The 268,125-nt window shown below is 38.7% G+C and overlaps 4 protein-coding genes and 2 long non-coding RNA genes across 12 annotated transcripts; 3 read left to right on the top strand and 3 right to left on the bottom strand.

Moving 5' to 3' along the window:
- Nucleotides 1-43,704: 43,704 nt before the first annotated feature.
- Nucleotides 43,705-45,928, bottom strand: LOC120309991. The gene is made up of 2 exons (XR_005557239.1): nucleotides 45,819-45,928; nucleotides 43,705-45,593 (listed from the first exon to the last, which is right to left on the bottom strand). It is a non-coding gene; the product is annotated as an uncharacterized LOC120309991 (long non-coding RNA).
- Nucleotides 45,919-65,788, top strand: C9orf72 (C9orf72-SMCR8 complex subunit). 2 transcript variants are annotated; one of them, XM_039347811.1, is made up of 11 exons: nucleotides 45,919-46,067; nucleotides 48,709-49,195; nucleotides 51,675-51,734; nucleotides 52,705-52,800; nucleotides 55,428-55,492; nucleotides 56,879-56,951; nucleotides 57,580-57,696; nucleotides 59,767-60,002; nucleotides 62,440-62,497; nucleotides 62,841-62,950; nucleotides 63,053-65,788. In XM_039347811.1, exons 2-11 carry the CDS (start codon nucleotides 48,752-48,754, stop codon nucleotides 63,237-63,239), a joined length of 1,446 nt encoding a protein of 481 aa, XP_039203745.1. In that variant the 5' UTR covers nucleotides 45,919-46,067; nucleotides 48,709-48,751; the 3' UTR covers nucleotides 63,240-65,788. The 2 variants fall into 2 exon arrangements, with proteins under 2 accessions (XP_039203745.1, XP_039203746.1); XM_039347812.1 differs by lacking the exon at nucleotides 45,919-46,067 and adding an exon at nucleotides 46,087-46,201.
- Nucleotides 65,789-65,946: 158 nt separating this feature from the next.
- LOC120309990 lies at nucleotides 65,947-74,227 on the bottom strand. Of its 3 annotated transcripts, none has more exons than XR_005557236.1 (3): nucleotides 74,100-74,227; nucleotides 67,701-67,936; nucleotides 65,947-66,202 (listed from the first exon to the last, which is right to left on the bottom strand). It is a non-coding gene; the product is annotated as an uncharacterized LOC120309990 (long non-coding RNA). The 3 variants fall into 3 exon arrangements; XR_005557237.1 differs by having other exon boundaries at nucleotides 74,038-74,159; XR_005557238.1 differs by having other exon boundaries at nucleotides 67,701-67,939; nucleotides 74,100-74,157.
- A 21-nt stretch (nucleotides 74,228-74,248) lies between these two features.
- On the top strand, nucleotides 74,249-163,890 carry MOB3B (MOB kinase activator 3B). Of its 3 annotated transcripts, none has more exons than XM_039347813.1 (4): nucleotides 74,249-74,675; nucleotides 111,879-112,462; nucleotides 153,940-154,142; nucleotides 159,850-163,890. In XM_039347813.1, exons 2-4 carry the CDS (start codon nucleotides 112,045-112,047, stop codon nucleotides 159,877-159,879), a joined length of 651 nt encoding a protein of 216 aa, XP_039203747.1. In that variant the 5' UTR covers nucleotides 74,249-74,675; nucleotides 111,879-112,044; the 3' UTR covers nucleotides 159,880-163,890. The 3 variants fall into 3 exon arrangements, with proteins under 3 accessions (XP_039203747.1, XP_039203748.1, XP_039203749.1); XM_039347814.1 differs by having other exon boundaries at nucleotides 74,249-74,450; XM_039347815.1 differs by lacking the exon at nucleotides 74,249-74,675 and adding an exon at nucleotides 109,432-109,582.
- Nucleotides 163,891-170,430: 6,540 nt separating this feature from the next.
- LOC120309992 (small integral membrane protein 10-like protein 2A) lies at nucleotides 170,431-180,233 on the top strand. Its single transcript, XM_039347816.1, has 2 exons — nucleotides 170,431-170,702; nucleotides 175,412-180,233. The coding sequence occupies exons 1-2, from the start codon at nucleotides 170,505-170,507 to the stop codon at nucleotides 175,430-175,432; spliced, it is 219 nt and encodes a 72-aa protein (XP_039203750.1). The 5' UTR covers nucleotides 170,431-170,504; the 3' UTR covers nucleotides 175,433-180,233.
- A 22,253-nt stretch (nucleotides 180,234-202,486) lies between these two features.
- On the bottom strand, nucleotides 202,487-259,532 carry TEK (TEK receptor tyrosine kinase). 2 transcript variants are annotated; one of them, XM_039347818.1, is made up of 23 exons: nucleotides 259,050-259,532; nucleotides 248,093-248,404; nucleotides 244,542-244,652; nucleotides 241,817-241,966; nucleotides 239,212-239,295; nucleotides 238,374-238,514; nucleotides 237,526-237,657; nucleotides 234,001-234,155; nucleotides 233,300-233,453; nucleotides 230,918-231,073; nucleotides 229,611-229,745; nucleotides 227,477-227,770; nucleotides 225,553-225,852; nucleotides 214,972-215,129; nucleotides 214,103-214,313; nucleotides 212,728-212,838; nucleotides 211,556-211,746; nucleotides 211,146-211,259; nucleotides 209,784-209,854; nucleotides 209,275-209,315; nucleotides 207,139-207,235; nucleotides 204,462-204,561; nucleotides 202,487-203,301 (listed from the first exon to the last, which is right to left on the bottom strand). In XM_039347818.1, exons 1-23 carry the CDS (start codon nucleotides 259,120-259,122, stop codon nucleotides 203,227-203,229), a joined length of 3,366 nt encoding a protein of 1,121 aa, XP_039203752.1. In that variant the 5' UTR covers nucleotides 259,123-259,532; the 3' UTR covers nucleotides 202,487-203,226. The 2 variants fall into 2 exon arrangements, with proteins under 2 accessions (XP_039203752.1, XP_039203751.1); XM_039347817.1 differs by having other exon boundaries at nucleotides 239,212-239,343; nucleotides 259,050-259,530.
- Between the last annotated feature and the right edge of the window lie 8,593 nt (nucleotides 259,533-268,125).

The following is a 268,125-nucleotide window of genomic DNA, read 5'->3' on the forward strand; positions in this document are numbered from 1 at the left end:
GACAAGCAAAATTTGTGAAGAAAATCAGATTCACTTAAAGGCCACGTGATTGATTTTTAACAATTGCAGTGATTCACTTAACACCCATGGTTGTGAAATTGGGCAAGACACACTTCACAGGCGACTTGCTTAACAACTGAAATTCTGATCCCAATTGTGGTTGTAAGTTGAGGATGACCCATACACTGAATTCTTGGACTGAGTGTAGATCAGCCTTCCCTGGATATCTTATAAATTGTGGCTCAGGATTATAACAGTTTCCTGTTATAGCATGACTTGGGGGGAGGAGGTTGTTGCATTCAAGTACATCCAGGTGTTACCAAATTGATAGGTTCTGCTTTCGAATTTCAACCTGGCTCCACTGATTCTGAACGGCTTGCGTGTCATTCATGATCAGACCGTGGCTGGAACAGTTACAATTAATGCCGCCCAAGCACGCCTGCACAATCAAATTTTTCTCCTTTCCTTCCTCCTCCTGTTCTTGCCAAAGATGTCCTTGGAGAGTTGGAGGGGAAATTGGAATAGAGCTTGCAGAAACAGGGGTTACTGTGCCAAGGATTGTTAGGCTGTTTGCACAAGCGTCCTTGGCTTCCACTGCATTAGATATTGCCTGGTAATCTGTACATTATGCACTTATGACTAGTTATTGCTTGTGGCTAAGTCCTGTTTTTTCCTGAGCTGCCTTTTCAAATACAGAATTACTGGGAATAATCTTTTAAATTACCCTGTCAGATGGGGGATAAACCTCTGAGTCTCAGCCCACGAGCTGAGCATGGGTAGACTCGTAATATCCTTATTCTAATAGGCAAAATCACTGGGAGTTCTTAAGCAAATCCTATAGCTAATTACTTCCCCATAGGAGCTGTGTACAACTCCAAATATTTGTTCATGTTCATTAAATATTCCAGTAAAAACCTTGTCTTTGAACTTTGTACAATGTCGTGCAGTTTGGTAATCTATTGCTGGCAAGAACGAGCCCCCTTCTAATCAAGTCGCTCTCACTTCATGATGAAATGTGGTTTTAGATAAGTGGGCTTTTCTGCTACTTAATATGAGTCTAAATCAGCGTTTCTCAATGTTTGTGTGATGGCGACCCCTGTCACACGAATGTGCCGCGCATGCGCGGCGGCGCCCCATGCGCAGCGCGCATGCATGGCACCGCACCCATGCGCAGCACGCATGCATGGTGCCGCCCCCTGAGGGGGGAAAATGGCAGATCGCATTGTTTGGCGACCCCCGTAAAATGGTCGATCGACCCCAAATGGGGTCGCGACCCATAGGTTGAGAACCGCTGTTCTAAATGGTCAGAACCAGGAACTTGGCCACCTTTTTTTAAAAAAAAATGCTTCTCTGCTTGGCCAATCATCCCTTTAAAGGACATTTGAAGAATACATTTGTTCTCCCCACCAAGATACTCCCTCAGCTCCAGAGCAAAACAGCTTTCTGTTTATAATACTGGCTACTACTGTTTGATGTCTCTCCTCATCAGGGAACAATGCATATAATTTTTTAAAAAGTGATAATGATCTTCTACCCCCATGGTGGCGAACCTATGGAACGCATGCCACAGGTGGCACACAGAGCCCTCTCTGTGGCCACGCGCACCATCGCCCCAGTCCTAGGCCTTCAGCTGGGTTTTATAAACCCTTTTTGCTTTAGGTCTCCACCACCGTATACAAAAAAAAAGGTTCAATCAATCAATCAATTTCAACTTTTCACGGGAAAAAAAAAGATCTCGCAAAGTTGGAATTGATTGATTGAACTTTTTAGTCCTACCCAGTCTGCCGTTACCACCGAAGCCACGCCCACCCACTGGGCCACACCCACCCAATGGGCCACACCCACCCAATGGGCCACACCTACCCGGCACCCGGCGATACATAAGTGGGTTTTGGGTTGCAGTTTGGGCACTCGGTCTCTAAAAGGTTCGCCATCACTGTTCTACCGCAATATAGGCAACATAAGAAAATGGTGAGAACAAACTACTTATAGACTCTCATCCCGTCTTCGTTTTCATCCCTCATAGTCTGAAGAAGAAGAATTATTTTCAAGTACAATAGTGAATCCGTGGGAATCTTCACCCACTTCAGAAACTTCACATCCTACGATTTTTCACAAGTCATGTTATTCTTGCTTTAAAAGACATTCAGCCATACTTGATGTTTGCCCATATATTCCCCAAGTAAAATACAATGCAAGTACATGACCTTGCCACTACGATCTCTTTGTCCCATTATTATTTCTGGGCAAATCTGAGTTGCTGCATAAATAATTTGACTCAAAACAATATTTAGATCTTGAGCAAATTTGGAAAATTGAGACTCTGTCCTCCGATGATCTAGCTTAGAAAAAGACACCGTAATATTGTATTCAGCTTTTGGTCATAAAAAAAGTTGAGATTCTAGACAGAGTGCAGAGAAGAGCAAAAAAGATAATTAGGAGACTAGAGGCTAAAACAGATGAAGAACGGTTGGAGGAATTTGGTATCTCTAGTTTAATGAAAAGGAGTATGGGGTGACATGATAGCAGTGTTTCAATATGTCAAGGGTTGTCACAAAGAAGAGAGAGTCAAGCTATTCTCTAAAGCACCTGAAGGCAGGACAAGAAGCAATAGATGGAAACTAACCAAAGAGAGAAGCAACCGAGAACTAAGGAGAAATTTCCTGACAGTGAGAACAATAAGCCAATTGGAATAGCTTATCTTCAGAAGTTGTGGGTGCTTCATCATTGGAGGCATTTAAAAAGAGACTGGACAGTTATTTGTCCGAAATGGTATAGGGTCTCCTGTTTGAGCAAAGTTTGGACCAGAAGACCTCCAAGGTCCCTTCCAACTCTATTATTCTATATGGGTAGATTGAAAAATACAGACTGCACTCCCATCTGTACACAAAGAAAGAGGTTGCTGGGAAAAGCTACAATCTGTGAGTTAAAAAGGAGGAGGGTGGAGGAGGAAAGTAGTTGAGGCCCTGTGATTGGACCTCCATTGCATTTAAACTGCCATGAGGTTGCTGGGAAAAGTTAAAATCTGTGAGTTAAAAAGGAGGAGGTGGAAAAGGAAAGTTTTTAAGAAGAGACTAGACAGCCATTTGTCTGAAATGGTATAGGATTTCCTGCCTGAGCAGGGGGTTGGACTAGATGACCTCCAAGGTCCCTTCCAACTTTATTATTATTATTATTATTACTACTACTACTATTACTATTATTATTATTATTACAAAACTAAATCCTGAATATTTGACATGCAACGTATTTGCTCAGCATCTCAATATCAACCTACTAAATAAATCAATAACATGAAACATTTCATTAAGGATACAACTTAGAGATCAGGGGACAGCAAAACAGGGTGAGCACCTACTTCAAGATTGGGAGGAAAACTCCAATCCCAAAGAAGGAAAGGAAAGATTAGGTATCTGATCCTCTTAATTTACGGCAGATGTGCAATGAGTATGGTAGATGCGACTTGTATGTTGGATTCAAGAGAGATTCAAAAGCTTCTGCCCTGCAAGGAAAGGGAGGGAGTGTTATTTTGGAGGGATGGAGCTGTACAAGAAAACATGGAATGTCACAAATAGTTGTCTTCATTTCAACCTTGGAGTTCAGCAGCCAGCAACAGTACTGAATATGTTGGTATGCTTGAAAGAACCTTAAGCGTGCCCTGCTGCATGTTTTTTATGCTGTATTCTTTAAGTTGGGAAACTTTGCATAGTTGCTTACTTCCTTTTGCTAGCAATCATATTAAGAAACTGTTGCTTACCTTGACTCATTAATCACAGGGCCAACTAGCCATTAAATTCAAGAAAATAAAGCATAAATAAAGTAACACCTGGCAGGTTTTAATTTAGAAGGGAGACTAGCAGGAAATACTAGGTTATGGGGTGGACTGGTAATATAAAATGCATGTAGCTCTCATTTAGCCACTGACTCACTTAGTGACCATTTGCACTTACAACGGTGATGAAAAACTGACTTTGCCACCCATCCTCGCATTTTCAACCTTGGAAGATCTATAAAGCAAAGGAAAACTGAAGTAAGATTATAAGTATTGTTGCAGTTTCACTTAGTGACTGCTTCACATAACAAGTCGCCAGTCTCAATTGTGGGTGGTTAAACAAGAACTATTTATATAACTTAGAATAAGACAGTGGTGATCCATTTCCATATTGTTGCAGAAAGAAGAAGAAGATATAATTGAGAGTTGAGTTACAATATAGAGTTGTTAGATTAGAATTATGGAATCCAGGGGTGGAAAATCTTTCCTTAGCCACTGGAAAGGTCACAAATTTTTCAGCCTAATCTACTTACAGGAGGGTGAAATTAAGGAGGAGGAGGAGACAGAGAGAAACCCTAAGGTGGGATCATAATGCATGCAATAAAATTACTATGCTAAAAATAATTCTAAAACAGTTAAAAGAGAAATTTTCAAAGGAGTGAAATGCTTTAATTTCATATCAGAATATTTGCACGGCACATTTCATTACATGCACTCACATTCTCAGCATATTTATTTATTGTCTGCATACATGCATATGTATGTGCAATTATCATGGTGTATTTGGCATTTAAATTTATTAGCTGGAAGAAATTACACAGAACCATCTGCTATCTTGTACTAACTTCCTATAACTGATAAAGCAAAAGGCCCAGGAGGATTAGATGAAGTAAAAGCAATTCTCTTAAAATAATTGAACATAATTATGCATTTAACAGTTTAATGTAATATTATTCAACAGATGTGCAAATAATAGTAGAGATATTCACGACAAACCATATGTTGAAAGTATAATAACACTGTAGGATACCAATAGAATATGAAATAAGACTGACTTGGAAATATAATCAGGGCTTATTAAAATATATTGCAATAAAATATTATACATACATACATATACATATACATACACATATACATATATGTCTTGAGTATTTTTTGATGCACCCTGTCGTTTTTGTTAGCAATCCAAAAAGTTAGTGTGTGTGTGTATGTATGTGTATATATATATATATATATATATATATATATATATATATATATATATATATATATATATATATATATATATATTTGTTTTCTGAGGTTTTCGCGGGTGTTTGTATGTAGGTCTTTGGTTGTTCGGGTTTTCTCCCGCGTAAAATTGGAAGTGTCTTGGCGACGTTTCGACGAAGTCCCATTCGTCATCTTCAGGCTGGTGTTTTCAGCTTCGTGCTTCGAGCAGCAATGTGTGGTCTTAGCTGTTTCTTCCTTTTAACTGCCAGTGGGGGTATGAACTGATTGGGTGGGAGCTTGGCTGTGTTCTGATTGGGTGGAGGTGTGTTCTGATTGGTTAGGGGCTTGGCTGTGCTCTGATTGGCTGGGGGGTTGGCTGTGCTCTGATTGGCTGGGGGTTGGCTGTGCTCTGATTGGCTGGGGGAGTGTTCTGTTTGGTTGTGCTCAGGTTAGTCTGAGTTGCAGAGGGGTTTAAGATTTTGGGCTGCCTTGCTATTTTTTGGCTTCGCGTTCGTGGTCGTGCCTCCTCTTCATGGAGGGTGTCAGTTTGCTTCATGTATGGATTGGAGGGTTTAAAGTGGCTAATGATGCAGCTGTGGTCTGGCTTCTGGTTTGTGGTCGTGCCTCATCATCGGTGTGGCTTTGGGTTTGCTTTTTGCGTGGATGTGTGGTGGTGACATCCTGTGTGGTTTTTGTGAGTGTGGGTCTGGTATCATTTTTTGTATTAGGGAGTCGTTTGTCAATAAGGGCGGGTTTCCAAATGGCTGGTAGGCGGGAGGTATCATCTCGCGTGTTCATGCTGTGTGGGCGTTTTTCTATCTCGATGGCTTCTCTGATTATTCTGTTATTAAAATGTTCACTTTTGGCAATGGTTCTGGTATTTTTAAAGTCAATTTCATGTCCTGTGGCTTTAAGGTGTTGGACCAGGGAAGATGTTGGTTCCTCTTTTTTGACTGAGTTCTTATGTTCTTCAATGCGTGCACTTATTCTTCTGTTGGTTTGTCCGATGTATGTGGTGGGACAAGTGGTGCATGGGATTTCGTATACTCCTTGATTTTCTAATTCAATTTTATCTTTGGGGTTTCTAAGGATGGTGGATATTTTTCTGTTTGTGCAGAATGCTGTTTTGATGTTGTGTTTATGGAGGATCTTACTGATTCTGTCTGTGGTGCCTTTTATGTATGGGAGGAGGGCTTTGCCATTTCTTGTTCTTTGTCTTGGATTTTAGTGGGGGTTTCTTTTTGGATTAGGTTTGTAATCTTATTTCTTTGGAATCCATTGGATGTTAGTACATTGGTGAGAGTGTGTAGTTCGGTTTTTAGGTGTTGGTCGTCAGCTAAGCGTTTTGTTCTGGAGATGAGTGCCGTGGCTACGGAGTTGATCTGTGCTGGGTGGTGGTGTGAGAGAGCGTGCAGATAGCAGTTTGTGTGTGTTTTCTTCTGGTAGATGGTGTGTCCTAGGGAGCCATTGGATTTCTTGTAGACTAAGACAGGATGCTCAGCCCATTGATATTCATTAAACAGCCTCCCTCCTTCTCCAATTTCCCACAATTCTCCTAACAGCTCTATCTTCTATTCAATCAGTTCTTCACTTTCTTACCCTCAAGTGTATTCTGAGATTTTGACAGGTAAGATATCTTTTCCATTTCTGATATTATCACTACGTCTTCTAATTCTTCATTTGTCTGAATCTGTCTGTTAAGAAGAGACTGGACAGCCATTTGTCTGAAATGGTATAGGGTTTCCTGCCTGAGCAGGAGGTTGGACTAGATGGTCCCTTCAAACTTTTATTATTATTATTATTATTATTATTATTATTAGTAGTAGTAGTAGTAGTAGTAGTAGTAGTAGTATAGTTCCTTTCTTTAGGTCCTCCATCTTTGGATCTGCTTCCTCTGATTTTCCTTCTAGTTTCTGGGTTGCTAGTTCCTTCTTTGTAGTCATTCCCCCTGGCTGGGGAATTCTGGGTATTGAAGTCCACAATTCTTAAAGTTGCCAAGGTTGGACACCGCTGATGTAGATGCTAAGTCTTAATTACTTAGCCCAAGTTGTCTGTGTCACCTAGTCCAATGAATCTATACATATATAAAAGGCTAGGAATAGAAATTAGTAAATTCAAAAGATTGCTTTTATCTATCAAAACTCATATGCATCTCTGGCTTGAACAAATTGCTTATTTTCTCCCAGCACCAACTGACTTTTGATGAAATGGATGTGTTATGACTAGCTGGGCCTCCAATGATAGCCATTTTGTGAATCACAAATATGGCTATGGTAGTTGTTTCTGACAGAGCAGTCATGACACTGGTCTAACCATACCTCTCAAAAAAGTTGATGCTTGCCCTGAAGTGACACAAAATGACTGTAAAATCAGATGATTCTTCAACTAAGACTTAAACAAGTTTCAGAAATAGGCCACTATAGGGGGTAGCAGATTAGCAATAAGTCAGAAATATAAGAGCTAATAGAACCTACTTTTTTCATGAAATTTGATTAGAATTACTAATAATTTTCTAAATGTGATAATCTTATTTCCTAGAGTGGCATCCATTTTGTGAGTGATTTTGTCATCTGCTACAATTAGGCATTTTATGGGGCTGAGCTATCAAGTATGGCCTGCAGAATTCCAGAGATCCAAGAGATGAAAACGAAGAGCTAGAGCTTTTGAAATATCTTTGTTGTGATTTAGCAGTTGTCCAATTTTTTCCAAACAAAATTTGATTGCCCTAACTAAATAAACCCTTTCATCTTCTCTGTTGTTGTTATGATCTAATGGGGTTACAGTAAACAACTATTACGTTGGGGTGCTTTAATTGTCTAAAACAATTAGTAATTATAATGATCAGGTCAAAACAAAATATGGAAGCGTTTAGTCATCTTTTCTACAACCTATTTTTTCAATGCTGGAGTTTTACTTTTGTTTGTAATACTGATGTGGTGTGTCTGATTTCTCTCCTCTCCTCTCCTCTCTTCTCCTCCCCTCCCATTCTCTCTGCTCCCCTCCTCTCCCCTCCTCTCCTCTCAGTGGTAGAGGCCCATGTTGCATACCCAGAGTCCTAGTTTCCATTTTTTTGTATCTCTAGTGTCTGCTAGAAAAAATTGTCATTGTAAATATCCTGGACAGCTCTTTCTGATCAGTATTAAAAATGCTGGGCAAGGTCGATTATGGGTTGACTCAGTGCTTAACACAATTCCACAGTTGTGTAAACACAGTTTCTGTGTGTGCATAATTCCATACATGCTATGACTAAGAAAATGTTTGATATCACACAGCATACTAAGAAAATGATTAGATTTCCCACAATACACTGAACTACAAAATTACCCAGCCCCATTTCAGCTTAATCTAACCTATTGTGTGAATGCAGCAGCCCATATGACATTCCAGGGCAAGGGATTTCATGTGTCTATGACAATTATTGTATAGGTAGTCCTCAACAATGGCACTGAAAATGGTGAGTTATGACTGTTTTTCACCTTTTTACCGTTGCTGTCATGAATCCGACAGATGAAGCTCTTCAAAAGAATTTCGAGGCATTGCTTACCTTAAAGAATCTTTTATTCAAGTAGCATAATATCGGCACTACATAATCAAAGCCAAAAACTGAATTCCCCTCCCTTGGGCACAACATAGTATCAAAGCACAATTCCCTCTTCCAATTAACAGTCATAAATCACATTCCCCAATTAGCTTGAAGCACGGGCTTCCTCTCCAGTGTCCCGGGGGTCATGTGATCCCCTTTTGTGACCTTCTGGCAAGCAAAGTCAATGAGGAAGCCAGAATCACTTAACAACTCTGTTGCTAACTTAACTGCAGTGATTCACTTAACAACTGTGGCAAGCAAGGGTCATAAAATGGGGCAAAACTTATTTAATAACTGCCTCACTTAGCAACAGAACCTTTGGGCTCAATTGTGGTTTGTAAATTGAGGACTACCTGTAGGGACATGTTTTAATCTTCCAAAATGTGATGTAGTAATTATATAACATGCAATTTGGCTTTGATCTTTCATGTGTGGTAATAGTTTTCTTTTACATTTTCAAAACTGATTTTAAAAAGAGACAGAAAGACTCAGTCTCATGTGGCTTGGATACACATTAACTATGATTTCCATGGACACCTCCATCTACAGAAGCTGTATGTGCTATCTACTGGAAATGAAAAATTGGCTTCATGTTCTGGTGGTTTAAATCCAAAACTTCATCTTCTCCTATAATACACTGGCACTCTCTCATGCATTTAATTCTTGTCAGTCTAATGAAATTTGAATTTATTTTTGCAATCTTATTTCAGAAAAAGAGAGTCTACCAGAGTTTTAGTCAATTGTGAACAATACAGTTGGAAACTGATAGACAGTAACTCTCCAGTGCTTAAGATTTTAGGTTTTTTTCAGCCTAGGTGGAGATATTTATTGAGAAGAGCCAAGCAGATGTTTTGCTATTAAGCTCCAGTCTTCAACCCCATTTTATATTATTTTACTTTATTGTGAGCTCACTCATGTAACTAGCTATGGGCAAATTCAATGCATATATTTATACATTTCATCTGCATGTTCTCACAAATCTGTAATATTCTTACAGACTTGGTTTTTTAAAATCCACAGGCAACAGTTCATGGACATTATCCTTCTGTTGCCTTGGCAACCAGCAGAGTGCCTCAGGATCAGGTAGACAGAAAGTCACCCTGCTAATAACAATATTAATTCCAATCTATCATATTTATAATTGAATTACAATCCCCTAAAACAAATAGATTGCATGAAAGCGAGAAATGCTGATTCTAAGTAATGTAATAATCACACTTCTAACAAGCCTTATTATTGCTTAGCTGCAGCCCTCAGTCTAAAGCCTAGAGATAGTCTGTTGATGTAGCATATATGCTTGCAAATAATGGTGTTATTTCAGCCATAAACCACTCCTTGGGTATAGTAATTTTGACAGATAATGGAAGCAAATCATCATTCTCTATTCTGCTGAAATACACTTGTGTGCCATCTGTATAGTTTCCGTGGTGTGATCTGTCTATGTCAGGACGAAAAGCTCCATCGACTAAGTGTCTTCCTTAAAAGGTAGTGAAATTCATTTATATAAGCCTAAGGAGAGATTCTACATAGGGTGATGCTTGGTGACACAGCAATTACAAAGAAGCTTTCAGAAAGTCAGGACTGTCTGATCTTATTACATTGTACACCAAATGAGGCAGATACCAATGGCCTTGAAAAGCAACTGGAATTTGTTCTCCAAATTTTAAATGCCTTAGAGGTTACTCCAAACAGTCTTAAAATGCCAAACGCTTTTAAAAGTTGGATGGTTCAGCATATGCATTTATTCTACTACTTATTCTACTATGCATCTGGGGTTTTTCCTTCAGAAAGGAGAAATAAAACATCAAATTTCCATCTAGAATAATTAGCATAACCTACTGTTGCTCAATTTTATCTTTACTACCACCAACGCTTCATCATCATCGGTAATATCTGAGATACGTGTTTCATCCTGGGAAAACCTTATTTTTAAGGATGAGTTATTTCAAATCAAATAAACATTATTTTATCTCACGTTTTAGTATAACTCAGTATCATCCCAAAGGTGCTTTTTTCTCAAGAGGCAACTGGACTTCGTTTTTACTTGAAGATGTTTCGCTTCTCATCCAAGAAGCTTCTTCAGTTCTGAAGTCCATTAGAAGTTCAGTCCATCAGAACTGAAGAAGCTTCTTGGATGAGAAGCGAAACGTCTTCAAGGAAAAACAAAGTCCAGTTGTCTCTTGAGAAAAAAGCACCTTTGGGACAACCATGACCTGGATGACTGAGACTCTTCACAGGCAACTCAATATCATGCACAACATTATCATGTAATAATCCAACTTTTTATTGTGCACAGTTTTCCTATATCTTATGAACATTTTCTTGATAGAACATATTTCCTTTTTTTCTTGCCAAACTGTGGTTATAACAGATCATGCCAGAAGAATGAATGAATCTCGCTGGTAAGCATGAGAGAGATTTAAATTTAGAAGAATTTTAGAAACCATAAGGGTTGAAAGAGACTTTCTAGTCCAGCCCCCTGCCTACTGAAGAAGTCTACAACTATAGCAATATGATGTGTTACATTTTCTACTATTCATTTAGCACCCAAATTTTGGATATGTTTTTGCAAATATGGTGGGAGAAGAATTCAGATAGATCTCTTCAAAAAGCTTTACAGTTTTTTTTTTAAAGGCTTAAAGGAAAGAACAAATGGATTTCAAAAAAATACTTTTACAAAAAGATGAGTCCTTTCTCAAATTTAATTATGAAGGATCCTCCTGTGCTTTATACCCCTCCAGTGTCACTTAATCATTAATTACAGGGCCTTTTATTGTCTCCTATGTTGATTGCGTGTCTGACATCACAGGCTGCTTAGCACATTAACTTAACACCTTTGTTAATTGCTCTGCAGTGCTAAGCTTTAATTTTATTTTTTTGTTCTCTTTCTGAGGAGGGGGGTTGATTGCTGTTAGCTTAAGCAAGACCTTTGTAAGTATTGGGCTATTATCTATAACACTGTTTCTTAACTTTGGCAACTTGAAAATGTGTGAATTTCAACTCCCAGAATTCCCCAGATAGCATGGGAAAGTCCACACATTTTCAAGTTGCCAGGGTTGAGAAACACTGGTCTATAATATCTGTTCATATAGTGCATAAGGACCAGACGGAAAGTTTGACATTTTTATAATGTAGGCTTAAGCATGTTCCTGATTTGGAAAAACCTAACCTAACAAAGAACACCTTATTCTTATTTTTATTTCTTTCTGTGGATAGCGTTGAGGTTCCCTCCCTAGACATCCGCAGCTCTTTTTAGGACAAAATTGAGGACACCAGCTATTGTACCAAGAATAGATCAGTACTATCTGAAATGTTGGCATAGGCAGTTCAACACGGCTAACACTAACCTCCCAATTTATATTGAGTGGAATAATTGAGAGATGTTGGATGGCCCGGAAGCTTCCAATTCCAGATCCAAAACTACTTCTACATATAAAAGTTATTTTGTCAAGAGATTCTCACCTTGCCCCAAAGAATTACTGTAGATGTACAATCATGGTGCAGGAAGAATAAGATGTGATTTCTCATTCCCATGTCTTAAGACAGATTTTTTTTCCCGCCATAAATGACATCTGTTTTCAGATTCTATTTTACCCTGAAATTCATGTGGCTTTTACCTTTTGCTCTGATAACATGATAGTATTCCAATCTTCATCAATACAACTGCTTTTGCACAATAACCCTAGAAAATGCATTTTGTTATTAGACAGGTGTCCATTATGTAAGACTATGAGGGAAACATTTTTTCTTGTTATTTGAAAGCAGCATCGTGATGCAAAGTTACTAATAAAGTTATATGGGTTACCCAATCTGAAAGGAAATTTAATAGACAATTTTAAGCAAGTACATTTTTCAGTTGTCAAATATATAGTTACTGACTTTTCTGAATGATTCTGGAAGCAAATGAATACTGCATACTCAAAGAACTATCTTCAGTGCCCCTCATGTGTCATGCTTAATTAAGAATGCTCACTTTTACAATTCTTGTGACTTTTGTGCTGTCTTAAGTTCCTTCAACTGGTATTTCATTCTACTGGTATTTCCATCTGGGACAGATTGGAGTTGAAAGCCGGAACAACAGAAAGGATTCCAACTTATTCTATTGATTTAAAATTTAATGTTTCTCTCGCAGACTTTGGGCAACCTTTCAAATACAAAAGTCTTCATATTGGTCTAATCCAGGCATTCTGTTTTATAGAAGAGCATTCACACAAAATTTGTATTGTTTCGATCAGTTAATCCAAACAAAAACACCACTGATTATACAGGAGGTCCTCAACTTACACGCAATTGAGCCCAACATTTCTGTTGCTAAGTGAGACGTTTATTAAATGAATTTTGCCCCATTTAACAACCTTTCTTGTCATAGCTGTTAAGGGAATGGCTGCAGTTGTTAAGTTAGTAACAGGGTTGTAAAGTGAATCTGGCTTCCCCATTGACTTTGCTTGTCAGAAGGTCACATGACCTGGGGACACTGCAACAGTCATAAAAATGAACCAGTTGCCAAGCATCCAAATTTTGATAACATGATCATGGGGATGCCACTATGGGTGTATGTGTAAAAAACAGTCATAAGTCACTTTTTTCAGTGCAATTGTAACTTGGAATGCTCACTAAACGATGGGCATATTGTATATTGCATATTCAATTTCTGAAACTGAGGAAAAAGCAGAGATTTATAAAGACATATGGAAAGGAAACTAGCATGCCTTTTGCAATTTCACTTAACACCTGTGTGTCTTTAGACATGCATAGTTTAATCTTTGAGATCAGCACATGCTGTGAGCAAGATCAGCCAAGAACTGAATGTGTTCCGCAATGGCTTATTCTGCCAAATCCTGGAGACTAATATTTCGTGATGTTTTATCTATCATGTATGGCTTGAGAGATAGAACACAGTGAAAAGAGGGAAAGAGCTGATTTCTTTAATAAAGCTCATTAGGATTTCTTTCATTATATTCTGTTGTTGTTGTTGTTGTTGTCGTCATTATATACACCAGTTCTTTAGCTCAGGGGTCCCCAACCCCTGGCCATGGACTGGTACTGGGCTGCGGCATGCCAGCAACTGAGCCGCACAAACAAGAAAGCCCCATTTGTGGGATACAGGCAGCACACAAAACCACATCCCCTCCGGTCTGTGGAAAAATCTCTCTCCACGTAACTGGTCCCTGGTGCCCAAAAGGTTGGGGACCTCTGCTTTAGCTGGTGTTGACCTTTATGTGCATCAAATTCTTCCCCGTAGAATTTTGTAATGTATAGTCATTGTTTATGTGCAGATCCAAGAAGTGTGTCCTTTTCAATTGACAAATGGAAATTTTCCCAGTGTACCCCTAACCATTGGGGCCACTACAGCCAGTTTATGCCATAATCTTTCAACTTCAATTTTCAAATCTTGATAACTCTCTGATCTTCCATTATTTGTTTTCTATTATATTATCCCCTGATATTGCCATATCAATTATCCACACTGTCTTTATCTCAGCTGCAGTAAAATTTGTTGTGCTATGTGCCAAAACTTTATCAGTTTGTATTCAGAAATTCCACAATATTATTATTGTGGTTGTTATTGTTGTGCTTTTGAGTCCTTGTTGACTCCTGACAACCGCCTGGACCAGCCTTTGCAGTTTTCTTGGCAAACGTTTGGAAGTATTTTGCCTTTGCTTCCTTGCTAGGGCCGAGAGAGAGCTGAGATTAGCTAGGTATAACTATCAGATGTAGTTCCTTGTCTTCAGGAAGACCTTTTTTAAGGGAAACACATTATTTAAAAGCTTTCATCTGCTCCCATTTCATCCATGTATACCGGTTGGTACTGAGATAAGTGAAATGATTGGGTTGACTCTTTTCAGGCCTCCCTATGGAAGCTGCATGGTGAAATGCTTTTAGAAATTGTGGGTAACATCCATACAGCCTGCCTCATTTTTTTTTTTTTTTCGAAGATAATTTTTATTAAATTTTTAAAATTTTACAAAAACAAAAACAAAACAATCTTCCCCCCAACCTCCCCAACCCTCCCATTCCCTCCCCCGACCTTCCCAGAGCTGAATATAGGCTTAATTAAAATTTCACCAAAAAGTCTTAAAAAAAGATATAAACCATAAATGAATCTAACATTAGTTAAAAATCTAAATACATTAATTAGAAAAATTATAAAATAATTAACAATAGTATATATATAAAAAAAACATGAATACAAAAAATAAATGTTTAAAAAGGAAAAGAATAAAGAAAGAAAGAAAAGAAAAGAAAAGGAAAAAAGAAGAACAAAGAAAAAAGAAGAAAAAATTATTCCATTTTAAATATAAATTGTTAAAAAACTAAGTAATAATATTGTATAAAATCTATCCATTTTTTCCATACCGCAACATACTTCTCTTGCGATTGATCCTTCAAGAAAGCCGAAATCTTTGCCATTTCCGCCAAATAAGAAACTTTGAGAAACCACTCTTGCAAAGTAGGCAAAGATTCCTTCTTCCAACATTGCCCTACTAATAACCTTGCAGCCTGCCTCATTTGAAAGACTGGAATGGGACAACTCTCCATGGCCAATGCATCACAGGAAAACTCGCTGCAGGACAATTCAACAAACACAAAATACAAATACAAAAGTTAAATTAATTTCAACAGAACCATGGCCAACGATAATAATAAAATAATGTCAGTCCAGAAATACAATAAGCCAGAAATACAATAAGTTACGATAATTTATTATCACCAATAATAAAAATAACAATGAAACAATACAGCGTTGAATTGTCCCATGGCGAGTTGCCCTCTGGCTAATTGGTCACAGTGAGTTGGCCATGATGAGTTGTCCTAGACCAGGGGTCCTCAAACTTGGCCACTTTAAGACTTGTGGACTTCAACTCCCAGAATTCCCCAGCCAGCCATGCTTAATGTCTTGCTTACTTGATTATCATTTGCCTAATCTATAAACCATTTCATAAAACAGTTTTATCATACATGCAGTCTATCCCCACCTTGATTTCCCCTGCTGAGATATGTAGTATACTCCTTCGGCTAGCAACATCCAGAAGGAAAATGTATTATCTTGCAACTTTGAAGTATATTCTATTTGGCAATGCACAGAAGCTACAATTTTTTTGCAAGACTTGTTATAAAAAGAAGTTTTTGGGAAAAGAATATTATATATATATTGCTTATAGTTTCCTCTATTATCATGAGATCTGTTGTTGTATTTAAACGATAGCTAGATACAAACATGCTCTGCAAAACTATGGCATCTTTTTTAATTGTGCATTTTCTGTTTTCTTTGAATATTTGTAAACGGACATCCCATCCAATAATCCTATTGTTTGCTCTTCCAGTTGTTTCTTTGACAGCTAAAGACCCAGACTTGGCAAGACATTTCTCACAGCTTCTACCCAGTGGTGGGATTCAAATATGTGAACAACTGGTTCTCTGTGTGAATGTCACTTCCGGAAGTCCATTCTGAGCCTGGGCAACAAAAAATTAGCTACCTCTGCCAAACTGGTGCAAACCGGCTGAATCCCACCACTGCTTCTACCACAAAATACTTGTACTAGAAATAAGCACATATAATTCAGATAGTAGGAAGATATTTAAAATAAGCAAAAGTGCTAAGGGTAAAAACAACAACAACAACACCTAAACATTGAAATGTTGTTAAAAAATAGAGGAAGCTTGTCATCCAGGAAGTGCTATTATTCAAGAGGAGAGAAAACCTGAGAACAACTTTTTGTAACAGGCTGCAGTTGAGAGCAATTTTAAGCTAACTGGAAATCCATATGTCAGCACTGCTTCCCTCCTGGGGCTGTGGTTGTTATAATTAAGTGAACTTGAGTAGAAACACCATTTCTGAATTGTGCAACGGCTCAAATAACAAATGCAGAGAACAGGGGAGAAAGGAAGGGGACCACCTGAAGCATTATTATGGTTGGTTGAACATTCAGGCAGATGCTTAGACTGGCCATTTGCAATCTACCTATTGGATCTTTTCCAATCATCCCACAGCACCTGCCCTTTTTTAGTCAGGCTAGTTCCTCTCTCAAAACCAAGGGGGAAGAAGCTGGTTTGAAAAATCTTCCATTACCCAAATCAAAATGGGCCTGGAGGATGGTACCTAGGGATGGGACAAAGAAACCATCCCAGTCTAAGGAGAGAAAAATACGAAAGGGGCTGGTCCCATCTTATGAGTTTACCTGATCTGCCACCAACATAATGATTGGTGCAGTGTATAACAAAATTGTATCAGGAAGAAAATATTACTGCAGCATTTGGGGATTTTGAGATCAGATGAAGACTGGGAACATGAAAGGAAAAGTTGCCTCCAGGACATATTATGACAGGTAGTCTTCAACTTACAACAGTTTGTTTGGTGACTGTTCGAAGTTACAACAGCACTGAAAAAAGTGACTTATAACTGTTCTTCAAAATGACCGTTGCAGCATCCCTAGGGTCACATGATCTCCACACAAAAGTTGTTGAGACTCTAGAAAGAGTGCAGAGAAGAACAACAAAGATGATTACAGGACTGGAGGCTAAAACATATGAAGAATGGTTACAGGAACTGGGAATGGCTAGTCTAGTGAAGAGAAAGACCAAGGGAGACATGATAGCAGTATTTCAATATTTGATGGGCTGTCACAGAGAGGAGGGGGTCAACCTATTTCCAAAGCACCTGAAGGCCAGACAAGGAATAACAGGTGGAAACTGATCAAGGAGAGATTCAACCTACAAATAAGGAGAAATTTTCTGACAGTGAGAACAATCAACCAATGGAACAGCTTGCCTTCAGAGGTTATGGGAGCTTCATCACTGGAGGCTTTCAAGAGACTGAACTGCCATCTGTCAGAAATGGTGTAGGGTCTCTTGCTTGGGCAGGGGGTTGGATGGGATGACATACAAGATCTCTTCCAACTCTGTTATTCTGTTCTATTTTAAAATTCAGGTGCTTGGCAACCGACTCATGGTTATGATGATTTCAATGTCCCAGGGTCATATGATCACCTTTTGTGACCTTCTGACAAGCAAAGTCAATGAGGAAGCCAGATTCACTCAACAACCGTGTTGCTAACAACTGCAATGATTCACTTCATAACGGTGGCAAGAAAGGTTGTAAAAGGGGGCAAGACTCACTTAACAACTGTCTCACAAATTTTTGAGCTCAAGTTGTGGTCGTTAAGCCGCGGACTACCTACACCGCAGCTAAATTCTAATGAGAAATTATGCTTGTCCACATAATAGAGATTTTCTCCATTTTAGAGGTTTCATAGTTCTATTTAAGAATTGCAAGTGACATATTAAGACAAAATCTGCAGGACACTTGGAAGAATGCAGTTGTGGCCAGAGGAGTCTTCAGTTCTGCTCTTCTTGACCTCAGAACCTCTCCCACACCTCCTGGGCTAGTTCTTTATAAGTCAAGGGATCAAAGGAGGGATGCCAAGAGAAGCTGGAGGACATGTTGAGGGATGTGGTGAATCTGTCATAGTCAAAGCTTCTCTGTTAATTAAGCGTATCTGTGCCACTAAGGAACTGGCAAGGATGATTCTTTCTATTGATTTCAGTTGGAGAGTGTCAGCTTTCCCAGACAGACCAGAGAGGGAATGCAACCAATGACCTAATTCCACTTTATTGTGAAGCCACATTTGCAGAATTTTGCCATCTCCTCTGTATCCTTTACAGCCTGGGAACCTCTGTGGAAAAGTGTTCCCTTTTGAGCCTCTTTTTCCATCCATTAGGCCACTGCAGGCTATGGTGTTGGTTATCTGACTATTCCCTAGGCAGAATCCCTTTCCCCTGTCCCCCACAGTCATTCCCATATTCTATTCTAGAGAAAGTTCTTTCTATCTCCTAAAACAACAGCCAAAGGGCACTGTTTATGTTTGCCAGTAACATCCAAAGCAGCTTACATTCTACTAGAGCTCTTAAGAGCCAGTCTAGCATGGTCTACGTAGCTACAATCTTATTGTCTGCAATCAATTACCCGGCAGACACATCACTTGGTCATATGTTTGAGTATATGTGAGCAGCAGAATTTTTTTGTGTGTGAAATTAAACTCTTGGGCTTAATATTGTGGGCTTTCTACTCAAAATTGTCCTTGGGAGGTTGTGAGGACAAATGAGGAAACATGCAAATGGACAAGCGGAGGATATCCCAACATAAACAATGGTGTCATTGTGGTTAGAAACAATATCAGTTTTAATGGACCCAAGAAAAGCCCTATAATATATGCTAAATCCTGAAGGCATTATCCTGTATCAAGTCAAACTTATTCCCAAAGCATTTGAAAATATTTATAGCCTTTATAATCCAGCTAACCAAGCTATTCTGCCAGACCAACAGCAAGGGATTTTTATTTGTAACTTAGGATCCTTAACCTTTTCCTCCAGAAAGTTACAAATACTTCTTATAGCCCAGTCTTATGTTTGTTTATTCCTGCAGTGTTTACTTACATATCCAATTAAGGATGCATAAATATTAATGCATCTTTAGTCAAAAAATGTGTTTTTCTAAATGCAGAGAACCAAAGTGGGGAGTGATTCTTAATTCCACACTGCAAATAGTATGTGAGCTGTGTAACCTAAATATTTTGGATTAAGAGATGTGTTGGGGAGTACAAAAGCTATATTTTGTTACCAGTCAATTCAGTACAGATAAGTACTGAAACACAGTAAAACCTTCTCAATAAGAATCTTTTGTGTAGAGCAAAAAATAACTCCTGTTGGGTGTTTTTTTTTTTTTAGTTTGGTAAACTAAAATTTCTTTTTAAAATCTTTTCAAAAGAGAAGAGAATTATTTTGGAGTATGGTGTCCTTGTATGCACTTAATTTCAAGATGGCCAAGAAATATGCTTTGATGTCCTGCCTTGTATATTGTCTCTCTAGTGCTCACTCCTGGCTTCATACAGAAAAAAATATTCCCAAATTATTGAAATAAAGCGTATGCGTATAAGGTATAAATTATGAAAGCTATGAAGTATGTTCCCAAAATTGCATTGTATATAATGTTTAGGAATATGCTCCTTAAAAAAGACATAGAAATTATCTAATGGGGCAGTAGACTGTCACTATAAGGCTGATGTGGACTGATTTTCTGTGAGTTTTAATTCTTTGATAAGTGTATTATTAGCTGTAAGTATTGCCTAACATAATGTGACTTTAAGTTATCTTTGTTAGCTACCTTGATTCTGGAGCAGAAAAAACATCTTTTAAATGCAAATATGCTGAGAGATGTGAATCCCTTGGAGCAGAAATATGTTTTGTTATCTTTTATCTCTGACAATGTTTTGCTAAAATATTTAGATTTCTAATGACAGATTCTGCTGGGCCTCCCAAGACTATTGAAAGAAGCCCTCAGCAAATCTGCTCCAGAAAGAATTCCAAGTATTTTAAAGATGAAACTGATTCTCAAATTATTATTTGTATTATTTTTACAATTTCCTTTGTAATTTTGATTCCTACAGACATTCAAACCAGATTGCAACCACACACATATAATTTCCTTGAGCTATTTAGAGTGTACCCAACTATAATTCACTTAGGAAATAAACAAGTGGTCTGCATAGCATAGCTCAACAGAGAATCATTATTGCAAGTAGATGACAAATGAAATACAGTGCTAAAAACCAACAAAACCAATTAGGCAAGATGATTATAACCTTGTATCCTCATATGGATTCAATTCCTTCCTACAGCTGCAACTAATGTGTTAGATAAGGAAAATAACACTTATGTGTTCTCATACATGTTTTTTTTAATGTAAGGGTGAAAGCATAAATTTCACTCCTAATGAACGCCAGAGCTGTTTGTAAGAACAATATTAGGGCATTATATTCTGTGGTTATAGGGATGCCACCATGATATAACTGGCTTTCAGATAATAGCTGTTGGAAATGCTTGAAAGCAATATATCCATGGGAAGATATATTCTCGATATGATGTACAAAAACTTTCCACTGCTCCTGCAAAGGGTATTATCATTTAGCAGGGCCTCCCCCACCCCTTGTGGCTCCTCCTGCTCTGCATAATGACTGCAATGGGGAGAACTGAGATTACCTAATGACAGCAACATCTTAAGGACTGTAATTCCGGCCTCAATTGTTGTTGTAAGTCGAGGACTACCTGTATTGGTTTACCACTGCTGTTGTCTCTAAAACTGGCTGGCCAATGGCTACAAGAGTAATAATATTTAGATTAAAAGTGAGCAATTTATGGCCTTTTTCATTATCCTTAGAACATTCCTCTATTATATTCCTCAAGCATTATGCTACTGAAGTTTATATTTTATTTATTTTTAACCCACCTTTATAATTTTTATAAATAACTCAAGGTGGTGAACATAGCTAATATTCCCCCCCCCCGCCTCTGATTTTCCCCACAGTAACAACTGTGAGTGATAGGTTGCCTAAGCAAGAGTGATTGGCCCAAAGTCATCTAGCTGGTTTTCATGCCCAAAATGGGACTAGAACTCAACAGTCTCCTGGTTTTTAACCTAATGCCTTAACCACTAGAGACCAGACCAAAGTGGCATACCTATTGTGGCTGTAATACTGTTTTGGACAACCTCATTAATTATAATGCATTTAGTACTTGGTGAAATGTAAATAGCTAGCTTCCCAAAGAAAACAATGGTATGCTAAAGAGGGAGATCCTTTATCTGCCACTTAGGTAGAAATTGGTTCTCCTAGACATGCACTTCTTTGTGACATGCATGACAGAGAATTATATTTGTGTGTTTGTTCATGTCTTTACCCTGCCACAGTCTGTCAGTGGCGGCTTTACAAGAATACACAACCATACCCACATTAAACAACAATATAACACATAAAAATGTATTTAAAGCCCCCGAATCTGGCCTTAATTTCCAAACACCCTAGAAGACAATCTGCTCCTTCAGGGGTGATGCTTCTCCATTCAGAGAGACCAATCAAATGCTCAAAAAACACTATGTGTATTCCTCACTTACAGCAGTCACTAAGCGACTGGTTGTTAGGATGGATCATTCCAGAGCTACCTAAGACCTGTTTCAAAATTCCACTGGCTGTACATCTCCCCATGGTCACATGACCATGATTTTGGCATTTGGGGCCCGGTTTCTGGTGTTTACTTCCGTTTTCCAGCAAAAAAAAAAATGCCCATTGGGGAAAATATACTTGCTTATTACCACACTCATTTAAGGACTGCTGCGTTCACTTAATGACTGATGAAAAAAGGCATAAAATCGGTCATGGTCACAGGCAGCCTGCTTAATGACTGCCATGACTTACAACCATAATTCCAGACTCAATTACTGCCATTGAACCAAGGATTACCTATAATAGACAAACATGAACTCTGTCTTACTATGGTTCAATTTTAGACTACTGTCTCCCATTCAAATCCCTTGGGAAAAGTCCAGCATTGCCAGCACATTCCAGAATAGTGATGTAAAAATGACTATAGCCAGAATACTAATAATACTGAACCCCGAACTGCTGAATGGCCTCTCCCAATGGGCTCATGCAAATATTGAACCAGTGGGAACAGCCTGGAATGGATCATCCAAATAGGTATGTCCCTGTGGATGTCAGGGAGTAGGTGTCAATTGTATCTAGAGGACAAAATGATCCAACCATGACAAATGTGTTATTGTAATATCCACCATAACATAGAACAAGAACAACTGTTTTAAAGTGAAACAAGGTATAATATGTGGCCACCTATGTGTCATGTTCAAAATCACCTGGGACAAGCCATGGAGGCCATGCACCTCTGAGCTCTACTAGACCCATCCCTCACCTTATTGAGGTTGAAGTCTCACAGCACCATAAGTAGGAAGACTCAACCATCAGCTCAACAACCAAGTACAAGGGTTCAGGAAAGGATCCCAATTGGCAGCAAGGTAGACAATACACCAAAAGGAAGTCTAAATTCTCTCTATGCTTCAATCTTAACCAATGGAGTTATAAACTATTATAGCTACGGTCTCCTGATAGATCAGTGTTAACTCCCTCATTGGCCCTAGCCTTGAGACTGATGCAGAACCCAAAACCCACTTTGGATGATTTTAAATAGGGCAATATCACTGTCCTCGCCCAGCCAGGTTTTAGTAATGTTGAAAGAAAAATCTTCATCAGGGTCCAGTCCAAGACGGGAATAAACAAAATGGAGAATGCTTTAGAAAGAAGGTTGTAGTTTATTGAAGAGCAGAGGCAGACAGAAATGTGGTTCTGGGAAAGCTGACCACATGTAGCTGGAAGTGGTGGGTTTTTATACTTTCTTGGGCTTTTGTGTCTGAAGTTGTTTTCCTGTTCCTGTAGCATGAACTTTGACCTGAGCTTTTGAGTGTGTCCTTTTGGTATTCTGATGGTGGTGGGTTAATTCTATTATGTCCTAAAGGTCATATCCTGCTTCCCCAGGGCTGTGGCTGATGGCTTACTTCCTGTATTGGATAGATGAGGGGTTGCTGGTTCTAATCCTATCACTCTGCTGGTTAGCTATCAAATCTTGTTCTAAGGCAGTGGTGGCGAACTTATGCACATGTGCCAGGGGCGGCACTCAGAGCCCTCTCTGTGAGCATGTGTGCCGTCACCCCAGCCCCACCTCCCACTGCAGCCCCCTCCTCACCAGCAACCCCCCCAGAGAGTCGCCGAGTGCAGCCTGTGCGAAGTAGTGCAGCCAAGGACATGGCAGCCAGGACAAGACTCCACTCTCGCGTCTTGTCGCATGCAATTGATTTTGTGGGGCACAGGGGGGTGGTGGCTGCCATGGCGCTGCTGGGCCACCTGGGCGATTTGCAGCAAACCATGGAGGCAGTGGGTGGTCCTGCGGGTGGATGAGGGGGGGGCAGAGCGGGGGCAGAGTGGACGGGGCAGGGCCAGACCAGGCGGGGGCGGGCAGGGCTGGTTTTGGGCACTCGATCTCTAAAAGGTTTGCTATCACTGCTCTAAGGGATTTCAAAAGATGCTGTCTTGAAAAGATTTCTGCAGGTAGCATTTGTTCATAAATGGAGCCTCAAACCTTCTGAATGGGATTATCAAATCTGCATTTCTACAGACCTGGCCTCTGCCTAGTTTCTGCTTGGGGCTATTAAAAAAAAACTGGGCCTGCTTTTCTGCCTTTAAGATCCTTTGGGGAAATATAATATTTCTTTCTCTTGGGGGGGGTGCTACCTTCCAGATCTGCTTCTTCGCTATCAAGTCTTAAATTGACAGAATTATACATCTGGCATTTATCGCAGCATATTGAGGACCATGGCTAGAACAGTCTGACTACCAGATCCCCAGCATGGAGTTACTGGATTGGGGAATCAAATCAGTTAGATAATGGCCAGCTACTGGAAGAAATACTGTACTCTATATTAACGCAGTAGTTTGCGATATTGAGAAACAGTGTGATATAATGGTTAAGGCATCAGGTTAGAAACCAGGATACTGAGTTTTAATCCCATTTAGCACAAAACCAGCTGCTGATGTGGGGCTAGTCACTTTCTCTCAGCCCTAGGAAGAATGGCAAACCATTTCTGAAAAATCTGGCCAAGAAAGTTGCAGGGATATATCCAAGGCAGTCTCCAGAGAATCATACTTGATTGAACCAAGTAAGAAACAATTTGGAATATAGAACTGCAAACATTTGAGTGACCATAAGATGGCAGCAAAAAGATGCAGGAAACATTAATGTATAAGCAATCTACAATACTGTAGTAGTCATACAGATTTTTGCAATCTGCATTGGTAGTTTTGCTAAGAAACACATTTTGAAGTTCTCAAGTTTCTCCACTGAGATTTAGAACATAGAATAATACAGTTGGAAAGGACTTTTAAAGCTTCTGGTTCTTATTTGGAATCTCTTCATGACTGTATTCATTCATCTCATTCCAGCTGTTTTTTCTTCTTGACCTTAATTTGGTTGATTTAATTAACTCACATTTTCTGCATTATTATGACACATTGGAATATAAACTAAATGCCACTGTGCATACAGACTTTGTACCAACATACTATTTGCTTAATTTTTTCTTCTTCTAGGGCAGGGGTCACCAACCTTTTTAGATTGGTGGCCCCATGGGAGAGGGAGGGGCAGGCACGTTACGCAAGCATGCACAAATGTGAATGTGGCCACATGTGTGCACACACATACAAACAGGCTGCAAGCATGTGCACAAGGCTCTCAGTGACCGTGGCAACTGTATGAGACTTGTGGCGCTGCCACTGCCAGGTTCACAGTGATGCTACTACCAGCGCAATGCTCGCACCGTGGCCTGCAACTATGTCACCCTGGTGCGAGGTTCACGACAACGCCCCGCACGAGGCTCGCGCCATCACCCCGCATGAGGATTGCACCATGGCCCGCAGCAATTCCACCCCAGTACAAGGCTCGCACCATCACCCATGTGACAATCATACTGTTGCCAACCTGCCGCTTGCTGCTGCCGCCCACACAAGGTTTGTGGCAATGCCCCCACTTTCATGTGGCGTGCTGCCGCTCACCTGCCACTTGTGGTGCTGCTGACCCCCACGCAGGTTTCATGGCAACACCGCCGCCCGCGTGATACTAGCAGTGCTGCCACCACCTGAACAACACTTGTGGGGGGGGTGAGCATGTGAACATGCACGTGCACTGCCCAGCTACTCATATGGCCTGGCAGCCAAGAGGCCATGGCTGGGGACCTCTGTTCTAGGGTCTATTTAACTGCTCCAGTGATATACTAAAACAACACAATGGCAGTCTGATTTATATTTGTCCTGAAGCATCAGATCTTCAGATTTTAATGATGTGCTATAAGATGCATTTTCACAGACTAATTGTTTCTCTCTGTAATAAATCTTTATAAAGAATTTCAGGCAAACACCTAATTTTATTTATTAGACAAAGGGTATCTAAACTTAACATACTTTTTAAAGAAAATGATGGCTAGGTGTAATTGATTAATCAAAGAGTTAACGTGGAAGCATTTAAACTTGAACTTCTTGGTCTTGAATAATTTCTGAAACCGAAATGCTCTCTAAATTCAGGAACTCACTCCCTGTGACGAAATACAAAATGTTCCAGGCTCCAAATGTTGCCAAAGATGTACAAATAAATAAATAAATAAATACATGGAGCAGTATTTCTCAACCTCTGCAGCTTTAAGACATGTGGACTTCACATGCTGGCTGGGGAATTCTGAGAGTTGAAATCCACACATCTTAAAGTTGCTGAGGTGGACGAACATTATTACAGAGGATGCCAGATCTGTCTGTGTTCAAAAAGAGGCTTCAATCATTCATACCATATAATTATTGTATTTATTTATAACCAGCCTTTATTATTTTTTATAAATAATGTAATATATGATTATAAATTATAATTTATGTGACCATAAAAAGCCATATAAAAAGCAAGTATAAGAGCAACTGTGTAGGTGTGGAAGGACACCTGAGGAGAGCAAAGGAAAAAAGACGTGTTTTCTCCTAGTTTTCTCTCAGTTCCAAAACTTATTCTGACTCCTGCTTTCTTGTTAGGGCAACTTGAAGACATGTGGACTTCATCTCCCAGAATTCCCCAGTGTCTTAAAGTTGCCAAAATTGGCAACCCCTGCTCTAGAGAAAACACCCCTTTCTGGCTGCTTTACTTCAGAGATAAACACCATTTCTCTCACATACTGTTTCACAGCAAAGCTTTTACACACAATAAAAAATAAAAAGTGGTATATAAATACTTTTAGTAGCTAAATAATAATAAGAAATAATTATGCTGCTTGCTTCTACCGATAGAATAGGAAAATATTAGAACTGGGACCGAAAAAACGGCACAAGGGTATGAGTTCAGATTCACCATGTGGATCCTGCACAACTGAAACCAGCAATTTGCAAAAATATATGATTGATATATTTTGTGTGTGTTGTCACTGAATTATTCTGAGAGTTGGAGATTTCTGTCACAATTAACCTTTGAAGGGAGAGAGGGAAACAGTGTGCAGGCTAAGCTGGAAATTACCTATAGTAATTTTGCAACATTTTAAATGCTCTCTTTTTCTTACTGGTGTATCATCTCTGGCATATCTTGCTATAAGAACTTTTCATTAGTTTCTTGAAGTTTCTTGATGAAAATATATCTTTTGCTTCACTGGAATATTGATCAGCTTCCAAACTCTGTTACTTCAGCACGGAAAGGCTGGAAGCAGTTAGTATTGCTGATGTTGATGCATACAGGGTTACCTGAAAGAAGCTTTTACTGGTTGAATATGTATTCCCAGCACTCATGGCAGCTAAAGTGGAAAAAATATTTAGGGGAAACTGAATAACCGAATAACTAGTTGCAACGGACCTTGGAGGTATAATAATAATAATAATAATGATATGATGATGATGATGATGATGGAAGGGACCTTGTAGGTCATCTAGTCCAACCCCCTGCTCAGGCAGGAAACCCTATAACCCTATAACCCTCTGCTCAAGCAGAAGACCCAAATCATTTCAGACAAATGGTTGCCCAATCTCTTCTTAAAAACTTCCAGTGATGGAGCCTTCACAACCTCTGGAGGCAGGTTGTTCCACTGATTAATTATTCTGTCAGGAAATTTCTCCTTAGTTCTAGGTTGCTTCTCTCCTTGATTAGTTTCCATCTGTTGCTTCTTGTCCTGCCTTCTTGTGCTTTGGAGGATAGCTTGACTCCCTCTTCTTTGTGGCAGCCCCTTAAATATTGGAACACTGCTATCATGTCACCCCTAGTCCTTCTTTTTGTTAAACTAGACATACCCATTCCAGCAACTGTTCTTTATAAGTTTTAGCCTCCAGTCCCCTAATCATCCTTGTTGCTCTTCTCTTTCTTCTCACTTTTTCTAGAGCCTCAAAATATTTTTATAATATGACGACCTATTACTAATACAATTTCTGATAGAATATCCTAAAGTGGAACATCTTGGGTCCATCTATTAATAAAAGGTAGCTGCTATTGAAGCTGATCCCCTCTCCGGCCTACAGTAGTTATCAGCAGATAGAAGCAGACCAGAGAATGAAAAGCTGCAAGGAGACAGAAGCAGATAGGAAAGATCCACTTCCCAAGTAGAAGTCTCTTCATACAACTCTGGAAATAAATCACTATAAAAGCTGCTTTTCCAGGGCTTTGCTGGCTGTGTAATTGCTTCCACTCCATGAGAAATATCAGATGTGCTGGTTGTGTATGTTGTATTAGTGTGATGCAGCCTGTAGGTTAGACAAGGGTACCACAACACCTTAACATTTCCTTTTTCCAGGATGTAATTCTGAACTGAAGCCAACTTGGCATCATCTTTGCTTCTGCAGAGCTCAAAATTAGTACATCGTCTAGTGATCTGATAAGAGAATGCTAAGACTACCTCTCAATCAGTGTTATGGTTCAAACTACTACAGATCCTGGAGCAATAAAAATCTTTTTGCCTCTACTTCAAATAAAAAGGAAATTAATTTGCTTAGATGCCATCTCTGTATTTTAAATACACATATGAGCTTATCTGATATTTAGGACAAAAAAGGTGAGAGGAAGATACTTGACTGAAGGATGCTTTTCCTCCTGCTCTAAAAGTTTCTTGCAAAGTGAGTTTGTAAATTGATCATATGTTCCTTTTGGGGACAGCACCTCATTCAGCCATCTTTGGCAGCTAAGAGCCTCAAAAAAAAAGTTTAATGGTGTCCATGGTGAAGAGAGGAAGGGGACAATCTATTTTCCAAAGCACCTGAAGGGCCAGACAAGGAACAATGGGTGGAAATTGATCAGGAGATATTCAACCTAAAACTAAGGAGAAATTTCCTGACAGTTGGAACAATTAACCAGGTGAACGGCTTGCCTTCAGAGGTTGTGGGTGCTCCATCACTGAAGGCTTTTAAGAAGAGACTAGACAGCCACTTGTCTGGAATGATACAGGGTCTCCTGCTTGAGCAGGCGGTTGGACTAAAAGACCTCCAAGGTCCCTTCCAACTCTTTTATTCTTCTTTGTTATGTCTTCTTTGTCCTTATTTTACTGCACAGGAATAGATGATGGCCATAAACTGACTGTCGTGGCATTAGCTGACATAAATTTAATCCTTGAATTAACTGAGTAAAAAAATTGGGGGGGGCAACTTGGAGGTCTTCTAGTCCAGCGGCCTCCAACCTTTTGGACACCAGGGGCCAGTTCTGTGGAGAGAGGTTTTTCCATGGACTGGAGGGGGCATAGTTTTGCATGCTGCCTGCATCCCACAGATGTGGCTTTGCTTCTTTGTGTGACCCAGTTTCTGGCATGCCGCGGCCCATGCCAGTCCATGGACTGGGGGTTGGGGACTCCTATTCTAGACCATCCCCCTGCTCAAGCAGGAAACCCTACACAATTTCAGGCAAATGGCTGTCCAATCTCTTCTTAAGGATTAAGGGTGTATTGAAATCCCCTTGAATCCAAAACCAAAAAGAAGTTTTGGAGCAGGGTGCATACCACACTTGTCATCATCTCTTTAAAGAAGCTGTATTTTTTCCTTGGCTTGGAGGGTAGCCATGTGGCTGCAGGAAAAAATGCATTTGAATTAAAAAGGTACTGGGAGACATCACAAACCCTATTGCCATCTCCTTAACACTATATTGGAAGTCAGCACCCACCCCCAGAGAAGGAAATATTTTGGGGGATATTAAAAAAGGCAGAATATTATATTCTCCCAAAGGAATAATAGAAAATCTTAGACAGAAACAGCCCAGTCTCCCCTAAGCAGAAACTCAGCAAAAACCAGCTTTTGAAAATGCAGATTTGATAATCCTATTCAGGAAGACTGGGACCAGGAAGCTTGGAGGTGATGGGATTAGAAAGACAAAGACTCCTAAAATCTACATTCCCCGCCCAAAATCTGAATATATGACCTTTAGGACACCATTAGAATACCAAAAGGGCACACTAAACCTGAACAGGAACCTCAAACAGGAGCAACTCCAAACACAAAAACCCATAAAAGTATAAAAACCCACTCACTCTCAACTTCATTTTGTCAGCCACCCCAGAAACATGCTGCTGTCACTGAAGTTTCTGGCAACTAAATAAAAGGAACGTTCTTTCCTAAGCAGTCTCCATTTTGTTTATTCCTGGCTTGGACTGGACCCTGAAGATTTTTCTTTCAACAACGTATGTTTTCTTGGGATGGTTAGCATGGTAATCCAGGAAAAGACACCGTTTCTTTAAGGAGGGTTCAACATGGTATGTAAATCCATGCCAATGCAAGCATTTTTTTTTCCAGCTTTGCATCCAAAGTATAATGTATTCCAAGGTGCTCTCCCAGGAGGCTTTTTTAGGGACCTAGCTCCATGCCACACATTATGAAATGTCTATCTGCAAACTCTATCCAGATCTGAGATGCTTTCAGTACTAAAGACTGAGCTGTATCTGTGCACCCTTCAAAAATAATTCAGGATAAATGCTTCAGACTATCTACCCTCCTATTCAGTGAAGCATACATGTATTTTTTCAGGGATCTGGGTAAACCTGTAAAAAGATGTAGCTGCTTTAATGAATCAAATAATTGAAGTAGCACATCTTTCCTGTAGCTTTGGAAGCACTGTCCTTTTTCAGACTCAGAGAAAACCAAGAACAAATGTCCATGTGTTTTAAGGACTAAATAACTTCATCATTATTGCTTATCATGCCTATATAGCACTAATTATCATCTTTTTCTATACTTTGTGCATCAGACCAGTGGATATTTTTTATATTTTTAAAATAAAGCATATTTTTAATCATTCATCCTAATTCAAAGGAAAACGATTGTTTTATAAAATTGTTCCAAATTATCTTTAGACATCTGAAAGGAGATTTGTTTGCATAAGCCAATAAGGTATTGTGGTTGTTTTTCTATGTTAGTATCTAGAGAAACTTTTTTAAAACATAGGTCTATTATGTAATTTTTCTTTGGAAAGCAAGATTTAGCTTTCAAACTATCCATCAAACTTACAACATAGTCTTTTAGTTTTGTGGAGTTATTCCCAAGTAGTAATGTGAAGGAGGGCAAACTTTAAAATACTATGTTTATTTTCACTCTACGTTCAATAAAAATTCCATTTACTTTTCAAGCAGAAATATAAGATTTGCTGTCTAGTCTATCAAAAGCAGTGACTGTTCAGTGATAGAAGTATGAATATATTGATTTGCACAAAGAAACCAGTCTGAATCTATATCAAGCAAATGCAAATTAAAAAAAACTGTATGGGAACCCAGTTGTTAAATGCATTTCTTTCTTCTTGGATATTGGAAAGATGTTATGTTTTGATGATAGTAACTAAGAATAAAGGAAGAATTTCCCTGCAGCCAGCCTTCTGACACATAATACATTCCTTTTTTATTTATTTTTAAACCTATATTTTACACAACAATTCCTGTTGTTTTATAACGTTTACTTTCCAGAAGAAGTTAAATATTATTCTGAGCAAAAGGGCAATATTTGTTTGCTTGACAGCAGCGTGTTTTGTCACAAGACTTTTGTGGGCTCAGGGACATGAACCAATTCACAGCGCACAAAAAAGCTATAGTATTTTTTCCCCTCCTGTACAGATAGTCCTCGACTTACAGTTCATTTAGTGACCATTCAAAGTTACAACAGCACTAAAAAAAGGGACTGATGACCGTTTTTCACGCTCAAAATTCAGACGCTTGGCAATTGGTACATATTTATTATTGTTGCAGTGTCCTGGTGTCGTATGATTACATTCTGTGACCCTCTGACAAGCAAAGTCAGTGGGGAAGCCAAATTCACTTAACAACCATGTGAATAATTTATCAACTTCACTTAACAAAAGTGTCAAGAAAGGTCATAAAATGGAACAAAATTCACTTAACAAATGTTTCACTTAGCAACAGAAATTTTGGGCTCAATTGTGGCCGTACGTCGAGGATTACCTGTATTAATACAGCAAAAAAATATTAAGCTCTTAGTTATATTTTCAGGTCTGGAAAACAATTTTGTCTCTAAAATTCTTCTCTCCCACTTTCTAATAAGTACCAGGAAAGTCAAGAAACTGCCTCTACTTATGTGTAGAGGTAGCCCTCAACTTATGAACACAACTGAGCCTGGAATTATGGTCATAAGTCATTGCAGTCTTTAAGTGAGGTACCGATATGATCACATCGCTTAATGACCGCAATCCCAGCTCTCCCCATTGCGGTCATTAAGCAACTGTGCAGATTGATAAGAAGAGTACTGGGTGCCTCAGGCAATGGGGGAAAGCCTGGAAGACCTGGCCCTCACTGCAGCACTTACCCTGCTCACACATGGCCTGCATCAACCATTTCAGGGCCTCCCTCACCCTGATGTACTCCGTGCCCAGCTTTCCACCCCACAGGGTCCCACACCATTCAGCTTCTTTCCTTTTCCTCCACCACATCTTGCTCCAGTTACATCTTCCAAGATCACCTTCCCAAAAGAGTGCCCAGCTGATGTGATATGCAGCTTTCCTGTAATGGCCAATTTTCCACGAGGATTCCTTCTACAGCTCACAACTCTTTTTTGCTGCATTTTGCAGCTAATTAATTTTGCAGACAGAAAATGTCTAACTCCCAAAGGAAGAAGATTAATTAATAGCTGAAGAGCAGCACCCAATTTATTTTCTCTGAAGAACTGTGAAGCACACTAAAGATCACAGCTATTCGGTAATTGATTTTGAAGGACAGTTAAAATTTAGAAGAGCCCAAAAAAATCTAATTGCAAGTTTCCATAAATATGCAGGGCCTCTGCCTCCAGTTCCAAAGGGCAGCCTATTCACATGGACAATACCTTATGAATCATGCATTGGGTCTCTGCCTCTTATTAAAAGCCCAAAGTGGAAAAGAGGGCAAAGCAAGCTGGAAGGTCTCACTGCACAATGATTATGGAGGCTGTTAAGCAACAGGTTAGGCTAGGCTAGGCTAGGCTAGGGCAGAATAGAATAGAATAGAATAGGATAGGATAGGATAGGATAGGATAGGATAGGATAGGATAGGATAGGATAGGATAGGATAGGATTCTTTATTGGTCCTGTGTGACTGGAAACACAAGGAATTTGTCTCTGGTGCATAAGCTCACAGAGTACATATAAACAGCAAGTAATAGGTCATGGATTATAAATCGTAGTTACAATTATTAATCATGTTACAAACAATGATAAATCATAAGGTACCAATAGGAGAAGATAGTAGGAAAGATGAGAAGTGAGACAGTGCTGTGGGAATTAAGTGCTCAGCAAAGTGATGGCAGGGAGGAAAAAAACGATGTTTGTGTCTAGTTGTTTTGGCATCCAATGCTCTATTGCGGCAACGTGAGGGGAGAAGTTGAAATAGATTGTGTCCAGGGTATGAGGGGGTCTGTAGATCTAGCACCTTTAATAAAATAGAGCCAGAGTAAGAGCTTTCATTTGTCTTCTTTGACCATAAGATGCACACAGCACAACTTCTTTAAACAACTGGCAAAAGATAGTCTCCGGAAAGTCTCTCCTGGAGTTCTTATGATGGTTTAAGGCAGTGTTTCCCAAACTTGACAATTTTAAGGCATGAGGACTTCAACTCCCAAAATTCCACAGCCAGCGTTGTTTGGGAAACACTGGTTTAAGGAATGTCTGGTGAGATTTGACAAAGCCAGAGAAGTTGCTGAATATGGATGGCAATGTCCATAACAGGTCTAGTTTTCTTGATCCTGATTGACAAAAGCAAGAAAAATAATACAATGTATTAAAAACTACACAAATTATACTACTTATATACATGACAGAATCTGAATTATCCTGATGCAGAATTTTAGCCTCTATGTTTGTTTTTTCTTTTGCTTTAGTTAATATTTATCCAGTATTCAGTTGCAATCTAGTTTCTTCATTCTATGCCAACCCTATGCTTTTAATAAACAGTGGGAAACATAATGAAACTAGATTATTGATCCTATCCCATCATCCTGAAGACAGGCTAGTTCTACCCTTTATCTGTAATCACAAAAACTGACGCTTATTCACTATCTGTATAGTCTAATACAGGGGTAGGCAACCTTGGCTCTTTTATGACTCATGGTTGATTCTTGGCAGCTGCTTCCACAAATTCCTACAATTTTCTTGGCAAGAGTTTAGACGAGCCATGCCATTGCTTTTTACCTAGGGCTGAGAGAGGATAACTGGCCCAAGGTAATCCAGCTGGCTTTGCCAAAGGCAAGATTAGAACTCAAGATCTCCAGGTTTCTAGTCTGGTACTTTAACCATTACACCAAACTACCTCTCAGTCTCTGAATATTGAACTACTTGATTTAAATTCTGATAAGTCTTCTCTGTTTGGAATTCAGGGAGGAACATCAGATGAGATATAAGAATATAAAAAGAGTTATGTTGAACTAGACCAGGGGTGGGCAACCTTGGCTCTTTTATGACTCGTGGACTTCAACTCCCAGAATTCCAGCTGGCTCAGGAATTCTGGAAGTTGAAGTCCACGAGTCATAAAAGAGCCAAGGTTGCCCACCCCTGGCCTAATATATGTGAAACATGCACATGATGCTTAAAGCTGCTTGATTTAAGTCCAGTAAAATGAGAACAGCTATCTACTATCAGCTACAAATATCACCTTTTTAAAGAGAATAATTAACTAGTAGACCTTTGTCAAGGAATGCAATGGATACACGCAAAAAGTACATGCATTATATTAAAACATGCATCAGAAACAAGAAATTAAATTATGTGATATATAATCAATAATATATGCTGATGTAAAGTTTAGACTTTTTTCCTGTTTCATATTCTTACAGGCAGGTTTCTTTTAAAAAAAAACAAAACAAAAACAAACTCAAATGACAGAAAATATTGTGTTCTACAATTTTTCATCAGGCGATTGTTGCTGAAGGATATTCAGCAGCTACATTATGACAAAGAAAATATCTGCTAAAAGGCATTAAAGAAGATATTAATGAAATTAATATAGTTGATATTAATATTAGTATAAAAATATTAGGATAGTCCTTTATAAGAATTTTTTTCTTAAAAAACTGTGTAATGCTGTCCATTTTAAATCACTTTCTTCCTTACCAAGTAATTATAAATATATATATATATATAATATAAAGCCATTTACCAGTCTGACATTCTTAAATGATAAACTACTTTATAAAGAAAAGCTCTACCTTTTATCATTTACAGTTTTCTTTTGCCATGCTGACTTTCATTTAAATGTCAAAGTGCTGATTAAATTGTCTTTCCCATTAAATATTGCTTAATAACATACTGACAAATATGAAATGTAAACTCAGTAAAAACAAAGTAAACTTTCAGAGACTGAGTTACATAAAGGCCCAATTCCTTGCAGGAAATTATTAATACAGCTTTTGAGCAAATCAGAGCATTATTTTTTTTCCAATCCAATAGTAGTTAAGGCATCCGGTTAGAAACCTGGAGATTGTAGGTTCTAGTTCTACCTTAAGCACAAAGTCGATTGGGTGACCTTGGACCAGTTACTCTCTCTCTCTCTCTCTGCCCTAGTAAAGAAGCAAGGGCAAACTACTTCCTAAATCTTGCCAGGAGAGCTGCAGGGAGACAGTTTTACCTGCCAACTGTCAAGCACAAATAACCAGGAGCATCCAGAAGCACAGAGTTTATTATTGCTTCTTCTATACAAGAATCAAGTTAGCTAACGGTCAGAGCTAAATTGTCACCAGATGGGGGTCAAAGGAATTCACAGGAGGCTGGACTTGGGTTTCTTGTGGAAATGCAATGACTCCAAACTTATGACACATTTAATCCTGCTTTCCAGCATAGTCTGCTCTTTTACTACTACATCAATACTGACTTGAAAGTGCAACAACAACAACAAAAAAGAAAGAAAGAAGAGGTTTATAAGAAAATTGCAATATATAAGCTGAATATAGGTAGTCCACAGTTTACAACCATATTTGAGCCTGGATTGCAGTTGTAAATTGTGGCTGTCATTAAGCAAGGTCACCACAACACCACTATCCTGATTTTATAACTTTTTTGTGGTGGTTGTTAAGCAAACACCACAATGGTCAGTAAGCAAATGCAATAGTCATTAAGCAAATCTATTTTGGCCAATGCACTGGGTTGTTGTTGTTTTTTGCCAGAAAGTGGAAATAAACATCAGTTTCTGGCAAAAAAAAAAAATGCCAAAAAATTGAAGTTGCATGACAGCAGGATGCAGCAAACAACTGTAAATGCAAGCCGGTTGCCAAGCACCAAAAATGTGATCACGAGACCTGCACAGATGTTTGCTAAATGTGAATTGCTGTAATGGAGATAGTTTTCCAGATTTAGTTGCTGCTACCAGTATGATACCATGACTTCTGTATTTAGAATGCGAGCAAGTACCCTGTAATTGGAGGAGATGTAGTTCTGCCAAAAAAGGAACCAATACCATTACAGTTAGAAGCTTCAAGAGCTGCCATGAGTGTTCATTTTTGGTCCAATTTTCTGACTGTGTCACATGGGTTGAGTTGTTCCTTTGCATCTGAACACTCTCTAGCTAGCAGTAGCTCATATTATGGTAGTACTTTGTGCCCAGCAGTAAACAGAAGCTGCAGTTTCCCTAAAGATCTATTACAGTGCGGAAAATGAATATTGGATAGAACATAACATGAGGACAGATTGAAGTCTGTAGCTGTATTCTATGAAGGAGGCAGCCAACATACTGCTGGCATATAAGGCCTATGTAACTCTTAAGAACTGAAAAGAGTACAAAAATCCTGATAACTGCAGATGAATTCCCATCAGGCTTTATGCACCGATTCTTATAATTTACTGGTAGCTCGATGGTATCAACGACCGTTGTGAAACACATGCCTTAAAAATAATAATAATTCTATGAATTTCAGATGATCTGAAATAAGAATGCACACTAGAAGTTTCTGTAGAAAGTGTTAGGGAGATTTTCTTGATCTAACAAGGCATAAATATTATGGGTCTGTATTTAACATTCTGGCAAGTTTTCGGGAGGCAGTATTATTAAGGCATGAATTCTGCAATAAATTGTAAAACCTATATGCCTGCATGTAGAATCCTTCTTTTTTTATGTGTAGTTTTCTGATAAATAGTACACAATGGCAGCATAAATTTTACTCTGAAATGGCTTCCCTGTGACTTTGATACAAGAAAGAGTTATATTCTTTGCAGTTGCTAGGATGCAAAGTACATTTCCATAAAATGCTAGAATGCAGGTATTGGATTCTTAGCTTTGACTTACATTTTCAAAAGACACTTTGGCTAATCAATACATTGAAATATTTCTTCTTCTTCTTCTTCTCTCCTCTTCCTCCTCCTCCTCCCCCTCCTCACTTCTGTTACTGAGGGAGATACAAAGTTCTGTCTCTTGCTCTTCTGATGGCCTCAACCATTGTTAATTAATGTTGTTCTAGTGTACCTTTGATGTTGTCTCTCCATCTTCTTCTGGGTCTGCCTCATGTTCTTTGAACTTCTCTTTTTGTATACACCTTGTATAGTATGGAATCCCAAAATATCCTCTCCAGGTGAGCAAATCACTTTTTTAAGATTGATTCTACACCAATTCTTTCTCTTATGGTCTAATTTCTGATTTTATCTCTTCTGGTCATTCCAGCAGCTTTTCTCAAACATCTCATGGGAAAATGGGCAAATAAAGCCATTGTGTTGCTATTCTTATTCTATAGGGAGCTTAATCCTAAACTGCATCAATTGAAAGGATATAATGAAGATACCAGGAAAAATCATAAATAACAGCTGCCATTTCCACACTGAAAAACAAATTTATAAGTGAAAGCTGTATCACTATGTTAACAGATTCATCAGAGGCATTCCTAAAATAAATGCAATTCATCTCCATCTGCAGGTGACTGTTCAACAAATGATGCTTCCTTCCTTTTCCCATGTTGACTGATTTGCATGGTGGCTCAGTAATAGCATCTAATTTCCATATAGATTAAAAATTACCTTGAAGTCTATTTACACCCTGATGAGCCAAAGACAATACAACAAAATGCTGATGTATGAGTTTTACTAAGTTTATGTTGCATAAAATATTAGAAAAGTCTTACATATTCAACTTTTCTTCTGTGGATCACTTAGACAAATTGCTCCTCCAAACATCATGATGATGATGATGATGACGATGAAGACAATAATACACACTATCTTAAAGTAGTGGTGGAGCTTGTACCCTAGTGAGATTGTAGGGTTTACGTACTCTGAGGAAGAGGAGAGTTATGCCAGAGTTCATCATACAATGGATGGAAACTAATCAAGAAGAGAAGCAACCTAGAACTAAGAAGAAATTTCCTGACAGTGGAACAACTTGCCTCCAGAAGTTGTGAATACTCCAACACTGGAAGTTTTTAAGAAGAAACTGGCAACCATGTGTCTGAAATGGTATAGGATTTCCTGCCTGAGCAGGGAGTTGAACTAGAAGACCTCCAAAGTTCCTTCCTATTCTATTCTATTCTATTCTATTCTATTCTATTCTATTCTATTCTATTCTATTCTATTCTATTTGTATTTAGATCTCATTAGAGGAGTCAGACAAAGAATGTCTCTCCCATAAACCATATGGTGAGACATGAATTACAGAAACCCATACTGGATTGGTCATCACCTGGGTCAAAAAGGACCATACTAGGTATTGGTATTCCTGGAAATCTGGTGACAAATGTGCTATAGCAGGGGTTCTCAATCCCCAGCCCATGGATAGGCACCAGCCAGCAACTGGGCCACACAAACAAGCAAAGCTGCATCTGCGGGATTGCGGGCAGCATGAAAAACCAAACCCCCTCCATCTGCAGAAAAACCATTTTCCACGGAACCAGTCCTTGATGCCCCAAAGGTTGGGGGTCTCTGTACTATAGTACTCAGGACTGTTGGTTAAGTAACCAGGGACAGCAGCTACAGGACTACTGGAAAAAAAGGTGTTTACCTGTCACAAAGGTACAAAGATTGAAAACAAAGAAACAATGGTTTGTTATTAATAGCCTTGAGTGCAATCCCAAAACATCTGGAGCATCACTTGAACACCATCAGCATTAACAAAATCACCATCAGTCAATTGCAAAAGGCAGCTTTACTTGAAACAGCTTATATCCTGCAGCAATATCTTTAACACCATCAAATAACATCTGCCTATCCCAGGTCCTGACTGAGGACCCCAAAAATTTTTCATTTATGTGGCTTATATCTGTCAATATTTACTGCATTACTGGGTCCTATCTAACAAAATGAAATTCAATTGTGAGAAAAGTAAGGTTCTACATTTAGGCAAGAAAAACCAAATGAACAGATATAGAATAGGTGGTACCATAGTAGTAACTGTTAGAAAAATCTTGAAGTCCTAGTGGACAATCACTTAAATATAAGTCAGCAGTGTGCAGCAGCTGCCAAAAAAACCCCAAAAAACAAAAAACAACCCAACACAACTCTAGGTTGTATTAACTAGCAGAGGGATAAAATCAAGATCATGTGAAATGTTAGTACAGCTTTAAGACCAGACTTGGAATACTACACCCAGTTTGGAGTGCCATGATAGAAAAAAGGTGTTGAGACTTATAGAAAGAGTGCAAAGAAGAGCAATAAAGATGATTGGGGCACTGGAGGCTAAAACATATGAAGAACGGTTGCAGGAATTGGTTATGTCTACTTTAATGAAAATGAATAGGAATGATATCTAAGGGGCTTCTACTACTCTCCAAAGGACTTGAAGGCAGAACATGAAGCAATGGATGGAAACTAATCAAGGAGTGAAGCAACCTAGAACTAAGAAGAAATTTCCTGATAGTGAATCCCACCAATTGCAGTTTGTTCAATAAAGTGGAGTTAACTAAGCCATTGATTTACTGTGTCTCTACTACTTGACAATAGTCTGCTTCTAGGTTCATAAACTGTTCTAAACAATGCTGTATTTACCATAATGTATTGATCTGTAAATAGCAATAACTGGGTTTACACATTCAGTAAATCATAATTGACCGTAATTTGTTTGTTGATCTAGAATTGAGTAAAGAGCAGTTTGTGCTTAGAGAGCATCATTTAACATGTTTTTGAGATGGCAAGGGCTACTATAGGCAGGCTGCACACAAAATATATAGAGATGTTGTGACACCCATACTTGAGTGCAGTCAAGATTTCTCCTTTATTCTAGTTTGTAATGGGGTGAATTGTTTGATTTTTTTAAACGATATTAAACATATTTTATGGTTTACTTTCCATGATCATGGGAAACAGGGTTGCTTTGGAATTGTCCACTCTTGTCTTTTTGGAAAAGAACACAATTGCTTTCTGTTGATTTCAGATCACATATAATTAATTATTCTTCATTAGCAGGTGGGTGTGTTGCTGCGCTAGGCAGAAAAGATGCATAACCAAAAAATCTTACACTGTACTTTGTTTGCTTCCTCCTGTTCCAGTGTGATCGTGAATTTAACTCAAGTGCAGTTCTTAGAAACTATGTTGTGAATTAGAGTCCTGCCTTCTTCACCCTATCTTGTTGTGGCTGTGGTGCCTTGACATCATTATCTGTATTTGGTTGTTGCTGAATGCCTGAGATAGCATTTCCACTTCATATCGTATTTGTTTATTTGTCTTGCAACCTGCACTCTTCATTTGGGCTACTTTTGTTAAAGTTCTTTCAATATACCACTCGGTCCTAGTTCCACTTTTGTTGGGATTTGCAATTGAATGCAATTTGCATTATAACCATTTAAGCAAATAGTGGTTTTCTTTGTTTGTTTCTGCGTTTCTTTATTTTTACAGCTGATGGAAACTGTCTTATTTATTTCCATGTTTTGTTCTGTACCCACCAAAGAAATTCCATTTGACTTGAATAAGCCCTAGGTTTTGGCCACGATTGGGAAAAAAAATAACTTAGCAGAGTTTGAACAAAATTAAATGGAGTGCTCTGTAAAACCAATAGCTACCGAAGGGACACAATAGGAAATGCATATAATAGATTCTCATTGAAATAATAAATTACTTTGTTTTTAGAACTGGGGAAATTGGAAAAGAAATCTATTCCCATATGAAAAGTCAAATTAGATTTAAATGCTTATAATTATGGCACTTGTGCACCACCATCACTCAAGGACTCTTTTCAGTTGCATTATTTCCTCATGTTTAATATCATATTTAATGCTAACAATTTTGCATAGCTCCAGAAGCATTATCTAGGGCAGTGGTGGCAAACCTATGGCATGGGTGCCAGAGGTGGCACTCAGAGCCCTCTCTATGGGCAAGCGTGCCGTCGCCCTAGTCCTAGGCCTTCAGCTGGGTTTTATAAAACCTTTTCACTTTAGGCCTCCGCTGACGTGTACAAAAAAAAAATATGTTCAATCAGTCAATTTCAACTTCTCGCAGGAAAAAAAATATCTTGCAAAGTTGGAATTGATTGAACTTTTTAGTCCCACCCAGTCTGCCGTTATCACCACAGCCATGCCCACCCAATGGGCCACGCCCACCCAATTGGCCACACCCAGCCAGCACTCAAAGATGCATAAGTGGGTTTTGGGTTGCAGTTTGGGCACTCGGTCTCTAAAAGGTTTGCCATCACTGATCTAGGGATTTAATTTCAGAAGGGTATGGTTAGTTAGCAGATGCTCAATTCATGTGGAAGCCTAAAAATTGTGTGGGTGATATTTATCTATCTTCATAGGGAAAGACTCTGAAAACAACAGCCAACAAAAACATCAGCTCTGAGAAATATCATTAGAGCTAGAGCACAGAAACGTATTACACTGAACACTGTCTTCTGGTTCCTCAACATGTTGACGAGATCATGGTTATGGCTAATACGTCACTGCATATGTGGCTTACTTGGCCAGTAAAAAAAGTTTGGGAGAAGACGTTTTTGCAAACTATTGTCATTATAACTGTTTAAAATATTCTGTTTTGTAATGCATTGCTTCTCTTATTAATTATCATTACTTGGATTAATATAAATTACAGTACAATTACATTGTCCTGAAAGACAGCAGCAAATTTTACCTAACTAAATTGGATGCCAACCAGTTTAGAATTGGCTCTCTCTGAAAACGTAACCCACAGTATTAAAAAATTGAGAAACATGAATCACAAAGCCACAGTTGTGGATGCACTGTCTCCTTTTATTTTGTTTCACATTCATCCTATATCAGTCAGTTGTTGGTCTAAAAGTCAGTTTTCTAAAGTCATTTCTTATTATTTTCAAATTATACTGCCAAGCTTCCTTGTTCGTTGTGGTTTTCTTTTTGACTTAGTATGGGTTTCATCAGGATAGTCTGGTTTCAATTTTCATTTTAATAAAATTTAAAACTAGTGTGGCCAGTTCATTAAATAAATTCTAGTTTCAGTTTATCCGAAGCCTTCTAAAATGTTCTTTTTGTTCACAATAAGGCTTCTGAAAGTATGGCTAGAGGTGTGGTTAAAATTTACCAAGGGATACCAATTTCAGAAATAGTAAAAGAATTCAGGATGGCTAGTTCTGATTTGAAGAGTAAAGTCTGTTGCAATAACATCTTTTAGATATCAATATACCCAATTACTACAGGAAGGAGGTCTTGAAAATTCAACTAGGTTTTTAAATCCTCTGTTGTCTCCATCCATCCTCATCAAGACAAGTATTTTATAAATTAGTAAATTGCAGTTTGTTTGTTTTTTCTTTTCTCTCCCTCACCCTTTAAAATCTGTGATTATTTATTTGTATGGCCACCCAACTACTCTCAGTGACTCAAGTGGCTTACAAAAGATAAAAAAAACAATAAAAAAACAATAAAAAGTAATACTCCCCAACCCCCTGGCAACAACAATCAATCAATCAATCAGTCAATCAAGCCACTTGATGGCTTCCATCCCACTCTGGGGCCTCCAGGCCCATTGGCAAAAAAAATAGGTCTTCAAGGCCTTGGAAAGAGTAACAAAGTGGGGGCTAATCTTACTTCCACAGGAAGGGAGCCACCACAGAGGAAGGCCCTTTCTTTTTGGTCCTGCTAGGTAGATTTTCTTAGGAGAGGGGACTCATACCATTCCCTGCCTCCCCATTCTCGGGTGGGTTGGGTAGATATGATAAGGAAAAGACAGTTACTTCAAATAACCTGGATCCAAGCCATGTAGAGCTTTAAAGATGGCAACTAGCACTTTGAATTGGACCTGGAAACAAATTGGTAGCCAATGAAGCTCGCACAGGAGAGATGACACACAGGCACAGCTAGGCCTGCACAAAACTACTGTATGCAGGTTGCTGCATTTTGAACCAATTTGAAGCTTCCAGTTATGCTTTCTGGATCGTAGTCCTGTTTCTTTAATTTGAATTTACATAATCTTTCCAAATAATGATTGGAGTATAGACACTTCAAAAAGTAAATAACTTTCAGCAAGTATCCCCAACAATATTATCATAAATCATATTCTGAGATAGTAGTATCATATTGATGTTTCATTAGTGTCAGAGTATATGACACTCTAAATGAATGTGAGGAATTTTATGAAAGTGTGGAAACAGATCTGAATAACACTGAATAATCTAATAATAGAAGCTTCCCTATAGAAAAAGAAATAGGATGCATAGGAATTGAAATATTTTTTAAAAAATGCATGTTTAACACCTGGATCCTGCAAAAGAAAGTTGTAGTATATGCTTCAAATGTTCTGAAGCATTCTTTCCAAGCATATTCCATATATGCTCCCATTTTTCAAGTATCACTCTGAATTTCATTTTATTGAGCGTACTTGCTCATAAAATTTGGGATTGGAGGAACTTAAAAAAGGAAGACTGTTGCTTAAAGTTGTTGTTGGTTTGCTTGTTTTTTTAAGAAAAATGGAAACATTGGCATTTTGGATTTTCCCCAAACATGCTGACATCTCCCTCATTTTAGGTTTAGTTAAAACCTTGGTAATGGTAACTACATTCTCTGTTAAAACTAAATTACATCAAATATTTTACTAATGGTCTCAAAACAAAGCTATGGTTTGCTAGTTTCATCTTGCATACTACTTCCACTATTGAATTCTACTTCTCTTAAATTGAAGAGGATGTAAGGATTTAACACAATACACTCATCTATTTTTACCCAAAGTCACTACCGGACTACAAGTTTTAAGTTCCTTTCCCAACAGATGTTATTTTCAGGACTATTCTCATTATTCCACTTTTTCAGATGTAGATTTTATTAGCTTTACTGCTAAATAAGTGAGATGCTAGAAAAATCTCATTCATAACAAACACCCATCTGGATTATAATTAGAATGTTTCTGAATAAAATAACATTACTTCTAGTAAATGCATCTTTAATTGCGAAAAGGCTGAGAGTCCATGATACAGTACATTGAAATAAGAACAGATATGCTCCAAAAGTATTGTAAGAGTGCATTAACTTTCAGTGCATTAACTTTAGATGATACTCAAAAGCCAGGATCAAACCATCAGATGACACTGTAATAATAGTGGTCATTTTTTCTGCTTATGTTTTTTATATTTGTTTTCATAATGATATATAAAAATATCAACTTGTGAGACTAAACAAAGAATAGCACTTATTCTATTTTTCTCCTTTTCTTCTTTGCTATATAATGCAAGCTTCATGGACAGCACATGAAGACAATACCAAAAAGTGTAGAATGTTGCAGCTAAAATTGTAACAGATACAACCAGATAAAATTATATTACATTATGTTGTAAAACAGCTGCCCTGGCCATCTCTTTGCTTCCAAGACCAGTGCATGGTGGTTTTCTTTAAATATTTAATTTGGTAGCAAGATTCTTGTTCCAGTCTGAAGATCTTTCATCTGAAGATTAACTGGGTTCTTCAAATATCACTGGTACATTACAGAGTCCTTGAGTTACAGAGTCCTTGAGTTATGACTGAAATAAATTGTGGCCATTTACAGTTGTAATTGTCATAGAACCATTTTCCAGTTTTTGTGGTGATCATTTTGGCAAAAGTGTTGTACAATGTGGCCACGTGATTATGCAGATGGCATAAATGCAGCTGTGTTGTCAAGCACCCAAAGTGCAGTCACATGAATGTGGGGAGAACCCAACATTTGGAATTTCAGATCCAGTTCATAAGCCCTCTTCTAACAGTCATTAAGCAAGCAGTCATAAATTGAGGACTATCTATATGAGACATGCAATTGCTTGTTTTGATGTTCCAGTTGTGGAATGCCTCTCCAGAGAATATTTTTTGTATAGTTAAGTCTGTATTATGAACTGATTTATAATACTTATTTCATATTTACGTATAACTTGAATATTATATTTATACAAATCTATCTATCTATCCATCTAGATATATCCAGATATATGGTCTATATCTGTATCTACAGTCTCTGGCTCTAAACTCTCCGAAATCCACTCAGAATAAGTCTAAATTTTGTTTGGCAAACATAATGACTATATATCTTTTATTATAAATGCCTTTTATTGGACAGCCCTTTATTTCAGAAAACCATTCTTCAGATTTATTTTTATTTTTTTTTTAATTGTCTTGCTTTTGCTCTTGAGCTTCCCTTTCTAAAACAAAATTATAAACCACTACATTTTTTTTTTATCTTCATGAACCTCTTTCAGATTTCCCCTTTTCTCAGACCGTGCTTTATTTTTTTTCCCCAAGAAAATACGGTCACGGTAAAAAACACGATAATTGGAATGCTGAGTAAGTTTTCTGTAAACCAACTGACCACAGCAAATTCAATCACGTGACCTTCCCCACGTGCTCGCAAGCAGAACTTCCAGAGCCGGAACTTCCAGAATTACCAGATGGGAAGATTCTTTTCAACTCCAAAGGAAAAATCTTGACCACCATCCCGCGCCCGCGTGGCCCCCTTCCCCTCTCCGGCCGGACAGAATCTCAAGTGGACCGAACCTAAGAGTTATACTGAGAGTGATTTTCTATAAAGAGCTCAGGTTCTCAAATGACAGGGCCCGAGTCCTCCATGTTAGGAGTCTAAGTACTGAAAGCTTTTGCTGGTTTTAACATTCACTCATCTTTCCGATTTTTTTTAAACAGTAGTTTTCTTACGATAAGCCAGTCAGATAAATATTTTCAATAACGAAAATGTAACTCTTATAAGATTTGTAGCTGAACCACGAGTCCAATTGGAACCCTCTCTGTAAGAAACCCTCTTCTTCTGTCATGTCATTTTTAAAGGTATAGGAACCTGCAACGAAGAAAAACAAATGCATGGGAGGGGGGGGAAGAGAGTTTGCGTCCCAAAAAGGTCTTAAGTATGCCTGTAACTCCTGCCTTCCATATGACTTTCAACCAACCCATGGCTACTTTTTTTTAACCTGCTGAGCTTGACTACATTTGTTATGCCAGGAGTCAATGTGCCCACGAAGACCCGTTGTTAGACAGCTACACCTTTTTTCTCCACCATTCTTACCTCTATGCTGCGTTCTCACTACAGTGCTTTTTTTAAAAAAAAGACTGACGCTTACGTCACTTGAACTCTCCTCCCCCCCCCTCTTCCTCGGAGTGGCTGGGAGTTCGTCGGTGTGAAAAGCGCAGAACCATCCAAAAGACGCATGCGCGGACCGATGAGTTGGTTATGTTTATAATCGGTAATGGTTAGTAAAGGGAGGAGGAGGATAATGTAGTTTCTTGGCGGGCTTCGCACAGTTAACGCCCATAGGTAAGTAGATGGCGGTGACGATGGGGAGGAGGTATCGCGCCTTCGTCTGGCAGCTTTGCCCTAGAAGCCGAGGTCGGATCTCCTTTTGAGATTGAGGGGTCGTCGCTTCCCAGTGTAACTGTGGCGCTCGAGGGGTATCACCGGCTTTCTTTCAACTTATGGAACCGACCGAACCCCTTATAAGAAAGATCTGTCTGAGTACCAATAAATGACTAAAAGAGATGGAAGGGTTGGGGGGGGGGGAAAGAGAGAGATAACCTTTAAAGTGCTGGGTGTCTGCCTGGTTTTGCTGGCTTGAATGCCCCGTGCTGTGCTTAAGAAGTAAATATGGATTGCGGAATGGGATGGGAAAAATATAATATCTTCAACATAATAGGAAGGAAATGCAGCACAGTATTGGTAACTAGAGCTGGCAGAGATGATAACTGGAGTCCACTCTAGCATTTCTTTCTGGTTTCCAATCAAAAGCTACTTAGTCTGAGAAAATTGGCTGTTCTCCTTTTGGATCTGAAGTTAATTGCAAGACGTGGGTTTCTTGGGAGGAAGAGAAATGAAATCTAGTGGATCCAATATTAATATACATATAATGTATCAATTTATATATTCATATATCATGTATACACACACACTATTTGAGAGGGGCAGAAATCAAGACTCTGAAATACAATTGTGTGTGTGTGTGTGTATGTGTGTGTGTATATATATATATATATGTGTATATATATATATATATATATATATATATATATATGTATATGTATATATATATGTATATATGTAGGTCTTTGGTTGTTCGGGTTTTCTCCCGCGTAAAATTCCAATTTTACGTGGGAGAAAACCCGGACAACCAAAGACCTACATACAAACACCCGTGAAAACCTCAGAAAACAAATGTATGTATATATTACAATTGTATTTGAGAGCTTTGATTTCTGCCCCTCAAATTGTGTGAAGGTTGAAAGTTGACACTGTGTCCTGAATGTGTGTGATGACAGGTTATATTTTTCCTTAAGACATACAGCATTTTATAATATATTTTATAATAATGAAAATGCAGTTTATATAAACAGGACTCTAGTGACATACTGTGCTAAATATGATTTATTCTAGTTTGCTATGTATTTTAATGTATGTATTATTGTAATTGTTTTGATATCTCCCAGTTCAAAGCGTGTTGATATCCTGTCTCTTCAGCTGAATGGTTTTGCAATGTTTGCTGACGTAGTCGTGGATACATATTGACTTGCAATTTTTAAAAAAGTTATGAACAAATTCCAGTGATGTCTTAGTGCTACCAAATTTGGGCTGTAAAAATCTGCATGACCACTAAATGGTAGCTAAGAGAGTTTTCTGTATCTCATTTCTGATTTGGTAGTCCTGTTTGCCACCCAGGACTACATTCAACTTAATGTAATAGTAATATTTTTCGAAGGGACATATTTTAGATGAAATGCCAGATTTCTGTACAAATATGTGATTACTTAATTAGGTGAAAGTCAACCTTGAAGTACGAGACATATTGACTAACCCAGGTTTCTATTTTCTTATGAAACTTCCTTACAGTGCAGTTTTCCTCAAACTGCACCAGAGAAGGAAGTTAGTGGAAATGCTCTGCTTTTACCCTAAATAGTTTTACAATTATTGGAAGACTATTTCTCTCTTTTTTATGTACCTACTATTGAAATATTGAAATTCTCTTTCATGTTTTTTTATTAGTTGACTGATATTGAGTTTATAAATAGGCTTTTTCCAACAGTTTGATAAGCTGAATAATTTTTATACCTACCACTACTGATTTTTGTTTGAGAGAAAGCAGTCCTATACACATTAAAAACCTCGAATCTCTCATTTGTTTAAGCAGTCTCTCAGCTCCAGGGGTGAGAGAAAAAAAAATTAAGTGATTTCTATAAGCAATTTCTCTTGTGCCTGAGCGCCCCTCCCCCCCATGGAAAGACTGGAGAAAAGGAAATTGTAAGACAATAAGCAGGTATAGAATGTGGAATATACTGGGTCTTTTGTGTAGCATGCTACATCTGCTAGTGCTACCGCATAGCTTTTGATATGCATTTTCCATTAATGTGCCTGCTTACTCTCTTATAATCCCTTCTTTTGCAAACTTCCCACTCTGATGGGGAGGGGAAACCAAGTCGGAAACAGAACAATATATACTAATTGTAATGGTGGTCACATGACGGGGGAATCTGCAAAGATCATAAATACAAGTATTGTTCATAAAGTTATAACTTTGACTAGATGCTGAACGAGGCAGTCACTAAGTAAGGACTAACTTTGCTTTTTTTGGAAGCCTGCAAACTGGACAGTTGCAAAGCCTAGAAGTAAAGTAAGAATCTCATGTAATATTTTATCACAAACTTTGCTCTTTACACATCAATTTTAAATTATTTGCTATCTACACATCAATCTACATATCTATATTAAAAATTGCACTTCAAGATTTAGGGCAGGGGTGTCAAACTAGCCGCGTCATGTGACGTGCTATGACATATCACGCCTTTGTTTGCATTGCTGGAGCTGGGGTGGGCGTGGCCTCCGCATGATGCAACAGGCGGGCAGCTTGACACCCCTGATTTAGGGCATTGAGATGCTTGGTATGAACTATTTTGTTTTGCTTCCTTTTCAGCACACACTTTTTAGGTTTCAATAATGTGACTGCTGAAATCATCATGTCAGGCCTCTGTCCTCCTCCTTCTCCTGCTGTGGCCAAGACAGAAATTGCACTGAGTGGAGAATCACCGTTACTAGCTGCCACATTTGCATATTGGGATAATATTCTTGGTCCCAGAGTCAGACATATTTGGGCTCCAAAAACGGAGCAACAGCTTCTCAGTGATGGAGAAATAACATTCCTTGCCAATCATACACTCAATGGAGAAATACTTCGAAATGCCGAGAGTAGTGCAATAGATGTGAAGTTTTTTGTTCTATCTGAGAAAGGAGTCATTATTGTGTCTTTAATTTTTGATGGAAATTGGAATGGAGACCGAAGTACATACGGATTATCAATAATACTTCCCCAGAGTGAGCTTAATTTCTACCTCCCCCTGCATAGAGTGTGCGTTGATAGATTGACACACATTATAAGGAAAGGAAGGATATGGATGCATAAGGTAGGTTGGTGGTTTTTTTTATTGAAATTACTTCTAATACTCTATTGTAATATTTCTACTTGTTAAAACAGGTTAGGTCAGAAGATCTGCCTCTTCTCAAGTGTTAAAATATCACAAGTGCTACAAATGACAAAAAAAAACCCAGACTGAGCTCTTGCTTATTTTGTCCTTGGTGTTCTGATATCCTCCATTCTAAAAATAAACATAATTTAGTGAGTCCAGAGATTTAGTCATACTTTGGTAAACAAATGAAACCAGTGAAACTTGTTTTATCGTAATTAATTTTATCAGCATTCAGCTGACCTTGGGTGTTCTCATAAAAGCAAGCCAGATCAGATCTGGCTAGGAATTAGGGGAAGATAACCAGGAAATCTCAGTGTTGAGTGGTAGACTGGAAAAATGCATTAATAAACCATGTTCAAGAAACCGCCAGAAGCTGAGATTGACTTAAAAGAGATTCTACTTTTAATTTACATAGGTTTATTCAAGAATGATTGATGTGGAACCAATACAGAGTTTCAAAAGCTGAAATAATCCTTCAAGTCATATTTAAGAACGCATAGCCCACTGTAATGGGCTGATGTTCTATAGGATGGTAGGCTGGTCTCAATTGTTGGGTTTTTTTTCCATTATTTTTGTTTTTATTTTGCTTGATTTTATACTGGTTGTAGTGCTATATTGGCTGCCCAGAATTGCAGTGTCAATTGATTAAAAAAAAATACAGTCATTCTTGAAAAAAGTAATAGAGGTTCATGACATGTGCGTAACTAATACGTACCATCTGACGTAATCTTGCTCAGAAATATATATTTAATTTCTTATAGCTAATAAGAAAAGTCTTCCTGTTAGAAAAGAGCTACATTGGTGCTGATCAGACATTTTGGATTAGAACTCTCCTAAATCCCACTAAACATGAAAATCAGTACGGCATATAATTCGTTGGTCTAGCACAGGGTAGGCAACCTTGGATCTTTTATGACTTATAGACTGGCTCAGGAATTCTGGGAGTTGAAGTCCACGAGTCATAAAAGAGCCAAGGTTGCCTACCCCTGGTCTAGCAACAGGGAAACCTAGGCTGTAGAGCAGGGGTGTCAAACTGCTGGCCCGCAGGCCAGATGCGTCATGCCGAAACCGTGCCCACCTCATTGCCGGCAATAGAAAAAAAGTCACAATATGTCATGACATGTCACGTGACATTGCGAGTTTGACACCCCTGCTGTAAAGAGTCTACAATAGCTCACCACAGCCAATTCACCATGGTTAATTTGCCGCGGGACAAGAGTTATACTAATATTGAAGAAATCGTTAAATAGAATCATTAAAGGATGCTGAAGGAAGGACAAAATAAAATGGGAATGACAAAAATTAAAATTATTTTAAAAATTATTTTAAATAATTGAATTGTTGAATTGTCACATGCTGCGTTGGCCATGGGGAGTTGTCCTGCGGAAAGTTGGCTGTGGCAAGTTGGCCGTGGCAAGTAGTTCACCCCAAGCCACAGAAGTGCACTCTTTCAGCCTAACTTACTTCACTGGGTTGACATTAAAAAAAAAATAGGAGCATTCATGTCACTTTGAGCTCCTGAATGAGATATAAATAAATAAAATAGGCTGTTAATAGCCCAGAACATCTAGAAGGTCACCCAGTGGCTTCTTTCTAACTGAACATACAGCGAAACCATTTATTCAATAATATATAGTAATTTTTTTTTTAAAATCCCACTGGCTTTTTCGTGTAGGATATGTTAGATTTTTAACTATGAAAAACATTTGTAGTCCCTGATTTTAACATGAATTGTTTATTTTAAAAGTTTTAAAATGAGATTAGTTAAAATAAAACACAGCTAAACTTTGAGGGAAATGTTCGCAACGTAATTCTAAGGTGATTTTGGATTCTAATAATTCTGTGCTCAAATATAATTCAAATGTTTTGCAACATTTTTGTTATAGTCCAGTAACATATATGGTAGTATTCTATTTCTGACTGTCAACAACAATTTGATGAAGAGCCATGGTGGTGCAGTGGTTAGAATGCAGTATTGCAAGCTGCCTCCACCCACAGCTAACAGTTTGATCTTGACTGGTTCAAAGTTGACTCAGCCTTCCATCCTTCTGAGGTCAGTAAAATGAGGACCCAGATTGTTGGGGGCAATATGCTGACTCTCTAACCCACTTAGAGAGGGCTGTAAAGCACGGTTGAGCGGTATATGAATCTAAGTGCTATTGCTATTGATAGAAAGGAATAGACCGTGGGGAAAATCAGAATATGTTGTAGTTTCCCTTGAGTTTTATGCCTTTGTGAGAATCTGAAAAACATATTTCTGTGTTTGGTTTACCATGCATAATTTTACTTTATTATGATCTGTTTTGAACACAATGATAAGTTAATTTATTTTTTTTATAAAATCACATTTATGTAATGTCAAAATTTGCATGTAAAAAGTAAACAGTCTTTATTTGGAAATAATGTTTTCTTTTAGGAAAGACAAGAACATTTCCAGAAGTCTATTATGGAAGGTGCAGAAAGAGTAGAAGATCAAGTAAGAAAAATACATATAACAAAATGCTGAATATAAAACATGCATGCAAGTATGCACGCACGCACACACAAACACACAGATTTTTCTGAATATCTGGGTAAAAAAGCAATGATGATGATGTTATCCATTCAGTTGTGTCCGACTCTTGGCAATTCTATGGGCCAGGTCTCCGCATCTTCCAATTTTGCACTGCTTCTTTGAGTTGTTCTATGCTGTGGCTGATGTCAGCTTTGATGGTGTCCAGCCACTGAGTTCTTTGGCTGTCTGGTTTCCTTTTACCAGTAACTTTTCCAAGCATAATTGCTTTCTCCAGTAATTCTCTTCCATAGCATGTCCAAAGTAAGTGAGACGCAGTTTTGTAATTTTGGTGTTATGTGCTCCAGAAAAGCAATATGAAATTAAATTATATTAAACCATCCACATACAAAGTGGAAATCTAAATATTTTTAATATTTTTATTTCACAGAAACAAATGAGATGAATTGGGAGTGTCTTTAAGAGTGGTCATTTCCTAACAAAATAGAACAATTTGTCAAAAGATTTTTTCCCATGTCATTCATCTATCAGAAAAATTGCCAATATCAATGTTAAGTTATATTTAGTTGAGATTTATTACATTATATTGAATAAGAAATGAAGCATAAAAGATTTCTTTTTGTAATCTCTTAACTATAAAGTACAATTATATATTAATTTCATTTCATATTTTTAGCTTGCTTCCATCCTTGATCAGATTACATCAATACAAGTTCAATTTCATTCACCCACTGATTTAAAACATCCATTTGCCCTCTTGATTTTCTATTTCTTTGACGATTTTAGAATGAATCTGAAAATTAGTTTTTCAAAATTACCTGTAATTTCTCTTTTTCTTCCCTTCAAAAACCATTTAGTCTCTAAATAGTCTTTTCTTACAGTTTTGTTTAAATTCAACTACTTTATTGAAATAAAACTTGTATTTACTCTACAGGGCCAGAGTATTATTCCCATGCTGACAGGGGAGGTTATTCCCGTGATGGAACTCCTATCATCCATGAAATCACACAGCGTTCCAGAAGAAATAGATGTAAGTCTTTTATGGGAAAGCCCATTATGAAAGGAGGAGAATCAACTTGATGTAGCAGTTAAGACATGAGGCTTAGAAATCAGGAGACTGATTTCTAGTCCCATCTTGGTTACCTTGCGCCAGTCATTCCCTGTCAGCCTTAGGAAGAAGCTGATTCCAAAATAGCAATAGCACTTAGCCTTACATACCGCTTCACAATGCTCTACAGCCCTCTCTAAGCAGTTTACAGAGTCGGCATATTGCCCCCAGCAATCTGGATCCTCATTTTATCGACCTTGGAAGGATGAAAGGCTGAGTCAACCTTGAGCCGCTCAGGATTGAATTGCTGGCAGTCGACAAAATTAGCCTGCAGTACTGCCCTCTAACCACTGCACCAGCAGGGCCGTCAAAAGCCAAGAAAAGTGCAGGAACTAATCCTGGCAGTCACCAGGCGTCAAAAACCTACTTGACAACATGCATATATGCACGAACACATAAACACACAGACATATACACAGCATGAAAGGAAGCACCTGGCTTTTTGTTCTTTTTAATACAGGTAGTCCTTGACTTTTGGCCACACTTAAAGCCCAATTAAGCAAGACCGTTCTTAAGTGAATGTTATCACTTTTCTTGCCACAGTTGTTCAGTGTGTCACTGCAGCTGTTAAGTCAGTAACAGTTGTTAAATGAATCTGGCTTCCCTCTTGCTTTGCTTATCCGAATCACAAGCAAAAGGTGAGATTCTGGGACACTGCAACTGCCCAAAATAACATGTCAGTTGCCAAGCATATGAATTTTGATCACATGACCACGGGGATGCAACAGTTGTAAGTATGAAAAACCATCATAAGTCACTTTTTCAGTGTCATTGTAACTTTGAGCGGCCATCAAATGGATGGTTGTAAGTCGAGCTACCTGTATTTTGAATTCTATTTAGGTAAATATTAATGGACGATGAACAATTTATACCTCTGCCTGCTTAGAAATGTAGAATGTATAGATTTAAAGTAAAAGCATGTACTTTAAAGTCCCAGCAGATGGCTGACTATCTCTGAAACTAAGCCAGGTTCAAACCTGGTTAATCCTTTGGTGGTTGACCTCTTGAGAATGCCAAGTCTATTAACTAGATTGGAAAATTAAAAAAAAATAGGAAAGAAGACAACAATGGACTGTTGACACTGCCAATAAGAGTACAGTGATGCAATCTCCACCGCTTTGTTTTTTGCCTTCTTGAATATCAGTAGCTGCGATTTTTAGTCTGTCTTTGAACATGTGAATATGTAGGATGGTGTCAGGCTCCAAAAAAACCAAGAAAGACATGCTGAGTTTCTTCTAAGCAGTTTCATTCGTTATTCCATACCCATAAACCAAAATCTTGCCAAACTAAAGCAATCTGCCTCATTAAAAATATACTCTAGGAACTCCTAAAGAGAAGATGGTCTTGATCCTCTTTCTCCCAACCAAACTATCTAAATTTCACTGCAGTATCTCCCTTCTGGCAATCTATCCATGTTCCACCATAGATGCCCAGTTTTATCATGTGTTGGTGAGAAAGGGTTAGAATATCACATTTGATAGACAGAAACTAAAAATTGGCTTGAAGAAAAAATCGGACTAATAGTATGCTTCTTAGACTGACAGAAATACTTATTGATGCTGGCTGCAGTGTATTATTTTTTTAACATTCTACTATGAGCAGTGGTGGCGCAGTGGTTAGAAGGAAGTATTGCAGGCTGTCTCTGCCCACAGTTAGCAGTTCGATCCTGACTGGTTCAGCCTTCCATCCTTCTGAGGTCGGTAAAATGAGGACCCAAATTGTTGGGGGCAACATGCTGACTCTATAGACTGCTTAGAGCAGTGATTCTCAACCTTTTTAATGCCGCGACCCCCAACCGGTTGTAAGTTGAGGACTACTCAACCGGTCGTAAGTCGAGGACTACTCAACTGGTGCAGCACCATTTGCAGAATGGGACTTTTGGCGGGCTCAGCAGGGCAGAGACAGCCTGGACAATTCTTATTGGCTTTTGAAAGCCAATAGAATTAGACTCTATTCAAGAGAGTCTATTCTATTGGCTTTCAAAAGCCAGTAGAATAAAAGGGAGTAGCACAGCTAAGGAAAAGGGGGAAAAAATGGCGGACTGCGTTGTTTGGCGACCCCTGTGAAATGGTCGTTTGACCCCAAATGGAGTCCCGACCCACAGGTTGAGAACCACTGGCTTAGAGAGAGCTGTAAAGCACTATAGAGCAGTATGTACAGTAATTCTGAGTGCTATTGCGATGAGAAATTTTTGAAAGTTTTTGAGAACTTTTAAATGCTCATTGTAATCAAATTATATGTTCATATCATGTGCCTGTGAAAAGATTCTCAATCATCCAGGTCATAGTTGTATCAAAAGTGGTTTTTATATTTGAAAAGGCAACTGGACTGATTTTATTGAGGAAAAAGAAGAAAAAGACATTTCACTTCCTATCCTGGAAGCTTCATTAGTTGTATTGAATAGTGTGCATATAGATGGAAGAATAATACTGTTATACTGTCAATAACTGTCTTTGCCTTTTCAAAAATAAAAATCACTTTTGATATGTTCATATTTGTGCTTTTCCTAACAACTGAATCCTGTTCTCCTTGTTTTCATTATATTCCAGATATGTGATACCGTGCTTAGTGATGATGACATTGGTGACAGTTGTCATGAAAGTTTCCTACTCAAGTATGTTCTGTTTTTATTATATTTTTGTGAAAATCCATTGAGAGTGGAGTTTTAATGATAGGCCCAGCTGAGAGGGGACTTGTTGGGATAGAAAGTCTATTGATTAGTTTTTGTTACAAATATCAGATACTTAAAGCAGGTTTTTAAAGAAAGCCTACATTCTTTAAAAAAATGATAATTTTTTTAAGCACACAAGACTTATAAATATAGGTAGTCCTTGAGTTATGACCATAATAGAGCCTGCCCATCATGGTTGTAACTCCTCTAACAGTTGTAAAATTTTATAATCTTTTTGCGGAGGTTGTTAAGTGAATCACCACAGTCATTAAGTGAGCATATAGTTTGTTATGGGTGCCTTTTGCCAAAATCCAGAAGTAAATGATGGTTTTCGGCAAAAATAACATAAAATGTTGTGACTGCAGGGCACAGTAAATGGCTGTAAATGGAACCCTTGTGACCATGAATGGGGAGGGGGGAACAATCAGACCTTCAATTCTGGATCATAAGTAACCTTCAGGTTGGTATGTCAAAAGTTCAGACAGTCACTAAGTGATGAGTCATAAGTCAAGGACTACCTGCATGGAAACTTGGATATGCTATATAAAATTTAAAGGGGGATACATTAAATGGCATTTGTGAAGAGAAGCAATAACAACTAAATGGGGTTTGCAGTTTTCTTACTTCACGCTTGCTTTCTGTTGGGGGAAAATCCCTCAAAGAAACAAAAAGCTAGAATCAGGCTAACCTCTGAGGTACTTTTGATAGATGAAATTTGATCATGGATATTATGAACCTGAGCCTAGTAACAGTTGAATTCAGTGAAATGTGAGTCTTCAAGAATATGGCAAGGCATTCTTTTCCTTCTATACAGGTAGTTCTCGACTTACGAGTACAATTGAGCCTGAAATTTCTGTCGCTAAGTGAGGCAGTTAAGTGAGTTTTGCCCCATTTTACAATCTTTCTTGACACAGTTGTTCAGTTAGCAATACTGTTGTTAAGTGAATCTGACTTTGCTTATCAATAAGTCACAAAAGGTGATCACATGAGTCAATTGCCAAGCATCTGGATTTTGATCACATGACCACGAGGATGCTGCAACAGTCATAAGAGTTATAAGATGGTCATATGAAGTTACAAGTTCCGTTATAACTTCAAACAGTCAGTAAATGAACTGTTATAAGTTGAGGACTACCTTTATATGAACTCTGGAAATGTGTTTTCAAGTTTTGTTTTGCAAACGAATATGTGTGACCCCTCAGAGTTAGGTTAATGGCAAATACTATTTTGAAAGACTTTTAAAAAATAAGATTCTGAAATAATATAAAATTGGTTCCAACTTGTAAAACTTTTTTTTAATCACTTTGTTTATCTCTGCTTAACATTCAGGGCCATAAGTTCACATCTGCAAACCTGTGGCTGTTCAGTTGTTATAGGAAGTAGCGCAGAAAAAGTTAATAAGGTACATGTTTTCTATATGCTGATGGAAAATATTTTACTGGTAGGATGTTTTAATTAAAATCATAGAAGTAATAATTTTATTTTTATCTACAAAAATATTCCATGCTTTGGCAGAAGCCAGGGATGCAGAGGAAATCTGTTTAGTTAAATTTTTAGAATGGATTTATTCAATTTGCACATAAAAGCCTGCAGTTTTCAACTTATGTCTTGAATTTGAAATTTAAGAATTTCTGATCTGATACCGAAAATTCATGCACAAGATTTGTATACGAGTACTATTTATATATTTGTTTTATATCCTGTTTTTATTCAAGAACACATGGCAGGGAACATTCATCCCAGAACAACCACATTCTAAGGTTTGATCAAGAAAACTAACATGATTTAGTCCTCTTAGTATGTGTATGGGGAATTTCCTAGGAAATCCAGGCTTGTAAATTAGATTGGCAAGTTGAAAATAATAATTAAAAAAAATTTTCTGCAAATCAGTTCTGTAATTCTGCCATATATAAAAATGTAACATTATAAAATGACAAGTAAGAGTTGCCCAGTCTCTGTACAACAGAGCTATCAATGTATAAAATTTTCCTATATTACTTCAGTATATATACATATATATTTATTTACAGATAGTACGGACATTGTGCCTCTTTCTCACTCCAGCAGAGCGAAAATGTTCTCGCCTGTGTAGAAATGAAACCTCTTTTAAGTATGAGTCAGGCCTATTTGTGCAAGGGTTATTGAAGGTAAGATTGTTTTCTTTCCATGTGCATACCGGAAGGTCTCAATTAATGCTAATTATGAATCCCACAAAATGGTAGCATTATTCAAACTTGCCCTGTTTAAGGTGATATTTCTGTGGAAAATATCCTGCTTGATGGATAGAGACAATGAAAATTTCTAGACATAAATTTTTATATGATAATGAAATATAACAGTAAAAGATTAAAAGAATATACTTACAACTTAAATTTATTTTAATGAAGTGACAGAGTAGTTATAGAAAGCAAAATAATGTCAGTGACGTCAATTATTAAGTTATCTAATCAGTAAAACTTGCTTTTTTTGTTTAATGTACATTCTAGCTTGTTTGAGTAAAGAAAAAAAAATGACGTCTTTTTCTTTCCTTCTCATATGCAGAACACTTTATCCACAAGTTAGAATGTTATTGACACAATTATTTCTATTTTTAATTTGTTAATTACATTATTACCCTGACCTTGTGAAGAACAAAGCTAAAACTTGACTTGCTTTAGATTCTGACCTCTTATTCTTCATTTCTAAAAGTTGTAACATTAAAAATAAAAGGAATAAAGCAGATAATTGAATGAACAAAATGTAAAACTGCCATTCTAACTCTGTCTCTGACTGATGTAAGAAGGGCGGGTTGCATCTTTGCCTCAAGGAACAGTGTGATGTTTGTAACTGAAAAGCTGCCTAGCATTGTGGAGGTACAGAGTCACAAAAAATTCATAATGTCTACTTCACATTTGAGAATCATGAGCTGAGATTAATGTGTGTTTGGAAAGAAGTCCCAATGTTTCCATTGTGATCTACACATTGTGATTTTCTGTAAAGCCACTTGCAGTTTGACACGTACTGTGAATGAAGAGTCTTCAGTCACTTATTGATGACTAAGAGTAGCTAAGATTTGTGAGGGACTAGATTAATAAATGGAAAGCTCAGTTGACTCGACTATTCTGTATTTAATACTGTAGTGTTCACTCAGAAGATACATGTTTTGTGTTCACTAATGTGCAGGGAAACAGCAATTTAAATCCAAGAACTAGCAATCAAATCCCATTGAATTGAAATATGTTTTATTTCTGAGTACCAATTCATATAATTAAACATTGAAATTAAATCTTGAATATTGTCAGGGCAGAAGCTAAACTTTGAAGGACAGCTTTAATTTTATTAAAGCAAACAGTGACATTCATTTGTATGTTACATCTATGGAGATTCTCAGCCATCCAGGTCATGATTGTCTCAAAGGTGCTTTTTCAAGAGGCAACTTTTATTTCTTTGTTTTTCCTTGAAGACATTTCGCTTCTCATCAAGAAGCTTCTTCAGTTCTGACTGAATGATGGAGAATTGAAGGATTTATATTTCTTGAAGTCACTGGTCATTAGCACTCTTTCTCAGAGTCATTGAGGCCACTTGGAGGTTTATCTGTGCCTTCGGGTCACCTGAATAATGCAAATGGGTGTGGAACTTTTTTGGAACTGCTGAAAGGATTGTGTTGTAAACAGGAGATTGAGAGAGGGCTGTTCAGTTTTAATGTACATCAGTGGTTCTCAACCTGTGGGTCGGGACCCCATTTGGGGTCGAATGACCATTTCACGGGGGTCACCAAACCATGCTATCCGCCATTTTTTTCCCTTTCCCCTAGCTGTCCTACTCCCTCTTATGGGTGGCCACACCCACTTGGGGGTCACCACAACATGGGGAACTGTATTATGGGGTCACGGCATTAGAAAGGTTGAGAATCACTGATGTAGATGGTTTCTTTGACCCTCTTTTAGACAGTCCTCTCTGTCTAGAATATGGATTGTGCTGTCTTCAAAAGAGTGGCCTTTGTCTTTCAAACACAAATGGACTGCTGAATGTTGTCCTGATGGGTTTGTTCTCCTATGTTGTGCCATGTGTTTATAAAGTGGCTGTTTAGTCAGAACTGAGGAAGCTTCTTGGATGAGAAGAGAAACATCTTCAAAGAAAAACAAAAAGTCCAGTTGCCTCTTGAAAAATGGGATATTTGTATGCTATGTTCAAAATGATATTTTGCATGTTTAATTTTTGAAACTTTATTGGGGCAGGATGTGACTGGAAGCTTTGTGTTGCCTTTCCGCCAAGTGATGTATGCCCCATACCCTACCACACACATAGATGTAGATGTTAACACAGTGAAACAGATGCCTCCATGCCATGAACACATTTACAATCAACGACGGTACATGAGATCTGAACTAACGGCATTTTGGAGAGCTACTTTGGATGAAGAAATGCCTCAAGATACCATCATCTATACAGATGAAAGTTTTACTCCTGACTTGTATGTATTTTTATGGAGTTTACAAAAAAGTTAGTTGGTACTGTCCTTTGTGAGTAAATACAGCAGACATTTGAATATAGATCTGCATTTTTATGTTGGTGGTCATCATGATTCAGATGTACTATCTCTATTCTTTTCACATCTGTCTGTCTGCCTGTCTGTCTATCTGTGTGTCTATATCTATCTATCTTCCGTTGATAGTTGATTATCAAGGAAGATGTTATCTATCAGCGTCTTCATTTCAGTTCTAATGCTGGTTACTCTACTTGTTATAATTGGTTTATTCTTTATATTTAATCTTAGTTCTGTTTTTCCATTCTGCTTGACTTTATCAGAGCTTATTTATATTTTCAGCTATCAGAATAATATTATTAGCCTAGTACAAGTTATTTGTGTTTCTTTCCTCAGTTTTAAACCATGCTCGCTTGGTTTCTGAATTATCCAACATGTATTGGCAATAATTTCCTTCTTGGCCTTTTCTAAAACCAGCTTGAAATCTCCCTTTCCATGTAAGGCTCTAATCTGATTTGGATAATCCTAAATACTGTTTTGTTAGTTTGTAAAATTAAGATATGGTGTGATAATTTGTACAATTTATTAAATCTCTTTTTTTTTCTTGGTATTGTTATGTAGACTGCTCCCTTCCAATATATGGTCATGAGATATGTTTTGTCATGTCTGTTTCCTTTAGTTCTCTGAAATGTTTGTTAAATTTCTTCCCTAGCTCTTTGGCTTTTCTGTAACCAGTTTGTTGTTTTCTAAAAAGAGATTTTGGGCAATCTCTTAACTGCATTCATCCTTAACAACCTCTTTGATTTTGTTCAACAGTTCCTCAGGTTCCCTATCAAATTGTCCAATTCCAGTTATTGAAAATAATATGTAGACAACCCATTTCATTTTACATTATATTGAGCTTTTCCACACTCATGTTTCTTATTTTCCATATTTATTTGTATTTCACTTTTATTATTATTTTTATAAATAACTCAAGGTGAAGACAATATCTAATACATCTCCCTCCTCCAATTTCCCCCCTAACAACAACCTGCTAGGTGATTCTACTAGAGTTTTTTGGGGGGGGTTTCCACCCCTGCATGGCAAGATCAGCAATTAAACCTCTAGAAGCTTCAATTTACCTCATTATAAACACCTTTAAAACTCTAAAAGATCCCCAGCTCTTCTTTAATAATTTGTTGAATGCCATCAAACTTGAGGGGGCCCATCATCCAGCGCTGTATTTTCAAACACTTTACAGGTAGTCCTCGACTTTACGACCACAATTGAGCCCAACATTTCTCTTATTAAGTAAGACAATTGTTAAGTGAATGTTGCCCCATTTTTACGACCTTTCTTGCCATAGTTATTAAGTGAATCCCTTAAGTTAGCAATATGGTCGTTAAGGGAATCTGGCTTCCCCATTGACTTTACTTGTCAGAAGGTGATCACATGACCCTGGGACACTGCCACCATCATACATATGAGCCAATTGCCCAGTGTCTGAATTTTGATCACATGGCCATGGGGATGCTGCAATGGTCATTAAGTGTGAAAAACGGTCATGTCACTTTTTTTCAGTGCCGTTGTAACTTTGAATGGTCACTAAATGAACTGTTGTAAGTCGAGGACACCGTGTACTTTGTCTGTGCAAAATATGGAACGGGTTTCCCATTACTTTCTCTTGCGGTGTGACAGACGGCTTTGCTGTGGTCACTAAGGGGGATCCTTCACTTCCAGCATCTTTCAATATTGCTGGTGTATGTTTGGTTTAGCTGGGATTACCTTCTGGCCTTGGGTAAACCCTGCTAGAAATATATAACTCCTGGCAATCACTTCTGATGTTCTTACTCATCCCTCCCAAGAACAATCTCCCTGTCCCAATGAGATAACAGGCAGGATCTCTTTTTGGGGGGGGGTGAGGAGTGGGCCCACCTTGGTTCACCATCTTGCTTCTCAGAATGAACCACAAGTCGCCTCTGAACTGAATAGTCCTCTTCTACTAATGTTCCTCTGGAATTGGAGACACCTTGCCCCCAGTTTGCGGACAATACTTGATTCTCAAGACTAAATAATCCCTGATAGATTTGTTCTCTGTGAATTTATTTAATCCTTTTTTAAAAAAGCTTTCCAAATTTAACAGCCGTCAACTTTTTCTTGTAATGAATTCCAACAGTACATTCTGTGCTGTGTGAACAACAGTTTTCTTTGTCTGTCCTAAATCTTCCTACATTTAGATTCCTTGGATGGTTCCTGGTCCTGATTTGAGAGAGATTAATACTTCTTGCCGGATTGCTCCATGTTATGCATGATTTTTTTTAACCGCTTTTATTATGTCCTCCCTCGTTTGCCTTTTGTTTTTTGTTTTGCAAGTTAAAATAGTCTCCAACGTTCTAGAATTTTCTCTTTTTATGCTCTATTTTGTTCCTCTGTATTTCTGCAGGAATGTTTTCCAAGATGTTCAGCACCAAGATACCTTAGTAAAAGCTTTCTTAGATCAGGTAACTATGTTTCAGTTAATTAAAACTAATAATATGGCATATTACTTATTAAATATCCTTTTTGCATATTTTTTTTCATGAAAAGAAAATATGTAATGTGTTTAGGGTACATCAAGCAAGGCTGGGCAATTCTCCAAGTATTTCATAATCCCTGGAGATTGGTCATGCTTGTTTTGATTTATTGGAGATCTGGACCAAAATATTTTTAAAAAACAGTTTATAAGTGTAATAAAAATAAATAAAATAAAGGCAATATATGCAGGAGAATGGAAAAACACTAAGAGAACTCTAGTTAAAGGAGATTTTTCATGGTACGATTTTTGCATGTGCCAATTCTTAACAGGTCTTTCATTTGAAGCCTGGATTGTCTCTAAGAAATGTGTTTCTTGCCCAGTTCCTCTTAGTCCTTCACAGAAAAGCCTTAACTCTCATCAAATACATCGAAGATGATACGTGAGTTGTAAAGTTAAATGGAACAATGGGGTTGGCTATCTTGTATCTTGACATAGCTTTAAAGTTTTTCCGTTTACCACATCTTTGTTCTCCAACTTACAGGCAAAAAGGCAAAAAGCCTTTTAAATCTCTTCGTAACTTGAAGATAGACCTGGACTTAACAGCAGAGGGCGATCTTAACATAATAATGGCTTTTGCCGAAAAGCTCAAACCTGGTTTACATTCATTTCTTTTTGGTCAACCTTTTTACACCAGCATGCAAGAACACGATGTCCTAATGTCATTTTAAAGACCTTTTAATCTGGGCTGGTTGCAGCCTCATAATATTATTCAAAAGTTTTTGTAAAGGGAAAACAATGCTTCTCTTTGTGATCACATGCTGCTCTCCACTACAACTGAATGTAAGTTTACACTACAGCCTGTAGAAGGAAGAGGGAGGACAATTTGCTGTCAAATCTATTCAAATCTTAGGCAGACTCAAAGGCTCCATTTTGTTTATAATAAGAGACAATATCATTACGTTTGGTCAAAATGCTAACTGGAGCTTTCAAAACAATAAAACAACAGAAATGTTTTAAAATGGTTTTCATTAGAGCACATTGGTGTTATCATTTTTGACATTTGCTCCTTCTCTATTTTGAGATACTAGACTACAAACAAGTGTCAAATGCTGACCAAAGAGCATAAATTCCATGGGGATTTGCTTTAGACCAGAGGTGGAGAATGACGGCCCTTTTATGACTTGTGGACTTCAACTCCCAGAATTCCTGAGCCAGCCATGCTGAAGTTGAAGTCCACATAAAAGGACCATCGTTCCCCACCTCTGCTTTATATACTACCAACTTTCTTCTTTTTGTCACACTTTTCAACAGCTCCTTGAAACCTATGGTGGTATCTAACTATTTAAATATAGCTATAAAACACTCTGCTTAGAAAAATGACTTCTTAGTTGGAATTGGACATGACTCGAATTGGACATGATCCTGGAGAATATTTTTAAATTAGTAAAGTATCATCAACCATACTAGTGCCCAGCAAATCCATTCTGTTGCTGATTATGTTAGGCTATAAGGGATGTCACATTGCTTAATGACTGACAACAGTTGTACATAATTAGAGCACAAAGTAAATGCAAAAGCTAGGCTTTTGCTAAAGACTGGAGTTAAGTAACTTTTGTGCTCTGAATGAAAGCCAAATAAATATACTTACTTTATATTTATGAACTGATGGATGGTAACAAAATTCTGCTTTTTTTTCTTAAATGACATCAGCTTTTGCTTGTTTTGTACATGTCTTCTTTGTGTCTGCATGGTATTGAATATTTATATTGATTTTATTACGCAGGTTTCATAAAGTAAAAAAATCTAAACATTTGCTGTTACATGTTTCGGTGCATTTTTGGTTTAATTACAGTGAAGGGAAGATGCCAAAGGCAGATATATTTATGTGCAATATGTATGTGTTTAATATGATTTAGGAAATGCACTTGTCAGGTCAAGGTTTAATGCTGTTTTTCAGCGTTCATAATATGAACTGGTGTTTTCATGGAATCCTAGTCATTTTCTTCTGATCAGTTTATGTATGGTGACTGAAATGAATACGTACTGCTTTTACAAAAAGTTTCCCCCATTAACTTTTACATCTTGCGAGTTTCAAACTTTTCTTGTTAAGGGAAATGAACAAGGCAGTCTCTGCCAATCTGTGGCTGTCGTGATTCCCTAGATCTCTGAATCAGATTTTTTTTTCCTAAAATGATGTACTATTTTGCATTGGGAAAACTATCAAAGCAATTATAAATTGATGGGGGGAAAGATAGAAGGGAAATTTTCTTACCTCTTAACAAAATATGGAATAATCCAAAAGTGAATATTACGTAATTTGATGTTAAGAATACATTTTATCACAGATTAAATAGCTCAGGTCATGGTTGTGCTCAACTAAAATTAAGAAATCAAATAGTTCAATAGTTGACATTGCAACTATATGTTGTGTTTGGCATTCATGAATCAATAAATAGACAATAACAGAGATGGTGAGCTTGTAATCCTCTAGTTGAACACTATCTCCAGAAATTTTACTAGTGATATTCAGGAGTAAGGAATTCTAGAAGTTGTATAGCCACACTTGAAGGATCTTGCCCTGATTGCTTACTCTGCTAATAAGTATTTGGATTTTTCTAAAATACTGGTACAGTAAATATTTGAGGAGAACTACAGGTGACTTAGAAGTTTGCACTTTTCAGAAAAAATCTTGTGATAGTTCCAGGGATTATTTTAAAACAAATGTATGCAACTATACCTTACTATTGAAATTATCATTAACTAATTCATTATCTGAATCAGTATTCACTGTTGTTCATGCATTCAGTTTACTTTGTCTGAAATAGACTTTGAAAAACGTATCTGGCCTTCTCTTCCTTACTGGCTGGATGAAGGGTTTGTAGTACTAAACATCTGATGGACACTGGTTTAACAAATGTTGATTTAAACTGGATGCATTGTAGGTTTTTATGTATTTTTCATGCTTTCAGTCCTTCAAAAAATGAAAGAATACACGAATATGTATACAAGAATGTTACCACACTAAACGCACATTATTCAATTCTGCACCTAACTGTATTGTGATGTATTTTGACAAATACAACTGGCATTACAAAAAGAAAACAGTCACTTGAAACAAATTACAATATCATCTTTATTCATTATGGAATGTAAATACTAAAAACCTCACCAATTTTTGATGCACTTTTGTCTTGCATGTTTATGTGACAAAATAGTTATATGACCTTGATTTGTGTTCCATACGTTATGGTTGAATATTAAATTAAGCTATTAAAAATGTTCTGTTGGCATTTTTAACATTTAAGCAAGAATATATTTCTTCCTGCAAGCTTTAAGCAAATTTACAGCTGCCACAAAATTCTCTTTTCTTCAGGATGATTGAAACAATGATCTTCAGCAACAACAGCAAATTAAGAGTTTCATAGAAAGTGCTTAATTGGGCATCTTTCACTGTAGGTAGCCCTAAATTTATGATGTTTTCCCCCCTCCAAAAAAAGCTATTTACTACCCATTTTCAAAATCAACACATACACATACAGAGTCATGTGGTCACATTTTGGGTGCTTGACAGCCAGCTCACCATTTCAGATGTTTCCAGCTTCCCACAGACATGTAACCACAATTTAGGACATTTTTTTGCAGGTTTCCAGTGTAAGTCCAGGCTCAACTATGGTTGTAAGTCAAGGGCTACCTGTACAAAAATAATTTTAAATATTACTCTTTCTAAGACCTATAATCAGTCGGAACCGCACAGATAAAATTGAAATTGTGATCACAAAATTTAACTATATATAAAACCAATAAAACCAGAGTTTTAAATTCCCAAGAGAATAAAATACCCCTTGTGTATAGTTGCAATGGCAATCTCTCCATAGGGGAAAAAATACTCAGTGGGTCACAGTCAAGAAGAGCAGCTACTCTCTATAATCTCTGGAAAAGATAGGAGATGTTTCAATAGATACTATGTACAGTATAGGCCGGTCTTCATTAAAGTAGGAGAGCTTTCAAGCAGCCAGATTGCAAGTTTTAAAACCATAATCAAAACTTGTTCAAGTCAGAATGAATTAAAAAAAAGCTTAACTGATTAATACATTCCCTACTTCTACCCATATCAACAAGGGGACTCAATTGTGGAATTCATTACAGATTATTAGAGGGAACTAAGCCTTCCGGTTAATATTGACTCTTGGTGACTACCTGGGTTGATCCCTGCAGTTTTCTTAAGATTTTCAGAAATGGTTTGCTATTGCCTGCTGTAGAGGGCAGAGAGAGAGTGACTAGCCCAAGGTCACCTAGATCAGAAGTCCCCAACCTTTTGGGCACCAGTGACCGGTGCCATGGAGAAAGGTTTTTGGCGGACCAGAGGGGGTGTGGTTTTGTGTACTGCCTGAATCCTGTAGATGGGGCTTTGCTTGTTTGTGTGGCTCGTTTGCTGGGATGCTGTGGATTGGTGCCAGTCCACAGACGGGGAGCTGGGGACCCCTGCCCTAGATGGCTTCATTCGTAAGGCAGAAATAGAACTTGGTCTCCCTGCTTCTAGCCTAGTTTCTTGACCATTACACCAGACTGGCTCTCATTGCAAATATAGATAATCCTTGCTTTAAAATGGTAATTGGAACCAGCAACTGCATTGCTAAGTGATATAGTTGTAAAGTACATCACATGAATGTGTCAGCAGCATTTACGACAGTCTCATTTATTTATTTGCTTATATCCCACCTTTTTTATTTTTACAAATAAAGTAGTGAACATATCCAACGTACCTCCCCTTTCTATTTTCCTTCCAACAACAACTCTGTGAGGTGAGTGGGGCTGAGAGACAGTGACTGGCCCAAAGTCACCCAGCTGGTTTTGATGGCTAAGGCAGGACTTGAATTCACGGTCTTGTTAGATAAATTCTCTGCTGTTGTGGCATCCCCCATTTGTGATCAGCTAGCTTCCCCATTGACTTTGCTGATCAGAAGTCAACAGCAAAGATCGCAAATGGTAATCGTGTGACTGCAGAACACTGTGACTGTCAAAATTATGAGTCATCACATAACTGCAGGGACATTGGAACAGCTGCAACTATGAGCACCCTTTGTAAATCTTCCTTGCTCCGTGCCATTGTAATGTTGAATGATTTCTGAATGTGTCATCGTTCAGTGAGGACTACCTGTTTATTAGTTATCAATGAAGAATTGTCCTACCTTGGTTCAGGATTTCATCTTGTCATTTTTGTTTCTGGTTGAAGAAAAAAGGTGTGAATATCATGCCAACAATCCTCCAGTCAGCCATTCAGGTTTAAACAGTTTGGAAACCCAAACTACAATTATTTTTTGGGTGGTTCACGGGAATTAATATTTGCAAATGATTTTCTTTTCCGTATAGCTTAAATTCTTGGGTTCCCTTTTTCTTGTTCATGGGTAGTCTTGAATTACATATGCTGCTGAAAAATAGATTAAGAATCATTAAGCAGGTATGTTTACCAAAAGTGCAATGCAACACTGATTAATTTTTAGTGGGCATTCATGGAATTGTGCTGGACAAAACAGACTTTGGTTTGATCTGATTAAGTATTTTTCTTCTTAAATAAGCATTATTCCTACTCCAGTTACACAGCAAGCTAAATTTCTCATACTGGTTAAGAAATTCTGAATTATTTCTCTTGGTCTTTAATTTTAACATGAGTTCAAAGGGATCCCACAATAAAAATGAAAAACAATGGAAAGCTGAATTCAGAAAATTGATATGACTACTTGAGGCAGCTAATGGTAGATATCTCAAAAAGCAATTATTAGCTATGTAATTTATGATAATTGTGCTATTGGCTGCCAGAAGTAGGCATTTACAATTTTTTGCCTCGTGTTTCAAAACAATTTAACCGAATATGGATTTTGTGGGAGAGATGCTATGTACAGAGCAAAATGTCTGGGAGTACTTCCAGTTGATAACATTTTACTCTATTTTACAAAAGAAAAATATTCCAGCTTTTGAATCTGAAAGCTGAAGTTGAAGGTAGTTAGCTGAGTTCAAATCCTAGTGATGGCATTTAGATAATTCTTGGCAGTATTACAGAAATGTTCTGCCATTGTTTTCTTCCAGTTGTTTTCAGCATGCTTTTTCTACTTCCCACACTACAATACTTATTTATTAAATTTTTGTGCCACTAATCTCCCCTAAAAGGTGACTCTACAATTCTGGAATGATTGAGTGTTTCTTCAGATACTAACTCATACCAACCCTGCTTAATGTACAAGATAAACCAAGAGTGGTGAGAGATTGTTATATGCTAAAGTGTTCTAAGATTAGAGGATGTCTTACATAACTTTTATTCTGCTTTACTACACTCCTATTTTAAAAGCTTTGTTTTAGCTACAACTGTCTTAGAACTGTTCTAGAACCATATGAAACCTTAAGGAACCTTAGCAGTCTCCTTTATTAGCTTTAAAACTGAGGTCTTCAAACTTGGGCCTTTTATGACTTGTGAACTTCAACTCCCAGAATTCCTCAGCCAGTGTGCCTGGCTTAGGAATTCTGGGAGTTGAAGTCCACAAGTCATAAAAGGGCCAAGTTTAAGACCCCTGCTTTAAAAGACTTCTTCATTAAGATTTCATTGTGTAGTTTTCTTCTTTGCTTTATGGGAAGGATTCGTTAGGAAAAAAAATTGTGATTTAAAGCAAGAAGCTCAGCACTAATTTTGTAGGTAGAGACTATTTCACATGCTTTAGAGCACCCATATGGAGAAAAATGCAATAATTATTCAAAACATTGTGAGTATGTAGTTGCTTTTAACTGTTGGGCCAGATTTCACCTAATTTGCTGTTTTTTTTCACAGTGTGTATTCTTGCCAATTTTCCAGCTTCTGACAAAGGTTCACAATTAAGCTGTCTCTTTTCATTTCTCAGAAGAAAGCATTGGAGCCCTGGAGAATAATTAAAAGGGAATTAAGAGTCAAGCAGGTTAACATCGCTTCCAGAATAACTGGAGGTTACTGAATCACAGAAGCATAGTTTTAACTCCTTACTCAGCACAAACATCCAAATTAATGAGCCACTGACAGATGGCTGCCTAGACTTTGCTTGAAGCCATTGTTGTTGTTGTTTTCCATTAGGAGAGAACTCACTACTTTTTGGGATAATAGATTAATATTAGAAATTATTTTCTAATATAGAATATTTCTAATATTCTAAAATCTCTATTCCTATAATTTAAATCCATCATTCTGTGCTCTGTATTCTGGAATTGTAGATAACACGTCTTGTTCTTCAAGGAATTTAAAGAATGCTATCATATCCTCCAAAAATCCTTTCTTCTGAAAGCTAAATATTCATAGTACCTTCAATTTTTCTTGCTAGGACTTGACTTCTAGTCTTGTAATTGCCTAGATCTAAATTGGTTCTAATTGTTTTGAATACTTCTTAAAATATGTGTGGGGGATGGGGGGGTGTTCAGTCTGAATAAAGAACAACTGTTTTCTGTGATTTAGAAATGTTAAAAACCATAATAAAAACTATTAAAGATTCCATTGTAGTTAATAAGCTGTTTCAAGAACCTTAAGACCATCCACAAAGCATTTGTTGATTTAGGTACTTCAATCTTGTGCTGTTCCCATAATTTCCTAAGACAGTATGGCTAATGATTGGAAGATTATGGAAGTTGAACTTTGATATATTGGAAAGGATTCCACCATAAATAGCATAGACTAAAATCCATTAAAATGGACTGAGTAGTTTATCATTCAACAGGATGTAATAACTGAGCCATTGTCTTAAATGTGTGAATGAGTTTATCACATTAAAGCATGTGGTGTGTTTGTTTTGGCATAACATATTATTAGAATTAACTATGTTGTATGAACCTGGCCATCAGGAAGGATGGACTGGGAAAGTAACATAAAAAATCTTGGTCAAGTATCAAAAACTCTTAAGTACAATAAAAAGAAATGCCAAACAATGAAATCACTTAAAATGGCCATAGTTATTTTTAAAGTATCACCTTTATAAAACATGGCCTGATGCTTGAGAGCTATCACATGATCAAAACAAGAAGAATAAATACATTTTGATAGCAGAATAATGAGAAAAGGTATAGACAAGAACATAGATCAATAGATTTACTACTGAGTTTGAAAGCCTTTCCATGGTTAATTATTTTTCTTTTACAAATATATTCTGAAGATGCCCAATACTACTTTTTCAGTTTAGTCCTTTTTATTTCCCTTGCCTGTTGCTTGTATATTTGATAACTAAAATAAAGGAAAGTTTCATTTTTCTAAAATTGGTTATTTTGTTTTTAAAATCATCTTTAAAAAGTTATGTTCGCCCTAGTCATAGAACACATTTTTTTGCATTTATTTTGGACTCACTTCCCTGATAACATGCTCAGTCCTTCTTTGACTTAGGATACAATAGCTCCCTTTATTCTGAACTCTCACTTTAAAGTTTACTTCAGTACATTTTGGGCATAAATAATTTCAATCATCTTGAACCATGTTGGCTGCATTTTAGGATAATCTCAGCTTTTAAAGTGTTTAAATTAGGGAACAGATTTACAAACAAGTAGGCAGGAATAAGTATCAGCCCAGAATAATAGACTTGTCTCCAAAGGCAGATTTTCTATTTTTCTCTTCCTTTAAATTGCATCAAATATCAAGTTTTTATTCAGGATTGATGCCAGAGTCCAATTAACAAATCATTCTGGCAAAGAGACACTGGGATGTCTGCAGGGAGAGGTCAAAAAAGCCAAGTTTATGACTGCACTTTAAAAAATGGGGAAGGCTTCAATCATAGAGAGAAGTCAGTCGCTGACTTGAATTTTTGACATCCCCACCCCCCTGGAGTACATATAATGGAAGCCAAAATCCATCATAGGAACTTTGCCTTTATCCGGAAGCTAATTATGAGCAGGTACTTGAGATTCGCTAACTCGGTTTTTCTTTTATAAAGCCAATACTTCTGTTCCTTTAATGGGACCCTGATACCTATTTTGATCACAATTAGACATTTAGAAAATTTTTAGTGAAAGTTTTTATGGCATGGAAGCAAATTATGGGAAATTCTCTATTTGTTTCACTTCCTTTTTCAGGCTAGTTTGTTACAAGATTACTGTAGGTTTCACTGCCATTAGAATCAAATTTTATATCTGGAACATGTTAAAGCTGAACTCCATGGTTTACTATTTCTTGGAGGGTTGGGAAATATCTAATGTAGGTAGCCTTACAATCAACATGGATTTCAATCTATCTTTCTTGAATCCTAGACCAACAGCCTGAATATTATACCACACTTTTTCATCCAGTCTTATAAGCAAAGGCAGTTCTAGGTTTGTATCAGATTTGGGCAAAAGCCCATACGATACCAAACTCCATACATTTTGTGTGTTTTGTTTAGATGAATATGTACAATTTTAAAATAAAACATTTTACAATTTCACAACAGTTAACAAAAGGAACTCTCTGAGAATTGTGAAGAATATGAAAAATAATTTTCTGTCAGCTCTGAACAACTGCTTTTCCCCTTCCTGTACATCTCCAGAACAAGGGTGTATATCTAATGATACAATGATGTAATTGTAGAATGTGACCTTAATCGTTTTGGTGGAGCCCCCTTACACAATCATGTCTTTCCCTCCACAGGGAGGGGAAAACATGTGGTGAAAGCAAATACCTTGCAAGTTCACTTAACAAGATATTTCAGTATTTGCAGAAGAGCTTCTTCCAAACTAAGAACGTACAATGTTAAGAAATCTTATTCTTTTTAACCAATGAAAGACTAGAAAAAACCAATATACACACAAAGCCAAGACATATCCTCCAGTGCCTTATGGTTATCCATATTCCTGTTAAAGCAAAAAGGAAAGAACAGAAAGGAAGAAGGGTCTGCAGTCTTAATTTTGTCTGGATTCACACATTGCCCTTAGCTGTGGTTTGCTGAATAAGCCACAGCAGCTAAATTGACATATGTTAACTCCTATCCCAAAATCAGATCTCTTTTTTTTTTGGCTTATCATGATACATGAACCCAGTCTTTCTTGTGATCACAAAAGTCTAGGGAAATATACATATTGCTCTGAATCCCTCAAAGAAATGATGGGACAAAAAGCTAAAGAATCCCTCTCTATAATGGGAATAAACTACTTTTTCCTACCCAATAATGGAAGAAATTTCCTTCCATTTGGCCACCAATTTGGCAGGTTTTTGTTTTTTTAAAAAAAGTAAATTACAGATAGTCCTTGACCTGCAACCATTCATTTAACAATCATTTGAAGTTACAATGGCACTGAAAAATGTAACTTACAACTTCACTTATGTGAGGACAGAAGCAAGTCCTCACATTTATGATCATCCCAGCATCCTATGGCTACATGATTAAAGCGTGGGCACTTGGCATGTATTTACCATGGTTGCAGAATTCATATGATTGCTATTTGCAACCTTATTCAGCCAGCTTTCAACAAGCAAAGTCAATGGGGGAAAGCCAGATTCGTTTAACAATTGCATGATCCCATTTAATAACTGCAGTGATTTGCTTAACAACCTCGGCAAAAAAAGGTCACAAAATTGGACGCTTAACAACCACCTTGCTTAGTGGTGGGAATTCTGTCCCCAATTGTGGTTGTAAGTTGAAGACTGTGTTTTGAAACAGAACACTGAAATATTGAGATACACAAATGAAAGGATGCTATGGCCTTTGTCCTCCATACGTCTTGGAATATTCATGAGTAGGAAAAGTCATGTGGTAACTCAGTCAGCCAATGTGAAGAAAGTGCTACTGAGTCTGTGCAAAAAAAGTATTAAGTTAGGAGCTGGATTTCCAGTCTCAGGTTTGTCTCTGTATCTCTCTGTAAGAAGTCTTCAATTGAGCTATGTGGCTGTAAAGAAGAATGTATGGTATTGTAAATATTTTGATATAAATATAAAGTTATTTTGAATCAGCTAAATGCAGTCAACTGTGAGAACTTCTGATTTATTTTTCACCAACAGAGAAATTAAAATTCTCTAACAATACTGTTTATAACTATGGGTATTTAATGAGCCTATTGTCTAGTTCAGGGGTAGGCAACCTTGGCTCTTTTATGACTGGTGGACTTCAACTCCCAGAATTCCTGAGCCAGCTGGAATTCTGGGAGTTGAAGTCCACGAGTCATAAAAGAGCCAAGGTTGCCCACCCCTGGTCTAGTTCAACATAACTCTTTTTATATTCTTATATCTCATCTGATGTTCCTCCCTGAATTCCAAACAGAGAAGACTTATCAGAATTTAAATCAAGTAGTTCAATATTCAGAGACTGAGAGGTAGTTTGGTGTAATGGTTAAAGCATCAGACTAGAAACCTGGAGACCTTGAGTTCTAATCTTGCCTTAGGCAAAGCCAGCTGGATTACCTTGGGCCAGTTATCCTCTCTCAGCCCTAGGTAAAAAGCAATGGCATGGCTCGTCCAAACTCTTGCCAAGAAAATTGTAGGAATTTGTGCAAGCAGCTAGCAAGAATCCACATGGACTTAAAAGCACAATAAAAATAAAAATAAATCAAAGATGACAAACATACTCTTGTTCTTTTCAGCTTTCCTCTAAGAGCTAGCACTTCTGGGTCATTGCATAAGATTTCACCTTTTGCTTTTGCAAACATTTTCAGAGGGACTACCCTCCACGATCCAGAGGATTTCCCGCTTTCCTCCACGGCTTCTGCTTTTAATCCGCCATCCTTCCTTCGCTGAAATTGAAGAGGAAAACTTGAGCGACGTTCCCTTCGGTCGGCTTGGCCATTGCCTGGGGAGAGTGTAGTACTCAGCCGCGTCCGCCAGGGGAAACCTTTCCGACTCCTTTCGGTATAGGACGGTACTCAACCGCGCGAGTCCCGCCGGAGTGCAGGGCGTTTGTTGAGGTCGCGGCGGCAGCGGCGGAGTCTCACTGCAGGAATCCCTGGCTCTTCTTTTTGTCGCTATCCTCCCGACGATCGAGGTATTCGGTGCGGTTAAAGAGATCAACTTGCCCGTTGCAATAAATTCCCCTGTTTTTTGTTTGACTGGAGTTTTTGGTTTGCTTGGGGTTTTTGTTTTTTTTCCCCCTTCCCTGGAATTCCCTCTTTGGAGTTGATTTTCTTAGGATTGCAAACTACCACCCTGGTTTCCGTCCAACATCCTTGCACTGTGGAAGGAAGGACCAATCCCTCCGGGTTGAACGAAGGTAAAGCCCAAGGAATGCCTTCTGCTTAGGCTGATTCCCCTCATTAACAGTCTCCTCTGCCTGGGATGGCTTCAGGTTCCTCTCGGAAATGGACGGGAGCGGGGGGGGGGAAATATGTGTGTGTGTGTACGTGTGTGATGATCTCGCCGAGGAAGCGGAGAAGGAGGGGAAATTGCGCATCTTGAATTATGCAACGTTCCGCCGTGAAAGTTTGGCTCCCCCACCGCTTTTCCTCGTCCTTCGCAGCCTAATTTCAGGCGGCTTTTTGTGAGTCTTCTCTTCGGAAGCTCTTGCTCCTAAATTAGGTTGAATTTGGATTGCCGCCTCATCCTGGGCGCATGTTTACTCGGAAGTCAGGCACCGGTTGCAGTGGAAATTACCCCCGAAAAGGTTGAAAAAGGGCACGGAGGATCGTGCTATGGCGGCTTCTTTTCAGTGGTGTACTTTAACCTATTGCAGATAGTCCTCGACTTACAACAGCTCATTTAGTGACCATTCAGAGTTGCAGCGGCATGAAAAAAAGTGACTTGTGACGGTTTTTCACACCTAACCACCCTTGCAGCATTCCCCAGGCTCACGTGATCAAAATTCAGATACTTGGTAACTGACTCATATTTAGGACGGTTGCCGTGGTGTCCCAAGCTCATGTGATTCCCCTTTTACAACTTTCTGACAAGCAAAGTTAATGGGGAAGGTGGATTTACTTAACTGTGTTACTAACAACAACTGGGTTGCTTCACTTAACTGTAACAAGAAAAGTCATAAAGTGGGGCAAAACTCACTGAACTGTCTTGCTTAGCAACAGAAATTTTGAGCTCAATTGTGGTGGACTACTGGTTCTGCTGTTTTTTTCAGAGATTTTTTAGAAACGGGGCTGCTGGTATCCCCCCCTTTTCCTCCCCCCAATGGCTGTAAAGGGCCCTTTGAATTAAGGGGAGAGGGGGAGAAATTGTTGCTGGAGTCATGTGTTTAACTCCTGCCTTAGTTTAGTATAGGAGGCCTTTTATTAGGAACAAGATTAATTGACCGGGAGACAGAAATTGCAACAGATTCAACACTTTGGGGGGAGGGTAACAGTAAAGGGATGTAGCATTTGTGTGAGGATTAATGCCAAGGAGATTCATATATTTTATTTCAATTCAGGGAAAGTTTAGTGTCCCAATTACATTCCACACATCCAAGTAACCATTCCATTCTGGGAAAAACAGGCTTAAAATAAACCACATGAAGTGTAACTAAACTTGGTCCCAGGTAAATTGCCAGGACAGCAGCAGTGGCTTCCCTATTTTTTTTTTTTTTAATAGAAGTGGATTGAAATAATTTCTTTTAGATCTTCTGTTAAACATCTGGAACACCTCCCTTTTTCTTTTGGATTTTCTTTTTAAACTTTTCTTCCATTGGGATGATTTCACCAACTTTTTCACCAAAAAAAAAAAAAAAAAATGGAAGTTTTTATTTTTTTTATTTTGTGGAGCAAGAGCAGCAAATGAGCTTTCATTTAAAACCCCAAATAGCCGGAATTGAAAAGGACAGTGGGAACAGTTGTGATAAAAAAAGGTTTTGATAACTCAAAAGAGTTTGAAGAGAAGGAAATTTGTTAAGGAAAAGGAAGGAAGGGGGCATAGAAGCTAACCAAAAAAACCCCACCATTTAGAAATCCTAGATTATTCCATTATTGCCAACTCTTTTTCTATTTTATACTATTGCTTTTGTATATTTGCTTCTGTTAAGGGAGCTTGATTTTACTGCTTTTATGGAATCTCAGACTGGTTCTTCAGGATATGCTGTTTTAAATGCCTTTGATTTGTATCTCTGAAAGGAGGTGAAACCTGAAATAAAAAATGTCAAACAAGGCCTCCTTTCCTGAAAATGCGGGAGGGGGGGGAGGATTACCAATCTCAATATTATTTAGCATCCTTTTCTTAATTCATCTATCCTCTCCATAGACACAAGGTGGGAACTTCAAAACAGAATCTCTTTCTTAGCTGTTGTAATTGTGCTACTGAGGGAAAAAGAGGCCTACTGCCAAAACTTCAGGATTGGTGACCTGTTTCTCACCTTTCAAGCAGTGCTTGTTAAAAATGGAAAGGATGTAGGGTTATGTAAATGGAAGCTAGAGGCTGAATCCTTGAAAAGCCTGACCTTGTCAAAGTCAGCAAATTTGGAGAAATGCAGCATTTGGAGAACAGTTGCCAACTTTGACTAAGGGATCCAAGTCGGGGCTGGAATCCTTATTGGGCCCATTTTATAATAAGGTATTTTGCAACAATCATTTAAAATACTTGAATATGAAAATGTGGAATTCCAAAACATCACAAATACCCTGTTTATTAGCCTATGGTATAATTATGATTTTCTGAGAAAATCTCAAATTGTATATTTATAAGATTCTGTCTATAAAATAAATTTTGAAAACAGTCTTTGCTGCTAGACTATGCTATTCCAAAATCTCTCCCTCCTCTAGCATTACATAAAATAAACCAGGATTAGTGTAAGGTTTTAAAGACATGGATGTGAATCTTTGTATTTAATGGTAATTCAAACCAGTCTTTGATTCAGATAGACTAATCTGACAGTATTGCTCAGGTGATCAAGATGGAGGAAGAACAACTAAATCTATCTGGGTTGAATATATAATCTTCTCAGTTAAAGTGTTTAGAAAAGGGGTTGGGTAGAGGAATCATACATGCAATGCCTAATTGTTACTTGACAGAATTACTAGAAGTCCACAGTTAAATATAATCTTCCATATGAGAAAATCTGCTGGTAATGCATTTTCTTTTAATAAGATCTCTCTTATTAACCTCTTATTGTTTAAGTAAGATTATTAATAACCTTTGGTATAGTTTTCAAACAGCTGTTTGCAAAATGAAGTAAGTAAGATAATTATCTGAATAAAGAACATTTAATTTAAAAAAACTGATTCATGGTATTAGAAAAAGAAGCTCATGGCCTTTTAACTCCTATTGTCAGGGTTCCAGGTTGTTAACCACCTTCGGCATTGTTTCTCATTCAGTGCTCATTTTTAACTTCTGTTACTCACTTTCTGACTTCATGCTCACATCTTGTGCATTGAGGAAATTCTAGGTATGCAGATCGAGCAGCTATGATTTGTAGGTTACTGGCACTTAGGGCAGTAATAAGCTGATACTCTGCAGATTTGGATTTGTCATTAAAGGTTTTTATTATATTATGCTATGAATGTGTTTCTTTTTCATAGACGCACATGGTAAATTAATGCAGAGAATTCAGATCTGAACCCCAGATCCAACTGGATTTGATTTCCGCCAAGCCCGTAAAATTTGTAACCCATACCACTCTAACCAGCTATGACCTAGATGTACTGTGATAGGTTTTAATGTGCTTTAACTATCCAACCTCATCCTTCCACTTCAGGTACGTAGCAAACTTAGCATTGTTTTTCTGGCTTTATTACCAGACATGTTTGGTGAACTGTGTTTGGCATAGTCATAATGGATCTTAAATTGCTTATGTCTGCCCTAAGCCATGGGCATTTTTTGCCATTCTTCTTTCTTCTCTAGGATGAAATGTGCTCATTGTTCCAAACTCTTTGATTTAGGTAATTTTCAGGAACCAGAATCTTTTTCTATTGATACTTAGTTGTTTTGAAAATGTGTAGATTTAGCTAGATCCAAACCTATAGGTTTAATTCTTGAGTTTTTTTTTTTTTTTTTTGCTTAATTCTAAAAATAGCTGTGGTTTTTACTTTTCCTTTCTCTTTTATCACCTGGACATAGTTAATACTGCTCAGGTTTACCTTCTTGAATCATTGATGATTAGTAACACAGTGACATCTGATGTAATAGTCCTATTAGTAGAGTCTTTGTTGATTTAGTCATTCTTTTTCTCTTTATCATCCTCTTCTCTTGTAAGGACTCTGATTAAGAAATAATCATTCTGTCAACAAAGAATTAAAAGCATTGCAAGAGACCTTACCTTGGATTGACTTATTTGTTTTGAGCTCCAAAACAATTGGTATCAGCTTTATCGACAGTCACCAGATATAGACAACCAGTAAATCTTTCTTTTCCATGTCATCTTGTGCTGTCAATAAATTCTGTACAGTAATTCCTTGCAAAACTGAGGATGCATTTACTTAAATGCATTTACTCAAATGGGGATAATAGACCAAATAAGCAATAATAAATAATAGCACAGAATACTTACTGAAGATTATGAGTGCAAGTCTAGATATGTCTGCTTATAATAGAAGCTGTCTGAACAAAGAACAAGATTGCACCATGTGGCTGTTTTCACTCTCTTTTTGAGAAAATTATGCCAATGCACATCACCACCTAGGTTCTTCCTGACCTTGTAAATACTCAGATTTTGCAGGTTACATAAGGTAAATTGACATACAGGAAACAACCCACAGATATTCAAATTTGCTTATGGTAAATTAACATACGGGGAGGGTTTATTTTACTTCTCTGTAACTTGGATGCAGGCAATAAACTTCCATTAGTGTATATAATGACATGTATTCTTTGTTTAGAATTTGCAGCTATAGCAACTATAGATTTGCTAGTTGGAGTTTTAATCTAGAGATCTTTGTACAAAACATTCTGGTTTTGGGTGTTCGTAGCTTAGACAAGCATGTACAAGGTGTGTTTTGGATGTTTTGATCTAGACATAACACACCAAAATGTGGTTGTTCCAGCTTGCATTGCTATCAGATTTTTGTTTAGGTGCGATTGTAATTAAATTTTTTTGTTGCAGTGTTAATTTTGTCTGAATCAATATATGACCTTTTTACACTGGCTTAAGCTGAGTCTGGGCAATCTTGGATGGAGTTTTGGATCAAAGCTGCAGGCATATTTAAGGAGCATGTGGAATAGAAAAAGTCTCACTGAAGTTGGAAAAGTAGTAAACAATGAAGCACAGAAGAAAGAAATTGTTCCAAAGTGCCAGTAGATTCATTCCTGGACATCTTAAGTAATAAATTGTAGGGGATACATAGTTTTTATTTTATACCTATTAAAATTTTAGATTTATCACTCTGGTACCAACTGTATTAACACAGTAATAGAGGAGTAAATGTTATATACTGTGATTTATTTTGCTAGTTGTTAGTATATTATTGTATTGCATTTCTTTTCTCTGTTTTTGTTATTTTAAATTTTTGCTGGTCGTTGACTGAATATTATTGGTGATGACTAACAGTAACTTTCTGGTTCCCTGTCTCTAGAGCCCCAATCCTACTTTATTTTATTTTAAAGTATTTTTTCCCTTTGGTTTCAATTTTTTTCTCACAGATGGGTGATAATTTTAGTTACCCAAAAAGAGACATCTCCCCATTTCCTCATTTTTCTTGCTTTTTAAATCAAGAATTTAAAGTAACATTCTACACACACACACACACACACACACACACAACCCTGCTCACCAACATATTTCACCCAAAGCCCATGTTTGCTGATTTGGGGGATTCTTCCAATTAATTTTGCTAATTGTTGCTTGCTAGATACATTAAATGCAGTTCTTTCTTTTTGTTTTAGACAGAGGTTTTCTTCCCATACTCCCCAATTAAGTTCTCCAACTACATCCCCCATCCCCTTCTAAAATCCACACTGAGAGCTTGGCCAGTTAGAGAGAGCAATCAAAGGATGGGACAGCAACTGCTTGTAAAGTGGTTTGCTTTTAGTTGACCCGTTTCATCCATCCAGGCTTTGGAGTCTGTATACACATTATACATGCGTTTCTAGAAATATGCAATGATTTTTTTTAGCAACAATCCATGCCAAAATTCTTCATAAATTCTATTTTTAGTATATTTTTAAAATACAGTAACATCTTTAAATCATCACTTCTTTCCAAGTGCCTTGTTCATATACTAAAATATTACGAATTCAGCCAAAACCAATGATGAAAATACATTCAAATTCATTACATCTGAAATATAAGATAACCAACTAACACTATTTAAATGTCTTTTTCTTCTTTAAAACTCATTTTTGATTAATGTCACTTTAAGAATAACAAATATTCTTACTTTTTTTTTTTACAACATAAGCCCATTGATTTTGGAAAATAGGAAGCTTCTAATTCTCTGTTCCACCCGGATTTATTTTAGGAAAGTTTATTAATTGTCAGGAAAAATAAATTGCTATCTTTTTGAAAAAAAAATTCTTGTCCAGAGAAAATTTTAGGGGTTTCTGAAGTAGCCATCAGGTCCAAACATAGAACATAGTAAATGTTTTACCAGAATATTGCCTTTTTTTTTTTTTGCAAGGCACATTTCTTTCCATAACCTTTAAAGAGTTTTAAAAATATTAACAATGACTTGATCAAAAGTAACAATCCTATTTTAGGCCATCCTTTTTCATTTTTTTCCCTGCCATTCTTGAATAGAGATTATTTTAAAAAATCAATTTATCATGAGACCAAGAATTACATTTTAATTACTTTTGAATACAGTAATGTTTGTTTAGTAGGTGCGGTTATGACAGTGGTGAAAAGAATAACTTTATGATCAATTTCCACATTTATGACCTTTGCAAGTCTATAAAGCAAAGGAAAGCTGAAGTAAGATCGTAAACACTGTTGCTGTTTAACTTAGCTACCAATGAGGACTACTTGTACAAATGTGTTTGAATGGTTTCAAAGTTGCAAATACAGAAGAGTTTCTAGTACATTTAGAACCAAGATTTGCCAAGACTTTTGAACTGCCAAATAATTCAAACTCTAACCTTAAATTAAAATTCTCAGCCATTACCATGCGAGCCACTGATAAACTAAAAATATTCTAAACAGTTATGCAAATTGTGTTTTATATCTGGTTGCTTTAAATAAATAAATCAGGGCCTTCTATTATCAAAAATTGCATTTATTCTTTTTCATTATTTCTTTTCCACAATACCTCCCCTCATTATTACTGCAACATTTATGTATTATCAATTAAGTGTTCCTGCTTTAGGGAGGATTTGTATAAGTATAAATTGGCCTAGTTGCACTAAACCATAACATGTATTCCCTGAAAACTTCCAAGATTACTCACATACTGGTTTTCAGTCAACTTCTGTTTTAGCATCAGCTATAAAACCTGTAGTTGTTGCAGAAATGTCAGATAATAAATTAAATATTTTACTCATGTTCAGTTCTCCAGACACTGCTGGGTCACAAAAATCTTAAATCTTCATAAAAAAAATGAATGTTGTTAAAAATATGCATTATCTCAGAAAGAAAATGAGTTTTGTTTTTGACGTGTTCATAGTAACATTCACCACCCATCACAATTTTGTATCCCCATACACATTTAACTTGTGTGTCCAGGAATTTCTTTCAAACTCAGTACATTGTTTTACAAACATTAATTCCAGGGGAATTTTCATAAATCACAAAACAACATAAAGTGTTTTAACAAAGTGTATTCGTGAAAGTGGGTGGTGTGATTTGTAAACCAAGTTTTATAGCATAGTTTTATGTGCTGATGTCCTCACGATGGTGTATCAAGCTACTCTTAAATCAAGATTTAGCTTGATCCTTATGAAGCTATCTTATGTGACAAAGCTTTTCACAATTCTCTGGGAAAACATCTTCAAAGCTATTATCTTTTGACAAAGACCAATACAGTTGTGCAAAAAGGAGAAAGTGCAGTTCCAGTGTATATTTGTTTTATGGTTAAATTCGTTAAAAGTTTTTAAAAGCTCTTTCGTTGTGAAAGTCCAGCATACATGTTTAAGGATAACATGGAATTAATAATGAATTACCGTGACTTTTCGGTAGACCAACTTGTAATTGTTCTTCATAAATATGAAGTTGGCAAATGTAGCTGCAGCGAAATGCGTGACTAATTGAAGCCGCTACTGTTCTGAACGGTCTAGATCACTTCTGACATTGATATTTGTTACGTCCATTGATAATCCTGAGCGAATGGATAGAAAACATTGCCTGTTGGAAAACAAGTGAAGAGTTAGTGCCATTATTGCAGTTAGTTGAGAAAACTGTTAAGACTGAAAGAAAAGTGTTTGTGCCGGTACAGCTTGACTCGTGGGACAGGAATTTCTGTTGCAAAATGAGGCAGTTGTTAAGTGAGACACACCCAATTTTATAACTTTTTTGGTTATGTGAATCACATGTTCATTAAGTGAATCCAGTTTGCCCCCATTGGCTTTGTTTGTTGGAAGCCAGCTGGGAAGGTCACAAATGGAGATCACATGATCCTGGCATGTCACAAATGTCATAAATACATGCTGATTGCCATGGGCCTGAATTTTGATCATGTGACCATTGGGATGCTGCAGTTGTAAGTATGAGAAGCAGTCGCAAGTCCCTTTTTTTCAGCTCTGTCGCTAAATGAACAGTTGAGAGCCAAGGAATATTTGTAGCATATTAATCAGCTGTTTTGTTTCCAGCAGTAGCCAGCTTGGCATCTTTTAACTTTTCTATACTTAAAACAAGATATGAAAGCAAACGCTTTGCCTTTTGGCATATGCTTCTGCCTTTTATATTTCAATATATTACCATTTTTTTAGTTAAAAGTAATAATTAAAATAATTTCAAAGTAAATAATTATTTGAAAGTAGTAATTAGATAGACTATAGGAATTAGTTTGACTTGATTGCCAGTCAGATCACTCTATATCTCTTAGAGCGATAAACACAGGTAGTCATCCTTTTGGGCTGAAGGGTGTTAATAGTTCAGTTCACACATCTGGAGGATGTCAGATTGAGAATGATTAGAGGTCTAAACAGCCTTGTCTTTGGGGTTTATGATACTACCATTCTCACCCACTGAATAATATTGTTACTGAATGTACCGGACTATTAAAAAGGACCCCAGTAGTAGGTTCTCTGTGATAATTGCTGGACTTATTAAGAGAATTAATATGAATTGCAATAAAATAAGAGAAGAGTAGAGGATAGGAGTGGAATTTTGTGGAGGTATATTTTCATTATCTGATTAATGAAAGATGTGATCAGATGATTGAGGAAAGGGTGTTAGTAGCTGAAAGAGTTCAGTTGTCTTCCAATAAGCTGCTCAAAATATAGTGTGTCAACTAAATCTAGAACCTGATGGAATGGTTTTGTAGCCATAATACAGGATCTTTGAATGAGTGGATTCATTTATGAGCAGAAAAATGAAGGACATAGTGGTTTCTATTGCTGTGTTCCTATATATTTACCTGAGGCAAAGGAGATGTTCAAGATTAGTAAAGTTATAGTAGATATGCATTTTGTTCCTTCCGTCAGTCCATTACAACTGGTACAATGGATAGGTAGCAATGTCAGTTAGGCAGTTCTTGGTGCAATTCATGGTTAACACATGGTTTGAACAACAGTTGGGACAGTTTTTAGGCATTGCAACTTCTTTCAAAGGAAGTGATTGCTTTAACCTTTCAGGGAGAATGATTATTTTTGGACTAAGACAGTGGCCCTCAACCTTTGGGGCACAAGGGACCGGTTCCATGGAGAGAGGTTCCACAGACCGGAGGGGGCGTGGTTTTGGGTGCTGCCTGCATCTCATGGATGGGGCTTCGCTTGTGTCCATGGCCCAGTTTCTGGCATGCCGTGCCCCGGTGCCGGTCTACCGACTGGGGGGTTGGGAACCCCTGGACTAAGACATTGTGCGAAATTTTTCTTTAGATGCTTTGTATAATGCTGTAAGTTAATAAATACAATCTTCCTTAATTTTTAATCAGCATAGAAATATTCTTGATACTTTACAAATGGATTAGAAATGGAGCTTGAGTGGAATGATTTACTCTGTGCTAAATTCTGATTTTAAAGAAAGCTATTTTTCAGTAATAGAGCAATTGATTTTTGATAATATTTTTAAAGCATGATTTAAAAAATTAATTCTAAAATAAAATCAGTGGTTACTTGTTCCAACATAAGCAGATATTATTGACATTAAGTTGTAAAATGAAAATAAGATATAGAGGAAAATTATTCTGTAACTTAGTTATTATCTAAATTTTACCTTACTAAATTAAAATGCCAGATGATTGCATGTGTATTAAAAAAATAACCTTTATAGTTATGCTATAACAATTGGTATGGTGTGCAAATCTCAAAGTACTATCTATTCATAATTCCCATTGCTATAAAAATTAGTTTTCTAATTTCTGGCCATCATGAACACTATAAAGTTCTCCAAAGTATATGTAATTTGCATTCATTGTTTCCATTCACCAAAATTTAAGTAAAAATTTACCTAATGTGAAAAAAAAACAGGCTGTGTGTCAGCAACATATTTGCGCATATAATTTGATTATATTTGCTTCACACAAATGGATAAATTTTAATAAAGAAACATATCTGATAGTTCAAACCCATGGTTATATGTAAATCCTTCTGAAAAAGCACAAATTTTTCAGCAAATACAATTTTAAATTGTCTGATGATATTAGCTAATTTGAGTACCCCATAATTTGAATTTATACATTCAAGCATCATTTTTTCATAGATATCGACCAGTTTAAGAGATGGAAGAGTTGTTTGTTCTGCCAAACTGCTTGTTCACATATTAGTATTTTGTTTTAAACTGGTATAATCTATGCATGTCTCAATTATTTTCTTGCCCAAGTTATATTTATTTGGGTTTATAGATGAGAATTTCTGAATGTCTTGTCTTGTATAAATCTACAAGATAAGAACATATGAAAATACAATATACGGTATTCTTAAAATTAATATTTGCTCCCTTAGTTCTCACATACTTTGTCTATAAAGCACACTTAAAAGTTACCTTATTGCTCGAGTCTTTCAAGAAGATAGGTTATGAACACCATGCATTCTTTAATTGTGTTGCTTCAGAGTTAGGAAATTGTTCACTCTTTGAAAATATCTTTTCACTTTTAGAATTAGCAAATAAGAGGTCACACCGTCACCATTACTTGGTCCCATCTGCATCCCAGTTGCATTCAAGCACATATTTAGATTCTCCGTTTGCTGGTGAAGGTTATTCTTTAGGTTTCTGAAACATGTTGAGTCCCAGGCATCGTAGGAAGGGGTATTTGAAAGAAGGTAAGAAATCTGTCTGAGGAGCTCATAGATTATACGTGCATTATCTCTATTATTGACTTCAAGAACTTCCAGAGGAAATCTGAAATCTGTCAGTTCATATATGCATTGCAGTGGAATTACTTCATTTGTTTTGCAGAGATGAGATAAGTTATTCTGGATCAGTTGCTTCCACTCACCACGGAAGACAGAGCATCTGTAAACAGAGAATTGATTGGGTTTTGCAAAGAAAACTAACACAAGACAAAATTTTAAGATATAATGAGGAGTGAGGGTGATCATGATGATAGCAGAGACTTGAGTTTCCTGAAGACTCTTTAAATACATTTTGAAGTCGTATATTTAAAATCTGTCTTCCTCGTAAATTTATTAACCATAATATAGTTTCTTCCGGGTTCTAAATGCCTTTAGGGCATGTTACTTTGTGTTCCTCTTAACTGAGGACTAGCTGGCATTTGGGGTGGTTCTCTTACCCTGCCAGTCTTTTGTATTCTTAAACAAATTTGGTTCACAATGTGTACCTTGGAAAATGCATTGAGACAATACTTCCCAAATCTGGATAAATTACTTCAAATTGGGTAAAAATGATTTTTCTTTGGGTAATGCCACATGAATCCATTACTTATCACTACAGGGACATTTAAATTAACTTAAAGAATGCCACGGGTACTAAAATATATTTAAAATATCCCAAAATATTCCTATTAAGTTAAAAATTGATGGAATTGCCATTGATAATTTGTTGAAATGAAATATTCAGTTATATCATTTTTATAATACATGTAATCCTTAAATTATGACCATTCCTTCACTGACCATTCGAAGTTGCAATGGTGCTGAAGGAAAGGACTTACTATCAACCATCAAAGTTGAATAAAACTTTCCAATAAGCAGCTTTGGGAATGAAGGAAAAAGATTGGGAAGCACTGCATTAAATCCTGTGTGGGAATGATCTGAGGATAATGAAATAATAGGTATATTTAAGAGCAAAATCTATGGAGGTCAATGGAATATTTTGTATATTAAATTCCTTTTAGATCCGTTTAATTAGATGTCATTTGATGATTTAAGGATGACTTTTCATTTCCATATACAGTACTCCCATTCTTATTGTATTTTATAGATTACAAAAAAGATTACCCAGAGTGCAAAACTACAAGAGATAGACTTCCGGTTCGCTACCTAGCTGCCATGGACGGTTAGGAGACTTGCTCTCTCTCCCCTGTTCAGTTTCGCATTGCTGGGGGCCCTGAAAAGGGCCAAAAGTCGCCCTGAAGAGGCGACCAGCAAGGAGGGGCTTTCGCTGGATCCTGGGAGAGCAGCAACTCTTCCGTCAGACCAGGCAATTCCTCCAAACCCGCGAACGAAAGGAGTGGCCATAGAAATATGGCTCATCCCTAGGCTGCAAACAGCCAAAGTCACACTACCATCTGGCAACTTCAAAGCAGCGTGGACAGGACTGGGTGAGGTTTGCCTCTCTTACATCCTAACTACTTAATTACCTGCATAAGCTGCTAAAGTACTTTCCCCCCTGTGGTGAGGGAAGGGGGATTCTAGCCCTCCCTCCAGAAACAGCAGCTATCAACCACTTGGGAGTTTAAAACGTTGGAAAAATACTGAGATCTTAATTGGAATCCTATTTCCTAAAATTGGTGGATTATAAGATTTGCAACTTTCTGCTCTCTCTATATATATTTCTTCCTTGACTTTTATTCTATTTACTATTGAAGATTTGGGGTTTTTTCCCCTTAAAATAGAGTGGAAAAAAAAACCCTAAAAAGATCCAACTAACTCTAAGACGTAACCTGCTATTCTCTAAAAGACTTGTTGACAGCTTTGAAAATAGACAAGATAAAAAAATAACCTTGAAACACCATCTGCAAAATTCAGCTCAGCTCCCTATTTGGTGGACTTTTTGACTGTCAGTTTCTTTCTCTTGAGTTTAATATATTACAATGGAAGGAGAACAGGAAAGGATTTCTTCTACAGAGGAAGTACAGGAACAAATTCTTTGTATGTTAAAAATGATGATCCAAACTCTATGTATGCAAGCTCTGGATATACAAACTCAAACTATGACTTCAATCAAAGAATTATCTATACAGAATTCTATAGAGAAAATGAAAGAACCAAATGTTATGACAGAAGACTTAGATACTCAACAAATACAGACAATAGATAACACAAAAAAGGAATTGATAATAGAGAACAAGGAAAGGGCATTTCTTATAAACCAGAAGGAATTTGAAGATAAACAAGAAAAACAGATGAAAGAGAAGATAAATACTTCGGGACAACTGCATTGAACTGGAAAAATAAAGAGACTACCGGCTAAATCAAGTCCTCTTAAGAAAACATCAACTGGACGTTCTTATCAACATCAAACAATAGCCACAACAATACAAGGAGGTTTTTTTGATGATTTAAAGGCAAAAATACGAAAAATGACCTGGCAGAGAAAAAAAGCTAGAATAAGATTGAAAAAGATTGGGGTTCTGATCTATATATGAGATCTGAAGTAGAATATATCTAAAATAGAATATTCTGAACACAAGACATTGTAACGATTTGAGATAAAGAAAATTTTGGTTATATAAAATCTAGAAATATGTTGAAATAAGAATATTATATTGTCATTAGATGGGTAAGATAGACGGTAGAAGTTATATATAAGGTGTGTATTTTAAATATTAGAATGTATGAGCAATTGGAATAAAGGAATTGTGTTTAATTAAAATTTGGAAAAATTAAATATTAAATGTAATCTGAACGTCTACAAATAATTAAGATTTGAATTTAAGATATTGTTATGAGTTGAGACAAAGGTTAATAAAACTTAAAAGTATAAGTACTAATAATTAAATTTGTATATGGGTTTGTGGTATAAATGTTGGTGGTTTATTTTCAATTTTTTTTTCTCTTTCTGGAAAGGAAGAAAGAAAGGAAGTGAAAGGAAGAAAAGAAAAAAAAATTATTAGCTCCAAATATGAGATAGGAGACTTAGAAATTGGGATCATTTAAAACCTGGAAATGATAAAGATTAAACGTTAAACTTAAATATCAATGGCAGATTAAAGTTAAGAAAAACTTACTAGGTTATTGTCTAAAAGGTGGAATGTCAAATTAATTAAGATATGTATAGACTGAAGATTATTGATGAATATTAGAAAGGTATTTTTGTTTGATTAATAGAATAAGAACTGTATTGGTTTGAACATGACAGTAGATATCATGGGGGAAAGAGAGGGAATTAGTTTGTTGTAATAATTTGAGATTTGTACTGATGATATTCAAATGTAACGGAATTACTGTGCTCAGCCGCCATTCTACTTTTCAAATATGTAAATGTAATATTGTAAAATTAATAAAAAAACTTGAAACTGAAAAAAAAAACTACAAGAGATAAATATTAAACAGCAAAACTAATTGAGAAACAGAACAAAAATAGAAGAAACCCGTTTTAAAAAAAGAGGAGAAAAAATGAAAAACATGTCAATATTAAGCCTGATTATTATGTGCCATTAAATCGTTTTTTACTCTTAACAACCAGGACAATCTATCCCTAAGCTCCCTAATATTTGTAGAGTATTCAGCTTTCTCAAACAGCAAATTCATACAGTAATAATAACATTTTACCAATTTTATAATTATACTAATCCCCGTATTGAAAAAAATATGGTACCAAACATGTACATCCTTTGGATGCTAGCTCTGAGTGAAATCATGATTTTTATTATAATAATTTTATATAACTGTATGAACCAGATGATTAATAACCCTATTAAACATTATTAGATAGTGAAGACAGAGAATAGAGATAAGAATCAGACAATGTTTTCCTAACTAAGGTATTTAATTTTTGTTTACTATAGAGCAGGGGTATTAAACTGCCGGCCCGCAGGCCAGATGCATCATGGCGAAACCACGCCCACCCCATTGCCGGCAATGGGAAAAAAAAGTCATGATATGTTGCAACATGTCACGTGACGTTGCGAGTTTGACACCCCTGCTATAGAGTGTGGTTGAATCCAGGGTGCAACTAAGGAGACTACTGTGAGAGAGAGGCTGTGCTTGCAGTTGTACTTTATCTTTCATTTACTTTACAGACCTGCAAAGATCATAAATGCAAAGATTTGGTCTCAAAGTTACTTTCTCATTACTGTCATAACTATGGTCAGTTGCTAAGTCAGTCACTAAACGAGGGCTACTTGTAGATCTGAAAGAATTACTTGCAACTGCTCTGATAGTCAGTGGTGAATTGCCCTTATGTCTATATGTTTATTATTCAATTTTTTTCTGTTAGAATTCTTTCAGTGCATGAAAGTGCATTCTGCCAAAATTTATGATATTGTAAAAAAAAAGCTTATTTTGTGCAGCACAAATATTAAAAGACTCACAAGCACGCACAATCCTATTTGTCCAATGAATTTGATATGTTCATCTAATTTTGTTGATATGGCAAGAAACCTCACAAGCTGTCAAGTGGAGAACGCAGATTCTGTGCATGTGGCGAAATAAATATGCATAATGAATATAAAAGAGATAGTAGGCACACATTCTTCATTTCACTGAGATGAAGGATGCTGTACAAATGTAATGATAACAAAAACAATACAATATGACCATTTTTTTGAGTAGGAAGCATCTGCAGTCTGTTGTAGTTTTTGCCTTTGTTGATTCTACAGTTTCCCATTTTATTCCCCATTGAATAATTGGCTGCCTTTTTTGGCAAAAGCAGGGATGAAAAGTAGAAATACAAATTTAATGGGAACGACAAATTTTATTTCCAATTCTTCTTAGACTTTTTAGGGTATTCTTTAATACTCAATTTTGTCCTATACAATGCAAAATATAATGAAATACAACCTTTATTTTTTACAGTTTTAGCATTTTGAATTGGTGCCCCTTGACAATTGTTCTTTAAATTGTCCTGGCTCTCTACTGAAGTAATGCATTCAGGTTTTATCCCAAAATATATATCCTGTGCCCTAAGACAGCGGTCCCCAACCTTTCCAGCTTTGTGGACCCGTGGCGGGGGGGGGGGAGAGGGGATGGTTTCGCTTGTGTGCTACTTGTGCAAATGCAGCTTTGTACTCTCACCATTGCTTACACAGCCCAATTCCCAAAGTACCAGGCCTCAGAATGGGGGTTGGGGATCCCTGCTCTAAGATATAGTAACCATTGGTGGATGTAATAATTATTTTCAGACTCTGTCTTAATTTGAGTGCCAGAAGTTTGGGGGAAATGAAGAGTTTTAAATAAAGGGTATGATTATTTTTGTGCCTCTGAGTAGCATGCTGGGAGTTGAACTCAGAAAGTAATAACAAACAAGGTGAAGAATTGGGCAAGGCCTAGGCAAAAATTAAATTTAAACTTAATTAAAAGGAAATGAATTAAATATAGCTAATATATTTGCCCCCCATGTAATTAATGATTAAATGTTACTATTGAATCATGTCTCTGGGAGGTGCTTAGGTAGTTAAAATAGACTGTGTCAAGCACAATACTATTAATATTAAAGTTCATTTAATTGATATATTTCAAATAAAAGTAATTGACTAAATACAAGTGCTGTAGATTTTTAATTCTTAGTAGTGGATTCCTCTTCCCCTCCTTTTATGAAATAATTTGTTCCATAGCAGTATAGTGATTTTCACTTTGGTTTTAAAATATCGCATGACCTTGGTACAATATAGAAGACATTTTGCTGATAGGATTGTTCAGATTTGCCTGGCTCCTGACTTGGCATGGATAAGTTCTGAAGTGATAATTGGGGCAATCCTCTGTAGTGATCTGGGAGTCATTTCATCTGATAGACTATGATAGAGTACTCTTTAGAATGAGTTGTGAGCTACTCATTCCCCTCCTAACTTGTTCATGTAGTGATGAGGTGTCTGAGTAGCTGGATCATTGGAGTAGTTAATGACTCGTCGGGGGAAGAAACTGTGGCAGACGTCTCAAAGAAGGTAGTGTTGCAGTTATCTCTTAAGAGACCTTTTTTGGATCCAGTAATGTTATATAACTGTTGTTCTGTGTCTATCCCTTGTTGTAAAGGTGATGTGTCTTCAGCTGCAAGAGGAGGGGGGGTTATCTGTTCTCTCTTCCATCAGGGCTCACACCTGGGCACTGGTTGAATAGGTTATAGAAATAACCTTGAGCAGCAGGAGGAAGAGCTGCAACCTAGACAATAGTCAGATAAAAGAAAATTGAGTCAGAAGCAGAAATGTAATTTGGGAAAGTGACCCAGACTTGACTCTCCCTACTTCCCTTGAAGATAAAGGGAGAGGTCCATTCAACCTTGCAAGATTCTATTACTGTATTATAATAAAAGTAGTATTTCCTAGTCTGGTCTTCCTTGAAGGACTTGGATATGGGGAGTTTTCTGGACTACTTGTGAAAACTGGGAATGAGAGAGACTGTTCTGCAGTCTTCAATGTTGAAGTTGGTGGGGAATGAAGGGACATGTCCTTGGTTCGTTTCTTGTCCAGTGCTGCAGGGTTTAGCCCTCTCTCTTGTTATTTGGCATCTGCTTGAAACCACTGGCAGAGCTCATCCCTGGGCTCAAAGTAAAACATCATCAGTATGTTGATGACACCAGTAGTACACTTCAGCTCCTCCTTCTGCCAGACAGAATGAGGATATTTTGGAAGTCTTGATCCAGTGTGGAGCCTGTTTGGGCTTGGATGGGCTGTAACAGAGTGAGATTGAACCCTAACAAGTCAGAATTGCTAAACACAATTTCATTTTAAATTCTGGATGGGGTTTCATTTCTGCTAAAAAAGTAAGTCCATCATATGGGAGTTATTGATTCATTGTTACAATTGGTTGCCTGGGGGGGGGGAATCATGACAAGAGGAGCTTCTGCTCTGCCTTGGCTGATATAGTCATTGTAGCTCTAACTGGAGTGGGAACCCTTGCCAGTAATGATTGACATCATTTTCACCACTCAAATGATGAAAACAAATAGTTTAATTAGAAAATCCTTGGAAGAATTTGGGGCAGAATTCAGTGGCCCACAAGCTGATGTATGAGAGCCACTATAGCCACTTCATGCTGGTATCACACTACAGCACTGGATTCCAATAAATGCAATTCAAACTGTTGGTTTTAACTTTTGAAACTCTTTCTCCACAACTATTAGGTCCACCTAGAGTTGACCTTTCTGGCAGTCATTTGAGGTAGGGTAGTGTAGAATGCCCCATATTTTTGAGCTTAAGGGAACGGAGGTTTTTCTCTGGTGGTCCCTAGTGTTTCATGTTGCATCTACCTTGGCATCTTTCAGGAAGGTCTTGAAGATGGAGCTCTTGAACCTAATACTTAATTAGAATTAGGATGCCATCACAGTTTTATAATTTTAGAGAATGCCGAAGTAGTTTTATTGTGTCAGTTTTACGTTACTGTACTGTAAATTGCTGGGAATTGATTACAGCCAGAGGTTACTTACTTAACAAGGTTTGTATGCTACTCAGTTCCAAAATCCTTAGCAGCTTAAATCAGGCAACAAAAAGCATTAAAATGTAATCTTAGTAATTAACAGCACCATCTGTTGAAGATAGGTCAATCCTCATTGTCCCCATGCATTTTCCTGAACAGCCATGGAGTTAAGGCTCTTTTGAATCTCAACAAGGTAGGGTTGATCCAGATATTGAAGAACAAGCTGTTCCACAGAAAGGGGCCATCAGTGAGAAATGTATCTTTGTGATTCTTTAGATGGTGTGTTCTTGATGATGGGTCCCTTAACAAGTCTTGTATCCAACCAGAGGAGGTGATGTTAAAAATATCCAGACACTGAAATATCTAGAACAGACATGTCAAACTCATGACGTCACATGATGTCGCGCAACGTATCGGGACTGTTTTGCCATTGCCAGCAATGGGGTGGGCGCAGCTTCTGCATGACGCATCCAGCCCGTGGGCCGGCAGTTTGACACCCCTGATCTAGATCTTTAAAAATACAACCAGTACCTTGAACTGAACCCAAAAGCAGATTGGCAGCCAATGGAGCTTCCATAGCACTGGTATCCTATGGACAAATCTAGATATACAGTACCCATAACTACCTGGATTGCTTCATGCTTCCACAGCTGAAGTTTTCAGATGATCCTTAAAGACAGCCCCGTGTAGCGCAAACAACAGTTGTCTGACTGTAAAGTGACAGAGTGTTGAGTAACTGTGACTGGAAGGGAGGTTAAATCTGATATAATTCAAGACAATGTGAAGACCAAAATACCACAAAGGTAGAAGTGGTTTTCAGTGGAAACCAGCACAGATTTACTCAAATGACTCACTGATTCAATAACCGATATTTACATTTCCAAACTCAACATGGCCCAATAATATCATGGCCACATTCAGACTGTTGCAGCTATATCCTATTAAGACTCATGTTTGGCTTTATTCATAACCATTTATTCCTTCTTTGGTGTTCATCACCTGAACTGGAGTGATGATAAATATGGAGGAACACCTTCCTAGCTAGCTTCATCATTACCGTATTTTCCGGCGTATAAGACGACTTTCTAAACCCTGAAAATCTTCTCAAAAGTCGGGGGTCGTCTTATACGCAGGACTATATGGGTAGCTGTTCTCTGAATTTAAAACCAATCTGCCCCCTAGTGGCCAGCCCTATTTTTTTTACAGAAATAAGCACTAACACAGTGGTTCTCAACCTTTTTAATGCCGCGACCCCCAACAGGTCGTAAGTCGAGGACTACTCAACCGGTCGTAAGTCGAGGACTACTCAACTGGTGCAGCACCGTTTGCAGAATGGGACTTTTGGCGGGCTCAGCAGGGCAGAGACAGCTTGGACAATTCCTATTGGCTTTTGAAAGCCAATAGAATTAGACTCTATTCAAGAGAGTCTATTCTATTGGCTTTCAAAAGCCAATACAATAAAAGGGAGTAGCACAGCTAAGGAAAAGGGGGAAAAAATGGCAGACTGCGTTGTTTGGTGACCCCCGTGAAATGGTCGTTCGACCCCAAATGGGGTCCCGATCCACAGGTTGAGAACCACTGCACTAACAGGACAAAGCTTTCTAGCAGCAAAGGAATGGAGCTCCTATTGTGCTCATCTATAAACAAAAATTCAATATTGTACTGTATTTTCTGGCGTATGACTTTCTAAACCCTGAAAATCTTCTCAAAAGTTGGGGGTCATCTTATACGCCCAGTCGCCTTATACACCGGAATATACGATATGTATGTTTTCAGTTTGAAGGGTAATGGCATGGGATCCTTTGATCATGCAATTTCTTTTACAGTGATTAAACATTTGAATCAAATGAGAGAAATAAAATGGTTGGGTTGAGATAGGCATAAGGTGACTTCTGCTTCTGGAATTAAAAAAAACCCTTTCATTATTTTTCCATGAATAGTACAAAATCCTCTAGTCAGTAGATTTGGTCTGCTGACCTCTTGACAGAATATTTCTTTTGCATTAACTTTGTAAATGTTTTGTCCCAATTCAGCTTTGAGTTATTCTGTCAAACATTTTGGTCATATGGTATAAAACCAGGTGCACTTGGCCATCTGAATATGCTTGACTCATCCTAAAGCAAATATATTATTCCAAATAACTAACATGTTGTTACAAGCTGTATGTTCTTCCATCTGTGTATACTACTAAAATTTAGCAAGACAATACGTATAGTGTATGTCATATTCTTCAGCTGCTTTGCAAACTCTGATTCATAAATGAACTGTCCAAAATACCAGTGTGTCATATGCTTAGTCAGCCGCTTTAGTTTTATCCTATCACTGTCCTTGGCTGTGGAAGTGGATTGCTATTTCTTTCTTCTCTGTTCTTTTTTCAACTTTTTAGTCTAGACAGCTACTAGAGAAAAATTACTGGGTATCTGCTGTTTAGTATCTGAGAAAGATTTTTCTTTTGTAGAGTTATAGTTCAACAAATTAAGAAAGTGGATCTAGCTGGAGAAGGTTGATTACGGTATTTTCCTTAGGGTTAAATGATAATTGATTCATAAGAATCCCCCAAATAGATTTCTGACCAGGTTATCATCTACATTTCATCTCTGAATTCAATTTTTGGTTACTGGGAAATTATCAATTATAAGCATGTTCTTACATATTCCATGTAATTATTTCATGTTCCATGAAATAATTGTAAACATGTTTAACATAGGAATTTAAGAGAGCAATATTAGATCATTGCAAGGACTTGTATATTTTGTTCCTAAGGAGGCCAATTAAGTGGCTATAAGAAGACTACATGCTTCTATTTATGCTGTCTAGTATATATTGGCTTTGATCCTGGAAGTAACATAGCTGTCACGATTAATACCTCTTGAAAGCTCATTGTTCATTAGTTTCAATCTGGTTTTTTAAACTGATACAATTTGGTCTGCCCAGCTACAATTACTAGGGTTTCCCATGCCTTTCCCACTTGTGCTGACCTCTTTACTTGTTTCATTCAGATGCATACATCCATCACAGTTATTTAGCTAAGTGCTAGCTATTTTTAGTTTTAAAGTAGAGGATAAAGTAGGGGTGTTTAACTTTGGCAACTTTTAAGACATAACTGGCTAGGAAATTCTGGAAGTTTAAGTCCATAAGTGTTAAAGTTGCCAAGATTGGACACCCCTAGTATAAAGGTTGGTTTGAAATCATGGTTAGAGAAATAGGATTCAATTTGTGGTTACCTAATCAGCTTGTTTCAGATATAATGCTAATCTCATCTAATATTAAAAATAAAACAAAGTACTATATGGAGTTTTAGAGGGAGAGATATCTAGTGCAGTATGAATAAAAAAGTTTGCCCTGTGTAGATTACTTCTAAAATTGTAAGTCTTAGATTTAATTTAGACGATATATATAGTTCCTTTGTACATCAAAGAACATTTCTTATTCATACAACAATGACTGTCTTTGGGGGGAAAGCGTATAGAAAGGAACCTCGTGATTAAATGATCAAAACTACAAGAAAAACACAATAGATATAATATAAAACTGTGTATATCTTCATGCATAACATTACCTGAATTTCTTTCCACTTTCATGTTTAGTGACTTTACGCTTTTCTGTAAATAAATCAGGTAGACATGTGACATTTAAAGACAAAAGAATTGTTTCTGAGTGGTTAAAAGGAACTCTGAAACTTCTCCTGTCATTAGTTGTCTTGTCTTTTGTGTTTCTTCCTATTTCTTTATTTTATCACAATGAAAATAATATTGAATTTGGTGTCAAAGATTAGGAAGAACTCCAGAATGAATCTTTCTAGTTTTTCTTAAAGATCAGGAGGATTCATGAAGAAGCAGACAAGCACCTGTCATAATGTATCTAGATCAGGGGTTCTCAACCTTGGCAACTTTAAGACTTGTGGACTTCAACTCTCAGAATTCCTCAGCCAGCAAAGCTGGCTGAGGAATTCTGGGAATTGAAGTCCACAAGTCTTAAAGTTGTCAAGGTTGAGAACCCCTGATCTAGATCATCCAAGTGTTTAGATATGATAGCTTTCTGGAAACCAAGCCCATTTAGGAGATATGAGCAGTATTTTATCTGGCCTTTACTTAGATAACAAATGTGGAGAAACGGGTGTTAAGTTCTGACAGAGGAACAATCTAACAAGGGGATCTCTTGGTGATCAACTTTGTGTTTAAATAATATTTATTTATTTATTTATGAGACTTATATACCGCTTTAAGTGCAAGCACTCTCTAAGCGGTGTACACCAGTAAGCAATGTATATATATATTTACATTGCCTCCAACAATCTGGGTCCTCATTTTACCTACCCCGGAAGGATGGAAGGCTGAGTCAACCATGAGCCGGTGAGATTTGAACCGCTGACCTGCTGAACACAGTCAGCTAAAGTGGCCTACAGTACTGCACTCTAACTGCTGCGCCACTTCGGGAATATTGTTCTTTCCCTGTGACTGTGACCAAGTCAGATGATATTATATAGAGAGCACATATATAGAGCAACAAAGATGATTAGGGGATTGGAGACTAAAACATATGAAGAACTGTTGCAGGAATTGGGTATGTTTAGCTTAATGAAAAGAAGGACCAGGGGGTGACATGTTAGCAGTGTTCCAGTATCTAAAGGGCTGACACAGAGAAGAGGGAGTCAAGCTATTCTCCAAAGCATCACAACAAGAAGCAACAGATGGAAACTAATCAAGGAGAATCAACCTAGAACTGAGGAAAAAATTCCTGACAGTGAGAACAATTAATCAGTGGAATGACTTGCTTCCAGAAGTTGTGGGTGCTCTAACATTGGAGGTTTTTAAGAAGAGATTGGACCAATCATCTGTCTGGAATGGTATAGGGTTTCCTGCTTGAGCAGGCGGTTGGATTAAAAGACCTCTAAGGATCTTTCCCTGATATTCTGTTATTCTTCTGTTATATAGCATTCTAGCGAGTGGATATTCTCTCCATACTACACAGATGAAACACAAGGCAAACACTATGATAATTGCTTTCAATTTAACCAGTCTTTGAAAGTGTTGGCTGTGTCTTAAAGTGTTGTGAAACAGAAGTGTTGTGAAATTCCTTGCCCTGTAAGAAATTTATAGTCGAAAGGTAGAACTCATAAGTAGGATTGTTGTACAAGCATTGGCAACGGTGATACCAGTTCCTGTTTTTTGTGATGACAACTTTATTCCTGCAAAAATGGGGACGCTGAGTTCTTTCACAAAGAAACAATGACTGTGCTGCTTCGCTTTAATATGACAAATATGAATGATTCTGAAGAACACAGCCAGATTCTAACTGATTTATAGGGTTGACTCTGATTCTGAATGGACAATAAGAAGAAAGTACCAATCTGCCCCCAGAGTTTAAAGAAGAAACTTTATTGCTCCCTTTCCCCCTTAATCACTTCTTTATTTTATTGGTTTACCCTTAGAGAGACCACCTGCTCTTTATTTAAACATATGTCTAATTAAAATGGTTAATGGCTGGAAAGTAGTAGTTCTTCCAAGGTTATGTCTAAATTACTGCCATAGAAAGGGAAACAGCAAAACTTAATTTAAGAATTACTGGCTGCTTAGAGGCAATAGTATATTTGTGGTCCGAGAGCTGAGAATATCATCTGTAATTTAACAGTTCCTCAGTTTGAACCTCACATAATTTCATGAATTTCTTGGGTGCTCTTAGGTCCGGTATCATTAACCTAATGTTAGCCTGTTAACTACAGTATTTATTTGACTTATAGAAGACTTTGATAACAGCCTTTTCTAAGTCTAGTCCCCACAGATTGCTTTGGCTATTAATTCAGTGGTGGGATTCAAATATGTGAACAACCAGTTCTCTGCATGGATGCCACTTCCGGAAGTCCATTCTGGGCTTGGGCAACAAAAAATTAGCTACCAATTCTGCCGAAGTGCTGCAAACTGGCTGAATCCCACCACTGTATTAATTCCATTAGTCCAAGCCAGTATGGACTGCCAACATAGAAAAGGTAGTCCAAGGCACTAGGAAGAACAGTGGGAAAGGTTCACAATGCCCATACAATACATCAGAGTATTTCCAGATGTGCTGGAATGAATGAATGCAGGTGGTCATCAATTTATGACCACAACTGAGCTCAAAATTTCTGTGGCTAAGTGAGTTAAGTGAATTTTGCCCCATTTTACTAAATGGCTCCTTACATAGCTTTGTTTCTTAGAAGTAAAAATTGTCAGAATTTTGAAATAGATTTGCATATAATACTGGGTTTGTAAAATGTCAGATGCCACAAGAAACTGTATAAAAAGTGCAGTTGGAAGGCGGGTTAGTGGCAGCCAAATCTGATGCTGTCTGTAAAATCTTTGTTGTGGGAAGTGGATATATTTAGATTATTCTCTCTTTGTAATACTAGGTTATTCCAACAAAATGACAAGTCTTTACACCATTCAATTGAAGGGTAGTGAACAGAAGTGGCATTTGGAGAATTTCATTGAGGAAGGAACATTGAGTGAATTGTAATGGAACTCAGATTCTAACATGAATTTATTTTTGCACGTTTTCTTATATTTCTTTCCTTTATGACAACATTCTTTTGAAGTTACAGGTTATGGAATCAATCGAGACCATTTGAAAAAGATGTTCTAATTTTGGAATACTGTCATGGAGCAAGGTTAACCTTTGTTAGCACAAAAGGTTAACCAATGCCAATTCTGACACCCCTAGTCTCTCAAAATAACCAGTCAAGCAGGCCAATAATATATTTTAAGATATCCTTCAAAGGAGGATGTTAGTCTATTATTTAGTTTTGAAAGTTGAAAATGAGGGTCTTTGGTAATATCTCGAGGAGCCATTGGGAGAATTTCTGAACTGGCTGAGAGGTTTTCTGTGTACAGGTAGTCCTCGACTTATGATCACAATTCATCCCAAAACACAGTTGTCCCATTTGACGACCTTTCTTGCCAGATTAGTAAGTGAATCACTGCAGTTCTTAAGTTGGTAACTGTTGTTAAGTGAATCTGGCTTCCCCATTGACTTTGCTTGTCAGAAGGCCGCCAGAGGTGATCACATGACCCTGGGCATACTGCACCCGTCATAAATATGAATCAGTTGCCAGCCGTCTGAATTCTGATCATGTGATCATGAGGATGCTATAACGGTTGTAAGTGTGAAAAACAGTCATAAGTCACTTTTTTTCAGTGCTATTGTAATTTCAAACAGTCATCAAAAGAACTGTTGTAAGTCGAGAACTACCTGCACATTGCTTTAATAAGTCCTGCCCCTCATTGCAGATCATAGTTTTTGAGAGTTTGTTCTGTTTTATCAGACTGAAAATGATTGCCAACAAGCAGCTCTATGCAAATTTGAGAAGCTTGTTTCACTTGCAGACAGCAACATACGCTGCCTTTCGGTACTCTAGGCCTGCTCTGTCATTGGGAAGCTGACAGTTCCTGCTTAAGGTAGTGGAATTCAAGGTCAGCTGCATAGCTGTCCTACTTGGCCTTTTCTTCTTAACCTAAGAGAGGATCCATAGGACCTGACTAAGAAGAGCAGGATGATACTTACATCCAGCTGTCACTATCCAATGTGTGCCAGGGAAGCTTGGGTCATTCAAAAGGAACAGGAGGATTTCATGCAACCGATCATCCTCATGTTGCAGATTCCTGCTCTACAGATCTTGGAATTACAAATAAGACTCATACGTAATAAACTTCAGTTAGGTTAACTAAGCCAAAGTTATTTTTCCTTGCCAGATTGTATCATCAGCTGTGTTTAATGAGGTGACAATAATGTTTCTAGCACTAAATCCCATCCAGCTGGATTTACTAATTGACTGGACAGACAACCCAGTGGGATGGTGATTTGAGGTGGCTTCCTATGAAGAACTTTTAGGAATTAGACTAGTGCCCGTGAATAGAACATTTAACTTATTTGTGTCTTGAAACAGACTGATATTAGATTGCCATGAACCAGAAGGAAAAAAGCTTTCTGTGTTTGGTCTGGAAAAAAAAACAAAAAACCAAATAGTGAAGCTTTTCATAGTATAATGATTATCTTCTGCTAACTGTGTGTTGGTCAAGTTCCTATTAAAAATTCCAAAATAGTGGCCAATGAAAAAGTTAGTAGCTTTTTCCATATTGTTCCTTATGTCCATTATTTGTTTCTAAAACATTTATAGCAGAGGTCCCCATCCTTTTGGGCACCAGGGACTGGTTACATGGAGAGAGGTTTTTCCATGGACTGGAGGGGCCGTGGTTTCATGTACTGCCTGCACCCATGGATGGGGCTTTGCTTGTTTGCGCGAACCGGTTGCTGGACCCCCTGATTTATAGCATCTTCAGATATGCTTAGAGGTTGTTGGTGTTGAGATTAAGAGATTCAAACAGCAAAAAGCAGAATAAAAAATATATTTCTTGACAGGAGCACTTGCATCACTAGGGTGAATAGTTCTTTCTCCAGCACAGGAGATGGAGAATCCACCAATGGGTTAGTTCTGTCTTCCTGCCCATTAGACCATCAGCCAAACTTGCCACGTCTGTCCTGGGCTAGGACACACCCAGTCTTGACTTGGTCTCCAGCCCTACAAGACGTGACAGGTTTGGTTCCCAGCAGGTTGTATAGATATCTTATTGGTGAATTCTCCTCTGAAATACACAGTCATTTTTGGCAGCACTGGGATCAGTGCTGTTCTGAATGACTGTTGGAAAGTAGGAATTTTTCCCTGGGCTCTTGGCAGGAACAGAGGCTTTCATTCTGCCCTCAGAGCCTCCCCTCGCATCCTGCATTCCAACCTCCCGAGGGGGGTGAGATTCCAGCTGCGGAGGCCTCAATCGGCTTCCCCTTTTCCCATTTTCGCTGTTTGCAACAACAAGATGGCCACCTCTTAGCAGGCTAGTTCCAACCTGCCAGGCAAGCGTGCTGACACCTCGTACCAGGAGTTTTATGTGCAAGCAGGTTTCCCACGGCCATAGACACGACCGGACCCCAAAAAGGGGACAAGCAGTCCGCTTCTCTTAACAGTCGAGTGGCCAGGGGAGCAGGGAGACACAAACTATTGCCTTGGCAATCCTCTGCTCCACCTGCTTAGCCTAGCCTGCCAACTGATCCCCTGCCAGAGCTCCCTCTCAGTACCCCTGAGATAGCTCACCTCAGGATGGAGGACTCCACTGTGTCTCAACCTAAGAACACCGCCTCCCCATCTACTAGCCAAAAACGGCAGAAATCCTCCAAACAGGAGGCGGCAGGCAGATCAAAGCCAAGGCCAAGACCATTTCGTTGCAGCATCATAGTATGTCTTAGATGTGACACTACATGCAGCCAGGTTCTCATCTAGGACCATAGCCTCCAACGTCTCAGCACGAAGGATGCTATGGCTCAAACATTGGCAAGCTGACCCAAAGTCCAAGTGGTGTCTAGCTACGGCTCCTTATCAAGGTGGTCAGCTGTTTGGAGAGGCCCTGGCTCCTTATTTGACTGAAAATAAGGACAAGCGGAAGGTGTTGGCCTACGTCAGCAGACGGGCCGACAGGCGTGCTAACCCGTACACCCGCAAGCAGTTTTTCGGCCAGGAATGGGCTTGGGCACCACTCAGCCTTCCCGCCCCTTCATGCCCAGACAAAAATTCCAGAGCAAGCAGCCTTTTCGAGGGGGGGTCGCCCTTACAGAAGATCTAAGTGACTCTCGAGCTGCCCCCCATAGGTGGCAGACTGGCGCTCTTTGCCCACCAGTAGGAAGCCATCACCACAGATTCCTGGGTCCATCAGACCATTCGATATGGTCTGTCCCTGGAATTCATGTCCAACCCCCAGGGCACTTCATTCCTTGCCCCCAATCAAGGAACCCTGTCAAAAGCGGCCTCATGTGGGAGGCCATTCGACATCTTTTGGAGATAAGGGCCATAGAACCTGTGCCGGCTGGTCAACAGGGGTGGGGATTTTATTCCATCCTCTTCGTGGTTCCCAAAGCCTCGGGAGGATGGAGGGCGATTCTAGACCTCAAAGGTCTGAATTCCCACATTGCATACTGAAAATTCAAGATGCAAATACTTCAGTCCATCTTGAGCAGCGTAAGGAACAGAGATTTCCTGATGTCCGTAGACCTCATGGAAGCATATCTCCATATCCCCATACTCCCCAACCAACGGCAGTTCCTCAGGTTCTGTTACATGGGCCATCACTACCAATACAGGGCCCTCCCGTTTGGCCTTTCGTCAGCTCTCAGGGTGTTTACCAAAGTCCTGGCGGTTCTGGCCTCACACCTTCAATTGGTACCAGTGCGTGTCCAGTGTTATCTGGATGACATTCTCATCCAGTCGTCCTCCCTTCAAGCCACCCGGTCGGACCTGACGTTGTCGATCAAGGTCCTTCAGGAACACGGGTTCTCGGTGAACTTTCAGAAAAGTCAGACTGTTCCCTCTACCCGACTCTTACACCTGGGCGCCATCATAGACACACTCAGTTGCCAGGTATATCTATCACAGGAACGTTGGGACAGCATCCAGACCCTGGTCCTCAGGGTATGCAGGGAACGCATAGTGCCACTGGCCCTGCTTTCCCAACTCTTGGGAAAGATGGTCTCATGCATCGTGATAATGCCTTGGGCTAGACTGCATTCCAGGAACCTCCAATGGTTCCTTCTCCCATTCTAAAGGTTGGGCACCAGTTCCTCCAACCAATGGGTAAGGGTTCCCTTTCAGACCCTGCAGTCTCTCCAGTGATGGTCCTCATCAGCAGTAGCCAGAGGATCCTTCAAGGAACCCGCCCGGCTCACGCTTATGACAGATGCCAGTCTGTTTGGCTGGGGAGCGCACCTTCAGTCTCAGTTGGCTCAGGGACAATGGTCCCGAGCAGACCTGAAACACAATATCAATTGGTTGGAGCTCAGAGCCATACACCTGGCTCTCCGCCACTTCCGCAACAGGGTTGTGAGGCAACACATGCTAGTCCTTACGGACAACATGGTGGCAAAGGCCCACATGAACCAGCAAGGGGGTACTTGATCCAGGTCCCTCATGGCCGAGGCCCAGGCATTGGGCTCCTGGGCAGAGACCAACCTGTCCTCCCTCAGAGCCGAACACATCTCGGGGGAGGCAAACCGGCAAGCAGACTTTCTAAGCAGGTCGACCATGGACCATTCCGAATGGCACCTGCACCCGGACCTCTTTGCGGAGATATTGCAGAGGTTCGTACAACCAGTTATAGACTTGTTCGCTTCTCTGACGAACTCCCAATTCCTGAGATTCTTCTCCCGGTTCCCATCCACAGGGGTGGAGAGAGCGGATGCACTCCGAGGTCCATGGCCAGGGGGTCTGCTTTACGTGTTTCCCCCTCCCCCTCTGATTCCGGCAACCATCCGCAAGATGCTGCAGGAACGGGCGGAGGTTATACTCGTGGTCCCGTATTGGCCACGAAGGCCATGGTTCATCGACCTGGTGAATCTCTCCAGATCTCCTCCATGGAGGATCCTCTTGGGTCACGTGTCTCTCAGCCAGGGAGTTCTACAATACCCAGAACCCCAGTGGCTGCAGTTAGCCGCCTGGCACTTGAACGCCGGATCTTGACCCGGGAATCATACTTGACAAGAGTGATTTCCATGATTCAGGTCTCCCGATGGCCGGTGACAAATCGCATCTATGACTCCACATGGAGGAATTTTTGCAATTGGTGCGAGAGTAGGCAACTAGATGTCTCAGACATGACAATTCCGAGCATCCTGGACTACTTGCTCGAGGGCCTTGACGGGTTTAGCACCTATTACCATCCGCAGGTAGGTTGCAGCTCTGTCCACCTTACTTACCTGCGCCAATTCGGCTCCTTTGGCCCAGCATCCCAGGATACTCTCCTTTCTCAAGGGTGTCACCAACACAAAACCTCCCATGGTACATAAGTATCCTTCCTACGGGCCCTCACCAAATCGCTGTTTGAGCCTATCAGAACTTGTACTCTGAGGTCCATGTCTCTCAAGGTTACTTTCCTGGTCGCTATCACATCATCCAGGTGCATCTCTCGGCTCGTGGCACTGTGGGTCAGGAAGGACTTCTGCACCTTTCACCAAAACCAGGTGGTCCTCAGATTGGACCCTACCTTCATTCCTAAGGTCAACACCCTTTTTCATAGGGCCCAAGAGATCGTTCTGTCGGATTTTTGCCCTAATCCGTCCCATGCCTTGGAAAGGCAGTGGCACACACTGGACATTTGCAGGGCATTACACTACTATATCAAGCGAAAGGCGACCTTCCGCAAGTCTGAAGCCCTCTTCGTTTCCTTTCACCATGCCTCTAGCGGACAGAGGGTGTCTGCCTCAACCATAGGCAGGTGGATCAAGGCTTACATTGCGGCAGCGTACCAGTCACACTCCCTGCCAGTGTCAGGTCATGTCACGGCACATTCTACTCGCAGTACTGCAACCTCTGCGGGATGGGCCACACAGACTTCCATCGAGGAGGTTTGCAGGGCTGCGACATGGTCTTCGCCTTCCCCATTTGTATGGCATTACAAGATAGACCAATTTGCATCTGTGGACGCATCCTTTGGAAGGAGGGTCCTCTAGCAGGTGGCTTCTGGGGACATGGCTCTGGCCCCCTCTGTTTCCCTCCCATTGGGACAGTGAGGCTTTGGTAAGTCCCATTGGTAGATTCTCCATCTCCTGTGCTGGAGAAGGGGCATTGTTTTACCTGAACGCCCTTTCTTAGCACGGAGATGGAGAATCCACTCCCACCCTTAGGGTCAGTTAGGCCGTATTAGGGGTCTGGGAGCCAACACATCGGATTGTCATCAGCTGCTTTCGCCCTTGTCAAAACTGGGTGTGTCCTAGCCCAGGACAGGCATGGCAAGTTTGTCTGACTTGGTCTAATGGGCAGGAAGACAGAGCTAACCCATTGGTGGCTTCTCCATCTCCGTGCTGAGAAAAGGCGTTCAGGTAAGACAGCGCCCCGAATCTCTGACTTCAGACATCAAAGCTGTTCTCTTTCCTTGATCTCCAGAAGTGCTGTCTAAAGCAAGTGGATTTAAATTAAGATTTCTATGTATTGTTTTAATATTTTATATGGCATTTTTACTAAAGGATTGTAAGCCACTTATACTCATCTTTGGAAGGTGAGAGGCATATAAATTTAATAAATTAAGTAAATAAATTCTTCATGGTAGGCTTAAACTTGAGACCATTAGCTCCAAGGTTAGTAAAAGGACCCCCAAAATGAGTTTGTTGGTTTAGCTGTGACTAGAATCTAAAATAGTGCGGGATGTATGTATATTTTTAATACATTTGCTTACCATACCTTGCAGACCTCAGCTCTGTCACAATATTAAAAAAAAAGAAAAGCATGTAACTATAGAAACAATAAACTGAAAGCAAACACATATCCTTTAAAAGAACAAATGAAAACGATTTCCTTACAATAAAAATACCTTTGTATTAAGAGAAACAATTTATAATTCCTTATGGGACAGGGAAGCAGATAAATACACATCCACTGAAATACTTGCAGATGGACCTTTCGGGGTTAATCCCAAATATTACACCCTCTATGATAAATATGATAAAGCACTCTCTAATGGTATGTTTTAACTGACATCCTAGTCAAAACATTCTAGCTGCTATGTTTAATGTTGATGTTGATTTGAAAAGTTTTTTAAAATATTTTTTGTATTTCTTCTCTATGCAGCAGCTGCTCTCCATTTGGAAAGGCTAGTCCAGGGGTCTTCAAACTTGACCCTTTTATGACTTGTGGGCAGCGTGCCTTGCTGAGGAATTCTGGGAGTTGAAGTCCACAAGTCATAAAAGGGCCAAGTTTGAAGACCCCTGGGCTAGATAAAGGGCTCCATGTATGAAATGCCTGAAGTTGCCTCTTGACATTTTTATCAGAAATTACCCAGTCTTTCTACTATATCAAGGATTCATTGCAGCATATTACAACATATGAAAATATGATACATTATATTTACTTCACCTTCCTATATTTCACTTTTAAGTTTATTTAGCGTGGGCTACACATTTTATAGGAAACTACTTTTTAACGAATTCCATTCTTTGTCTTATGAGTATTTGGACTTGAATTTAAAATGAATTGCCGATCAGTTGTTGAATTTCTCATTTGTTAATCCTTTTATAGAAATTAACACAAATATTGCTAAAGAAATAATTATAGATATGGTAAATATTTGCTAGGAGTAAGCATGCTACTATTGGATTGTTTCTCCCTTGGAATTCAAGTCTTCTTTTTTCTAAATCTTACATCAGGGGTCTTCAAACTTGGCCCTTTTATGACTTGTGGATTTCAACTCCCAGAATTCCTCAGCCAGTTGAAGTCCACAAGTCATAAAAGAGCCAAGTTTGAAGACCCCTGTCTTACATTATTATGTATATTTATAGTACATTTAATGTATTCTGAGCACGTTTCAGAGTTGTTGAGATGTGTTATTTATTTTATTTATTTAGGGTATGTCATATCATACATGGACTTGCAATATATAGTAACATTTCACCTAGATCAGGGGTGTCAAACTGCCGGCCTGCAGGCCAGGCGCATCATGCGGAAGCTGCACCCACCCCATTGCCGGCAATGGCAAAACTGTTCCGATACATTGCGCGACATCACATGACATCGCAAGTTTGACATGTCTGACCTAGATCAATAAAGCACAATAAAATTTAAATATTGAAAAGATACCAATGAGATGTGTATTATAATGTGATGTTTTCCTTTTTTATCAGCAATTATTATTCATGCTTTAAGTGACACAAGTTGGATTTAAAGATGAAGAGTCAAGGGTTAAAAAGTATTTGGGTATAAAATCTTTTGGCAGGGCAGGGTAAAGTTGTATCCTGAAATAGGAGATTTGTTCCTGATCCAGTAAGTGGAATTTGAACAAGATAAAGAACCAAACCAATATAAAGCATTTCTGCCTCTCAGAATTGGCATAGGCAATTCCACAAACAATGTGTTGTCAAAATAGTTGGTTTTTCCTGTTAGTGGAAGGAGGTACCAGCTTATACAAGCACTTTTTGAAATAATGACACAGATTGTTTCACAGTTCCCATAGCCTCGGGTAACTGTGTCACTTGTGGCCTTAGAGTATTCAGTCCAGACACAAGAGAGGTTGTCTAATTGTTAATAAGCATGAAACAAAGGTCAAGTGCTAATATAGCAGCATCTGTAGAACTCTAAATAATTGTTGCAGTCAGAAGTACACAATGGCTATGCTTTTCCCCCCTTTTGGGAAGGATGAGGTAATATACTGTTGGTGTCTTTTCCTTCCGTAACAGATATTTTTATCTGGTTAAATGTTCATATGATTGCATGAAAAATATGTAAAAAGCTCTATATGGTCGCATGCAGTGTCATAGTAAAAACCATATGGTTTCATTTATTATTTTTGGGTACACATAAGATATTATCAGAGTTTCTAGCCACATTATTTTTATCTTTGGAAATCCATAAGTAAAATAAAGAGTAGTAAAATTGGATTGGATTCCTCCTTTGTCCCATTCCTTCATTTTGTGGCCTATTTATTCACTTTTATTTATTCGATTTTTATCCCATCTTTATTACTTGATAAGTAACTCAAGGTGGCAAACATATCTAATACTCCTTTCTCCTCACAAGTATTTTGGGCTGAAAGAGTGTGGTTGGCTTATAGTCAACCAGCCAGCTTTCATGCCTAAGTCAGGACAAGAATTCATAATATCCTGGTTTCAAGGCCAACACTTTCACCATTACTCCAAAGTGGGTTTTTTTTAGGAAACCACTCTCTGATACTGGAGGAAATTTAAGGATCTGGCAGCAGCAATAAAAACAGAAACCCTAACCTGAAAAAGGCTATGAAGGAAGCTAAGCTTAGTCATAATCTTCCACTTTACATGTTTCTAGAAGAAAATCTAGTCATCTAAGGACTGCTGAATTTTAAAAGAAGCTGTGATAGAATTACCCTTGGTATCCATAGCACCTGTGCAAACTTCCCATTATATTTCATGAGAATTTTTGTCATCTCAAAGTACTAGCCATTTAACCATAGGCAATTTTGCTGTTGTTACTCGGCTTTGAGATTGCAGCATCTGCCTGAAGTAGCATCAAGGAATCGATAGATGAACAATATTTGATGGCCAGAACGATAGATGAACAACATTTGATGGCCAGAATGATAGATGAACAATATTTGATGGCCAGTATTCTAATAATGGTAGAAAACAGATCTACACACATCCTTTCTCAATTGGTTTTTTTAAATGTCAATGTCTCATTTCACATGAATTTGTCATTCTTTTAGGGATCTAATGATTAATTTTGCATTCAAGTCCTTTTAGTCTCAATACGACAGAACACACCAGTGAGCTTCAATTACATTGGACTTTTGAACTAATAAGTAACTTATCTTCCTGAACTGCTGCTTAAGACAGATTCTACAATTTTGCTATGATCTATTGTTGGCATTTTGCTGCTCTTCCTTTGGGACTGTCTAGCCTATCTAAATAGTGATATTATGATTAATAGGAGGGGAAAAGTCATGACAACATCTTGAGGTGAGAATGAAAATCAACAAAACTTATTATTTAATTGCTGGTAAAACTGCTTGACCCCAGGGTACATGGATTTCCTTTGGAACTATGTTAACACGTACTATATCCTTTCTGAGGCTAAATATATAAGGTGTTTTATGAACTAACATAGCCAATAGGAAGTCTGTATGTGTAAGGTCAAGTGTAATAAATCTAGTTGATTGCAGAACATCTAGAATTTGGGTTGCAGTAGCATCTATTTTCTACTAAATTCTATAAATTATAAGAAACAAGTTTATAGAAAATGGCAGGATCTCAGTTTATATAGAGAAGAAAGGAAGAAAAAATAGTGATATTTACAAAACAGGCTTGCCTTTTTTTAAAAAAAATACTATCATTAGAAAGAGGTTTGGAATGATCTCAGAATCCCGTGAAAGTCAAATGGTTTGTGTGCGTGTGAGTATGTGCATGTTTTCCCTTCAGTTTCCTTAAATGGAAAGGGGGGAGAAAAGATAATTTTTTTCATTTACTAGTTGTCATCTACTATTTTCACAGCTCTGTCTTCAATTATATTCTTTGTGGTTGGTGAACTATAAATTTTGATGAGTCAACTGATTTATATCCCAAGGGACAGCAAAAAAACTTCAAAACAACGTCTCCAGAATTAATGCATTAAAATTGTGATTGCTGTTATTATTAAGTGTCTTGTCTTTTCAACTGTCTTTCGCTTTCCAGAGAAAACAATAAGAAATACAATGCAAAATAAACAACCAATTGATTAAAACCGCAATTAGCATAATATTTCAAGTTGTACATAATGACAATATAAAACAATAGCTACACACACACACACACACACACACACACAAATATTGGTGTTCTTTCTAAAACCAAACCACAGATCAGGCATAATTTAATAAATAAATAAGCCCGTTAAGTGCCACAAATGAAATTACTAAGCTATACTTGGTAAGTAAACCACCAAGAATCTGATGATGTCAGAATATTTCCTTGTATTACCACTTACTTTTTCCTTAATGTAGATATTGAAGTAATTCCATACAGATGCTCCCTAGCACTACAGTTAAAGATTTTGAGTATTTATCTTTCCCTTTTTTACACTTCTCCAGCAGGGGAAATCCAAAGTTCAAATCATGATTGGAAACTATTAAAGTGAAAAACAGATCATTCTTCCTCCCTATTAAAAAAAGTGTCATTGAAGCATAGTAAAGACTGATTTGGACTTATCTCTTATTAAAATTTTAGGCTATCCAATTCCCAAACAAATTGACAAAGTTTAAACCAGCAAAAAATAATACAGGTATCTCTTGACTTACAACCACAATTCAACCCCAAATTTCTGTTGCTAAGCAAGGTGGCTGTTAACGCAAATTTTGCCTGATTTTACAGCCTTTTTTCCTGCAGTTAAGCAAATCACTACAGGGGTTAAGTGAATCATGTGGTCATTAAGTAAATCTGGCTTACTTCATTAACTTTGCTTGTCAGAAGCCAGCTAAGAAGATCGCAAATGGTGATCACATGACCCTGGGACAGTGCAACTGTTATACATACATGCCAGTTGCCAATCGCCCGAATTTTGATCACATGATCATGGAGATGCTGCAACGGCCGTAAGTGTGAAAACTGGTCTTAAGTCACTTTTTTCAGGGCCCGTGTAACTTTGAACTGTCACTAAACAAATGGTTATAAGCCAAAGACTTCTTGTAACCATAGATAAAACAAGAACCATCCAAGAGAACAGCAAACAATTGGGGCTGAAATAGATAAAGCTGTCTTCTTTTTTCACCTTTTTTTTCATGCTACAATGTGAGAAACTACTGAGGACAGGAATCCGTTTTTTTCAAGCATTTTGCCCTGTTCCTTTTAACGTCTCCAACTTTCCCTTTCAGATATTAAGATTAGTAGTAACTGGATGTTGACTCTAACTGCAGATGGAATGGAATAAAAATGTTCCTGTTGTGAAATTTTCAAAGTGCTTATATGTGCATCGGTGTGACTGTGTTTCTACTGGGGAAAATTAAAACACAGGAGCCATTTTCTTGCCAATTTAACATTATTGTTAAATGGCATTATTGCTTAACAGTATAAATCCCTGTAAAACTGTATATTTTGATATATGCAAAGCAACTTTATTGATAAATAAAATTGTGATTTGTTCAGAGCTTTACAATCATGAGTTAAATACTAGCACTTTAACTACTTTGGCCTTCAAATAAAACAAATTCTAGTAAATTGTCAGGAGTCATTTTTAGCACTGACCTGTAGTTTGTTGTTATTTTTTTTCTCTTTGAATTTTTAGGAATATGACATTATCTAAGAAAACGTCAAATCAGGACACCTAGCAATCTAAGGATTTCTCTTGGAGAAATCCCCTCCCTCTGGAAATATATATAGTTATATATCTATATATAAGAATACCATTATTCTAGTGCCTCAGTGTTGTTGGAGTTTGGAAGTTAGAAGACATGTCCATTGCACTCAAGCAAGTTTTTAATAAGGACAAGACGTTCCGCCCCAAACGGAAATTTGAACCTGGGACCCAGAGGTTTGAGCTTCACAACCGAGCACAAGCCTCACTCAACTCTGGAGTGGACCTGAAGGCAGCTGTGCAGCTGCCCACTGGAGAAGATCTAAGCGATTGGGTTGCTGTTCACGTAGTTGACTTTTTCAACAGGATCAACCTGATTTATGGAACTATCTGTGAGTTCTGCACAGAGAGAACCTGCCCGGTGATGTCAGGTGGGCCTAAGTATGAATACCGGTGGCAGGATGACCTAAAGTACAAGAAACCTACAGCATTACCAGCGCCCCAGTATATGAATCTTTTGATGGACTGGATTGAGGTGCAGATCAACAACGAGGACATATTTCCAACTAGTGTAGGTAAGTTTATCCATGTCTAAGAATTGTACCTTTGAATGGTTTTCTCCTAGAATCTTTTAATGGTATTTTAAAAATGGAAACTTTAAAATTGAAATTCCAGTACTTTTTTTTAATTTTGTCAGTTGTGTGGTGTATATAAACAAATGAATTGCAAAGATCCATTGGTTTGTGGCTGGGAGGACCTTTGCACAAGTTCGCCTGTTGCACCAGTTGCGACCCTACCTGGACCGGGAGGCTCTCCTTACAGTCACTCACGCCCTTGTCACCTCACGTTTGGACTACTGCAACACGTTCTACATGGGGCTACCCTTGAAAAGTATTCGGAGACTACAGTTGGTCCAGAATGCAGCTGCGCGAGTGATAGTGGGTGCTCCTCGATACACCCACGTTACACCTATCCTCCGTGAGCTGCACTGGTTGCCTATTGGTCTCCGGGTCCAATTCAACGTGTTGGTCATTACCTTTAAAGCCCTATATGGCTCAGTGCCAGGCTATTTGCGAGACTGTCTACTACCTCATAGTTCCCTACGTCTGGTTAGATCCCACAGGCTGGGCCTCCTTCAGGCCCTGTTGGCCAAGCAGTGCCATTTGGCGGGGCCGCGGAGCAGGGCCTTCTCTGTGATGGCGCCCACGCTTTGGAATCAGCTCCCCCCGGAGATGAGGACCGCTCCCACCCTGTTGGTCTTCCGTAAGCTACTTAAGACCTGGCTTTTCCGGCAGGCCTGGGGTTTATAAAACCTTACCCCTGGATGATTGTTTTTGTATTGTTGTTTTGTTATGTTTTATGTGTTTTTTATTGTTAGCCGTCCAGAGTCCATCGGGAGTGGGGCGGCTTATAAATTTTAAAAATAATAATAAAAATAATAATTTGTTGCAGAGGAAGACAGAAAACAAAGTTGCAAAAAAGGGCAGTAATTAAGCCACCAGTTCTGTCATCAGAACTTGGAACTTACATTCTGTCATGTAAAATGAGTATTGAATATATACACTTGGATTTCAGCTTCTTTCTGTTATATATACTTCTTTATTTCTTCAGTGACAGAGCAACTGTAGGCAGCTCACATATGAAAACAGAATGCAAATACAGTACTGTAAATACAGGATACAATAAGGGAAATAACAGAACAGCAATCCAGAGCACATTACCACATATACAGCATATATATCAAACTCTGCTAGCATCTACCCTACACTCTAAAGTTGGGGAGGCTATCCAAATCTTCATGAAACTCATTCTAGAAGGCAAGCACCACAACAGAAACATATGTTGATTTACCATATTTTGATTTATATCAAACCCAAGAATAATATGGTTTTTCTACATTCTGCTATTTTATTTAGAACCAAGTCCAATTGCAGCACTGCTGCCATTTTAAAAAGATCCAGATGGTAGGATTGTACATTTTAGAATGTTATTTATAGTATTACCCTGTGGTGCCAGTAAGTAGCAGCCTGGTTAATTTTGTCATTACGTCCTGGCAGTATCTGTGTGGTGGTTGGATTGCCAGCTTCCTCCTCCAGCAGTAGTTTTATAGCGTGCATCTTCTCTTACTTTCAGTTTGAGAATAGAAATTAAGCAAAGAGAAACAAATCAATACATGTATCTCTGACATTTACTCCTTCCTGAAATTTGTATTGTTTATCTGAGTAGTTGTAACAATTGTGGAGGGATTTCCTTTGTTGATCCAGTCAGAAACATGAAATATGGATGGATGGATGGATGGATGGACGGATATGTCCCATGTTTATTTTGTACAGTTAAAAGCAACACACCTAATGCTCATGCCTCCTTTTTTCTTCATCATAACTATCCTGTGTGGTGGGTTGGACTGCCAAAGAATGACTGTCCCAAAGTCACTCAACTGTGCTCAAGGGAAGAATGGATCTCCTGTTTTCCACTATACCAGACATATCCTAAATTTGTAAATGTTTTATTATGCATATTGCAAAAGGGCCATAGTGAAGAAGCATCCTATACTTTTAAAGAGTTCTCCAATAATTAGCAGTAAGGCATAGGATAGCTCATACAAAGTCATGCAAAGGCTATGGTCTCGGTAAGACCTTTCACTGCTGATAGTCTATCTATTATTAGTTGGAATTCAATGATGTCTCATTCTTAATAATGTCCCAACCACTCAGAGTAATCAAAAAGATTTCCTTCAAAGATGTGGGCTGACCCAAGAAATAAATAAGAGCTATTTGATTAGAAATTAAGTTGTAAGCTTTAGAGAAAGAAGAGAGAGATGAACAAACTCCTTATTGCTTCCTGAGCTTGATTATTGCAGACATTTCATTACCCAAATTAGGTAATATCATCAGTGCTGGTAGGGAGTGGGGTTTGCTCTCATTCTGTTCCCTACCAGCACTGATGGTGTTACCTAGTTTGGGTAGTGAAACGTCTGCAAGAAAACAACCAGGCTCAGAGAACACCAAGGACCCCTCATTTCAACCCTGAGCTACAGATATTCTCCTCTATTGGAATAAAACTCTGATTTGATTAACCCTAGCCCACAACGTGTGGCAAAAAAGCATAGTGGCAAATTAAATTATTTCACCAGTCCCCAACCTTTTTGGCACCAGGAACTGGTTTCATTGAAGAAAATGTTTCCATGGGCTTGGGGGGGGGGGATGGTTTCACTTTTGTTCGCTCGCCTACTGTTCTGTTTCCAAGTAAGAGGCATTGAGACGAGCAGGAGTAACAAACAGTCTTGTCTTTATTCCATTCACAACAGAACCAAAAAAAAACAAAATGGCGCGAATTGCTCTTATACCCCTTTGCAGGGACAGCATCAGCCAATCAATTCAAGGCATTTCTCCCGCCTTGAGCATGCACACAAGGTGGGAGACAGCCTGTCTGGTCCCAAGCATTCACATATCTGCCCTGGCCTCTCTGCAGCCTCCTGCACCTGCTGAATGACTCAGCAGGCCCAGGACATAAAACCTACAATTCACCTCCAGGTGTGCGACCCAGTTCCTAACCGGATACAATCTAGTTGGGGACCCTGGAGTTATTGCTTCTGTTTTTGTTGTGATGGCAGTGATAGTTTTAGAAAAGTGCTCTTGCTTCTGTGAAGACAAAGAGCAGTTCCTTGGACAGATCATGCTTTATCTGTCAGACTGTATCTCACAGATGGTTTATACTGCTGGATTTAGGCCTCTATTATTAGAAGTCTTAGTTTACACTGCTGTATAAACTGCTTTATACTGCTTAAATGGCATTTCTAATGGATATTTGCATAATTTGCATGTTTTCTGGGTTAATCCTTGTAAATCGTCCTTTTTTTAATTTTATATGCATCCATAGAGAAGAGAAGAGAAGAAATGCAATTAAGTAGGACGTTGGTTTAAGAGCTAGTTCTTAAAGAGGAAGCAAGTAATTTCTGGAAGAATACGAATGCTTTGAGATGAGCAATTTCCCTTTCACATTTTCTCTCGTTTGCCCCTCTGAAGCAACACTGAGATTGATTGTAATACATTACTAGTAGGAACAAGAGGAATGAATGTTGTACTGATGATTTATACTAACACTACATTTTTGAGGAGTTATTTTTCAAAAAAAAAAAAAACTTCAAAACCGCTGTGTGTGCTAGGTAGAACATTTCTGTTTTGAATTCTTTAAATTCAAAGATTTGAATTTTGAGTTCTTTTTTGGATTATACTGAAAATATTTGTGACAGTGCATGTAATAATCAGTAGCTGAATTGTAAGGACAGTTATTAAATCCTCAGCCCACTTCTTGATATTTGGAGAAAGTCACTATTCAGTCAAAACATTTTCAAAATCCAAATTTTCTATAGAAATTTTTTCCAACATAGACAAGTTTGGCAGTTTCAAAGTTGTATAATGGTTGGGGAATCCATGGTCTTCATTATTACTATAAATCAGTAGCTACAAGAAGGGAGAAGAAAAAAGTAGGTGGGAGAAACTGCAGACAGATAAGAATGACAAGTGTCTCTTGTTTCCTGTACACTCATGAATGATGTTGCTACACAGATGACTTCCTGTTGGGATCAAACAGGAAGGACCCAGAAACAGTTTTGCGTGGTGTAGAGTAAACTCTGTGATCTGGCCATCTCATTGGTTATCTCTGTTGGTCTGCAAGACCTTTCTCAGGTGAGTCCTAATATTTAATTTAAGCAAAAAACAGTCAAAACAATGTATCGTTACAGTACATAAGATTACATATATTCTGGCTATTATAATATAGTAATGAAAAAGTCACTGGAGCCAAGAAGAAAATTACCCAATGGACTACTGTAGGCAAGAGTATACCAACAATATTACACACATGAAGAAGGATTTAATGTAGTGGAAAAAAATATCCGAGAAAGAACACAAACATTTTATAGAATGCTAATAGGAGGACACGGTGACAAAGCTATCATCTGAGAGAAGCCTATTCAGGAATCGCCTTATTTTTGAACTTCCAGCAAAATGTTTTATCTGCTTAACAAAGCATTTAGTTTCTTTGAACGTAATGTTCGTGCCTCATTAATTCTGTACATCATTTTAAGCAGCCTCTTGTTCTGGTGAGACATGTTTAAATTAATCTCAAGCCTTTTACTGTGGGGCACGCTAAGGAAAGCAAGAATTATACAGATGTCAGGAATGTTTGTATGTTAATACAAGGATTAGGGCTAAAGTATAGTATTAGAAACCCCAATCCTCATTTGTTGGTAAATTTATTAAGGCGGAGTCTCTGAGAAGACTTTGAATCTCCTCCATGCTTTCTGCAGTCTGAATTGAGTTGCCATTTGTGAGATAAGCAACTATCATTTATGTCTCTTTATATACATCCAAGGGGAACATGTTGGCCCAGTGGTTAAGATGCTGGGCTTGTCGGCTGGAAAGCCGGCAGTCCAGGTTCAAGACTGACTGCCACGTGATGGGGTGAGCTCCCATCCTGGTCCCAGCTGCTGTCCACCTAGCAGTTCGAAAGCATGCAAGTGCAAGCAGAGAAATAGGTACCACTTCAGTGGGAAGGTAACATTGCTCCATGACATCATGCTGGTCACATGACCATAGAAATGTCTTCGGACAGTGCTGGCTCAATGGCTTTGAAATGGAGATGAGCATCGCCTCCTAGATTCGGCAACGACTAGCAGCGTAAAATCCGCAGGGACTCCTTTACCTTTATATACAGTCCAAAACCAAGGCAGCAGTTTATCTCTAACGGGCTAGATTTGAGGGTGTTTTCCTCAAATTTATGTTTTGCCCCTTTGGGTGCTGCATCAAAGAATCTCCGTTACAAGAACCAATGTCACACTGCATCAGTTTAATTTGCAAAATTGTAGTTGCTTGTACTCGCTTTACATGCTGGTTTTTTTTTAATTATTTGTTGCTGAAGATCACATTTTGAAAAAAGCGCAAAACCAGTAAAATAAATTAAAACCATACAGAATAAAATACACTTGTCCATACAAATATTAAAATGGTAAAATAGTAAAACAGTAATGAGAAATCAAGAGCAGTACACATAAGTCCTCGACTTAACGACCACAGCTGAGCCCAAAATTACTAAGGGAGACAGTTATTAAATGGGTTTTGCCACATTTTACGACCTTTCTGCCACCATTGTTAACTGAATCACTGCAGTTGTTAAGTTAGTAACACAGTTATAAAGTGAATCTGGTTTTCCCCATTGACTAGTCAGAAGTTTGCGAACGGTGATCATGCCACCCCAGGACACTGCAACCATCATAAATATGAGTCACTTCCCAAGCATCTGAATTTTGATCATATGACCATGGGTTGCTGCAACAGTCATAAGTGTGAAAAATGGTCATGAATCACTTATTTTCAGTGCCTTTGTAACTTTGAATGGTCACTAAAAAAGGACTACCTGTGGTGAATACAGTATAATGTTGGACAAAATTACATTAAATTACATAGGAGTTCAAAACAGGGTTTGTGTGGGGGGGGGGGAAGAATTCTCAATTTAGTAAATGGAAGGGCACAGCTAAATTCATTACTGGGTTGCGTTGCAGTTTTGTGTTTTCCTAAACCTTTTCAACTTGAATTCATGCATGTAATTGAAAAACTAAATGAATATATACAGTCTCCAGATGATAACAATATGTGATCTGATTCCTTATGTTCTTCATTTTAAAATGTTCGACAATCTCAGCCAGACAGTTTCAATTTCTAAAAATGTTGTGTCCCAAGATCTAGTCTGCAAATCCTTGCAGAATTAGTGCTATAGGAAGGATTATTGCCACTGCCAGTGCATTAATATGTATGCATTTTTCCTTTTATGTTAGAGAAGTGCGTGACATTTTACAGATGGAAACAGTAAATCTGATCCGTATTGGGAAAAAGAAAATACAAGGCTGGATTCATGTGTACAGATGGGATTATAGGAAGGAGAGCTAGTTGGGGCTCCCTTCAATTAACATCAGTCAAAACACCACAGCCTTTTTATACAAGGCTTGTGATAAGAGTTAATCTCAAGACATCAAAATAAATACTTACTGGGAGGAGGAGAGAATGAATAAATCATAGCAGCATCATATGCTCAACTGAAAGTATTTGGATATTTTTAATAGTCCCTACTCTTTTACTCAACAGCTAGAGAAAGCACTGAAGTGTTATTCTCTCTTACAACTTAATTAGAGTTAAATAAAGTCACATATCAATAAAGGAGAATATTTGTATTTTAGGGTTGAACTAAGATAAGATAAGATATGAAAAGATTGTCACTTTTTTCTGTGAACACACTGGCACATATTACAAAAATGAAATTCTGATGCCTGCTGTTAAAAGTACTTAATTTAACCATACACATACTTGCACATACATATACATATGCATACATACATACATGTATATATACATACATATGTGTATATATACGTACATACATATACATACATATATATATATATATATATATATATATATATATATATATATACACATACACATACATATACTGTACATGTATATATATACATACAGGAGATGGGGAAAACAGTACCACGGCCTGCTGAGAAGACATTTAACTCTTCCTTGGAAGGATTGGGCTGATAGAATGATGGATGAGACAGGCACGATCTCTAAGGAAGAAGATGACAGCGTTTTACATAATTGGGATGATGGCTCTATAGATGGGACAACCAAGGCTCCCATGGACTGAGATGATGGACCAAATGGCCCTAAGCCAGGGACAGAAGTGCTGAGGCGATCTGGAAGGAGGGGGAGGGAGGGGGAAAACAGCAGAAATGCCGGAACAGCTGCTTGTTGCAGGACTGGGGCGGAGGAATTACGACAGCGGCCTTGGGGTGGGGAAGGATAATGGCCCTGGGAGGGAGAGGGACTGGGCGAAGGGACGGATTGACAGCCGCCCTCCAAGTGCTTGCACACGCACACTTGAGGATCGTAAAACAACCAGTGGAGCCAAGGACAGTTTGCCTGATGCGGAACAACTCTGCGTGATACGGATTAATGCAATCAACGAGCTGATGACATGCTCAAGGAGCCGGGCGCAGAGGCAGGAGGCTATATGAGCTGCCTTCCCGATCTCCTACTATTCTAACTCTGATGACGCCGGCAGTTTTTTGGCCGGATGAAAGCTTAGTGCAGCGGTTCTCAACCTATGGGTCGCGACCCCATTTGGGGTCGAACGACCATTTCATGGGGGTCGCCAAACAGCACTATCCGCCATTTTTTCCCTTTTCCCTAGCTGTGCTCTTTATTCCCTCCTCTTTGCACATGCACAGCTTTTTCCAATATAAAGTTAGGAAGTTTCGGTTTCAGAGCACGTGGCAGAAAGCAAGAGAGAGAACAAGCAAAAGTGGTAAGTTTCAAGCACCTTGATTCTTTGCCCTGCTTTAATTATTATTTTTTAAAAGGGGAAACGGGGAGAGAAGGGCGGGGGAGGGAAGGGGGAGAAAGAGAGAGATCTGGTTTTACAGAAGCGAAGGGAAAAGAAGGAGCGAAAGAAAAACCTTGGCTCGATTGGAGCAGGCTCGGTCCATTTCTTGGGCTGCCCTGGCTGGGGCGGAGTGGGGGGGAAGAAGGGATCGGCACAGTTTCCGCTCGGAGCCAGCCGAAGTTGGGCCAGGGTTGGGCGAAGGAAGAGGGCCAAGGGCCGATGCGGAGGGTCAGAGGCGAAGGGGGTGCGCTGTGTCTAACCCTGAGGGCTGCGGAGGGAAGCGGGGCGGAAAGTGGAAGGAAGGGAGCGGACGGGTTGCTCGTGCCTGGCGGGGCTCTTTCTGGAAGGAAACTCGCATAGAGGGCTGTCTCCGAAGTGGTGTAGGGTTACGTTCTTGTGGTGAGTGGCGGCGAAGGGCAGGCGGCGAATCCGGGAGGACCCTCGAGTGGAGCAGGTGGTTTTCTTACCTCCGGTGGGTTCAGAGACCCCTGCACCCCTTCCTCCCTTGCTTGCTTGGAACGAGGGGGCAGCAGCCACCCTGAGTCGCTCATCCCAGCCCTGTCCTGCTTGTAGATGGTTGGCCAGACCCCTGCCCCGCCCACCCAGCTGGCGGGTCTGTCTGAAAGCAGCAAAAAACTTTGCTGCAACTCGGTGGCTGTGCCCGGCTTGCTGAGCGCCTGCGTGAACTTCCGAGTCTCCGAGGAGGAGGAGGAGGAGGCAGCGGTGGACTGAAGAGACATGGTCACCATCCTTGCCGCCTTGGTCCTCCGCTTCTTCCTCTCAGAACTGGTTCTTCCCGGCGGCCCCTCTCGCCGTGGGAAAGCCGAGCCCGGCCCGGTCATCTCTCAGGGTGCTGCCTCGTCGGCGCTCGGGAGCCCCATCCCACCTCCCTCCTGTGATGGCTGTGATGGCGCTGGCGGCTTCCTTGCTCCGATGTGGCGACCAGCATTGAAACGCAGGTCGGCAGCTGCGGGCTCCGTTGTGTGTCACCTCCCCCCGTGAATGGCAAGCCCCGTGGGGCTTGACAGTGGTGTTGCTTTAAGAAAAAAAAATTATTCCCCCCCGCCCCATCCCCCCTTTTGCATAGCAATAAACACCACAATAAACATTCTCATGCTTTGTCCCCCTCCCATTTACTCGATAAATATTAAACATACACTTCCTGCCTCATGCTGGCTGAAGGGCAATGTTTGAATAAGGCCGTGGAAGATGACTATAATCAAAAATCAGAAAGAAAAGGAACTCAGGGAATATTTCCAGTCCGTGTACACTAAGGGAAGCAGTTGCTAAGTGAAACAGTGATTATACTTATGATCATACTTCAGCTTTCCTTTGCATATCTGTGAAAATTGTAAATACAATGATTGGTCATAAAGTTACTTTTTTATCACAATCTTAATTGCAAATGGTCACTAAATGAGGCACTCACTAAATGAGGACTACCTGTACCTAAAGAAGTCAAAAGGGACACTTTAAAAAATAAAGATTTTACAGGCAACAGCAGTACCTGAGCAATCTTGCCTTGGGACCACAAAAAAAAACCCTGGCCTAGTTAGGATGGAATTCTACCAGAGTCCAGACAATGTGGTACAAAACCAAACCAAACCACAAACGCATCCTTGCTGGGATTCAGTTTAAGTCTATTTCTCCCCATCCAGAACTAGGCCTTCAGGATCTGGGTCAGGTCTCCACCTCATCTTCTGCTTGGGCCAGGTTGAAGATCTATAATAGAGTAACATTGGCATCATGATGACTCTTTCATGCTGGCAGATGAGCTCTCCCAATCCCTTCATGTATAGTTGTAGTTTTCAGTCTCTGCAACTTTAAATGTGTGCATTTCAATTCCCAGAATTCCCCAGCCAGCATGTAGATTGGGGAGACATCCTATAGCAGAGCTCCCAAGAACCCAATTTCTCCTTTCTCCACCTGCTTAGGACAGAGAAGAAACACTACAAAAGACAGTGTCTCCCATTTCCAGGCCTTCCAACTATCCCAGAGGGATAGTCTCCAAGATCCCTTGTACAGGAAAGAAAAAAAAAACCACGAGAGTTTTCTGGCAGCTGAACACCAGGGATTATAAAATGGACCATAAAACAAATTGCATGGATATGGTACTTAATGTCACTGGCTTACATGTTCTCATAACAAGTAGCATATCTCTGAAATTATTACACACTGAGAAACTGAGAAACATATCCCTTCGCCTGAGAAACATATCCACATGTGTTTTTCTGAGAGCTATTTTGGTTGTGGTCACTTGGTGGCCACACCCACTTGACCACGCCCCTGGGGGTCACCACAACATGGGCAACTGTATTATGGGGTCACGGCATTAGAAAGATTGAGAACCACTGGCTTAGTGACTCTTCCTAACCACAGGCTTGTTTATATTAAACAGGCTGGTTTATTATATCCTGATGTTCATTTTTTCTTTTATTTGTTAACATATACATATATGTGTGTGGGTGTGTATGTGTATGTGCGTGTATATATGTTGGGTTGAGTACCCTGTTTACCAAATACAAAGCAATCTGCTCTGCGTTTCGCTCCAGTCTAGGAGCATATACACACACACACATACATACGTATATTAATCACAGTCCATTCTGAATACAAGTACCGTAAATGCCGGCGTATAAGACGACTTCCGCGAGCGCTGAAATCGGCGCCAAAGACGGGGGTCGTCTTATACGCCGAGTCGTCTTATATGCCGGAAATACTGGTAGTTTCCGGCGTATAAGACGACGTTCTAGGAATGCGGCCCGGCTATAAAGACGGGGGTCGTCTTATACGCCGGGTCGCCTAATACACTGGCATATACGGTAGTCCTCGATTTACAATAGTTCGTTTAGTGACCATTCAAAGTTAAAACGGCACTGAGAAAAGTGATTTATGATCATTTTTCATAGTTATGACCTTTCCACATCCCTGTGATCATGTGATTAAAATTCAGATGGTTGGCAACTGGTTCATATTTATGACCGTTGCTGTGACCCAAAGTCATGTGATCATCTTTTTGTGATCTTCTGACAAAGAAAGTCAATGAGAAAGCCAGATTCACTTAACAACCAGGTTACTAACTTATCAACTGCAGTGATTCACTTAACTGAGATAAGAAAAGTCATAGGGCAAAATTCACTTAACGTGTCTCATTTAACAACAGAAATTTTAGGCTCAATTGTGGTCGTAAGTTGAGGACTACCTGTACATAGTGGGAGAAAAAAGTCTGAAGAATTAACAAGGTTGTTACTATTATTTATAAAGCTATTACAGAATATATTTGTTCTGCTTCAGACAGCATGAAGCCTACTCCCAGAAGGTAATAAAGAAAACCGGTCATGGAAAGGATGTATAGCGTTCATGACAATATTGTCGATCTTCATTAAACAGCGCTTATATGCTAGGTCCTGGATAGAAGGAAGTGAACATCCAATAATCTTTTCTGCAATCATCACCACCACTCTCTGCACAGCCTGAGGACTCCTTTGTGCTCTCTGAGCTTGATTGTTTTCTTACAGACATTTCATTAACCCAAGTAGGTAACATCATCAGTAATGAAACATCTGCAAGAAAACAGCCAAGCTCAGTGACCACCAGGGACCTCTCAGAGTCACATATGTGAGATGGATGACTATATTAAATAAATGAAGAAATGCTATTTCTTAGTGGTCATTACTAGTTAAATCTACTTTTCCCCAGTCATATCAGATATTGCTCAATATACATACTGTGTTTTTTGTAGCCTGATTGTGGTCTTCCTATATAGACATTTAAGTAATCCGTATGGAAAACAGAATACTGAATCGGATAGGCTTATGTTTTTTTCTTAATATTTCAACTATAGATGTATCTGCTATGGCCATCATTGCAAATGGCACACCTTGAGGACTGCAGTAGTCCCGGTGTTATCACCAGCCATCTGATCAGCATGATCAATGGCAGGTAGGAAACAGATGACCGATTTCTCACTGCCAGAGGCGAGAGAGAGAAAAACGATGGTGCCCACAGATCAACTGGCTTGTTGAAACTGGATGCTTTTAAGTCCGAGGGAGGGAGGGAGGGAGGGAGGGAGGGAGGGAGGGAGGGAGGGAAGGAAGGAAGGAAGGAAGGAAGGAAGGAAGGAAGGAAGGAAGGAAGGAAGGAAGGAAGGAAGGAAGGAAGGAAGGAAGGAAATGTGCATGCAATAGACTTTGTGTGATAAGAAGGTGATGCTTGAATGGGGATGCTCATATATGTCTGCATACATACCAGTATATGACTACTGATATCCAAACTGCCAACTGCATGGCTCCTCAGGCAGAAAAGATTGCCCAGTGATATTTTTAAAAATGCACTACTCATTGTTGCTCACACTTTTCTGAAAAACCAATTAACATAAAGGACAAGAACATACCTTACCTTATTCTTTCTGAAGTCAGGATAATATGAATCCGTTAGTCCTGAAGTAGATATAAATAAATTTTAATTTGACAAGGCAGGACACAAGACATTTCTTGACAGCAAGAAGAGAGCAAAACCAAATTAGAAATCAATCTGCAGTAATCAACTCTATCTTTCAGTTGGTTGAGTTCAGTTATTTTTCTTATTATATTCGTTCCAACTGTTTGACTGTTCTTCTTTCTTTGATCCAGGATGGCCTTCATCATACTAAATTTCTTCCTGTGTGGAAGGAAGAAAATTTTAGGCCACTAGTCAACACACTGTTTCCCTTGTGTAGTCTTATGTTTTGGCAGTGCTGGGTTGCATCATTCTCATGTCCCCGTTATTTCTGTTTGTGAGAAAAGCCTACTTCCAAGAATCTCAGAGCATCTTGTTTTACTCACATCCAGATTCCATGTCTCCAAGCAATCTATCTTGGAGCAACAAATTAATTTCGTTTGACTTGTATATTGGCTTTTCCCACTTGCCCTGCCCATGGCGTAAACATGATCCGATCAGTGGTGGAATTCAAATATGTGAACAACCAGTTCTCTATGTGGATGCCACTTCTGGAAGTCCATTCTGGGCCTGGGCAACAAAAAATGAGCTACCATTCTGCCGAAGTGATGCGAACTGGCTAAATCCCGCCACTGGATCTGATCCTGAAGAAGTTAATGTAGCAGTCACATTGTACTCCCAGTGGCACTGCAAAGGCTTACTACCTGCTGAAAGGGAAAACATAGTTTTAACACTGGAACAAGAAGTGCAATTTTTGAGCTGCACCGTGATGAGAATGAGATAAAGACAACCTCATGAAGATATGCTCCTCTCCTCCCCCCCCCCCACAAAGAGATTGCTAAGAGGCAGTGCTTTTTTTGTAAAAAAAAAAAAAAAGGTGCCAGAACTCACATATGTCATACAACCCGCCTTGCCTACCCTACAAGGTTCCATTCAAAAAAGGTGCCGGAACTACATTCTGGGTGTTCTATGACAAAAAAAGCCCTGCCAAGAGGTGTTCATATTGCAGTGGGAACAAATGGGGAAGCCCTGTATACTGGCATGAGGTGCAGTTGCTTTTCTGTGGGTGAAATCTAATGTGCTTCAACAACTAATGTGTTTCTAATAATGTTAGCTGACCTTAGTGGTCCTGAATTAGTCCAACATTTACTGGTTATTTGAAGATGCTGCAGTCTCTGTGTATTCCTCTCTGGTGCATTCCTATTTGTTTCTTGAGGGCTGAGCTTGTACCGCCACAGTTGTCCCATCCATGCAACACAACTGAGCTGCTTTCAAGCCGCTTTAAGGTGAAATGAAAAAGCTCTGTGTACATGTACATGCATCCCTGAATCAAGAGAAGATTTTCATTTTTTTATTATTAAATAGATTTATATGGCTGTCCAACTCACATACAGGGAACTCCAGATGGTTTACAACATTAAAAATCCACAACATAAAAAAAACATATAACCTCCTCCATATGGCAGCAGCAACACAATCAAACCAACCACTTGATTGGCGCCCTCTTCATTTGGGGTCCCTGGGCCCGCTGATTAAACCACATCTTCAGAACCTTTAGGAAAAGTTACAAGATGAAGACCGAGTTGTACTTCTTGGGGAAATGATTTTCCATAGGGAAGGAGCCACCACTGAGAAGGCCCGTTTTCATGGTCCCACAAAATGTACGTCCCTAACAGATGGGACCTGCAGCATATCCTGCCTTCCTATCCTGCTGAGCCAGTAGCTATCATGGGAGAGAGGCAGTCTTTCAAATGGATGCATAGAAAGCAACAAGTTACGAGGCAATTCTGGAAAATATTTTTTCTCTTCCCCTCCCAGTTCTGCCCAACGGGAACATCACTTATTTTCTTCTGGAAATTTCCTGCTCAGTTGTATTCAGAGAGTAGCTTCAACTTTGTTTCTGGTCAAAGGCTTATGGTACACATACGAAGAGACAAAGCAAAGAGTTGCTCTCTGTTACCTATATATTTTTATGTTGACAGATTCCTATTCTGTATATGCCGGCGTATAAGACGATTTCCGGAAGCGCTAAACTCGGCGCCAAAGGCGGGGGTCGTCTTATACGCCGAGTCGTCTTATACACCGGAAATACTGGTAGTTTCCGGCGTATAAGACAATGTTTTAGGAATGCGGCTCAGCGATAAAGACGGGTGTCGTCTTATACGCTGGGTCGTCTAATACGCCAGCATATACGGTAATGTTCTTGCCTTTCTGATCATCATCACTGGCTCACTAACAGTTGCTGTCTGTGGTGCCTTTAAATCAGAGGTGTGTAAAATAAATAAAAATGCAGACCTAATTTAAAAGTTAGAAATTCTCTATCCCTCTTCCCCACTTTCAGACATAATTCTTTTGCCTGTCCTCCTGTCTAAGTATGTTTGCTGTGGTTGAAGAAATGTTTTCTAGACCAGAGGAAGAAGAGAAGGATAGAATTGTTTTAATGTTTGTATTGAAGGTTATTGTAAAATTGTTTTACAATGTGACAACCCAATCATATCCCCAATCCTTCTGGGATGGGAAAAGATCATGAAAAGGGAATGGGGGGGGGGAGAGAGCTGTTGAAAGACCAAGCACTGTACTGGCTTTTAATAGCTGCCAAAAACTACACCAGGGCCCAAAAGCAAATAAACCTTGTGCTAAAGTTAATTAGCTCTGCTCAGAGGCCACAACTTTTGTAGTCTCTCCCCAAAAAGATGGAGGGAGGAATCTTGTTCTCAACCTAGTCAAGCCAGGACAATCAAAAATGTGAACACGGATCGATGTGATTTGTTAGAGCTCAAACACAAAATCACATCATGTTTTTTGGTCTTGGACTTCACCCCATCACTGCAACAACTGTTGCATCTTTTCCCTTCAGCGAGTGGGACTCAGAAATGGAAGGAGCAACAAAGCTGAAGGAATGCACCAACTACCGTATTTAATGTGCCTTACGCACAGGAATTAGAACATCCCTATCAGCAGGAAGCTGGGGCAGAGACATCCGGTACTGAAAATGAGAACAGCAAAGTCCGTATCTCTGTGCTTTTTTTGACAGCTGAAGGACAGGAAGAGAGCAATATTTCTTGAGCTGCAGGAAAGGCCCCTTGCTCTCCTGGACACTATTGTGAAAATGCTAGTCACTAATTAATCTTTGCTTGTAGGTACAATTTGTTTCGCTAACAGCGAAATGTGTTAGTTAAGGCTGATGTAAATATAAGGCTTTGTTAAATGTAACATTTTCGGTTTTCATCATACGTATTTGTTGCCGGCCATTCTTCCCCCTACCACATGGATATAATATTCATATGCCAGAAAAATAACTGATACTTCTCCATGGAACAAACATCAACTGTGAATAGTGTAATATAGTTTATAGATCTGAATAACAAATCTTGAAAATTATAAGAAACAACTGTAGAAAACCCCCCAAAGCCTCTTTCACTGCATTTATGAATATTCTTCCAAAGGTGTTGTTTATAAATGTGGAATAAACCTTGGGGAATACACTCTCATGCCAAAACATGATTGTTTATAGCAATGTTTCTTAAATGTTTTGCTCTCGGGACCACTTTTCACTTTTAAATTTTAATGGGGTGAGCTTTGGTTTGTATGGATTAAATTAATATTTACTGTATTAAAAATTACAATTGACACATTTGTAGAATATTTATTAAATCAGGTAAGAAATAATAATATTGTATTAAACTAATTCAACATTAATATAAATAAAATATTTTTCATTTAAAAAAACTTTTTGACAAAAAAAATAATGAAAAATGTGACATGATTTTACATTTTTGCAAATGTCTTCAATATCTGGCAAAAAAAAAATATTTCACAGACCATCCATTTTAAGAAACACTTGTTAGAATTTTCTACCCAGGGAATACTAACTTAGTCGCTAGGCCGTTAGTGTCAATCATGACTTTAAAACTCTGTGAGATACATTCAGATGGAGATTCATTTCTGATCTTACCTAGCTAGCAACTGAGTAGCAACATAAAATGATTTACAATAATTAAGTGAAATGTGGAACATGCATTGTGACTATTAAAATCAAAACAGAATGTATAGCTTATTATACAACAGCAGAGGTGAGGTCTTTCCTATTCCTTCCTAATTGACAGTTAATTTTAGCATTTCAAAAGGGATTTTTGTCTGAAATGGTATAGGGCTTCCTGCCTGAGCAGGGGGCTGGACTAGATGACCTCCAAGATCCCCTCTAACTATTATTATTATTATTATTATTATTATTATTATTATTATTATTATTATTATTTTGCTATGTGCACCAAACAATTTACCTCATAATATTTACTGATAAGCTCATCTACAGATGAGCTGACTCTCAAAGTTTTAGCCAAAATGCTGTGAAAAATGCACCACCTGTGGATAAACTAATGCTCAAAATGTTCACGTAATTTTTACACTTGGTTTAAATGTGGGTGATCCAAGGATTATTCCTTTCTCAAGGTATTTGCAAAAGATATGGCTATTTTAGTGATTCAAAGAGATGTGCCTCATTCATACGGATTTGTTGCTTTGCAGAGCCCTGAGGATATTAGACATTAGTGATCTTAAATTTTAGGTAACTTGACAGGTTAAGGTCTGCGAAAAACAGCGAACAGTGAAATATAATAGCTCTTTGAAATAATATATAAACCATAATAGTGGTTTATATATTATTTCAAAGCAGTCTTCCATCCACCTACCATGCACAGTCAGATCTGTTTATGTGAACATGGCCTGTGTAAGTTTCTTACATAAATTTCCCTTTGGATTTTACAAATGTTTTCCTCAGCTGCAGATCAGATTGTACACGTTGTGCTTGTCCTTGTTATTGAAAATGATTTTCAAATTATGCCATTAGAAGCTACTAAAATCATTCGATAACATTAGAGTGTCTATTCTTCTTTGTAAATGTAACCATAATGATATTATGAGAAGACCAGACCGGAATGCAAAGAACTATTTGATGCAAAAATTAAATACACAATTAATATGAAGGCAATTACCCCCCATTTATTAAAAAAAATCTGCTGAACTATGGAGCCAAAATTTAATTTATTTGGAATAAGAAAAAAAGACATTTGTGAGAAATAATAAGGTCAGGAGGGAGGCAAATTACTTGTTTTGTTATCTCCAAACCAGCTTGTGTGCTGTTTTCTTCTGCCTTAGCATAACTCGTACTTGGATCTATGTAAATTTAATGGGCACTTGTCTCAGCTGACAATTGACTGCTTGCTGGAAGAAGAAACAAGATATTGCAGGTTGGCAGTTGCCCGAGGTTAAAAATGCATGGCGGTGGAAGCACAGCAGAAACAGTTAATTTCAAAAGCGTTTTAACCTTTGTTGCATTGTGTTGATCCACCTACCATTATAGGGCAAGTGCCAGAATTAAGTATGAAATGCCTCTTTGTGCCTCCTCTGCATTCATAAGTATTCTAGATTTATGGGCAGAATAGATAAATATGATGGGGAAAGAGAGACAGGTTTGTGCTGGGAACAGAGACTTGTATTCTGACAAGAGTGCTAGTCTAACAAGGCCGATAGGTGCAGAAGGTCAAAGTCTGCTATTCACTGCTTGCTCATAAAGTCCCAATGAAACAGCAGTTTTTATTAATCCGCCCTCTGTCAAACAAAGGACAGGACAGAAAGTTCCCCAATCTCCCATAATAAATATACACTTCAGTATTTATAGCATATCATGCAGATGTACTTTGCTCTGGGTCTGATAAAAGATAGCTTTCAAAGGGGAAATGGCTAACATCAGTAATTCTTGAATGGCTGCATTGCTTTTACAATGACATCCCGAACCCGGAAGGTAATTATTTCTTCATCAAATTCCACTGGTAAAGCAGCATTCACACTTGGTGCGTGATAACTTTTCTTACCCATATGACCTGTATACTTTTTGTGGAGTATGGATATTGTATCCCACAGAAAGGTAGTCATTGACTAAATTAATTAATTTAGTGACTCTTCAAAGTTACAACGGCACTGAAAAAAGTGACATGACTGATTTTAACATTTCTGACCGTTACAGTATCCCCATGCTTGGCAACTGGCACATATTTATGACAGTTGCAGGATCCCGGAATCATGGCGGTTACTTTTTGCGACCTTCTGACAAGCAAAGTCAATAGAGAAGTCAGACTCATTTAACAACCATATTACTAACTTAACAAGCGCAGTGATTCACTTAAGAACTGTGGCAAGAAAGGTTCGCAAAATGGGATCAAACTCATTTAACATCTATCTTGCTTAGCAACCGAAATTTTGGCTCAATTGTGGTCCTAAGTTGAAAGTACTACCTGTACTTCCTAGGCACCAACTTGTGGGGTCTTATGTCTCATTGCTGTGCAGAATTGGGGAGATAAACTTTCATAAATATGTGTGTTTGAGCATAAAAACGGTGGATGACAAAATATATGCTTCAGTGTCCATGAGCAAATTTCTTCGCATATGTTTTTGGGTACCAATTGAAAGCTTAATTGTCCCGGTATTCAGGGTAATAGTATCATATGTTTTTAAAAGGGAGAAGGAGAAGCAAAAGGATATCATTTGGGTTTTGTTGTTTTTCCTTTCCCTCATGTTTTCCAGGATTTGTTTGTTTGTTTATTCTCTGTTGGTCAATAATTCTAGAATTTCCACTCTAGCCTGTTCCTAACTAGATTGCAGGGGTATCAGTTAGTGTCTTTAGAGCTTTCACGCTTGACTTTCATTTAAAAACAATCATTTGCAGTTTTTGAATATATTAGGGGAAACGGGCAATATTCTGCCCAGCTATTCTATAAAAGCCAATATTCTGCTGCCTTCCAGTGCTTTAGTCAGCAAGAGGCAGTCATTGCAATTCTTGTGTAAATTGATCTGCCAAGAAACCAAGATACAATTATTTTTAATTAGCTAGAATAATAGAGGGGAAAATTTGTAGCAGGGGATAAAAGCCACTCAATTGGCAAGACCTTCTCCTACACTCAAAATTATTAGCAAGCACTTTCTGAAGTAGTTGACCTTATTTTCTCTTTCTCCACAAGCATGTTGTGAGATTGTTCGACTTTATGTGATGTGAGTGAGAATGAGCTGCTTGACTGACAATTTATTATCCTGCAGGGAGAGGCACTGGATGTGTGGCCATTTCCTTTCCTTATGAATACCATTTTTAGTATACGAGATTAGTCTCCACTTACATTTCAAACATGTTGGATAAGTTTTTGGATAGAACAGTTGTAGGTTGGATCATCATTGCCCTTCTTCCGAGTGCCAAACTGGACAGAAAAATCGAGGTTTTTAGTGATGGACTGCCAAGATTATGGGATTGTTTTGGCAAAACAGTGCCAAAAGAAGCCCAGGGTGGAACAGCATTGTGGCCATACAGTTGTGACATCAAATCCTCCACATGTAAAGAATTGTTGGGACTATTTTTGTCATTTTTCTCCACCTGTAATTATCCTGGGTCTAGCACAGAGTTTGAGGTACACTCTAAGTGTTATGTCCTGGGCCTGTGCAAGCAGGCTCAGGGCATTGCAAACGGTCCCGGGCAGGTGCAAGCTGCCCGGGACCAGACAGGCTGTCGCCAGTACTTGTGCGCATGGCGCGGGTGCTGGCGCGCCAAAAGTTGCAGATTGACCCAGGAAAGGCCTATAAAAGGAGGCCGAGAGTTTTGGGCGTTGCCGCCATATTCTAATGTAAGCTGAACTGAAGAATAAATGTTTCCTGAGAACTACAACTGCTTCTCATGTCTTGCCATTTCGCGACGGACGCAACACTGGCGACGAGGATGGAATGCCTTACATCAACAAGAAAGGTGTAAGCTTACCCAAGTGAGTCCGGAGCGGCAGGAACGGCGTTGACTCGGCAGCTACCCGCCAATCCAGCGTGCATTCGGGGGTAGGCTGGCTGATAGACCCTTCCTGATACAAAAATGGCAAAGATTGGAAGGCTTTCGGAATTCGACGTCTCACATCCAGAGAGGTGGGAGTCCTACGTAGCCAGGGTGGAAAACTACCTCAAGGTGAACCAGGTGAGGGAAGATAGCTTGAAGGCTGCCACCCTGCTGTGCGTTTGCGGTCAAGACGCATTCGAAATCGCTGAGAACCTCGCAGCACCTGTTCCTTTAGAGTCTGTCAGCTACGCAGATCTAAAGAAGTTACTGAAGGAGCACTTCCAGCCTAAGATGTCCGTCATCGCGTGGCGCCACACCTTCGAGCAGAGGGATCAACGACCCGGAGAATCGGCCAAGGAGTACATCGCCGCATTGAGGAAAGCCGCCAAACATTGCGAGTTCAAGGACCTCGAAGAACGACTGAGGGACCGGTTTGTATGCGGGCTAAGGCATCGAGAGTTACAACAGAGACTTTTCGCCAAGGAGGACTTGTCTTTCCAAGATGCCTTGAGAGAGGTCACCGCAGAAGAAGCAGCGGGCGGCGCCATCAAGAACATGCGGCCGATCAGAAACAGTCCAGATGCTGCATCCGTGCACCAGGAAGAAGTCCAAAGAAACTCCGAGGAGGATCCGGACGAGGAAGTGGACCGTCTCCACCCCACAAAGGAAGGAAAACCAAGAGGAAGCTCTTCAGCTCTCCCCAAGTGCATCGGTTGTGGAGGTCGCCACAAGAGAACCGACTGCAAGTTCCGCTCCGCTATCTGCCGGGCGTGCGGAAAACAAGGACACATTGCAGCTGTGTGCCTGGGCCGTCAGAAGGTACAACCTGAGGAAGAATTGCGCCTGAAAGGTACCAGGGTTCCCAGCCAGAACAGGGTGGGTTTTTGTGCTTCGCGAAGAAGCATCTATAGGACAGGCACACACAAGCCCATTAAGAAAAAGCTGTCACTTAAGGTGAAGCTACAAGGGGTTCCATTGACTATGGAACTGGACACGGGGTCTGCACTTTCGATCATTTCTATGCATATATTTAGGAAGATTTGTTCCGGCAGCGGAACCCAGGCCAAGTTGAGGCCTTCTGACATTGTGCTAATGGACTTTCAAAATTCCAGAGTGTGTGTTAAGGGGGAGGCCACCCTTAGCGTACAGTATATACTAAGGATTTTGAGGGTCCATTAGACCTATTGGTAGTAGGGGGTGAACGAACGAGTCTCATAGGACTCAATTGATTTGGGAATACACGTCACAGGGCTCAACAGCCTACAAACACTCGACCTACAGGAAGTCTACAAAGAATTTGCAGATGTTTTCAGCCCCCAGCTGGGCACATTCAAAGGACCCCCTGTGTCATTAAAGCTAGACCCCACTGTCACTCCCATTAGAATTAAAGCAAGAAGGGTCCCTTTTGCTTTAAAGAGTAAAATTGACACTGAGTTGGATAAACTGATCCAACAAGGAATTCTAGAACCTGTTGACTCCAGTCCCATGGGAGACCCCCATTGTCACGCCTCTCAAGGCAAATGGGGACATTCGCATCTGTGCTGATTACAAATGCACTCTGAATAAGGCATTGCAGCAACATGCCTATCCTGTTCCTGTGGTCAGTCATATCCTGGCCTCCCTCAAGGGGGGGCGTGTTTTTGCAAAGCTTGACCTAGCTCAAGCATATCAACAGCTGCCTGTTGATGATGATGCTGCTATAGCTCAGACTATAGTGACCCACAGAGGGGCTTTCAAGGTAAAGAGACTTCCATTTGGAGTAAATGTCGCTCCTGGGATTTTCCAAAGCATAATGGAAAACACACTACGGGGTATACCAGGGGTTTGCCCCTATTTTGATGATGTCTTAATTGCAGGAGACTCCACACACATTCTAGCTGAAAGGCTAAAGGCTGTCCTGTTAAGGTTCAGGAAAACGGGACTCAAACTTAAGAAGGACAAATGCAAAATTGGGGTGCCTTCTACTGAATTTCTGGGATTCAAAATTGATGCTGCTGGGATTCACCCTGCTGAATCCAAGCTAAAAGCCATTATGCAAGCCCCTAGGCCAAAGTCTAAGGCCGAACTACAGGCCTTTCTAGGCCTTCTGAATTTCTACAACTCCTTTCTCCCACATAAAGCTAGTGTAGCTGAGCCTCTTCACAGGCCATTAGATAAACAGGCAGTGTGGCAGTGGTCACAAACACATGAGGCTAGTTTCAATGAGGTCAAGGCCTTGCTCACTTCTAACAGTGTACTTGCACACTTCAATGAGTCCCTTTCTGTATGCATCGCTTGTGATGCGTCCCCTTATGGGGTAGGTGCTGTACTGAGCCACCTCAAGTCTGATGGAACTCAGGTTCCTGTTGCATATTATTCCAGAACATTGTCTTCAGCTGAGCGCAACTATGCTCAAATAGACAGGGAGGCCTTAGCCGTTGTTGCAGGAATTAAAAAATTCCATGATTTTTTATATGGAAGCCTTTCACGGTCTTCACTGACCATAAGCCTTTGCTGGGACTGTTTACCACACGTAAACAAACACCCCAAATCATCTCCCCCAGGATGCTCAGGTGGTCCATCTTTTTGTCTGCATATGATTTTTCCCTACTTCACAAGCCTGGGAAGGAAATGGGAGATTACCCCTGCCGGTAATAGAGGCTGACCCTGCGCCAGCTATCAATATTCTTTCTATCCAAACCTTGCCCGAGTCCCCCCTGAATGCTAGGGATGTAGCCGCTGAATCAGGCACAGATCACACACTTTCACGTGTCCTTTCTTGGGTTTTGTCTGGATGGCCTGAGCACTGCCCTAGTCCTGAGTTTCAGAGTTTCTGGTCCAAAAGGAACGAGTTTTCCACTTCTCAGGGTTGTCTGCTTTGGGGAAACAGAGTTGTCATTCCCACCTCAATGAGGACTAGGATCTTAGAGTCCCTCCACGAGGGTCATCCTGGCATTGTTCGCATGAAGGCCCTTGCGCGCAGCCACTTGTGGTGGCCTGGTTTAGATAAGGACATGCATGCCACCTGTGCCAGCGCTCTCGCCCAGAGATGCCCCAAGCTCCTGTGCATAGATGGGAGGATACACAGTCCCCATGGTCTAGGGTGCACATTGACTACGCTGGGCCCTTTCAGGGCCAGTTCTTCTTGGTCCTCGTTGACAGTCATTCAAAATGGCTTGAGGTTGTACCTGTCTCATCCACCACCACTGCAAAGACTATTCAGGTACTGAGGGGGATTTTTGCTGCACACGGGCTCCCTGACGTCATTGTGTCTGACAACGGCCCTCAATTCACATCCTCCGACTTCCAAGCTTTCTTGCAGGCTAACATGATTCGTCATGCCACCTCTGCGCCCTTCCACCCATCCACCAACGGTATGGCCGAACGCATGGTTCGCATCACCAAGGACGCCTTGAAGAAACTTGTCTACGGCGACTGGCATCACAGGTTGGCTGACTTCCTCCTTTCTTATCGCACCACACCGTCCACTTCTACTGGGAGAAGCCCAGCTGAACTTCGTTGGGGGCGCAAACTGACTACCAAGCTTGACTGGTTGCATCCGGACAGACTGCATCCTTCTGTTTCTCACCCCAGGGCACCTAGGCACCTTCTTGTGGATGCCCCGGTTTGGACTCCTAATTATGGGCCTGGGCATGCATGGGTCCCCGCTTCTATATCCAGGGTAATAGGTCCTCTGTCTTACGAGGTGTCCCTGGACAACGGTCGTGTCCTGCGCCGGCACATCGACCAACTTCGCCCTCGCCGGGACCTTCCCTCTGAGATTCCTGAGTCTTTTCCAGGGGGGGAGGGGGAACCCTTTGGGCAAAGGGAAGGGCAGGGGCTGATGCCCATTATAGATGGGGAAGCTACAAACAGCTCATCCCGAGATTCCGCAAGTGCTCCCAACAGGAAGTCATGGAGCCAAACTAGTACCCAGGCATCAACGCCTACTCCAGCCAGGGAGTCACCCCGGGGGCAATCACACAGGGAGGTGGTCGAGGAACCAAATCCCAACTACAGCACCTCTGACCCCAATCAGGGGATAACTGAGTTTGGGGACAGTACTGAAACCAACACAAGCCCGGACACAGAACGGGATTCAGGGGACAGACAGCTTTCTGACAGGTCTTGGACGGACCTAGGAGGCTCTACAGAAACGCCCAACAGTGGCAATCACTTAGAGGGGCCAGAGAGCCTATAGCTACGCGGGACAACCAGGTCATACACTGGAAGAAGCTCTGGCCTGACGAGTCCGGTGGGCAAGCAAGCAGGCCAGGCATTGGAGCACAGTCCTTGGGGGTCACCAAGGCATAATGGGGGGAACAGGCACACGTCACCCCTCAGTCAGGGAGTACCTGGCAAGCACCCAGAGCTTAGGAGGTCACAGAGAGCAAGGAAATCTCCTAAATACTTAGAAGATTACATAACACTATTGGCAAAACAGAGCCAGTAGAAAAGTAGAGGCACAGAGGCCAATGGTAACGGGGGGGGGACACCGAGTATTGGGAGCAGAGTACTGCACTGAAAATGGGTTGTGTTTTATTATGGCATTGGTCGTAGCTTTAGCCCAGGGGGAAGGGGTGTTATGTCCTGGGCCTGTGCAAGCAGGCTCAGGGCATTGCAAACGGTCCCAGGCAGGTGCAAGCTGCCCGGGACCAGACAGGCTGTCGCCAGTACTTGTGCGCATGCGCGGGTGCTGGCGCGCCAAAAGTTGCAGATTGACCCGGGAAAGGCCTATAAAAGGAGGCCGAGAGTTTTGGGCGTTGCCGCCATATTCTAATGTAAGCTGAACTGAAGAATAAAGGTTTCCTGAGAACTACAACTGCTTCTTGTGTCTTGCCATTTCGCGACGGACGCAACACTAAGTATACGCATTCTAGATTTTGATGTGTTAATATCCTCCATTAAGAAAAAGATGAACTAGTTACAAAAATCCTGTATCTTGATGCCAAGTGCTTCTGAGCGTGAGAACTTTTCATTATAATTAAAGAGTATCTCTTTTTCAACTATGAAGCGTACCATGCTTCCAGTCAACAGGCTTCCCCCATGGGTGTTTCATATCAGAAAGGTTGTATTGGTGTTTAATGTCACAGAATTACATGACTGGGAAGGATAAGCTTTGCTTTTGTTCTGAACCAAGTAATTTGCTTATGCAACAATTAAGGACTAAACCAGCAGGAGGAGATACTTCCATGTTCCTCATCTTGAGCAAGCAAACTAGATAGGGAAATAGGTGTGTTTCCAGTGTTGGTTGGCTACTTTGCTTGGCCGGTGCCAGAAGCAAGCCAAAGGCTATGTGATTTGCATAATTTGCAAGCTGTTTGCATAACATTCACCTTATGAACTTAATGCACACGGGCAAGCATTATCCATAAAAGTTAAAAACCCACATAAAATGTTTACATACTTGCTTGCCAGTACATATCTGCTAGTCATGTATGCCACGTTGGCTGTTTGAAAAGAAAGAAATTACGTAATTACGTAATTCTCTTCTAGGACATAAAAAATGCTAACTACAAAATTCTCAGTGTTATACATTTACCAGTTTCATCCGTGCACTAGAAAGGCACAGTTTGGGTTTTGTTTCCCTGTAATTACATCTCTGTAATTCCAGACCAGCTTCAGGAAAAGAGTATCCAGATCAATAATATGGCAATGGAGAAACTAATGTTTTTCTCCACAAAAAACACTTTTTAACTTTCAAAATCTATTTGTGTTCCTAAACTTTTGATCCTGGGTTGAGGTAGCAATTGGTTGTGAATCAGTTCTCTCTAGTCTTCGTGCTAAAATGATGGTTAACACTGCCGCTAAGGAGTTTGCTTTCACAGTTATTTACAATGTGGTTTGCTTGTTTTTGTTGTTGCATAATGTGTAAATCAAGCCTTGTTAAACTATGCTTAAAACGAGCAACAGCTGAGCAGGATGTGTGAAGGGAACCAATATTTAATTGTGCTTAAGAAAATCTTTTTTTCAGAATCCTGGCATAAGAAGCTAGGAGAGCCAGTTTGGTCTAGTGGTTAAGGCACCAGGCTAGAAAGCAGGAGACTATGAGTTCAAATCCCACTTTAGCCATGAAAGCCAGCTGGATGACTTTGGGCCAGTCTCTCTCTCTCTTAGCCTAACACAGGGTTGTTGTAGGTAAAATAGGAGGAGGAAAATATGTTAATTAATAAACAAGTAATTCTAGAAACAGCAAAATGTAAGGATAAATAATCCAAATATAACAAATGCCTCAGTTGAGTAAACTGCTTCAGGAGGATAAACTGCCAAGAAATATTTTAAGGAAATTAAATTTGTTTTAGGTTCTATTGTAGCTTTACAAAAATCGCTTCATGAAAGCTAAAATTTTAAAGAGACAACATATTGGCTATTATTTAAGAACTGTTGCATATGTTTCAATGGGATAGCCTCTTATAAAGCTGAAGCTTTCTGTTCAAGTAGATTTAAATTTAATAGAACCTACCCCTGAGTAGACATACATAGGTTTGTAGGATCATAGCCTTTTTGTTTTGTTTTGTTTTAGCTGCTTTGTACGAGGGATCCATTTCTGTCTGCAGTTTTCTCACGGGGTGGGGCTGAAGCCTTGGAAAGCCTGAGGCAGGTGGGCTTTGGTAACTACACACCAAAAATTCTCCAGGGTCACCCTAGAGGCACCCCAAGCAGGCTTAACAACCTGTGCATTCGTTTTACAAATGCATGGGGGAGCACAGGGATGGGGCAGTCGTTAATGAGGCGATTCAGTTAATGTAGATCCCAACCTCATGCAGTAATGGGCAGGCTCCATTACTGTTGTATTTCAAGGATTACCATGGAAAACTTTTAAATAATCCATGCATGCAAGTGGGTGGGGGAAATTTTGGAAACAAAGTAGCTTTTTGAAGATTTAAATCTCCTCATTCATTCAGGTGCGAATACTGTAATACAGGGGAGTCAAACTGCCAGCCCATGGGCCGGATGCATCATAGCGAAACCACACCCACCCCATTGCTGGCAACAGAAAAAAAGTTGCGATATGTCGCAACACGTTACGTGATGTTGCGAGTTTGACACTCCTGCTGTAATAGGATGAAATAATATTACCCTCTATTTTTGGAGGATAATCTATATAAATATAAAATCTATTTGTCGCTGTCTCTACCTTTGGAAAAAGCACAGCCATTCTTAGGTAGGTGATCAAAGCTAACGATAATGTTACCAATAGTTTTAGGAAATATATTTTCAGTTAATGTCCAATTTCAGTAATTATTATTTCTTTCTCTCATGAGATTTAAATTTTGCTAGCTATAATGAGATAATGTTACCAATAGTTTTAGGAAGTATATTTTCAGATAATAATGTCCAATTTCAGTAATTATTTGTTTCTCTCATGAGATTTAAATTTTGCTAGCTATAAACATGTCAACATTATTTCCCAATATATTTTGCACAGAGGTGAAATTAATTTAACTATTCTCTCTTTAGAGATTACAAACAAACGTATTTGCATCTCTCTGAACTCTGTACCAACTAATAATTTTGAAACGTAAGTGGTCTCTGGAAGAAGAGTTTCTGAGAAACCATCTCAAAAATGGAGATTTTAAAGGAGGGATTGTCAGTATCAAGATGCCCCTGGAGTGAGCTGAGATAAATATTTCAAACTCTTTTCATCAGTTTGCCTAAACCTACCAAAAATTAGGGCACTTTTTCCCCATTGGGAGATGGTTGTAGAGTTTTAACGTACCTGTTTTGCACATTAAATCTCTCAGTCTCTATAGCCACAATGCTGCTCATAGAATTTCACCTTGCCATATTAATTAGTTGGACTAGTGTAAAATATATTGAGGGTGTATACGAAATTAGCATCTCCTTATGTATTACTGTAATACAGGATGGTTTCTAATGGCAGGTCTTTAATTCAGCTTCTCCCCCGCCCCCACTGTCTTCTCCCCTGGCCAGCTGGGTATTATATCAAAATACAAAGTAAGTGATTGTATTTACTCAGATTGCAACTTACTGCAAGGCTATAGTTTTTAATCTTGTGAGCTCTTTGACAATGTTTTCAAAGTGAATGATGATTCTTGGAACACCCTTTGTCTGTCAAGGTAGCGAGTTTTTCTGAGAAACTATTGATAGTGAAATGAATGGAAGAAAATCCCTGGAAACACCTGCTGGATTATTTAAAAGGGGCAAATTATATATTGTAATTATTATTTTTGAACTTTGTTTATACTCTGCATTGTCCTTATATATTATTATTAGTATATATATTATGTGAGAATTTGATTTAATTTTCATTTCACACTGAAAGCATATTATTGTTTTCTATCTCAGCATGAGCTATTGTGATTCTGGAATAATTCAGGAACATGTAAATTACATGTTCAAGGTGTGCCAAAAGTCAGGTCCCATAGGCTAGTCACACTATCTTACATATTTAGTCATTTATTTATTTCAGATAAAACCTTATTGCTCTTAGGTATGTTCAAAGATCATGCTTCAAGTGAGTAAGAAAGTGTTTGGAAGAAAATGGCAACCAATTTGAACATTTAATGTAATTTAAATCATATGTGGGACTTGACTTTTGGTACACTCTGGTACACATACAGAGAATTGTAGTGAGGAAAGGGACAATTTTGAATTATAATAACGGCCCAGAATTCATTCCAAACTCTTCATTTCCATCTGCCCTGATGGAATATTACTGATCTGATCAATATTACTATGGCTTTTAGTATTGTCCTAGTATCTGTGAATATCTGTAACTAGATGAAAAATAAATGTGAATTATTTTACATTTCAATGAGTGGTTGGGGACAATGATGGAATGTGCACATTAGAAATGTAATGCTAAACCTATTTTATGGTAATCGAACAATGGAAACTTTATAAGAGTACACACATTCATGTTTCTTTGACCTGACATTTCTTGGCAAGCTGTGCCACACAAGAATGTTGTACCTTTTGTGTTAAACAAAGTAACTGATTACAAAGTTATTTGCAACAGCAGTCTATTGTTCATGAAGAATGTATCTTGTATTAAGAGCCCATTATGTCTCCACAGGTAAATGTTTTATTGTAATACACTGGTATTATAGGAGAATAATTGAACAAAAAAATTGGACATATTGCATTATTTTACATGCCGGTAGAATGTTATATTTAGCTATCAGTACATGATTTTGAATAGTACCTTTTGAACATTTGCTTACGGATATAAAATCCAAGGGATCAGCATCTTACAAGTAAGTGTATTTCGACTATCAGATTTGAAATCTGATTTGCTAGGCTATGCAAATCTCATTTAAGGGGATCCTTAAGTAAGGCACTGTATTGTCTCTGAAATGCCTGCTGACTGAATGATCTGCTTCTTTTTTTGCTAAGAGTTTATAAATATATACTGTATACTAAATCAGTCTGTACAATGCTTCAGATTAAATTCCAAAAAGATGATTCAGAGTGGCAACTTTAAGAGTCACAAGTGGATGTTCCCAGATGCTCTGAAGTACCTTTTTTTTAATCTAAAAAGGAACTGCACAGTCTAATTTTTCTCATTCTTTGGCTGTGCTGGGCGTCTGATTTCTTTATGTAAAATTTTAGAGACTTTGTTCATGATTGCCTGCCTATTAGTTTGCTTTAATGCATGCAACCTTCTAGATCTGGCTTTCTCCATTCTGCCTTTCTCAATCAACCCATCTGCCATAAAAAAATAAAGAAAGAAAGAAACAAGCCACTTGTCCCTATGGTGCTGTTATTCCACTCCAGGTGTTAAAATCTGACATACATCTGGCTTAATATAGGCCATAAACAAACTGCCCTCTGAGCATCTAATTTAAAGCAGTTAACATATGTGAACAAAATGAAGGATTGCTGTCTCACTTGTTTCCTATTTTGTCCTTTGTAACAGTGGTATGTATTACAGCTGACTGTGTAACACTTGTCCACAAAACTAATGTTTTGGTTAACAGTTAATGAATGCACAAAGCAAATAAGACATTTTTCTTGTTAAGAAAAAATGTGGGATATTCTTTGCTAATAATTCACATAGGAAATTAGAAGACCATAATATACTTCAGAAGTAAGCTTTGATTTATACCTCCTTAATAGCCTCAGTTTTTCTTATTGTCAGGGCTTAGCATTTTAAGATGGTGTGATTAGTAAAACCTAAAACTGTAGGATCAAGTTACCTAATATGCAAGGTAACTACATCACATGACGTAATAGGCAAAGTGAAATCATGAGTTCCTGTGAGGTAAGCTGCGGCTAATCATGCATATCAGGGACAGGAAGCTTGCGTTTTGTGAAGGTATTATAATATTCCCAGTAGCATTTTTCAGAAGTTAATCAGTAATGGAGGAACTGTTGTAACTAATTAAACAGCATCTTTTAGGAAGGGCAGATAATTTTTGATTCACACGTTTTCTCTGCATTTGATCTTTTGGAAATGGGCAATTATAGACAGATCTTTAACCTCCCATGTTTAGATAAGATATCAGGGAGAGTGGTAGCTGCTTGGTTTCAAGCAAGTAACTTGAAGAAAGGAAGGAAGTATATTGACCACTTCCAATTGACCTTAGAGAAAGCTATCTACTGAGATTACTCAGGTTATTCTAATGCAGGGGTGTCAAACTCAAAATTTCATGTGACGTGTCGCGACATATCACGACTTTTCCCCATTGCTGGAGCTGGGGTAGGCGCAGTTTCAGCATGACACATCCGGCCCTTGGGCCAGCAGGTTGACACCCCTATTCTAATGGATGATCTTTCAGAAATATCTGGAGTACGTTGGGTCCTACTGATTTTTCAGTGGTTAATGATACTATCAGTCATGGTTTCCTTCTACATTGTCTGAGTACTTTGGGAAGAGAAGACATTGCTTTGTAGTGCTTATGTTCTTTGTTACCTAAATACATTTCAGAGGAAGTTTTCAGAATCTGCATGAAACTTCTAAAAGATTTACATCTGCAGCTAATATGCCTCCTCTAATATGTAATTGCAGTCAGTAAAGGGCTAGATGGGAATAATAAATGGAAGCTAATTCTAGGCAAGATGGGAGTTGTTCATTATATCGGAGGAGACACAGTTACAGAGAGAAAATGGATTAGCTGCTCTGAGTGGTTATAGAACAGGCATTTACGAATCTGAAGAATGCTTCTTATATCTGGATTTTTCTCTGCTTTCCCAGGTAAGTTAATGGTTAATTGTCTCTTTATTGGTATTGGCCAATTTGTCCTTTCTTAGGACAAAATACCTAAGTTAATAACCTTTAGAGTTTGATTATTGTGGTCAAAGAATTTGTTTGGTCCAGAAACATCAATTTCAAAATCAGAATTGCCAGACTGATCTCTTGAAAGACACATAGGGTGTTGAACTGACCTGAAGTCACTATAGTGGCTGCCAATGTACTGTATTTCTTGACAAGATAAAAGATGTGCTCATCTTTAATGCTATATAAGTCTGTGGTGCAGGGTATCTTCTTTATTAGTCATCCCTATTCATTCTCTTTGGGATCAATGAGATATTTACCTATAGCTATGAAATATATCTCTAACACCAAAGGGTTGAATCTGATATCTCTGGAATTCATTATCTTCCAGTTTAGAGCACATCTTTCTGAGCTAGTGTTTAATGGCTGATAAATGTAATTTGTTGTACATTTAATAAGTTTAACATTTACATTTCGATAATAAACCATTAATAGACTTCTGAATATTTTATTGTAACACTTAAAGTATTGATATTCATAAAATAAACAAAAACAAAGTAAGTTCCCAGTATCACCTTCCACCTTTTTATAAAGAACCAAGGAAGTGCATTAATTAAATAGCAACAATGTTGAATAACATTTTCTTTATCTTCATCAGCTGTCTCATATTGCTTGAACTAAGGAGAAACTTCCTGACAGTGAGAACAATTAATCAGTGGAACAGCCTGCCTCCAGAAGCAGTAAATGCTCCAACACTGGAAGTTTTTAAGAAGAGACTGGACAGCCATTTGTCCGAAATGGTGTAGGGTTTCCTGCCTGAGCAGGGGGTTGGACTAGATGACCTCCAAGGTCCCTTCCAACTTTACTATTATTATTATTATTATTATTAAAAGACCTTTAACAACAGTTATCAAGAATGATTGCAAATAAAATTAGAGAAAAAGGCTTCCAACTCTTTCCTTGGTTTTTATAATATGAATGTGCTATTTGTTCATTCAGATTGTGCTATTCAGATTATGTTATTGGCTTTTTATACCAGTGTGATGGTCTAGCAAAGACATGTAATATTCACTTTTCCCTTTTTGAGAATTTATTTAATTGTTTGTATCCTGCCTTTGTTATTTTATAATTAATTCAAAGTGGCAAACATACCTCATACTCCTTCCCCCTATTTTATTTATTTATTTGTTCGATTTCCTTAGCTGCCCATCTCAGTAAGTGACTCTGGGTAGCTTACAGTCCAGAACATCTACAATTAAAATTTTTATAAACTTTTTAAAACAATAAATACAGTAGGAAGTATTTTTTTTAAAAAAATATAGAAAACATTAAAATCTCTCATTCAAAATACACACGATGTTTGGCTCTCAAATTATTTTGCCCACAACAGCAACCTTGTCTGCTGAATTTGGCTGAGAGACAGTGACTGGCCCAAAATCACCCAGCTGGCTTTCATCCATAAAGTAGGACTAGAAGTCACAGTCTTCTAGTTTCTGCCCTGATTAAACCGACTCAGTTTCTGAGTCTAATCCTCTGTTGTTCCCTGAGTGCAACTTAACCAATATGTTTTGGCAGCAGTGTCTGTACAACCTTAATATGGCCCTATGGTTTTGAAATAAAATGTCTTTTGTTATATTTTACATACCATTTCTCTCTGTTTATGCTATTGTAGAAGAAATCTGAATTTAATTCCCCTCAGATAGTCTGAAATTTGGTAAAATGGCCTTTTTCAACTTGCTATCTTCCAGAGATGTTAGTCCACAATTGTAATTTATAGCATTCTGTGTGCCTCGGCATATAGTCATGGTGGCCACAGAAATGTCTACGGGTTAATGCTGGTTTCATCAGCTAAGAAACGGCGATGAGCACCACCCTCCTAGAGATTGGATAGGGAAAACCTTTACCTTTATATGTATTATGAAGCAGTTGTGGGCTAGATTAATTTGAACAGTATTGAGGAAGCAGAATTCTGCTATTCATAATAATATTAATATAAAACAGATTGGCCTGTTTATGCAGATTACATTACAACACCAGCCTGTTTTCCATTTTTTTTTTCAATTGGGCCATTGCAGAAGGTTCAACATCTGGAAAGTTGCATATATTTAGTAGGTAGTCCAGCTTACCTAATCATTTGCAGCTGTTATGTTATTTTAGGAGAACCTGAGTCCTGCATCGCTGGAGTTGTTTGTTTTGGCATTCAGGACAGTTACTTCCTTTATTAACATACTGAGATAAATTGAAACATCTGGTTTGGGAGCTTGGTCTGTTTTTTGGGGCAGAAGGTTCCCAAGGGACAACTATAAGGAGTCCTTTTCAAACTCTGACTTACGAAAAAGGGAAGAGAATGTGTTAGCTTCCATTCTTGACATTCACCAATTGTGTTTGGGTTTTCTTCAAGCTTGCGCATTTAACATTGCAATGTAAGCTTAAATTTGTTTCCAAATGAATTCTGTAACAATATAATCTCTCATCAGGGAATCTGTTTCCCTTTTTCTTCTCCACTTTTCTCCTTTGACTCTTCAAAACAAAGAGAAAAAAGTAGAAATGCTGTCTCCTATGCTGATTGTTGAATAGAGTGTTAAGCACGGAGCTTTATTCTCTGCGCATAGAACTAATGTATAAAACAGTTTTCCCAAACCTGATTGCTTCTTGATGAGTGTTTCCAAAACTTTTCCAATTGTGAACCACTAAATAAACAGTCAGAAAATGCAAGGTCCACTGGTGAACTAGAGGTAGTTAGTGTTCTCTACCGCACAAATTTGGGAAGGCTGTGATAGATTATCTATTGGAGTTCCACAGAGCCCAGTTTCAAAAACATTAAATGAAAAATGCAGCCCATCAGACTCTTTTGTGAACTGCAGCACCTCCCTAGGAGCCACTCCCTTTGGCCCATTGATAGATTTATGGTGCTTAGAGGTTTTAAGAAGTCAAATGGATGACTAAAGCCTTGCAAATGCTTAAGGGGCAGATTTTGTCTTAAAAATCTATGCCTTAAACCTTAAAAAATCCCAGCAACCTTCAGTATATAGCTCAAAACTTAATAAAGTCCTCAAGCTGACTGTAGTTGTAAATCTCTACTACCTTAGAATCACCTCTCATACTATTCCCAGGAAACAAGCCATCATGACTATTAGGATGTGTAAAATGCTTCCCATGATAGCTGTTTTAATACAGATCCTGAGGTACTTCTCTATTTCCTTGATGGAATTGATAAATGTAGCTTCCACAATGTATTATCATCTCTCAGACTTTAGACCCTTATGAAACATTTCAACTTGCTTTCTGCTTACTTTCTGGACTGTTGAGCGCTCCATATGATACCTGGAATTTTATGTGGTCGTATATCTTAGTTCAGTCTTTCTGAGTGCCCATGATTTCCAGATGCTACAATAATGAATAAAATAATGGGAATTACAGTCCAGCACCACAGAAAGCTGCTTATTGGACAAGCTGCCTTAATTATAAAAATGTTTTATAGGGATTATTGTGCTCTTCATGTGAAGATCAGTTTCAGGATCCTTCCAGGCCCACCCATTATTTTTGCAAGGCTAGAGTTACAAGCAATGGTGGGATTCAGCCAGTTCGCACCACTTTGGCAGAACCGGTAGCTAATTTTTTTTGTTGCCCAGGCCCAGAATGGGCTTCCAGAAGTGGCATCCACACAGAGAACCGGTTGTTCACATATTTGAATCCCATCACTGGTTACAAGACTCTGACATGTATAGATGGACTACTTGTAAATATAATGTTAGGCTACTTGTAAATATAAGTGGCAATTTAAAAGAACCTAATCTAGAGCTCCAGACTGTAAACTCCAGTTTACAGAATTTGTTTTATTATATTCCTTTGTTCAGGAGCTGAATAGGTAACACTGCTTGAACCAGAGCCAAATCATTCATCCAGTAATACATTCCTTTGGTCTATTTCAGCAAGTAGCTACTAGCACAATTTTTCCCCAGATCCCCTTTTTGTTTCTTCTTTAGTAATTACTGCTTAGTGAACTAATTTAATGCTTTAATCTTCTACTCTCCAGTGCCTGCCTGTAAAATTATTTCATCTTTTGTAATACGTTAGGTGTTTCTTTCTTTATAAGTCAGATCATTTAAATACCATTTTTTCCTCTGTAAAATGTTGGGAACGCAGAATATAAGGTATGTGTAGGCTGAGGGCCAGCATGGATTTTAAGTGCAGAAAAAGAAGAGCCATAAAATGAAATAGTTTAAAAGGATAATTTGCTTCCAAATATAAATAGAGGTAACAAGTAAGGATTGGTTTTAAGAATTTCTTAAGCTTTCTGTTTGACTTATTTCTAACCGTAATAATTACAGGTAAGATCAGTATTAAAGTGAATTCTATTATGCAACCAAACAATGATTTCAGTTATATTAAAATTAGGCTTTGTATTTATAACTTGAATAATGTAATTGTAAGCAAGCCCCTGCTTGCTAAGTGGAAGAATCTAGCCAACCTCGGCAGTTCTCAGAAATTTAAGTGTTGGACGTTGTTAGGATACCAAAAGAAATTTCTGGTTTAATTTGGACATAGAGACAGCTTGGAAAAGGTGGGAGGCAACATGATCACATTCCACAGCTTGAGACAATCAAAGCCATTTCTATAATCAATGAAGCATATACAGACTTTTTTGGGGGTATTATTTAGGTTTCTTGATTATCTAGAATGAATCAAAAATAACATCTCATGTTCCTCAGCCTTTTCTAAAGCTAGTTTAAACATAGGGAATCTCTTTTTCCCAGTATATAGGGCTATATATAGATATGGGGCTGTAATTTGTGTTGGATTATCCTGAGCATTATTTTGATAGTGTTTGAAATTAAGATTATAGAGTGCGGTACTGCAGGCCACTTTAGCTGACTGTGTTCAGCAGGTCAGCGGTTCAAATCTCACCGGCTCAAGGTTGACTCAGCCTTCCATCCTTCCGGGGTAGGTAAAATGAGGACCCAGATTGTTGGGGGCAATGTAAATATATATATACATTGCTTACTGGTGTACATCGCTTAGAGAGTGCTCGCACTTAAAGCGGTATATAAGTCTCATAAATAAATAAATAAAAATAAATAAATATATGTTAAAATATGTCTTACCTGTCCCAATGTCTAATGGAATAAATTGAATATTTTTGGGGTCATATGATCACCATTTGTGATCTTCCCAGCCAACTTCTGACAAGCGAAATCAATAGTGAAAGTCAGATTCACTTAACCACTGCACGATGCATTTAATAATTGCAGTGATTCATTTAAAACTGTGGCAAAAAAAATTGTTATAAAATTAGTATTTTCTTGCTTAGCAACAGAAATTGTAGTACCAGTTATGCACATGCGTAAATTGGGGAAAAAATAGTTGCCTTCAAAATGAAAGCAATCCACATGGGCCAGACAGAGACAGCCAAAGGGCCGGATATGGCCCAGGGTCCATAAAATGTCCAGGTCTGATACAAGGTGCAGCATTTCCAAGCTTGCAAATGGCAATGAGAGTAGTGGTTTAAGATTGCTATATGTAACTCTTCATTGACTGACCCTTTTCTATGTTGCTGATTTCTGAAAGATATGTATTAATTATATCTTCAAGTGAAATCAACGGTCCCTAAGCAGAGTCCATTGTGTTGTGTCCTTGCTAATCTTTCTGAATAAGAGAATAAAAGAGGTGGAATGGACCTTGGGGATCTTCTAATCCAAGCCCCTGCTCAAGCAAGAGACCCTATACCACTGATGGCAAACCTTTTAGAGACTGAGTGCCCGAACTGCAACCCAAAACCCACCTGGCACCTGTATCATCAGGTGCCAGGTGGGCATGGCCCATTGGGTGGATGTGGCCCATTGGGTGGATGTGGCCCATTGGGTGGGCGTGGCTGCAGTGATAATGGCAGACTGGGTGGGACTAAAAAGTTCAATCAATCAATTCCAACTCTGCGAGATCTCTTTTTCCCATGAGAAATTGAAATTGATTGATTCAACATTTTTTTTTTTGCACATGGCGGCAGAGGCCTAAAACGAAAAGGTTTTATAAAACCCAGCTGAAGGCCTAGGACTGGGGTGACGGTGCGCATGCCCGCAGAGAGGGCTCTGCGTGCTACCTGTGGCATGCGTGCCATAGGTTTGCCACCACGGCCCTATACCATTTCAGACAAGTGGCTGTCTCTTCTTAAAAGCCTCCAGTGATGGAGCACCCACAACTTCTGAAGGCAAGTCGTTCCCCTGGTTAATAGTTCTGGGTAATTTCTCCTTAGTTTTGGGTTGTTTCTGACATTGTATCTTTTCATGATTGTGATATAAGAGGCAGAAGGTCATTATCTGAAATAAGTCTACTCAGTAAGAAGGCTATGTTAATATACTGTATATATATATATATGTTGTTATCTACTTTCTATGAAGTATGCATTCGCACACTGGGAGAACTGTGGTGAGGTGTTTAAAGTCTAGATGTATTGGATTACCACTCCGGTACAAAATTCTGCATGTGAACTCTTGCCTGGTCAACCTAGCCTCTTCTTGCTGCTTCCCTGTTTTCCCCAAGGAACTCAGAAGTCGACTCTCTGCTGCAAAGCACAGATAATGAGTTTGTGGCTGGCCCCTTTTAGCCTTTCCACTCACTAACCAGATAGCCACTCTCACTCTTAACAACTTAATTGACCTCTTGCTCTTGCTAGTCATGTACCCGTTTTCCTGTTCCCCCTAATCAATTTCCGTCATTCAACAGAGGGAGTGAGTATTATTTCCTTGTTCCTACATGTTTTTTGCTGATATAGAAAGCCGAATGTCAGCATTGTGATCGATAACCCTGAGGTTGGCTCTCCGTGCCAGATGGGAGGGGGAGCCCCAGGGCTATTAATATGCATACTAAAGACCCCTAAACATGAATATAAGTCATGCCACAGCTCCCCTGTCTGTTGCTTTTATTAGTATTATTTTTATAAATAAAGCTTTGCTTCATTGCTTTTGTTCTAGGATCTGTTGGTCATTCTTTCTGGGCTTTTGGCTACATGAGATGGGACATACTGTACGTGCATTAGTCCAACGCAGCCTTTGGATGAAAAACTTCATTTTGGAGGCTTTGGATCACTAACTTGCTGAAATACCTAACCCAGGGGTAGGTAACCTTGGCTCTTTTATGACTCATGGACTTCAACTCCAGAATTCCTGAGCCATCCATTCTGAGGAGAAATGGAGAGGTTTCCATGCTGAGCCATGCTGGCTCAGGAATTCTGGGAGTAGAAGTCCATGAGTCATAAAAGAGCCGAGGTTGCCTACCCCTGACCTAACCTAATCTAACATTTTTATTTTTAATCATCAAAAATAGGCAAAAAAACCATCTGGCATCTTCTGGCTACATTTTTTACAGCCAATTCCAATATCCTTCTGTCCACTTAAGAAAAATTGAGCCTGAAGGCATAGCTTTGTCATAATTCCACTCCTAAATTGAGGGCAGATATCACATGATAATCCTCTCTGCTTTTCAGTATGAAGCCATGGGAACAGTCATAGAGGGATGTGAAGCTGGATGCCACCTCTGTATGAATGACACTCAGCTTTGTTTCTCTTTTCCATGTTTATCATGTCTGTTTGACTCCTTGCTGGACTGCTGCTTGGGCCACATTGCAGTCTGGATGAAATGTAACAGGCTAAAACTGAATTCAGACAAGATACATGACTTTGGTAGTTGGAGGAAATGTTATTCATATGAATGGGACTACATCTGCCTTTAACGTGGCATTTCTTCTCTTGAAGAAACTTACTCAGTTTGGGGGATTTTCTTTGTTTCAGTCTGTGCTTCAAATGTCAAATCAAGATGGAGTGCATATTTCCAATTATTACTTACTTGCCATCAGTGTCACTTTCCAGAAAGGTCAATTTTAATTACACTACCCATGAGGTGGTTATCTCCCTCTTAGATTATTATAATATATTTTGATGGAACTACCCTTCAAAAAAACACAGACATTACTGTTCGTTGGTTTCTAAAATTCTACAGGCTACCATTGCAGTCCTAGCAAAACACCTGTGTGCTCTGACATAAATCTGAAAAACAGATTCAACATTACTAACCTGAAGGAGCAACTTCTCCCATATGTATAAGTCAGGAACTAATAATACTGTTATGAATGGTGTTTGGAATTTGAATTACTAAAACAATGTATTGCTATATTACAGGGGTTTTCAAATTTGGCCCTTTTATGACTTGTGGACTTCAACTCCCAGAATTCTTTAGCCAGGCATGCTGTCCACAAGTCATAAAAGGGCCAAGTTTGAAGATCTCTGCTATATTATATGATATTATTATTATATTATATTATGCTTATATAATCTTATATTATGCTTTCTGTTTTTTAACTATATTTTATATGTATGATTTATTTTTGATGCTTCCTGTATCTGATAGTCAAATCAAATAAGAAAAAAGCAGACTGCTGTTTCAGCTCACTCATCCCTCAGGGAGCTAGTAGAGATCCTAGCGCTGTACGTTGATTGGCTAAGATTAAGATTTACCTTAGCACATTATCAGTACCTTACCTTCATTTATATTGGAGGAAAATCTATTGAAGCAGTGCCATACAGATTATATTTGTCCATCAGGAAAACAAGATAAAAACCTTGGGCCATGTAACTTCCCCTGCCTCCATATTACGCCTGTGTGAAGTGAAAGTGAAGAGAAAGTGAGAGCCAGTTTAATCTAGTGATTACGCTAGAAAGCCAGAGACCATGAGTTCAAGTCCTACCTTAGCCATGAAAGTCAGGTGGGTGACTTTGGGCCAGTCACTCACTCTCAGCCCAACCCACCACACAGGGTTGTTGTGAGGAAAAGAGGAGGAAGGTGTGTTGGATATGTTTGCCCCCTTGAATTGTTTGTATAAATAATAAAGGTGGGGTAAAAATATAGAAAAAATAAAATATTTGCTGAAGGAGGCAGTCAGGGGCATGTCATCTACAGCAGAGGTCCCCAACCTTGGCAACTTTAAGACTTATGGACTTCAACTCCCAAAATTCCTCAGCCAGCCAAGTCCACAAGTCTTAAAGTTGTCAAGGTTGGAGATTCCTGATCTACAGTGTTTACCAAGCAACATGATAGAAAATATGGTGATAAATGTAATTATAGAGATGTTGATTTACTCATGTTACTTACTCAGGGTTAGTTAAATTGCGGTGGTTTATAAACGTCAGATAAATGCAGTTTTCAGAATCTCTGTTTTAGGCTTCTGCTGTGCTGTTGCAGTAAACTCTTTTGGGTTGCTGCAGATTTTAGGAACAAAGTTGTTGTGATTGTTTGTGGTGGTTGTTGTTACTATCATTAAATTAAAATCACAAACAGAAATAACCAGTGCCCAGAAAGCTAACAGAATAGCTACCATTCTGAGAAGATTGGTTTAAGACAACAACCACTAGCAAAAATTATTATTATGCATTAAAACAGGGGTAAAAGGTATACAATATTATATGAGATAGGTGGGCATATAATTTCAGGGTGGGAGGGAGGGAGGAAGAGAGGAAATAAATTGATTCCTGAGAGAATAAATCAATATTCTTCTAGCACTGAAAAATGCAGATAGTCCTTGACTTATGACCACAGTTGAGCCCAAAGTTTCTGTTGCTAAGTGAAATATTTGTTAAGTGAGTTTTGCCCCATTTTACAGCCTTTCTTGCTATAGTTCTTAAGTGAATCACTGCAGTTGTTAAAGTTAGTAACATGGTTGTTAAGTGAACTGGCTTCTTCATTGACTTTGCTTGTTAGAAGATTACAAAAGTTGATCACATGACCCCCTGGGACACTGCAACCGTCATAAATATGAGTCAGTTGCCAAGCGTCTTTTAGATCACATGACCATGGGGATGCTGCACTGGTCATAAGTGTGAAAAACAGTCGTAAGTGTGAAAAACAGTCATGAATGACTTTTTTCAGTGCCATTGTAATTTCAAAAGGCCACTAAATGAACTTGTAAGTTGAGGACTACCTGTATTACATTGTAGATATTGTTTCAGCTTTTGTGAGAAAAGAATTGAACAACCAGTGCATTCACTTGGAAAAATCTTGGGGACATATATGCTCAGCTTCATTAGTAGAAACATCTTGAAAAACTTTATACTTTCAGCTCACAAAAATGTCAATCATCTCTTCTCTATTCACAGGTGTACCATTCCCCAAAAACTTCCTCCAGATCTGCAAAAAGATCCTGTGCAGGCTATTTAGGGTGTTTGTCCACGTTTACATTCATCACTTTGACCGCATCATTATCATGGGGGCTGAGGCCCACGTCAATACCTGTTACAAGCACTTTTATTATTTTGTCACAGAGCTCAACCTCATAGATCGTAAAGAACTAGAACCTTTGGTAAGTATTTGATTTCTGTCCAGGTGTTAAAAAAAAATCTCAGAGTTTTGTTTTTCTTCATTATATTTATCTGATTCTTCTGTTCAAATTTTATGTGTGTGTGTTCACACACTCTCTAATAAGAAAAAAAAATCATACAGTTTGGAAAGATTTTTAAATTGTCTTGTGCAAGTTTTGATAATATGAAAAGAATCAGATTTGTTACTGGCTGTGTTAAAAAAAACTGTTGTGTGGGTCTAAATAATTTTTGCAATATTTATTTATATTTTTTCTTTTGGTTTTGTCAAACTCATCCTGGCCTCTGGACTATACATTGTGATACAATTCTTTACACTATGGGTGGTCTCTGATGTTACAAATTCACAACTAAGACAATTATCTAAATTGCAGCAAATTATCATCCTTAAAGGATTCCAGACAGCAAAACTGATAGGACTTCCAGCTGGTAGAGAGCTTTGCAGTGAGAACAAGTTCCTGGACTAGACAGATCAATTATCTTTCACAGTATAAAGTAATTTTATATTTGACGGAGCTTATACAAATTCGCTACCTAACATAACAGGCTGAAGTATTTTAAGCTTCCGTAATTCTTTATTTGGCTCTTGTTTTTCTGTTGCCTCATGTTTGTTTAGCAGAATGTACAGATAGTTCTCGACTTACGACCACAATTGAGCTCAAATTTCTGTTGCTAAATGATATATTTCTTAAGTGAATTTTGCCCCATTTTTATGACCTTTCTTGTCATAATTGTTAAGTGAATCACTGCAGTAACGTGGTTGTTAAGTGACTCTGGTGTCCCCATTGACTTTGCTTGTGAGAAGATCGCAAAAGGTGATCACATGAGCCTGGGACAATGCAACGGTCATAAATATGAGTCAGTTGCCAAGCGGCCAAATTTTGATCACGTGACCATGGCGATGCTGCAACAGTTATAAGTGTGAAAAATGGTCATAAGTCACTTTTTCCAGTGCTGTTGTAACTTTGAACAGTCACTAAATGACTGTTGTAAGTGGAGGACTACCTATACTGGGCCTGTACAAGCTTTTTGCATCAAGTGATAAAATTAATGTGATCTCATCACTTCCCCTTGTTAACTCTGGATACTTTCTGTTAATATTCTTAGGATCCTTTTTATACCTCTTTGACTAAATTTAATTCGCTGTGGAATTGGCAGTCCTTTCAGAACTGAGCTGATTGTGTTAAGTCAAATAATTTATTTTATGTTCAAATTCAAGAAAAATCAGTGTTTCTTATATATAGTGTAAAAAAAATTCTGCACATCATCTTACTGAAATATGGTGCAAACAGAAGAAATTCCCCTCGTGTGAGTTTAGCTTTCAATTTTAGCTTTCAATGCAATCAGCATTAACTTGCATGTTGTATTCTGTAGATTGCATTAGATTAAAGGTTGCTTGGTTATCTGTAATTACTGTAATTTAAGTCATATTTGCAGAACAGATGTGAAACAAGAAGTAATTGGAAAGCAGACTCTTACTTTGTGGCCAGACTATTTGAGCAGTTAACTTCATATGTTTGATGAAGGAAAAACTTTAAACAATATCCCCTTGTTTGTGGATATTATATCATTCCAGAGAGCCTGAGAATGTAAACTGAAAATGTGTGCACTCAGTCCGTACTTTGAAACTTTACATTTGCATCTGAAAGCTCAGGCAAACATTTGGGCCTGAGAATTTCAGGGTTTATTTTATTTGTAACCTACTTTTGTCATCTGGCAAATAATCACTTTATCATGTACAATGATAGAACTGCCATCTTAGTAGATTAGGATAATGTGTTGGACACTGCATCTGGACTTGCTATTTGATCTAATATTATTTCCTACTCCCTGCTGACCTATTGGCCTACTATTATTAGGGTCTCTCTAAGTTCTTTCTTCAGGGAAATACACTTATAGCAGGGGTCTTCAAATTTGGCCCTTTTATGACTTGTGGACTTCAACTCCCAGCACCCTGGCTGAGGAATTCTGGGAGTTGAAGTCCAGAAGTCATAAAAGGGCTACGTTTGAAGACCCCTGACTTACAAACATTCCAATGATTTAAGAATTATACCTCAAGCTTCTCATCATGTTTAAAATATGCACATACAGGTAGTTCCCAACTTAAAACCATTTGTTTAATGATCATCGAAGTTACAATGGCATTGAAAAAAAGTGTCTTATGATCATTTTTTATTCTTACAACTGTTGCAGCATCCCCATGGTCATGTGATCACAATTTGGCCGCTTGGCAACTGGCATGTATTTATGACAGTTGCAATGTCCAGGGTCATGTGACCACCTTTTGTAACCTTCTGACAAGCAAAGTTAATGGGGAAGGCAGATTCACTTAACAACCGTGTTACTAACATAATTGCAGTGATTCACTTAACAACTGTGGGAAGAAGGGTTGTAAAATGGGGCAAAATTCACTTAGCAACTATCTCAGTAACAGAAATTTTGGGCTCAATTATGGTTGTAAGTCAAGGATTACCTGTATACCAATTGAGTAGCAGAAGGTATTTAGGACCCACAGTAACTGTTGTGCAAGGAATGCAGTGACTTGAAACTAAGGGCAGGCAGCATTTCAAGGGGCGATTTTCTGTTGAAAAAAACAAAAGGAAGAAAAGGTGTTGAATTAAGATTTGAAGATCAGATGTATGTTTCTTGCTTTGTAACTTTTTACGCTAATTACTATATTTCAAAATTTATTATAGCTTTGTGACATTCGATTGGCTTAGAGTTGCCATTACATAGTTACATTAAAACATTCCATATCGTTTATTGCTAGAATGAAAACGATATGAAATATTTTGTGATTGCAGGGGGAAACAACCAAGGCACGGAGTGGGTTTTTGGTGACATGGTAGAGGAAATTTGAAACATAATCTTCAGAATCACTAACCAGTTCTGCAAAGCAACCTACATAGTGTTGCAATTAAAGAGCATTAGTAGTATTGCGAGAACGTCCCTGACTCAAGTTTTAGTTTAGTCATAACGTCTGTAATGATTGGGCCTGAGAATTTCAGTATTTATTTTATTTATAGCCTACTTTTTGTTGTCTGGCAGGTAATCACTTTACCACGTACAATGATAGAGCTGTAATGAATGTGAAAGTAATTCTGAAATACAAAAATGAGCAAATTCTTTATCTTTCAGTTGATCTACAATATCTTCCAAATGCTTTGAAGATTTAGAAGGCAGCTTATAGAAATAGAATTATTTCTATATAATTATTTCTGTTTAATTATATGGAAATAATTTCTATAGAATTCTATAGAATTATTTCTGTATCATTTGTAACTGAAAGAGATCATGGGAGAACTATAATTTAAACTTCCTTTCCTTTTGGTCATGAGAGATAATAGTTCCCATTCCTGCTATATGTTCTTGACCATGGCAAAAAGATTTGCAACCCGGTACAGGTTGTCCTCAACTTACAACCACAATTGAACCCAAAATTACTCTTGCTTTGCCCCATTTTAGGACCTTTTTTGCCTCAGTTGTTAAGTGAATCACTACAGTTGATAAGTTAGTAACCTGGTTGTTAAGTGAATCTGGCTTCCCCCATTGACGTTGCTTGTCAGAAGGTCACCAAAGGTGATCACATGACCTTGAGACACAGCAATGGTCATAAATATGAACCAGTTGCCCAGCATCTGAATTTTGATCACATTTTGATGCTGCAAAGGTCATAACTGTGAAAAATGAACATAAGTCATTTTTTTCAATGCCATTGTAACTTTGAATGATCACTAAATCAACGTTGAGGACTACCTGTACTCTGTTAAATATATTCTGTTGACATCTTTTCAACAAGCAATATTTTGGGTTGGAGCTATCTTGTCCTATGGTTTGTATGGAGACTTGCCTCTGTTCTCCATGAAGCCTCTGTTGTAGCATTCCAGGCATTAAAAATAAGCATCAGTTCAGTTTCTAAACAATATCTAACTAAAGTGAAACATTTAGCATTTCTCCATTAATGTTTACTAAAGCATTTGTTCATTTCTCTGCATTGTTAAAAGCTTGGACTTACTGTTACAAAAAAAAAAAAGCCAGCAGTCTAGATTTCATAATAAATGGGCTAACTATTAAGTTGATGTTCTGCAGTACAGTACTAGACCTTGAAATGTGAGGGTGGGCAGGCTAATAAATAGCTTTGTGTCTGTAGCCAAGACATTAATCTGTTGTTTGGCCTTTATAGGCACTAAATTGTTTAGAGAAGGAGGGGGAAAAAATCTGCTTTGGTTTTGGAATTACAAACATTTGCAAGCCTACACAATCTTTTCATTTCAGCCTCTGTAGCCCAAACTATTACATTCTCCCTCTTTTGCCTATTTGCCATTCAGATATAGTCCTAATTTTGGATGAAGTAGAATTGGGTTAGAAATCAAAAGGATCGGGTTTTAAGATAAGTATTTAATTTGTAGGCCAAGCACTTCAGTGATGACCACACAAATGAATACATATGGATATATACCATATCACAGCAAACCTTTCAAATATGCGATATATCAGCAGGCCATTCTGTGGCAAGAACAGGGAGTCTTATTTTGTCAGTATGCAAAATCTACAACATAGAAGAAGTAATTATGTACAGACACTCAGCCCTAATCATCCATCTGTATTTTTCCCGCCTTCTGGAATTCCCCAGTTTTTTTCTCTTGACTAAAAATGCCTGTTTGCTGGGAATGGAGTGGAAGGGAAGATCAGCTTGGAAATCAATTGCAAGCCAAAAGATGGGATTGTCCTTCCTCCAACCGATATCTTCCGTCCAAATCACAATTATCCCCAAAATAAATTGGGAACCCACCCTGAAGGGTCAAGGTTTATACTATAATACTAATGTTTCAGTTTAGGTAATCTAGAGCAGAGGTCCCCAACCTTTTGGACACCAGGGACCAGTGCCATGGAAAAAGGATTTTCCATGGCTTTGAATACTGCCTGCATCCCGAGGATGGAGCTTTGCTTATTTGTGCAAAGCTGTGGACCAGTGCCGATCCACGGAGCGGCTGTTGGGGACCCATGCTCTAGAGACACATGTACACACCAGCTCCAGTCTCCACTTCTCTTTCTTTTGATGGAACATATCAGTTAGCTACTTATCAGGAAGTCCAACAAGATCCAGAAATTCTTGTTCCATCTATAATGATTGTGAAAACTTACACCTTCTAAAAATTCCATTGGGAAACAGGTGGCAGTGGCGGGCGGGGAAGGGGAGCCTTGCTCATTCCCAAGTGTTTATATGTTCTTATATGGGAAGGAGGATTTTGCAGTTCAGAGAAAACTGAACTAAGAGAGAAGCAACCTAGAACTAAGGAAAAAATTCCTGACAGTAACCATCAACCAGTGGAAGAGTTTGCCTTCAGAAGTTGTGGGTGCCCCAACACTGGAGACTTTCAAGAAGAGGCTGGACAACCATTTCTCTAAAATGGTATAGGGCTTCCTCCTTGAGCAGGGGATTGGACTAGAAGACCTCCGAGGCCCCTTCCAACTCTGTTTTGCTGTATTCAGAGTTTTTAGGCAAAGTGTCTTCCGGAATAAATGATGACCTTTCATGCCTATTAAGGGGAACAAACAGGAATGAAAATTTGGGAAATTTACCAAAAGAAGCCTGCAGTGGAATTTGAAGAGAAAAGTAGAAGAGTGTATGGACTTATTGTCTATTACATTGATGGGTATTTATTTTTTGTATGTTCCTTTATTTTCCAGAAAGAGATGACAACCCGGATGTGTCACTGAAGAACAGTGGAGGAGGGGAAAAGAAAAGAAGCAGCAATATCCGGCTAACTGAAGAAGAGCTAGAAGATATATTAGTCCTGTGTAGGCCAGGGCTTGCCTTCTTATTCTTAAACAGCAGGAAAGTTTGAAATAGAAGACTATTGCTTTCACCTGGCACCAATAAGTACATTAACCTAAACACGCTGCTAGGTATTCCTCTGGAACATTGTGGATAACCTGTAAAGGAAGAAAGACAGAAAAAAAGCTTCTTTTTTGCGTAGACCCTGAATGATTGAGGAATTCCAAATCAATTCCAACTGTCTGTTTTTATAACTTTACTACAGTTGTGCTTTTAACCCTCATTTTGATTACTGACCTTAAGTCACTAAACTGTGATTGCATTATTGCGCAGGCAGTCTCTATGAAAAGTCTTAGCGATAGTGTATTCCTTTTCATTTCTTTAAATAGGGATAGAAAACAAGTTACTTGGCACTTAAAAATGTTGAATGTGTATTTGATCAAGGCCTGAAACATCTCTTTTAGAATAGGCAGGAAAAAAGCTAATGACCTAATTGAATGGACAAAATGTTTTTCCATTTATAACTGGTATGGCTGCTTCCCCAGATAGTGGCTTTTGAAATCCCTCCAATTGTCCATATGCATCTCATTGGTTTTCTTTACACTGTCTACACAGACTGCCGTAAGAGGTCATCAGTTGGCATCTTAGCAGCAAGAACAACACTGCTGAAGTCCTTGGGATCACTAATAAAAAACGATCCCTTTGTCAGTGAGTTCTATCAAAACTGGCTGCTGATGTAAAGTACACATCTGTTTTCCAGGCACACATAATATAAAAAGTCATGTTCTATTTCTGCATAGAATATAGGGATTGATGACTGGGGCAAAAATCCATTGATGTGTAGGCCAAACAACATGTATCCTTATTTGGAAAAAGAAGTGATTTGCATCTCTGCCCAAATATATTTGTGTGCACAGAAAGAAGGGGGAAGACTGCTCAGGGAGAAACTGGAAGAGAAAAACCTCCATGTGGTGGGATAGGGCAGATAGTACAAGCAATAAAAAGTCCCATCTGTTGACCCAAAAAGCATCTACTTAGATTCATTTCCTAGACTTATTGAAACTAGAGTAACTGCAGGACTCTTCAGAGTGCTAAGTCCAATGTGCAAATACGGAGTAAGTATAAATTAAAGTAAAACCACTATATTCTGCTGATAATGTATTTCATATTGTGACCATATCTATGCAGCTTTTTAGGCTGTCTTTTATGTTTTTCATCATTTCCTGGTAAATACACTGAACTACCATTGTGCCTCAATTAATATGTCTTTTACTCAATTGATTTTCTTTTTGACAATTATTATACTTATCCAGAAATTGATGAACTTGTGTGATTATGCTACTGGTTATAAATGGTGTAAATCCAGAGCTGGTGTGAAGAACATGTGCAGTTAAGATGTTTTTTAAAACATTGGAACTGTAGAACACTTTCTTGGAGATTATTCATAATCAGTGCACTTGTAGTCTCTAGTCTTATGAATTGTACATACAGATAATTGGAATACACACACATACAAACACAGTAAGTGCTACTCATTGCTTCCTAGTCATTTCTAGGTTTTTTTCCTTAATTTGAAAAACAAACACATTGTTAAGCAAAAACGATTAGGGGTAAGTAGCAAATTGTCTAATGGGAAATTCCAATGAAATTAATATTGGTGACTTCAGTGAACTGCTAAAGAAGTATCCATAACTAAATCATTAATGAGCTTTTTCTGATGAAGTTTTAACACACAATTAAGGTAAGAATACAAGGGGAACAATAGTGTGTATTTGTGTGGTCCATTTCTTCAAATTTAATGATACAATTTTAGAATTAGCTCTAGAATCTAGAGTTTATATGTCTTCTTTCAGGCCTTGACATTTTTGCTGACCCTATGCTACCTGTTCTTCCTGAGCTGTTCCAAAATCACTAATACAAACATAATGCAACATAAGATTTAAAAAATGTAGGTACATTATTTGAGTGTATAAGTCACACAGAATGATATAATTGAATGATAATGGTGATGATATGTAAGAATTTGTAAGAATTTATTTTTGATATTGCTATGTTCTTATTCCTACAAGAAGTTAGCACCAACTTTAACATAAGGTAATTTATATCAAATTACAAATTCTAGCATTTGGGACTGGTTTGTTATAGTTATATTTCTTAAATTAATTTAAGATACAAACTAAACTGCCTAAAAGTCAAGGAAATTTTATCTCGAGTGCCACTTGCTTGCTCAGCTGCAAAGAATAAATGAACTGCCTTAGATGCTAGTTTAAATGGGTTCTTTTTTTGCTTGTTTGTCATGTAACTTTTTGTGTCTTCCTTTATATCCATTTTTTATTTCAAATTCTGAAATCACAGAAGAGATTGGATATTTCTTCTTCTCTCTGCTGTAATGTCACAGATCAGTTTCCCTGGGATGAGTCCAGAAGAGAAATGTATAGCAAGGGTGGTCCCACTCTATTATTCTATGTGGTTTTTTTTTCTAAAACAGGAAGACAAACATATCCAGTCTTTCTAATACTTGGGTTTGTTTGTTTTGCTATATTAAGAACTTGTAAATTGAATACCACGGGGGTTTCTTCTCCTTATCTGAGACTTAACAATAATTTAATAATAATTTCAGCAGATTATTTTGAAGAAAGCAACAAGAACTAAAATATATAGATCAGAACCACATTCTGTTTGATGGAGGAATAGGGTGATTACAGTTAAATGATGCAGTATCACCCATAACCAACAGATCTGTGTTAATCTGCCTTGCATGCAGTGACCCATCTCTAAATCCTTATTCAAAAAGAACAAAGAACACAGTTTGACTTTTGTAATTTAAAGAGACAGAGAATACATTTGTTTGAAACTGGAACTATATTTTCAAATAAAACAAAAATCACTCACCCCAATAGTTCAGAGCTTCGCCTGTCCTGCACAGAGTTGAGATAAAACTGATGAATCTCATCTGAGTGATCTAAACCAGTGTTTCCCAAACTTGACAATTTTAAGGCATGTGGACTTCAACTCCCAGAATTCCACAGCCAGCGTTGCTGGCTGTGGAATTCTGGGAGTTGAAGTCCTCATGCCTTAAAATTGTCAAGTTTGGGAAACACTGATCTAAACTAAGCTAAATTTAACGGCTGTCATCCTCAGACAATGTTGCATTACAATTGCCAAAAGAACCATACTTTGGGGAGATGCTGTCCAAACGCTTGAGGGTACCAGATGTGGACACAGCTAATATGGAAGAAAACAATCCAACAGATGACATAATTTAGTGAAAACTAGTTAAGAGCTAACAATCATAGTCAGTGAAGAAGGGTGCAAACATGAGCAACAGGCTGGATTTATTATTTATATAAACCTAGTGAATCATACATGATATTTGAGATCAGCCTAACATTGATTGCACACATTTCCAGCAAAAGATTCTGTCCACATAAAGTATTAAAGAGGAAAGAAAGTGCTTCATCAAAATTAGCTGAAGTGTAAAACATGAAGTTATTTTGAAATATCAAATACAGACAAATATGTAGTATTTATAGTCCTAACTACCTTGTAAGTATAGCTCAACAAAACTAAAAATACAGTTTCTTTTCTGTAGTTCAAATATTTCTATTTTGAAAGAAACTCCATTTTATACTATAACAAGTTTTTTAAAATGCAGTTATGGTTTTTGTCTGATCCAGGATTTGGTTGGGGGGGGGGAGAGATTTCCCAGCTACTTAGGAGAGAACCTGTAAATTTATTTCCAAGTGGTTAAGGTAAACTGTTGTTTTCAGTATTGCATAGTTAAGATTTTTTTTTATTTTGGCTACAGAAATTGAATTCAGAATTATAGGCCTTAGAAATGTCAAAGCCAATACATTTATAGAACAAGTTATATGTATGTGATTTAAATTAAAAAATCAGCTGTTTGATGAGATTGTGTCAGTGAAATAAAATGAGTTTTGCAAACAGGTTAATAATGTTTGTAATATTGCATTGTTCCTGATTCATGCTTTTAATATATGCACCCAAGTGATGTAAGGGATAATGAAGAGGGTAATAAATGAGTGTTATGTAATCAAGTATGATGGTATAGTCCAGTGGTGGCGAACCTATGGCATGAGTGCCAGGTGGCGGCATTCGGAGCCCTCTCTGTGGGCTAATGTGCCGTTGCCCCAGCCTTGCCTCCCATGACCCCCTCCTCACCAGTAGCCCTCCTGGAGAAGAGTCACCCCCGAGTCTGGCCCATGCGGAGCAGTGCAGCCAAGGACATGGCAGCCAGGCAGCGTAGACAAGACTTTGCCCTCATGCCCCATCACGCACAATTGCTGCGGGGCACGGGCAGAGGGCATTGCTGCCATGGCGCTGCTGGTCGATCTGCGGTGGGCCCTGGGGGCGATGAGTTGCCCTGCGGGCAGGTGGGGCGGGGCGAAGGGTGGAGCAGGGGCGGGGCCAGTTTTGAGGCACTCAGTCTCTAAAAGGTTCGCCATCACTGGTATAGTTTGTAAATGGATAAGGGCCCCCTGGGCCTTCAAAATGGTGCCATCAACTTTAGATGTTGAGGGAGCCCTCAAGATATTTCCTCCCTTGGCAAAACCCCCAACTGGATTAGCTAGAAGCCTCTGGAAACATAGTCATCAAATAATTGGCTTTCCAGTAAATTCTTCAAATTGTGGCCTAGTTAAGCATTGTTTTTATCTTTTATTTTTCCCTTCTCTATTTCCATTTTCATTTAAATGTTTGCTTACCTCATAATTTGTTTTTCCTTAGTTTCAGTTCCATTATACTTCATCATTATTCCTTTCTGATCTTGCCATGTTTGCTAGATTTTTAGTCTGCTTCCTTTTTCAAACTGCCCATATGCGAGATATTAATAGTCTACAGCTTTGTCTAAGAACTTATGACCTACTGCAGGTTTTGAGGCTTTCTCACTTGGGGCTTTGCTTATAGATAGAACTCCCTAGAACTGATCTACAGGCCAAAAGATCCAGTGGGCACCAGTTATCAAATGGGGGAAGGGGCTTCTTGCCTGTTTTAATTAGTCTGTACATACGTTTTAAGTCAATATTGTAATGTTTTATTAAACTGACAACTTTAATGTGATTTATGCTTAGTAACTGATAGGAAGATACAAATGTATTCTCTTGTAGCAAGGAACAAGGATCGTGCTACATTATGAAACAGCCCTATTATCCATGATTTATAATGACCACAGTTCTTTCATTAACAGCTTCGCCATGTACTATGGTTAATCAGTTTTCTAAGGAACTAAGCCTACATTTTACAATGGGAGGCTTAGAGTTCCATTTTAAAAGAAGTAGTGGGTCAGTTTATAATAGGTGTCATGCTTATTAAATCTGGATAACTGGACTGTTTAAATTGAACAAAATATAACAAGTCTTCTGGGTTTTCATGCTATAAAAATGAGGCCCAATCTGAATTGGTTGGGAGTTGGGATACCTGAATGTAAAACCAATATCCTCAAGTGGAGGCTCTTAGCAGATAACCACACACTATATGTGAAAATGGAGAGATACAGAGTCCAGCCCATCTGCTGGTATGTTGGCAAGTACCAGAAAGATGTACTGATAATAATTTATTTTTGGCGAATGACAAAGTCAAGAAGGTGGCTTTATTCTGGCAGATTAAAGTTTGATCTAGACACAGAAGAAGACTGCTTTCCCTGGGAGGACATTTTGGATCTACTTGGTACATTTGGCAGGAGACACCCTAACCCAGGGGTAGGCAACCTTGTCTCTTTTATGACTCATGGACTTCAATATTCAGAATTCCTGAACCAGCCATGCTGACGTAGGAATTCTGGGAGTTGAAGTCCATGAGTCATAAAAGAGCCAATGTTGCATACCCCTGCCCTAACCAGTGCAGTGTGTATTTTCTTGAGGAAAGAAATTTCCCTCATTCCAATAATTCCCCTTGATACAAATAATGTTTTTTTCATCTTTAGAAGCTATGTTTCTGTGATGCTCCCAGAACACTGTAACACAGTGGTTCTCAACCTTTTTAATGCCGCAACCCCCAACCGGTCGTAAGTTGAGGACTACTCAACTGATCGTAAGTCGAGGACTACTCAACTGGTGCAGCACCATTTGCAGAATGGGACTTTTGGCAGGCTCAGCAGGGCAGAGACAGCCTGGACAATTCCTATTGGCTTTTGAAAGCCAATAGAATTAGACTCTATTCAAGCCAATAGAATAAAAGGGAGTAGCACAGCTAAGGAAAAGGGGAAAAAATGGCAGACTGCGTTGTTTGGAGACCCCCGTGAAATGGTCATTCGACCCCAAATGGGGTCCCGACCTACAGGTTGAGAACCACTGCTGTAAAATAATGAAAGGAAAATAAAAAAAAACTCAGAATAAGACTGAATTGAAAGCATCAGATAATAACAATAGAAATAGACTCACTTATATACTGCTTAACGGTCCTTTACAGCAGAGGCCCCCAACCTTTTGGGCACCAGAGACTGGTTCTATGGAGAAAGATTTTTCCGCTGACCAGAGGGGGGTGTGGTTTCACGTGCTGCTTGCATCCAGTGGATGGGGCTTCACTTGTTTGCGCGACCCAGTTGCTGGTATGCCGTGGCCCAGTGATGGTCCACAGACCGGGGGTTGGGGACCCCTGCTTTACAGCCATCTCTAAGCAGTTTACAATAGAGTCAGCATATTGCCCCCAACAATCTGGGTCCTCATTTTATTCACCTCAGAAGGATGGAAGGCTGAGTCAACCTTGAGCCGGTGAGCATCAAACTGCTGGCAGTCAGTAGAAATAGCTTGCAGAACTGCATTCTAACCACTGCACCACCAAGGCTCTGTAAACGCTGCAAAGAGAGAACAAACAAGCCCTCTCTTTTCTCCACAGACCAAAACTAGGCTAGATGTGTCTTTTGTGGCCTCCAAACTTTTCTCCATTGGTCCCTGAATGTTTCTGCAGCACTCTATTTACTAAAAAATTACTGTGGAAATTGAATTAACTGGCAGCACATATGTGATAGGATAATGTTTAATTGTAGTTATACTTTCTTTTGGTTCAGGCAACTTTGGGAATGGAGCCAAAACCTTTAGCTGGAAAATAGTTATGCTTCTGGACTTTGTAGGCAGCCATCTCTGGAATGGCTCTTTCCTATTTTTCTTTGAAAGTTGCTTCTCCCTCAGAGAAGTCAAATGAGATTCAATGATCAGATCACAAGGATAGCAATATTAGGAATGGTGGCCGAAAGCAGTCACCCCAGTTTTTGAAATGCATATCTCAGGAGGAAGAGATCCTCATGAAATTTATATGGGTTGTACCTGGAACAACCCTCAAATCAAAAACTAAATCATTATTTCTACTAACTTCCCATTGTTAGGCCTCATCGTGGCACCACACAAATCATCTCTACTTAGGGCTGCAGAAACCACTATCAAAGCAAAGGTAACCCCCATGCTCACAGCTGGAACCATAAATAAGCAGAATTAAAATTTGAGCTTTTTTGGGAGAGGTGTAAGTTTCAGAATGGCAGCTCCTGAAGATGAAGCTTTTCTGTTCATTGTGATGGTCAACAGATTTACCACCAAAAGCTTGGTCAGATCACATTTATGCTCATAGCTTGTCCATGTGTGCTGCAGGCCTGACAGATTTAGTTCGGGGTCATTAAGGGGACAAATACAGTCAACTGGAGGTCAGTCTGTTGCAATTGTTCTTAAATAGGCTAAGGACATTGGCGTGTTTGTTTCTCAAGCCTAGCTTATCATAGAAACTACCGTAAATGCCGGCGTATAAGACGACTTCCGCGAGCGCTGAAATCGGCGCCAAAGACGGGGGTCGTCTTATACGCCGAGTTGTCTTATACGCCGGAAATACTGGTAGTTTCTGGCGTATAAGATGACGTTCTAGGAATGCGGCCCGGCTATAAAGATGGGGGTCGTCTTATACGCCGGGTCGCCTAATACGGCGGCATATACGGTACTGGCATGTCTTGGGAGTGACATCCTATCAGGAGCTGGGCCCTGGTAGCCTGACTGGGCCCTCATGCAGTTAGCCTTAGGGCCTGAGGAACAACACCATCAGGGATTAATCACCATTTTTCTGAGCTTCTTTCCTATGACAATCTATTTCTTAAAATGTGTTGAGCAAGGACTTCTGGAGTACAAAAAACTGGGGCTCTGGGCCCCTGCTCCCCTGTGAATAGTGGGAACTTATTACTGAAGACACCACTGGTTATAGAGGCCTGTCTGATTCCAGGGGGGATGGAGTGGACGGGAGTGGGGTCTGGTTCCTTAGGGGGCAGGGGGGGATCCAAAGTTGCAGTTGACAAGAGTCATGAGCTATCATTTCAATAGAAATGGTTGTGATTCAGATTTGAGCAAAGACGAAGATGCTGAGTGTTAGAAGTAAAGTCTTCATCCTGGTTCATCCAAGCCGGGAATAAATAAGCAAACATGGTGACTGCTTTGGGAAGAAGGTTACAGTTTATTGCAAAAAGATGGTTCTTCAGGAAAGTGCAGAGGAGAGAAGGGCTGAGCACATGGGGTAGTAGGCTTTTATACCCCCTCTAGCCTTGTTTGGAATAGTTTCCTGTTCCTGTGACATGAACCTTGAGGCTGTTTCTGAGTGTTTGTCTAGGCCTTCATATCTGTGATTTAATCCTATTATCATATCCTGCTTCCCAGGTGATGGGGCTGATTCCTAGAGTTTGGGTGGGGTATGCAGATCTTCTCTTTTGTCTTCTTGATTGCTCTGGCTCCAACTTTCTGATGGTTTTACATCTGCATTTGTATGGGGCTAAAGTCTTGCTTGGGGCAGAGAAATAGATTTGGGGCCAGGTTTGGTTTTAAAAAGTCCTTTTGAGGAAAAATATATTTTTCTGCCCTTTTAAATATTTTTTTCTCTGGGCTAACTTCCCTCATGAATATATAATATACTGCAGATGGTAAATAGTAAAAATGTGCCAAGAAGGGATAGGAGACTGTTGTTAATAAAGAATTGGAGAAAAAAAAAGAGAGATGATGCTGAAGTAAAAGTTCACACAGTTTGCAAACTAAACCAGCAAGCAGAAATCTCATAGTCTTGCATAATTAATTTATAATATTTGCCAAGTGGCACATTAGTTTGTCAAGAGTAATTAAAATAAAAGAGGAATTGTGCGATCAGCACTAAACACAGTAGTGTAACTAACTGAATGCACTTATGTTAATGTACCTTCTTACAATTCAGATGTAAATTAGATGTAGTCTCTGAGCATATGAAAAGAGATTTTGGACAATCTTTTTAGGTAGAAAAAATGAACAATTATACAATTCCAGAATTACACATTGCAAAATTAAGAGCAAGGTGCATACTTTTCAAGCAAATTGGACTGGTCCATACAGAATTACTAATGGCATTTTTCCAGGTCTGCATTCATTGACTACAGAGACAGCATTGCCGGGTTTATCATTTCAAAGTCAATTCCTTACATCTGCAGTTATATATGCTTTGTTAACTACACACATTATCTATTAGTATCATTGTAAAAACGTATGTAGTGTCTGTTCATAAAGTTACCTGTGGAGGAAAGTTCTCTACTGACTTTTTCACATGATGTGCCTAAAATCCTCAGAATGGATCAGCTTCTGAAGAACAAGTCTGCTTTGTATTAAATAGCTTAGATTCTGAAGCCATCGTCCCAAGAGTCACACTGTATATTATGCCTACAATTATCTAAAATTGGTGGAGAATTTTTGCCCTTCTCTAACTTGACCTCCCCACCGAACGGTTTGATAAGAAACGGGAATTCATATTGTTGGAAACAAATACATATTCCTATATACATTTGGGTCATGAAAACCTACATGTGAAGTTTGCTGTTTGAATGTAATGTTAAATTCTGATTGCTAAGATAAGCACTGGTCTTTAGCAAGAGACATCCCATCTCAATACCAATGGAAAATGGCCACTTTGCTCCCTCTCAACCTGCACCAAGGACCAGAAGGTAACAAAACCCAATCATCCACAACCCCTTACCCTTGTTTGTAGCCAGCATTGTGCACTAAAAATAAAGTTAAAGCGGGAAATCACACCCTGGCATGATCCCCAAAAGCAGCGTACGGTTTGTAACTGACAAGCGATTGCGTAACCCAGGGATAGGCAATCTTGGTTCTTTTATGACTCGTGGACTTCAACTCCCAGCATTCCTGAGCCAGCATGGCTGGCTCAGGTATTCTGGGAGTTGAAGTCCACGAGTCATAAAAGAGCCAAGGTTGCCTACCCCTGGTGCAACTATTGTCAAAGTTGTTATCCTAAGTCCTAAGATTTAAAGACAAAACACCAAAGCGGAAAGCTCCTTATTAAAAAGCAGAGTGGAAAAGCCGGGCGGGCGGAAGGCGAGGAAGATATCCTTATAGGAAAGCCTGGATTGGTCGAGGTGAAGCTGAGCGACTTGATGCAGGAAGCCTGCGTCATTGTCAGCGACAGCGCGAGTGACTTGATTTAGCCCTTCAGCTGCGCTCCGTTCCATGGACATCCGGGTCTCGGCGAGTGCGTGCGGAGGGCGGAGCCTACGAGGCCTGGCTCGGCAGGTGTGTGTGTGTGTGTGTGTGTGTGTGTGTGGGCGTCGATGGCGGCGGCGACGTCGGTGCTCCTGTCCGCCTTGGCTGCCCGGCTTTCCCAGTCGGCCACCGCCCGCACCTACGGCATCTTTTGCAAAGGGCTGACGCGAACTCTCCTCATCTTCTTCGACTTGGCTTGGAAGCTCCGCATCAATTTCCCTTACCTGTACCTCGTGGCTTCGATGATGTTCAACGTCAGGCTACAGGTGAGCTTTTCTTTGGCTGTAGGAAGGGCTACCCCACACGGGTCAGCCTTTGCCGGCTTTACTTATTTTAAATTTTATATTTTACTTCCTGCACAAACATGGTTTATCAGCAAGCTGAGATTCCTGGACTCATCGCCCAACCAAAGGTAACCTTAGAGATGGCTGGCAGCGACATGAACTTACTGAACTAACCTTACTTTCTGGGTTTGCACTGCCTAATTAGCAGTACACTTAAGCGTGGTTACTGAGTTACCATACCTCGTGGGTTCATCCAATAAAATAATTTGTTAGCTAATTAAAAGGAGTTTGCCTACCACACAAAGCCACATGAAAACAAACCAAGGTTAAATATCATCAAAGATGTGTGTGCTGTGAATGTAGCTGCTGAGGATTAAACTCACCTGGCCTAAATTAAAAGGTAGTAAATCATGCTGATTGTAATGCTTACCTAACCTACCTCAATGGTTTTTTGAATTAACTCTGTATTGCAGATTTTCATGATATGTCAAACCAAAAGGTAAGTCCCTTGGAGTAATTTCCTGCAACATCCTGAAGTGGAATTAGATAATGTTTTACTAACTAACATGTATATTCTGCCCAACCCTAGAGCTTCAGTGACTAGCAACCAAATAAAAGCACTTAAGATGATAATTATCATACAGAGAAATGACAGTAATAATATAAAAGCAGGATATGACAAAAGGACATATTACAACCAGTGGTAGGATTCAAATATGTGAATAACCAGTTCTCTGTGTGGATGCTGCTTCTGAAAATCCATTCTGGCCGGCCTGGGCAACAAAAAATTAGCTACCGGTTCTGCTGAAGTGGTGCGAACTGGCTGAATCCCACCACTGAGTACAACCCTCTTAATTTCCAAATGAGGAAGACTGGGTTTTTTAAATCCATTCTCAGCCCCAAATACTCTTTGGGTAGCTGTGAGCCAGATATTCTTTCTTAGTCCAGCCTACTTCATAAGGTGGTTTTGGTGAGGGGAAAACAATTGAAGGAGGAAGCATTGTATGGGTTCCACTGAGGACAGAAGAAACATGAATTTTACTTGAGCCTAGCTGAGCTAGTGAATGTAAATAAAGATGTATGCACTCATTTACACACTCATTTAAGTTCAGAATTAGGTTTATACATTTCTTGGTTTAGTCCAAAGACTAAGATCAGGCCTCAAGACAAAATTGGGGTTCAGATTAAGCTGTTTCAGAAAATGATAAGAGTCCCTCTTTCTTTGAGGCCTTTAGGGTTGTGTTAATCCAGTACACTAAGCCACAAAACAGCCACTCCTTGCCTGGCCAATTAGTTTTATGAGTAATTGTGCTGTGTAGTTCTAGAAAATTGGATTGAGTAAATGGATAAGAATAGTGCAGTTTGTTTCCTATTCCAAGATTAAAGTGAGAAAAGCAAATGTCAGTCATCTCTCTTGTTGGATTTGAACTGTGGCGTACCCAAAATTAAAAAAACATAGATGAGTTAATAGTGAACTCTGTCCAATAAATACATTTTTCTGAACTCTTAATTATCATTTGTGTAAAACATTTTGGTTGAACTTTCCAGGTTACAGTGATTTGTTCCCAGTTAAGTGATCCTTGGATGATCCCTTAGAACAGGATTTAAATGCCATGAATGCTAAATATCTCAGATGTAATCCTATGAAAGGATTGATTAACCAGCAAATCAGCAAACAATGTTACACTAGCTTAATAGGCAATCTGTGGCCTTCAGATGTTATATAATTACACACATGCTTTGACCATGCTTCTAGAAGTACTCGGAATTGTAATTCATAAACATCTGGATTTCTGTAGGTCACCCTACAGTAGATGGACAAATACTATCAGCTGGTAAAAGGCAGTTCTGTATATCTTACTGATCTTCCCAACATTGCTGCAGTATTATTTTCTGTATGTTTGTTAACAATTGAAGGCAACAGGTGATATTTTATTTTGGAATATGAAACTTGTTAACACTGTGCAGGTAGAACTCATTCGGTTTCTTAAAATTGATTTCTCTTACATTTCATACATTTCTCTATAATGTGTTCTTATGATGAAAATTGTAATCATCTTGATCCAAAAACTAGTCCCTTAAATCTGGATATGCTTTAATGTTCCATTTAATGTGTTTAAGAAAAGATGTTCCAGAATAACTCTGAAGTGTGACACCACAGATCACTTTGGAGCCTTATTGGTCTACTCTAAACAAGCAATTGTCGGATGATAATGTTCTGGTATTTAGTTTATTGGATAGTGGCAAATGCCACATTCAACAAAGTGTAAAAAGATTTTAAATTGCAGCAATCTAATTGTAGCATAAAAGCTAAAGAGTTCTAGAAGAGAGAGAAAATTAAGTTTCTGAAGTACAAGTACCTGGTTTTATGAAAAGTCGGATAGTGCATGCTTGTTGTTAATGCCATAGAATGCTATGTAAAATAAGGTTCACCTTTCACAGTTTATTAGTACTGCTATTACTTACAGATGGTCCTCGCTTAACGTGCCATTGTTTAGTGACCAAAGTTATGACAATGCAGAACAAGGAGTACTTGCAGTGGGTTCTCATAGTTGAAACTGTCAGTATCCTCACTGTCATGTTATTGTGATTCAAACGTTTGGCAGCAAGGCTTGCTATTACAACATCACAACATCCTGCAGTCACAATTGCCATTAGCGACCTTCACTGCCAGCTTCTTTCAGTGGAAAAGCCAGCAGGAGATTGCAAATGGTTACGTAACTATGGGGCAATGCAACCGCGTAGGATTTGCCTAACAACAACTGGAACTGTTGGAATCAGTCATGTGCCTTGTAACAATATTGCTTAGCAATGGAGTTCCCGGGGAAGAGAGGTCTATTGTATATGTTGCTCCATTTCTTTAGATATTGATTTGTTTTAATTACATTGAATAAGCAGCTTGATTTACATACCAAGCTAAGCTAAAATCAAACAGATTTCAGAATAAGTTAGATCAATTGAAGTGTCTTGTTTTATTGAGCCGTAAAATGTAAAAGGGGCTATGGTGGTGTTCTAGTGTAGTTGATGGGTTTTTATTTGCTTAAAGTAGTTCTATGAGATGTTTTGGGGGTTTAATTTACTATATAATCTATGCATTAACAAGTGATTATAACCAAAATGTATGTTTTACTTTTTCCTCTAAAATGGGAATGCCCTTAATAATGAATAATAGTACCAAAATAATATACAGGTAGGAAAACATCAACAAATATAAAAAAGTCAATTTAAAAAAAAAATTTAAACCATGCTGTGCTGAAACAGGATTATAAAAATGACGATTAGATTTGTTGAATCAAATGCAGATTAAATAATACTTTATGGCCTTGGCTTCTTTCACCAAATGTTAGTTTAATCTATCCACAGTTCAAAGTAATAAACTTATTTGATTCCTCAGATAGGCAACTTGAGACCACGGGGGTGATGATTCTTCATCATCATCATTACATGATGATGATGATGAGTTGGAAGAAACCTTGGAGGTCTTCTAGTCCAACTCCCTGCTCAGGCAAGAGATCCTATACCATTTCAGACAAATGGGCAGTCCAGTCTCTTCTTAAAAACTTCTGGTGTTGGAGCATTTACAACTTCTGGAGGCAGGTTGTTCCACTGATTAATTGTTCTGTCAAGAAATTTCTCCTTGGTTCTAGGTTGCTTCTCTTTGATTAGTTTCTAACTGTTGCTTCTTGTCCTGCCTTCAGGTGCTTTGGAAAATAGCTTGACTCCCTCTTCTTGTGGCAACCCCTGAGATATTGGAACACTGCTATCATGTCATCCCTAGTCTTACTCTTCATTAAACTAATACCCAGTTCCAGCAACCGTTCTTTATTTGTTTTAGCCTCCAGTCCCCTAATCATCTTTGTTGCTCTTCTCTGTACTCTTTCTAAAGTCTCAACATCTTTTTTACATCGTGGTAACCAAAATTGGATGCAGTATTCCAAGTATGGCCTTACCAAGGCGTTGTAAAGTGGTATTAACACTTCAGCTGATCTTGATTCTATTCTTCTGTTAATGTAGCCTAGCACTGTGATGGCTTTTTTGGCAGCTGCAGCACACTGCTGGCTCATATTTAAGTAACTGTTCACTAGGACTCCAAGATCCCTCTCACAGTTGCTACTATTGAGCAAGGTACCACCTATACCAGTGATGGCAAAGCTTTTAGAGACCGAGTGCCCAAACTACAACCCAAAACCCACTTATGTATTGTCGGGTGCTAGATGGGTGTGGCCCATTGGGTGGGTGTGGCCCATTGGGTGGGCGTGGTTGCGGTGGTAATGGCAGATTGGATGGGACAAAAAAGTTCAATCAATCAATTCCAACTTTGCGAGATCTTTTTTTTTCCCCATGAGAAGTTGAAATTGATTGATTGAACCTTTTTTTTTTTTTTGCACATGGTGGCGGAGGCCTAATGCAAAAAGGTTTTATAAAAACCAGCTGAAGGCCTAGGACTGGGGCGACAGCGCGCGTGCTCACAGAGAGGGCTCTGCGTGCCACAGGTTTGCCACCACAGACCTATAGCGTACCTGTAAATTATACTTTATGGTCATATCCCACAGCAAAGTTTCTGTAATCTAAACAGGTCCCTTAAAATAGTTAACTGGTCAGTTCGGTTTCAGATAAAGCTATCAAAATTGACTAATTTTATGGTTTTAATGATAACCAGTTTATTTTCCTGTATTTTTACTTTCTTGCAGGTTCATATTGAGATTCATTAAATTATGTCTTTCGTTACAACCAGCAAACATTCCACCACTTACTTTGGATTACTACAATGCAGAGCTTTGAGGACAGGGAAATGATGCCTTTCTCTTTTACCTGTATGGCCCAGGAAGAAGATTTGGGACACCATCACCTGCAGCAAAGGACTAACCTAAGTCAGCATAAGCAGATCCTTTACCTTCTAAGGGTCCTTTTCTTACTGAAGAGCACTCAGATGGCTCATCATCGCTCGCAAAAGGAATCTTTCTCTCTCAAAATGAGATGCTGCCCTCTGTTTCAAGCTATCCCGCTGTCTGATATTGGTGAAAAAGTCTTACCACATTGGAGTAAAGTAACAAATCAAGTCATCGTATCCAAGGAATCACTTGGTTTATTAGAGAAAGATCTCCTGGAGAAAGTCTTTAGTCCCTTCAAGAGCATTACAATAACTGATTGGTTAGAGAGAGGTCATGACTTCATTAGTGAACCAAACAGGTGGAGAACGCTTTATACACTCTGCACATTTTTGACTATCAGAGCCCCAGCATAACCAGAAGCGACAGTTGTTAGAACTGGAATTAAGGGTTGGCGATGAAATGCACCTTGTGTTTCTTGAGATGTTGATTTGCAAGGAATTTCATTCTTCAGATTTGAAATCCAGCCTGGCTGCTTCATTGGGTGAACATCTAGTGCGGCTTTTCGGGGACCAACATCTGTCTGTTTTTTTGATTTACTTTAACCTCATGTCTTTACCCAGTAGCTCTGAATATACAGAAATACTTTCCAGCATAAAATATCCAAGCAAGAATCGTCAGGTATCTCAGTGGTTGCTTAGCTATATGAGCATTAGCACTTCAAATCTCTGTCGTGTAATAGTAAATATATAAAAAAGCAGAGTTTGGAAGTGGTAGTGCTTTCTGAATCTGCTTATTGAATCTTCCTCACTTGTTATTTTTAACATTTTTTTCAGAAGCCGAGTACCGGTGTGTTTTATAATACTCTGAACAATCCAAATTTAACAGCATTACGGAGCTAAACCGACACATAGGCCGTCAAATTGATTCAGTACAACCTTCAGGAATCCCATTTTGTTACCACCTCTGTGTTAATACCAGCACATTATCAATAGGGTTGAATTGGAACAGTATATGCCTGTGGATTGTTGCCATATGGTGTGAGAGCAAATGTTTTGCAGCTTTTACTATGTATTGTATTCCTACCATGCATATAGGATGGGGGACGTTTTTCCAACGTATTTCTGAGCCCCCAGAAACATTAAATATGAGGCAGGCTGAAAGTTTTAAGGGAAAATAAAGAAGTGGAAATCTTACTGAATTACAGTTTATTTATACATGGTCCAGCAATCCTCATTCTCTCGGGTGCAACAGCATGCTGGTTTGGGAGATGGAAGTCCAGTTAAACATATCAAGCAGGTAATCCAAGTTGAGAAATGCTGGTTTAGATGCTACAGCGTTTTCAGCTGGCCTTTAGGCAATACAAAAAAAAAAAAACTGTTTTTTTTTTAAAAAAACCTCAAGATATGTTTGTAATGTTCTGAAAGCCTAATTGAATAGCCTTCTATAAAATGATAGTTGGCTATAGCTGTTTTATAATTATCTCTATTGCTATCTGTTTCCAGGTGCTTAAGGGTAGGCTAAGATGCCTTTTAGGTACTATTACCGGATTTAATAAAGAATTGTTACACATAAGGCAAATATTTTGAGTCAAAAGCCAAAGGCCTGGTTTCTATCATAGGATTAAATAAAGGTCATTTTTCCATTATACCTTTTGATGATGAGGGATGTAGTTTCTCTTGAATATTGAATTATAGTCTAAAATATATTTACATTGGAAGTAGTGGCCTTGCCAATCCTCAGTAGCATCAGTGCTTTAAAAAAGCTATGTGGGTGTTCCCAGCTACCAAAACTTCAGTATTTGGATGTGCAGCCTGCAGGACCTATGAATCATTAAACATTGTAAGTATATTATTGTGTTTGCAGTTGTACTGCTGACTTGTAGAAAAAGTAATCGAACTTCATGACCCTTTAAAGATTCACCATTTTATTATTAAAGATTCACCATTTTATTAGGCAGGCATTTTTGAGACTATGTGCAGCTGATGAAGTGACTTATGTGCAAAAGTGCATGCGATAATTAGCTTATAGCACAGAAATCTTTAGCACAATGCTAAGGTTAGCTCTTTTCCCTCAATAGGTTGCTATGATTATCCATTTTAAATGGCAATGCTGTGTAATACATTAGCAGTGAGGTTAAGATTTCAGAGAACAATGTTCTTTCAAGCCAAGGGGATTTCAACCTAGTTGTAGAACAATTCTTAAATTCTTAAACTTGAATATTTCAAGTTTCCTATTTCTAAAATCTTTTCCACAAGCTTACAGGAGTCATGTTCTGATATTTTCCACCTGTGAACAATGTATATGCATCACTTTCTAGTGTGTTTTAAAAAGGATTTTGATGAGAGAAAGTTATGCAGCTCTTTTAATCAAGTTCCCTATTGCTTTGTGTTAAACTCCTAAAGAATTGAAACATTCCAGCCGAACAGAAGGAAATTTGGATTTTGCCATCCATATCAACACATCCACAACTTTGTGTAGCTTGATAAGGTTTACATTCAGCCTGATTCTCTGACATTTGTTTCTTATTTTCTATTGGCAAAATTAGCATGCTAACGATAAACCAGAATCCAGAATCTTGACTGATAAAACTGAAATCATGCTTAAAGAAACGTCTGTGAGATGGCTATTCTAATTTAAATATAACTATTGTCTATGTAAAAGTTCTCCAATGTCTGAAAAAGCTTATATTTCATGTACCTGCATTTCAAGGATGAAGCTGAAATTGCCTCAAGATCCCCATCTATCATTTTGGATTGGATTGTATCTTTTTTTTAGTAAAGTCTGCACTTTATACTTGGAGACAGGGACTTATTTTCAAATGTTTTTTGCACTAAAGAATTATTTCATCAAGTTTACATAGACATTTTAGTAAGACTTTGTTAGTAGGAATGGGGTAGGCAGGAGTAGGTGCAAAAGAGGGCCTTGTTTCTCCAAAAGTCTGAAGTGGCTTAACACTTGGACTATAAATGACTTTTGCTGCAGCCTTGTGCAAATATTATTGTTCATTTTGGTACTGAACCAATCTATGTATTGAGCTGTAAGGCCACTACTCAGCCCTTAAAAACAGGGTGGTATGGACAACATAAGGTATTTTGTCTAGTTCTTATATAGCAAACAAAATATCATTGGCAGGGACCAAGATGGATTACTGTCCATATGTGGATGTTTATATTTTATGACATCTGTTTATTTTTAGAAGAGTTGATGTACCAAAGGTATTGGCATTTGAACTTAAGGTATACAATCCCTTACAATGTCCCTTTGTTTTAAATGTTAGTTCTAAAAGGCATTGGCCAGTACCCAGCTGTCTTCTGAACAACCATTGAGGTCCTGCTCAGCTGCTAGAGAATACTACAGTGAAGCAGTTGAAGACATGCAAAAATGTTCACATTTACCGATACTCTTTAGCAGTGCTTTTTAAAAACTTAACATATGTTTAAACTAGGATGGATGCAAATGCTGCTCTGCCTTACAAATGATTAAATTCTTTTATTTCAGCCAAAGGCTAGCACAACTGCTTTATGAAGTCGGGCATTATCCACAGGGTGTTTTTTTTTTCCACAGCATCTTCACAAGAGAAGCAGTCTTGGATGATTGTGGCTGATGTTTTTCATGATTAAAAATGCCTTTATATATAGCCTTACATTGAATATGCACCTGTATTCAATTTCATATGTAATGCCTGGATTTGCACACTTGGGATGCTTTTGTTTTATCAGTAGTCTCTGTTGTAAGGTTTTGTTCATGCTTACATGGATGTAGAATTCTGCAAAGTTTTTCCCCCCTCCAACATTGTAAGAAGATGATAATACTGGGGGGGGGAGGGAGGAGAAGAGGAGGTTGCTTAGGATGGTGTGAAACTTCTGAGCCTAAAATAATTTATATGAGTATGAAACCATTACTAGCCCCTCCTCTTTGTTTAAAGAGAGAAAAGATTGCATTTCTAAATCATAGGTGTCCCAACTTTTTGGCTTGCCTGGCACATATTGAATGAAGAATTGTCTTGGGATGCATATAAAATACATAATATAATTAATGTATATAAATCACATAATTTCAAAAATTTACAATCTTTGGGGCCACATTACTAGCTGTCCAGGGCCGCAGGTGGCCTATGGGCCACCAGTTGGATGGGTCGGACTAAATATTTTTGTGATGGAACTTGACAAGTGTAATTTTTCCTACTCCCTCTGGAGGAAGTAAATCCAGCCAACATCCTGTTTGCATTCTTTATATTTGGTGTATTTCCAGGAACCTTATTAAAACTGCTTGAAATTTGTCAGCTGTACTATGCTGAACTGAATCTATAGATTTTTTTGCTGAATTAGCTGGTACACTAAAAACTTCTTTATTCAAATCTGGGGGAGAGTTCCCATACATGGAAAATGTGTATTGAATTACAATTCTTGAGTTCCTCGATTTCAGTCTGTGGACATAATTTCAGAAGTCTTGCAAGAAACAGGTGGAGGTTTTTTTTTTTCATGTTCTCTACCCAGTTTCCCCAATCCATGTCAGTTTGGGTGAATTTATGCAATACATTTCAATTTGATACGTTTCAATGTCTCCTCACTGCACCTGGCTTTGCTCACCCTACAGAACTATATTTTAATTATGGGTTATTAAAAAACCCACCATTGGCTGGACTGGCAAGACTTGTTAATAAATCAAGCTTACAAAATGACTTCACAGGTTGCACTCAGAGTCATTGCTAATTTGTGGCTGGGGGCTGTATTTGGTTACAAGCTTTGGAACTGAGGCTGGTTTGAAATTTTCCTAACTAGACATTACCTGTGGCCTGCCACCTGGCTGAACAAACAAGCTGAAACCAAAGACCATGGTTTAAAATTAACAACGGTTAGGTTTATAGACTGCAGTAAACTCTGTACTCCTCAGTGCCCATGTCCTAAGACTGACAGGCATTGGGATTCAGCCAACACATTTCCATCCTTGGCATTGAGCTTCAGGACAACCCAGAAGTATCAGCTTGATTAAAGCTATTGAACCCAGCATCTTGTTTACAAGAACGCTTTTCAGATTTTGTGTAGTGATTGGCTGGGTTTGAACATCATTCTGAGCCAGAGTCTCTTAAATGCTGTTATGTAGGTCATCTGATGGATTTGTGGCAGTCCAAGCCTTGAGGAAATACTATTGGGGAGGGGCGATCACTTCTAAGTTACTACGGGTTGGGATGGTTTTTTTTTTTTTTTTTTTTTGAGATCTCTAAACTCGGGCATGTAGTTTTCATTGTGCAACACCAAATTCCAAAATATGGTGGGGATGTATTTTCTCACCTACACTGAGCAAAAGAAGGAGATGGTGTAGTCATCTTCTAAGTTGGAATGTTTTTAATGGAACTTGCCCCCTGCTCCACTGGTTTGAAAAAGAAAACAGATTCTTCCTCTAACTCCCTTTCAAGGACATCATGCAGTCTTCACCACCATTACAAAATATAGTTAAAAATGAAACAAAAGTGTTCAGATACAAACTCGGCTACCTTTAAAATATCTCCAGTAGCCTAGAGCAGGGGTAGTCAACCTTGGCTCTGACTCGTGGACTTCAACTCCCAGAATTCCTGAGCCAGCATGGCTCAGCATGGAAACCTCTCCCTTTCCCCTCAGCATGGCTGGCTCAGGAATTCTGGGAGTTGAAGTCCACATGCCTTAAATTTGTCAAGGTTGAGAAACGCTGGCCTAGACGAATTTGGATACCATCACTAATTCAGTTTTTAAAAGTCCTCTTGCCCCAAACCATCCTAGTGTGCAAAAGATATTTCAGTGTTTGAGGTTTGATCTGCAGGCTCTGTTGAAAGTTGATTACCGTAAAGTTTTGTCTTATAAAATATTATTAGGGAATAGTTGAAGCAAAGGCTCCTCCAGGACTGGAATTCTTTAAATGTAAAAAACAAACAGGGATTGTGTGTATTTCTTAAGCAGATGATGATGAAATTGCTTGCTCTTACCACGTGAGGGTGCTATACGTCAAATAAAGGTCTAAGCATTGGGATTTCTGAAAGACTTTCATGGGGGGGGGGTGAAACGTCTGTGCTGCATTGTGTGGTTTTTTTTTCTTGTGCCTCTCTTTTAGCAATTTAGCCTAATGTATCAACATTGAAATTTGTGTATTTGTTGTGATTGTTTAAATTTGAACATGCCACTGTTTTTTTTTAACTGAATTTGAATTGAAAAAGGAGAAATAAAGTTTTCTTGGTAAACAGTGAACTGCAAGTGGGAGAGAGAGGGAATGCTGTTAGTGTTGCCATAAAAAAAACCCCACCCGAATATAGGTAGCCCGCGACTTTTGATGTTTCATTCAGTGACCGTTGGAAATTACGATGGTGCTGAACAAAGGGATTTATAAGCCCTGCTTGAAGTTAGGGCTGCTGTAGGGCTGCCACAGTCACTTGAACAAAATTCGGGCATTTGGCAATCTGTGTGTCCTTACACCCACCGTAGGAACGATGAACACCCCCATTGCCTATCCTCCCCCCCATCCTATCCTGCTGGGTCCCACACACTCCCTACCCCGTCACGTCTAGATCCACTTACCTTTTCCATAAATCTCCTTCAGGAAGAGCTGGGTGAATGTGAAGGTAGGCTTCCATGAGATCTATGGATGCCAGGAAGTCTCCCTGCCTGATGCCTCCAAGAATGGACTGAAGGGATTGCATCTTGAATTTTTTGTATGTTATGTAACGGTTGAGATTTTTGAGGTCCAGGATTGCTCTCCATCCTCCTGAGGCTTTGGGAACCACGAAGAGGATGGAGTAAAATCCCCTGCCTCTGTATTCTGCTGAGACTGGTTCTATGACCTGAATATCCAACAGGTGTTGGATGGCCTCCTGCAAAAGTCTGCGTTTGGTGGGGTCCCTGGAGACTGAGCAGACGGTGAGTCGTTCTGGAGGTATAACTAGGAACTCCAGGGACAATCCGGATTGGATGGTTTGTAGTACTTAGTTGTCCGTGGAGGTTAATTCCCACTGGTGCAAAACGTGGGCTAGTCTTCCCCCAATGGGTAGGTCGGGGTAGGAGTCATTTGGCTAAAACTGGTCTACTGAAAAGTGTACTTTCCACCCATCTTGAGAAAGCCTGGTTGCTCAAAGCAAGCTGTGATATGTTAGACCTTTCTGGAATGATGAGAAGAATGGAGAAAGCGTATGTCATATTAGGGGAAATTCTCCATCACATAATGTAGACTTTGCTGGTCATTCAGACTTTCTCAGTTTTCTTGTCCATGTTTCTTTCATACAGAACAGCCTTCCAGTGACGCTTATTAAATATATTTTCTCACCCCCTCTGCTTCTGCTCAAGCCAACTCCATGCAAGGGATTAAACATTATAAAGTCCCAATTGCAATCAACTGCAATACCTAAACATAAGCCAGGAAAGAGAGCTTTTTCATCGGGTTTAATATCAAAACAAAAAGGATAAGAGGACAAATAAATTTACATGGGGGAATAAGAGTTGTTTGTTGGGATGGGCAGCTAGAGAAATCAAATAAATCATTTAAAGAGCTCCTTCCAGTTCATATAATATATTATTTATGAAACAAGAAAAAAAATGTAACGGAAATCGCATAAGTGAAAGGAATTTATGCTGCTTGCTCTGGCCTGCTTCGGGGTGATTGGATAGTTGTATGAGGCGTACTAGATGCTAAATTAGGGGCCTGATCCAGCGCACGCTCTGATTCATCTGAATATGATGATGCCTCATCCACAATCTTCGTCATAGATGAAAAGGAAACTGGATTTATATCTTCTGTCTGGAAATTTCTGGAAGGTACTGCAGAGGCCATTTGCTTTCGGCAGAAAAGCTTCATTCTAGGGATGGAAAGTGTCAGAACACTGGAGTTTGGCACAAAGAATAGATTGAAAACCTTTCCTATAGACTTGAGGTGGCTTAGGATAGGGAAAGAATTTGCTTTTACTCATAACTCATCTCTTTTTCATTTCATTCATGGCTCTATTTGCCTTCAGACTTATTTGGAACCCAACAGTCAATGTGCCACCATAAGAACTTAATCACCTCTCAGATTCCATAAGTCAGGGTGGGGAGCTATGGCCCTTTTATGACTTGTAGACTTCAGCTCCCAGGATTTCTGAGCCAGCCATGCTGGATCAGGAATTCTGGGAGTTAAAGTTCACAAGTCATAAAAGGGCCATAGTTCCCCATGTCTGCCATAAGTGGTTGTAGCACCTTTAGCAGCAATAAATAAAACCAAATGTTTCCTATAATTGGTGATGAATCTCTCTTATTTCTTTATAGGAATTTCAGACCCATCTTCCAGGGTAGACCTGGTTGTATTCAGTAACATTTGAAGGGTTTCTAGTATGAATTACTTGTTTCGGATGTTGTTGCAACATTTTTGGTGGGTTACAGGATCAATCAACGCAAAATAATATTGTGGAGTCCCTGGTGCTCTCTGAGTTTGACTGTTTTCATGCAGATGTTTCAGTGCTTTTTCAGTGCTTGGAGGAAGTGAGGGTTGCTCTCTGTTTATATGCAGTAGTTTGCCCTGTGTTGATGGGAATGTGGTTTTCTCCTTGCTAATTCCTGATGAAACTATTGTTTTCTTCTTTATTGTTTGTCTGGCATTAATCCCTGCTTATCTGTATGTTGGCTGCTGGTCATTTTATTTCCTTTTTAGCTTTTTTATTGCCTTTTTTGAATGGTGTGTAAATGTCACTTATTTCTATGTACGTGTTGATGCTTATTTGTCTGAGTACCAAGCTTCCAGGAATTTGCTAGCATTTTTGGATTTAGCTTGGCGTAGGATGCTCACACTCACACTTAGTTTATGGCTAAGTCTGTCCATGTGTCGTGAAATTAAGGAATTTTCATTGTGCCTTTTGACTGTTAGTTGGTGTTCGTGGGTGTGCTCTGTTAGCCTTCCACAGAATACCTCCTTACCAACAATTAACACCCAGATAAACAGGAAATATCACCAGGAGCAACATCAGACAAACAAGCAGTGAACAACAGTCTAATCAAGGAGCTGCCAAAGAGAAAATGGCACCCTCAACAATGACAGAGCAAATTACTGTCCATAAACAAAGAGCAAACCCTACTCCCTTTCAGCACTGTACAAGTTATCTCGATGGGTAATGAAATGTCTACACAAAAACAGCCAGCCTTGAGCTGCACACACTCTCTTCTATTCAAAAAATATTTTCTGATTAATATTATTTTTAAAACCTGTTTCATGTTTATATGTATAAACTAACTGTCCTTTTAATGGATGAATGAGTAAATTAAATGGATTTGTTATAAAAATGAATTGTTGATTGCCTTCAAGGACTGCATTCATTAAGAATCTTAAAATTAAAGGTATTTTTGAGACTAGTAGAGCATTTGGGACATACTGTTTAATTAGTGTAGGTTCCATTTTATATATGTTATTTATTTATTTCAATGTATATGGCTGCCCATTTCAACAGTATGAGTTTGAGCAGTGAACAACAATTAAAACCACAAAATAGCAATAACAACACAATGAATAAGTAATTGGTGGCGAGTAGGACTCAGGCTGGGCCTACCCATGAACTCCTGAGCTGCTTCAGACTCCACCCCCAGAGAAGGCAGGCTGCAGTCTCCCAAGACTTTAAGCCTGGGGAGCATTTCCATAAGCCTGGTTATGGGATCAAGGAACTATTCAATGGCCTTGAACAACAGGAGGAAGATCCTCTACCAAAGCAATGGTCAGAAGAAAAGAGCCTGAAAGCCATGAAAGTAACTTGAAACATCTCAAGCAAGCCCCTTCTTAGTTTACATGAAGATCAAATGAAGGAAGGGGAAGCACATTTAGACTTGCAAGATTCTGTTATTACAGCTGTTACAGTAAAATAAATACCAACCTATGTAGCATTTGTTTCTTAGTCTGGTTTACCTTGTATGGCAAATGGGAGCCTAATGGCCCTTATCTTTTGCCAAGAAAACACCCATCACCTAAATAACCAACAGCCAGATGACAAATCCGAGTAAATATTTTCCTAGTCTTAATTCTGGCACATTGCATATTTGATTGATTTTGTTATAAAAGAAATGAGGTACCAAACTTTGGTGTTATTTTGTTTGCCCAGATTCCTTGAGATGGTAGCTGGACTATTGTAAAACAATATAAGGAAGGACATGTTGATCTTAATGGAACTGTGGCTGGGCTAAGCCCATTTTGTACATTCCAAAAATCTGTATTTTCTCTGTTATGAGTAATTTCTCTTCTTATACCGTGTTTCCCCCAAAATAAGACTGGGTCTTTTTTTTTTCTTTTTTTGCCTCCAAAAGAGGCACTAGGTCTTATTTTCGGGGGGGTGTCTTTTTTACTCACCTCCTACACCGACAGCCCTGCCCAGCCGGTCCACTTCTTCTGCAGCAGAAGGAGCAGCTTCATTCTGCAGCTGCATTCTGGCCTGCATTTCGCAGTCAGGCCTTTCTGGAAGGTCTCTGCAACCGAGTACTGAGCTATGGATTCAATCCATAGCTCAGCTCTTGGCTGTAGTGACCTTTCCAGAAACACAAGCCTGTCTACAGAAGACACCTCAGAGGAAATGGGCGGTCGAGGAGAGGCCTGGCTGCAAGGTAAGTGGGTACGGGGTACATGGGGCAGATTCACCCCCCCACCCCCACCCTAGCCTGATTTTTAAGTGTGTGCCTCACCCCAAAACTAGGACTTATTTTGGGGGTAGGGCTTATATTAGGCCCACCCCCAAAAATCAAGCTAGGGCTTATTTTCAAAATAGGCTTTACTTTCAGGGAAACAGGGTACCTGTTGTCAACTTCTGCAACAAACCTAGCTGACACCATCTTTGTTGTTCATTCTCAGTTGCCACATAAAGAGAAGGGGGGGGGAATCAGGTTGCTTTTACTTTTATTAGACTAAACATAGAATGATCCCATGGGAACCAAGGTCATTCTCATCAGATCCTGAAGGTGGACAGAACTGTCAAGAAGACCACCAGATGCACTTACTGGATAATGTGATCAGCAGCCATAACAGAAGGGAGGGAATTGTTACATTTAATTACTTTGAATCTCTGGGGGAAAGTTTAGAGTTGGTTTCACTTTTGACCGTGCCAATATTATGTATCCAATAAATATGTTCTTTGAGGAACTCTCAAGCTTCGGAGTTCTATTTTATTCAGTTTCATTACTTGGAACCTTGACACCTGTATCTGTTATTTTAAGCAATTATTAGCCATTGATTAGGACATTCACGATTATAAAGCTGATTATTTTTGTAATGTGTATATAAATAATCCCTAAGTATATGAAAGTATTGATATGTACAGTAAGTGACCTTTCCTCAACTGTTACATCTTGGAACGGATTTGACTTCATACTATTCTCCTCTCTAATGGTCTCCCTTCTTTTCCAAGTACTTGGTGTTCATTTCTATTGAGCTGGCTGATTATCCCTGGTTTTGCCATGAGTACTTTCAACTCGTATTTTGATGGGAGACTTACCTGCCATTCCTGGAATGCAGCCATACAGTCACAATGCAGCATCCGGTTAGCATGAGTAAAAGCAGAAGATTCACAGTTGATATTATCAACAGAACTTTTTCCCTCTGTTTTTTTTTCAGTTGGGATTCCTTGAGTCCAAAATATTCCCTAGTATTTTGTGCCTTATCGGAAACTAAATTGTAGAGAGGAAAGGAGAGAAAATGGTTTTAAATCAAAGTTAAATGGGGCCAGCTGGAGTGTTTAGGACTTATTTTAGTGGAGCATCTTTGAAAGAAAAGGGATATTTTTAATTGATTACCGGTAAACAAGGTTTACTGACTGCCTCCTTCAGTGACCATTCAAAGTTACAGCAGCACCACAACTTTATAGCCAATACCTGCATTTAAGACCATTGCAGCTTCCCTTAATCATGTGATTGCCATTATAGTCAATACAACTTGTTTCATACTTCACCTATTGTTATTCCCTCCTTGTAGAAGGGGAGGGAAAAAGCAGGTTAAGGCCCAGGAGAGATTGCCTACAGAAATCCCTTTTTTATTCTTCACTCCCATAGAAAGGAATGCAGTTGTGCTCTGTAATATCTCCACTCTGTGGTGGTTGTGAGTGGGATCAAGAAAAGAACAAGTGATTTCTGTAGGCAATTTCTCCTGAGCCTGATCTGCTTTTCCCCCTTCCTCTCTCACAGAGAGGGATTAAAGAGGAAGGGATTACAAGAAAGTAAGCAAGTACACAATGGGGAATGCTCCAGACTGAGTAGGGTGCCTGTGATTGCCAGTGCCAAGGCATCCCCTTTGATGTATGCTCCCCATTGTGAGCATACTTAATCCATTGTAATCCATTCCTCTCCAATAAATATAAATACATTAATTCCATTTTTATTAATTATCCTAGCACCAGGATGAATACTCAAAAGAGCAGGGGAGTGGTTAGGAGGCAAAAAAAAAAAAAAAAAAAGCTGAAGGTGTGAAACTGATTAGTCTTGTCAATTTCAAGCCAGCTATCCCAGTGCCAAAGGGTAGAAGAATGGGGGGAAAGAAAACACAGTCACAATCTCATGATCTCCCACTTAGTGACCATATAATAAAATTCAGCAAGCATTCTTTCGATAAACAGTTCAGAAAAAAAAAACAGTGTGGCCATGCTTAGAATTAAATCTAGCATTATTTGAACTGTATTGTACATATAGTCACTTCCATCAGCAAAGGAATGATGGATTAATGGAAAGTAGCAATTATAGGTAATAAAGATAGATATATAGAGATTTATAGAGATACATAGATGGTGATAGCTATATATAGATGATATATATAGCTATGGATATATAGGTGGCCATAGATATAGATGCAGATACATATGATACATAAATATAATAAATGTTGATGTTGGTCTTATTCTACTTCGAACACTTTATGCTGTCTGGAGAAGGCTCTAAAACTGATAAAAGTGGAAAGAGAAAGCAGAAGAAGGCCACCAGCAAGGCGGGGGGGGGGGGATAACTCAGTTATAGTAGCAATTGAAAGACTTGAAAGACTGGGTTAGGGACAGATCATCATGGAGAAAAGATAAAGAAGCAACCCCCATTTTCAGTGCCCTGACAATTCCTTGCAGAAATGGCAGTTGCTTTTGGAACTTTCTGCCCCATCATCAGCTGGCCAGCAGGAGACTGCAAACCTCTCCAATCTCTTGCAAGGTTTTAGGAAGTCAAGCCCTGCCTGCAACTCCAGGACAAGCTTCCTAGAAACTTTCCTTTGCTTTAACCTCCTCCCTCCGCCCAGAAAGCCACAGATCTTCAGTAAAGAAAACAAAAAAATCTAGGAGGGACGGACTTCTTGATTTCCCCCCCCTCCCCCCAAAATTAGGTGCAAAAAAACCTCCCGCCTCTGCTCTCTAATCTCTATCTCTTTTAAACTTAACTTCACTCCAGGCTGAAGAGTGCAGAAACGGATGCAAGCAAGCAAGAAAATCTTTCTGCAACTTTTCCCCTTGAACTGGAGAGGAAAAAAAAAATCTCCAAAAATTTAGCTGACTAGGGACGTGCAACAAAATGGAGGACTTTCAGTCTTTGCAGGCTTTACCTGTCCTTCTGGCTGCCTGTAGATCCCAGCTAGGGCTTAAAGGCTAGTCCAGTGTTTCTCAATCTTGGCCATTTTAAGAGATGTGGACTTCAACTCCCAGAATTCCCCAGACAGCATAGCTGGCTGAGAAATTCTGGGAGTTGAAGTCCACACCTTTTAAAGTGGCCAAGGTTGAGAAACACTGGCCTAGACTGTAAAGCAGAAGTGTCAAACTGCCAGCCCATAGGCCGGATGCATCATGCCAAAACTGCACCCATCCCATTGTCGGCAGTGGGAAAAAAGTCACGATACATCGCGACACGTCACGTGACATGGCGAATTTGACATCCTTGCTGTAAAGTAAATTCTTTGGAGATGGATTCTTTCCAGCTGATGGGGCAGAAAGCTCAGAAAGGCTAAGGAACTGGTTATATTTTTGCCCCAGAAAGGCAGGGCAGCTTTGCAGGAGGAAGGGCAGGTGAAGAATTAAGAGAGCCCGGCTTGCCTGGCATTTTCCTTCCCTATTGTTTCTTGTTGACTGTGGGGCAGAGTGACAAACAAGGCACCCAAGGGATGGGAAGTGGAGTATGGAGTATTTTGGAGTGGGAGAAGCCTTGAGAGACCTTGAGGCAGGAGGTCTTGTGCCTGCATTAGGTCTCCCAGGGTCTGCCCTACCTCTGAACTCCATTTAATGACCCATATACTCATTTAGTGAATGGGGCAGTTCATTTAATGTTGTCCCACTTTTGATCCTAATGGGCAGGCTCCACTATAGTCCTAACTCAAGGACTACCTGTATTCATTTGCTGGCTTACATAACCATTTGCTGCAAGAATTGGGAATTGTTTGGAGAAGCTCAGCTCAGGTTCTTTGAAAGCCGAAATGTTTTACTTCCATTATGATAGATGAGCATTAGAAACTATATAGCTTGTATAGTAAAGATTTTAAATTTCAACACTGTTTCCTTACGTGGCACAGGCTGGAAAAACATATTGTGAGGAATACCCAGTTGATCATCATGTAATCCTGCAATGAATTTTAGAAGAAAACGATATAATTAAAAAAAAAAACCTTTTTGCCAGCAGTTTTAATCTCTAATTAATCTTTTAAATAATTAAGCATGAAATCAAAAGTGATGTTCTTCTGACATTAGAGGTAATATTACTTAAGAACCAATCTCCATGAGCTAAGTGTATGAGATTTTTAAATTATATTTCTTTATGTATAGCAAGAAGATATCTAATTTACATCCTTTAAAATTTTATTAATTCTTCTGTATGTAATTATTATAATTAAGTTCCATGAGACATTGTTTAATTTAGACTCTTGTCAAAAACACTGGAATGTAAACCAAAGGATGTTCTTAAGAGAATGTTGACAAAAAATCAACAGGTTACCAGAAGAATCTAATAGCACCTATCAAGTTTTGTTTTTTAAAAAATAAGCTTTTGTGAATGGAAGTGTTGTGTTTTTGGTTCGTTGGCAATTGACAAAGACACATGGTGAAAACAATAAGCTCTTTATTTCTCTCTCCTACAACCAAGCAAGCAGCAAAAGGCACGCAGGCCTTTTATAGTGCCTGAAACCCAGACAGTGTGAACCAATAGGAATTGACCATTTTCGTGCCTTGCGCATGCGCACCAGGCCAGCGCCATTCTGTCTGGTCCCGGGCAGCTTTTGGTTTGCCCAGGACCATTTGCAACAATTCTGAGCCTGCTTTCAGCTCTTGCAGGCTCAGGACACAACAGGTAGCTCACTTCATCAGATGTTTGGAGTGGCTAGACTGATATAGAATTTGAACTGGAGAGAGAAGGGGAAAGGGTGTAGAAGATAGAATGACTAGGTAGATGCAAATAACATGGGGTAGATTATTAATCTTATCAATTATAATGTGTTTATTTTTGCTCTGTAGCTGAAATTAAACAGAAGAACTGAAGCAGCAGAGCTAAAATGCCACCTGTCAGGTCCACCATCTTCAGCTTGGTGCTGTGCTGGTGTCCTGTCATCAAAAGACGGGGGGGGGGGTGAGGCACAAGAGGAGGACAAATGGATAGCAATACACCTGTATGCATTTTTGTGTGGGAATTTGGGAGGGGGGATGACAGCTGAAGAAAAGCAGATCACCGTGGGACATGTTCATGCCAAGGTGTCTTGAAGGCCATTTGCCCTGATTGTGAAAAGTTACCAGCCCAAACACCTTAGTGTTCCCAAAACAACCAGGCAGCATTGCATTGTCTGGAGTTGGACTGGTCATAAGGAGAGGGATGGGATTGAAAGAAATAGTTTGGTCTTGTTGCACAGTAAATTCAGATTCCACCTGACTTTACTGTAACCAGCATCTCTTAGTAAAAGTACCTTTCACTTCAAACTAATGGAGTTGAGGGGTTTTCTTTCTTAAGGGGATCATACTGGGGCAGGTCTGATAGCCACCTCTTTCAGTGACATCACTACTCCAGAAGGCTAGTGTGGACATTACTGAGTTTCGTATATCAATGGTCTAATTTGGAATCAGTTTCCCCCTTTCCTTAATGGAAAGATTGATTGTATTATTGTTTATACACCACACTATATAAGCCCTCTTTTCATGCATTCCACACACAATGCAATATCTTTTTCTAGAATTCTGGACATTAGAGTTCTTTGGTAGCTGACTGAAAATGTCGGATTTATCTGGATTACACCATATGTAAGCTTCTGTAAGGCATGCCTAGATAATTAATTTATATTGAATGGAGAACATATGTTGTTCTAGATCTCATATTCCTACGATTGGTGCTATACTTAGGTATAGTATAGTTGGATAATGTGGAAGTTGAGAACTTTCCATTTTGCATCTGAGAAGTGATTTCATCAGCTGGAAGTAGAGGAATGTATGTGATCCTTAGCTTTATATTAATAGCATCCTTTGAGCTGAACAATACCTTCCACAGGAATATCCATGGGAGGTTCTTGTATATTTATGCTGGGATAGCGAGGGCCAAATATTGGTTCTAAAAATTGAAACACAAATAGGCACTCAGAGTTGTCTTCTAAATGAGAGTCATGCATATACCTTTCTCTAATTGTCACTTCTGAAGGAAGACTGGCACATGATTTCATATCAGTTATGACAGACAATAAAGGAAAATATTTGTAGCTCAGGGTTGAAATGAGGGGTCCTTAGTACTCTCTGAACTTGGGACATTTTCTTGTAGATGTTTTGTTACCCAAACAAGGTAACACCATCAGTACACTGAAGATGTTATCTAGTTTGGGGAACATCACATCTGCAAGAAAATGACCCCTCAATTATGACAAACTACAATTACATTTGTTTAAAGACCACATTTTGCAAATGCCTTAGATGTACTACACTATAACAATTAAAATAACTGTTTCAAAGAGAAAGCTACCTCCTCTTTTGTCAATTCTTTAACAAGAGCCGAGGTGGCACAGCAGTTAGAGTGCAGTACTGCAGGCCACTTTAGCTGACTGTGTTCAGCAGGTCAGCGGTTCAAATCTCACCGGCTCAAGGTTGACTCAGCCTTCCATCCTTCCGGGGTAGGTAAAATGAGGACCCAGATTGTTGGGGGCAATGTAAATATATATATACATTGCTTACTGGTGTACACCGCTTAGAGAGTGCTTGCACTTAAAGCGGTATATAAGTCTCATAAATAAATAAATAAATAAATAAATAAATAAATAAATAAATAAATAAAGAGAAAGCATCAGAGACTTTCTGTTTACACCAGTATATTGTAAGAAATTAAAGAGAAGTAGTCCAAGGGAGGTTAAAAAAATCCACCCTTACCCACCTTGCCCAAGATTACAATGTCGATTCTACAGATCTAGGAAATATATGAAATGCCTGAATGGTAATTTTAGCTTCATCCAATTTCTTTCATTTTAATTATGTAATTAAATTAAGCCAAATTTGGTTTTCAATCTCATCTATGAGTTGGGCCCATTTAGTCTAACAAGTAAAAACAAAAACCCTATCTTGAAGAAATCATCTGAAGGAAGCAGTGGTGGGATTCAAATATGTGAACAACTGGTTCTCGGTGTGGATGCCGCTTCCGGAAGTCCATTCTGGGCCTGGGCAACAAAAATTATCTACCTTTTCTGCCGAAGTGGTGCAAATTGGCTGAATCCCACCACTGGAGGGAAGTCTCTTTTCGGACACTAACATTAAAAACTATTGGGGCAAAATCATCACTATTTGTTTTGGAAGAAAGTTCACTGAGAATATATTCATTTTAAAAAAGGCAGTGGATTTTCAGAAACTACAACAATGAGAAACAAATACAGAATGAGGGCAATCATAATTTCATTTTAGACACAGATGAAGGGTGCTGTCATAAGCAAGTGCACCCGGACCATTAAATTTGTAACTTATCCACCAAATGAAAATAAGTACCAGTATGAAAATAAAGTTTATTTAACTGTTTCTTGGATTTTTTTTCCTCCCCCTGAAAAAGGTGGGGTGATGGTCCACATTTTAAAAATATACATTTGATATTCTAGGATCTTTTTTAAAAAAATCCTCTGCCCTAGAAATCATTTTTTAAAAGAACCTGGAGTTCCTTGTTCCAGTTCTCAAGAAATGCAACTATTAATTTGGCTGGACTTTGGTGTCCATAATTTAAAATACGGGCAATAAATGTTCCCTCTACTTTCTCTAGCTAATATCTCAGAGAATAGAGATTGCCAGAACTCTGCATTAAAAAAAGCAAAGTTCAGTGGATATTTTCAAATACCATAGAAACGGGAAACACCTGGCTTCATTATAATGTCTATGAAACATGATAGAAGGCATACAATTCAGAAAGTATTACGTTTTCTGCATAAGTCTTACCTTCTTCGGGTTCTGATATAGTTTCTTCTTCTTTGGTTGTGGTCTTGAGCTCTTCCACTGCAAGATAATCTCAGTGTGTTTATTAAAACAACCTAAATATATCTGTTGGACTTATGAATTGATCAGCCTAATATATCTTTTTAAAAAAATCTTTTTACTGCTTTGAGGATTAGGGTTAGGGTTAAGGTCAGAGTCAGGGTTAGGGTTAGGGTTAGGTTTGGGGTAGGGATAGGGATAGGGATAAGGGGTAGGGTAGGGGTAGGGGTAGGGATAAGGGGTAGGGGTAGGGGTAGGGGGTAGGGGTAGGGGTAGGGGTAGGGGTAGGGGTAGGGGTAGGGGTAGGGATAGGGATAGGGATAGGGATAGGGATAGGGATAGGGATAGGGATTGGGATTGGGATAGGGGTAGGGGTAGGGATAGGGATAGGGATAGGGGTCAGGGCCAGGGTTGGGGCCAAGGTTAGGGTCAGGGTTCACAAAGTAGCATATCTTCTTCAAAAAAACAACAACAAATATGTAGTCCACCTATTTTTCATCTCTCCACATTTATCTATGTCTGTCTGTCTGTCTACTCTCTCTCTCTCTCTCTCTCTCTCTCTCTCTCTAGCTCTATGTAATCACCTATCTTTTATTTAGCTATCATACTTAGAGACCACCCATCTTTATGCAGCCTGGTTGAATGGGTCTTCATTTTAGGGAAATAAATTTCAAACTGCATTATGGAGAACTCAGAGCCTCTGAGTCCTTGAAAGGATCCTAATAACGGCAAATATAAGCTTGTCTAGAAAACAGATTGTTCATGAGAACCAATCTTTTGTTGTAGTAAACATTTACAGGGGAATTTGGGATGTTACTTCCATTTACGTGTTGTACTGCTAAGAGACTTGGCCCACATAACCAAATCAGCTGAAGAATTCCCCAGACCGTATATGATACACAAGAGCACCTTTGGAAGATTTCCAGGAAATTTTTGGCATCTGAATCACTATACAAAGGATTGATTAAATGGGAAAAATTGATAAAGTTATAATATATGAAAATGTAAAAAAGGGGGGTTAGATTTTCATGTTTGAATTTATAGCCATCAAGTTTCGACAATATATCATCTGATTAGGAGATACATTACCATATAGATTCAAAAAGCCATGAATGTAAAACACTAAGACATTTTCTACCAAAAGAAAGGGGAAAAAAAACTTGCCTCCATTACTGAATTTTCGGAGAATGTAAAATAACCCTAATTAAATTGTTTGGGAAAATAATCATTCGATAATGACAATAGTATAAAATCAGTTTAAATTTATCCAGACAGGGCTGGATAAATATGCATTGCTGCTTCAATGCATATCTGCTGCTTACAATATTTCTGCAAGGTCTTTAAACTCTCCAGAAGCTTAATATTTATACTTTCATCTTCTTTCAAATGCTGTTCTGGAATCTCTAAAAAAAAAAGTAACAATATTGGTTTTTGTGCTCCTCCTTAGATCTACAGGGTTGAAAATAATGGAATATTTTTAAATGTGTTTTTTTTTAAAAATGAAAAGTAAATTAATAAGAGGCAGTTTGGTGTAGTGGTTAAGGCCAGAAGTCAACACTGACTCAAAGATACACATAGAGAGATAAAAGAAATACCCTGCTTTTATATCCTGGAAAACTGGCCAGGAACTTTCCAGTATAGGATTTCAAAGACTGAGCATGAAGAAAAGCAGTTTGGAGTCACATTCAGCATCTATTTCTTTACAAATCACTTTTTTCCCAAGGGATTCTTTATGGTAATGGAGACAACATGGTGGAGAGGAAGCAATAGGAAAATTACCCAGAATTCCTCTGAGATGGAGTTGGGTGGTTTTAAAATTTGATGATATAGATCAGACATGTCAAACTCGCGACGTCACGTGACATCACGTAACATATCAGGACAGTTTTGCCATTGCCGGCAATGGGGTGGGCGCAGCTTTCAAATGATGTGTCCAGCCCTTGGGCCAGCAGTTTGACACCCCTGATATAGATGGTAGTTGAATGAGCTAGCTAGCTCATTTGAACAACCTTGGACAGGTTCTATCTATTTAGCTAGCTAGATAGATAGAAAGAAAGAAAGAACACAACCACACGTTTAACTTCACTGAAGCCAGAGTCATTGCTCATGATGCAACAAAGTGGCTGTCTGCTAAAAGAGGCCTGGCTATCCAACAAGCATTCCATCAACCGGCATATTGAACTGTTACCAGCTTATCAGACATTACGCCAGCAGATATCTTTCAATTAGAAAACTGCAAAGCTGAAACAGCCACAGATCCTCACTGATATAAACAGGTCAACAGAGGATCGTATCCTTTCCTCAATGGACTTAGGGTCACACCAGATGATTGAGGGGAGGCAGATGGCACCAATGAGTGATAGCTAGCTAGATAGCTAGTTAGCTAGATGATAGATAGATGGATGGATGGATGGAGAGGGGGGGGGGGAGAGAGAGAGAAACACAGCATTGCTAACAGGTCTTTAGATTATGGAAAGTACATTTTTCTTAATTTTTCCCTTAGTGGCCATGTTCCATCATTATGGAAGATAACCTCATTGGTTATTCCTAGCCAGATTGAGTATGGCGCAATTGCTAAAGAGGATAATTGTCTTCATGCCCAGTCTGAAGGCTTCCTAGGAACCTCTGGTTTTTCCATGTTGGAAAAGGTGCTGTCCAAGGTTGTTCAACTCCAAATCCAAAAATTCAGCAATTCCTGCTTTTTGATATCCAACCGCCTTCCTTTATCTGTGGGCAAATTTGGGTGTTTGCAGGGATTTGAACAATAGCAAAAAATAATAATTAATTAACTAATTAATTGAACCACAAGCAAAATCATTTAATATAGCATATAATTATATGACAAATGCAATCTATGTTCCTAAAGAAAACCGAGAGGTTTTCAAAGATATCATACCTTTGGTTCTTCCTCCAGTACAGAGGAAAGGCAAACATATCAAGAACAATACATCCATATTATTCACAATCTATACATCCAGGTAACAAAATAATTGTTGTGGGCAAATCTATTTTTTTTACCAGAATTATCATTTTTTGTGGTTATTCATTATGACATCATCACATCTTCCTGACTCATAATGAACCAGTTGAATAAGAAAAGACACCTAATGCTATCAACACATTTTCCATTTGCTCAAATCATTTATGTTACACATAGGCAGGTTTCCCAAAATTAGTGATTAGAGATAAGAGAATTGTGTAAATATTTGTTTAGATGCACTATGCAAGCAATAAAACCTCATTGGTACATAAATAAAAATTGAGATTTGTATATCCTATTCCTAGCTTTTGACAGCAATGTATATCATCATTTTAGCCATTGTCTATCCACTGCAGGATGAAGACCTGTTCCACCTGTTTCCAACCAATATGGTCCTGAGCTTTCTTTTGCCAGTTGGGACCGCAATACTTGCTGATGTGGTTGATCCATTTTGTTTTAGGGTCTCTTTTGTGGACACTTGTTATCAAATGGGATCCATTTTACGACTGCCTTGATCCACCTGCCATCAGTTCTTCTTACTATGTGATCAGCCCATTTCCATTTCAATTCTTTTACTCTCCTGATGATATCGTATAATTTCGTTTGTTCTCTTATCCATGTGCAGGTCTTTTTGTCTTGTCTTGTGATGCCGAGGATGTATCTTTCCATGGTTCTTTGTGCCACTTGTAACTTTTGTATTGATTGCGAGGTTAGTGTCCATGTTTCATACCCGTGTATATACAAAAGCTGAAAGAAGCCCTTTACATAAATGAAATGAATGTGACATATGATATCAGAAGCTTTCTCACAGTCTCAGTCATCACTCTGAGATATACTAGGAACTGGAATTTTAGCTTTGTTTATGGAAGTAGCTCCTCAAACTTTTCTGATTCTTAAGAGTTAAGCTGTGGGGGGATATTTTTTAGAAAGCTATTTTGAATGAACTTCTTGACCACTTTCTCAACCTTGATAAGTTTAAAATGGATGGACTTCAGCTCCCAGAGCTTTAAACAGAGGTCCACAGGCACTTATCTTTTACTGATGGATCTAATGGTATTTTCCCAGTCAAGCTACCAAACTGGAGCTCAAGACTCAAATTTAGTAGTGGGATTCAGCCGGTTTGCACCACTTCGGTAGAACCAGTAGCTAACTTTTTGTTGCCCAGGCCCAGAATGGACTTCTGGAAGCGGCATTCATACATTGTTCACATATTTGAATCCCACCATTGCTCAAATTGTTTGGGTATTGTCTGAGAATATGCTGCAACCAGATCATGTGCAGAAAAACAGGAGAACCCCTAACCTCTTTGGGAAGAATCTGCAATCTCTGTTATACTGTTGACACCAAAATTGTTATCCACCTAAACTAAAGGATTGAAACTATGAAACAAAAAGATCTCTAGTGTTACCTGAATAAAAGATCTTGTTCTAAACTTTCTACCCCAGGCGTATTAGCACTGACCAAGCTTCCTGAACTCTAATCCTAGCAGCAGCAACAGCAAAATAATAATCGTCACTGCTGTTTTAGACATGGTATAGGTAGTCCTCAATTTATGACCCAACACAGAGATCATTTGAAGTCGTGAAACACCTCGAAAAAGGTATTTATGACTTAGTTTCAAAGTTTCAATGGCCTGGACTGTTCTGCCACAATCATGTGATTGGCTTTTGGGCACTCAACAATTAGTCCATGTGTACAGCCCTTTGTAGTGTCCCATGGTCATGTGACCATGTTTTATTGTGTTTTTACTAAAAAAAAAAGCAGTGTTTACCTCCAGTTTTTGACAAAAATGCCCCATAGTGAACAATGGGTTCACACTGTTTGCGTAGCAACTGCAATGGCTTTACCACTGTCATGTTTACTTAATGACTGCTGCAAAAAAGATTGTAGAATTGGATAACATTGTTAAATAGGACAACATAAAAATTGTGCAAGGTTTTAGGTAAGCGACACATTAAAGAATATGCCATGGAATAATATAAAGGAAAACAACACTGCAGAGCAGATGATAATGGTTTTTCAGATTGCTTTCGTTGGCAGCATTCGGATAGACTGGTAATAAAATTGACTATGAAAAAATAATCTAATTCCATATATAGAAGCATTGAAATCCAGACAATAAGTACACACTGACTTTTTAAATTCAGAATCTTTAAAATATTGGGCTAACCACACATTGAAATAGACCATGTATTCAATCACCAATTCTTTGAATTAAAACTCCCATTTAGGCCTTTTATCTATACTTGCTGTAACGTTTCTGAAATACTCAGGCTTCTAATTTGAGATTTCAGGAAATGGTGCACTCCCCTGTTTTTCATTGTTGTTTTCTTATCACTCTTTTCCAACATTCTTAATTTTTAACTAGAGACGAGAGGCTTTGCCCACATAATTAAGAGGAAGTAACCCATCCCCACTATTTTTATTTCATTAAACATAGTTACAAAACTTCCTTCATTTTGTCATCTGCACTTAAAGACAATCTGAAAATGTAGAAGTTTCCAAGCAATAAACTTTGTGGACTTTACCAAACCTGAAACCTTCTGAAATCAAGAACATCCGGAAATAAGAAAAGGGGGGAAAGAGGCTATGATTTTTAAAAAAAAAAAACTCAACATTTTACCTCAAAATAATATTGTGAGAAACAATAAAAATGGATTTTGTTGCTGTGCTAATTCAAAACAGAGGGAAAATCAGAAAAATCTTGAGATTCCAGCTTTCTTATGTCACAATATACACAATCATACACACATAGAAAAGGAAGGAAGCTCCAAAAGAATTCTCTAAGTGGCAGCAAGGGGAATACTATGCTTTTGCTTCTGTGATGAGAGCATAAAAGAAGGAGACTACAATAATAAACCTCCCTAAGGATACATTTAAAATAAAAAAAATGTACACAATAAATCTCTCTCAAGAGGTTTTATCAGGATTTGCAAGTTTAGAAAGTTTCACACTTTGCAGTTTTAAAAAACGAGGGTTTTTTTGGTCCCCGGGGAAGGAAATTCCTAATGCCGGGGTCAGGGATTTCTGTGCTCAGAAGGTGAAAATTTTTTTTAGACCAAAACATAAAAACGGAGGCCAGAATGAGATTTGGGATTAAATTAAATCCTTAAAAATGGTGCTTTTTCTAGTTTTTAAAAATTGAGCCGTTTTGGTGTCCAGGGAAGGAAATTCATGATGCGGGGGTCAGGGATTTCTGTGCTTAGGTGATTTTTTTTTCTTCACCCAAATGTAAAAATCGGCGCCAGAATGAGATTCGTGCTTAAATTTCATGCTTAAAAATGGTGCTTTTTCTACTTTTTAAAAGTTGAGCCGTTTTCGTGTCTGGGGAAGGAAATTCCTGATGCTGGGTTCAGGGATTTTTGTTCTCAGGTGAAAAATTTTTTTTGACCCAAATGTAAAAACGGATGTCAGAATGAGATTTGGAGTTAAAATTCATGCTTAAAAATGGTGCTTTTTCTAGTTTTTAAAAATTGAGCCATTACGGTGTCTGGGGAAGAAAATTCCTTTTTAAAACTTTGCAGTTTTAAAAAACAAGGGTTTTTTGGTCTCCGGGAAAGGAAATTCCTGATGCCGGGGTCAGGGATTTCTGTGCTCAGGAGGTGAAAATTATTTTTTGACCCAAATGTATAAACGGACGTCAGAATAAGATTCGTTGTTAAATTTCATGCTTAAAAATGGTGCTTTTAATAGTTTTTAAAAATTGAGCCATTTTGGTGTCTGGGGAAGGAAATTTCTGATGCCGGGGTCAGGGATTTTTGTGCTCAGGAGGTGAAAAATTTTTTTGGACCCAAATGTAAAAACAGATGTCAGAATGAGATTTGTTGTTAAATTTCATGCTTAAAAATTGTGCTTTTAATAGTTTTTAAAAATTGACCCGTTTTGGTGTCCGGGGAAGGAAATTACTGATGGTCAGGGATTTTTGAGCTTAGGAGGTGAAATTTTTTTCTCCACCCAAATGTAAAAAATGACGTCAGAACAAGATTCGGCTTAAATTTCATGCTTAAAAATGGTGCTTTTAATAGTTTTTAAAAATTGAGCCGTTTTGGTGTTCGGGGAAGGAGATTCCTGATGCCGGGGTCAGGGATTTTTGTGCTCAGGAGGTGAATTTTTTTTTTTTGACCCAAATGTAATAACAGACATCTTAATGAGATTCGGGTTTAAATTTCATGCTTAAAAATGGTGCTTTTAATAGTTTTTAAAAATTGAGCTGTTTTGGTGTCTGGGGAAGGAAATTACTGATGCCGGGGTCAGGGATTTTTGTGCTCAGGAGGTGAATTTTTTTTTTTTTTGACCCAAATGTAATAACAGACATCTTAATGAGATTCGGGTTTAAATTTCATGCTTAAAAATGGTGCTTTTAATAGTTTTTAAAAATTGAGCTGTTTTGGTGTCTGGAGAAGGAAATTACTGATGCCGGGGTCAGGGATTTTTGAGCTCAGGAGGTGAAATTTCCCCCCCATCCAAATGTAAAAAAGGACATCAGAACAAGATTCGGGCTTAAATTTCATGCTTAAAAATGGTGCTTTTAATAGTTTTTAAAAATTGAGCCGTTTTGGTGTTCGGGGAAGGAGATTCCTGATGCCAGCGGGGTCAGGGATTTTTGTGCTCAGAAGGTGAAATTTTTTTTTGACCCAAATTTATAAACGGACGTCAGAATAAGATTCGTTGTTAAATTTCATGCTTAAAAATGGTGCTTTTTATACTTTTTAAAAATTGAGCCGTTTTGGTGTCTTGGGAAGGAAAATTCCTGATGGTCAGGGAGTTTTGTGCTCAGGAGGTGAATTTTTTTTTTGAACCAAATGTAAAAACAGATGTTAGAATGAGATTCAGAGTTAAATTTCATGCTTAAAAATGATGCTTTTAATAGTTTTTAAAAATTGAGCCATTTTGGTGTCCGGGGAAGGAAATTCCTGATGCCGGGGTCAGGAGGTGAAATTTTTTTTTGACCCAAATGTAATGGCTGCATTAACAGAGAGATAGCATCAAGATCACATGAAATTTAATACCACTCTATAAAGCCTTGGTAAGGTCACACTTGGAATACTGCATCCAGTTTTGGTTGCCACAGTGTAAAAAAAATGTTGAGACTTTAGAAAGTGTGCAGAGAAGAGCAATAAACATGACTAGGGGTCTGGAGGCTAAAACATGTGAAGAATTGTTGCAGGAATTGGATATGAATGCACCATTGGGAGTGCATCATTAAGAGAGACCAGGTTAGGGTCAGAATATCATGGAGAAAATCTATATAAGAATTCAAAATGACTTGATGACACATAATCTACCCCCACCCCCTTTTTGTAAAGTGACATCAGATCTCTTTAAGACCATTGTTCTGTGTTTTACAATGCTCCTCCTATAGTCCATACGTTTGGCTTAAGGAACATTTATACATGTTTCACAACTTTCCAGTGCAGCAAAAATGTCTCTTTCTTTGGAACTTGGGGCAATGAGGGGTTTAATGAGCCTCAACAGATGATCTGGTCTACTCATTTGGGCCCTTGGAGACTCCCCATCTGGATTTCCCAATATGAAACTGACTTTTTAAAAAGAAACATACATGAAACATAAAGAACTGTAAAATATATTTATTTGTGCCATTTCCTCATCTGAATGGTGCTTGTGTGTGCATGCAGTGCATAGAGAATGAGAAATTGAATGTTTAGATATAAGTATTGGGTACTGGCACACATACACATTTACATACATATATACACACACATTCCTAGAGCATACTGACTTGAAATACACTCTTAAGGTACAGCTAGTACTTGATCTACAACCAGTTGCTTAACAACCGTTTGAAGTTACAACAGATTTGAAAAAAAAAATATTTGTGACCTGTCCTTGAGGCTGTCAAATCAGCCAAGTGGTCATATGATTATAGTCTGGGCCTTGGCAACCAGCTTGCATTTATAGCATCTTGTGGTCATCTGATTGAATTTTGCAACATTTTCTTGCCATTTTTTTCGTCAAAACCTAGCAAAAAAATGTCCATTTGATAAAATGGATTTTGCATTTACAACCATGTGGTTCGCTTAATGGCAACATGATTTACTTAATGACCCTGGTGACTTGTTTAACAACTGTCATAAAAACAATCATGAAAACTAATTTCAGTCACATAATGCCTCAACTTATGACTGTAACAACTGAAATTTCAGTTCCAATTGTAATCTTAAATCAAGGATTACCTGTATGCATATAGCCCAAAAATATTATACAGCAAACGCCACATGCCTTTTTTATTTACTTCACAAAACATTCCCCAGGAGATCATTTGAACTGATAAATAACTTAAATTCTTCCATCTTAAGCAGCCTCTTCAGCGGAACAGTCAATGCCTGCATAGGTGAACTTCTCATATAAAGTTGTATTCACATAAGTCTGGAAATACAATTGCAAAGAATAAGCTTAATATATTTTACTTGTTCATAGCAGCTGATGCAATTTTTTTATTTTTAATTAATTTATCAATCATTTTTAGAAGAGGAAAAAAGAGAATGAATGGGCAAAATGAGCAAAGAAAAAAAATGATGCAGAAATATGCCATCAGCAAGTGGACAAAACAGTTATCTAGTCAGTACAGTTAGTGGTCATTATATTGTTGACAAGAAATCAATCATTAAAGAAATTATTTTAACATTAGAAATGATTTATATCTCTGAGCTAAGTCCCCACTGTTTGATGATGAAAATTCTCATAGTTGCCCTGGGTCTAAGATTTCTTACTTTAATCCCCACTAAAGCAAGAAACTGTGTTGCTGAACCTCTGCTATTTTCCTTCTCTTAGAAAAAAACATACTTGTCCCAAAGATTTTTTCAGCTATGTTATTTTTAGGTCAGGATGAAGTGGCATGGTGGCCTGGAGGTAGAGCTCTCGCCTCACAATCAGGAGGGTGTGAGTTCAATCCTAGGTATCAGCAGATATTTCTCTCTCTGGGTGCAAAGAGAAAATATCTGCTGTGAGTTCTCTGCATAGGTGTCAGGAAGGGCATCTGGCCAGTAAGCACTCAGCTCCATTTAGTCATTCCGACTCCACCTCCAAGGGATTACAGCAGGGGTCCCCAACCGGTGGACCGGTACCGGTACTGGGCCGCAACATGCCAGAAACTGGTCCGCACAAACAAGTAAAGCCCCATCCTCGGGATGTAGGCAGTACATGAAACCATGCCCCCTCCGGTCTGCAGAAAAACCTCTCTCCACGGAACTGGTCCCTGGTGTTCAAAAGGTTGAGGACCTCTGGATTACAGGATTGTTAAAAGAAAAAAAAAATCTCAAATCAGGATATGACTGAACATGTGAATGTGGACTGTTTAGACCAGGACATCTGAAATTGTCTTTAGAATTTTGTGATATTCTAGCCTTGGAATGTTTTCTGTCAATCACAAAATGCATGAGGGATTTTCACAGTAATACTGTGATTTCCAACAATGTTGTGACATAAGGCATCCATTTTACTACCCATATGACATAGAAGTTAGTTTCAGGGCAATCATTTAAATGGGAAATGTAACTGGGATGTAAGAAATCATTGTTTCTTCTTACCTTCCTTTCTTCTAACATCCTGCTCAAGGAAACGAGTATCTGGGCAAATGATGGCCTTTCATAAGGTTTTTCTCTCCAGCATTGCCTCATTAAATCATAACTGAGGGGAAAAAAGCAGAATAAAATATCAGCCAGAACAGCATAAATTTTGTATGGATAATAACTACCTGATGCTTAAAAATAGGACTATTAAATGACAGAGATGGTCTGTGGCAAAACAGACTATCAATTCCTTCCCAATATTATTGTTATTATGGTCCCATTTTTTGATGGCCCCAAGCTAAGTACAGATGGTAAATGGAGCCTCTACTGGATGTTTTCCTTGAAAACTTTGGGAAATGCATAGGACATGGTGGCGAACCTATGGCACGAGTGCCAGAGGTGGCACGCAGAGCCCTCTTTGTGGGCACGCGTGCCATCACCCCAGTCCTAGGCCTTCAGCTGGGTTTTATAAAACCTTTTCGCTTTAGGCCTCTGCCATCATGTACAAAAAAAAAAGGTTCAATCAATCAGTCAATTTCAACTTCTCACGGAAAAAAAAAGAATCTTGCAAAGTTGGATTTGATTGATTGAACTTGTTAGTCCCAGTCTGCCGTTACCACAGCAACCATGCCCAGCCAATGGGTCACACCCAGCCAATGGGCCACACCCAGCCAATGGGCCATACCCACCCGGCACCCGACGATGCATAAGTGGGTTTTGGGTTGCAGTTTGGGCACTCGGTCTCTAAAAGGTTCACCATCACTGGCATAGGAGAACAGCTCCCATTAGTTTCAGTCTGAACTAAAGACAAAGAGTATCTCATATGGTGAGTATGGTGCCTTATGTTTTTATGCCGACCTAGACAAGCATTTTAGAGAAAGGCGATGCACCTTCCAATCTTTTTTCCTGACACTATTTATTTTCTCTGTTTCTCCACTCCCATCCAAAATATTTTTCTGGAGTTTTTTCCCAATGAATTTGTTTTCCTAGTATTGTAAAGCTATACATTTCCCCATGTAGGAAAATCTATATTTGGGGGTCATTTAAAAGCAATAGAACAGCATTTCTCAACGTTCGTGTGACGGCGACCCCCGTCACACGAACGTGCTGCGCATGCGCGGCGCGGCACGCATGCGCGGCACTGCCCCCTGAGGGGGGAAAAGGGCGGATCGCATTGTTTGGCGACCCCCGTAAAATGGTCGATCGACCCCAAATGGGGTCGCGACCCATAGGTTGAGAACCGCTGCAATAGAAACTATTTTAAAGCATGTATCTCCCCTCCTCCTGCCCCCTCTTCACATTTGATTGAGGTATGGGGATTTTCAGGCAGGGAATCAATTGCTTTTTCAGCACTGGTTATTTGCTCTATAAAACTCACATAACACATCATCATTAACTACTTGTTACAGAAGCCAAGAAGGTTAGGTCAGTGCAACAATCCCTTGGTAAATACACACTGGGAGATGACTCTGAGTACAAGCCATGTTCCTAAAGCAAATCTGACAAGATAGAAAGCAAAATTTGTGATTACTACTCTGCTAGAGATGATCAAGAAATTAAAACAAAAAGTTTTCACTTTGAGCAAAAAGTACCTTTATGGACCAAGCTCGTTTTCAAAATGTCATGCATTTTGAATGCAACAGAATTCATAACTGCTACATAAAACATTTCAAGCATTCTAACAGCAGGAACAATGGGAATGCAAAACTAAACCCCCACTTCTAGGTAGGAATGTCCTTGGGAGACAGGAGGAAGAGCTATAGACTGGCCAATCAGCATGTAAAAGATTTCTTCAGGAGGGACCCTCCCTAGTTTTCTGGAGAGTAAAAGGAAAGGAGAACATATTTCCAGACTTGCAAAATTCTGTTGAAACCATACAATAATGACAGAGGAAACGTTCATAGTTGCGTTTCTTGTATGGATTACCTCGAAGGGCTAACAGAAACAAAGACCAAAGCCTGCCCAGTATGTTGTTTATCCTGCTCTACCCTTTTTTCCCCATGGAATATGAGTTCCAACCATAAGACACAATCAATCAATCAATCAATCCCAAAGGTGCTTTTTCAAGAGGCAACTGGACTTTCTTGTTTTTCTTTGAAGATGTTTTGCTTCCCATCCAAGAAGCTTCTGCAGTTCTGACTGGATGGTGGGGTATGGAAGGATTTCTATTCCTTGCAGACAGCTGGTCATTTGCATTCTTTTAGAGAGGCCACTTGGAGGTTTGTCTGTATCCTCAGGGTCACCTGAGTAGTGCAATGGGTGTCCACATCATCCAGTCAGAGCTGAAGAAGCTTCTTGGATGAGAAGCTAAACGTCTTCAAAGAAAAACAAGGAAGTCCAGTTGCCTCTTGAATAAGCACCTTTGGGACAACCATGGCTTGGATGACTGAGAATCTCCATTAACAATCAATCAATCAATCAATAGGAATTATGTTGAAATGGGACACATTGTACCAAAAAATTAAGTCAAAGTCTATGTGATTATCCATATCCATTATCCTTATCCATTCCTACATTCTTTTGTGATGTTACACATTTTCTTTTTCTTGCAAACTAAATCTATGGTTGATTTTCTTTTCTTTCTCGAAGCAAATTTACTTACTATTTTGAGTTCATTTTTGCAATTTGCATCTCACCTCTTGGCCCATATGGCACTCAAGACAACTTTCAGTATAGCAAGAACCAAGAGACTTACACCTCATCATCACAGTTGAGTGGCTTCTCCAGTCTGTACCCTTGGGGCAATTTTTCATAGAGCTCTGCGCAGGTCATCCCGCAGTATGGTGTTCCACCTAAAGAGGAAAATTATTATTTTTTTCTGTTTCCCTTTTTTAGGGGCGGAGGGGTTTGTTTGCACTGTTCCAGATGTTACTAGGTTGATATCTGCCTTCTAAAAACGAGACAAATAAGATATCATCAGCAAGGCTGGGCACATAATTCTCTAGATCAGATCTGCAAAACTGGTCCATCAGCCTCAGATATCAGAATTTCATCACTTTCCCACTTTTGCTCCATTCCTCAGGTTACCAAAAATTGCAAAACTACGAACTATCCAGCTGGGGATGAAACATAGTTTATGTCTGATTTAGTGGAAACAACTGCTTGAAGTTTTATATAGGGCAGAAACATTTGACTTGACTTCTGTTTACTGTTAAATAAGCTCACAGACACCCCTCAAGATTCAAAGATCCCAGTTTTGCCTGCTTTTAACAATCATCTGTTAGCATTTCTGAATTGTTAAAAACAGAGGAAGCTAATACCATCTTATTTTTTTTAATTTGGACAAATGTGCACATGTGGATACACAAAGGAGCAAAAAGCTTCCTTTTTAATGTGTGCGTTCTTGAACCCATTCTCCCTCGTCTAATCTGTTAGCTCAACCCAACTACCCAGCCCAATTTGCTTGGCAAACCACAACTGGAATGTGAGTGTCCAGAAGTAAACCGCAATCCAGATGTGCAGTTTTCAAATGTAAAAAGTCATTAAAAAGTCTATGAATAGAACTCCTGGCATCCTGCCCTCTTTTGATATTGGATCTCAAGCATTTTTTGACCATGAACATAGCTATTATTGTGAACATACTACACGGTAATCTATCATAAATACTGTATACCGTACTTGTGTGTTTATGAGTGCATATATGCACTTGAAATAAAAAACTGAACAAACAACAAGATAAAAACCAAATATATCCAACAAATAAAATGATGCACACCAAGGCATATATGATTCCTATATCCAGATGCTAATATTAGAAAAAAATAATAATTTGGCCTTCTGTTTATTCGCTTCTTTGTTAAGCAAGCTGCTTGCTAGGATGATGTTCTGGATAGAATCAATATAATAAAAGCACAACAAACTCTCAGAATATATCAATTCAAAGTGCGGTGGTGGCAAAAATAAGTGATTTTCAGATTAGGGAAGAGAGTGAACAGGTCAAAGTAACACACCTAGAAGTATTTTAAAAATTATGCATCTAGATCAGTGGTTCTCAACCTTTCTAATGCCGTGACCCCATAATATAGTTCCCCATGTTGTGGTGACCCCCAACCACTTATACATCACCGGGTGCCAGGGGCGTGGCCAAAGAAAAGGGGAAAAAAATGGCAGACAGCCTTGTTTGGCAACCCCCGTGAAATGGTTGTTCGACCCCAAATGGGGTCCCAACCCACAGGTTGAGACCACTGATCTAGATTCTGTCAATCCTGTACTATAAACATGTATCATAGGAAATGATGACCAAAATTATTCGCAGCATCTTCTCCATCAGGATACATAAAATTATTTAGGGTTTTTTAGTGCAGAAAAAAGGTCAGAAAAATGGAGATGTGACAACAAATCATGCTTTGCTAATCTACAAGTTGTCCCACAATTGACTGGTTTTATACCAGTGCTTTGAAACTTGACAACTTTAAGATATGTGGGCTTCAACTCCCAACTCAACAGTTGAAGTCCACATATCTTAAAGTTGTCAAGTTTCAAATACCTAAAAAAAAAAAATTGGAGTAGGATCTCTACCGCTGCCCCCCCAGCCTCCGAGAATGGACCTCATACAATATATCCTATGGCTTCCCAAACTTAATTTCTAGGGCTAACAGATTGCAGCCTAAATTGCTTTAAATGGGACAGAAAAAAAAAAATCTTTGAAGACAAGATATTTCTGAACGCAGTATAATAGTAGGAACAAACAGTAAGAGTATATAGACTAGACCTGCTTGGAATTTCAAGGACAAATCACATTGGAGTAGCTCAAAGGACTGGCTATACTATATCTATCCTATGGTTTTATGTTTTTTTATAAAAATCAAAACTCTAAGGAAAGGAAACTTACCCAAGCTAACTATTTCCCATAACAGCACACCATATGACCAACTGCAAATAAAACAAAAGAAAATAACAGCTTAGCATTGGTTCCATTGAAAGGAATGTATATTATAAAAATGTATTCGTATAGAAGCAAATATTAAATTGCTATCAGATGTAATCTTCCTTTTTTGCTTCATTTGTTAATTCTTTCTCTCTCAAGCATGTACAAGGAGGCAGAGCTTTGACTGCAACCCTATAACCACCTTCTTGATTATTTTGATTCCCACTGTGGACACCACTAAGTTGAAGACAATATACATGGGGAATGGATCTCCTTTAGTTTTGCAAAGCTGTAACCCTCTGAAGTCCTCTAGGCAGAGAAAGAGTTTTCCAAGTCACACAATGAACTGCAAGGCCAAATGGAGATTTGCACCTGGGTCCAAGTTTGTTTCTTAATGATTCCATTACAAATTTTCTCCAAGTTTTCTTCCCTGAATAAAGAAATTTTAAAATTATCTAAACATAAAAACTCACACATCACTGTTTGTGGTATACACACTGTAGTTTAAAGATTCAATTGCCATCCATCGCACCGGAAGCCTTCCCTAGAACAACAAAATTAACGTGCTATGATAGGTGTTTCCTTAAGCACAGGATCACTTATAACAAGAATAGTTTATTAGGCATCCTACATTCTTGCCAACTACATTCATATTACAAGGACACTGATGTCTGGACAATTATCTGTACCCATCTTATAGCTAAGAGGACAATCCTTCAACATTGGAAAAATAACTTTGATTGAAGACTTGATATTACTTGCAAATTAAAGTTGCTACGGACATAGATCAGTATAGATAATACCAATGAAACATAGCCATCCTTTTTTGAAACTGTTGTGTATGATTTTATATACGTGCATAATAAGCCTATATAATGTAATATATAATTTTATTGTTGTGCTGTTTTTATTATATATTTTCTCTTTTTTTATTAAATAAGCAAAGGGGAAAAAACTAGAATGGTTTCCTTAGCCTTTTTAAAAGAGGATACACCTGTTGTATGCACACTATTGATTTTATTCATTCATGCCACTTTTAATCTGCATATTCATGGTTAAAAACAACTTTATAATGAGGATATTATCTCTTTCCTATTGTAAACAGGATCCAGGTGTGCAGTCACAGTATCACTCATCAAACTTGTAGGGCATCCACAGGATAAGCGACAAAAGCCATCCAGAGTCCCACTACATGTGTATGTGTGCCACAGGTAGAAAAAGGGGCAGAGCATTGACTGTGCCCTAATGACCACCATATTGATTTTTTTTTGACTCCTGCAGTTGTCCCTGCATCCCATTTTCACTTCTGTATAAAGTTAATTATAAACTCTTCATCCTTGTCCTTTAAACATCAAGTCATCTAAATTTTCAATAGCAAAAAATGGATTAATATCTAATTTTCTTATGATATCAATAAAATTTCCAAATAAGCGAAAACTAATCTTTTGAATAATAGTACTTACAGACAGAACGGAAGTACTTTTATTCAGATGATTAGATTTCGTTTGTTTGGAAATTTCAAATTTCATCTTCTGAATACTACCGGTAATACTTCCGTTCTGTCTGTTCCTTCCTGAACAGGTATTCTTTGCAAGAAAAATGATGAAAGAAGTGGATAAAAGATGGGAGGGGACAAAGCCAGTTCACTCAATAATTCCAGAAGTGAATTATTCTAATTTTCTAGCCTGGATGGTTTTACTCGGATATAGATTTAATCTAGGAAGCCTTAGCAAAATCTTTGTCCTGAAGACAATCTTCATTTTAAAAAAAATAACATTGAGACAACTGTATCCTTCTGCATGAATAACACAATGAACATGTTTTTCTTTGCTTACCATGGTCTTTTTAACATAAACTTCTTGACCTCTAGATAAACCAAAGTCAGCTATTTTTGCGACGTAATTTTCACCGACCAAAATGTTTCTTGCTGCCAGATCCCGATGGATAAACTAAAGAGAGAAAAGATTCTCATTGTAAATTTGAATCTTATACCTAGTAAAATCTTTTGTGTGTGAAAGCCACCAGAGGAATACGCAAGATTTGTTTTCTATTGGGGCAGGAGCAACAACTTATTGTTCATATTTTTACACGATATATACCAGCATTGATCCAAAAAATATCAAGGGTAAGGAGTGGTGTGATCCAGTTCAAATTAACCCCAGCCTATTTCAAGGGCTTTGGGGAGAGGTTCAGTAAATCACACAAACATCCATACTTTCAAGTGGGGAAAGAAAAAAAAGTTCACCTGTTTTTGGCTCAGGTAATCCATCCCTCTGGCCACATCAGCTGCAAAGTGCAGGAGTTGCTGAGAGGAAAGAGTGGAGGCTGTACTATTAGCTATGGCAAATGCCGGATCGGTCTCAAGAACACGGCTTTTTCTCAAAAAATCAAGTAAATTTCCATGGGGTGCATATTCAATAGCAAGGTAAAGATAGCCTGGTATTTAAAAACAAAAACAAATATTTTACACCGACTGTCCTTGATTTACAACAGCTCATTTAGTGACCAAAGTTACAACAGCACTGAAAAAAGTCACTTATGAATGTTTTTCACACATGTGACCTTTGTAGCATCCCCATGATCATGTGATCAAAATTCAGGTGCTTGGCAACTCGTTCAGGTTTACGACTGTTCCTATGTCCCATGGATATGTGATCACCTTTTGCAATCTTTTGACAAGCAAATTCAATGGGGAAACCTGCAGTTAACAACCATGTTACTAACTTAACAGTGATTCACTTAACAGCTGTGGCAAGAAAGGTCGTCAAATGGGGCAAAACCCACTTAACAAATGTCTCATTTAACAACAGAAATTTTGGGCTCAGTTGTGGTTGTAAGTCAAGGACTACCTGTAATTGCATAACATGAATGCATAATGATTTTTTTTTCCAACATGAGAGATCCGGTGGGATGAGTTTCCAAAATAATGTTTTTCAAACTTGGCAGATTTGAGATGTGTGGACTTCAACTCCCAAAATTCTCCAGCCAGTATATTGGCTGGGAAATTCTGGAAGTTGAACTCCACACATCTTAAAGATGCCAACTTTGAAAATCATTGTTCTAGAAACATTTATTCACTCAGATCAGTCGTCTGGTCTCTTACCCAGGCTGCCAAACATTGTTGAATAATACCCATCTTTCCTTGAGCAAATTCTTCTTATGGGCCTCTCACCCAGATCTCCCAAATTTTTACATGGTAGTATAAATTACCGTGATGTTCCTAAGCTAATAGTTCTGTTAGAGAAGGGGGTAGGATTAGTCTAGATTTCATTGTCCAAGTTTTGGGGAGAGATACCTGGACATACACAGTAAGAAAATGAACTTGCCATGAATGTTTTCATGCAATATAGCTATCAGTGCAAACAACATTATTTTACTAAACATGATTTTAAAGAAATCCACTGAAAAGAAATGTACCTCGATGTTCACAGGCTCCTAAAAGATTTATGATGTTAGGATGATGTCCAAGTTTACAAAGTACTTCCAGTTCTCCAGCGAAATCTCTGTGATCATCTTTGGAAGCATATTCTGCAAATAATTATTGTTCGTTTTTATTGGCTTTAGCCATTAATCTCTACAGCACATAACTAATTCATATTATGAATAGCATCTGTTTTTTGATTATGTCCAATAATAGATGTAGTAAAAATTAAAAAAATAAAGACAATATTCAATAGTCATAAGCACATTGGTATGCTTGTTTTCTGTTTTGTAAGCTGCTGAATGAGTTTCTGCAATACAGCAGTCAATACCTAGTAAAAATAGTAAAAATATAAAAGACAAAAATATTCAATGGGGAATAGACCTTAGTGGTTGCTCGTTATTTCAGCTTTAAATATTAACACTGTCATGTGTGTATGTCACTCCTTATCTTTATGTCCCAGGCCGCTTTGGGAAGGAGGGGACAGATGAATAGGTGCAAGATGTATGATTTCTTGTGCTACAGAAATCATTGATTTTGGACTAGAACAATGGTTCTCAACCTGTGGGTCGGGATCCCATTTGGAGTCGAACGACCATTTCACGGGGGTCACCAAACAAGTCTGTCCGCCATTTTTCCCCCCTTTTCTTTGGCCACGCCCCTGGCACCTGGTGATGTATAAGTGGTTGGGGGTCACCACAACATGGGGAACTGTATTATGGGGTCGCGGCATTAGAAAGGTTGAGAACCACTGGACTAGAAGATCTTAAGAAAGTACCACTTAAACCTGCCTAGGTATACAGTATACAACACCAACTAAAGAATTGGTAGCTGTATTTTCACATGTTTATGCATATAATAGTCATTTTAAATGGAACACAAGGTTGTTTCAATGCCTGAAATTCCTCCTTAAGGCATCACCATAAGGCACTTTTTTTTTGCCTTGTTGTGATTCCAGCATGCTGAACAACTTGCAACCACAGTTGGTAAGCGTTTGCATTTGATGTGTGCCTTGATTAACAAACTGAGGTTAAAAACAAACCATAGTTTGTGCGAAGTGTGAGCCTAGCCTATGCTTTGGGTTACTTTTGGAGTCTATCAAGGAAAAAGCACTGATAGCAAACCTCAATTTAAAAAACAAACAACAAATTCAGTAAGAATTCTCTTTCTGCCTTTCAAACAAAGCACCCTTTTCTTTCTTTTAAAGAACTTTTCGGCTCCCTTTATATGATTTTGAACATAATAGGATTCTTTCTTAAATACACATTCAAATCATAGTCTAATCCCACATCAGACAGATAAAAACCAACAGATGCATTCCCAGAGATTTGCTGTCTATACGTTCCTTCTTGCTCTGAGATGGATGCTCACCCTTCATCCTTTTGATAGCTGCATCCATTCGCAGCCCGTCTTTTTTAATTCGGGCTTTCAGAACTTGGCCAAAGTTGCCTTCTCCAATCACATCTTGAAATTTGATGTCGTTCCATTCCAAAACCGGGTATATTGTAGGCTCAGTGCTATTTTTGGCTTTCCGGCTTAGAGTAAGAGTTCCTGAATTGAACTGTACAGCTGGTTCATCCCTCTGAGTAAAAAAATCAAGCAAGCATCATGTGATAAATTGCCAAAGGATTGCTTAAAGCCACATTAATTGAACTTCTTGGGCGATACGTTTTATGTCTAGGATTTTTTTAAAGTCTTTTTTTAAAAGAAAGATTTTCAAAAGCAGGATAGAGTCTGTATTTCGTATTAACTGATTTCCCTTGCTTTCAAGCACACTTAAAATTCAGACTTCCCTGATACTGTGTTGTTGGCCGTGTTATATACAGCTGGCATCAGTGCCTGCCAGCCAGTACAAGCTATGCTATCTTAGTATCCAATAGGAAGAACAGAAATGGAATTGAAATAAAACCTCCATGGAACTCTCAGTTAGAGAGAAGGGTCTTTGTTAAACTAAGGGGAATATGCACAGAGAGTCTTTACATTACAACGGATCTTATAGAATACAGAATAACAGAGCTGGAAATGACCTTGGAGGTCATCTAGTACAACCCTCTGCTCAAGCAGGAAACCTTATACCATTGCAGACAAATGGATGTCCAATCTCTTTTTTGAAAAAAGGCTCAAACTATTTATCCCAACAACAAGAGCACCATGATTTAACCTCCTTCCCTAAGGAGGGGAACTTGGCCATCTCTTTGCTTCAAGTAAACATGCATCTCTTTCTAGCATAAGTGACTCACCACCACATTTTGGAAAGCCTGGGCCATGCGCTGCTGGAAATTTGCTCGCTTCAACTGTAACATAATGAAAAAGGCCAGCAGTATTGTCAGGCAAGTCATCCCTGCAGAGCCCAGGATAGCAATCAGCAACATTTGACCTCCTTTGGACTCACCTGGAACTGTGGGAAACAGATGGACATGAATCATTTATTGTTAAAGCACCACACTCAACTGAACATCTTCTGAAGTGATTCCATAGCTTATTCAATCTTTGGTTTCTTAATATACTAACCAGCAGATATAGATCTCCATATTACAGGCATGATACATGAGTAATTGAAATGATATGAAAAACAATAGGATATCCTCGGAAAGCCACTCTTTATTAAATATTTTTACATTATTCTTTCTCCTTAAGTACTCTTAAGGATGCCTAGCCTATTTTCCATAAACCAGATTTTCAGATATGAGCCCTACCAGTAGGTTCACAATGCCAGTGTAATAGAACTTATATTCAGCGCTGAAATTTTTCCATTTTCAACCTCATGTTCGAGAATGCTTCAGCATTAGGAATGTTACTTTTGAAGGACAAATCTATATTATTCCCTATTGTTTTTTTAGGGGATCCATCTGCAGTAATTGTATAGAAGCTCAGAATATCTTTCAGACATCTAGTCTCTTGTCAAAGAAAAACAATTTCTAATATTTCTTTAAGATATGGGGAACACAGTGGTAAGAGCCTGTTTGTCCTGGTTCCAACTGAGGAACCCAACTGAGTAAGCACCGATGAGACGATCCAATCTCTTTATGCAAAACTTTATTGAGCACATCACTTTGGCATGAATGAAAGCAAAACCAACTCTGAATATTTCCCGCTCAAACCACTATAATCAAAATATAGAATCCTCTCTCCCCTTATTAAGTGTAAGTCACATTGTCCAATCACATCTCGAAATATTGTTATGGGAAAGTGTCTCTGTGAGTTGGCAACACCTGTTGAAACATCCTTGGTTCCCACAGCTTGATTTTTTGTTGTTAGGAACCTGCATTCTACTTCTCTCTCTCCTCCCCCTAGCAAGCTGAGAAGCAGTAATGGTGGCAATTATCATGCAAGCGCTTCAAGCTTGACACTGTTCTTGTTTCCTAGTCTGTATATGGCATTAATAGTAGCCAAAATTATGACAGCTATCAAGCCAAAGCCCTTATATTTATGACTTCTGACAACTAGCTTCTGAGAAAATATAATATCCTGGTTCCCCTCTTCAGTTCTAGATCACAAGCATGGAACAATAGGACAAATGTGTCTCCTGAACTTCAGCACATATAATGGAAGGTGAGAATGAAACTGCTGCCATTGTACCCATACTCAGCTATAGATAAACAGCCATTTCCTTATCAGAAGGTATCGACTACAATAAGATCCCAAATTGCATGGATGTGTCTATCTGTAAACCTTCAATGTCAGAAACTATATATGTAGGGCTAGGGGATGTAATCCTGTTTATTTTCCTTAGATTCTTGCGTTCCCATGACTTCCTCAGTATGGACAAACCTGCTTGGGAAAAAATTAAGGGGATCTTAATTTAAAATCTTCAGAAGAACAAGGAGCATTTCCAAACACCCAGTATACTTTCAAAGAAACAGAAAACATTTCTCAATTTGATTTTTTCATGGGTTTGGAGACAGTAAGAAGATATCTCATATCACCTAGTTTTAAACGGATAATGGATATTTTATAGATAAAATGTATGATTCATACTCTATTTTTGGATGTTAAAGTCTGAAAAATTATGATATTTCTATGCTTTTGGTACGTTTTCTCCATAATTCTTGGGAACAGATTTAGAAAGTTTGCTTAAATATTTAAATGAAATAAAAAAATCAACACTAGTGTGATATATATGTATAATTTATGGTATGGAATGAATAAATAATCTGAACTGCCTTTTCATTGATTCTTGACAAGGAAGATAAAAGATATATTTCTAAGTAGATATTTAGATGGTTAAACTCTCTGAAATCTTTGAATCCTAGACTTTAAAATGATATCTCACATTACACTCCACATCAGATTGTTAACACTTCGATAACAATTAATGTTGCAAATGATGACAACAAAAATTGAATTAATTTTTTAAAATTTTTAATTAAATTTCACATCACACAGATGATTCTGTGTGTTTCTAAATCCAAAGGATTATTTAAGGTAAAAGATAGAAATTAAATATTTTTAGGCCTAGTATATGACATAATGCAATGTATAACAAATAATCTGATATTGTATTTTCAATGATATCGTTATCTGTGATTATTTGTTATCAATTTGTTTATAAATATTTAAAATATAAAATTAAAAATAGAGTGCATAGAAATATAAAAAAAACAACCATATGTGAATAAATAATAAATTAAAAAATTATGCAGTAAAATAATGTTAAGGAACAAAACAACTATGAAATAGATGACTTAAAAGGTCTTGTTGAAAAGAATGCTATAATAAGATAATATGAATTTGGAAACACTGGAAGAGTTTAAAACTATAAAAATAACTGTTACAGAACTATTCTGAATTTAGCATTGCTCCTGAAATCAGGCAGAGTGTCAATTAAAGCTTATTATTGGCCGCCTCAGGTCAACTTTCAGCTCAAATTAATTATCCTTCGATGGGAAAATAAATGCCTCTAACTGTCTAAAATAGTTTTCAAACCTCAGGACACAAATTATTATATTGCTTGATGTTCCTTTTTGTAAGTTCATTTTATACTATTTCTGGTTGGCTTATGACTGTTTTAGATACCTATTCTAGAATTAAAACCTTATTTTCTTAAAAAAGGGATTTATACCCAAACTGCACACTGATCGCAGAACATTTATCTTTTTATCTAACAGTCTAACAAACAAGAACTCATCCCAAGGTGATAATCCTGTCTGAACAGTTGTCTCAAGGGTTATAGCAGGGGTCTTCAAACTTAGCCGCTTGAAGACTTGTGGACTTCAATTCCCAGAATTCCTCAGCCAGCCATCTGATAAAGATTGCTCTCTGCATCGACAGGGGAGGCCTGTAGATGGTAGCAGAGACCAATTGCTAGAGTGCAGACTGTCCCATTACTATTTGCCAAACAGTAGAATAAAAGGAATACTGTGAAACAGCATTGCTTGAAGATCCCGGAAGGCTTTATTTACCTCTACTGGATCAAACATCCTCTTTCTCTTGATGCTCGTTCAACAGAGCATGGGAAGGAATATGTCAGCCCTGGAGCTGGCATGGGAGCAATGTGAAATAAGACTTTAATAGGCCAAACAGGGAAGAGAAGAGTGGGAGAATAATGAGATGTCACTCTCACATGTATCTTCTGCTCTGGCTGTGCCAGGCTAGACATAAGTGTTCCAACATGTTTTATACATCTGACTCTTAAATTTTAGACTTTTTTAAAAAAAATCTCTATTTCCTTTTTTAAAAAATCAAAATCAAGCACTGGGTTATTTGCAAATATTAATACAGATAGTCCTCAACTTACAGGCTCAATTGAGCCCAAAATTTCTGTTGCCAAACAAGACAGTTGTTAAGTGAGTTTTGCCCCGTTTTACAGCCTTTCTTGCCACAGTTGTTAAGAAAACCACTGCAGTAGTTAAATTAATAACTGTCATGGTTCGGCAGATGAAACTCTTCAAAGAACTTCCAGGCATTGTTTACCTTAAAGAATCTTTATTCAAGAAGCATAACATCGGCACTAACAAAGCCAAAAACTGAATCCCCCCCCCCTTGAGCACATAATATCAAAGCACAATTCCCTCCTCCAATTAACAGTTGTAAATCACATTGCCCAATTAGTTTAAAGCCCGGGCTTTCCCTCCAGCTCTCCAGCCCGCCAATTCTTATCATCTCTTATTTCAACAACCTTGTTATGGTATTGCAACTGGCAAAGCTTTGTCTCTACACTTTAATATTTTGTCAAGATCTGTTATAGTCTTTCTCCTACGTAGCAAATATCTATTTCATGGCTTCAGACATCAACCTTGTTTTTGAGCCTAAGAAGCTAAAACCAATTATTGCTTCACTGTCTCCAGTTGATGTTTTTATTGGGTTGCATTGTCCACTGCCCTATTTTTAGTTTTTTCTTTAATACTGAATATCAAACTGGCTTTTGCATTTATTTCTTTCACTTTCGACAAGATGTCCTTTAAGTCTTCTTTGCTTCTAGGCCAACTCTGTATGTATGTATATATATATATATATGTTTTCTGAGGTTTTCGCGGGTGTTTGTATTGAGGTCTTTGGTTGTTCGGGTTTTCTCCCGCGTAAAATTGGAAGTGTCTTGGCGACGTTTCGACGAAGTCCCATTCGTCATCTTCAGGCTGGTGTTTTCAGCTTGCTGCTCGAAGCATGAAGCTGAAAACACCAGCTTGAAGATGACGAATGGGATTTCGTCGAAACGTCGCCAAGACACTTCCAATTTTACGTGGGAGAAAACCCGAATAACCAAAGATCTACACATATATATGTATATATATATATGTATCTTCCAGTGATTTTAATTCCAATTTCTATTTCTTCAGGTCCAGCATTTTTCAAGCTATACTCGTCTATCAGTGAAATAAATAAGGAGACAGCACACCACACCAATTTTCTAATTTTGAACCTTTGGTGCTCCATATTCCATTCTAACTGTTGCTTTCTGGCTTCATACACACTGTTCAGTAGACATAGTACCACATGTTTTAAATGTTTATCCATAATTTATTAGTCTATAAAGTCAAAACCCTTTTTATAATCAATAAAGCAAAAACAGATGTCTTCTTGGAACCCCATTGTCTATTTCATTATCCATCGGATGTTAGTAATGCAATGTTGGGTGTGCCTGCTTCTTCCGATTCCAGAATGGACATCTGGTAGTTCTCCTGCCATATTTTGTTGAAGTCTGGACTATAACATCTTGAGCATTATTCTACTAGCATGGGAGATAACTGCAGTTGTTCTTTAGCACTCCCTTTTTCAGTCAGTTGAAATATAAATTGACGTTTTCCAGCCCCTTGGCCACAACAGTGCTTTCCAGACATGCTTATAAAGTGCATTTAGTACTTTAGCTGCATCATCTTGTAAAATTTTAAACAGTTCTGCCAGTATTTCACCAACTTCTATAGATTGTCATGATCATGGTTTCCTAGAACCCTGTCAACTTCATATTTGAGAATGTATGGCTCTAGTTCAACGATTAAACTTTTACATATATGATTGATGCATGGAATATATCTGTACAGTTCTAATTTTTTATTTGTATTATTTTTGTACAGTTGTAAAGAGATTTATACCATCTCTTCTTTACATCTTCTATCTCCAGCTGACTTTTTCCCCTTCTTTGTCAGGACCCTATATCACCTTTCCTGACTAAACTGTTTTATTAAAAGACATAAACTTTCGTGAGCTGCAGCTCACTTTACTGGTGATATAGAGATGGTGCTACAGACACCCCTCTGATTTTTTTGCCATTATAGATTAACACAGTATTGTGGCCTAGAGGTGAAGATGCTCGCCTCCTACTCGGAAGGTTGAGAGTTCAATTCTAGGCACCGGCAGATGTTTCTCTATCAGGACGCAAAGAGAAAATATTTGCTGCAATCTCTGCATAGGCATCAGGAAGGGCATCTGGCCAGTAAATGCTCAGCTCCATTCAGTCGCCCTGACTTCACCCCGAATAAAGGGATTAAAAGTGTCATTAAAAAAAATAGACTAACACTGCTCTCTTCCTTTGTCATTTGCAATGAAATTTCTCTTGATTTCCAAATCATTCCCTTTGGTAGAGGTTAAATAATTGTGTGTAACCTGGTCAGTATTGCTGAAAGTGATATTCTGATCTGAGCAACAGTTAGTAAAGCAAGTTTTTTTTTTTTTATAAGAGAAAGGACATTTACAGGAAATGCAAAGCCTGGCACCTAATTGGTGACATCATAGCAGGAGGTGAGTCAAAGAACATGTATTCTGAATATATGTGGATGCCTGGGAACCAAGGCAGAAGGACGTAACCTGAGATTAGCAAACTATTGTGCAAAGCACAGGCAGAATGAAAGTGGAACTCTCCTTAACTCTCTGTTATAACCCATAGATAGCCCTTTTGTAGTCAAGTGTTAATGCCACTGAATTTTCACTTTCAATTCTCATTTGATTATTTTCAGTTACCTCCTTATTTAAGTGCAACTCCTTGTTTCTTCTTGCTGTTCCCTGGAATGCAAAGTTGTTGGGCAAACTTCCTGTTTCCTTTGCTTCTAACCTTTCTTCGGTTATTTTCAGCATGTCAGCAGGCAGCCATTTTGGTTTTCTTTTGCTTTTTGCATTTTAGGATTGATTGCTTTAGTTCGAGTTTCGGATTAGGGTAACTTTTATTAGGCCATTTACAGGTAGTCCTCAACTTACGACCACTGCTGAGCCCAAAGGTTATGTTGCTGAGCAAGACAGTTGTTAAGTGAGTTTTGCCCCATTTTATGACATTCCTTGCCACAGTTGTTAAGGGAATCATGGCAGTTGTTAAGTTAGTCACATGGTCATTAAGTGAATCTGGCTTTCCCGTTGACTTTGCTTGTCAGAAGGTCGCAAAATGAATCACATGATCCCGAGACACTGCAACCGTCATAAATGTGAGTTGCCAACTGTCTGAATTTTGATCACGTGATCGTGACGATGCTGCAACGGTTGTGTGAAAAATGGTTATAAGTCACTTTTTTCAGTGATGTAACTTTGAACAGTCACTAAATGTTGTAAGTTGAGGACTATCTGTACTTCATCTCAAAGATGCTTTTTCATGAGGTAACTGTACTGTCTTGTTTTTCTTTGAAGACATTTTGCTTCTGATCCAAGAAGCTTCTTCAGCTCTGACTGAAATGGAAGGATTTCTATTCCTTGCAGACAGCTGGTCATTTGCATTCTTTTCATGATTTTACTTGCGATTTTAGGCCTCCATCTCCCGATCTTAACACATCTCTTTTTTGATCTTGTGTTCATAAGAATCACTGTTTAACTTTTACTTGTTCTCTTTCTATGATTGCAGCATAGACCTGGGTCACTATAATACCGATTGATTTACTTGAGATTATTCTATCTTTTTTTGTTTGCTTGAATCCAAGACTTGATATTAACCCCCTTTTATTAGTAATGATAGCTACTCTATTTCTTCTGTGATTTTCTTATCTGCATTGGAAGACCTGATGTTCTTCTGATATGACATGACCTGTTCCCATCCGTTTCAGTTTGTTGATTCCCAGGATGACAACGTTCAGTCTTGACATTTCTGCTTTAACATCCAGTTTGCCTTCATTCACATTTCTGACATTCCACATACCAGTGTATACTGTATGTATTCGTATCTTTGCAGCACTTTTTCCCTTTGCCTCCAGCCACATCAGCAACTGTTCTTTGCGGTTTAACCCGGTCACATTCATAAGCACCAATGCTAATTGTCTTACGCTTTCCCCTGGTACCTCTTGGCACAAAGCTTCATCTCATTATATATTGGCATCGTCCTAGATTCTTGGCAGAATACTGGAATGACCTGTCATTTCCTTTTACTGTATCAGGGGTGTCAAACTCGCAATGTCACATGGCGTGCTGGGACATATCGTGGCTTTTTTTCCATTACTGGCAATGGGGTGAGCGCAGTTTTGGCATGACGCATCGGCCCATGGGCTGGTAGTTAGACACCCCTGTACACTATAGTTTCAGCCTTCATGAGCAATTTTCTCTGCTCTTTACGTTATTTTTGATTGTTATATTTTCTTTCACTTCTGATCATTGCCAGCTTAATCTCTGACAAAATATTAGGAAAAGTAATCAGACATTGGATTTAGAATAAAATCATTTAAAAGTATAAATGAAACTGCTTAGAATCAGAGCTTCTAAACAAGCAAGCATGTGTGTGTGTGTGTGTGTGTGTGTGTGTGTGTGTGTGTGCACAAGTGTGTGAGTATAATGATCAGAAGATATAATAAAGTAAACCAAAAAATGTAATAATATCTGGGAAATATAGAATGATGGATAAATGAGTAACAACAAGAATTATTTAGTGAAAAATGGAATATACCATGATTGATATATTTACAAATAGCAAGAAGGATAAGATTAGATTTTAAGAAGGAAGGAAGGATGTTAAAAATATTATGCCTTAAGTCAAGCCTAAAAGTCTGAAAGCCTGTACACCAGGCTTACTCTTCCTAATATCTTCCAAAAAGATTGGAATTATGATTTTCAGAAATCTCATTCAGGCTGCTAACCAATTTATCCTTTACCCGAGACTTCCATATACATACATATAGATATATATGTAGGTCTTTGGTTATTCGGGTTTTCTCCCGCATAAAATTGGAAGTGTCTTGGCGATGTTTTGACGAAGTCCCATTCGTCATCTTCAGGCTGGTGTTTTCAGCTTTGTGCTTCGAGGAGCAATTCTCGAAGCACAAAGTACGAAGCTGAAAACACCAACCTGAAGATGACGAATGGGACTTCGTCAAAACGTCACCAAGACACTTCCAATTTTACGTGGGAGAAAACCCGAATAACCAAAGACCTACATACAAACAGCCGCGAAAACCTCAGAAAACACAAACACACACACACACACACACACACACACACACATATATATATACACACACACATACACACACACATACATTTAAATGTATATATATATATATATATATATATATATATATATATACATTTAATCAAATGCCAAGTTTTTGTTGGTCAGCACTACCAACATCATCAGGGCTTAAAACAGGTCGATGGGAGTCTCTTTTATAGTACTGGCCAGTTTTTCCAGAAATTAAACAATTAGGATCATTGGATAGACCGATGACAAGGTCTATCCAATGATCCTAATTGTTTAATTTCTGGAAGGCGTGTATTGGCTGTTTTCTTGGCATTTTGGGGGGCTGCTACTCCGCTGTTCAATTCTCTTCCTCCACTCTCCCCCTTTGTGCACAGCTATTATCTATCAACCCGCCACAGGCTCCCACAACCAGCATGTTCATTCCCCCCCCCTTTTGGGGGCATTTGTTTCCTTCGTATGTACCAGTTGTTCACTTCCACCCTATTGGACTTTGGGCTTGCTGTGTCACTACAGCATCAGTAGATTGCCTGTTAGACTCCAATCCCCTACTTGACAGCTCTTGTGCTCTTTTTGAACATGTACAAACCCCCAGGGGAAGATCCTCTGCCGGTTGTTCACAGATATCCACTATTAGATTATCTATGGATTGTGATGTTACTTTCACTCTCGCTATTGTCCTATCTCTCTGGTCTTGTGGCAGGCGAGTAGATCGTCTTTGTTGGGATTCGTGATGTTGTTTATCCCACATTCTCAATGCCTGATGTGCCGGGCAGAGTTCTATGTGCTGGTTTATCGAGTTTTTATTGGAGATCCAAGCCTCTTTGAGTAGGTGGCCTCCTTTAGTGGTGTCTCTGGATAGGGTTTGTACATTGGTGAGGTCAAACTGATGACCAAAATTAGTAATATGTGTCCATACCTGTGAGTGCTGTTTGCACCTTTTAATGGCCAGCTTGTGCTCATGCACCCTGGTCTTTAGTCTTTTGGAGGTCTCCCCAATGTAATTGCAGGAGCAGTTCTTGCAATTAATCCTGTATATCACCGATGATTTTTCTTCATTGGGGAGTGGATCCTTGGGGTGCATGATCCTAGAGCGCAACATCTGGTCCAGTTTATCAGCTACCTTTATGTTGTAGGGGGCTAGTAACCTAGCTGTTGCATCATACACATTGTTGATGTACGGGAGGGGGACACTGCCTGTGTTGACGTCCTGCTGGGTTGTGAATTCTCCTGGGGTTTGGGTGGTGCGCTGTGACGTTTGATGAACCCCACTGGATAGCCATTATGTTTGCAGACGCGGAAGAGAAGGTTCCTTTCCTCAGTTCTTGCTTTGGCTGTGCTGCAATGTGAATCTAAACATTTAAACAGCGTTCTGACGCAGCTTGCTTTATGAGCCACTGGGTGGTTGCTCTTATAATGGAGGGTTCTGTTAGTATGTGTTGGTTTTTTGTATACCCTTGTATGTAGGGTTCCATCTGGTTGACGGCTAACTAGCACATCTAGGAAAGTCAAGGAACCCTGATTCTCCTCCTCTGCTGTAAACTTGATATCCAGGTATACCGAATTCAGTGTGTCCATAAAGCTTGTTTTTTGGCGTCTTTTGATGATGACGAACGTGTCATCCATGTAACGGATCCAAAACTTAGGCCGGTGTTTGGCCATTGCCAATAAATTTTTTCTTGGTGTTCATTTTTATTTGTTTTTATAATATATTGGATGATAACTTCCAACCACTGCACAAATTAGCCATGAATTCTGGGGATTTTAGTCACTCGATAGAACTAGATGGAAAGAAGATATTACGCGGGAGAAAACCCGAAGATATTACGTGGGAGAAAACCCGAACAACCAAAGACCTACATACAAACACCGGCGAAAACCTCAGAAAACAAAGAAGATATTGTATCTACATCTACAGCTTCACTTAATATAATGAAGTTTACTATTAGCAAATATGCATAGAATTATTCAGAAACTGAAGCTAATTGATTCAGCTGATACTAACCTTTTGATTCTGGCAGAGTTCTTAGCTCATAGGTAGGGTTCTTTTCACTTTTCCCGACATTATTCTGGGCTGTAATCTGAACCAAATAGAAGGTGTCTGGCTCAAGACCCTTGAGGTTGTACTGGGTGATGGTGGCATTTTTTATGGTGACATCGATTTGGTTGTACTCAGTCTTGCCAACAATTTTATAGCTGAGAATGATGGAGGAGATGGAATGCCCTTCAGCTGCTGACCAAGAAATAACAGCAGAGGAATCGGTGATGTTCATGATATTGATATTATCAGGGGAAGGAGGAGATCCTGTGAAGAAACAACACCATGTTGTATTTCATATAAATCTTCAGTCCATAAATGTCACAAAGTTCTATTTTCAATATTTCAAACTGACTTTGAATTTTATCTACATGGCCAGAGGTATCTTAAAACAGGGGTCGCCAGCCCCCGATCTGTTAACCGGCACCGGTCTGCAGCATGCCAGCAAGTGGGCCGCACAAACAAGCAAAGCTGCATCCTTGGGATGCAGACATTATTTAAAACCACACCCCCTCTGGTCCATGGAAAAACCTTTCTTCATGGCACCGGTCCCTGGTGTCCAAATGGTTGGGGACTTCTTTCTTAAAACCACAAACTGATAAATAATCATTAAAACCAGCGCTTTTTTTCTCATAGAATGCCCAGAACAGAGTTTCGGTACTTTTTTTGGATGGAACCTTGTAGGGTAGGCAAGGCGGGTTGTATGACATGTATGAGTTCTGGCACCTTTTTTTTTTTATATAAAAAAGCACTGATTAAAACCATGCCATCAATTATTTAGAGCAATGTGTGAACCTAGCCAGTGTCAAAAGCACAAGGCAGGTTGCGACAGGCTGTTAAGACTGTTGCCTGCTTTACCAAAACACAAGCATAGTGTTGTTAAGCAGTTTCCAAGAAAGAGTAGCCTGTGACCCTTCTGCTGATGTTGGAATGATAAAAACTATCATCCTTAATCACTGATCATGTAGACTGGGACTGATGCAGTAACCCCTGCAGCTTCAGAATCTGGCTGCTTCTGTTATGATCCAGGCCTCCAGACAGTCCTTTATTGCTCTAAGTAAATGTTCCAACAAATGGCCCTCCAATAACCAGTAAGGCTCCAGCCCCACACTGCCCTGAAGACAGCCATCCTCAGTCCTCCAAACAGTCCGTATATAACAAAGAAAGTCCACAGAGTAGGAGCATATTCACAGGGCAAGATCCAGAGTCCCAAGTTCAGTCCACTCGGCTAAGTGAGTCCACGAGGAAAACAGTAGTTCACAAAGTAAAGTTAAGGCTCAAGACAAAAGGCAGGGTAGGGCAGAAGGCAGTCCTCAAGGCAAGGGAAGGCAAAAGGCACGAGTCAAAGCCAGGGGAGTTTAAGCCAAAACAAACAATTATTCCTGGCAAAAATTAACTCCCCATTAACTCCATAAGACAATCCACTCCAGGTGTTCCTTGTGAGGAGGGGTGGGGTGACCTTCTCCTGAGTAGCCTCTCAGCCCCTTAGCTTGCCTACACTCCACTCTCAGTGCCCTTGGATCAATGGAGGAGGCAGCTGTTCCTCATCAGAGAGGATTTGCTGCCTATCAACACCACTGCCTATCAGCAGCTGATCCTTCCCTGTGTCTATGAGGGTAGGCAGCTTTCCGTCTAGTTGATCACCTCCCCCAATGCCTGAGGGGCCTGGGACAGCATCGTCTTCAGCCCTTGGCCTCTCCAAAAATGACAAGGGAGACATGCCAGCCCTGTCGGATGGTCCCGGTTCCAACTTCTCCTCCACCTTCAAACTGGGCTCCGATGGGCTCATGACAGCTTCTTCCAGTGTCAGATCATTTAAAGCAGGTCTGTTGAGCTAATAATTAAAATGAATCATGTTTCCCCCCTCCAAGAAAAATAAATATATACTTACTGTCACTGAAGGTCCATGCTGCAAGATAGTCACTCCATTCCCCTTTGGACTTACTATTTATACGGACTCGGCACATGTACTTATGTCTGGGTTGTAGCTTGTCAATAACCAAACTGGTCTTATTTCCTAGGAGTTGTATGATGGTAGTATGCTCCCCATTTACATCCACTACACTTTTATTTTCTACTTCAATGCAAATGTCTTCCTCCAAGTGCTGATTGATTGGCTGCCATGACAGCTTTAGAGCTGTTGTGCTATTAGGGATAAGGCACAGGCCTCTGGGTGGAAAAAGACCTTTAAGAATTATAAGAAAGAACATTAGTATGGCTAGAACACCTATTAACCTAAGAAGATTCTTGTTGGATCATACTAAGAATAAGTAATTAACATATTCTGATTTATGAGCAATCAAAACTGCTAGCCAGACACAAATCATACAGGCCTTTTCTTTCTTTAGATGTCCATAATTAAATAGTCAGAGATGTTCTAACTTTGAGCAATTCTTCCCTATCATAGTTCTCCATATGATGAATTTGGGACATTATTTTATTATCAAATTATTCCCAATGAATCAATTGGAACTTGAGCACTATCTTCTGTCCTCATCCTAGGTCTAGGAGAAGAGGTGGAACAAAAGGAGATCATAGCACCTGTAAGTTTGTGCTCAGAAACGCTGAGATTGCTCTCACATTTTACTCATGTGATTTCAGTGATTGGCAATACTTGAGATTAAATTGAACAATCACTTAAGGATCCCTGTTCTTAACAATTGGATTTCAGTGGCTCATCAATAGTAACTTGGCTCTTTAAGGTATTTGCAATAGGAAATGAGATAATAAGTGGAAAACATTCATTTCACATCTCCCACGTGTGGTGGAGAGGCAGGCAATGGAGGATATGTGAGTAAAGGCCCAACAAAAACATATCTGCCAGAATTTAGCTAGTCTGCAAGAAATACTATGAACTAGAAAGTCTCAACTTTGTTGACTTTAAGATATGTGGACTCCAACTTCCAGAACTCCCCATCCAGCATGGTTGGCTAGGGAATTCTGGAAGTTGAAATTCATATATCTTAATGTCTCCCAGGCTGAGAAACATGGCTAAGGATGCTAGGAAAGTCATACTGAGATGCTGAACTGAGAAAATGTATAATGAGGAACAGGAGTCTATGGGAGTAAATGTTTTGAAACCTTGTTTTATTCGCAACCTGAATGTAAATAGTCCTTGCATCTCAGAAACATCCTTAGTATTCAGTAACTTCTGCCCAAGGAAACTTGCTAAATAGTGGTACTCCTGAAATTCAAATTATGTATAGTAATTACTATGTACAGCAGCACATTTATCACTTGAGGAAGATTATACTTACGTGTGTATGTGTGTGTGTGTGTATGTATATATATATATATGTGTGTGTGTGTATGTAAATATATATGTGTGTGTGTGTGTGTGTGTGTGTTAAATTTGGATTGCCAACCAAGAGTTAAAGGGAGACTAGTATAGCTATTTCAAGCTATTTAGCTCTCATCAGCTAGCCATACCCTTCTGAGATTTGAACCTGGACTGTTTGCACACTAGGCCACTGTATTAACCTGTAGGCCACAGGCTCTTCTCACTTTTGTCAGCTGTATCAGGGAGGGAGGAGACCCAGGGAGGAGATATATATTAAGCATTTTTTTTCTTTTTTTTGAAACACCTGGTATACCCAAATGTTTTTTTTAAAAACCACTTCACACACACACACACACATATTGTTTTCTGAGGTTTTTGTGAATGTTTGTATGTAGGTCTGTGGTTATTCGGGTTTTCTCCCGCGTAAAATTGGAAGTGTCTTGGCGATGTTTTGACGAACTCCCATTCGTCATCCTCAGGCTGGTGTTTTTGGCTTCGTGCTCCTAGAAGCATAAAGCCAAAAACACCAGCCTGAAGATGATGAATGGGACTTCGTCGAAACGTCACCAAGACACTTCCAATTTCACGCGGGAGAAAACCCGAATAACCACAGACCTACAGATATATAGATATAGATATAGATATGTATGTATGTATACTGTATACTGTATATGTGTGTGTGTGTGCACAAAGCAGCTACTGACTAACAAATACCCCCTTTACAGAAGTCCAAAGATTTGCCTACCAACAGCAGCTGTAATGAAGCTGGTTGCTGGACCAGGATGTCCTGCTCCCCCCTCTCCTTTACGAGTGAGGCGAACACATACAAAGTACACCGTTTTTGGTTCTAGATTATTTAGTCGCCAGATGTCTTCTGTGACTGAGTTCCAAAGGAAAAAAAAATAAAAATAACAAAATAATAAGGAAAGTGTTCAATATACATAAACACATTTATTTTGTTCTATTTTCATTTGGTCAAATGAAAATCCCCCCCCCCCCATAAAATAATGCAGAAAACAGTATAACCTATGTATGCAAACAAAACTGGGATAAGGGTGTGCATCACAAACATCATCCTTTATACACACACACAAATGCACACACAAGCCATAATTTAAGAAATCCACAGTTTCCTGGGATTAGACATTAAGATCTCAAGGTTATTTTGAAATTGAAACCAAATGTTTTAAATTGCCTGAAAGTACAGGGAAAGAAATGAAAAATTAAGGGTGAATAAATGAGCTTGTTGTTCACCACAGCTCATGTCAGTTGTGGGAAACTATGTTGTCCTACTATATAGAAATCATATAAGAATATCTAGCCTTTTCCTTTATTTCTATACCAAAGTGCTTTGAGGTGTGGAATTGTATGTACGGTACTATCTGAATCCTGAATAGAAGCAATACTAGTTCATTCAATGCTAGTCCCATGAAAAACAGGAAACTTACACAGCTGCCACACATTGCCTAACCTCTGTTGAGTATTTTAGCATCAGATGTGATTAGAAGCTGCTAGTCAAATGAGCTCAAGAAGAAATAATTAATCTGGAACATAACTCTATATGAGGTTCACTGTTAAAATATTAAACGTATTTTTAACATATAATCAATCTTTGTTAAAGAATATGATGAAACTCCCTATCCCTTGACCAGACAACAAATATCACTATGATATTGACAAATAACAAAAGTAACATTGGTGGACAATAATGTATTTATTTTTGGTTCACCAACCTGGGGATTAAACAGAGCCAGCTCCATGGGTTTACCTGTATTGTAAACGTATATCAGCTGTGTGTCACTATAACTTTCATGGTTTCGCCCCAATTGTCTTGAAAACTATAATAGTTGAAGTGCTGAAAATTCTCTGCTAAAACCATTCATTCATTCATTTCACCAGTTTCTATGCTACCTACCGTTGGCCTCTACGCAGCTTATGGAACTACAGTTTGCAGAACCCTGGAAGCAAAGGACAAGTGCAACATGGATGTGGCCTGCTGTGAAAGTGGAATGTTTTTGGAGAGCAGTTTTGGATGATTTGTTTGATTCTTACCTTCCTCTGACATCCATTGAGAGTTGGCGCGTTTGTATAGAATCTGAGTTGATACAATTGGTCCATCCCCAAAATATGATCCAGCATTTGTTGCAATAATGAGAAAATTATGGCCTCTTTCTATCAATGATGGAGCATTCTGAGGCATAGGAAGAACTGGTCAAGAAGGGGAATAATAAAATATCTATTACAACAGTCTTTTTTGAAAGGAAAAAAACCCAATAAAAATGAGTTTTGTCTGACTGTAGAGTTAAGGCTGAGAGATTGTTAAAGACGATTGAATGACATATTTAGCCTATTGCCTTGTCTTTCTGGAGGGGATCTGAAAACTAAATTCTGAAAATATCAGTTGTCAGAACTCTCCTTTCATATTCTCCTTTATTGCAGCAATTTAGCCTTCTGCAACCAGATTGCCAGGTCTGCAACCCACAACATCCTACTCATTCCTCATTAGCTCAATTTCCCCCCCCCCCCAAGTAGTAGAAGACTCAGAAGGTCAGACCGAGTCCTAGGATGTTTAAAGACACAGATCATTCCTTCCATTTCCTGTTCTCATTCATTTTTCTTCTGTCACACTCCACATTTTTCTCCCGTTTGCTCATTCTCAGCATGTTATTTCCTTCAAGCTGAACTAAGTTGACAAAATCAAGTTTTCCTAAACCGCATGTGACTTGCTGACAATAGTCTTCTCAGTGTCCATTGATTCAAAACTGTTGCTTTCTTCAAAGGCCCTTCCATAACTCCGGCTGTCTGAAACAGTTCTCTGATACCTGATTTTTCTTCTCATTAATGTGCCCCTCCCTTTTTTTGGCTTCTGATAACAGAGGCAAACTCAGAAGGTCCTTGATACAGCTATAGCTCTTATGATTAGCCAAAATCTCCTTTACTATTCTTAAGTTTCAAGAGCTGCTACTGAAATTATTTCTAAAGGCAAGTATTTGGGTATTAGCCTAAGAAACCGTACTAAAATTATATTTATAACACTGAATTTTGGACCTGCCTTACACTTTTTTAAAGACCTAGAGAAAATACTACATTGTCCGACAGTCATGTCAATGGCTCACACATGATAAATAAGCATCAACAGAGATAATCAATCAATTCAGGGACAACCTAACCATTAGACAGTATGGAAGCTGCCTTTGACATCAGAGCTTTCATATTATGGCATGCAAATTGGTAATTACCTAATTTATAGTACCTTTATTGCAGGCTCAAAAAAGAATGGAAAGCCAATTTAGTACAGTGATTAAGGGTGCTGAGCTAGAAAGTGGGAAACTTAGTCCTGCCTCAGGCACAAAGCCAGCTGGGGGATTTTGAGCCAGCCACTCACTCTTAGCTCTAGAAAGAAGAATATGGGAAACCTCTTTTGAAAAATATTGGCATAAATCTGCATGCACTTGTAGTTGCAGGAATCAAGACTGTCTTGAGATACACAAACACAGAGAGAAGAAGGTGTGTGTGTGGGGGGGGTGACCCTTCACATACTTCACGGGTGAGAGAGACTGTGACATTTATTCGTCTGTCTTAGATAGCAACATTTCTTTGAATAACCCTTTGACCATTCTTTGATCTAACCAGAGTGATTTATAAGTATGGCATAGAAGTGAAGTAAGAAATTACTTATTAGAATTTGAGAGCTCCCTCTTCTATCTATCCAAAAGAAATAATCTAGGAAACACTCTCAATTTGCAGAAAGAAACAGGCTCAATCTTTAGTTCTGATTGGTAAGTTTCCTGTGTTCTTTACATTAAAAGACATTTGGGGAAAAAAATCCATTTACAGGTAGTCCTCAACTTATGACCATAATTGACCCCAAAATCTATTTTGCAAACTGAGACAGTTGTTAAGTGAATTTTACTCCATATTATGACCTTTCTTGCCACAGTTGTTAAGTGGATCACTGCAGTTGTTAAATTAATAATACGATTGTTAAGTGAATCTGGCTTTCCCCCATTGACTTTGCTTGTCAGAAGGTTGAAAAAGGTGATCACATGACCCCGGAAGACTGCAACCGTCATAAATATGAGTCAGTTGTCAAGCTTCTGAATTTTGATCATGTGATTGTGGGATGCTGCAATGGTTGTAGGTGTGAAAAATGGGCATAAGTCTCTTTCTTCAGTGCCATTGTAACTTTGAATGGTCATTAAATGAATGGTTGTAAAGATTACCAAGGTCTACCTGTGCATTGGATACTGATGTTGATACTATTTGCAGCTTGCTTCTTTCTTTAATGTTTGCAATGCCGACGGCAACAAGCCACTGACACTTAGCTAACGATTACTGAGATCACTTGAATCTAAATGCACTGAAAATGCTATGACGACACTGGATCTGGATGTTAAACAAACAAACAAACAAATGCAAAATTTTCTCATTTACCTTTAATTGCAACCTGTAAAGTTTTTTCTGCCATGCCAACTCTTGTCTCAGCAACATAGACCCACATTCCAGAATCAGCAGGCTGGACACTTTTAAAAAGAAAAGTAGCTTCTAAAGTTTCCGACGTGTTGTCTTTTTTGGCTATTGTGACAGGCTAGGCAACAACAACAACAAAAATATTCAAATTAGATGTCTACCACAATTAAAAAAAATGTTCTGTTTTTACTTATATCTTTTTTGCCTTTTTTTTTTTAACAAAGCAGAAAAATTAACATTCAAGTAAAACTCATTGTTGATGAAATGTTGAGACCTATCTTTTGTGGGAGGGAAGAAAGGAAGGAGAGGGCAATGAAAATTATACACTGATTTTATGTTTCAGGTTAAAAACATCCCTGTAATATTAACTGAGGATATTTTAATATCTAAAATGGGTCTTGAATATTTGATGAGACAATGCAAAAAGCTTTTGCTTTCATAGTACCTTCATGCTTCCTGCTTTATTGCTGAGATTTTAATTGCATTATTATTATTTACTTTAGTATATAACCCCAGCACAGAGCATGGGTTCCTGAAACTTAAGGTTTACTGAAAGTAGAAATGGGAAGGAGCAAGAAAAATGAAGCAAAAAAGATTCAGTGAATAAGTACAACTATCTCCCCTAACTTATCCTTCCCCCTAAAAGCATAAGATGAGGAACTTACTAGAAGAATGGTTCCATCTTTTTTAATTAATTTAATGTCTTCCTTTGTAGGAGATGGCTTGCCAGTAATTGTGCAGGTCGACTTGAACTCTGAGCCAGCATTGAGTTCAATTTCATTTAGCAAGGTCTCTATCTTGGGGGATTCATCTGCTGTACCTGCATACGTAATGAACCATATTTGTTTATCATTTAATTAGCCCAGATTAAATCAATGAACAATTTCATTATTCAGCAGCTCCACTAGATACACATCTTCAACCAGACTTGAACATGAGTCTTGCTCCTCCTAGTCCAACATCTTAAACACTGCACCACATTGTGTCAGGGAATTGCACAGCAGGTATCCAAATAGGGTCAGAGACACTGACATGAACTTGTAGTTTTATATAAATAAATATACTTTACATCTATATATACAGCAAGCAAGATAGGCAAGCAGGTGCATCATGAGGTAAATCACAGAGCACACAGAAGAAAAAAGGCGGGGGGGGGAAAGGGAAACTCCCCTTCCACACCCACAGCAACCAACCACAGCACAGATTGCCTTGCTGACTTGTAGCTTCTGATCAGAGTCACATCCACAGATGTCTATCTGCTTGGCCTTTGAGTTTGAAAGTTGGAGTTTATTTAGCAATAACAATAGCACTTAGACTTATATACCACTTCACAGTGCTTCAAAACTGCCCTCTCTAAACTGTTTACAGAGCCAATATATTGCCTCCAGCAATTTGAATCCTCATTTTACCAACCTCAAAAGGATGGAAGGCTGAGTCAAACTTGAGCCGGTCAGAATCGAACTTCTGACAAGTCGGCAGAATTAGCCTGCAATGCTACATTCCAACCACTGCGCCATCATTTATTTATTTAGTGCAGGGATCTTCAAACTTGGCCCTTTTATGACTTGTGGACTTCAACTCCCAGAATTCCTTAGCCAGGCACTCTGGCTGAGGAATTCTGGGAGTTGAAGTCCACAAATCATAAAAGGGCCAAGTTTGAAGACCTCTCATTTAGTGTTTGGCAAAAGAGGGAGGTGAAGATACTGCTCGACTTATGACCACTGTTGTGATCAGACTTTCCCCTTGCTAAGCTAAAAGGTTATACATGAGTCATTTCTGATTTTACGCCCTTTTTGTCCTATGGCTGAGTGAATCATTGCAGTTACTACATGAATCATGAGATTCTTAAGAAATCTGGCTTCTCCCATTGACTTTCCTTCCAGAAGCCTGCTGGGAAAGTTGCAAATGATGATCACGTGACTCTGGGACACTGCAACTGTTGAGAATACATACTGGTTGTCACGCACCCAAATCTTGATCATATGAACTGGGTATGCTGTGGCACTGTACGAATGGTTGTAAATCAAGGATTACCTATATACTTCAGCTAAAATCTTTGTGATCAATAAATAGCTATGATCAATACTCTTTGTGATCAGTACTGTTTAAATGGAAGGCAGTCATATTATATATTCATTCTAGGTACCTAACAATCCAAAAAGCAAACAGAAGAAGAAGAAATTATGGGATTCACATAATTGTTTGGCAGTAATATAAGAAACAGACAGGTTTAATCATTTCTCTTCCCTTTCTCTTTTTAATTTAATTAATAGCAGATTCAGTAAGATGGCAACTGTAGTAATTATTGAACTGCTGCCATCATTATCTTTAAAAAAATGTATATTGGAAAGGTATCATTACTTCCAATCAGAGTAGACTGGCCTTCTGCCAATCTAGCTGTCAGTCACAATCCTAGATGTTAATTTGATCCTGGTTCTTAAATTGGGAATATCAATGTTTCATTGAGCTTTTTGCAAGAGGTAATAAAACAATGACATTCCCAATTTAAGAACCAAGATAAATGTAAATGATAAATGTAAATTCATAATCTCCATTCATGTATGCACATACACATGAACATTGGTGTATGTCATATATTGCAACAGTTGTTGGCCCAAATGTTGATTTAATCTTTATGGCCTGAACTTAAAGAATGATACATAAATGGATTTAGGCTCTCATATTTTCTTTTGTTGCAGCAAATTATGACAGCACATAGCGAACTTTGTTTGATTTTGAAGCAGCTAAGCAGGCTTGGATTTGAACAGTTCTTGGCTAGTGAATTTAGGAAGTCCCAAGATTTTAGAGTAGATTGGGAACCTATAACACTGGTGGCACAGTGGTTAGAATGCAGTACTGCAGGCTACTTCTGCTGACTGCCGGCTGCCAGCAGGTGGGCAGTTCAATTCTCACCGGCTCAAGGTTGACTCAGCCTTCCACCTTCTGAGGTCGGTAAAATGAGGACCCAGATTGTTGGGGCAATATGCCGACTCTGTAAACTACTTAGAGAGGGCTGAAAAGCACTGTGGAGCAGTATGTAAGTCTAAGTGCTATTGCTGTTGCTTAGGCATGAAAGCTTGCTGATGACTTTGGGCCAACCACTCCTTCTCAGTCCAACTAACCTCACAGGATTGTTGTGGGGAAAATAGGAGGGGGAAGAAAAAGTAGGTATGTTCACTGTCTTCAGATATTTATAAAAAAAAAAAGTAATCAAAGCAGGATAAAAAAATCTAAAACACTATTCCCTTTAAAGTATGGGGGTCCAACCTTTTGGCTTGCCTGGGCATTGAGTGAAGTGGAATTATCTTGGGCCACATTTAAAATATATAATACACTTAATGTATATAAACCACATAATAATGTTAAAAGTTTACAATCCTGTGGGAGTGCATTTTTAGCTGTCCAGGGGCAGCTAAAAATGTGTATGGCCTTCAAGACACAGGTTGGGCATACCTGCTCTAAAACAACATGGACAGTCTAAGTGATTTTTGTGTATCAAGCATAGCTCAAGGGATTGGAGTTACCGATAATATTATTTTAAAACTTTCTTGCATATTTTGCTCCAATACTTTAGGGAAAGTATATATATCAACTGAATGTATCAAGGCAATTGTCATTTTTATGAAAATTATTATAGCTAAAAAACATTTTTATTACTCAATTTAAAATACAACAGCTTCTAGTTACTAAGCAAGTTGTACACTGTGATACTGTTCCACTGGAGTACTATAGAATATATTCCTTTTTAAAAAAATAATAACAAAAGCTGTGAGTATGAATTGTAAAGCAATATACAGTATCATGTACAGCAATGCTAATAATGTCCTGCTTCCTGGGATATGTATGTTGGTGGGAAGGGTGTATTTATTTTCTCATTCAGAGAAAACGAGGATATAAAAACAGATTTTGAGAGGAGGAATTGCTGGAGGGAAGACCTAAATTCCTTTTTTATGTTGCTCTTTTTCTAATAGTCTGCTTGCTGCATTAAAAAAAAAAATCCCTGAAACTGTTGGATGATGGTTCATGAATCCTCCATAAATTGTTTAGTGTAGTTTTCCTTCATGTTGATTTGTCTTTGAATGCAGGCAATGGCTGGATTCCCTTGGCAATGGGGGATTGCCCATTTCTGGTGCCAAAATTATGCAAAAAATGAAAACTGGTGTGGTATTACAGGGTTACCTTTGCTTTACCTTCTTTTTCACATTGCAGACCATGCCACCCAAACTGGCAGACGCAGCCTTTAAAGCTGTCACATGCTCCTCGATTATTGCAGTGGTTACACTTCAATTTACAATCAGGCCCATAAAAATCAGGCTCGCAACCTGCCAAAATGAACAGCACCAGTGAGCTATTAGGTGGCACACATAGCCACTAGCATTATTCAGTGGATCCCCATACTTTTCGGCCAATGCTATCATGGACTGTCATCAGAATTTTACAGTGAAGTCGAGGCATTGAAAGGGTATGTTCCAAAGGCATATTATACTCTTGGAATTCATATATTTTGAACAAAACCGAACTTTACAGTTTGCTAAATGTTGCGTTCTTCATATAAATAGCTCTTGTTTACCGTATGCAGTTACAAGAATTATGAAAAAGTAACTTTTGGGAGCAATTCTCGCGTTTTCAATCTTTACAGGTCTGTACAGCAAAGGAAAACTGAAGTAAGTTCATAAGCATACTGTTTAGTTTCACTTAACATCCAGTTTAGTGGTCCCAGTTGCAGTCACTGAAGGAGAATTACCTGTATATCAATTCTTCCATGCATATATTGGCTGAAAAAGATGTATTAACTTCCTTAAGGTATCTGTACAATGTTCGGCCAAGAGGCTGACTAGATTATATGGTTAAAAAATACACAGTGGTGAAATAAAATGACCAAATTAGTCTATTGTACTACTGTATTTTTTAGAATTAAAATATATTCTTAGCAAAGTTGTGTTTTCCCTTGCTCCCTACACACACACACATACACACACACACACACACACACACACACACATCGACCTACACAGTTAATTTTCATATTTCATTTTACCTTCATCACACTGGAGTCCCTTCCATCCAGAGGCACATGAACATCCATATGGATCAGGCAAACAGAACACCAAAGATTTGCATCCTGACTTCTCTTTACATTTTTCTTGGCATGCCTTCCCAAATCTGTTTTCTCCACAAGCTTTTTTTTGTGTGTGTAAAAAAAAAAAAAGGACAAAGTTATGAAATATTTAAAGAGGGTCAAAATAATAATATTTCCCAGATTCCTGACAATTGTGGTAAGGAAACTTTATTTTCAAAGTGTAAAAGTAGTAACAGGTATAATCAAAAGCAGAATCCTCCAGAAAGGAAGCATGCTGATAATAATCACCTGATGGACTCAACGTTCAGGAAAGAAGGACAGAATCTCAGGCTGAACTGGTCTACTTTTTTCCCAAGTGTTAAATATTTACTCAAAAAAGCTCTGACACACCGAGAAGAGGGTAACTTCTAGCCAAGAGCTCATTTTTATTTTACCTTGGACGTTAACAGCCATAGTAAGTGAAGCCCAATCACTACCCACCCCTGTTTAGATCATACGTTAAACTTTTATGTCTCCAAGTGCTGGGAAACTAGACTTTATTTATTTACTTGGACATACTTGATAAATGATATGATGATAAGAAAAATAGATAGATAGATAGATAGATAGATAGATAGATAGATAGATAGATAGATAGATAGATAGATGGACGGACAGTATCTTTATAAATACTCTTACTACTTTGATGGCTTCTAAACTATAAAACCTCAAATATAGTTAATATATTCGATATACAGTACTGATCCCCTGTTTTAGGGGAAATTGTTCATCAATACCTGATCATTTTTTCTTTTACCTTTCTCACATGTTTTCCCCATAAAGCCCGGTGGACAAATGCATTCTCCAGTATCCTCATGACAGATGCCATTATTCTTGCAGTCTGGACAAGGAAAAGAACACTCAGGTCCCCATTTTTGAGCTTCACACCCTTTACATAAAAGCATAAGAAAAGTTGATAAGCTAAACAATAAAAAGATCTCAAATAGAATAAGGTTGGGTTTGTAAAGCTTTACTGGAGTATCTCTCAGGATCAAGGGGAGCATAGCATAATGTCATTATAATAATATAATAATATAAATTATTATTTATATCATCTTAGAATAAATCTCTTGAGAAAGAATGGTTTTGTCTCTCTTTGAAATAATTTTTGCTCCCTCTTTTCTAGCCCCCTCTTTGCTTTGTCTCTTTTTTTTCCCCTTCCTCCAGAAGAGGTACAGGAAATATACAAGTGAACAGTGGTTGAACTGAATTCCTTATAGAGGGCACCACATCAATATGATTGTCAGTAAAACTAAAAGGATGTATCCACGAAATCACCAGAACTTGAGGAATCTATCTTGACAGGTTATTTGACAATTGGCTGATAGTCACATGTGATCCTTGATAATTCATCCCTGGTGACAAAATGATAAAATCCTACAAAATGCAAACGCAGTGGAGAGATTGTTACAGTCACCGAAATGTTTTCCAATGGCAAGCAGTTGCATGCTAGGAACTGAAGGACTAACAACAATCAAGATTAAAGAACAAAAACAGGAAGCCAAATACAGGGGATGACAAACATTTGGAAGAACATAATGTATGCTATCTCAATGAATTCATTTAGCCCGGTCAGTTACTGCTGGGTGTGGTCTTCAAAACACAATTTTCGTAACTCAAATTGCATATTTCCTCTTAACTGCTCCATCAAGAAATTTGCTTTGTGTACCAGACCTGAATTACACAGATTAACAGACCATGAGGGTTGCCTGAAATCTACTGCCTCACTTCACTCCTGTTTCTCTTTATTGGGCAATAAAACGAGATGCTTATTAAGCTTCTTTTAGTTTGACTGAATAGACTAAGGCTGAGTTTGTTGGCTGAAAATTCCATGCATCCGGTTTATGTTGATGTTGGATTGACAAACTACCCTCATCAAAATAATACTTTTCAGAAGTTCTTAACCTATTAATATTCAGCTCAAAGAAGCTCCAGGGTTCCAACTGAGAAGACAGTTTTGAGTGTTAATAGTGGAGCTGCAGGACTGGCTGTTTTCCACTGAGAGGAAGGTTTGTCTTCCAGCTTCCTGACTGTCCTTCTTCCCCATCAAAAGCAAGCCATTGTGGCAACTTGCCACATTTTAGATGTACAGCACTTTTTTTTCCCCCACAAAATCATATGGAATAAATATGAGAGGTCAAGCATTGATTAGATGCCATTTTTTGCAGCCCCCAGTTAGTTAGAGAGGACATTGTTATGCTTGTGGGTAATACAGGTAATCCTTGACCTATGATCAGTTGCTAAGCAACCATTTAAAGTTACAACAGATCCCCCACCCACCCACCCAAAGGTGCTTATAGCCAGTGGTAGGATTCAGCCAGTTTGCACCACTTTGGCAGAACTGGTAGTTAATTTTTTGTTGAATGGACTTCTGGAAGTGGCATCTACACAGAGAACTGGTTGTTTACATATTTGAATCCCACCACTGCTTACAACCTGTACTCAAAATTCCGACAGCCCATTTCCTAGCCATGCTTGCCAGGTATGCTCAGCAACCTACTTGCATTTGGAGCATCCTGCGGTCACATAACTGCAATTTATGACTTTTTTTTTTTTGCCAGAAGTCAGTGTTTACAGTACTCGTCCTTTCCAGCAAAAAACACCCATTACAGACAATAGGTTTGCTTAGCAACTGCAGAGTCGCTGAACAAAAAAAATTCATAAAATCAGGTCAGTCGTGTGATGGACCCACTTAACAACCAGTATGACTTACAATTGTAATTTTGGGCTCAATTATGGACATACATTGAAGATTATCTATTTTAAGACTTTTGAGAATGGCAAAGGTGAGGATGTTGAGCAGCGTGAAAATAATTCTGGGGGATTAGTGAGTAAAGCCAGTGGGTGAGTAGAAATATCCCTAACTGAAAGTAAATAAAACTGCAGATTAACTTGTTTACACTTTGGAGATCAGATTTAAACTAGGCATTTTTGTTTGGAAAAAAAATTGCAATGTCTCTTTCCTTAGCTATATACCAGAGCTTCACTGCAGTTTTCTTCTATAAACCTCTTCAGAGATATGCTATAAAAAGCAGGATATGCAGGAAATAGCCTGCTCAAGACTTCAATTGAATGATAAAATGAGATATGGAGGACCAGCTTGCAGCTGTAAGGTGGCCTGATCCAAATTAGGAGCCTGTTTTAGACTGGCATCTTATGATGTATTTTCTTCCAAATGAAACTGACCAGCTTAAGCATACTTTTTAGGTTTTAAAATAAAAGGTTGGCAATATTTCAGCTTGCTTGTAGCAGAACCCTAGAGACAGATAATATCTCTACCCATGACTCAGTGTTAAAAGAACATAACATGAGTAAAGGATTCCTGTTTTAGCTTTCTGTTTAAGGAGTCGATCAAATCTTACTTCGTACAATCAGTCGAGTGTAGGCTGAAGTGAAATGGCTTCCTCCTATGTATCTGGCTGAGTAAACTCCTGCATTATCAAGGTGAACTGAAGACAGGGGTATTGTTAGCAGTTCTGGAACTCTCTTGAGAACAGAATATATAAACGTACCTGCAGTGGAGGAAAAAAAATCCAAAGGTACATAATTGAAGTTGTAGATCAATGAGAATATGGCTACAGCTGCAGATTTTCCATAGCACACATTCCATAGCACACATTCATCTACTTGACATCTGCAGCTTTATTAATATTTTGAGTGTATGAAACAATGAGCATGGGATAAAAGAGAACATTTGTGATTTCTCTTATTTCTTTTGCATGCAGATAAGAGAGCTACTATATTTAATTATTGCTATTACTCAGTTTGGCACTTTTCTTGCGTTATGTACAGATTAGTTAAAGTTTGAAGTGCAAAATAAAACCCTTTGCGACTAGGATCTTCTTCTGGTGAGGCGGTACTTGATTATCCACTCTCAGATTTCCAGATGTCATCTTAATCATTTTAATCAGCTAGCTATATCATTCTTCCGCCATAAAGATTGCACATTTTAATTTGACCCAATTGCTGCTTTCTTAATAGGATGTAGCTGGAATGGGATGTAAAGACATGTTGGCTTGTTTTAGATCAGGGTTCTGGTTCAACCTGAAGAGTTGGTGAAGCCCTATGAACCTCTTTTCAGAAAAATGCATCTAAATGCATAAAATGAAATACATAGATTAGAAAACTGTTATTTTCAAATATGGTTATCAATGTATTAAAAACAATTACAATATGTAGTAATGTATGTGCTTCTTTGTTAACCATTCAATAAATAACAATACAATACCTTTTTAGAGTGTGATAATTTTAGATAATGGGATATATTGAAGTTAATAGTTTTGGTGTCCAGAGGCCATAAATTATTTTGTGGCCTATGTACATTATGAAATGAAAACCTAAATTTCACTAGAGGTTAGTGAATGTTGAAGTTGTACTTTCTCCTCATCTGATTTCATAGACTCTCTGCAATCTATCTATGGTGTCCCAAATTCTCACAAATGAAGAACCCCTGTTTTAGATAGATATTTGGCAAAGGTGTATAGTTAAGTGGCTGCTTCTCCTTTCCCACATTATGCTTACAACAAGACTAAGTAATGTGTATGTACTCTATGAAGAGGCCCATCATTATCATAATGACATTTTTCACCCCACTTCATCCCCACACGTATGTAATAATGGTGATGAGTTTCTCATAGCACAGAATAAACATTGCATACTTCTAGCTGGTCAGATACAAGGTAGTTCTCAACTTATGATTGTATTAGAGCCTGCCCTTTATGTCTGCAAGCGGTGACAGCCATTAAGCCTTGCTTAATGATTTCCATCCCCGAGGCGGCCACTAAATGAAAGCACAGGTCATTAAGCAGAGCACAGGGTGCCACGGGGGAAGGAAGCCTTGGGAGAACTAGTGCAGGTCCAGGCCCAATTGCCTCAGGCCTCCCTCACCTCCTGTGGCATTCTGTGTTCTGCTCCATGACATTCAAGATCATGGCAGGACTTATCCTATTTCTAGCTGGGCCACTCAGCCACCCAAAGGAGCCTAAAGCTGGACAGCAGAAGTTGCTGCAATGGGAAGCCTCAAGACAACCACAAACTGTTCTACAACAGGTACTATTATTGAGAGCCTTTAGGGGGCTCCATTTTAGATTCCTCAAACTCCACCCACAAATGGAGCCCCCTATAGGCTCTTAACAATAGTACAGGTAGTCTTCAACTTACAAGAGTCTGTTTAGTGATTGTTCAAAGTTACAAGGCACTGAAAAATGTGACTTATGACCGTTTTTCATAGTTACAACCTTTGATCATGTGATCAAAATGCAAATGCTTGGCAACTGGTTCATACCATTGCTGTGTCCCAAGGTCACGTGATCACCTTTTGCGACCTTCTGACAAGCAAAATCAATGGGAGAGCCAGATTCACCTAACAACCGGGTTCCTAACTTATCAACTGCAGCGATTCACTTAACAACTGTTGGCAAGAAAGGTCGCAAAATGGGGCAAAAACTCACTAACAAATGTCCCAGTTAATAACAGAAATTTTGGACTCACTTATGTTCCTATGTGAAGGACCATCTGTACCAGCTTGCACAATAGCACGAGGTCACCACGAGGTGGCCTCTGTAGGAAAGCTACAGAGGCCACCTCCTGGCAACCTCGTGCTATTGTGCAAGCTGGTACAGATAGACAAGCAAGCGTGGCAACGTCAGCTGAGCACCTCTGCAAAAAAATAGAAAGGTAAGTTGGGTGCTGCTGGGCCTTGGAGCTGGCTGAGGAGCTGGTTGAGTTCTGCAAGTCCTTGGGTGGCTGGGTGGGGAAGAAGGCCTTGCCCTACAAGCTCTTAACAGCTTCCCATCCACTGATAGCTTCAGCTGCCCAGCTTTAGGCTCCCTTAGGTTGCTGAATGGCTGAACTGGGACCAGGCCAAAGGCTTGCAAGGGGAGATAATTGGGGGGGAGGAATGGAGCATCCCTGAGGTTGGTTATAAGGGTGAACAACAGCAGGAACACTGCAATGGCTATAACTTTGAAACCAAGCTGTAAGTAACTTTTGGGAAGTCTATCATAACTTGACATGGTCACTAAATGACCAGCCTAAGTTGAGGACTACTTGTATTATCCAGAAAGGAAAGAAAAAAAGCACAAATACCATTTTTGTAGATTACTGCATCTTCCTCGTTAAAAACCTTTCTGATGAAGGAAATGTTGACAACTTCGCCCTTGTTTGCTGTAATGGTTAAGGCAACTGGTAGGAATGAAGCTAAAATAAAAATGAAACAAAATAGATTATGGATCTGTTCTTTTTTAGTAAATCCTCCAGCATGGAAATTAGCATAATGGCATACTGTAATGGGGGGATGGGGTGGGGAACTGTGTAACACAATATCTGAATATATTCAGGGATGGTTGATTAATGAAAAAGGATGTAGAAATGTTCTATTTGAAAATGATTCCCAAATGGGACAAAGATATTCTACAATCCAACTTTGCCGATTTTAACTATAAATCTTTTTCCCAAATGAAGGCGAATATACATGCCCCAGGATAATGTTACAGGATCCAATCTGGGTCAGTCCCTGGGACCAGCGGTTTAGTCTTCCAAGCTTTTGGATTTGTGTGGGTAATTGATATATGTGTGTAAATGTTATGTAAATGCTTAACATAGATACATATATGCACAGAAAGGTGTATGCATACTTATTTCCAAATAAGATCTTCCTGGGGTCTCTCCTCTCCCTCTCCTCTCTCTCCTTTCTTGGCTTTTTTGGGGTCTCCCTCCCACTTTGGAACCTTATTCCTTTTGTGTCACTAGTTTAATTTATCCATCTGCTCTTTGTGCTCTTTGCTTCATTATATTGTTAGAAGGCAGAGGAATCCACATTCTTTGATGGGCTCCATTCCAATGTATTTTTAGACTGTGGCCTATATTTGAGTAATTCATTTGTTTACAAATGGCTTGGATTCCTCATTCAGGAAAGAACAATAACCAGGCTTTGTAGCAGGAATGGCTTGTTTGACATCTTAAACCAGGAGCCAATGTTTGCTGAGGGGTTTCTGGCATTTTATTGGGTTTGGTTTTTGAACCATAGTCCAGTGCCTTGAAGCCTACACAATTCCATTTTCAAAAATAACTTGCCAAATGTTACTTGACATCAGGATTAATTATTTGCCCATCTTATCTAAACTTCAATCAAGTTACCCTCCATGAGCCATGGGGCGACTCTAACCAGGAGTTCTGAAGTCACAAACCTAATTTGAAGGCCATCTGTTTTGAAAAAGCTGATCTATTACCAAATTGTCCATTCTGACATAAAAGGATTGTCCATCCCAACCATTTTGAAGGAACTTAGAGGAAACTAAATCAGGGAACTTCAAGTATTTGTGTCAAGTATTTATGATATCACAGGACAGTAATAATAGCACTTAGGAGTTACATACTGCTTCACTCTTTAAGCAGTTTACAGAGTCAGCATATAGCCCCCAACAATCTGGGTCCTTATTTTACCGACCTCGTGAGGGTGGAAGGCTGAGTCAACCTTAAGCTGGTGAGAATTGAACTGCTGGCAGTCAGCAGAATTAGTCTGCAATACTGCATTCTAACCACCGCACCAACATTGCTTTTAATACTGTATTATTTAATAATAATACAGTATGTGTTAATATTTCTTATCATATATGGAATCATAGGGTTGGAAAAGACCTTGGAGATCTAGTCCAGCCCCCTGCCACAGATGTTCCATTGCTTAGTATATATAAAGCAATGGAACATCTTGCCTCCTTACAATATATATTGTAAGGTTTCACTGTTAGGAAATTCATCATTATTTCATGCTCAGTAGCCTCAGTCTGTAATAATAATAAAAAATCTCACTGGAAAGAGGAAATTGAACTGAGGCTCCTAATTTGTCATTCTTCTAATAAGCCAGGAATTCAGTTTGGTTTTATAATCCCAGCTATGTCCCATTCCCTTGAAATGCAATAACTGACAGTAAGATACAAGAAAACCAGCTTTTTCTTATTGAGAATAATAGTGTGTAGCCTAGAACTCTATTATAGTTTATAAGTAAAAACTGAGGAATTAAAACTGGATAGAATTTTAATGAAATATATTACATTTCTCACACAAATTTTGAAGTTTGCTAAGGAGTCAAACATCTATAAACATGTTTCAAAATATAGTACAAACGGATATGCAACAAAATTCCAGAAATTGCTACAGGAAAGGGCGAGAGGTTTATGAGACTATTTTGGTCCTAGACAGTCAGATATTTAACTACACACACAAAATCCCTTGCATGTTTTAACAAAGAAAGCCTTGATGTTTTGGATGATTAGAGAGAGCATTATTTTTAGAAGTTTATTACCATAAACACAATATTTAGTTCATGATCCAACGTGCAAAAACCATATAAAAGAGCTCCGAAGCAACATTTTATATATTTATTTATATAACATTTACATTTTAAATTTAAATGCTTAATGGAAAGCAGGGGTTGCTGTTATTCTGACTTCAAGGTACATTCCAAGGGAGGCCGTATTTTGTTTACAGGATTATCCACTATCCAATTACCCAATCTAAAATTTCTGTCTCCATTGAAATTGAGATTTAAAATGTTTAGATTTGGATGTTTATGGACATTTGAAAAGCTATCATGTTTTGTCTCATACTGGGTTCTTCCCCATGGCTGTATTAATCTGCTTTCTGCCTGTCCATGAGTTAGCACAAAAAAATACCAGCAATGAAGCCAATTACTAGGTTTAATGTGCTGGGCCCTCTTAGATTTAATGAGGCAGGGCTTAAGGTGGTGATGTCCCTTGTCATCACCTGGCAGTAAGAAAAATTATCACCAATTCTTCTCCTCAAGGGAGGAGGCAATATTTCACAATTACTAGACCCATAGGTGTAGCCATCTGTCAAAACCTGGTCTTGAGATGCCTGATCCTTAGAGGCAGCAGAATGGGGATGTTATCCAGCAAAGGAGGAAAATACTGTTTTGCTTATTGGATAGTACCTACTTGAATCAAGAGGGCATATAATGGGGAGGGAGAAGCAAGAGAGGCTTGAAGAATTGATGGCTAAAGAGGTAGTCCCCATTCTGCTGCCTCTATGCATCAGAGCCGCAGTGGCGCAGTAGTTAGAATGCAGTATTGCAGGCTAATTCTGCCAACTGTCAGCAGTTCGATTCTCACCCACTCAAGGTTGACTCAGCCTTCCATCCTTCCGAGATTGGTGAAATGAGGGCCCAGATCATTGGGGGCAATATGCTGACTTTGTAAACCACTTAGAGAGGGCTATAAAGCACTATGAAGAGATATATAAGTCTAAGTGCTATTGCTGTTGCTACTCCCCCACCACTTTTCCTGTCACCTCTGACATTACTTGCAGATTAAGGTAAACCTGATTTCTTTTTTCTTTATCCAAAATACTAATTTATCTTGTAGCCCAAATAGTCCAGTTTGGAACTTATGACAATTGTAAAGGATATTCATATCTGCTCCTACATCTTCTTATAGGACTCCCAGATTTTATTATTTGTTTCCAATTACCAAAACCCTAAAAAGGATCTATCTATATGGTCATTAAGAGTCAACACTGATTTTATGACAACCAATCAATCAAATCCAGTTATTAAAATCCATTTGCAAACATGTATTTGCAGTGGGACTTGGCACATCTTTGCTTATAATATCACAAAGTACCTGTTCGTTGCATCTTCATTGTATATACCAGCTTCATGTTATCTTTGAATTTTCCTTCACAAAAGTATGCTCCAATGCTTTCCCCAGACTTTTCCCTTTGCCATATCACTTTTTTTGCTATCCCTCTCGTTTCATCATCAGCCACGGCCAAGGGGTTTCGATTCTGGCTCATTAAGGCATCATAGTCTCGCCCAATTTTAATAGAGTCCAGGGAACACCATCGAGATGCAATACAAATTAGTGATGTCTCTGAATCGGCCACAGTAGGGAGTGAGTTGATCAATATCAAATCAAATGCTGTCTCTGCATTGCCTGCAACAAAAGAAAGAAGCATTTGAAGAATCCATTTAATTTTACTTCTTTACATTGGTCTTTTATCCTCATCTTTCAGTGGAGCCATAAAAAGCAAAGCAGAATTGGGCTTGGTCAATATTTAGATGGGAGAGTGCTTAGAAGTGCTAGGAACGAAAACCAGGCTGCAAAGTTGAAAATGGACAACTACTTCTACACTTTTGCAAACAAAAAACAAAAAAAACCCCAAAACCCTACATACACATACAGTATCCATGAAGTCATCAGAAGTTCAAGCTCAGTTCAAACAAATATTTAATAGAGAGGGGAAAAGTTCTGAGTAAAAGTGTTCCGTGTGGCTCAGCTTACATGATTCCAATATGTTTTTGTTTTCTTAATTTTATTCAGCTCATGTTAAACCGAAGCCTAGAAATAGCTAAGTCCTGCAACCAGACCTGCCCTGGTACTGATGGCAGTGTCATGATTAATGGAGATTGAACCCACTGGATGGTGATGCCTAGAAGAAGGGAGAAAGCAAAGCTGAAGGAATCACTGTTGCTTTGCTTCTCATAAGCTGCATAGTTGAAGCAGCACCAAATGGTAATATGTCTCAATAGATACAGTAAAGCAAGATGGGGCCATGGATATCAAATGTAGAATTTTCTGCCAATCCATTGGCAAATAGCACTTTAACTCAGTGGTGGAGAAAGGCTGTAGGTGTCAAATTAGCGAGGAGCTTCCTGAATTTTAATGAGGTTAGATATAGAGATCTTTGTGTTTTCTTTCTTTTTTTCTTCTTTCTTTCTTTCTTTCTTTCTTTCTTTCTTTCTTTCTTTCTTTCTTTCTTTCTTTCTTTCTTTCTTTCTATAAACCACATTTTATTCCTACAATTCTTCCATTATCAGTGATATTTAACCACTGATGACTATCACGATTATCATACATATTTCTACAAATAAGGCATTACTTTTCTTCACCATATTTAACAGACAGAAACTGGAGCCATTAGACAAATGACACAGGCCGATTACATGACATGGAGAAAGTTTTGCTTAATTTTGAAATAATTAATGAAGCAACGTAAATGCAATCTTTTAAAATATGACATTTTTTAATTCATAGTCTCAACAAGATTGGTGTTTACTACAGACATTTAGTTGTGGGCGCCCATCCAAGGCTGGAGGCAGGTTTCTATGTCAATATTTTTGCCTTTAAAGTCTGAGGGGAATTAATTACACTGAAACATACTTATAGTTGCTGATCCTACAGACCCAAATCCAGTCCCACTCTGGATAATCCCAGCCAAGATAATTTGCATTGTCTAATAGAGGAGGAACATTTTCTGAGAAGAGCAGGCTAGACATTGCTATAAACGCTTTAGACAGTATTGTCCATTGAAAGAAAATCACATCTAAATGCTCTGGCTTCAGTAATGATAGCCATTGTGGTTGCTGGGGTTGTTTTTACACTAATACCTTGGCGTGTCAGTTTCTAGTATGTATTAATTATGGATTGAAACAGAGCAAAGCATATTCGTAGATGTTTCTCCCATGATTGGCTTCTGCTATTAGCCTCCATTCCCTTTACCTCTTTCTTCGCTCAGAGTTACTATGTTTCCCCCAAAATAAGACCCAATTGGAAAGTAAGCTTTACCATGATTTTTCAGGATGCCCATAATATAAGCCCCACCCCCCAAATAAGCCCCAGTTAAGTCATCAGCTAGACATTGCATTTAGTACCATATTTCCCTGAATATAAGCCCTAACTGGAAAATAAGTCCTAATGTGTCTTTTGGGGAAACACAGTATTTAGAAGTGTTGCAGCTAGACTTGCTTGGGAATTCAAGATCCTATGGCCTTCTGGTGCCTGGAGTAATTCTGTGGAAAAATATTTCCTTCACAGTGATCTTCATTTGCCTCCTGCTCCTTCCTCTTCCTTTTGCTACTATAAGTAATTTTAGCAGCAGAGGAGATCATGATAATCATGATGATTCAATACCTTGTCAAAGGAGACATGCATTCTCTGCATTATTTATTTTATTACATTTTCATCCCACCTTTATTACTTTATAAGTAATTGAAGGCGGCCCGAACATACTTAATATTCCTTCCTCTCCATATCTTCCTCACAACAACAACCTTGTGTGGTGAATTGGGCTGAGAGAGAGAGAGTGACTGGTCCAAAGTCACCCAGCTGGCTTCATACCTAATATCTTTACAAAAAGGAGAGTGTTTCTGATTAAAAATAGGAGAAAAAACATACTCCCATTGGTTAACTATTTTTAGATCTGAGATAAAGTTCCTCATGATTAGCAGTTTTATACTGCTTTAATTTATACTGCTTTAGTTTTCAGGGGATGGGAAAGAATATTCTCCCGGCATCTAAACAAAAAGAAATTTGATAAAATCTGGATTTTTTTCCCTAAAAAAATAAGTTTATACCATATACAGCTAGGTAGCAAAACCCCTTAACATTTTTTAGGGGACTGTTTCCTGACTGCATCGATTCACCAATCATTTACGTTCTGTAGACCTGCATTACTGTACTCATCTCATTACATTTGCTTCTCAACCTTTCATAACATCCTGACATGGTTCAGACAGCAAGTCCGGTAAAATAGAAATGGATGCCTGCATGCTTTGCATGGCCTTTATTGATGATCCTCATTCTGCCTCAGGAGTGAGGCTGGCAAGTAGTGCAGTCCTTACAAATTTAGCAAAGTGATTGGCAGTTTCCTCCTTTTGTTTTTCCTCCTCCTTGTTGGTAGAAAAAGCACCTACCAATCATATTCCTTAATATATGATGATATGGGAACAGTAAGTGGTGTTAGATATAGGTAGTCCTCAACTTATGACCACAATTGAGCCCATGTTTTCTGTTGTTAAGTAAGACATTTGTTAAGTGAGTTTTGCCCCATTTTATGACCTTTCTTGCCTCAGTTGTTAAGTGAATCACTGCAGTTGATAAGTTAGTAACCCGGTTGTTAAGTGAATCTGGCTTCCCCATTGCAAGTCTGAAAGTACCGGTAGTCTTTGACTTACAACCTACACTTAGCAACTGTTTGAAGTTACAGCAGACCCAGTGGTGGGATTCAGCCAGTTTGTACCAGTTCGGCAGAACCGGTAGCTAATTTTTTTTTGCCCAGGCCCAGAATGGACTTCCAGAAGTGGCATCCACACAGAGAACCGGTTATAAACATATTTGAATCCCACCACTGAGCAGACACCCCCCCCCAAATGACATAGTTTCGAAGATCCGATTTCCTTTCCCCATGTGCATTTGGGTGCCCAACAGTCAGCACACATTTACGACTGTTTGCAGCACTCTGTTGTCACAGGACTGCAATTTACAATGTTGCTTAATTCCAATTTCTAGCAAAAACTGCCCCTTAGCTAACAATAGTTTTCCTTTGTTAAGCAGTTGCCACAAAAAAAGATCATAAATTGTGTCAGCTCATGGGGTGACCTGCTTTATGACTGTCCCAACTTATGTGGGGCTCAATTATGGTCCTAACTCAAGGATTTCATGTACTTCTCTCCCACATCCCCTCTCCAGCCCCCAAAACTAGTTAGGGTTCCTTCTGAGCTGCTGGCCCTGCCCACATTCCTGCTGTGGGCTAAGTTGCCTTTTATCTGCCCATTCAGTTCCCTTGACCATGACTCATTGCCCTGCTCCCCAGATCAGACTACATACCATTGCAGCTGGGCTATTTATTCTGAAAGAATATCAAGGCCAGCAGATCATAGACATGAACTAGTGATGTGGAAAGAACCAGGAGTGAGCAACTGGGAACAAGCAAGCTCCATCTTTCATGAGTACAACAATGATGGTTAGGCTAGCAGCAGGAGACCATGGTTGATGGCACCTCAAAGTCTTTGAGTCAGCAAAGTAGTGTTGGAGTAGACAAAACGAAGCACCCTTCAAAATAATGACAACAAACATGGCCACACAAAACCCCTTGTTAGCAGAGGCAAAGAGCACCCAAACAATAATTCCAAGTGGGGAGGATCTACTTGCAGCCAACTAAAGTGGCCAACAGGAAATGGGCACATCCCAGCTTCTGAGCAGAACACCAACCTAATCAACAACGAAGTATCCAAGATCACATTCATGGAAAAAAATTGTCAGGAAGACAGGGGGAAAAAATATCCTACTTTGAAACTAGAATAGCTAGGGAAACTTTAGACTGTTTCAGTTGTGGGCTGGAGTTATGAAGAAGGCAAGAGACCTGTCATATGAAAACAATTATTGGGGCATGTTCATCCTGTGTTTATGTGGATGTGAAGATGAGCTCATAGTTTTTTAGATAATTTTTTTTCTTCGTGCAAGGAATATGCAGCAAAAGAAGCCAAATGTATTAAGTTGTCTTCATCAGATGGCTGCTGAAGATGAAGACACAAAGCCAGAGCAAGATGCAAGGTATTTGAATTCTGACCTGAAGAACTAAATAGCACATCATCCATTCCAAGTACAGTGACCTACTAGACTGGCAACTAATTTTAACATTGAGGATGGGATAACATCTTGCAGTTTTCTTCTTGGTCAAAGAAGATTTACTGAAAGCAGTAATTTAAAATGGACTGAGAAATTTAGCTATTGTGTTGACTTTTGAAAAATGCAGGCTAGTTCTAGAACTGCCAGATACACTTTTCCAAAATGTCCATATACAGAAGTTAATATCTATAGGTTGCTAGTGCCATAGAATTTTCCGTCCCAATTAATTACTTAGGTGATACCCAACTAGGTTGCAGGATATGGACAGTTTTATCTTTCAGGATCTTATTGTTGCCTACCAACCTAGGACTACCAGCACAAATCCAGACAGCCAGCAGATGGCAGCAAAAAGTATTTAAGCTAAATCAGGATATTTTTTCTCTCTACTGTATCTGCATCTGAACAATAACAAACATTGCTCAGCAATGATCTCTTAAAAATGGTGGGATCTGTTCACTAGTGGGATTCAAATATGTGAACCGGTTCTCTGTGTGGATGCCGCTTCCAAAAGTCTATTCTGGGCCTGGGCAACAAAAAATTAGCTACCGGTTCTGCTGAAGTAGTGCGAACTGGCTGAATCCCACTGGATCTGTTGGTATCTGCCCTTGTTTATATAGCAAGAATCTGTGATGGCTTTTTTTTTATTTTTTGCCCAATTAAATCACCATTTTTATGCCAGGGAACAACTCATGAGGGAAGCAATTGTAAAGATACATGTAAGCAGGAAACAGAATTCTTAGAAAATTTAGTACTGTTGGACATAGTTTGGACAACTCCTCCTCCCTCCCCTCCCCTCCCCTTCCCTTCCCTTCCCTTCCCTTCCCACAAGACCAATACACTTCTTTCTCAGAACTACATTGGATGTATCTGACAAAGTGATGACTTCTGATTCAGAAAAGTGTAAATGTATGAATTTTTAAAATGCTACAAGGGTTTTTATGTTTTGTTTTGTTTTGCTTCTAAAGACTAGCACAGCAAACCTCTCTGAAAACTCACTCCTTTAAATCTCTTGATGCCACCTAGCCTGCAGGACAAAGAACACTTCCAAATATGTGCTTTTACCTCAGGCTAGGATTCTTGCTTTTGGGAGTGTATTTATTTCTGACTTGACCCAGTTAATAGAAAACTGCAGCCAAAGGTGGTTTATTTTTCTTATAAATTAGGCAGAAAGGTTTTGTTGTGCTTGTGCAGCCCTTATGAGCAGTCTGACTTCCTACTGGAATTATTCTTGCTTCCTATCATTCTCAGGATCCAGTTTCAAGTCAGCCATATTGACGCAGCTGCAGTGATTTCTTCCCATAACAGAGATTCTGTTTAGAACAAAGATTCTCAAACTTTCATTTCTTAAATCCCACCTATCGTTTTAATAAAGGAGTTTGGGCTGATTATGTTATAATAAACAAACCATTTAACCCAGTGGTTCTCAACCTGTGGGTCGGGACCCCATTTGAGGTCGAAACAACCATTTCATGGGGCTCGCCAAACAACGCAGTCCGCCATTTTTTCTCCCTTTTCCTTAGCTGTGCTACTCCCTTTTATTCTATTGGCTTTTGAAAGCCAATAGAATAGACTCTCTTGAATAGAGTCTAATTCTATTGGCTTTCAAAAGCCAATAGGAATTGTCCAGGCTGTCTCTACCCTGCTGAGCCCGCCAAAAGTCCCATTCTGCAAACGGTGCTGCACCAGTTGAGTAATCCTCGACTTACGACCGGTTGGGGGTTGCGGCATTAAAAAGGTTGAGAACCACTGATTTAACCCAATAAAAAGTTATAGGCCAATCTACACACGGAATCCTAGTACATATAAGAAACAATCTGCATGTCTCTTGTTCCTCCACCTGTCCAATAGAAGAATACAATACACAAGCATCCTACCTTGTGCTATCAGCAGGCATATGCAACAACAATGTAAAATATTAAGGTTTTGTTGTTGCTTTTAAAAGCAATATTTCCTCTACTTTTTTCTCTAATTGCATTTTACACCTTTCACAGCTATCTCTGGTAGCTTGCAAAAGAATCTGAGAGGAGAAGCTGAGCACAGAAATGTAGATTAATTTTTCTTTTAACGGTAAACTAATGCAGTGGAATCCCTTAAAAACCTCAACAGTCTGCATGCCAGTAATCCACTGCTGCATTAAAAAAAATTATACAACTTATGGAAATGGCATAATGGCAGGCCAGTAGCTATAACCATACTAGAAGGTAGCATTGCAGTGGGATTTAGAAGGAGACTAGGTGGGACAGGGGCTTAGTCACTTGCTCACCCACAAATGAGACATATAACAAAATGCTTATAAACATATATATAAGCTTTTATTGGGTTGAGTGGTTGGTTTGTTCTAACATGATCAGCCCAAGCTTCTTTTAATAAAATGATAGATGGGATTTAAGAAATGAAAAGTTGAGAATCTCTGTTCTAAACAATATAGTATGAATAGGAAATCTCTAGAATCTCTGTTATGGGAAGAAATTGCTGCATCTGTGGGATTATGTTTGACTTCAAACTGGGTCCTGAGAGATGGAACGATAGGAAGCAAGAACAATTCTGCTAGCAAAGGGGAGAAATCTGCAAATAGCAAAGGCAATTGTACCTAGGTTTCAAACTGTTTTGTTGGAAATAGAGAAGTGAAAACAATGGTTTGGTGGAAATAAAACTATTATTTATTTATCACGCTGTTATTATTATTTACTTTCATTCGGGCAAATGACAGCTCTCTTGTTTGGAAGCCTGTGGATTTCTGCTGTCTCATCAATCTCAGCTTTAGAATGTAAGTATAGCAGTTGTCACGGAAATGACATAATCATCATAATTACTTACAGGCCTTATTCAAGCCACACAATTTATCTTATAAAGCTCTACGGTTTCTGGACTGTCCCTCCTTCCCAAACTCAACTCATGACACAAATTTCACCTCAAGGAGAGATGCTGAGGTTTAGGAGACCATATCTTCTTCACCTGTTGTAAGACTGTACAAAATATGCAGCGATTGGCCTTATTGTTTTGATCAACTGGGTTATGATTTTTGTGATGTGCTGTTATTGGTTCTATTGTTGTATTGTGAATCCCCTTAGTCTTTCACAGCAGGGTGGGTATAAACATTTAGAAGCAATTCATAAGTTCCCAGTGCTATATAGATTCAAAGCTACCACAATACTACTGACTGGAGAGCAGGCTTACATTTGCTTTGCTTACTGACCATTACATTAACTGACACCTTTATCCCCGGTGTAATAGCACTTTCTAGTAGTGTACATCACCATAGAAAGGACAAAATATTTCTTTCTGTGTCCCCTGGCATTAGTCTTCTGGGGAGGTGGGGTAGTTGGCAACGAACACGGGCCCGTAGGTCACCCGAGGAAAAAGGAGGTGAGAAACATTTAATGCTTTTGGCAGTAAAACCCAGAGGCCCGTTCTCCACCTTGGGTGGAGTCGTTTTTGCCCTCCTAAGCAGCAACACCCACAACAAACCTCACCCCCTTCCTTCCCCCTCCCACCCCACTTGGGGCGAGGCTAAGCCAGTGTTTAAAGCCTGCCAATGGGCAATCACTCTTAATACCTTCCCCGTTCGGGGAATGTCAATAGTGCTTTCCTGGACTCCGCCTGTTGTATCTAGAGGAAGGCGTGTTCGCATTGTCTTCCCCGCTTGCCCCAGGAAACATGATATCACACTTGAACAAAAGCGGGAAAGCTGTCAGATCTATTGAGATGGGTGTGACCTCCCTACACACCTAAAGCAGGCAAGGCCAGCGGGTCAGCAGCTCTTTAGTGTGCGAGAATAAATATGCGTCTCCTGACTTGCCAAGAGGATTTTAGTCCTGCAGAATTAGAATCCAGGACAGGGGTTACCGTAAGAAAGACAGGTAGTCCTCAGTTTACAATATTTCCTTTAGTGATTGTTCAAAAGCACTGAAAAAAGCAACTTCTGACCATTTTTCACACATAAGACCATCGCAGCATCTCCACAGTCATGTGTTCAAAATTCAAATGTTTAGCAACTGGTTCATATTTATGATGGTTGCAGTGTTCCTTGGGTCATGAGATCACTTTTTGTGACCTTCTGACAAGCAAAGCCAATGGGGAAGCCAGTTTCACTTCACAGCTGTGTTACAAACTTAATAACTGCAGTGATTCACTTAACAACTGCGGTAAGAAAGGTAGTAAAATGGGGCTGAACTCACTTAACAAATGTCTCATTTAGCAACATAAATTTTGGGCTCAATTGTGGTTGTAAATCCACAATATCTACCTGTAAGACAAGTGGATAATGGACTAGCAAAGACAGGATTTCTTTTTTCATTTAATAACATAGTACAAGATGAATGTTCAATGTAGAAAAATAATTTTACATGTCTTCATCCTTCTTTTAAAGAAATCAGAATGGCATGATATTTTACATCCTTCCCCCTTCCTCCCCTTCTCCCTAATTTTGGAAAATAAAGAAAGTTGAGGATAAACAGTAATTTGTTCAAAGTCATAGATTTTTCACAGGACTTACATCTCTCTCTCCCTAAATTCCAGCACTTTGTGTTCTATATACAAATTCTCAAAACTGTATTCCCTTTCTTTTGTACTTGTCTCTATTTATAAATATAATGGAATATACAGTAAAGATTGAATGCTATTTTCTGCTGATTGATGGCAAGCCCTCCTTAAAAATATTCAGTTATGTTTTTATAATTAAAACTAACAAAGTAATCTATGGTCTCTATTTCTTTTTCTCAGTGTAGATTAACAACTAACCAGGAATTGTTTTAGCTTATAGAAAGGACAGAGCTCTTTAGATACTACTAGCTTTCCCTTCCCCTCTGCTAAACCATCTGCTACAATTTAAAGATGGTCAAGAAAATGCGGCATGCTTAAGCCTACAGGTATTCATGGAATTAAAGTAATTAATTTTGTCTTGTGCAGAGAATGGCACACACAGTAAAAAAAAAAAGAACCATAATATTGGAATATAACATAAAGGTAATCAATATTTGCTGTCTGAACGACTGAATCATGTTTTAATTTCCCCAGATATAGACTGTTTAGTACTTTATTTATTTAATTTATACTCCACTTTTTTTCAAGGGCTCCTAAGGGTTAAAATATTTCCAGAACAAATCCTAGAGTGAACTTAATTATAGACCCCAACAACTTGTAACAGTTTTTGCACTTCCTTTCTAAGAATTTTTGAACCAAAACATTAAAAAAATATAGGTGCTTTTTAAAAAACAAACTAACCAGTGTGTAAATAGTACCGAAATGTTATACCTAAGATTTTGTGATACTTTGGACAAAGTGCTTTCTACTTTTTTTTTCATTTCATCTTTACAAACACCTTGAAAAATAGGTCCTTATTATTCTAATAGTATAAATGGAGGTGTAATGAAGAAACTGTCCAAAGACCTGAAGAATTTGAATCCATTGTCACCAGCATAGTAGATGTTTGTATTTATTTGTTTAACTATGTTCTTTTTTCCCCTTCAATTTCTACCTTTTTTTGTTGCAACATTACTTTTTTTTTAAAGGAAAATAAAAGCAGGTTGGCCAGAGATAAGCTATTGAATGAACAATACTTGGGATATAGCCATTAATTAAAGGCGGGAGAAGAAGAAAAATAAAACTTTTTCAAAACATGTGAATTTCACAATTAAAATGGGAAATGACTCTAATTTGAGTTTAGTATGTTAGCATTAATTCTAATTCTAAGGAATGTTATATAGCTGCTGGCCAACATGTAAACAAAGGAAACTAAGGTTGTCATTAAGCATTACTATGGAAGCATTCCCAGTAATGCATACTTGTGCAAGACTTGGTTTCCACAAAACTAAAGTACTGATGTGGTAATCAAAAGAGAGACAGCATCAAACCACTAATAGCACAACTGTTTAAATTGTGCCCAGAAACAAGTGCAAACATTCCACATATTTGTCAGACAATTATTTGGTACAACGAATCTTACTAAAAGTAAATCTAAGCATCCGACTTGTACATTTATCTGCAACGATCTCCTTTTAAATTGCTTACGATGTGCCAATTATCAAAGAACAGCACGGCTAGCGAGGAATATGCTTTATCGTAACATATCAAGCTAAGGAAATAGAGAATTAGAGAACAGCAGTTATGCAAGGATTTTGAGATCTTCACTACGAAGTTACAAAGAACTAAAAAAACCCAAAACCACTCTTACCTGAAAGCATAAAGCTGAATTCACAGAAAAGAAGAAATGCTAAAAATGTCCACGCTTTTCCAAGTATATCCATCCAGTTTATACTTTAGTTCATGAAATACCAGAGGTCCTTTCAGTGGGACAAGCCTCAGTCTTTGCCCTTTCTTTGCATCGCACGGCAAACTAGCCTTCCAGGGAGCAACAGATTCACTGAAATACTGGGGTGGACTAGAGCAAGCGCTTAGCTGTCTCAGCAATGGGAGTTTTAAGTTCCTTTTTCCTGTTTCCTCTTGTAGATTAGGATGGGAAAAGCAGGATCTTAAAGTCATTCTTCATCAGCAGGATTTGTGAGATTGTCTGAGCCCCGTCTACTACATCTAAAAAACTTTGCTGTTCCTATAGGGGGGAGGGAGGGGGGAGGGAATGGGCCATAAGCTCTCCCTCCCCAGGTCATGGCCAGTGCTGTCAGAAACAATAGAACATCCTCCAGGAGGGAGAATTATGAAAATAACAAACCCCCTCCACCTAGACATGGTATGTGAAAATGTGCTACTCCACCTCCTCTTCCATCTCACCATCTGCTAATTACTGCCAGAGTTCCTGTTTAGAATACAAGTTTTTGAATTCTTGATTTACCTGTAAGTACATAGCTAATCCTTGAACTTTCAGGAACACCCCCTCCCCTCCCCCCCATTCTACATCATCCTTCTTCAGGGGATGGAATCACCCTGGCCAAATTCTGTAGAGAGTGAGAATCTACATTTCTCAACAGCTCCATCCGTCTCCTTGGATTAGGGATGCAAGGAGTTTAGAAACACTTAGGAGCCAGTGGTTTTCCACCAAACCGAAAGAAGAGATTCACATAACTTGCTAAGCCTTGTTTTTTTAAACAAAAAAATACAACACAACTGTTGGGTTCACAACATTGACACCAAACACTTTGCATTGTGCCATAGTACAGGGTGAGAGCCCAGTCCAGGGTTGATATAATGCACTAAACTATATTTGGACTATAGTTTATTGAACAAACTGTTGTGGTTCCATTCATCTGTAATACTAAGTTACAAATCACCATGCACCATGCTGAGCCCAAACCCAAATGCAGATAGTCCTTGCCTTAAGGACCACAACTGAGCCCAAAATTTCTGTTGCTAAGTGAGACAGTTGCTAAGTGAGTTTTGCCCCATTGGTAAGTTGTTAAGTGAATCACTGCAGTTGTTAAGTGAAGTGAATCTGGCTTCCCCATTGACTTTGCATGTCAGAAGGTTGCAAAAGGGGATCACATGACCCTCCCCGGGGACACAACAACGGTCATAAGTATGAACCAGTTGGCAAGCATCTGAATTTTGATCCTGTGACCATGGGGATGCTGCAAAAGTTGTAAGTGTAAAACAGTCATAAATCACATGCCTTTGTAATTCTAAAAGATCACTAAATGAGCTGTTGTAAGTCCAGGACTACTTGTAAAACATTATATAGAAGAGAATATACATAGCCCGGGATTGAACTTTGGAGTCCTTGGTTCTCTCTGACCTTGGTTGTTTGCTTGCAGATATTTCATAAACCAACTAGGTAACATCATCAGTGCTGATAATGTTACCTAGTTGATTAATGAGCTGATGATATTACCTAGTTGGGTAACAAAATGTCTGCGAGCAAACAAACACACTCAGAGAGCACAAAGGACTCCACAAAACACATCATACCTAAGTTAGCAGGCATGTATAGTTCTTTGGATGATAGGAGCTTATTACTTTTTTCAAGAATGAGAGGAACAAAGAAACGAAACAGCAATCTTCTGCCTAATTGACCTGCACGTACATTTCAAGGAATCCAACGGGACTCGGGTAGATGTGCATATAATTTTGGTCTGATTGTGCTTCTCAAAGGTTGCAGTTGCAAAGCAAATCATATGAGAAAGCTTGTAGCAAAACATATATGAAAAATACATGGAAGTTGGTTTACTCCTTGTGGAATGTATTGCACTCTTTGGCTTGTTTGTTCGTGCCAAAATAAATATCCTGACTTTCTAAGTAAAGGCCATCTTGAAGAAACATACAACACATTAAAATAAAATGAACATACAAAGCAAATGAAAATATTACCAAACTGACAAAGTTATAATTAATTAGGAAGTGTAGTTACTATAGAAGATCAATCAGTCTGTAAACAAACAAGCAAACAAAATCTTGTTGATGTGATTTGGTTTTTAAAAAGATGTTTAAAACAAAGCTGGATTCCATGGCTGATGCTCTTTGAAATTTAAAACCCCTCCAAATTTTGCCCTAATCGTGGCTCCAACTAATCATACTTGATGATGCAGCCTTTCTTCTATTCTCCTGAGAGGAGTATAGAGGTGATCTTGAAGAAAGAATGCAAGAGTGGTTACACAAGCATTCAGGCTAGTCTTGAAGTAGAGAAGGTGATCAGAAAGAAACTCAAGGTTGACCTGCCTTGATTCTCTTATCACAATCAAGGCAGGTCAATCTTGACTTTCTTTCTGATCTCCTCTTCTCTTTCAGAGGAGAAGTTAGGCTCTCAAGATTTGTTATTGCACCTTGCAACAATAAACATGAGCTCCAGAAGTCCTTCTGGAGTCTGTTTCCTGAGCTGGCTTACCTTGAAGAGATGACATTTCCATTCTATTGCTGAGGCTGCCTAAACCAGCTTTTGCCTTTAATTAAACTGTCTCACACGGATAGGAGGACCCCACTTGGTGGCCTTGTTACTGAACTAGATAAGAACTCAGCTGTTGGGACAGAACCAATGATGTTGGTACTTTTGTGTTGATTCCTGAACCAGGGGAAAGCAAATTTGAATGGCTGTTCGGGTGAGTCTTCTGATGGAAATGGGTCACAGAACAAAAGAAGTTGGGCTCAGAAACAACGTTGTTAAGAAGCTAAAAAGAAGAGGCTGATTTCTCAAATGATCTGGCCTTGTTATTGAAGTACAATACCTCATTATTGCTCAACATGATTATCAATTCAATGAGAACAGAGCTGGAAGGGACCTTGGAGGTCTTCTAGTCCAACCCCCTGCTCAAGCAGGAGACCCTATACCAGGAGTAGGCAACCTTGGCTCTTTTATGACTCATGGACCTCAACTCCCAGAATTCCAGAGTCAGCATAGCTGACTCGGGAATTCTGGGAGTTGAAGTCCATGAGTCATAAAAGAGCCGAGGTTGCCGACCCCTGCCCTATACCATTTCAGACAAGTGACTGTCCAGTCTCTTCTTAAAAACCTTCATTGATGAAGCATACACAACTTCTGAAGGCAAGTTTTCCACTGGTTAATTGTCCTCACTGTTAGGAAGTTTCTCCTTAATTCCAGGTTGCTTCTCTTCTTGATTAGTTTCCATCCATTGTTTTTTGTCCTGCCCCCTGGTGCTTTGGAAAATAAGCTGACACCCTCCTCTTTGTGGCAACCTCTCAGATACTGAAATACTGCTATCATGTCCCCACTAATCCTTCTTTTCTCTAGACTAGCCAAACCCAAATCCTGCAACTGTTCTTCATATCTTTTTATCTCCAGGCCTTTAACGATCTCAGTTGCTCTTCTTTACACTTTTTTCCAAAGTCTCAATATCTTTTTCGTAATGTGGTGACCCAAACTGGATGCAGTATTCCAGGTGTGACCTTACTAAGGCTTTATATAGCGGTACTAATACTTCATGTGATTTTTTTTTCTATGCCTCTGTTTATGGAACCGAGGAGTGTACTAGCTTTTTTGGCAGCTGCCGCACCCTGCTGGCTCATATTTAAGTGATTGTCCACTAGGACTCCAAGGTCCCTCTCACAATTACATAGTAAAACGTATTCATTCACTTACTTTATTTCTATAATGAGAATTCATGAGCACTGAGTTGCTAACAGTCCTAAACATCACACAATAAAATTCCAAAAAAACCCACTCAAAACAATAAATCCACCCATAAAATAAACAGAATAATCAGCAGTATCAAAATTATACCCAAAAATACAAAATGCAAAACCATGAGTCCATTAGATCCAACTCTTCTATCACCCTTATGCCATTTACTTGCAGGTCATAACTGCTCCACTGAGCCCAAGAAGAAAAGAACGAACTGGATCTCTTACAGAGGGAATTCTGGAGCTATGGTGGTGAGGATTGAAAATGGCTACTTCCAAGGTCCCATCAAATGCCATTTTCATATGGATGGGACCTGGAGCGCATTCATTCATTCATTCATTCATTCATAAAATATTCAACTCAATCTGATCAGACAGACAGATGAATGTAACAGATGGTAGTTCTCTACATGATTTGATCCAGAGCCGTAAAAGTATAACCAGTACTTTAAATCGCACCTAGAAGCCCATTGGCAACTAATGTTGTTCCTGAAGCATCAGAATAAACTTACTGCTGCCTGGACTGCCATATTTTGTACCAGAATAGAATAGAATAGAGCTGGGAGGGACCTTGGAGGTCTTCTAGTCCAGCCCCCTGCTCAAGCAGGAGAACCTATACCATCTCAGATAAGTGACTGTCTAGCCTCTTCTTAAAAATCTCCAGTGACGGAGTGCCCACAATTTCTGGAGGCAAGCTGTTCCACTGGTTAATTGTCCTCAATGTCAGGAAGTTTCTCCTTAATTCCAGATTGCTTCTCTCTTTGATCAGTTTCCAACCATTGTTTCTTGTCCTGCCCTCTGGTGTTTTGGAGAATAACATGACCCCCTCTTCTTGGTGGTAGCCCTTCAAATACTGGAACACTGCTATCATGTCTCCCCTATTATCTTCTTCTTCTTCTTCTTCTTCTTCTTCTTCTTCTTCTTCTTCTTCTTCTTCTTCTTCTTCTTCTTCTTCTTCTTCTTCTTCTTCTTCTTTCTTCTTCTTCTTCTCTTCTTCTTCTTCTTCTCTTCTTCTCTTTCCTTCTCCTTCTCCTTCTCCTTCTCCTTCTCCTTCTCTTCTTCTCCTTCTCCTTCTCCTTCTCCTTCCTTCTCCTTCTTCTTCTTCTTCTATTCTTCTTCTTCTTCCTTACATGCTTTCAAGAGCAGTTCTTTGCAGAGCATATTTCATGCCTGTGAACAGGAGCACCTAACCTGGGAACAGCAAAACCCTAGTGCACCGGAGGTGCCTGGGCATAAACCTTCTTGGACACAGCTGCCACTTTCTCATTTAAACAGAAGCTGCATGCCCACAAAGAACCTCACATTACACGCCATCTCTGAGTGCAATCCTGTTCAGAGTCAATGGTGGCCCTTCCCTGGAATTGTTTGGTCCACCAACCCAAATTCTGCCATTTAGAAGGATTCATATTGAATCTGTTCTTCTTCCCCGTCTAGACCCTGACAATTTCCAGGCCCTGGGTCAGTGGTTCTGCTGCAGTGCTTGTTTGGCCTGGGGCTGAGGTTGATAAGGTTTCTCAATATGACTCTATGCCACTGGATGGGTTGCTAGCAGTTTCTTGTAAATGTTTAAGAGAAATGGAGAGAATTGAAAGCCTTGACCTACCTGTACATCAAAGAACAGAAGTCACTTCCCTGTAGCAGAACTGACAGCAATCGCTCCCTTAAGAAGAAGGAGAGTAAGTGAAGAATGCTGCCCCCTCCACCCCATTATCTCATGGAATCCCCTGTATAAATTTGATAGGTAAATAAATAACTGTTCAGTTGTACTGAAGCCTCTAAGACATAAGGAAAGGCCAGCAAGGTTGCATTTCTTTGATTCTTCATTAGTCACGCTTGTGGATTTCATCATTCACCATTAAAAAAAGTGAAGATAGGAGACAGATTTTAAATGATCCAAAATAGAGTGGGTGAGGATTTTTTTGAGTAGAGGACTCAACTTTTCAGAGCCTATGGTGCATTCACTGCTTAGTTGCTTAATGTTTCCAGAGGGAAAAATGTTGTGCTATCCTTTACTTCTTGGATAGTGGCCATATAAGATTGCTCCAGAGTCTGGATCTGGCCATCTGCCATAAGATAAATTGCTCACATCTCTACTGCTCTCACTGTGGTTTTCAGATCACAGGATGTTCTTTTATTTTTATTTTAAAATTTTTTTTGGGGGGGAACAGGGATTTGGATTTCCAGCAGGGCGCCTACGGATGCCAATGTGTACATAGACAGGTCTTAGCTTCAAGGGGCCTCCAGGCTGTCTCCCTCATTAACATTTTTTAAACTATTTAAGTGCTTTAAACTGGAAGCTGAATGCTGCAAAGCCATACACCAATCTCCCGTTGCATCTCAATTTCCAAGCCTGTCTCTGAGATTCATTTCAATGAGGTTTCTTAGAAAATAAAAATAAGGGATAGCTTTAGTTTAGTGCTTTCTTTGTTGATGTCCACCAGCCCAGAGAAAAGTAACCAAACAGAGGAAATAATTTCATTGGGAAAGGGCTAGGAGGTATGAGGTAATACCCAGTTAACCTTTTAGCTACAATGGAGCTGAAAAAAGTGACTTACAACTGGTCCTTGCACTTATCCCCATTGCAGCATCCCCATGGACTGTCAGAGCTTGCACAGTCTTATTGTGCGAGATAACCCAGGAGTAAACACAGTAAACCGTGGCTTGTATTAAATGGTGGTTTATCTTACACTATCTACAATATCATATACCAGGAACAATATACATATATGTGCTAATACAGCAGGATCCAACAAACCACAATTACAGCAGGAAACGGAAGAAAGGAAGAAGAAAAAGCATATCAGCAGAGCCTCCCCTTTATACAAAGGCTCTTAAAGAGACACAGACCCTGCTGAGTCATTCCCATCATTACATCTTACATTACATAAGCTGGTTAGCTGTTAAATCAATACCGTGACACGGACACATGATCAAAATTTGAGTGCTTGGCAACTGACATGTATTTACAGTGGCTGCAGTGTCCCAGGATCATGTGATTGCCATTTTTGATCTTCCCAGCCAGTTTCCAACAAGCAAAGTCAATGGGGGAAAATCAGATTTGTTTAACAACTGTGTGATTCACTTAACAACTGAAATGAAGCACCTTGTTTAGCAATGGAACTTCTGGTCCAAATTGTAGCTGAAAATCAAGGGCTATCTATCTATATATATATTACTTGAATACCAGCTTTCTATTTAAGAGAGAGGACAATATGAGGGGTCCTTGGTGTCTCTGAGCTTGGTTGTTTTCTTGCAGACATTTCATTACCTAAACTAGGTAACATCCTCAGGGTTTGCTCTCAGTCTATACTCTAGTAACTTGCCCTGTCATTGTTGGTGGGAGTGGTCTTGAAGGTTATTTGGTTGGGCTGTTTACTGTTAGCTTGTTTGGTAGTTCCTTGATTGGGATATTGTTTACTACTTGATTGTTGGTCTGATGCTAATCTTGGAGTTAATCTATGTTCTTCTGGGTGTTGCTTGCTGGTAGGGAGGTATTTTGGTCTTTTTGTTCCCTTTTTGGCTTGTTCTCTCTTTTGCATAGAATATACAGTAGATATAGTTTATGTGTCTTTTGATGGCTAATTTGTCAGAGTTCCAGGCTTCTAGAAATTCTCTAGTGTTTTTGGACTTGACTTGATCTAGGTCACAGTTCCCCAGCTGAAACTATGGTTAAGTCTGTCTCTATATGTTGTGCAATTAAAGAGTTTTCATCATGTCTTCTGACTGCTAGTTGGTGTTCATGGATTCGTTTTGCCAGCCATTGGCCTGTTTGTCCTACATAGTGGCTGTTGCAGTCATTACATTGTATGTTGTAGATGACTCCTGATTTTTCTTCTGGGGCTGCTGGGTCTTTTGATTTATTCATCCAAGATTAACATTAGATCAACAATCAAGAAGTAAACAATACCCCAATCAAGGAACTGCCAAACAAACTAATAATAAACAGCCCAAAGAACCTTCAAGACCACTCCCACCAGTAGCCTGATCAAAGATCACCCCCATAAACACTGACAGGGCAAGCCACTAGAATATTAACTGAGAGCAAATTCCACTTTTTACTAGCACTGATGATATTACCCAGTTTGGGGAATGAAACACCTGCAAGAAACAACCCTGTTCAGAGAATACCAAGAACTCCTCATTTCAACCTACAGCTACAGCTACAAATATTCTCCTTTAGAGAACAATATGTTGAACTAGACATTAGGCAAACAGTTCTTTGGAAGCTGTACATTAGAACAATGTATTTTATGTGTGGTCAGAACACAAATGTTACAAATAATACAGTCTTTTATCTCAATAAAAGAACTCCATATGGATCTGATTGGTGTAAACTGTAAGGTGTAGAGAGATATAAAGAGATGAGATATAAAATATGATTTTATTTTAGTTCTGCCTTTATTTTGTGACATATGGTCTTGTTAGCCAACAAGATGGTTGCATGAGATTAAGTGATGTTTCATCTCCTGCATATTGGTGTTAGATATTTATGTTATATGTTTATGTTGTATATTTATCTTATTTATGCTTGATTGTTCTGAGACTGTTAGGGAATTTTTAAGTGTTCTTAAGTTGTATGCCAGGGTTAAGCTAAATAAATAAAATTATTCTCATATATATTTTGTATTCTTATATAGCCTCATAGGTGATCAATAAAGCATTTGTATTATCAGTAAGTAAATACGGAGGAAAGCGCCACATATAAATCAGTTACAATTTACAAGTGTATTATTGACCTTCAGTGGATTTCACTCAGCAAATAATATTCTCTATGAAAAGAATTTTCCATTATCAGAAAAGGACAGATCGATCTATCTTTGGACTAATCCATTTTATCCTCATTTTTCATCTTTGGATGAAATAAATAATTCTGTGAGTGAATCCATCCCATATAAAACGACTTCCTGGTCCCATCATAGTGCATAGTTCTAACTTGTGAATCTGCACTAATGAAAACTGGGAATCTACAAGGCCAGATGTAGTACTTGAAATTCATGGGGTAGTTTTAAAAACAGCAATATAGAAAATTGACATGGATATGTGATCTATTTGCTTCAGGATACCTACATGCACCATAATTAAGAGCATCCAAGAGGTTAATCTCTGTGCATTTCCTTCTAGTTCTATCTGTTCTGAAATGTTAAAAGAAGCTAAGTTTGGTTCAGTGTTGTGCATATCCTGCTTTGGAAACAGCAAAGAATGCCAAAAATCATAGGAGAACAAAAGGC

This window comes from Crotalus tigris, unplaced genomic scaffold (assembly GCF_016545835.1).
Source record: "Crotalus tigris isolate CLP2741 ecotype Arizona unplaced genomic scaffold, ASM1654583v1 scf7180000018101.4720394464:4744507, whole genome shotgun sequence".
Taxonomy (NCBI): Eukaryota; Metazoa; Chordata; class Lepidosauria; order Squamata; family Viperidae; genus Crotalus; species Crotalus tigris.

Excerpts from the sequence above, each read along its gene's own strand:
- C9orf72 (XM_039347811.1), top strand. The coding sequence starts at position 48,752 with ATGTCAGGCCTCTGTCCTCCTCCTTCTCCTGCTGTGGCCAAGACAGAA. Across the intron at positions 52,801-55,427 it reads GCGTTCCAGAAGAAATAGAT|ATATGTGATACCGTGCTTAG; the intron begins GTAAGTCTTTTA and ends ATTATATTCCAG. Across the intron at positions 62,498-62,840 it reads TAAAAGCTTTCTTAGATCAG|GTCTTTCATTTGAAGCCTGG; the intron begins GTAACTATGTTT and ends AATTCTTAACAG.
- MOB3B (XM_039347813.1), top strand. The coding sequence starts at position 112,045 with ATGTCCATTGCACTCAAGCAAGTTTTTAATAAGGACAAGACGTTCCGC. Across the intron at positions 112,463-153,939 it reads CATATTTCCAACTAGTGTAG|GTGTACCATTCCCCAAAAAC; the intron begins GTAAGTTTATCC and ends CTCTATTCACAG. Across the intron at positions 154,143-159,849 it reads GTAAAGAACTAGAACCTTTG|AAAGAGATGACAACCCGGAT; the intron begins GTAAGTATTTGA and ends TTTATTTTCCAG.
- LOC120309992 (XM_039347816.1), top strand. The coding sequence starts at position 170,505 with ATGGCGGCGGCGACGTCGGTGCTCCTGTCCGCCTTGGCTGCCCGGCTT. Across the intron at positions 170,703-175,411 it reads TGTTCAACGTCAGGCTACAG|GTTCATATTGAGATTCATTA; the intron begins GTGAGCTTTTCT and ends ACTTTCTTGCAG.
- TEK (XM_039347817.1), bottom strand. The coding sequence starts at position 259,122 with ATGGATATACTTGGAAAAGCGTGGACATTTTTAGCATTTCTTCTTTTC. Across the intron at positions 227,771-229,610 it reads CTTCATTACAGCTGCTGTTG|GTCTTTTTCCACCCAGAGGC; the intron begins GTAGGCAAATCT and ends TAATTCTTAAAG. Across the intron at positions 212,839-214,102 it reads AGCTATCAAAAGGATGAAGG|AATATGCTTCCAAAGATGAT; the intron begins GTGAGCATCCAT and ends AATTATTTGCAG.